Here is a 288358-nt window from a genome sequence, read left to right as displayed (position 1 = left end):
CCCAGACGCCCTTCTCCTTTGCATTTCTTTGAACAAAATCCATCGGCGGTTCTAAGAGGCTTTCTACAGATTCACAGAGGTAGAAAGTAGCTCAAAGACAACGAACAGACACGGGACCCTATACGGCTAAATACAACTGGAGAGTGCGCCAGACACGACACCCAGTAAGAGCCTTCCCTTGTTTGGCCTCTTCAAAATCTTCTACGGGGATAATAAAAATAAAAATATGGGGATCCCTGGGTGGCTCAGCGGTTTGGCGTCTGCCTTTGGCCGGGGGCGCGGTCCTGGAGGCCCGGGATCGAGTCCCGCGTCGGGCTCCCGGCATGGAGCTGCTTCTCCCTCCTCCTGTGTCTCTGCCTCTCTCTCTCTCTCACACACACAAATGAATAAATAAATATTTAAAAAATAAAAATAACATCCTCTGGCCCGCATGCCAGAAACACACTCCCTCTGATTCTTCGGAGTCGGCCCGAACCTCGACGAATCCTTAAGCAACGAGGTGCGCTCCCGGGCCGCGCCCCGACGGGGACCCAGGGGCGCAGCGGGGGCCCGCACCCCACCCGGGAGGCGCCGGGACGGGGCAGAGCCGGCGCCGCCCCGTCCCCCGCCCCCCCCCCCGGGCCCGCCCGCCGCGGAGCCGCGCCACGAGCGGGGGCGGAGCGACCTCCGCAGGCCGGCGGCGCCCGGGCCCGCGCCCCTCCCACCGGGCGGCCGCGGTTTCGGTGTCACCCGCCCGCGCGCCGGTTTCGGTGGCGCGGAGGAGGCGGGGGCCGGGGCCGGGCCGGGCCGGGCCGGGGCGGCAGGTGCGCGGGGCGCGGGGATGCGGACGCCGGCGGTGATGACGCTGGGCCTGGTGCTCGCGCCCTGCGGGCTGCTGCTCAACCTGACGGCCACGCTGACGCCCGGCTGGCGGCTGGTGAAGGGCTTCGTCGACCAGCCGGTGGACGTGGAGCTGTACCAGGGCCTGTGGGACCTGTGCCGCGAGCAGAGCAGCCGCGAGCGCCAGTGCGGCCAGCCCGACCGCTGGGGCTACCTGGAGGCGGCGCCGGTGCGCGCCGCGCGGGCCCTCATGCTCTCGTCGCTGGCCGCCGCGGCCCTGGGGCTGCTGCTGGCGGCGCTCGGCGTGCGCTGCTGGCGGGAGGAGCCGCGCTCGGCGCTGGCCGGCCTCTCGGGCGTGGCGCTGGGCGCCGCCGGCCTGCTCGGGCTCGCGCCGGTGTCCTGGTACACCCACCGCCTGGCGGACCGCGCCGTCCTGCCCGCCGACGCCAGCCCGGCCACGCTGCACGCCGGCTACAGCCTGGTGCTGGGCTACCTGGGCAGCTGCCTGCTGCTGCTGGGCGGCTCCTCGCTGGCGCTCAGCCTCGCGCCCGTGTGCGCCGAGCTCCGCCGCCGCCGCCGCAAGCAGCCCCCCGGGGCCGCGCGGCGCGGCGGCGGCGGCAGCAGCATCAGCAGCATCAGCACCGTGCACGTCGACTGGCCCGGCCCGCACCTGCCCCGCCGGCCCGGAGCCGGCTTCCCCATGCCGCGCCCGCCGCCCGCCGCCGCCCCGCCGCCCTGCGACTCCGACCTGTAGTCGGACCCCGGACGCGTGCCCGTAACCGCTTTGGAGGCTGATCCCCGCCTGGGGCCACGCGAGGCTGCTCGGACGGGACGCTCGGGTCAGGTTGGCTTTGGGGTTTCCCTCCTGTCGAGTTTAGTTTCCTTCCCCAGAGGGGATGAGGATCCTCGGGGGACGAGCTTCTCATCCTTGAAGCCGGAGGACGTCTGGAAAAAGGGCTCCTTTGTGCACCGTGTGGACGCGATGACCAGAAGTCCAAGTCAGCAGCAGAGGTTCAGAGACCCTTGTAGCACCTGCAGACACTATCCGGAAATGCCACTGAACTTTACACCACCCCCCCGCCACCCCCTGCCACCCCGCTGTATAATTTATTTGCCTGCAAACTCTCAAGAGACCAGTATACTGGCTATGTTTGATTGAAGCTCGTAAAATAAACTTAGAGCCGCACGAATACCAGCAGCTTTTGTGGAGTGACTTGATGGACTCATATTCACATTTCTTCAAGTATACATAGGATTTGCCTCTATCTATTTTTTGTGTGAAAGTCGAGGTCATTGAAGTTTCTCTCCTAGGAGCCAGGTGGGTTTGAACAGACGAACCCTATGCTGCCCTGTGCCTTGGCTACCTCACGCTGGACGTAGAGGACCATAAATAGTTGGTACAGAACGGAACCGTTCACTGCATTGAGTTAAAGAACATGGGCCTAGGGGATCCCTGGGTGGCTCAGCGGTTTAGCGCCTGCTTTTGGCCCAGTGCGCGATCCTGGGGTCCCAGGGTCGAGTCCCACATTGGGCTCCTGGTATGGAGCCTGCTTATCTCTCTGCCTGTGTCTCTGCCTCTCTCTCTCTGTGTCTATCATAAACAACAACAACAACAAAAATCTTTAAGGAACATGGGCAATAAAAGCTGAACACAGAGTTTCAGTATACACACAAAAGGTTTTTTTTTGTTTTGTTTTGTTTTGTTTTTTTGTCTCCAGTACAAACTTTGGGAGCTTAATCATTCGTTGCCAACAATACCCTGGCTGCTTCGGCACTGGTTCTGAAATCTAGCACTTATATCTTTGCCCCCTTTTAGCATAAGATTTGCTAAAAGGAGCCGACGGGCCCCACTTAAATCCCTGACTGCTTTATTTCCAAGTTCCGTGCCGTTTTTCGGCCAAGCCCAGTCTATTGTAGAAAAAGCTAGAAGCTCCAGTTTCCAGCATGAAGTGAGACTAGAAATCGTCTCCTTTTGTAAATGGTGGTGCCGAAAATCACAGGTAGGCAGCTCTGGTCCACGGAGGAGACTAAGTCGCGGGCAGGGCCAGCTCTCATTTCAAGCGGCTGATTTAAGGGCGCCTTTCCCTGCGCTGAATCTCCCCTTTAAAAGCCAACTCAGAGGTAGGAACATTCAGGTCCGTAAGCACTGGCAACAGGGCTGCAGCAGAAGGAACTAAGCAGCACACCCTACTTACTACAGTGGAAGGGATAGGATACTTTCACTTCCCAAGCCGTTAATGCCCGAAATCACCTATTTCTACCTTTTTGCAACCAAACCTTTAAAGTGCAGGTGTATCACCTGGTGATCTCTTTCAAATGCAAATTGTCATGGAACTGGGCTGGAGTGAGGCCAGAAACTGACTTCCTCACTAGCTCGCGGGAGGAGCCCGAGCTCATGTCCCCCCTCCCCCGCCTTGGGGCTGCAAGGCTTTCCTGGGGACCGTGCCTCACTCAAATTACAATCCCAACGGGCTGCACAAAATCAGACCTTTGAGAGTTTGCTGCCTGGATGAGATAGGGCACTTGCTCCAGGGAACCGAGAGCCAGAAGGAGAAAAGGCAACACTGCTTTCCCCGCTAACACCTCCGAAAGGCAGGGATTGATTAAGGGTCTGGGAAGTCAGGACCCAGCAGACAACAAAGATACTGAGTTCCTAGCAAGTTACTGAATTTACTGAATCTTGCCTGCATAACAGTTCCAAATATTACTCAGGGAAGCCTGGCTGAAAACAAAACTAGCGTTTTGTTGTTTTCACTTTTCTTCCCTGCCCAATTATTCTCCTGTGGCTTATACTCAAAACCCTTGCCCCCTCCCCCATGACTAAGAATTTGTTGTCAAGAATTAGAGCTCTGTTTTTTTGCCCTAGCATAACAGAAATGAAACCAAAACTCCCTTTTAAGAAATGCAAACTGGTTTTTGCTAAAAAAAAAAAAAAAAAAAAAAAAAAAGTATTCAAGACAGCATGGAAAGGCACTCCTGCATCAGGCTGGGATCTGTTTGGGGCACACGGGTCATTCTGGGGCTACAACAGCACAAAGTGACAATAGCTTTGACACACTCGAGACCCTAGACCATGCTGGAGCTTCAGCAGCCACCACTGTGGGTGTGAGCTTATCCTGAACCCAATACCGGCTAGCTCGGCGGCCTCCCCACGGGGAGCACATGATGGGGAAGGGCACTGCCGCCAGCCCTCCCCCGCTGCCTTGCACCATCACAGCCTGTTCTTAAGGATCCCAATCACAAAGTAGGTGTCCCTAGTTGATGGGCGAAGTCTTCTCGGGATTGCTCAAACTGTTCCTGCAAGACGAGGAATGTGTGAAAGTGGAGCAGCACCGCATTCTCGCATTCGCAGGGTTCCTGCTCCACCCGTTGGCTGGCCCGGCTCTGATCTAGAAGCCTGTCCTCACTAAGGAGGGCTGAGGCTTTCAGCACCCAAGCTGTTGAGCCCTTGCGGAAGCTGTAGGAGGTGCTGCCAGAGGTGTTCTCCACCCCTCTCCTCTGGGTTGCATGGGTCATCCAACCAGTGGGTGGGAAGACACCTGTCGTTTTGTCAGCCCATTTGTGGACACCTTGGAAAACAACCATGGCAGGCTCCGCCTTTGTGGAACCTACGCACTCAAGCATGAGAGCTCCATATAGGGAAAATGATGAATAATAGACCAGGGACCAGGACTGGAGGGAACAAGGGAGGACCTTTTAGGCAAGGTGGTCAGGAAGGAGGTGATGCTTGAGCAGAGAATGGAAAGAATAGAGAGGGGAGCATTCCAGGCCCTGAGAACAGTGATAATGAGTTAGGGACAAATGGGGCTAGGTAGGGGGCCATGAAATCAGTCTCACAAAAATCCCAAAAATGTGGAGATGAAAGAAAACCAGAGCTAAAGCCAGACCACCCTGTCCCAGGTGCCAGAGACGGTTACTTGTGGCCAATAAGAATTACGGGACCCTAAAAAAGGAAATAAGCCATTAAAGATGTTACCCACTCACTATGGTGGTATCAGTAGATATGTTAAAAGGATTTGGGTTCCCTGGTTGGTTCTCAATAAAAGACTCAACCCTACAAGCCTCAGTGACAACCCTGTCAGGACCCCCTCACTCCTGACAGCTTTCTCTGTATCTTTGCTTAATAAACTTCTACCCCTTTACTCACTCTCCTTTGTCCGCGAGATTCATTCTTCGATTCCGTGAGACAAGAACCAAGCTCTCCTGTTTATCGGTAGCACAGCAGGCTTGGCATCAGCATGGTTTGCTTCTGCTTCTCTCTAGAACTGCCTGCCAAGGACAGGAGGAAGCTGGAGGTACCTTTGAGTGAGGCTAGGGAACTCTTGCCCTCTACCCTTTGTCAGGGGAAGAGCTTCTTGAGGTGACAATACAGCTTGGAACAAAGTCTTTTCTAGAATGTCTTCAGAATCAAATATGAACAATTCAATGTGTGACTAACTCATGAGGAACATCCTATCCTACCGTGGTGCAGTAGGGAGAGGCAGAAATTTGAATCCCAGGATGCCTGGGTGGCTCAGCAGTTGGGCATCTGCCTTCGGCCCAGGGCCTGATCCTGGAGGCCCGGGATCAAGTCCCACATCGGGTTCCCTGTGTGGAGCCTGCTTTCTCTCTGTGTATGTCTCTGTGTCTCTCATGAATAAATAAATAAAATATTTTTTTAAATTAAAAAATTTAAAATAAAGAAATTCAAATCTCTGGGCCCTATCACATCCCTGGAGCTGTGGATCTCGCCCCCATGCCCACCCCATATCTTTGATCTCACCTTCTTAAAATGAAGGCCTGTCAATCATGTCTTTTAAAATCTCAGGACCTTCCTTATGTGTCATCCATTCTCAGCTTAAATTCCATTCATGGCTTGGCCAAGGCCTATGTGTTCACCGCCCCCCACACCCCCTAAATGGTGCTTTTCCCCATCAGCTTCGAGGGGTCATATTTGAACATATCATTCACATGTTCAAATGTGTCATTTTCTCGACGTACTTACCTTATCTCTGAATTTAATATAAGGGCATGATGGTTTCTATGTATTTTTGTAGTCCCAGAGTGGGTATTGACACTTGTTCAGGTCCGGTGAAAAATTTAGTAACTTAAAGTTAGCTCTAAAATCTATTTCCGTGCCCTAAGTATCTCCTTGCCCTAGACACAACTTGTCTTGTACACAGAGAGTCATCTGTGGCCTAAGGGCACCTGCCTACAGGGGTGGGGGAGGGAGTGTTGTGGGGGGGGCATAGGAGCAGCTTCATGAACTGGGTTATAATCTGCTTCTAAAGACCAGTCCAGCACAACCGGTGCCTCTTCTGGTCCCAATGCATCATGGATGAGATTTTCCCCATGTGAGGGGAACAGAGTAAGAGACACCATCATTACTTCAAATAAAAACTTGTGTGAGGCCAGGGAAGGAAAAAGAAAAGACTTGTGCGCAATTCTCAATCTTCTCAATGACCTCCACATGCATTCTTCTCTTTCCTCATTGCACGCAGTAAAATTACAGTTTTTGAATATATAGGTGAGGTTTGGTGGGGTCCAGAGCCAATGGCCATGAAAGAATTCTTGAGACTGTCTTTGGTGCAGCATGGTGGTTTTATTAAAGCACGGGACAAGCCCCGTGGGCAGAAAGAGCTGTTGCTGCTGCTCCCACTGCCCTAGGATTATTAGGAACAGATGATTATATACTTTGGGGTTGGGGGAAGTAAAGATAAAGGAAGTTCCAAAAGGATCTTCATCTACTAAAGAAGACACAGGACACCAGAGGCCTTGCTATTGTCAAACCAAGGTTGGTTTTCCCCCAGCAAGGCATTTAGACAGTTGGGAGCTTCCTGGAGGAAGCTATACCCTGACTGCCTCCAGTATTTGTCAAAGGGCTGCAGGTTATAGGGACATTGAATTTTATCTACGTTTCCCTCTGCCTTTGTTTCGCACATCAAAATGACCCCTTCCAGCACATCTCCATTACACAGGACTGGACACAGGGAAATAAGGACATCTGTCCAAACCAAGGAAAATGCGGACAAGGCTTTTGGGGTGGAGGGTGTGGGGCAGGCAATGCCGACCAGGTGGCCTGGTTCTCTAGTGTTGGTAAGTGGCGAGGCGGGCTTAAAACTGAGGTAAAGACAGCTCTACTGCCCTCTGGTCCCACCAGGCTGCCCAACACCTCTGACAGGCAGGTGGGCGCAGCCGTGCTCTTAAACCAGCATGAGGTCCAGGCGCCCAGGGATGGCAGGTGCACTCACAGGTACCCAGCACCTCTGCCATTCACATGGCAAAGGCCCCTGCCACCACTCTCCCTAATCCCCACGGTCATGTCAGTGCCTCCCAAAGAGCTGCCCCTCATCCCAGCATTGAGGGGCATTGTGATTTTAGAATCTGGGGACATGTACTTCCTGACAGAGTAAACGCCACCCCTGAGGGATTTCAGTTTTCTCATCTGTACAACTGGGAAGGCTGAGTTAGATGCCATCATAGAGCCTTTCTAAATTTGCTATCTTGAGAGAGATACCTAATTCTTGAGAATTAGATGAGGCTGAGAGGAGAGAAGCAAATATGAACAGTGAAGCCTGAGGAAGAGGACTGACTGACCTATAGATTTAGTAACTAGTCTGATGGCAACAAACTCCATGTTCTAGTTCCTGATTTCTCTTTTAACAGATTTTTTAAAAAAATATTTTATTTATTTATTCAGGAGAGACACACAGAGAAAGCCAGAGACATAGGCAGAGAGAGAAGCCTGATGTGGGACTCGATCCCAGGACCCGGGGATCACAACCTGAGCCAAAGGCCAATGCTCAACCACTGAGCCACCCAGGCATTCCACTAACAGACCTTTTTTAACAGACCTTTCAGCAGTTAAAATAGTAGGAACACGGTGCATCCCTCCCATCATCGATGATCTCCCCCATTTATTTCCTAAAAAGAGTATCAAGTGTTTAACCTACTTGCTATAGACTGAAAAGGTCAAGTTTTGCAGAGGGCACTCTCAACCTAAAGCATGAACCAAAAAACTTCTTTTTCTTTTTTTTTCCAAAAAACTTTTCTAAAGCTCCTGTCCCTCCAGAGGAAAACCCAAATCTACTATCGGGTTACAGATGTCAAGTTTCTATAAGGAATTCAAATGTTTACATCTGCTATGGGGTTAGAGCTTCATCTATTTAGGTGGAAAGAAATAAAGAAATTAACACTTAATATAGAGATCATCACAAAGGCGGCTCTTACAGTTAACGTGCCATTGCTTCAAACAGGTAAGATTATGAAACTGACATAATAAAGCCAATTTTAGGAGTAGGGGTGGTTAGGCATTGTTAATCTTATAAATGAGTACCTGACATTTAGACTTAAGTCTTTCCTGTGAAATAGTCGTTCAGAGGCTTCTTGTAAATTCTTGAGTTGGGGAAGCAAAACAGGATGTGCCAAACTAGATTCAAGTGGAATGACACTTAGGCACACATTCATAGGAGGCCAAAGATAAGAAAAGACGTAGCTAAGCCCGGGCAAGGAGGTGGAAGGAAGGGGTGCCCACATGATACACAGATTTGGCAGCAGTCAGCAACCCTTTGCCCCAGGATAAAGAAACGGTGGATGTGTTGGGGGAGGGTCTAACCAAGTGAGGCTTGCAGAGTAGCAGGGGGGGCCGGAGTAACGTTCTGGCGGACAGACTGCGGAAGTAGGAAGTAGACAGAGCTGGCCAGAACTCCAGCCTGGGAAGTCTCAGGTCTGAAGGAGGTGAAGGCGATAGCTCAAGATGTCCAAAGTGGTATCGCTGCTGCACATCATTCGTGTATGTTTTCAAGCCAGACTCTTGTGTCCTTTTCACTCACTTCTCCTCAGATAGGGGTAGAGCCTTGCCAAGAGCCAACATGGCAGGGAGATGGCTCTTGGGAGAGGTGGCAAGAGAAACCTAAGAGTCACTCTGTGGAGGCGAGGCGTCTCAGGCACTTGGGTGCTGAACTGGTTTCTCTCAAATATAGCTAAGCACTTGGGGAAACGTAATGCTGCTCTGTGTGTCTCCCAGCCTCAGGAAGGGCAGAGCTCCCAGCATTTGTTTTTCCGGTCAAGTTGATCTGTATTTGGGAATGTTTATACTTGACTGCACAGCAGAGTTGATTTTATGTACCATACCCACATTAATAAGCCTAGGACTTCTCGTGACCCTTGGTAGCCTACCAAAATCATCCTGCAAGAAGCTAAATATGAATAGCTTAGAAAAAAAAAATCCAAGCAAGGAAAGACTTCCAAGTCAAGTCGCGATTATAATTTGGACTAGGGTTCTCAGCCTCTGGTACTAGGCACTAAGCAGTGCACAGGCATTTTTGTATTTTCATGCGATGCTCTATTGACCTGATGTGTGTTCTGTTAATCCCCTTGTTATCATTGGGGAAATAGTTTTGTGATTAAGTGTTCTGCCAAAGGTTGCTGCTGAATTTTAGACAACACTCCTGTTACCTGTGTCCCATCACAGATTTAGTGCCCTTGGTCCTTACATAAGGGTGAAGGAAGATGTATTCTGCAGGGTCAAAGGGAATCTGGGATCTAAGTAGTATCTGCATGTTTCCCCAGCAGGCAAGAGCTCTTTGGGATGAACCCCAGTCCACACTTGTAACTCTGTGTTGAGGCCCCCAGCGTCTACCCACTTTACTTCAAGTCTTAAACCATATGTCTGCGTTTCTACATCTGTAAAGTAGATTGACCTATACAGTTGATCCTTGGGCAAACAGGGGTTGGGGCGCCCACCCACGGCAGTAGAAAATCCACATATAACTTGACTCCCTCCAAACTTAACAGCCTACTATTGCCCAGAAGCCTTACCTGTAACAGTCTGTTAACACGTATTTTGCATGCTATACGTATTATGTGCTGTATTCTGACCATAAAGTAAGCTAGAGGCAAGAAAATATTACCAAGAAAATCATGAGAGAATACATTCACAGTATTGTGTGTACTGCTTGAAAAAACCTGCATATAAGTGGATCCGTGCAGTTCAAACCTGTGTTGTTCGAGGGTCAACTGTACTTAGCTTTAGAATCAAATGAGAGCATAAGAAAAACACCATTTTTATAGATTTTCAACAAAAGTGACTACTTTTGCAGTACTATTGCAGTAGTTTTGACTACTTTGCAGTAAAATGTATCTGAGAGGGAGTGATAAAGAATACTGGAATACTTGTTACATGGCAGAAACGTGACCTTTACCTAAAAGGTAAAGATTTAAGAGCGATCTTTCCCTTTTGTAAGATGGAGAAGCCCATTCAGAGCAGAAGCCCGTTCAGAGCAATTAAATACACCTCAGAGTAAGTGACAAAGCCAAGATTCAAGTCCAGAACCTCAGACTAGCACTGGGCCAGGCACGCTGGGATCAGAAAGTTTCTGTAGCTAAACCAGAACCTGAATCACATGGAGCTTGGCCTGAAATCTGACCCCACCTGCAAATATTCAGTCTTCCAACACCTACTACCAAAACCAGATGACCTCAGCCAATTTCAAAAGCAGTTATTTTAATAAGTTACCATTTCAGCACACAGTTACAGTAAGTTACAGATGTTAAAACAGTACACAATGCAACGTATAAACAATTTTTATTGAGAAGTTTCAGCTCTCTTTTTATCATAAGGTTAGTCGGTTTGTAAAGAAGTTAACAGTTCCTGTAGGAAAAGAGACTCGAAATCAGAGAATATACACTAACATAGTTGTTTTTTTTCTAAGATTTTATTTTTTAAGTAACCTCTACACCCAACGTGGGGCAAGAACTCACAACCCTGAGATCAAGAGTCGCATGCTCCAGTGACTGAGCCAGCCAGGTGCCCCTTGATATAGATATAGATATGTTTTAAAATATTTATTTGTTTATTTTTTTTATGTAAGCTCTATGTTCAGTGTGGGCCTTGAAGTTATTAGGCCCTGAGATCAGGAATCATATGCTTTACTGACTGAGCCAGGTACCCCTGAATACACACTACGTTAAAACAAAACACAGAGGTAGTTGAGTGAAGGGGAGATTAGGAGAGATCACAGGGGGGCATAATTTTAGGGGTAACTCCAACTAACTCTAATAACATCCCACCCCACCATGGAACTGAGCCCCTTGTGGAAGTTCACCAAAATCTGAATGTCTTGATTACCACTTCATGCACATTTCACTTTGGTTGGAACTAGAGACCGGAGACTAAAGATAAACAAGTCACTGAACATTAGTTTAAAACACATAATAGCATCATTCACCCAACACAAAAAGCTCTGTGAGTTAACACTGCCTACTGTCACCCAGCTCAGACTTTTCAGAAGGGGCATTCTTTGGCTGTATCTCACAATCTGTTCTCCTCAAAGACCCTTCCCAGGCATACCTGCTCATCATAGGCTTCGTTGACAAAAGTCTCACTATTCATTAGATTCTCCTCTTCTTGGCCATTTTCTTCACGGCGGGTCAAATTTCTCGATGCCGCTGCACGATTTCTAAGAATCAAAGAAACAAGAGTCAAAAGAGTTGTTCCTAGGGGCTGACGCTGGGATGGGTCTATACTTAGAAAGGGCCAACTCATATCCTATCAAAGGCCATTGCTATGGGAATTGTGTTCTGTCTTTTGGATGAATCAAATGACCTAGAATGGGTGATACCGGAGTCAATTATGATTTGTTACTAGGCATTCACTTAACCTCTGAAGTAGTACATCTTTTCAACTGGGGGACACTATTAATTGGTGTCAAGGAGAACGGAATCCAAGGACAAGTTAGTGGTGATTGGATGCCGGTGAGCTAAGGAAGTCCATCTTAACGTTAGTAAAGCTATTGACCAGTGCTCGTTGGCTTGGGCCAAGCTACACCATTTCTCCCGGGCTTTTCTTCAGTCTGTGAGTGCTGGCTTGATAGAGATTAACTTTTAAAACTTTCCTTCTCTATTTCTTGGTACATAGGCTGCCTACTGGCCCTCCCCCAGCACAGAGTGGACGGACCCTCCCCAGCATGCGTAACCTAGTGTCCTCAGTTACTGTCACTTCCTGTACTAAAGCCGATTTTGTCATCATCCCTACTCTAAGCCAACATTTTGCTATTTTTGTGTGTTTCTTAATATTCTCTTGCTCTTAGGCAAAACAATGTGCTTTCTTTAAATCTTCCCTGAGTGTATTTCACCTCCTGCTATGGGCTGAGTTATATCCCCTCCCAGTCAGTATGTTGAAATCCTAATTCCCAGTATCTCAGAGTGTAACCATCTTTGAAGACAGTCTTTAAAGAGGTATTTCTGTTCAAATGAGCTCGTCAATCTGGGCCCCAATCCAAAAGGACTGCTGTCCTTATAAGAAGAGACGAGGACATAGACATGGACAGAGGGAAGACCAGTGAAGACACAGGGAGGTAAGTCTGCATCTATAATTCAAGGAGACACCAATCCCACAGACACACTAATCTCAGTCTTGCAGCCTCCAGAACTAAAAAAATGAAATCTGTTGTTTAAGACACCCAGTCTGTGGTATTCGTTGTAGCAGCCCTGGCAAACTAACATGCCTCTGAGTTTCTCCTGCAGTTCTTGGCACAAACTTGGCCTCATTGGTAAAGAATCTCATCACTTCACCCCTGAGATTGTGCCACTGGTTGCTGCCAAGGCAGCTCTCACCTGCGCAAATGCCTCCTATCCCTTACAATATCGTGTGCCCCCAGGTCTCAAAGAGGTGACCTCTGTTGTCCCTCCAGGTCATCCAACAAGTAAGCAGGCTGCTTATTCACCTAGATCCTTCCCTGGAGGACAAGTTCCTAGGGTAGAGGGATAACTCCAACCCCACTAATCCTATAAGCCTTCTTTGGAATGAACTCTACCATGAGGACATTAAGAGCTGCTCACCTTTTTAATTTGTGTGCTCTTCTGAAATAGACAAATGCTCCCAGAGCTACTAGAACAACTGATAAGACAACGGTTAAGCTGAGGGCTATGTAGCCAGGTGCAGGTCCACGTGCTGGCTCTTCACAGACCTCTCCACTGTATCCCATCAGGCAGCGGCACCTTCTTAGCCCTCCTACCATGGTACAGATTCCCCTCCCATTACAGAAATCCGTGCTACAGGGCAGATGTTTTGCCTTCTGTGGGTCCTTGGGCTGAACAAGCTCGCCTTTTTCCTTGGTTTCGGAGATCTTGCTTTCTCTAGCAGAAATTGGAGGGATTAGTGTTTTCCCAACAGGATAATTCACCCCTTCTAGACTCGGATATCTGGCCTTGGTGGACTTGGTAGCTCGGAGAGGTAGAGAGGCTTCTGGATTCAACCTTTTTCCAGCCTCTGCATTTTTAGGTGTTGGTGTTGAATGGGTTTTATCTGGATAGATACCTACAAAAACAGATATGGGTATATCCCCGTATTTGTCAGTTAAACGATTTCAGAAGAACAAGAATTCTAGAAGACTCATCTTCTAGATGAGTTTGAATTTATGAAATCATCAAATCATTACCATTACCTCTTGGCTGACCAAAAAACTATTAAAAACATATAAAAAGCTGCATATTCTAAAGCACTTAAAATGTTTGGTTTCAGGACAGTCTATCATACCAATCTATAATCTATTTTTAAATGATGGTATGCCCAGGTTTAGCCATGGCACATTCTCTCAGTTACAAAAATATTTTTTTCTATTAACAACAGTATGGTAGATCTAAATGGTAAATATCCAGAAAGATTTTTAAGATGTAAGTTTATGTGTAAATATGAATTTGTGTGTGTGTGTGTGTCCAAGTAAAGTGTTGGTTTAGCAAGATCTACAAGCTGTAAATCTTGGACCAGATTTGGTAGCAGTAGTGGGCAGGAGGGTGCTTCTAACCAACAACCTGTAAGTTCAGTTTGCCTGTAAGACATTTCACCCTATCCCCCATCGTTGTTGGCACAAGCATCATTCTGTATATAAATACTAAAGACCAAACTAAGGGGAGGAAAGGTAGCCATGTTAGCAATAAAACCACCTACTGCCTCTGCCTCAGGTTGGTGTTACAGGAGTGTTTCCACTCCTGGGCAGTTTAAGGTCCCTGACAAGTGGGTATTTCCAGAGGAAGCCAGACTAGCTTTTCATACCCAGTACCACCCCCTCCAAAAAAGTTTCATGTACAAGCCAGGGAGAAATACTTATTGAGAAGTAGAGCCAACTCTTGGTCATCAGGATGGGAGAACCAGTGACGGTCGGTTAGGCTTCTGGTTTAATTCTAACACGAGATGGTGAAGGTGACACATTTCTTGCTCACTGACCTGCCTCCTACAGTCACCGTAACATGAGGTTTTTGAGAAAACATCCTCATCCATGAGAACATAGAATCAACCATGGGGAATCAAAATCTATTAACTTTCCTATTTAAGATGAAGTCATTCGGGGTAACAAGTGGCATTCCAACTCATCAGCTTTGAGGATGATAAGGATTTAAATTCAGAAATTGATAAGAACTCTTCACTGTTAAGATGCCTTTCCCACTTTGTTTTCTTAATAGTTACAAGCTTCAGTGCTGAGCTCACCATTTCTTCAGCTCTACAGCTTCCACGACTTGGATACCACTAGAGCCAAAGCTGTAGGATGTGAAGATGGTGACTGATATCCCCATTGCTCAGCTGACTCACCATGAAAACAGCTTTCCATGAAGGCAGGATTTGGCAGCAGCATCTCTGTAACCACTAGCTCCCAGCTAGCATTTAAGAAGTAACCTGACAGTGGTATACTCTAACATGGCAGCTTTATTCACATGCTCTTGGATTTCTCAACTCTTTGAGGGAGAAAGTACTATTTCCACATTTAAAAAGGTGAACCAAACCAACACAGGTTAAATCATTTACCCAACCTCTTCCTCCTGGCTCTGCTCACTGTGTGGTCAATTTAAATGGACAGAATCAAATCTAGGTTAAATGAGTGCTCTTCCAGAAAACACAAACTCTTGAGCCCTTTGGAGCTATCGTATGGCCTATTCTAAAACTGAATCAGAGGACACGTTAGCTTTCCAGAAGATGTGCACATAATCTATACCCAATTGCCCATAGTTAGAAGTTTTATACTGTTCAGTTTAAAAGTGCCAGCAATAACAAAGCAATGATTTGGAGGATAAAAGCATGAGGAATACTATAGAATTAGATATTAAGAATCAGATTGAGATATTAATTAAGAACTATTTTATTAAATAGTCAAAGTATGTCATGTACAGTGATGAACAGTAGGGTCTTGGATAGGAGTTACTCACAGCTCATCTCATCAGATCCATCCGGACAGTCAGCATGACCATCACAAACTTGCTCCATGGAAATGCACTTCTGACCATCCTTACAGGACTGGGACAGCTCAGAGCACAGGACAGCTTCAACACATTTGCTTATGTTAGCCAAGGAGTACCCACTGGGGCATTTACAAGTCAGTCCTTCAGGGTTTGGTAAACACATATGGCTGCAGCCACCATTGTCTTTCGAGCAACTGTTACTACCTGTGGATTCCCCCCACCAAAAACAAAAACAAAAACAAAAACAAAAACAAAAACCACACACATTGATTTAGATGGTTTCAGAAGGATCTTCTGCAGACATTCTACAAACAGACTATCAGAGTTATGGGACCTAGATTTTTTTTTTTTCCCAGCGTGGATGGTTTTTCAGTTTAACTCCCTTTAGTCAACCAGGTACCAAATGATTAGTGATTTTTCTTCATGGGTAAGGATGGCTTTGGAAGGCTAGGCATTCAGACAAGGGACCAGCTTCATAAAAATTGAGCTGAACTCTGGCTCATCCAAGACTCCATTGGGAGTTCTCCTTTCCCCATGGTGTAAGCCAAGCACCCAGCATCAAAACTAGAAGAGCCTCAGAAATAAAGCTCTCTTTTGATGAAAATATGAAGGCTATGGTATCTATTATCCCTATGAACTGAGTAGAAGGTCATCCACTGATAGCTAACCATGGTTCTGTAAGGCTTCGATCTCAAGCTTTACCTTTTAGTAAGGCTTTATTTTAAGATATTCCAGGAATTGTGGAATAGCTATCTATATACCATAGATAAACCTTCCCAGGAGACCCTCCTTCTGCTTCTCAGAACCAAGCCACAGATTATCATCACATGGGTGATCACTAATCACACTGAAGAATTCTAAAAAGGTTCTCTCATGGGATGCCTGGGTGGCTCAGTGGTCGAGCATCTGCTTTTGGCTCAGGGCGTAATCCCAGAATCCCAGGATCGAGTCCCACATCAGGCTTCCTGCTTGGAGCCTGCTTCTTCCTCTGCCTATGTCTCTGCCTCTCTCTCTCTCTCTCTGTGTGTGTGTGTCTTTCATGAATAAATAAAATCTTAAAAATAAATAAATAAAATAAAATAAAATAAAAATATTCTCTCCACAAAGCCAAGACTTCAGAAGTTTAAGCACAACTAACACTTGTTTATAAAGTTCAGCTTTCCAAAATAAAGCAATGGAGTAGCATTCACATAAGACCAATATATTCAACATAAATAGTGCTAAGACCAAGATGCTCAACATGCATGGTAGTGGTAGATATGCTTAATTATTTGAACTCACATTGTTGGTGTTCATGTCAACTAGGAAAAGACTTTCTCTCTTTCTACTTTAACCAAATCCATCATCACTCTACTCAAACACTGGAGCAAAACACATGGGCACTCCCAAGTTGGTATTTCAAGGATTAGTTAACAACACAAGTAGATGTAAGTGATGATAAGTAGAATAAAGGCTAGTTCCACCATGGAGCTAAAAGATGATTTCGATTATACCACAGTTATAATTGTGTCTACAAAAGAAATTAAAATAGGGTCCAAGTATACCAAAACCCCATCCAATATATTTACCACTCTTTTGTCTCCTAGAAAAGTAATAGGACTAGTTATATACCAGAACTATGATATATATAATTGCATAAAGACAAGAGAGTTATGCAGATCTATAAGAATTTGCCAGAGAAATATTTTATCAGGAAAAACAAAGCAATTTCAAGGGGATATTGCAGGATAGGGAATCCCTTTCATGGGGAAATTCAGCAGGCTTCAGTGTTGCCATAATCAATGAAAAGTAGCTTACCCTGTTGACTAAGTCTACTATAAACTTTTAAATCCACAATCTTCTGGTCTATTTGGAACCACTGGTTTTCTGAAAGTTCTGCCCTGCTGTACCAAACCTTAATGGTTTGGGCTGAAACAAAAACCAGTAAATGATCATTAAGACAAGCAAAATTTAAATTTTTAAGAAAAGCAAATTTTAAGATAACATCCTGTGCAAAGAAAATTGCTCAGTATGAAAACTGTCACCCATCTGCATAAATTCCAGTTGAATATTAGGAGCTTTACAGAAGAGACATGTTTTTTTCTAAGTCTTTTTTTTTTTTTTTCTGAGAAGAAATTTCAAGACAAATAAAAGTAGTTCTATGCCTTCCTCCAAAATAAAGTCAGGTGTAAATTATGTTGAGCACATTCATATATGTCCAAATATACAAGGATAGATAATTAGGATATGAGACACTTAGATATAGTCCATGCAAATGATGGGTAGTGATTTTAAACATTGTTCTATAATATATCTGAAAATGGCTTTTTGCAGTAAGTGTTACCAGGGGATCTTAAAACAGATAGCAAAGTTCTTACCACATACCAAATAAATTAGCATCTCTGTTGGTAGGATCTGACAACCTGTTTTTGCAATTGTGATGTGGCCAGCCCAAATGGTCAATGGACCAACATTTGAAAATATTAAAGAGACAGATTTTAAATGGCATTTTCCAGTTTTACCAATTCTAGACTCTAGCCAGAAACAGCATACTGGAATACTGTAGCTTAGGAAAATCTCTTTAAAACTAGAAATACCTTGTAAGTACAGAATATTCTGTAATTCACCTGGTACTTTCATGTGTATGGAGCCAAGTGAGACAGGTACTGCCCTCATTTTATAGGTAAGGTGTTATAGCTACTAACCGACAGAGCAATTATACTACTTGGTTCCAATTCCTGGCCCAATTCTCTCTGGACTATATCACACTGTCCTCTAAAGCAAAGAACCTCAGATGAAAGCCAGAAATCTCAGGCAGAACAGGACTAAGCATATTTATATATAAAGAATAACCAAATAAGTAAAAGCTTCCCCAAGTCATAGATTTCCTGTTACACATACATGCTAGATTAGGGAAGTTGTTTAATTATTCTTCCAGAAGAAAGACTCTGCCAAAGATCAGTGGTAGGCATTAGTAGATTCACTTTAGAGACACACAAGTAAATTCAGATCACAAAGACAATCATGTTGAATAAGACCTACCATCATCATCCATTGTCGTCCAGAACATCATGCCTTGGCCAAATGTAAAAAGGTTAAGGCCCTCAATTCCTCTGCGGTCTACTCTGTATCTAGAGCCATCTTGTTGAATGCTCTCTATGAGTCCTCTCCCTAGAAAGAGAGGCTAAGTTAATTTCACTTGGCCTAAACAGCTCTACTCCATCCTGTAGTTCTTTGTGTCTTGTCTGCCAACCCCCTCCAGTAGGACATTGTGTCGCACACATTTTCTGAAGGACTGTTCTTCATTCACTCTAACAGTGATACACCAAGATTTGTTCATGCCCGTTTGTTAAGTTCTCGATTTTATTCCTTCACAAAGGACAACAGATGACTCTGCGGGCTATTCCATTCTACTCAGAATGATGAATCATTGTGTTTGTTTGGCAGGTGGTGCAGAATATGTAAACTCAGAACTAAAAGCTATTTGAAGTCATGGCTAAAGACCAGAAAGCAGAACATCAGTATTTCACTGGGGGCCAAAGTCCTTCAGACTCACGTTTATGGTATAGGTTATAATTGCTTACCAGTATCAGCCCAGTAAACTCGGGTTCCCGAATCTGAAAAAGTCAGGCCCTCAGGGACCTGGGATCTCTGCCACAGCACCTTCCTTCTGCTGCCGTCCATGGAGGCACATTCAATGTTGGACCCACGCCTACTATCATCCTGGGAACCCAGGTCCACAAAGCACATGACTGCAGAGGGTGGATGGAGTACAACTGAGGTGGGGTGGTAGAGATTTTCACTGAACAGGACAGTGGGATATTGGCCTTTCGAGGAAGCAACATTGATGTGAGGATTCTCACTGTCAATCCAATATATGTTTCCACTCAACCAGTCCACAGCGAGGTCAATCACTGTTCCCTCCACAGATAAGATTTTCCTCCAAGAGAGACTTCCAGATTCTTTGAGCCTCAGGAGCCTGATATCACGATTACCCAACTCTGAAAGGTAGAGAGCCTTTTCCTGGACTATGTAGTCCAGGGATGCAAGCTGGTTCACATTGGTAAAAGGAAGTATCCTATGTTCTGGTAAAGTTGGTTGTCCTAGTAAAGCTTCTAGATTTTTCAGATAAATCTATGGGAAAAAAATTAGGTGGATGGCACCAGCTGAATCTAGTGTCATTCCACATCTTGATTTTGTATTAACGTTAAAATACTTAGAATATATGAAAATCTGAATTTATCATCTAAAAATAGCAGTTATTTCTCTCCCTTTCTGGAGCTTTACTTAAAAGTCCTTGAAGCCACATGTCTTCAAGATGGACTCCTTTGTTAAACGCCCCCCCCCCTTTATTTTGTAAATGTCTGAGCTATAATTGACATATAACATTTGTGTAAGTTTCAGGCATACATGTGTTGATTTGATACATTTATTCATGAAACGCCCTCCCCTTTCAATGGGACTCTACTATGAACATCTTACTGAACCTGAAGCCAATCCTCCACCCCAACATTTGTCATTTTAAAGTGCCCAAGGTGACAAACCCCTTATATGGTAGAAGTTAGAAGTGACTTATTTGTTAGTTTCTCCTATGACTTAAGAAAAATTCCCTCATAAAAGGTACACCCGCTGCCCAGGTTAGAACCTTGCCGAGTTGCTTGTATTCAGAATTACTCTATATCATCAGTGAGATGCTTGGACAACTACCCCAGGTGAGCCATACTCTCAGACCCCTAACCTATCCTCTGACATACTAGTTCTCAAGGAGTGGTTTTCAATTCATAGTCACTTTATTTTGGTCATGCTAGCTCCCAGCACACATGAATACTAAAATTTAAGTTGTATTTGAAGGCTATTCTAAAGTGGGAGGGGAAGGGAAAGGGGCAGGGGACATCTGGCTGGCTTGGTCAGTAGAGCATGCAACTCTTGATCTTGGGGTCATGAGTTTCAGCCCCATGTTGGGTGTAGAGATTACTTAAAACATAATTTTTTTTTTAAAAAAGATTATTCCAAAGGCCAGGGCCCCTACTATGTATAGCTGTGCCTGGAGGGTTGGAATTATTCAGTCTGAAATAGACCACAGCCCAGGCACAGACATGTGGGTAAGGCTGTGGAGCAGTACCTGCATGACACCTGTGGGCAACGCGAGGAACAGAAACGCAGACTCCTCGAGCGGAACACAGGTGATGCCATCATCTGCAAGCAGGAGTCCCACTGGGCAGTGACAGCTTCCCTTGGATCGTGGGCTCAGAAGGCACAAGTGAGAACAGCCAGTGTCCAGACAAGGATTAGGAGACTTGGGCTGGAGCACTTCGTGCATTATCTGGAAGAGAGGTGCTGGATGTTACTATGCACTATTGAATCCTTATGAATAGCAAATGAATACGTCTTGCTTTTTAATCACAATAGAAAGATGTCACTAGAGTTTGTACTTGGGAAGCTTGTACACGTAGCCTTTTCGGGAGAATTAGGGGGATATTTTGAAGAGTACACCATAGACCTTGAGTCCATAAGGCTGTTGGGAACGCTTGATGAGGACAGCCCTGTTCTTGCCTGTCGTCTTCTTCATGCGCTGTACTGCTCTCATCTTCATATCGGACCAGAAGACTTCATCTTCAAACACAGCGACCGAAAAGGGGTTCTTGATCTGTGTTAGCTGCAATATCTAAAATGGGGATGATGAGGTTTCTGGAATGAATTTTATACAAGGCAGAAGACATTACATACAGCCTAAGACTAAAGAATACTTACATGGACACCAGTACCATCTAGATTAGCAGAGCCAATACAGTGAAATTTGTAATCAGACCAGAATATCCTCTGACTCAACTGGTCAAGAGTTACGCTGGTTGGCTGGCCAAGACTTTGACTGATGAGTATTTTTCTGCCACTACCATCCATCCCAGCTTGTGCTATTTGAGGTTCTCCTCCAATTTCAGACCAGTACATTAGCCTGTGTGGATAAAACTCAGCTTTGAAGTTATTACTTTGCAGAAAATATCCATTCATTCCTTAAAACACTAATCTAGACCCATTATTTTTTCCCTCATGCTTGGTCTATTCCTTAAGTGAAATTGTGAAGTAAAAGAAAGTTACCCTTGAAATTTTATGGTGCTTGTTTAGCCATCACTTGGGGATAAAATATCACGACAGTTATACAAGCAGCCACGGAATACATTAGTTCCTGGACCTGGAAAATAACCAGAGAACCTGCCAATCTCTCCTGGGCTAGAAAGCAGGCTAGTTCTATGGGAAGATGTGTGACTTGATCTTAATCTTGGTCACAATCAAAGCCATTAGATGCCTCAGAACTGTTGCTAATTTCCTGAGGACTATGTATGTCATAGATTCCTGGATAGAGATATTGAAAAGGTAAGAAAAGTAGAATAGAGGGTACCCAATCTGGGTGACCTCTGGGTCCTAAGTTTTACCCTATCTTGTTCTTACATTTGATACACAAATGGCCATCCCAATAAGGGCTTGCCTCTGACAGCTAGGCATCATTGTCTCTAAGTTCCTGGCCTTTTCAGAGAAATGACTTTGGATGGAAGAACCTAGATTCAACACCAACACAATTATTTCCTCCACTACTACCAACCACATTAGTGTAAATTAAGCACTATCGGGGTGCCTGGGTAGCTTAGTCAGTTAAGCATCTTGATTTCAGCTCAGGTCATGATCCCCAGGTCCTGAGATCGAGCCCTGCATTGGGCTTATCAGAAGCTTTTAAGATTACTATACATATGGCTGACCCACATCACCATAAGATCTAAAGTCAAATCAGGTAAGCTTTTTACTCATTCTATGTTGAGTGAACACAAAACTAAAGAGCAATAACAAACTTAAAGGGCTTGGCTGGCATTCTGACCACTGGACTCACCCATTTAGGGGATCTAAAGCCAAAGACTGTGGTTGAGTCAAGTCCTCATCCAGGACAATTGTATGTTCAGATTTCCCTCTCCAAACAGCAGTCAGCTGAATTGCCAAAATCTGGCCAGCTGTCCCATCCACCCAGTAGAGATTCCTCCCAATCCAGTCGACCACTATACAGTCTGACTTTATCCCTGAAGAGAGAGAGGAAACCATTCAACATGGGAGTCTAGGTTAAATGATGGCTTTTACTAGGTTTTAGCTCATAGGCATCAGACTTGAATTCCATATTAGTTCATTTTACAACTGGTAGATGCATCTCCATCAAAGCAGACTTTATATTTCTCCAAGGTTCTACTTGTAGAGGAAGATGGCCATTAGAAATAATGGCCAGTGGCTGACAGTTTGGCCAACTCACGTGGTCTACTGAGGTGTCAATGCAGCTTTTCATTTCTAGCCAACTAGCAGGCCTTTGTCCCTTTTAGTTAAGAAGATTTAATGAGGGAGGCCTGGATGGCTCAGTGGTTGAGCGTCTGCCTTTGGTTCAGGTCGTGATCCTGGGGTCCTGGGATCAAGTTCTGCATCAGGCTCCCTGCAAGGAGTCTGTTTCCCCCTCTGCCTATGTCTCTGCCTCTTTCTGTGTCTTTCATGAATAAATATATATTAAAAAAAGAAAGAAAGAAAAGAAACTCACATTTCTCTATTAGTGGAAGGCCAGTTAGAACAAAAATTAATTTAAAAAAGGGAAGATTTAATTAAATCAATGTTTAGGATGTTAATGGCCATTTTTCATGCTATGTGTAATTCATAAGGGCAGGATGAAGCCTGCACAAGGGAACATACCTTTTACCACGGTCCCTGTCCTCCTTGTGTCCATACTTATCCATTTAATACTTTCTGCACTAAGATCTGTCCAGAAGACTTTCTGTCCCACTAAGTCGTAGTCAATAGAGAAAATCATCACATTCTTGTCTACAGTTGCCAGAACATCCTCCTTCAAGCTCCTCAAGCCATAGAGGAGTAGGTTGGACTGAACTGCCACGAGCAGGATTGGTTCAATACCTGGCAAATAATAACCTCTTTCAGCATGGCCTTACGAAATGTGAAGGCTGCTGAACTTCACTCTGGCTAAGGATTTAGAGAACAAAGGTGTCTCTGCATTCTCACTGCCAGGGCTGGGACACCAGCTGGCTGGTATCTGAGTAGTTCTCTCCTTGATGTGATGCTTGAGCTAATACCCATAGTTTAAAGATGTTTAGAATAAACACATGATTAGCATAAATTGAAAAAAAATTCTAAGTATTTGGCATAAGTAGGCAGGAAAGAAGTGCTTGTCAAGACTATTGACACTTATCCTAATTTAGGTAAGGACCAGAGTTGTGCTTCTGTTGTAATGATGGCTTATCTGCATAATCCTTCAGATTTAAATTCAATCTGAACTGCTGCACATAAAAAGGGGATTTGGAGAATGTGCTAGGCTTGCTCCGCAGATGCAGACAGCAGACTGGAAGCAGGCAGGAGCATTTAAGACTTGAGAAAGAAGGTTTGCATTTGTATTCCTGGGAGATTTAGGACCTCAAAGTTCCTGACCCAGGGCTTAGGAGAAAGACATCCTGGCACCTGCCTACCTGTTGCTTTACAGGTGTGACCATCAGGCTCCAGCGAGTAGCCAGGTTGACAGGTGCAGCTGTAGGAGCCCTGGGTATTGACACAGGTCTGACTGCAAGGTTGTCCTCCCGACTTCTGGCACTCATCCACATCCTTGCACACTTGGCCACTGCTCTCCAGCTCAAAGGCTTGCTCACAAGCACAGACCTGAATGGGTTTCAAAAGCATTAAGACTTCCTGAAGACACGGATGCCTAACCTTGATGAAAAGGCCTCGCCTTGCTATTAAAAGCACACAGTGATGCACTCGACTTTAGCAGCTCAAAACAAAAAAGATTCTTAGAACCAATTTCATTTTAAATACAGTCACTCTCTTGGTCTTTTTAATGCTGATGCACCTCACACCCTTGTCACCACCAACAAAGGGGTGCAGTGGGTCCCCTGTGTTAACAGAGGGGTCCGCGTTCAGCCTAGGACACCTAGAATCCCCGCAGAATCAAGAAGAGGCATGGAGACTTAACTGAACCAACTATCCGCCCATAGAGAGGTTATTGTGCTCGGACGTCAGAACACCATTTTCTTCTACTTGCCCACCAGAGTCAAGTTCATGATGTTCAGCCAACTAATAATGCTAGGCCAGAACACGGGCAGTCCTGAGTTTAAGGGCAGGCCACATTCCAGATACATACATGGAAGAGACGTTCATCAAAATGTCTGGCTTAGTCCCAAGTCCCAAGTGACCCCCCGAGCTCAGGGGTAGCAGAGTTTCTGGAGTCTCGGTGGTAAAGTTCCAGGAGACACGACACAAGGAAGGAACCTGACAGGACTCAGGAGGAGCCAGGAAGGGCCCAGGGGATATCAGAGGGTGGGTCAGGACGGCTCAGCCAGGTAAGACTGTGGGGACAGCCTGCCTGGGGACAGAGACCCTCTCGCTATACCAAGTGCATAGCTGCCGGAGAAGAGTAGCTGAACGAACTCACGGGCCCACGTGGGGACAGGTAGCAGGTGTGGGAACACGGCGCTTGGCTGCATGCTGACAACAATGACGAGCACTTTCCACCTTCATCCGAGCCGTCGGCACAGTCCTCCTTCCCGTCGCACACCAGGCGGAGGTCAAGGCAGCCATGGGAGCGGCACTGGAACTCAGAACTCTGGCACTTCTTGGGGGGACCTAGAGAGGATGACTTTCTACTTTTATAGTCTGCTCCCCCACCCAGCCCCGGCATCCCTCCCCCGCAGCAAGGATGGACAATCAAGACACCTCCATCCTGCTAAGGGAGGTGTCAGGGCCTGCAGGCCTGCACCCAAGCCGGCTCCTCATGCCCAGAGGAAGCAAGCAGCGGGGGCCCCCTGAAGCCCCCCGCCCCCCACAGTGGAGGCCCCGCACTCACACCCAGCCTCGTCACTGCTGTCCCCACAGTCTCTCTGGCCATCACAGCGCCACACATCAGGCACGCACGGGTCTCCGCCGGCACAGGGCCACTGCCTGGAGCCACAGCGAAGCTCCTCGGGGCCACAGTCCTGAGGAGACAGTGATGCGGTCAGTGACACCTGCACTCGGAGCCCAGGAGGAAGTTCTCGGAGGGAGAACGAGCCTGGCTTACACGACAACGCTTGAGTTCCTTTGGCAGCGAGGGCAGACAAAGCCCCAAAACTCAGAAAAATGTTTGCAGTAGCCAGAGTGTAGGTGAGGAGTTCTAGGTAAATCAAATCTGGAAGTGAAGTGGAAAGAAAAGATCTTATTTTGCCAATTGGGAAGTCTTCACTCAAGAAAAACATAGATGCAAGAATGTGCTCTAGAAACTTTTCTTAAGAATTCTTTTGCCATTTCAAAACTACCCCAGCATACTAAACGTGATAGCAAACTTTGCACCTCACCTGACTTGGACACTCGGGCTCTGGGGCAGGACCTACTAGAGGAGGGGAGGGGACATCTGTGCCCCTGCCATAGTCCTGAACCTTTAGATGCATTCCTGACCCCTCAGGCACCACGAGGCCCATGTTCTACCCATTTGACAGATGAGGAAGTGGAACATGAGGGAGCAAGTACTTCTGCAAAGTCAAATGCAAGAAGGATTCAAGCCAGGCTGCATCTCCTACAATGTGGCAGTATCTGTGTGCTTCGTGGTGACAGGTGAGCAGAGCTTCGGAGCAGAGCTCTGGATGGGACATTCAAGCCACAGATATGGGGTGCCTGGGTGGCTCGGTCAGTTAAACATCTGCCTTTGGCTCAGGTCATTGAGCCCCACGTCAGCCCCACGTCAGGATCCCTGCTCAGTGGGGAGTCTGCTTCTCCCTCTGCCTCTGCCCCTCCCCCTGCTTGTGTGCTCGCTCGCTCTCAAATAAATACATAAGAAAATTTAAAAATAAGCCACAGCCATTAAGACCTAATACGTGCAAACCTAATACGTGCAAACCTACAATAAAAACCTCTTAAACGTTGGTCTTTCAGCAAGAGATCATCTCACTTTGGACACTTTAATGTAGTTAAGGGTGGCTTTCTGGGCAGTAGTGATGAGAGCCTTCTCTGCTCTTGTGTTTTCTCACATTTTCTACCAGGAAGCACACATTCCAGTTGTGAGGAGAAATCTGTTTTCTGAAGAAGGGTGCACTACCTTCTCGTCAGTCCCATCTTTGCAGTCTAAGTCACGGTCACAGAGCCACGCCGCTGGCACACACTCTCCACTCCTCCGGCACTTCACCTCCCCCGACGGGCACTGCACAGGCCAGGCAACAGGACAGCCCTCTTCGTCCGAGTGGTCTAGGCAGTCTCGGTTCCCATCGCAGCGCAGAGAGTTAGATACACACTGGCCGCTCTTGCATCGGAATTCAGGTGCACTGCATTTTGCATGAACTGGAAAATAAAGCTTTAAGTAAGAACTCAGCCAGATGTGGAAGTGATCTGAAGGCACCTAAAGGGGTCTGAAGACTCCCTGGTCTTCTGCTGTCCCCTGGGAAACGAAACCCCAGCCCTCAAAGGTGGTTTCAGTAGTGTTAGGCCAGAAAAGGCCTACTAAGATAGCCCAGAAAAATCCTGTCTTGGAGAATGAGGGCTGGGGGACAGGCATGGGAGACACATGGAAGGACACTGGATAGGCTAGGGAGCAGGACTCTTCTCCAGGACCTTAATGTCATCCATGAAAAGAGAAAGTCTCTCATGATATCCAACATGTCCTATGTGTTATGTTCTTGGGCTCAGTTCCTACAGATGGAAGTTGCTTGATTTGTCTCAAGAGAAAAGGCTCAGATCCTACCATAAATACTTACTGAAAAGTAAATTATACCTTGGGTTCCTCCCTCCCTGCCTCTCCTCCTGATATTCTCATAAGCCTGACTGCAATGATGTCATCTGGCTCCACAGTCCCCTCCGCATTCAAATCTATCATGGAACCTCACCCAGACTCTTCTTTTTCCCACTTCAATTCTTCAAATGCTCTCCTCTACCCTGTTCCCACAGTGCGACAAAGGTCCTTGAAACAGGTCATTGGGAAGACCACAGAAAGACTGAGTATCCCATAGGAAAGAGGGCAAAGCAATGACACTCACAGATGAGGATGGCCCCCCACATGAGAAGACCTAGGATCAAAATTAAAATCTTCAATGTGGTAGATTTGAGCTCAAGAAACATTTTGTGAAGAGACTGGTTTTCCACTAATGGGAATCTTGTCACAGAGAGGGAAGTGCTACCCCATGATCTCCAGCATCCCTTCAACTCAGACCCTTCCCTCCTAGTCTGTTAACTTCATGCTAAGTACAGTCCATCTGCATTATTTGCAGATTCATTATTTGCACATTCACCTACTTGCCAAAATTCGTAACCCACACCTCCCCAACAATCCCAAGCTCCCACGCTTTCGTGGTCATTTGAAGACACGCATACACAAAACAGCAAAACATATGCGTTGCCTAGCACACGCTTCCAATTGAGATGGAACAAGGCGACACTGCCTTCTCATTTCAGTCCTCACACTGTAAACAAGTGTCCTTTCTGCAATCTATTTAGAGCTCTACTTCCCACATTTTTGTACTTTTGGGGGATTCTGATTCTGCTGTTCAAATGGGCCCCCAAGTGTAGTGGAGAAATTCTGTCTGGTGTTCCTAGTACAAGAAGTCTACGAGCTGCCTTATGGAGCAGATACACGTGTTACATAAGCTTTGTTCGGGCGTGAGTTGTGATGCCGTTGGCCATGTCTTCAATGTTCATGAGCCAACTTACGTATATCAAGTGGCCTTTAATCAGCCATACACCTAAAACAAGGTTATGTGTTGATTAGCTGACAAATATATTACCATGAGAGATTCTCAGAAACCTCACCCTGTATCTTTTTTTTTCTATGAGCAATGATGTGGAAAATGTTAATTCAGCGTTGGTCGCAACATCGTAGAACACAACCTACCACAAATAAGTTGCCTGGCACTTACTGCATCCTTGTTCATCTTTCTTGTCCAAACAGTCTGCGTTGCCATCACATAGCCAGATCCTGGGGATACAGCGGGTCTTGTTGTCACAACGTAAAGAACAATCGTCACTGGGCTTCCAGCAGCCCAGCTCGTCAGACCCATCCGAGCACTGCTGAGCCCCATCGCAGTGGTATTTCTCCTCAATGCACTGGTTTCCGTTCAGACACTGGAAGACCCCTAAAACAGAAAGGGCCAAAGGCTCTCGCCATATTCTCCATCATCCTGAAGGTTTAAAATTTGATTCACTCACCCTCATCCTGGAGTTTAAGGAGTAAGTAGATTGCATCCTATTTGTTCAAGTTCTTTAGCTTGAAGCTTTTTAGTAAGGCGCTCAGGCCAACTAAGTTAGCAGGCTGAACGGGGTTAAGTGATAGGGGCTCATAACACTTAAGCAAATTTGAGGGGGCAAGGAAGCAATAGTTAACAATTGCACCTGGTAAAACATTTGACTTCAGTGTGATGAACTAGATCTGTATTCTGACAGAGTAGGAGCTTTACCTACGACGATTTATAGGGAAAGCAAGGGATCGTAATAAACATGGGTACTTCACACCACGTGCCCAAAGCTGACTCCATATACCTGGCATAGAGGACTGAACAGGTGACGGTGACAGACCTGGCCTGGCGCAGAACTGGGAGCAGTTCCCTTCATCCGAGCCGTCCCGACAGTCTCGCTTGCCATCGCAGACGTACTCCTGAGGCACGCATCGCTCCCCGCTCCGACAGGGGACAGAGGATGGGGTGCAAAGCAGACGGCGTGTTAGAGGAAGAGTGGGGGTGCCGTCTGCGGCTGCCTCTTCAGACTTGGGATCTACAATAAACAATGGCTTCAGCAAGGCAGGCCCTCGGGTCTCGGTGTCAGAGGGGTGCTTCTATGGCCCCCCTTCTCCAGAAACCATGTCAGGGCTGGGCAGCTGCATTGGTCTACCTCGTGGGAAGGAAAAGTGAAGTGGCCTCAAAGCCTAGATCCTGAGACGAGATGTGGCACCCATCGCATGATGGGCCCATCATCTCTTGGCTTCAAACTGGGCAAATCGTTTTCTCCTCCCAGTCCTGATGACTTTTCTCACTGCCTGATGCTGTCTGCTAGGAACGAAAAGTAAAGTTTCTGCACATGACGCGGACACCCACCTGTTGCGAGGTCTCAGATACTAAAAGTTACCAGCTAGTACCCTGCAGCAACTGGCTCGGTGACCTCACAGATCAGTTAGTGGAATTATCCAAGTTGGATTATTTATTTATTTATTTATTTACTTACTTACTTATTTTTATTAGAGTTCAATTTGCCAAAATATAGCATAACACTCAATTCTCATCCCGCCAAGTGCCCCCTTCAGTGCCCGTCACCCAGTCACCCCATACCCCCTCCCATTTCCCCTTCCACTGCCCCTTGTTTGTTTCCCAGAGTCAGGAGTCTCTCATGTTCTGTCTCCCTCACTGATATTTTCACTCATTATCTCTCCTTTCCCCTTTATTCCCTTTCACTATTTTTTATATTCCCCAAATGAATGAGACCATATAATGGTCTGTCCTTCTCCGACTGACTTACTTCACTCAGCATAATACCCTCCAGTTCCATCCACCACGAAGCAAATGGTGGGTATTTGTCGTTTCTAATGGCTGAGGAATATTCCATTGTATGCATAGACCACAGCTTCTTTATCCATTCATCTGTCGATGCCAAGTTGGATTTTTTACTAAAAAGTTGACCTTTTCTTAGCACACCTCTACCCCCAAAGAAATAGGTTCCCATGCTTAATGTTTCTTAGCCCTGAAGATCAGGTGAAACCAGGCACCAATGAATCAAAAGGTAAGGTGGCTCAGAAAGAAGAGGGCGAGGGAGGATTCTAGAGTGGGCCCGTAGGAGAGAGGAGTCTGTTCCCTCTCTGCCTCTACTCTTCCTTTGGACTTCTGAATGCTTTTGCTGACAAAGCGCCCCCCCCCCCCCGCCCCCGCCAGAATCCTGTGAGATAGGATTTCTTCTTTTTCTGCCACAAGATCCAGGATCAGATTTTTTTTTTTTTTTTTTTTTTTTTTTTTTTTTTGGCTCTCGTCCTGGCCAAAGGCTTATGTGAAAAGAAACAAAGCAGCCTTAAAAAACTACAGTGCAACTGAGTGGAAAAAATTAGAGAGCAAGACAAACCATGAGACTCTCCTAACTCTGGGAAACAAACAAAGGGTTATAGGAGGGGATGAGAGTGGGTGGGGGGACAGGGTAACTGGGGGGTGGGCAATGAGGAGGACACTGGATGGGAGGAGCACCGGGTGTTATACTACATGTTGGCAAACTGAATTTAAATTCAAAAAATGTAAAAACAAAAACGACTACAGGTGTAACTTTAACAGCAGGAAGGAAGGGCTTTTCCTGGTATCCACGGCCCCAGAAGAGCAGCTTCGCAAAGGATCCTCCATGAGATGTTGCTGCTACAGGGGAAGGGGGTCCTCAGTAAAATGTTTGGGAAAGTGGTTTAGGACAAATCAAATGGATCTCCTTATTGCCCATTAAGATGTTTAATATGCTAATGTACAAGAGGATTTCCCAAAGGGGTTCTGGTATGCAAATTTCTTGGAGTTTTGGGATGCCTGGGTGGTTCAGTGTCTGCCTTTGGCTCAGGTCATGATCCTGGGGTCCTGGAATGGAGTCCGCATCGGGCTCCCCATGGGGAGCCTGCTTCTCCCTCTGCCTGTATCTCTGCCTTTCTGTGTCTCTCATGTATAAATAAATTTTTAAAATCTTAAAAAAAAAACTTGGAATTTTGCTTGGGGTCTGTGTCATTTAGCAACTTTCAGAAACATGTCAGATGATTCTTACTCTTCCAGTGTTAAGGTCAGGTTAGGGAGAAGGCCGGCTGAACTGTGGGCCAGCACAACTGCCAATACAAAGATACCCAGGATTTTACCCACTGGAAACATACTGATGAGAGGCAGACAAAGTGGATTCAAAGAAGAACCCCACAGAGGAAGACTCGCCTGAAACCTGCTGATTCTCCGCCAGGATGATCATTTTCCGTACGTATGGCTCTTTTGACAGTGAGAAGGGCTCCAGCGTCTTCCTGTTCCATAGCAGGAGGGCTCCTCTCTGCAGGGTCACCAGGTAGGGCTCGTGAGCTGCTACAATGCCATCACTCCAGGTCTTGTTCAAAGTGTACGTTCTATTTTTTAGGAGACTCAGACTTTGCAACCCTAAGGAAGAGTCAAGTTCTTACAAGCTGACAGAGAACAAGTAACCTGTGACAGTGGGGTGGTGGTGGCTGGGACATGGGTACCATGCGATTGGAGTTCAATGACTCCAAATGAAAATAAGCACAGATTCTTCCTATAGAATTTCATAGGTAAAGATAGTCCCGGGGAGTATTAAAGCTCCGGGACAGCAAGATCTGCCAGGTGGGAGCACCGGGTGTGCCTTTACTGTCCTTCATGCAGGATGCTAACACAGTCTCCTGCCCAAGTGCCAGCTGTTGGGAGGGCTCCTGGCTGAGAAGACCATCAGGGTCAGCTGTAAGGTAGAAGTTGTATCTGGTCTCAAGTGTAACCAAGGCACCTCTGCTTCATTGGCAATGCCAGGTTGGGTCCTGCTACTTCTGCTCGTGGAAATAGAAACACGTTCTGAACAACAGGCTATGGGTACGTTAGCTCTGAAGTTTTCTACTTTTTCGGTCAGAATCCTAGACTTAGAAATGAAACCGGGTTTGAGGCAAGGGGTGTGTGCTCAAGCTTTAACTGTGAAGGCCAGAATTCAGGCCTAGGTCTAGCTGGTTCTAGGAATGACCAGAATCCTCCTGCTGGAGCAACTCTCACCACCATTCCCCAGCTCCTTCTAACTTACCTGACCCTTTGGTCGTCCAGAGGATGCTAGACGAGCCAAGATCTAAGGCCATGTGGGTGTCTGCCGTCCAGGTGCCCATCCATACTTGCTGTCTATTTTTGCCAGCGAGGGTCATACTTTGCAAGTGTTTCCCACTCTCTACCCAGTAGAGCACTCTCTTTGGCCAGTCGAGAAGAAGATGCAGTATGATGCCGCCTGTTCTATAGAGGGTCTGTGTGTCTGCACCAGTGACTCTGGTCTTCTGGATAGCACTTCGGTCACAGGGCAGCCAGTACAAGTTTCCAGTGGCTATGTCCACACTTGCCGAGCAGACTGTGACGGGGAAAAGTGACTCCCATTGGAAAGGATGTTCAAATATATTCATGCGCAGTCTTAACATTTTGGGTCAAGAGTGGAAGGGAGACGCTAGGAGGGAGGCGAAGACTGGTCCCTAACAAGCTTCCATGTTTCATTCACCTGAGGAGTCCCATCCTGCCTACTCTGGTTCCAGCATCTTCTCTGTCACACGAGCTCATGCGATCCTTACAACCAGCTGGTAAGGGAGATATTCTCCATCTTTTCTAAGTTAGGTATCTAAGTGGCAATGCTTACATTTGAATGCAGGCTGGCAACTTTGGATTCACATCCCTCTTCATCAGTTAAGTATGAAAATCAATCAATTATACAGCACGTTCCTAGGACTGAAACTGCTATGGGAAAGCAGAGACTGGGTGAAGTGTTAACACAGCAGGAGTATGAAAGGTCACGGGTAGAATGGATGGTAGTGGGGAGACCTATCGCTAGGAGACACACATGGGATAGGCACCAAGTATAGAAAAGCCACATAGTGGCAGCCTGTAAGTGCAACAGAGTTGGGTGCTAACCCACCAAGCACTCCCTACTCCCATCTCACCCACCAGAGCTGCACAACTGGGTCTCAGCTAGGTAGTACCTACTCTGGGGTGCAGTATAGCATGAAAGTTAAGAGCAGCATTAGGCTAGCAAGCCAGATTGACATTTTTGAAACATTCCAAAATAAGGTGTCAGCTAATTACTGGGCCTCAGTTTCTGTAAATGCATGATAGGAACACAGTGCTTCCCTGTTTTGAGGATTGGAGTTTGTACCTATGAATAGTTTAGGATAGGATCCATTATTTTATAGTGGTATGTGGGAGCTAGTTTGCACAAGCTGGGAACGGCCAGCTGTCAAACGCAGGACTGCTGCAAGCTTGCTGTCCAAACCTAGTTACATTAACTTAATTGTATTTGAAACGAAAATACTCAAGTCATCATTTCCTGCATTTACCGCACACCCCTTCTTAACTCCTATTAAGTGACATTACATTGGGAGCTTGAAATCTGGCGCTGTGGGAGTATTTTTAACCAGAGAAATGAGCAAATGCTCCAAATCAGGGCTTGATTTGTTTTTAGGTTTTGTTTTCTAGATGAGGGACTGACCAACAGTGGCCCTTTCAGGCCAATTTCAGCCTGAAGTCTGTTTACGTAAATTCTGGTGGGACACTCCATGGTCATTCGTGCAAATATGGTCTATGGCTCCTTTGAGATACAATTGCAGCATGTCCCATCAGGCTAAAATATTTAATATCTGGCCTTTTATAGAAAGAGGTTGACAACTCCTGGTCTGGACTTAAGAGGTAAAGAAAAATGTTGATATTACGAGTTAAAACTTACATGTGTCACATCTACAGCCATTACATTTTAAATATCACAAAAGTTGGGAAAATGTTTTCCTAGTATTTGAAAAACGATTATCCAAATCCACAAATAAGTCTTTTATGTCAATAAACTAATTCCAATTAGTCTTCGCTGCTGCACTTTTTACTTGTTTACAGAAACAAGTGTCAAAACAACATTACGGTAAGGACGGTATTTACTCGGTGATGGCAGCAACTTGTCTAGCAAACCAGATAGCAATCAAGCATTTATTCAAGTTGGATTCTGTTAAATCCTGATTGAATTGCAACTATAAACAGCTTTTTAAATTCTGAATACTTTCAGATGGGTAGCCAATCTGAAAATCATGTGGCTATATGAAGTTTATAACAATGCTATATTTGTAAATTGTGTTACCACCTTTCTAACAGTTAAGCTTTATTACAAACATATATACTGTATATACGCACACATCTCCCACCCACCCCCACCCCCGCCCGGAGAGCTGGTTCTCAAGAGAATACTGAGTGGTGTGCTGGGATATATTTAAGAACTCAAATGTTAACTACCAGGCAGGTTGACAAACAGACAAGCCATGAAACTGGGGCGTGGATAGTGGAATGGAGAAGCCACTACACATAGGCTTCATGTGTTCTAGTTCTTTCTACTTCCTGGGTGTTAGGGTGGGAGGTCTTACTATTCCTCATGTTTTCATGGGGAGGAAATTGCATAGAAGTGTCCTCCACATTCCTTAAGTCACTCCAGGAAAGAAGGGACATAAAGGGGGCCAGCTAGGAAGAAAAGACTGGCCACACCCAGCTGAGCTTCTCTCTTCTCCTTTGGGCCCTGCCATCTGCACGGAAGATGCACTCTCTCTCTGGCATTAGATTTAACTGGTACTGTGCAGATTCAAGGTTGAATGCCCAGTTGTCAGGGCCACAGAATATTCTTTGAGCGATTCTTTTTTTTTTTTTTTTAAGATTTTATTTATTCATGAGAGACACAGAGAGAGAGGCAGAGACATAGAGGGAGAAGCAGGCTCCTGCAGGGAGCCCAACATGGGACTCGATCCCAGGACCCTGGGATCATGACCAGAGCCGAAGGCAGAGATGCTCAACCACTGAGCTACCCAGTGCCCCTCTTTGAGTGATTCTATGCAGGTTATTCCTTTTTTTTTTTTTTTTTTTTAAGTAAGTAAGTTAGTTATTTGACAGAGACAGAGAGAGCACACAAGCAGGGGGAGCGGCTGGCAGAGGGAGAAAGAGAAGGAGGTTCCTCACTGAGCAGGGAGCCCAACGTGGAGCCCAATCCCAGGACCCTGGGATCATGACCTGAGTTGAAGGCAGACGCCCAACCAACTGAGCCACCCAGGTGGCTCCCTCTATGCAGGGTTCTTAAAGACATGTACTTTTTCCTAAAACAGAATTTTGAAGCCTTTTCATTTTTTTTTATTAGCAATCTCCTCTGTATTTCCCAGCCTCAATTTTTAATGAGGACAAGATTACTTATTTAAGAGAAAACACTGGAGCACCCGGGTGGCAGAGGTGATTAAGCATCTAACTCTTGGTTTTGACTCAGGTTGTGATCTCTGGGTCATGAGATCAAGCCCCACATTGAGCTCCACACTTAGCATACACTTTGCCTAAGTATCTCTCTCCCTCTGCTCCACCTGCCGTGTGCTCACATGCACATGCTCTCTAATAAGTAAATCCCCCTTTTTATTTTTTTTTAGAAAAAAAAGAGAAAGTAGGGTGGTTCAGTCAGTTAAGCATCTGCCTTCAGCTCAGGTCATGGTCTCAGGGTCTTGGAATCAAGCCCCACATTGGGCTCTCTGCTCAGCAGGGAGTCTGCTTCTCCCTCTCCCTCTGCCTGCTGCTCCCCCTGCTTGTATGCTCTTTTTCTCTCTCTAAAATAAATAAAATGTTTTTTTAAAGGAGAGAAAACACTGGTATTAGCACCCTCTGATGTAAGGATAAGCTGAAAGCTGCATGCTCGTGGGTATTAAGAAGGCCCTGAGATCTGCAAACAAGTCCAGATAGCTAGTAACCAGCCTGATACCTGCTGTGAAGGGCCTGCCTGGCTTTGTCAAGCTTTCAGCCACTGTACAGGGAAAAACACACCCATATGGCTCCTTTACTCTTCCAACACTTCTGACACCAGATGTGGGGGTCCGAGGGGTTTCCCTACACCAAGCAATTCTGCGACAGTAGCCAAATGTCCTACAAGTCAGTTCTGACACTGTACTCCTGGAGCTGGCATCAGACCCCACAGCTTAAGGGCTCCATCCCAAGACTGCCCCCACTTCTGATGCCAATCACAAGTCTGGGTTGTTACCTGTACTCTGATCCACTGGCTCTAAATCAGGTTTCCTACAACCCCCCTGAGTTTGATAGTTTGCTAGAATGGCTCACAGAACTGAGGGAAACACATTCACTAGTTTATTCCATGAAAGATACAAATGAATAGCTGGACAAAGATCCATAGGGCAATATCCAAAGGGCTCACAAGTAGGAGCTTTTTTTCCTATGGAGATGAAGTATACCACCAGTCCAGAAGCTTACCAAACCCCCTTACTTTGGGGATTTCATGGAGGCTTCATAACATACGCATGATTGATCACTGATTCCATTTCCAGCCCCTCTCCCCTCTCCAGAGAACAGAAAGTGGGGCTGAAAGTTCTAAGCTTTGTCATGGTTTGGTCCTTCTGGTAAACAACCTCCCAGGGTCAGTGGTAAGGTTTTTGTTGTTGTTGTTGTTTGTTTGTTTGTTTATTTATTTATTATTTTTATTTTATTTTATTTTATTTTATTTTATGTTTAGTGGGAAGGTTTTTAATTTTTTTTTCTAGCCTCAAGTCCGAGTACCTTAAATTCAATTTTGCATTGCATTGCAGACCCCACCAAATTTGCTTCATTCAAACCAAGCTCTTCCTATCACCTAGAAAATTCCAAAGAACTTAGGGGAGCTCTGTGTCAGATGCTATCATTCAGGAAGTTACAAAGGTCTTAGGGTCTCTGTGCCAGTAACCAGGGATATAGATAGATATAGATATAGATATAGATATAGATAAAGATATATAGATATAGTTTTTTTTTTTCAGAGCCATCTACCACAGGGTCTCAACATTCCACACTAGAAAGTCAGCTCAAATGTAATTTCCAGTTCCTTCCAAATCTTTGATGTGATCATTCTAACACAGAAATCTAATAGCTAAGATTAAACAGTGGAGTGAAGGTGGCATTTTAACTGGTGAGGAGAAATGGGAAGAAACTCAAAATCATGAGTTTCCTCAGACAGCCATCAGATGTATTACAAGGACGTTGCTCATTTCACTTTTTCCTGAAAGTTCTCTGAGGTAGGTACTAGAAGTTCCTGTGCTTGCCCACAGGACTCAGTAAAGTCCACTACTCTGAAGGATGTCTCAGGAACATGCATTTCAATATGGTGCTTCTTGTAGTAAAGCGTATCATTGGTACTTAGAGTACACAGGGCACAGACATTCAGAAATCAAATTACTCACCCTAAGCTCTAGCTCCAGTTCCCTTTTATAAGTAGATGTTTGCCTTTATGTGGAGTACAGGGTGCTAAGGATGGGCTGTGCCATTCAGCAGTGTGGGAGGAGAGAAAATATATATTACCACATTAAGAAAATTTCTTGCTAGTTCTCTCAGAAATCTGCATTGCAAATAACTTCTAAATTAGTGCAAGAAAAATCTGCAATGCAAAATTGAAATATTTAAGGTCTATTTCTATCCCACCCAAACTTAAGGCCAGAAAAATAGAATTTCAAAAAACTTATCACTGACCCTAGGATTTCCCAAGTTATGGTAGCCTCTTAACGGGCCTGTGCACCTCTCCTCAGTATAAGGGTAAGTCAGACAGTTTGTATTTAAATTAGGTTAAAATGGTTCTTTGGCATTAAGGTTGACTCAGATCAGGAATAGGTAGATTTTTGTTTGTTTGTTTCTTTTGGCTCTAGTTAATTTTAGAGCCAGAAAATAAAGGGGAAAATCCAAAATACCCACCCAGCTTACCTGTATGCTCTGTCCAAATCTCTTGCTTTTCTCCTGAATAGCCAGTTGAGCAGAATAGCTGTCCCTGAGCATTTGTCCAGTAGATAAGATTTCTTTTCCAGTCAATATCCAGTAAATAGATGTTCCTAGGATGCTCTTGAACTAGGGTTCTCTCTATAGCAGTTCCCATAAAACCAACTTTCAACAAGTAGAGACGTTTGCCAGAAGAAAACACAAGCTTTAACTCTACCAAGAAAGAGGAGAGATTTGCTGTTTGGCCATTTGTCAGATAAACCCCATGCTCCTTTCTTGGCCAATCTTTCCAGCTGAGGTACACCTAGAAAGGGGTCTTATCAAGCTCACTTCTGAAGCACATATACAACATGAATGCCCTAGCTTCCTTAGAGAAGGGAGTCATCTGGGCAAATGAAGCATTGCTCTGCTTTCCCAAGGCACTGAGTCTTTCAAATTTTTGCTAAAAGGTTAACACAGGACCACAAGGATTAGGGCTGGGATGGTGCCCCACTGGATTCAGTAATGTCCTCAAATCCTTGCTCATGGCATACAAATCTCAGTAAAAAGAATTTTAAATTCAATTGCCTTCTTATTTTTATTTTTTTAAAAAGATTTTATTTGTTTATTTGGAAGAGAGCAAGAGAAAGCATGAGCAGAGGGAGGGAAAGAGAAAGGAAGAAGCAGGCTCCCCATTGAGCAGGGAGCCTGACATAGGGCTCTATTCCAGGATACCAGCATCATGACCTGAGCTAAAGACATTGTTTAACCAACTGAGCCACCCAGGCGCCCCTTGATTGCCTTTTTTTAAAAGTTACTAGGGACGCCTGGGTGGCTCATTGGTTGAGCATCAGGCTCTCTGCGTGGAGCCTGCTTCTCCTTCTGCCTGTGTCTCTGCCTTTCTCTCTCTCTCTGTCTCTTATGAATAAATAAAATCTTTAAAAAAAGTTACTTAGGTGTTTAACTTAAGGTTATATATATATATATAATGTTCAAGATACAACTTAAGCTGAAGTCCTGAATTTGGCACAACAGCATGTTATATACACCATGATCACATTCAGTGGCTACCCCCGAGAATTGTGTTCTTTAAAAGGGGGTTAGAACATGAACATATTTACATCATTTATCCTTCTTAAAACCTGAGTGTTCATTAGAAAAAAGTGATTTGGGGGGCATCTGGATGGCTCAATTGGTTAAGTATCTAACTCCTAGTTTTGGCTCAGGTCATAACTTCAGGATTGTGAGATGAAGCTTGAGATTCTCTCTCTCCTTCTGCCCCTCCTCCCACTTGTACACACTTATTCTCTTTAAGATTCTATGTGCTTATTCATGGGAGACACCCAGAGAGAGGCAGAGACAGAGGCAGAGGGAGAAGCAGGCTCCTTGCAGGGAGCCCGATGTAGGACTCAATCCCAGGACCCCAGATCTTGACCTGAGCCAAAGACTGAGCTACCCAGGTGCCCCTCTCTCTGTCTCTCAAATAAATACAATTTTTCCAAAAAAAATGTAACTTGGATAAAGATGTTCAATGGAGATTATAAGCTTTAATATTTGAAAGACAAAACAACATGAAGAATTTATGCTAACAATATTGAAGTAGAATCTGCTTACAAACCTAAGTCAGAATACACAATAGTCATAAGACTATGGAGGATTTCTTCCTCATACCAACTTAATTGTTGGGTAAAACTGAGTGGTGTAAGCTATTTCTCCCTGCTTTAAAATCAGTCAAACCCAGGGACACCTGGGTGACTTAGTGGTTGAGCATCTGCCTTCAGGTCAAGTCATGATCCCAGGGTCCTGGAATCGAGTTCCACAACAGGATCCCCACAGAGAGCCTCTGTCTCCCTCTGCCTGTGTTTTTGTTTTACTCTGTCTCTCTCATGAATAAATAAATAAAATATTTAATAAATAAAATCAATCAAAACCAACTATTCATTGATGGATGGAGAAACCAAATATAGTATAAATGGTGATTCAACCTTAAAAATAAAGGAAATTCTGACACATATTACAACATGTATGAACCTTAAAGATAGTATGCTAGGTAAAATCAGCCAGTAACAAAAGGAAAAATATGGTAGGAATCCACTTATATGAGATTTCTAAAGTAGTCATACTCATACAGAAAGTAGAATGGTGGTCTAGGGTTGGAGGAGGGGAGAGGAATGGGAAGTTATTGCTTAACAGGTATAAAGCTTCAGTTGAGAAAGATGAAAAAGTTCTGGAGGGGGCGCCTGTGTGGCTCAGTTGGTTAGGTGTCCAACTCTTGATTTCAGCTCAGGTCATGACCTCAAGTCCATGAGGTTAATAAGCCTCACTTCAGGCTCTGCTCTCAATGAGGAGTCTGCTTGGGATTCTCTCTCTCCCTCTCCCTCTGCCCGCATGATCCCTCTGAAATAAATAACTTTTTTTTTTTTTAAAGAAATGAAAGAGCTCTGGAAATGGATGGTAGAGATAGTTGCACAAACATATAAATGTACTCAATGCCACTTGATACTTGGAAGTGGTTAAAATAGTAAGTTTTATATGTTTTTAACACACAAAAGAACTAATCAAAGTAAGGTTGTCAGTGTAAAAGTGATTGATCCCAAAATGGAAGCTACATTATTTCTAGGGCTACCATGGAATGTACCTCCTTGAGCCCAGCCCATTTCACCCAGCATACTTACCACTACATGTACCGGAAGGTAAAAGGAACATTCCTTCTGGGCAAACACACTTATAGCCCTTGGGATGGACAGGGGACAGGAGACATAGGTGGCTACATGAGCCTGGAGCACATGCAGGGTATCTGCCTATTTTAAAATAGAAATAGATTAGAAACAATTTCAGGATTATCTATACTAATTCAACTACTACTCAAGGAGAGTTAAGTTAGCTTTGCCTTAAGAGAAATCCCAGTGTACTCATTACCTTCTAGGTTAGGCATGCTGACCTTTAAACTCCCATGATCCCCTCTCGGTGAGTGGCAATTACTTATCCATATTAAGCTCAGGCCAAAAAGTCTTCAACCAACAGCATCTTCTCCCCTAGAGTTAAGGCAAAATGACTGCCTGGCTTGCAGATAGGAAGATTCTTTTAGAAAAAAATAGTGGTTTTAGCTCTCTGCTTCGATGAGTCTCTCAAACTCACTTAAGAAGCATTATCTGAGTTGAATCTGACATATAATTTCTGATTAACAAAAGCTTTTAACTCCCAGTCAATGAATATTTGACTTCCTTCTATGTAAACAGGATGCTGGGCTTTCTTCAATTTTCTGCCAAGAACAGAAAACTTCTAGGTCAACAATTAACAATGAGCATGTCAGTGACCTACCCTTGGGCTGTTGGGATTTGTGGAGGACAGAGAAAGCAGATATGGAAGCATTGAGCAATACCACTCTCTCCTTGGGGACGTGGGGTGAAGTGTGAAACAGCTGTATTTTATTTGCCCAGAAGAAAGAGTTCTCAAATACAGCCAGTCCTATTGGATTGTCATCTTCCAAGAAGACCTCCGGAAAGGTGTGCCTTCCACTGCCATCCACGTTTACCGTCTCTATGGACTAAAGGGTTAAAGTCATGAGAGGAGGGCAGCATCAGCAAGAGATGCCAACATCAGTGTGCCCCTTGCGTGGATGCCCATTCAACACCTTCACGTGCTATCAACTGGATAAAGATGAAAGCATTTTAGGATTCATGGAGGCTAATGCCAAAGCCAGTTGCTGGACCACTTCTTGCACAAACTGGGGTCACAGGCATGTTGTACAAGTAGCTACTATAACTTACTGTCTGCATCCAGACATTGTACCAAGTCCTTTCCCCACACTCTCCAACTGCTTATTGAGGTAAGCATTCTAGCTCTCTACAGAGAGGGCAGTGGGAGCTCAGAGAGGTGCCATAAATTGCCAAAATCATAGCTGAAGTAACAGACATAAAAATAGGATTCTTGGAGCACCTGCCTGACTCAGTTGGTAGAGAATGCAACTCTCATTCTCAGGGTTGTAAATTCGAGCCCCACACTGGTGTAGAGATTGCTTAAAAAACAAAACAAAACAAAACGTGGTGCCTGGGTGGCTCAGTTGGTTAAGTGTCAGGCCTTTGGCTCAGGTCATGATACCAGGATCCTGGAATGGAGTCCCATTCCTGCTTAGTGGGGAGTCTACTTCTCTTTCTCCCTCTGCCCCTCCCCACCATGCTCTCTCACTTTCTCTCTCTCAAATAAATAAAATCTTTAAAAAAATTAAAGTCTTAGAAAAAGACTATGACTCTCAAGCCTATGCTTTTAGTCACCACATCATACTGGTCTGCCAGTTTGATGCTTCCAAAAATAAGATAAAATCAAATGTAATATTAAGGCCTAGAAATAGGAATGTAAGTAAGTATTAAGAAAGAAGTACTGAACTACATGCTTTCAAGGAGGCGGTCTGCCACGTGAAAAGGTTTTATACCCCAGGTACAATACAGAATATGACCCAGGCTACTAGGAAATCCCAATGCTACGTTTGACTGCAGTGTTTAGGAAATTCACACTAAGTCTCCCAACCTATGTTGATCTAGTCGGGCTCTACCCGAAGAGACCATGCTGTCATAGCTTGCTTTTGTCTGTCTTCGTGGCCAGGAGCCACCTCACAGTGTTGATGCGAGACTCAGGAGAACTCTGTAGTTACCCACAGTTGCACCAAGCCCCTCCTAAAACGTTTTTCTCCCTGACCTCTCTCCAGTACCTCTTTATATTCACTGATCCAGTAGAGCCTGCCGGCCACGTGGTCAAGCGTCAGCCCTACTGGCTCCTCCACGTTGACAGCTGCAAGCACCTTCCGATCCGAGCCATCCATTCCTGCAGCTTCAATGGTTCTCATGCCTTTCTTACCACGATTTACCCAATACAGGGACCTGAGGACAGCGCAAGCACAAAGTGTTAACAGCAGTCCCCACGCTCCCCCTACACATCCAGTTCTGAACATCCAGGCCCCCTTAGGGCTCTTGCACAGGCCCCAATTCATCGCACTGCTAAGAATCCTTGAGTTTCTGCCCTCAGACTCTGGACTGAAAAGCTGGCCTCTATAGGATTCAATTTAGACTTAAAATGAAGGTATCTTTGGAGCAAATGAGACCTACGTTGAAAATGTTGAAGGGTTCTCTTATCAATGTCTAAGGAATGTCTAAGATAACCAATGATTTAGGATACAATCTCAAAGAAACACTACTTACTTCTTTGTGGGAAACACGATCAGCTGCTCGGGCACCAGATCCTTTTCCAAGATTCTGACATAACCTCGACCATCACTCAAACCAGCACAGATAACCCGTGCGAAGCTGCTAGCCCAATACAACTGTCCCGTGAGCCAGTCCAAAGAGATACTGTCCACTGTTTTAAGTTCTGGGGACACACGAGACAGTATTATGTTCCTGTATTCTTCTACCTTCTTCTTGCCTTGAAAAAAATATTCGGCCTATACTCTTCTACAGCTTCTGATTTCGAGCTATATGAGGAGGCAAATGGGACACAGGGAAGGAGGGCCAGAGGTGTGCTATGTCCAGGATACAGTGGGTGGTAGGGATGGAGAAGGACCTTAGCAGAAGCAGAACCCAGAAACCCAAGAGAATGCAACATCTCATTTTGGGGTGACAGCTATTCCAGAAGTCTCAGGGGAACTGCTAGGAATTGGACCTCTTAAGTCCTAGCAGAGGACTTCTTTGCCCAAGAGAATGCCAAACACTTCCTCACATGTACCATTCTACTTGAATCCCCACACCTACCCAATGAGACAAAGGCTATCCCCTTCGCCTTACTGAGGGTGGTTTCAAAGAGTTAACAACCGGCTCAAAGTCGGATACCTAGTGATGGAGCGGAGACTAACCTTGGACTGAAACCACATCCCCAAACCTTCGGTGCTTCTTTATAGTGATTTCCTATCTCTGGTTATGCTCGACCAAAGCCCCTGCTGAGCCAAATTGTGTGGTTTTATCTCAACTGGGATTGTATACATTCTCATGATTCACAAGTGAGTCACAGAAGATGTCCAGAGGAATGCGTAGGCTGCTTATACAGTGCTGAAGTAGCTTTAAGAAGTTAGGGCTCTTGGGGCGCCTGGGTGGCTCAGTCGATTAAGTGTCTGCCTTTAGCTCAGGTCACAATCTCAGGGTCCTGAAATCGAGCTTGCCATCAGGCTCCCTGCTTAGCAGAGTCTGCTTCTCTCTCTCCTCTGACCTTCCTACCTGTTTGTGTGCACATGCAAGTGCTCTCTCTGTCTCAAATAAATAAAATCTTAAAAAAAAAAAAAAAAAGCAGCAGCTAGGGCTCTTAACATCAAGAAATATACCTGGATAGAGAGGAACTGAATTTGGCTTCCCAAGGACGAATACATTTATGACTTCATCCACCCAAAAGTACATGCTTCTCTCAAGATCATATGCAACAGAAGTAGGCCTCGATTTTATAGGTATCAGGGGCTCATAGATGCCTGTTCTTCGATCCAGGACCCCAAGCTCTCTACCTGCCGCTATAAGAATTTTAACAGCACCATCTGCAAAAGAGGGTGGAAAAGGACTAGTGACGCATTCCTTTGACACTTTCTTTCATGCCATTCTCTTTAACTGAAGATGCTGTCCCATCTCCCATGCTAAAATCCACTTATGCCGGGGACACTCAGCAGTTGAGAGTCTGCCTTCAGCTCAGAGTGTGATCCCGGGGTCCGAGATCAAGTCCCACATCAGGCTCCTTGCAGGGAGCCTACGTCTCCCTCTGCCTATGTCACTGCCTCTCTCTGTGTGTCTCTTATAAATAAATAAATAAATAAATAAATAAAATCTTTTTAAAAATCCACTTATCAAAAAAAAAATCCACTTATCCCTGAAGTTTGGACTCAGGTGTGTCCAGAGGAGATGTCCAGAGGAGACTTAGAGATCACCCTAAGTCACAATTCTTCCTCTGAACTCCAACACGTTCACACTCATCTTTGGAATGTTTGGTCTATTTGATTTCAGATTCAGGCCTTACCCAACCTAGACAGAAGTCCTCTCCATGCTTTATACACAGCAGCTAAATGGAATTAATTGTCCCATCATTTAAGCAGCACAGGCCACATTAAGATCGTATCAGTGGGGTCGTTGGAGCAACCTAGGCATATAGCCTATTGAATAAGTTCTTTTAAAGACATTTAATATGAGTGCCTAGCTGGCTCAGTTAGGAGAACATCCAACTCTTGATTCTTGGGGTCATGAGTTCTAGTCCCATGTTAGATATAGAAGTTACTTTAATAAATAAACTTAAAAAAATAAAGATACCTAATAGCAACTGACACTTGAATTGGCCAAGAAATGTTGTAATACCAGCTTCTTTATGGAAAAAATTAAGTCACCTCTAATACTAGACCATAAAGTGAACAGTACTTCTATCTATTATTACTGCTAAAAACACGATAAAGCTTAAGCTTTGCTTGGGGTGTCAAAACTCACCTGTAACTCGACAACTGGTGCCATTATAGAGCTGGTAACCTTGAATACACGCACAGGAGTAAGAGCCTGGGACGTTACGGCATAGCTGGCCACAGGGACCGTAGGCCAAGGAGCACTCATCTATATCTGGTGATAGAGAGTCATAGGTCAAACGACCAAGGAACAATCTCTTGAGTAGTTTTGCTCCTTTGGGCCCCCTTTCAGGGGCTCACTGGACATGTATGATGTGGAAATCACTGTGCTGGGTGTGGGGACAGACAGCCTCTGCCTCTATGGAGTTGCATCAGTAGAGCGACCCCAGATGTGTGGCTGGTACAGAAGCCAGATGGGGGTTACCCTAGCAACATTCTTAGTGGTATTGCTGATTCAGAATGAATGGCAGGATGTGAAGAAACAGAAACACTTGTGTACTGCTGGTGGGAATGTCAAATAGGGCAGCCACTGTGAAAAACAGTTTGAAGGTTTCTCAAGTTAAACATATGCACTATGCAACAATTCCACTGTTGGTGTATACTCTGGAGTATTGAAAGCAGGGATTTGGACACGTGTGTGTCAATATTCCTAGCACTGTTCACAATAGCCAAAAGGTGGAAACCACCCAAATGCCCATCAACAGATGGATAAACAAAATGAGGCATGTACAATGAGTTATTTGGCCCTAAAAATGGAAGGAGAGCCTAACATGTGCTCTAACATGGATGAACGTTAGTGACATGCTAAGTGAAAGAAGCCAGACACAGGATAGATACCATAGGACTGCACTTATACGCAGGACTAGAACAGGCAAATTCAGAGAGATAGAAGGTCGATAGAAGGTTCCAGGGATTGGGGACAGAGTTATTGTTTAATGGGGACAGAGTTGGGGTGCCTGGGTGGCTCAGTTGGTTAAGAGCTGCCTTTGGCTCAGGTCATGATCCCGGGGTCCTGGGATTGAGTCCCATGTGGGGCTCCCTACTCTTCTCCTTCTGCCTCTGCCTGTGCTCACTCTTTCTGTCAAATAAATGAATAAAATCTTTTTAAAAAATAATAATGGGGACAGAGTTTCCATTGGGGAGGATGAGAAAGTTCTGGAGATGGATAGTGGTGATGTTTACAGGTGTTGTGAATGTAGTGGAGGCCACTGAATTATACGCCTCAAACAACTAAGATGGTAAATTGTATTTCATGTATCTCTTACTGCAATAAACACTTCAGAAGATGGGCCAAATGAACTCTGACCTGCACAGCTCTGCCCGTCCGGCTGTAGCTGCCACCCAGCTCCACACGAACACTGGACTCCCCAGGTGGTGACACTGCACTGCCCCTCACAGCCCCCGTTGGCCAGGGAGCAGTTTTTCCCTGGTAGAGACAGGGCAGCAGTCAGGACAGTTGAGTACAGTACAGATCAAATGTCTTATAAACTGTGGTGCTAGAACCCCCTACACTGTGAGGGCTGTAGGACCTTAAAGAATAAACTTTGACCCTGCCCTCCGACCTAGGAATATGGCGGCTTTGGGGAAAGGCTGTAGAACGGGGAAAGTTGGCAATGACGGAGCAAGGGAAAGGACTTTTTGAGGTGGACAGTCTGACAATTTCAAATGTTGGTATATTGCTCACCCACGGAAGGGCCAACAACCTCTTCCCTATATTCTCTAGAAAATATCAGTGGCCAGGGCTCGCACCTCAAGATGTGATACGGTAATTTATTAATCTCAGTGAATTATCTCCACGGGACCAGAAACCTGAGCTTTGTCCCATTGTTCATGCTTTCTGTGTCTTATTTGTTCCTTTAGCAGAAGGCTGCTTTCACAGCCCTTACCTTAGCAGCACTGAAGAGGTCTCATTATATACTTCTAAGCCCAAGTTTAAGGAGGAAATGAGACAGATGACAAAGTGACCTGGGGACAGGTGCCCCCTCCCCCACAGATTCAACCAACAGTGATTTTTATATTTTATATTGATTTTTATAGTGAGAATCTTAACTTTTTAAAGTTTGAGATGGTTGCTCAGGAGCCTTCCTCCTCACCAGGAAATAGTCTTCCTAAGTCCTTCCTCTAGTTACATCCTTAGATGAACATCCTTTGAGAACTCATCATATGGTCTTGAATACATGATTTTCTTCTCAGTGGCAAAGTCTGTTTCTATATTCCAGAATTTTCAGAGTTGAAAGTCTCTGAACCAGGGGTCTGAGTCTATTTCCCTGGAGTGATAATGCTTTATGGCTCAGGTAACCTTTGCTCACACTCAGGAGACCAAAGCCAAGGCTTGGAACTTATAAAATGTGGGGGACCCATCACTGAAGGATAATTGATGTAGGAGTTTAGTCCAAGCATTCTCTGAGAGTGCGGGCCCCCATGGTAACAAAGGCACAGGCTGACTTACTCTGATTCTCCCCACCCCCACGTGAAGCCCGGTAGTTGGGTCCTCACCACATGTGGCAGGTTCATCGGTACCATCTCTGCAGTCGGCTTCCCCATCACACACCAGGGATTCCGGGATGCATTTCCCTTCATCACATCTGACCATGCCGTCTGGACAGGAAGCTGTGTAGGAAGGAAAGCATCCTTTTCCAACAGCCCGTGGGGGAAAGGGTAGTAAAAACAGACATTTATTACAGTAAGGTGGGGCAGGATTTCTAGAGCCCAAGGTAAGTCTAAGTAGGAAGGAAAGTTTTGCCATTTCAAGCAGAGTTTTCAGCGAATTGGGCTTTAAGGATGACTGACGATGATGTCAAGTCACTTGGGCACTGAACTGAAATAAAGCTGAATTAGAATTGAATTGGTATTGAGTAGTTCTAATTGAAATGGTGTTAAAGTCAGTCAACATGAGCCCTAAAGGAAAACCCTATTGAGAAACCAGTTTATACATGTAAAAATGTTAGAATCTGAACATATTCAGTATTGCAGATTTAATTCTAGAAAGATTGAGCCGGATTGTGGTTTACTGAGAAGTTGGAGGTTCCACTACATTGTGTATGGTGCTCATCAAGTTCCTTTAAAGAGAAATTTCCCCCTTCTGTACGAACTACACAAGGACGTGAGGCTCTGTTAGGAGGCTTCCTTCAGACACCAGTGCTCTGGTCTTCTGTGCAGCAGCCACGTTGCCTAGAGTGTCCAGCGCAGAGTCACTATTTGAGGACAGCTCAGTGTTTCCATGGATAACTAAATCTTGGTTATTGCTAGGAAACATCCTGTTTTTAGATATAGGATGGAAGCCCCAGTCAGAGGAATGAAAATGCAACTTGCAGAAGGCAGCCCACCTTCCTCTGTAAAGGACAGGCGGGAGGGGTGGGGTTGGGGGGGCACTTACCACAGGCATCCTCATCCGAGGAGTCCCCACAGTCGTTCACCCCATTGCACTTCCAGCTAGCCTCGACACACACCTTGTTCCTGCATTGCCACTGCCCCGCCAGGCAACAGTTCGGGGAGCAGCGTGCTTCCTCGAGCCCATCTTCCCAGTCCTTACGGCCCTCACAGAGTTCCCAAGCATCGCCACACTGAGGACGTCCCGGACACTGGGCTGTTTGGCCGGGGCATGGTGTCGAGAGCTCTGTAAGAGGCAGGAGTTGGCTCAGTGAGGGGGCACTGCTGAGCTGCAGGCTGCTTTATTTAGGTATTTATGGTGTGTTCATGGGTTTGGCCTATAGAAAACCAAGAAAACCTGGGTGGCTCAGTGGTTGAGCGTCTGCCTTACAGCTCAGGGCGTGATCCCGGGGTCCTGGGATCGAGTCCTGCAGGGAGCCTGCTTCTCGCTCTGCCTGTGTCTTTGCCTCTCTCTGTGTCTCTCATGAATAAATAAGTAAAAAAATCTTTAAAAAAGAAAAGAAAACCAAGAACTGAATGGGCATGCTAGCCACTGGAGATGTGGCCACAACTCTGTATACTGAAGTTTTACCTTAAAGGAGTTTAAAAAGCCAATAGAGGCAAGAATCTTTTAGGCAATTTTGCAAAATGCAGAAGGGGATGAAGTGTCCACCTGTAATACGGGGGACGACTGAACGGTGACAGTGAGCGGTGAACATGTGCTGTGGCCTGTACGGCAGAAGGCTACCTAGTGACTTGCTGGATCCACTGAATACTGCGGAGGTTCATCAATGCTGCTAACATCAATGCTGCTAACACACAGAGAACATGTCCAAAGAGAAAATAAATTGTACATACCGCAGTTCGCCTCGTCGGAGCCGTCCAGGCAGTCCCCAGCACCATCACAAAGCCAGCTACTAGAAATACATTTCCCGTCATCACACTGCCAAGCCTGGGGATGGGCACGACACGCTTCCTCTGTGGGGCCGGTGGCAGTGTTCGAGAAGCAGAGAGGAAGAGGTGTTGGTCAGGGCGCTGACAGCTTTTCAGCTGGGGTTTCATAGGAATTATTTTCATTAGCAAAAGAACAATTAAGTCCCGATCCGCCACTGAGTCAATCCTAACTTTGCCTGTCCTTTCCTTGTCGCCCTTAATCACACACCGTACCCCCTGCCTTCGTGACAATCACCGAGCAGCCCCACAAAGCTTACGCTCCCCCTCATGCTTCTAGAATACCGCCATCCAATAAAAACTTCTGCAACGATGGAAGTGGTTTGTACGTCTGCTGTCCAAAATGGTCATCACTAGGCACATGGGGCTCTTGAGCATCTGAAGTGTGATCAGTATAAGAACTATATTTATTTATATAAATAAATGTAAATCTTCACACGTGGCTAATGGCCACTGTATTAGGCAGTACAGATTTATAGGTTTACTTCTTTGAACCCCTTTGGCCCCATTTGAGGCCATATAAAGATCTCAGACAACTGGAGTCTAATGAGACCTTCGAATATTTCCACCTAAGTATGTCCCCTGGCAGTTCCAAGTAAACCTGGACAGCTGGAGTGAAGTGTACGGGGGAGCAGAGCACAAGGCACTTCTGCAAGTGTGAAATTTAATTCTAATCTGTAATATTACATAATATTACATCTTTTAATATCAAAGGTTTCACAGTAAATTAGTTACAGTAGGTGGCCAGTGCACTGACATGCATGTGGGGTGGAGAAAGGAAATGTAGCACTCCCCAGGCTCTGGGGGGGGTTGGGGGCTTCCTCTTTTTTTTTTTAATAATAAATTTACTTTTTATTGGTGTTCAATTTGCCAACATACAGAATAACACCCAGTGCTTCCTCTTTTAATCAAGAATTTTCTCCTTCTGTATTCACCGCTCAAGGCTGTGAGACATCTGTTAAGAGGCTTTCCTCATATACAGGTGCTTGGAGATCCCTCCTGGGGCTGGGAGCACTCATAGCACAGAGGTGTTTGAGCTTTATTTCAGGAAGACCTTTTCCAAATGGCTAACTTGGTGTCTATCAGTTTAATGATTTTCTTTGTCCTCAATTTGAAAAATTATCTTTTTGTTGTGCAAAAGCTCCAAGGAGAGTTGAACTAGTTTGTTTTCAAGTAATCGTATGCACTGGGGTTGGCGAGGGTTTCCTATAAAGCAATCTGGAATATTCCAGCTTCAGTAGCTGCCACATGTTTAAGCTAGAAGATAAGGTGAAAAGCCAGGCTTTTGGTGGCTTTTCTATCCCAACCAGCCCTCCACACTTGTTTGATAGCAATGCTACCAACACGTACATCTCTAGGCTTACCCACCGAAAGTCTGCAACAACTCAGAACACCCAATATTTTTGGATATCCCCTCCCGAAGGAAAACTACAAGACCCGAGGCTGTCAGCCAGGCACACAGCACGACGGGCCATTTACGGAGGAGGATGCGATGCAGCGAGGAGCACTTACCACACTGCTCATCGGACCCATCGGGGCACTCTTGCTGTCCATTGCAGAGCCAGGTCACAGGAATGCACCTTTCCCCACATGCAGCCTGCCTCGTCATGTTACACCTTACTTCCTCTGCAGTGGGTAAACAAAAGCAAATCCTTGAGAGGTCCTGGCTTCCTCAGCTTCAAGAGAACAGCTTGTTTCATGATAAGCTGCAGTTAAAAGGTCATTGAGAGGACCTTCCTTCAACTAATTCCCTGGAGAACCCTGGGAGGGGGTGGTCCAGTGCCATAAAGACCAATATGACTGCCCTAATACCGATCCTTGGAAACTCTTTCTGGGCTGTGGAATTGGGGAGTTGCCATTCGCCTCCCAGTTTTTGCATTAGAATGGGGCCCAGTTGCACTGTGTTCAAAGAGACCCAGCTACTTCTTTAGCTCTGGTTTGATCTTTAAGACTCTGCACGAATAATTGCACATTTAAAAGTCTAAGCTCAAAGTCTGGACTCTAGTTTATTTTTCAGCCTGTGCGGACATATCTAAAAATTAGATTAGGATTTGGGGTCCCACATACTATCTTTTTTTTTAATTCAACTTGCCAACATCCAGTTTAACACCAGTGCTCATCTCATCATGTGCCCTCCTTAATGCCCGTCATCCAGTTACCCTATCCCCCACCCCTACATACTATCTTCATAAGAATGCTTCTAATAGGTTGCTTATGCTTTAAGTTTGATTGATCTATACTATCTGTCTTATTCAACTCACAAGCTTGTGTTTATCAAACCTGAAAGATCAATGTCCAAACAATGCCTGTTATGGAATGTGGTCCTCAGAGGGAAGCACCAGGAAGGCCTGACTGTACCAAATTTACTATATTGTCCTAACTTCCAAAAAGAAAAAGCCAATCCAGGGGTGCCTAGGTGGCTCAGTTAAGCATCTACCTTTGACTCAGGTCCATGAACTCCAGCCCCACATTAGGGTCCCTGCTCCTCAGGGAGCCTGCTTCTCCCTCTCCCTCTGCCTGCCGCTCCCCCTGCTTGTGCTCACGCGCGCGCTCTCTGTCAAATAAATCTAAAAAAATCTTTAAAAAAGAAAAAAAAAAGCCAATCTTTAGTCCCTAGAAAAGATAAGCTACACGGCCTGTACTAGAAATCTCTGTAAGATGCAGTGAAGACCACCCACCCCCCACCTCCCACCATGGTCCTACTTCCAGGAACAATTGTATATGGAATGGAAAGTGGTATGGAAAGTTGTGTAATGGGAGCTGACAATGGAAGGTCATTATGTAGACCACCCCTTCTTCGGTAAGAGAACATTTCTTAGTCTTGCTTAGATCCCTCTAAGTACTAAGTAGCTTCGCTACTTAGGGTTTGATTTGTTTCTTAAGGGTTGGTTTATAAAAAACATTTTAAATAAAATATTCAGAAAATATTGGTTACTAACGGGCTGCTAACAACTCTGCCCTGTACCATTCAGGCAATCTCACTTAGCTTGCCCCAAAGCACTGACGACAGGTGATGTTACCAGCCACTACTATGGGAGCAGAGACTCAGCTGTCAAGCTACAAAGGTTGCCTTTTTGGTGGGACTGCTTACTAACAACAATAGGACCCTGGGAGAGTTACTTCCTCTCTCTGGATCTCAGTTTTCTGTCCAAAAAATGAGACTGGTAAATAAGTGATCAGAAGAGAAAGATTCAAAGATTAAATGGCCACAAAGCCACTTGGCACAGAATACCCACCATATAAATCTTCATAAGGCATTAACTCTTTTGTTACCACTTCCAACAGATCCTTCCAGAAGGATCCCACTTAGGGGTCCAGTCATCCCTCAAAGACTCACACTCCCAGGTGAGTCACACCTGGAACAATATTTTGCCTTGATGATTCTCCATCTGGAGACCAAGTGTGCATATAGATTCTACATATCTGCAGATAGGTCTCAAAACATTATTTTTCACTTATGTAGATGCTTGCTGTGAATAAGTAAGATATTTATTAATATGTTTACTTATCTGTTGAGTATATGGTAGCTTTCTCATAGTCTGTTAGGGTGACCACATGCTATTCTAAAACAGACATCCTAAAGAGGTCTACAGGCCAGAAAGCTTTGGTAACCACTGCTCGGTTAAAAAATGCTAATAATTTTAAAGGTGCTTCCGGAGTGGTGCAAAAAGACCACACAAGGGCTTCTCATCACTGTACCGGTGCTCCACCAGGTTAGGCAAAAATCTTGTGGGTTAGAATCCCTCCCTGAAGACAGCTCAGTGAAGTAGCACCTCCTTGGAACTAGTTAACACAACCTTGACCAACAGTCTGCATACGTTAAAATGATTTAAAACCAGCCTTCAATCTATGAGGGCACCTGCCAGGTCGGATCCTCAGGCCAGGTGGTTTGACCACTGCTAGGCACCTCCTACACAGCGCTCACCCACCACCGCTTGGGAACTGTGGGTGTCTGAGTCACCCTGGGGCATCACTCAGCTCTCCTCTGCCCTGGGGTCGGCCTCAACGGGATTGCAGCATCAACAAGCGCCACAGAAAGTTGCTTCCTAACTCTGCCTCGGACCCAAGCCCCCGTATTTCCCTGTGCTGTTTCTGGAATGAGGTTATGTCTTCCCGAGCCTCCCCCAGGCTAAATCTGCTGCCTGGTGACCCCCTGAGCTGGGGTGCGGGCCCCAGGACATTGGCTAGAAGACGAATCCCACTAGGCCACGACGCCCGACACCCGGGGAGGGAAGAGGGTGCGCCTGCTCTCCGGAGCGCAGAGAGCTCTGTCCCCGACGCTCGCTCGGGGTGCGGGGAGGGAAAGGGGAGTGTGCCCGGAGCCCACCTACCCTTCCGCCTGCACCTGCCGCGCTGGACCGGGTAGGAGTCACCGGGAGAGCGGCAGGGGCCACCTCTCCCCGGGTCGCCCGGCGGCGCCGCAGAGGGCCCCGGGTCACCCTCCCGTATGCAGGTCGCTGCAGAACGGGGGGGCATCGCGCGCACAGCGACGGCGCCCCAAGCTCCCCGCCCGCCCTCCCCGCACCCTGCGACGCGGGGCGTCCCCCCCCCCCCCCCGCGGCCCCACTCACCGGCTGCGGAGCCCGCGAGGCCGCCCAGCGCCGCCAGCACCCGCGGCAGGAGCAGCAGCAGCAGCAGCAGCGCGCGGCGCCCCATGGCGGGAGCCGACTGGGCGCTCGGGGCTCGGGGGCCGCTCGGCGGAGGCGCCCGGGCGGGGGGCGGGGGCGGCGCCGGGGCGGGCTTTCCTCGCTGCCGCTCACCGGGCCGGTGGGGGCCGGAGGGGGACCCGGGGGGGAACCCCGGACGGGGTGGGGGGGATTCCGTGGGGCCCGGGCGGGGCGGGGGGCTGGGAGGGAGCCGGCGGGGGGCCCCGGGCGGGGTTGGGGGGCGCTGGGGAGCGGGGGGGACCCCTGGCGCGGGGCGGGGCGGGGCGGGGCGGGGGCCGCTCCGCCTCCCCGCGGGTCTCAGCTCCAGCGGTGGGACCGCGGACGCCGACTAGCTCAGGGCCTGGCGGTTGACAGGTTGGGGGCGACGTGGGCGTGCTCAGCCACGCTCGGCCGGAGGAGTCCCCGGCTCCGCGCCAGGGGTCCCCTGAAGTCCCCGGAGTAGACGGCCCGGGCCCTGCGGGCGGCGCGGCCCGAGGGTCGGCTGGGCCCCGGGGCGGCCTCCGCGCCCACTTCCTAACGCTGGGGCCTCCGGCTCCCGACCGAGCACCCACCGAGCCTCGGGGCTCCTCCGCCGGGCCTCGCGCGCCGCCCCGACCCGAGGGTCCCGACAGCTCGCGGCGGCGGCCCGTAGCAGGGCCGGTGGGTGCGAGCGCCCTGGAGACGGCGCCCGTCGGTCCGCGTCCCGCCGCGGAGGGAGGCTTTCAGCATCGCATCCGGCGGGTGGAAACCAGAGCCGAACATCATCCCTGTCGAGGCACAGACTTCTAGGACTGCAGGAATCCGGACGTCATTTTACACAAACGCTACCCCTCGGGGATCAGATGATAGGACAAAACTGGGAGTTGGTGACACATGACCAAAGACATAGATCACCCTCCCATCCCCTTATTTAGCTAAGCGGTGACATTCCTTCTCTACACCAGGAGAAGGGAGTGTCAGATTCTTGGAGAGAACACCTGGGAGTTGGAATTTAGAACGTAAAACTGGCGAGCAACCTCTGCAGTGCTTGGGAGTGCAAGGCAGCAATAACACACCAGGGGGGGGGGAAATAGAAACAGAAAACTGAATTGCAAAGTGCCTTCTTCGATTTTATTTGCGATACAGTACTCCAACAGCTTTCTTTTAAATCATACCTCCTCTTCGTGTTCACGGCTGGTCCCATCAAACCACACTTCGAAGTTATCAGAACGCCATATGCTCTGAAGTTTTCTTTAAATGCGTTGTATGCTCTGATTGCATAAGCCACTTGCAAGGACCCTTCCACGTGTAACAAAAACCTCCCAGCAGCATGTCATACTGGTTTCTGCTGAAATGTTGTTGCTTTAAAACCAGATTATCTCAATAATCTGCTCAGATACTTTACTGGTGTTGAGTGATGCAATAGAGCCGCTCAGAGTTTTCGGGAAGGAGACTAGTTTTCCTCCCACTGAAGGAACTGAGAGCCACTGAAGCTAGTGATCAGTACTTGGAATTGCAGTGGGGGAGACCGGGGTTCAGGCTCAGCTAGATGAAGTTATATATGGATACAAATCGCAGCTGTGTTGTTCTAACAGTCATGTCGGCTCTTCATAACCCAAACCAGCTGAAAAAAGCCACAGACATAAGTGATATAAATAAGAATTTCAGCAACAATCATATTTGTCTTTAAATCGTTATGTTCTGACTCATTCTTAGTGACATGTGTCATCCTCTCCTAGGTCCCTCCCCTACATTTCACCTTTTCAATCTGCTCTGTCAGCCAATGGTGAGCAGAATATTGTCCCACCACCACCACCACCACCTGGAAAAGGTCACGTTCTAATCCCCAGAGCCTGTAAATTGTGATTTATTGCTGTTTTGATTGCAGGATATAAAGGAAATCTGGCCTCACGCAGGTAAGCGTTGGCTGCAGAAGAAATAATAGCCTTTTTAGTTAAGTGTATTGGTTTAGTTTTCTGCATCCCCCAAAATATGTTGACGTCCTAACTCCCAGTACCTCAGAATGTAACCCTTATTTGGAAAAAGGGTCTCTGCAGATTTACTCAAGTTCAGGTGAGGGCATTAGAGTGCGCCCCAATCCAATATGACTGGTGTCCTTATAAAAGAGAAATATGGGCACCGACATATATAGAAGGGAGGCAGCGTGAAGAGACCCAGGGAGCAGGCTATGTGAAGGTGGAGGCAGAGATAGGCCCTATGCTACTACAAGCTAAGGAGCATCTGAAGCTACTGGACGATGGAAGAGGCCAGCAGGATCTTTCTGCTAGAGCTTACAGAGAGAGCAGGGACACCTTGACTCCAGACTTCTAGCCTCCAGAACTGTGAGGCAATAAATTCCTGCTCTTCTGAGCCACCCAGTTGGTGGTAGTTTGTTATGTCAGCCCTATGAAATTAGCATAGACGCTAAGACCAAAACTTAAGTGGTAATTTCTTAAAGGTTAATTGCAGTGTGAAATCCAAAACCACATCAATGAGCATTTCATGCTGTTCTTATTAAAATCCACCAGTCTATTTTGTACTTTGAGTGGATCTTTCACCCATGCATGACTTTGTAGCATTATGCATTGATCATTTGGAAAATATGGGTTCATTAAGTTATGCTGATATTCCAAATGTTAACACCTTCTATCATGCAGTATTTTAAAAATCACATTTGTTAACATCGCTACTGATATCATCACAAAAGATTTTGACTGTTGGAAAGCTAGTAAGCTTTTAGATGGTGGACTCCAGTTTCCAAAAATTATAATTTTCCCTCGAAAGCTCAAATTATGTCATTGGAAACAAATACTGTCAGTTGTTTTCCTTGAAGTGACACATATGCACCATTCATTTTTGAGGATCATGTCTGCCAAGTCCCCAAGTCTGAATAACCAGATGTCTGTCAGTCCTTCTTTCATGTAAAAATGGTATGCTGTGAAAAGTGTGGCTCATTACGCTTGTGACTCAGATGGTTGCACAGGTGCTTTCCCTCCTCCAACTCTGGTACAAAGCAGACGGGCTTAATGCAAACTCCGTATTTAGTAACAGTGAATATTAAAAGCCTATATGCTACAGGGCTAAGATTTAATAAAAATTAATCATTTTTACTGCATGAAGCACATTCTTGTCTTAAAAAAAAAGACATATTTTAAAACTACAAGTATGGGGCACTTGGGTGGCTCCATCACTTAAGCATCTACCTTTGGTTCAGGTCATGATCCTAGGGTCCTGGGATGGAGCCCTGCATTGGGCTTCCTGATGGGCAGGGAGTCTGCTTCTCCCTCTCCCTCTACTGCTCCCCTTGTTTCTCCCCTCGCTCTCTCTCCCTCTCTATCAAATAAATAAATGGATAAAATCTTTAAATATGTATATATGTATATATATATATCTTTAAATATATACGTGAATAGATAGATGATAGATAGATAGATAAAACCATAAGTATGTAGCAATGAAGAATATACTGACCACTAGTATACTTTGGTGCCATCAGCTTAATTCATGCTAAGGAGACACCAATATTACCCATCATTAGTTTTTTGTTTGTTTACCATCAATGCAAATTTTATTTTGAAAGTAGTTTTGACCTTGCAGACCCACTGGTATCCGTAGACCATCATCTCAGGGAAACAAAATAGGCTGTATAAGAAAATGTATCACAAAAGAAAGAAAAGATTTTATTTACCAATGCTGCTCTATCCAGAAAACTTAATAAACCCTAAGTTAAACTAAAGTTATTAAGAGAATTTGCTGACATGGGTGCAAACAATATAACAGTATCTTCTCTGAGAGCAAAAAGCAGTTGAAATGGAAATACAAAAAAAAATCTATAAAATACTTAGAATAAAAGATATAGGACATATATTGAAACTATAAAAATTTACCAGGTTTTATTAATATTAAATACAATATATGGCAAATATAATATGTTACATATTATAATATTTCTATTTATATTAAAATAGTATATTTCCTATTAATATTAATAAAAAGATACAGATGTTTCTAGATATAAAGACCTTAATTTCAATGGACATTTTAAAAATTACCTGAATAGCACACTACTCAAAATCTTGAAAAACTAAAAAAAAAAAAAAAAAAAAAAAAAAAAGGTTGAAAAACTTTCTTAAGCAGGCAGGAAGTTTTTATGGGGTCATGTTAATCATTACTTTTCATATTACTACACAACATTTTGCTGTAATTATCTCTTTACATTTCTGTTCCCCAACACTCTGAGATTTTAAATTCAAGGTAAGAACCTTTTCTTAATCATCTCTGAGCTCCACCATCTAGCACATTTTTGATTTAAGTGAAGAATCTATGATTGTTGCGTGGATGAATAACTTGTAAAGTAGAGGACCCAACTGTTCTGTCCCCTGCTGAGGACAGCTTCCTTCTATCACAGTGCAAATGCTCCAGAACCTGGTGGTCAAATGCCTGACTTTTGGTGTGGCCCAACAAGACAAACCTTGCAGTCATCTACTCGGGCTACCTGAACCAGTTGTGATAGTTAATTTTCTGTGTTGACTCGAGATGCTAAGTGATGCCCAGGTAGCTGGTAAAACATTATTTCTGGGCATGTGATCTGAGTAAAGAAGATCTACACTCACCAATGTGGACTGGCATCATCCAATCCATTGAGGACCCCAATAAGAACAAAAATATAGAGGAAGTTGTGAATTATCTCTTTCATCTTGAGCTGGAGACATCCATCTTCTCCTGCACTCCAACATCAGAACTCCTGGTTCTCCAGAATTTATCCCAGCAGCATCCCTGACTTCCTGGCTCTCCACCTTTCAGATGGCATATGGTGGTATATATATACGCCCATAATAATGTGAGCCAATTCCCATAATAAATCTCTTATCTATGGAGCACCTGGGTGGCTCAGTGGTTGAGCATCTGCCTTTGGCTCAAGTCGTGAGCCCAGCATCCTGGGATCGAGTTCCGCATCAGGTTCTCTACAGGGACCCTGCTTCTCCCTCTGTGTCTCTCATGAATAAATAAATAAAATATTTTTTAAAAAAATCTCTTATCTATATATCTACATCAGTGTCTCTATTTACATATCCTATTGGTTCTATTTCTTTGGAGAACCCTGACTAATCCATCAGTGTCATGAAATGAATGGATGTCATCCTAAATTTGAACCATATGTAAAACCAAAATCTAGGGACGCCTGGGTGGCGCAGCAGTTCTGTATCTGCCTTCAGTTCAGGGTGTGATCCTGGAGTCCCAGGATTGAGTCCCACATCAGGCTCCCTGTGAGGAGCCTGCTTCTCCCTCTGCCTGTGTTTCTGCCTCTCTCTGTGTATCTCTCATGAATAAATAAGTAAAATCTTAAAAAAAAAAATCTAGACTTCAACTCCTGGGTCTCTAGAGTTCTATCAAGTAATTTTTTTTTTGGCATGTTCAAAATTCTGCCTAGAAAAATCTTATACTGGTTCTCCTATTTTTATACATATCTTAACAGGAGAGTTGCATTTATGGTTATACCCCAAAATTTCAACCCAGGGAAACAGGACAGAAGAATTATATAATTTGCAAGGCTGAACTCTTATAATTGGGATCTATCATGTAGTTATTCTGCAACTTTATATTTTCACTTTTTTTTTCTGAAATTCAGTGTCTAGTGAAAATGAACTGGTATCTTAGTAACCAGTGTCCTGCCTATAGGATATACGCGATAAATGTTGAATAAAGTTGAACTGCTGTTAATGATTGTTCTGCTGTTAAGTTTTTTTCCCTAAAGATTTCGTTTATTTATTTGAGAGAGAAAGCACAAGCAGGAGGAGGGGGAGAGGGAGAGAGAGAAGCAGCCTCCCCACTGAGCAGGGAGTCCATCCTGGGGCCCAATCCCAGGACCCAGTGACCACGACCCAAGGCAAAGTCAGGCACCCAACCAACTGAGCCATCCAGGCACCCCTATTTGTGACTTTTTAATTTAATGCCTCAGCCTTCTAACCAGATCTAGAAAATACAGGTTGTTTTATGAAAACTAAAGTGTTTTATGAATGTAGTTTATTCTTTTTTTTTTTTTTTTTTAAACCTGCCATCCCTTTCAGCTCTGGTTGATTTAAAGAAAAAAAAAATGTTAGGAAGTGAAACTCCAAGCAGTAGGCAGTTAAAGAATTTTATGGAGCACAAAGCACTAAAGATGCAAAATAATTTAAGATACATGTCCTACAATTTACAGCTATGATAACAGACCAGCAAAGGAATGACTGCGGTACAGTCAGAAAAATTTAACAGTGGAACACATGATATGTCATGGGTGCAAAGAGGAGATAGGGGTTGGCCTGGGATAGGCACAATCAAGGCAGGCTTCAGAGAGGTCATGATGTTGAGCTAATTTTTTGAAAGACATGTTATCTATGTAAAGAACATTCCAGGCAGACAGAGGAGAATATATGAAGGTGCAGAGTCGGTCTAAGAAATTCCCATTCATCCAGAATTGCTGTAGTGAGGGCTATCACAAGGTGGTGGCAGGCTAGGAAGCTGGATAGACAGGCGATCCCAGCACATGAGGTGCCTGATGAGCTAAGCTAAAGGAAGTTTTGAACACACAAGTAGGAGTACAAAGATTCAAATGAGACCCAGGTTCAGCCATCAAGAGGTAAAGAGGAGATCCAGTGGGAACCGGGCAGAGTGGGCAGTAAGGGGGTTGCAGGTGTAGCCATTTTAGAAGTTCTAGCTAGATGGAGCAGTGGTCCAGCAACTGAAGTAAGAAACCAGACACATACTGCTGGCTTCCCTCCTGGTGGCCCCAAGAGAAGGGTAGAGTCACCAGACACAGAATCTGCCAGGAAAGGAATGGTCTGGAGGCAAGGATGGACAACCTTTATTTCAAAATCCATTGGCCATAGATTCTTCAATAATATCAATGTTCCTAATTAATCAGGATGTCAAAAAATCTTTTGAATTACCAATAATATGCCAAATATGGTGACATGGCAAGGACCTTGGAGTGAGTAGACCCGAATATTTCCATACAGAGACACTTTGTTGATTTTTTTTGGCCACTTGGGATCTGAGCCTCTTTCTAAAGAGCACCTGAATTGCCTTGTGGAATTACCTCCTCCCTGCTGTGGGGGCATCCTGGTGGGAGGCCAGCCCCTGCCTCTCCCCAATGCCCAGGGTCAGATTATTTCTCTGTCCTCCCGAAGAGGGTAAGACAGCAGGCACATAACCCAAACTTGGCTGATTAACCTCCCCTGGAACTTTGAATTTTAAGCCACCAACATTCTCAATCTCGAGGAAAAGCATTCAGGGTTTCTCCATTATATAAGATGTTCATTATGGGTTTTTTTACAGATGCCCTTTAGCAGGTTGAGAAAGTTCCTTCTATTCCTGGTTTGTTCAGTATTTTTATCATGAAAGGAGTTAGATTTTGTCAAGTGCTTTTTTTGGAGTCTATTGAGATGATCATGTGGTTTTTATCATATTTTCTACTAATATGATATATTATATTGATCCACTTGCAGATGTTAAGCCAATGTTTTGGGTTGGTCTCAGCCTATCAGGTAGAAATGCCTGGGATGCTCACCTGTGCCCGGATGACTCACCACCAGCCCCACAGACATTTCCTGACCAATTCTGTGGCCGGATTGGCCCCTGCAGTTCTTACTAGGATTGCAATAATAATAAAATGATGGGGTAAATTGCTACAAAGCTTTACACCAGTGATTGATACTAAAATTATTAATTTGGTTGTTACATGTATTTTATCTTCCAACTGTGGTGGGATTTGTTAACTTCTATATGTTTAAGCATCGTGAATCTGCCTCCGTGAGCTGATTCACCCATACGTTATAGTCTGCCAAGCTGGGTAGCAGAGAACCGTGTGGGTGTCCATGTAAGTCTCAAAACAGCCGAAAGGAATAAATGTTGAATGATGATGTGCCAAGAGATATTAGCCTAGAAAGATTTCATGAAAGAGGTGAAATTTCAGCAGCATTTGAAAGAAAAAAGAAACCTGCTACAGAGGATCATTTCTGTAGCAAGTCAGATCTGTGTTAATTTTCCTCGCTGTTGACTTGGCAGCAGTGGCAGGCTGAACCACGCTAGAAGCACCCATCTGCTGGAGCTTAAATACCAGAGAATCACCTTGTCCCAGCCTCCCTTGCTGGTGTCCATCTGGGCCATCTGATTAACAGATTGCTAAAATAATCTGGTGCGACACGACACATTTTGAAAACGGTCGTGCTTGTCCTATCCTAGGTGAGGACCTGCTTCTCCACCACTGACTATAAAACCATGTTCCTTGGGGGGGGGCGGTGGTGGTTGGGGGAGTCTCCATTCCCTGGATCCATTTGATTTCGTTTCTTGCCCATATCTGTGTCACTGATCATTTCGATTCAAAGCATCACACTTTCCATTTCTGAAGAGCCATTTCAAATATTATTGTCATTGGTAAAAATGAGTCATCTTAACTCCTTTTGCTGTATTTCTCCAAAGAGAATATGCCCTGGGCACTCAACCTGCAACACAGAGAGTATAAAAGATCTTGAAGTTAAAGAGCAGGGAAAAAATAGTAAGTACCTTACTGGTGTTTCATGTATAGCATTACAAGTCTTTATCTTAAAAATAGTGGCAAATGTCAGCATGGAATCGTTACAAGCAGGGACCACAAAACGGACAGATATAGCAAGACTTCAGAGCCGCAGCTGAATGTTTGGGGACCGTGTCTGTGCCAGCATGTTCTGTTTGCATATTAAGCTCTAACCAGAAAAGCACTCGTTCGTGAATTTCTTCTGTACCCTACCAATGGGTGCCTTGTTGGTTCAATCAGGTTTTCATCATGTCATATAATTCCATTTATTCTCCGAGCTTCTCCCTCACCTGTCCTCTGGATGCCCCCTGGCCGCACCCCTGCCCTGGCCCCGGGGGGGGGGGGGGGGCACACATGCCCCTTCTCAGCGGTTGCACTCACTGTGCTCTGCGCCAGCGCCGCTCACCAGCCCTTCATGTCCCTGCCCCAGGCTGCTCTCCCTCGGGGCCACAAGCCATCCTGTATTTCCATGCAATTAAATACAGATCTTGCTGCATCAGAAATTTTCTTCCACTGTTTCTTTTGACTAAATACTGCAAGATCGTGACTAAGAGAAAGCAAGTGTGGCATGTTGTTTCATTTGCTGGATTTCTTTCCTTTGGCATTTCTTTTTTTTTTTTTTTAAGATTTTCCTTTGGATTTCTTTTTTTTTTAAGATTTTATTTATTTATTCATGAGAGACACACAGAGAGGGGCAGAGACGCAGGCAGAGGGAGAAGCAGGCTCCCTGCAGGGAGCTCGATGTGGGACTCGATCCCAGGACCCCAGGATCATGACCTGAGCCAATGTCAGGCACTAAACCGCTGACCCATCCAGGCGTCCTTGTCCTTTTCTTTTTTATCTTTTTTGGTAGTGGTGGTGGTGATGGTTTTTGTTGTCTTGATTTGGTTCTGGTTTAGGTTTGCCCTGGTAATATTTGAAGATCATACTCATTTGTTGATAGAACATCAATAAAAATTACCACCCAGGAAGATCTGGGCAGTGAAATGAGGGAAAGAAAGCAGTGGTCTAAAATGAAGAGACCTGAATTCTTCCCCTGACCCTGCTGCTTATTCACTCTATGACATTTATTAAACTTTGGAGCCTCTTTGGACGTCATGTATAAAAATCGGATGATGGAAGACCAATTCTCTTCCAGATCTTTCTGAACTTCAGCATTCTATGAATTGAAAACCACATTGTTACAAACATCTAAAAAGACTCCTGAAAACCTCTGAGGACAGAATGCTGAGAGAATGTCAGATTAAGTGTACATACATTTCTGGACCCTCCAACCTCCCACCTCCTTTCCAAGGCCACCCAACAACCCAGGTGAGTATGAGGTGCCAGCAGGTGTCCGCGGCCGGTCGCAGTGGCCCAGGGCAGGATTCTTTTATGCTTTAAAATATAGACAAATTATCCAGGGATCTTGTTATTAAGCACCTTCCTTTTCAGGTTGATCTGAGGTGAGGCGTGAGAGCCTGCATTTCTAACTCCCAAGTAAGGCTGCTGCTGCTGCTGGACGTGCATAGGTCCCTCACGGGATTCGTGAGTGCATCTGAGGATTAAATTCTCCAGGAGGAGGACAGGTGCAGAGACTGACTTTGGACACACTTGGTAGAAAGCAGAAAGCTTTGTGTCTCTGACTCAGAGGCTTCAGGATATGGACTTCAGATGCTGAGGCCGTCTGGGGAAGCCCAACTGAGAGACTCCAGTGGATTTTTTCGGCACTCTGTGTATTTGCCGCATGTGGCCCTGGGGGGAGACTGCAGATCTGAGCTGAGCCACCCAGGGAATGAACTGCTCCCTGTCTGTCTGCCTCCACAAAAGTCTTTCCCTCTCTCTGGAACCCTTCCACCCAACATACCTGTCTTCCTATTCCCAAAACAAGCTCCTCCATCCACAATCAAACAATTTGCCATGTCATTCACAATGTCCTGCCTGTTTACCACTTGCCATAGTTTTCCACAGCCTGACCTTGGTGGGGGCTGAGGGGCCTCCCCAGCCCATGAGCAGGTGGTAAGTGAGGAAGGGTGGGCAGGATGGCTAAGAACAGGGGGTTTCTGTTGAGGTAGAATCAGCACACGAGACAGGGTGACATTTTAATAAATACATAAAAATAATGCTTTGGAACTATCATTGGAGCAAATGGAAGATTTTTAGAAGTTCAAAATAGGATTTATGAATTTAGAAAATCAGCAGACATGAGAAGTACAGTGACCACTGCTGAGAGCATTCCTGGGATTTCAGGAGAAGAAATGGAAAAAAAGAGCTGAGCCCACTGAACAAAATACAAAGAAATAGAAAATATGAAGGAAGAGATAAGAATGGGCCTTGACTGGAGATTTATTATGTGAATAATAGAGTTTCTGAGGGAGAAAAAGCACTGGATGGAGAGAAATTAATGCTTGTACAAACACAGAAGAAACCTTCCCTAAGCTGAAGAGAAACTGCTGTCATAAGGTACTTGCCAATTCCCAAGCAAACTTAATGAGAACAGACTTCTCTCTGCCCATATATCACCAAAATTCCTGAACCTTGAGAATGATGAAAATACAATGTTTCAGACAAAGAAAATAGTACTTGCATGAATCTAGGCTAGCAGCAAAGAGAAGTCTCATGTCAAGACTCCTGGTAGACAGGGCTGTGATCTGGGAACTGTGTACAGAAACATACCATTCAGATGCAATGGCAGAAGAAGGAGATTTGTAGATGTTCAAGAATTCAGAAATGTGTCACCCTTGTTCCATTACCAAGGAAATCACACAATACTCCAAAAAGTAAAAAGAAAAAGAAAAAAGAAAGGAAGAAAGAAAAAAATTAATTCAATTTCAAGACCTAATGACAGAGAAAAAAATGTAAGAATACAAAAAAAAATTGTGACAAGTGCATACATTCCTGTGAAACATATACATTTACATTGATAAAGCCTAATGCAAAGGAGCACAAATGATATATAGTTGTGCCGTGTCTCCCTCTTCATTCTTTCCTTTTTTCTTCAAGCATGTATTTATATCAATATGAACTGATTGGTTCCTACTTTATGCTTTTCATGATAATCCAACAGTACTTTTTAAAGATCTCTTTGCTCTGGGACGCCCTGATGTCTCAAGGGTTTAGCATCTGCCTTCGGCTCAGGTCATGATCCGAGGGCCCTGGGATCTAGTTCCACATCAGAATCCCCACATGGAGCCTACTTCTCCCTCTGCCTATGTCTCTGCCTCTTTCTGTGTCTCTCTCATGAATAAATAAATAAAATCTTAAAAAGAAGATCTCTCTGCTCAAATTGTTCTTGTATATGTGTGTACGGGAAGGAAAGAAGATGGAAGGAGTGACAAACCAAGAACCAAGAAGGAAAGAATCCAAGTACCTTGCAAACACGGTCTTTGCCTACATTGCCTCAATTTTAAGCCATTGAGGTGGGAGAAGAATGGAAAAATGAATCTCAAGCTCTTTTTAATGGTTTGTTTTAACACAGCCTGGACAAAGTAATTCTGAAACTATTTTAGCTGTACTAAAGGACGGGGCAAATGACCAAGCATGCTGATTGTTGGGAGCCAAGTTCTCACTGCAAAAGTAGGGACATACAAATAGGACTCAATCTGACACAATTTGAGCACCAAAATAGTTAAGTACAGTACTGAATTACAAACCATTGATAATATAGAAATCAATCAGCCCATTTCCAATAGATTAGATCAATAGCTAGGTAGATAAAGAGATAGAGCTAGATAGAGTAAGGCCTCTTGTTTACAGCAGAATGCCAAAAGCTGACTGGTAAATGTGCAGGGAGTGATAAAGCTGGAAAAATCACTATTTTGCAAACATTGTAAGTAATGAGTGGATCGGCCAGGAGTCATCATTGGATGATAAATCTAGGGGGCATTTTGGTAAGAAGAAGGATAGCTGCATGGTAATAAGGTATATCATTCCAAACTGCTTAGTAGCGGCAAAAGAGAAAACAAAAACCATAATGACAGAGCAGAGAATAAGACAACACTCTGCAGAGGTGATCAAAATTTATATCAGCAGTGGAAAGCAGGTAGGTATTCTGTGAGGACAGAAGACATAAACTAAGGGAAACACAAGCTCACTTGATGAGGACATGATGAGGATGCATAATCTGAATTAATCATGATGGAATAATCAGAAAAGCACAAAATAAACAACCTTCTATTTTTCTAATGTCAACAGAAACTCTGCTTTTATGAAATGTGAATGTTTCTCAAAGAAGACATCCAGATGGCCACAGAAACATGAAAAGATGCTCGACATCACTCATCATCAGGGAAATATAAATCAAAACCACAAGGAGAAATCACCTCACACCTGTCAGAATGGCTAAAATCAACAACATGAGAAACAACAAGTGTTGGCAAGGATGTGGAATGAAAGGAACACTTGTGTGGGAATGCAAACCGGTGTAGCCACTGTGGAAAACAGTATGGAGGTTCTTCAAAAAATGAAAAATAGAACTACCCTATGATACAGTAATTCCACTACTGGGTATTCACTCAATTATAAAGTTAAAACACTAATTCCAAAAGATACATGCAACCCTATGTTTATTGCAGAATTATTCATAATACCCAAGAAATGAAAGCAATCAAAATGTCCATCTATAAATAAATGGATAAGAAGAAGTGGTAAATGTATACATATATAGTGGAATACTAGTCAGCCATAAAAAAGAATGAAACCTTGCCATTTGCAGCAATGTGGATGGACCTAAAGGATATAATGTTAAATGAAATAAGTCAGACAGAGAAAGACAAATATCATATAATTTCCTATGTATGTGGAACTTAAGACAGAAAAAACCCCAAATGAACAAAGGAAAAAGAGATAAACAAAAAGCTTTCAAATACAGAGAACAAACTGGTGGTTGCCAGAAGGGAGGAGGGCATGGGTGAAATAGGTGAAGGGGATTGAGAGTACTGAGTAATGTATGGGATTGTTGAATCACTTGATATTGTACACCTGAAACCTGATATAACCTTATCTGTTAATTATCCTTTAGTTTAAAAAATGTGAATGTCATAAAATACCAAGAAAAGCTATTGAAATTTCCAGACTAAAGGAGACTAAAGAGGCACAACCAAATGTGATACTTAACCCCAGATAAGGCCCTACAGTGATAGAGGGTGGGGAATGCCATAAAAGGCATTATTAGGTCAACTGACAAAACACGAATGTTAACTATACACTAAGTTAAAATATTAAAACAAAGTGTATGAAACCAATAATTATACAATGGAAATTGTAAGAGGATATCACTCTTCTTAGGAAGTACACACATAATGTTTAGGGATAAGAGTAGATATGAGGGTATATGCGTAACTTACTCTCAAAAAATAATTATATCTGGGATCCCCAGGTGGCTCAATGGTTTAGTGCCTGCCTTTGACCCAGGGCATGATCCTGGAGTTCCTGGGTCCAGTCCCGCGTCGGGCTCCTGGCATGGGGTCTGCTTCTCCCTCTGCCTGTCTCTGTGTCTCTCTTTCTCTGTCTATAATAAATAAATAAATAAATAAATAAATAAATAAATAAATAAATAAATAAATATAAATAAAATCTTAAAAAAATTATCTGTGTGCGTGTGTGTACAAGGAAGTAAATGATAGAGGATTATTGGGGTAAAATGTTAATAGGTAAATCTGACAAAGGGTATTGCAGATGTTCTTTGTGCTAGCTTTCTTTTTCTTTCTTTTTTTAAGGATTTTTATTTATTTACTCATAGAGACAGAGAGGCAGAGACACAGGCAGAGGGAGAAGCAGGCTCCACGTGGGGAGGCTGACGTGGGACTCCATCCAGAGTCTCCAGGATCACACCCCGGGCTGCAGGCGGCGCTAAACCGCTGCGCCACCAGGGCTGCCCCTTAAGTTTTATTTTTAAGTGATCTCTATACTCAGCGTGAGACTCAGACTCATAACCCTGAGATCAAGAGTCACACATTCCACTGACTAAGCCAACCAGGTGCCCCTAATTCTGGTTTTCTAATCATTAAATTGTTTTCAAAAAAAGAGGGAAAGGATCCACAAGTACAAATTTAATTTTATGAACAAAATATAGGGGTGAGGAATGATTGGCGGGGAGGACCAGGATGATGTTAAATCTTGACAGGTCAGGGCAACACGGTGGTTCCAGCCCACTGATTAGGACTTCCAACTTTGAGGACCAAGTAAAATGTAAGAGCTATGTAGTAAAACGTGTGCTGCTTGAGACAAAGGAGTGCAGGGAAAAGAATTTGAAAAATGAATGTCCTGATTATTCCGGAAGAAATGTGAAAAGAAAAGCATGAACAATAAATATAGTAAATGGTAAAGATAAAGTAAGAAGGAAGGCACTCAATCAAACTACCAGAAGAGATGGGAATGGGTTCAAGTCCAGCATCAGATGATAGGGACTTGGTTAAGAAACTCGGACTGGGTTAAGAAACAATAATGGAGTTTTGTGCTCTCTACAAGACACATACTATACAATTTTCACAGGAAATGTGAAAATTAAGAGATAGGTAAGTATAAATCAGACATATGCAAACCAGGTAACATCAGATGAAAGGAAATTCCAAAGCAATCATTGAAGGAGAACCACCTGGGTTTGCAAGCGCTGAGAAATCATTTTAGACCTCCCTGTCTTCTGTCTACCCCTCGGAGGGTCTGCATTATTTCCACAAGGGAGAACTTGTAAGGCACCTGGGTGGTGCAGTTGGTTAAGTGGGGACTCTTGGTTTCGGCTCACGTCTGATCCCAGGATCGTGAGATCAAGCCCCATGTCAGGCTCCTCATTCAGCATGGAGTCTGCTTTAGTCCCTCTCTCCCTCCTTCTGCCCCTTCCTCTCAAAAACAAATAAATTTTTTAAAAAGGGAGGATTTGGGACGCCTGGGTGGCTCAGCTGTTGAACGTCTTGCCTTTGGCTCAGGACATGATCCTGGAATCCCGGGATCGAGTCCCACATCAGGCTCCCTGCGTGGAGCCTGTTTCTCCCGCTGCCTGTGTCTCTGCCTCTCTCTTTCTCTCTCTGTCTATCATGAATAAATAAAATCTTTTTTGGTTTTAAAGGGAGAACTTGTTCCACCAAGAATAACATGCGTGATGGCTGTCACAGGCCATAATTTGGAAGCTATCTCTCATTAAATGTTGAATTCAACCTAATAATGCCCTAATGCTGAAGACATTCTGAATTTTTTTTTTGACATAAAAAAAACCACAAATGCAAGATTTGGGGGAATTTGTACGAATGAACTCAGAGATCTTCATTCACTCTGAAGAACAGAGAAGATAGCATCAAATGGTGTGTCAAATCCACTAAAGTTATGGATGCTAAAAGCTTCCAGGTCTTTTTAATAAATTCCTAAAAGCAAGTAGTGGACTTGCTTTTAGGAAAAAGCAACTGCCCACTGTAGGACAGTTTCCAGGAAGGCTTTACCAGCTGGCTCCTTTCTCCATGCCTGGGTTTCTGCTGCCACCTACAGTCTACTGTGGGCCCAGCACTTGGCCCTTAACGCTATTTTTCTTAGTTGCCCAAAGGTCCCTTGTCGTCCTGTGTGCTGTATCTTGCACAATGAATGTGGTGTGTATCTAGGACCTCCAGACATACGTCTACATGTCAGGGAGAGAAGGACACAATTAATTAGCACCAGGAACATCTTCCCTTGCCAGCCTCTGAGATGACTGGAGTGTAGCATCCCAGGGCCACACATTCTCAGCCTGGAAATTCCACTTAGTCACCCCTGACCCCTGCTCCTCCCCTCTTGAATTAGCCAGAGGTTGAGAGGAGGCCTTACCCCGCCTACTCGAGGCTCCAGTAGAAATAAGAAGAATGATACTCACAAGAAATACCAGCATTTATTTCATGCTGCCTCTGTGCCAGGCACCTTGTCCATGCATCGCCCCATTTATTCTTCACAATCCAATAAGCTAAGTTACTCTTATCCCACTTTTTATAGACAAGGAAACAAATCAAAGCTCAGAAAAATCAAGGTCCTTGTCCAAAAAAATAATACGACTAGTAAATGATAAGCCCGAGGTTCAAACCCAAATCTTGTGGTTCAAAGTCAACAACTCAAAAAAAAAAACAAAAACAAAAACAAAAAAAAAACAAAGTCAACAACTCTTTACAGTGTGATATACTTGATTTACGTAAGTACATGGGAACATCTATCACCCCACAGCTAACGGCTGGGACAACCTTCCCCCAAGAAAGATAAAATGTTATTTCACCATGAGGCTTTTCCATATTTTATTTTCCTGATGGTATCTATAGAGGAATGTCCCATTCAAAAAATCTAGAGTGGGGCGCCTGGTGGCTCAGTCAGTTAAGCATCTGACTCTTGGTTTCAGCTCAGGTCATGATCTCAGGGTTGTGAGGTCAATCCCCTCAAGGGGCTCCTCGCTCAGTAGGCGTCTGCTTGAAGATTCTCTCCCTCTGCCCCCCCCCCAATAAATAAATAAATCTTTAAAAGACAAACAAAATGAACCCTAGAGCAACTGGGTACATGAAATTGCTAAGTTCTTGAGAAGTCAAATTAGTCAAGTGGCCGTATTAGGTGACCACACTAGCTTCAGTGAGCTGTTCATCTGGTGAAAGATGTCATTTCTTCCTTCCTTCCTTCTTTCCTTCCTTCCTTCCTTCCTTCCTCCCTTCCTTCCTCCCCCATTCATTCATGTCAACAGGTTCCTGGAGCTGTGTTAGCTGCATAAACCAAACCACAAACCACAGTACAATGCAGTAGTTGCACCAACAGGGGTGTGGAGTCCACAGGACATCATGTGATACACCACAATCTGTCACCATTCAGCTCAGGTCAATTACTGCTTTTCTTTCTTCATTTATCTTCTTCATGAAAACTCTCTGATACCTTCCTCAAACTATAAAGATGATGCAGATCTTTCTTTTTATTGCTATTGGTTTCAAAGTTTACATCTTCTTAAATTTTTTCACTCAAGTTGGGTTTTCCCCTTTTGGTTTGCTCGGCTTCACCCTATCTTCTTCCCCCATGTTGCTCAGGAAAGCCCACACTTAATCAGGATAGCACGTTACAAATATTACATTTTTTCCTCCTTTTTTCCTCCATGCTTATATATTCATGTGCGAACATATAAATACGTACACATTTGGGGGGAGAAAAGTCAAGAAAAACTTCTTTCTGTGTGTACCTATAAAGTGTGTAAAGCTATCATCTGGTTGTTATCTTTCACTTGCTCAGTATCCAGGCACTCTTTCAGCTGGAAGTGTCCAGAACTCACCTGCTTCAACCCTGTCTGTGGTGAGTGATCCACAAAGCCTGTACCTCAGATTATTCTCCTCTTAAAGACTTCCTGATCGGGGCAGCCCAGGTGGCACAGTGGTTTAGCGCTGCCTTCGGCTCAGGGTGTGATCCTGAGGACCTGGGATCGAGTCCCACAGCAGGCTCCCTGCATGGAGCCTGCTTCTCCCTCTGCCTGTGTCTCTGCCTCCCTCTCTCTCTCTCTCTGTGTCATGAATAAAAAAAATCTTAAAAAAAAAAAAAAAAAGACTTCCTGATTGAATGCTGAGTGATGACCTTAGGCCAGTTGAACAACAATTTCTGTCTTTTAGGGCAGATACAATGTTTTCTTACAACTAAGTAACAACTCTCCAGCTTCATTTAAACCCATTTTACAGAGGAAGTATTTCATGGATCCTGTTTCTAAAATGCTTAAACGTTATTTGAGAAAACAAAACCTGCCCTAAAGGAGAAAGTACCAATGATTCCAGGGAGAATTCAAGGAATGATAAGAGCGTAGGCTCTGAAGTCTCATCAAGTATTTTCAAACCCAGCCTGGCACCTGCAGGCTGTGTGGCCTTAGCCCAGCTAGTTTACCTCTCTGAACCACTCTGTAAACATTATAAACATTTTGCTGTTGCAATTGAGATAACAGATGCAAAGCACTTAGCAAAAGCCAAGACTCAAGCATTGAAAATATTTTTAAATCTTTAAAAATGGTGATTTTAAGAGAATACTGCTGACCCAACTTTCTGCCTGAGAAGAGATGATCCCCTGGGCTTGACAGAGAGAAGCAAAAGGAAAGCAAACCTGAATATGCAGCAGGGTGAGCCAGAGTTCTAAGGCCCATATCCCACATCCCCACATTGACTGTGGGTCATGGGATAACAAAACCTCCAGAGGAGCCTGAGAATCTGAAGATGGAAGTAGCCTGTATCTTACCTCCCGGGTAGATCCTGGGAAACAGCAGGACTCAGGCATCCCTTCCCCTAAAGGGAGGAGACGCCGCAGTGGGTGTCACTATGAGGGCAGCTGAGATGGTGCCCCTGAGTTCCCTAGTGGCACTGGTGGGCATCACAGCGGCCCAGAGAAACCTTGAGGTGTCGAAAGGCAGAAGTAGGGTTAGCTGCAGATCTTTCCATGGGAAACCAGACAAATTTGAACATTGTCCAGGTGTAGAGAAACACACCAGAGGCCAGCGGCAGTGGGATTCAGCAGAAGATGCCAGTGTGGACACACGCAGATGAGGGACTGGACACCCCCACAGGCGCCTTGACTCTAAACCCCCCTCTGAGGACCTTAGATGCAACACTGAGGAGGAAGGAGGGAGGTGAGAGCCCCAGAGTTCACAGCAGAAAACATGAATCGGCTAAAATGACATTCCTATTCTTAGTGGAATGTGGGCCCCAAATATAAATTCAGATATGAAAGACAACTGATAAAGTTCATGTTAAGGGTGTGTGTTTGAGACCCGAGCAATTTGTTCCTCTTTTGCAAATACAGCGCTTAGCAGAGCAGCTGGCTGTCATAAATGCTCCATAAATGTTAACCATGATGTTTAATAACAGTATAGGCTAAAAGAACAATTCAGTGAGGCAGGACGAGAAAGCACCAAATGACAAAAGGTGCCGAAGGGTGGCCGCCCTGGAGATGCATGGCCCAGACCTCCTGCTGCAGGGAGCCAGCTGACTGGCCGCCCTGGCATCTCCTCTCTGGACTGTTCCAGGCCAAGGCTGAGGACTGGGCCTCCTCTGACCATCCCTTAGCTCTGGAACTCGGCTCCAACCTGGCCGTAGAGCCCTTAGAGGGGCACTGCTGTCTGCAACCCTTCCTCCCAGCCCTTCCTCCTGCCCCTGCTCCCCCTAGAGTCAGGGCTCTGGTCCACAGGCTCCTGGCCTGTCCTGGCTCATATGTCCCTTGCACATGGAATCCTATCTCTGTGTCTACTCAGTAAGGGTCCTGATGCCATAGTCACTGAGGGCCAGGAAGGACCTAGGTGGCTTCATGAAGTCACACTGAGGGATCAAGAGGACATAGACATAGCCAGGCTTAAATTCAGAGAATGAGCATTCAGACCCATGTGACTTTTGAAGCAAGTATGGGCCTGGGCTCTGGACCATCCGCTCAAGGGGAAGGGAGACCTGGTTTAAGGGGCTGGGCTTGGGATGTCTGGGTGGCTCAGTGGTTTAGCATCTGCCTTTGGCTCAGGTCATGATCCCGGGATCCTGGGATCGAGTCCCACATCAGGCTCCCCACAGGGACCCTGCTTCTCCCTCTGCCTGTGTCTCTGCTTCTCTCTCTGGGTCTCTCATGAATAAATAAATAAAATCTTAAAAAAAAAAAAAAAAAGGCTCGGCTTTAACCAGCTCTCTCAGTGGAGAGCTTGTTGAAGGGCTTTGGTCATGAGGACAGAAGGTGAAAGAGCTTCCAGCAGCTCAGGAATTCTGCTCTTCAAGTTTTATCTTTTATTTTTTTTTTATTTTTTTTTTAAATTTTTTTATTTATTTATGATAGTCACAGAGAGAGAGAGAGAGGCAGAGACACAGGCAGAGGGAGAAGCAGGCTCCATGCACCAGGGAGCCCGACGTGGGATTCGATCCCGGGTCTCCAGGATCGCGCCCTGGGCCAAAGGCAGGCGCCAAACCGCTGCGCCACCCAGGGATCCCAAGTTTTATCTTTTATTGGGGAATACAAAACCTTCTCTTTTGTCAAATGAATTCTATGCTTTAGCAAATATTTGAGGGAAGTCTCACTGCACCACACAAGCTAAAGCTGATCCTAGAAACATGGAAGACTTGCCATAATTGCTACAGAAATACCCAACTTAAAAAAGAATATTATAAAAAGTATGTAAGGTTTAACTGGAGAGAATAATCAAATTATTTTCCCTTTCTGAGCCTTAGTTTCAGAAAGCTAGACAAAATAAAATTAACCTGGTTTTAATTCTTCTACAAAATCCATTGCAGCTCTGCTAACCTGTGCTTTTAAGAGTTATTCATCCACGGGCAGGGGGATCATTTCAAACTTTGGTTTCAATAGCCAGGAGATGCTAAGCTGTATCTGCCAATGCTTGACATTGTGTCACCTAAAAAGATTTCAGGGATGCCTGGGTGGATCAGTGGTTGAGCATCTGCCTTCAGCTCAGAGCATGATCCTGGGGTCTTGGGATCAAGTCCCACGTCGGGCTCCCTGCAGGGGTCTGCTTCTCCCTCTGCCTGTGTCTCTGACCGCCACCCCCACCCCCCCACCCCCGGCTCTCTCTGTGTGTCTCTCATGAATAAATAAATACAATCTTTAAAAAAGAAAAGATTTCTAACAAATGTGTCTTTCTTGTGATGTGAGATTTTTTATTTCATCCGTCCTATGAATAATCGCTGTTGACAGTTTACACTGACAAGTGTTTGAGCAGTTGCTGGTAATATGTTCATTTTATTGATTTTTTTCCTTACTTGTATATAATGACTAAAATATCTGTAACTCAGACTGTATATATTAATTGAGCAATAAAAGCTCCTTGATATACAGCCACGGAATCAGCAACTTTCCCTCTGATGCTCATATATATTCGAAGTAACAAGATTGAGGGAATAAAGAACAGAATACAGATAGGTTTAGATTGGTATCTGAATAAGTTATCAAGAAACCCTAAGAACAGCCACAAGTTTCTTTAGTGATGATGATCAAGATCCCTCCGATGGATAGAGTAAGATGCCAGTTCAAAAAATAGAAGTGGAAGTCTCCCACTGAGCCAGGACATCCCCCACCAGCCTCTCCCTCTGCCCTGCTCTGTAACACCTGCAGCCAGACTAACATGCTCATGGCAGGAAACGGGGCACATGTGTCCTCCTCGGGGAGCTATTAACAATGAGATGTTGTCCAGCAAAGCAGTAAAGCATCCAGGTCCCTTCTGAGCCACATTACAATAAAGCCCACCAGACACCAACCTCAGAAGACACACAACTTACAATCAGCTCAGAAATCTGCCTCTCCCCTAAATGGCCTGGTACAACTTGCCAAGTATTTAAGGAGAAGACCTAAAACAAAAGTAAAAATAAAGCAAAAGAGACAAAAATAAACAAACGGAAATCAGAAATTCAGAAGACATAGAGAGTGAAAGAAAATTCCATGGAAATGATGAATATGTTCAGAGAAATAAGCTAATGTGGCATTTATGAATCAAGGTAAGCAAAAATCTTTAAAAAGAACAAAGACCAAGAAAAGCCTTGGAAATAAAAAATCTGGCAGCCAGTGTTTTTAAAAAATCAGTATAAGTATTGAAAATAAATCTCTCAGGTAGTTTTTTAAAAAGACAAAAGGATGCAAAAGGTAACGAATCAGAGGATCATCGCAGGAAGCACAACGACAAAATAATCAGAATTCCAAGAAGAGGGAACAGAGAAGATAGTGCAGAGAAAATTATCAAAGACAAATAGAAGAAAACTTCCCCAAACTAAAAACATAGTTCTCCAGATTCTAGACCCTGTGATTGCCTATGACTATAAATAAAGACTCAGAACATGACACATTGCTTATAAACTTCAGAACTAGAAGTGAGAAGAAATGTCTAAACATTTCTAGAAGAGCCAGGACACGGGAATAACAAAATTTTTATAATAATAAAAAATAGGAATCCGAACGGTATCAGACTTCTGAATGGCAATCTTTCAGTAAGAATATACTGGAAGAATGCCTTTAAGATTCTGAATGAGGGATGCCTGGGTGGCTCAGTTGGTTAAGCATCTGCCTTCAGCTCAGGCCATGATCCCGGGGTCCTGGAATCAAGTCCTGCATCGGGCTCCCTGCTCAGTGGGGAGTCTGCTTCTCCTTCCCCCCGCCTACACTTGTGAGCTCTGTCTCTCTCAAATAAATAAAATCTTTAAAAAAATAAAAATAAAAAATAAAGTTCTGAATGAAAATGACTCTTCCAACCCAGAAATCCAGGCCCAGCCAAAAAATCAAGTGTGAGGCTCGAGACACATTCTGTGTAACTGGAAGCAAGTGTCATAACCTCTCTGCTCTTCCATCGTTCCCACCTATCAAATGGAGAAGTTACACCTGCCTTGCCCATCTCACAGAGTCCATGCTAAGCCATGAAACAAAACATGGCTTCTATCCACGGAGTATTAATTCCCTTGTAAGTCATAAATTCTGGGGCAGTGTCTAATCTTCGTTGGAGCCTCCAAATTGCCCAGGCCCGTGACATACACCTAGTAGGTATCAATGAAGAACAAATACATAAGAGTTGTAGAAAGACTTTCTAAATGTTGAAACATGTGGCACATTATATATAATAATAATAATTTGGAAACTTAATATATATAATACTGCATTAGAGAAAAAAAAAAGAACATAGCTGTGAAATAGAATATTGTGTATTTATTTGGCCTGGGCGAGTGTTCCTGCTATAATGCTGCAGCATTGAAGGAGAGTCACAGGTGTGTAGGAAGTGACATCCTACACACACCCATACACCTGCTATATTTCCCAATTTAATTAACCAAAAAGAGAGAAATAAGCAGAAATGCAGTTGCTCCCCGGGGGAGCAGGTGGGTAACTAGAGAGTAGGTGGGTAACTAGGGCTTTGTCCGCACCCTTGGCTTCCAGCTGAAGAAGCTGGTGTCACTCTCTGTCCAGGTGACCCCGTCAAGGTTGAGAAAACAGCTAAATCTTTGCAGAGTTATCATGCTCTCATGCTGAGGTGAGCATCAGCAACCCGCCATAATGTGTACCTATCCTCTAAGCACTTCCTTTTGAAGAAAGACTATGGAATATTGGCCTTTCCTTGCCCTTGAACCTGACTCCACAGCCACACGGCTGAGTCCTCTTTCAGGTAGCAGGTAAAGGCTGTACCTAGAGGGTCCGGAGTCATGTCTCTACGTGCTACTCTCCCCTGTCGCAGGAAGCCTGTCCCCACCACCCACATCTGCTCCGATTCCATCCCTTGCTCCTTGGCCAGTTCTCAAACTGTGTTGACTTGAAGCCGCTATCACACATCCATATAGTCGATGGTCTCAAATATTCGAAATATGGAAGACTGGGACTAGAAGAAAATAGGATCAAGTATTCATCGTAGCTGCCTTTTAGTGGTAGGGATTACAAGTAGGTTTTTCTAGTTTCTTTGGTTCGTGTTGTTTTGATTTGGCTCTATTGCTTTTTCAATACTTGTTAAAGGCCCTGCAGTCAGCAGGCATTGGACAGAGCAGGGGAAGCACTGAGCACAGTGGACATGCTGCTGGCACAATCAGAAATCATTTGCCTGGGGCACCTGGGTGGCTCAGTAGGTTAAACATCTGCTTTCAGCTCAGGTCAGGATCTTAGGGTCCTGGGATGGAGCCTGCCGCCCCAGTCGGGCTCCCTCCTCAGCTAGCAGGGAGTCTGCTTCTCCTTCTTCCTCTGCTCCTCCCTCCTTGCTCCTGCTCTCTCTCTTAAATAAATAAATAATCTTAAAAAAAAAAAGAAATCATTTGTCCTGTTATCATTACTTTTACCGTCAAAAAAGTAAGCTATTTTTTAAATGTGCTGTGCAGAGATGTTGAAGATCTTGCCAAATATCATGGGCATAATTGTTTCTATAAAGTTCTGGCCAGTTAGGACTATAAGTCCCTGTGAGATACAATAATAATAATAATTTTATATATATATATATATATATACCGATCTGTGCCCCTGGTTTCTGGCACAAAGGTCCTGTAACCTTTGTGATTTCCTGGGTGACAAGAGTGTCTTTGTTCTAATGAGGGGACTCTAGATGGTTCCTGGATAGGGACTGGTCACCAGAAAGCTCCATGATTATTTGCTTGGAATTTTCGATTAGATTCTTGGAATTTTCGGCCTCCAGTCTCTTGAGAAAGGAGAGGGGCTGATAATGAAGTTAACGATTAATCATGTTTATGTGATAAAGCTTCCATAAAAGTCTCAAAAGTATGAGTTGCAGGGAACTTCCAGGCTGGCAGACACATCCACATGTGGGGAAGGTAACCCCGACTCCTGCGCCCGGGACCCACCCAGACACCACCCTATGCATCTCTTCAGCTGGGTGTCTCTCTGCATCCTGTATCATAATAAACTATAAGCAGAAGGAAGCTTTTCCCTGGGTTCTGTGAGCTGCTTTGGCTGATCACTCAAACCTTCTCAGGTTTGATTTGTGGCCAAATCACAGAGAAGCTGTGGGTGACCTGGGGACCTACTCTTTGTGACTGGCATCTGAGGGAGGGGGCGGTCAGCATGAGCCTGTGGGATCTGACACTCTCCAAGGTAGACAGTAGCAGAATTGGGTTAAATCGGAGGATGCCCAGCTGGTGTCACAGCAAATTGCTTAGTGTGGGGAAAGACCTCATATATTTGGTGACCAGAGGTGTCAGAAGCAAAGTGCTCCCTGCAAGTAGTAAATGAGGCGAGGGAAAGGGAGAGCTGCAGGTTTCCATAATACTCAGCTTCTTTTTTTTAAAAGAATTTATGTATGTATGAATTTATTTATTTATTGTAGACACACACAGAGAGGCAGAGACACAGGCAGAGGGAGATGCAGGACTCGATCCCAGGAACCCGGGATCACAACCTGAGCCGAAGGCAGATGCTCAACCCCAGCCACCCAGGGGCCCCAGTACTCAGCTTCTATTATCGTACAGCTAATACCATCTTGCAGTAAACCCCAACGTGCCTCTTTTCCGCTTTGGTGCAGCATAATTCTGAGAAATGGGGCGGAGGGCAGGCAGGACATCCCCTGTGTTGGCAGGCACTGCCCTCTGGGGTATATGTTCAAAACCAAAAGGTATTGAGAAATTGAAAAAATAAAGACATGGTCTTCAAAAAGCAGAAGAAAGAGAGAGTGTGAGAAGACTAGAAATTCCAACAAATAATCTAAAATCAGACTTTTAAGTGAATTTCCACTTTCTATTTTGGGGTGAGTCTGGAGCCCTGAAGAATGACATGGAGACCATAAAACATCCCATGGTACGCACCAGCACCTTCCCATGGATGAGTTCGCAATCTCCGGCCACAACTTCCTTGAATTTCAACCACGCAGTTCCAACACGCTGCAGAATTCTCAAAAACCAATCCGTGTCTGTCAAATAACCATATGGGACATTAGCTTGCTTGGTGAGGGACGAGACCCCTTTGGAAGCTCCTTCCTCTTGCTCCAAATCAGCTGGTCTATGAGGGCCTCACTGAGGTCATGTCAGGACCTGAGCGACTGGTAGGGACTCGTGAGAAATGTTTCAACAATTCTTATAGTAGAAGATCCCTGGGTGGCGCAGCGGTTTGGCTCCTGCCTTTGGCCCAGGGCTTGATCTTGGAGTCCCGGGATCAAGTCCCGCGTCCGGCTCCCTGCGTGGAGCCTGCTTCTCCCTCCTCCTGTGTCTTTGCCTTTCTCTCTCTCTCTCTCTGTATCTCTCATGAAAAAAAAAAAATAAAAACAAAACAATTCTTATAGTGAGAAGGCTCGAGCTCCATTGAGTGATATGTTCATTTATTGGAATAAATCAATAGAAGCCTCCTGAGAAAAATTTACATAGTGCCTCTCCTTAATCAACTTCCAGCCCCCACAAATCTACGATAAAATTTTTAATTCCATTCTTAGGATATGGCCAATTGATGCTTTTTTTTACCCATTTGGAAGATGCGAATAGCAAGAATGAAAGCAGCTATCAGAAAGCTTTGCATGCAATACAAGAAACAGTGAAAGGGAACATAAGAGAAGGCGAAGGGGACTGATTGGAGAAAAATTAAAGAAGACAAACCATGAGAGACTCCTAACTCTGGGAAACGAACAAAGGGTTATAGAAGGGGTGGCGGGTGCAGAGATGGGGTAACCGGGTGATGGGTGTTAAGGAGGGCACATGATGTTATACTGTATGCTGGTAAATTGAATTTAAATAAAAATTTTAAAAAGAAATGAAATTAAAAAAAGCTTTGCTCTTTTTCGGTGATCTGTACTATACAATATAAAGATAAAATTCTCGGGGCACCTGGGTGGCTCAGTGGTTGAGCGTCTGCCTTTGGCTCAGGTCGTGATCCCGGGGTCCTGGGTTGAGGTCCTGCATCAGGCTCTCTGTGGAGAGCCTGCTTCTCCCTCTGCCTATGTCCCTGCCTCTCTCTGTGTGTCTCTCATGAATTTTTTTTTAAAAAGGCAAAATTCTTTTTTTTTAAATTTATTTATGATAGACACAGAGAGGGAGAGGCAGAGACACAGGAGGAGGGAGAAGCAAGCTCCATGCGGGTAACCCGACGTGGGACTCGATCCCGGGACTCCAGGATCGCGCCCTGGGCCAAAGGCAGGCACTAAACCGCTGAGCCACCCAGGGATCCCCAAAAGGCAAAATTCTTACACAAATAAATGCAGCTTTCCAGCACAGCCCCAGGCCAGGCTCAGGCTGCAGCCAAGCCCTCCCAGAGAGGGACTCTATGGCTGCGCACATTCAGAGAATGACCTCAAACTTTTTCACTTCTAGAGCAGAATTTGGTAAAAGCTACATACACCTCCTTGCACATGGTTAAGCTGATAAAGATATTTCCTCATCCCATTTAAGTCACTACAAGAAATGCCATTTCTTTTTTTTTTTTTTTTTTTTTTAATTTTTATTTATTTATGATAGTCACAGAGAGAGAGAGAGAGGCAGAGACACAGGCAGAGGGAGAAGCAGGCTCCATGCACCGGGAGCCCGACATGGGATTCGATCCCGGGTCTCCAGGATCGTGCCCCGGGCCAAAGGCAGGCGCCAAACCGCTGCGCCACCCAGGGATCCCGAAATGCCATTTCTGATATATTTGTAAAAGCTGACATTTAGAAATAAAACTTTCAGTCTTCTAATATATTTAATAGAATCCGATAACTCTAGAGATTTAATAACCACCACGATCCACTTTAAATATGCATGAGCTCTCTTCACAGTAAGATGTTTGACATTATTTCTTTTCCTCCTCGACTCCCATTTCATTTCTTCCAGAATTATATCCTTTGACAGCACTTTTTTAAGCTCGGGAGTCTTTTTTCAACCACGCTTCGTATTTCTTGGCCATCAGAATATATGTATCTAAATAGAAATTTGAAATTTTTTGTTTCCTATCATCATAGAACTCCAAGTGTTACAATTTTTCCCTTTTGGATTGATTATCTTTATGACTAGTAATACATAATTTTAATCAAAGCAACATCAGTTTCTTTCAAATTGTGATAAATATTCAACATAAAAAGTGAAGATGCATTGAAAGTACATCATTTAATTAAATGAATGTGTCTCTTTTATTGCTAATTTCAGGTATCCATAGATTAAAATTAGTTCAAGCAAAATAAGCTTCAGCATCCAATCTCCTACTATTTTTCCTTATTAAAGACTTAATCGAGGGGCGCTTGGCTGGCTCAGTCTTTGAAAGGGTAGACTCTTGATCTGAGGCTTGCAAGTCGGTGCCCCATTTTGGGTGTAAAGGTTATACAAATATAAAAATCTTAAAAAAAAAAACACTTAAGCAAAGAGAGAGGTTATTCATATCAATAAATTAGTGGAAATGGCAGGTATGCTGTGACCACAGTGTTATCCATGTCTTTGAGTTCCTCTGCAGTGATACATGGAGAACTACACCATGATCTGTCATGATCTATCATATCCTCATTGCCAATCATCATTGCTGACAAATCTCTCCTTCCAGTTTGTTCCTGACTTGCAAAAGTGTTTGTTACCCACACATTAGAGTCCATCAGACACCAATATATAAAGCTGTTCTTTTGCCACTTACCACAGGCCTTTTTCCACTCCAGGGCAGTGGACAGGCTTGGGGGCAAGCTGGGAGTAGAGATTGAGGGAGTGAGAATGAAAAGGGCTGTTTGGGAAGAGGCTTCCTCCCCACCCCCTGGTGACAAAGCACCTTCAATGCAGAAGGACAAGAGTACAAGGGGAAGTGACTTACCTGTAAACAAATGCCAACTACGACCTTGCAGGAAACCCGTGTAAAGTTTCTGTGCAAGCTCAGGGCTACCCATACCCTGTTGGAACACCACCGATTCAGAACTCCAGGACTACAGGATCTTGCTAAGAGTGCAGCTAAGAAATGCACTAGTTAGACAAAATGCAGATGAAGCTTGACAATCCACTTCTCTAGGGTCCCTGTTTCTCCAATGGGCTTCCTGGATCACCCGCATCCAACAGGACCTGAGCGTTTCTTTAATATGTTCCAGACTCCGCTCCAGGCCAACTGAATTGGAATCTTTAGGAAGAGAGAGCTGGGAAGCTGTTTTCTTTAATGAGCAAGGCTTGTGTTTCTTAGGCTCAATAAAGCTGGAGAATATTCTCTTGGCAATCTAGTTCCTTTTTTCTTTTTTTTTTTTGGATCTAGCTGAAGCACCAGAGGGTATATACTTAGCTGTATCTTTTGCCCACAGCTGACTTTACTGAATTTCATCTTTTACCTGCAAAGAGTTTGTAAAAGTCACAAATACATATATGTACGGCACTGTCACATCAGCTTATTACATTGTCATAGTGCACATCCATGTCTCTATCACTCATTAAAGAATTTAATTTAGAAAGCAGTGCTTGGAAATACAATATTTCCCCTTGCTGGTCTGGCATGAGATGCAACATTACAATGAAAATGTGCTGACCCGGTTTTTTCTTTTTGCCCTAACTGCCTGAAGCTCAAAAGTTAATTTAAAGTTTAATCACTCCAATTATGTTGAATATCATAATTTTAAAAGGGATATTCTTTGTTATCGAATCTGAATCTTCACATCATTTTTTAAAAAGTCATCATCTGTGCTTTTGTAATAAATTATATTCAAATATAATTTTTTAAAGTTTTATTTATTTAAGCTACCTCTACACCCCACGTGTGGCTTGAACTCACAACCTCCGAGATCAAGAATGGCTAGCTCTTCTGATGAAGCCAGCCAGGCACCCCTCAGATCAAAATATTTGACAAGACTTTCTGCAAGTAACAGGCCAGAAGGTTTAGTTATTTTCTCTTTCTATTTGTTACAGTTGTTATTTTTTTGTTTATTAGAATAATACAGGTTAATTATATACAATTTTAGAAAGCCTGCTAAAAGTGTAATTGATCCACAATCTTATCAGTCGGAAATAGTCAGTTATCATTTTCTTGATTTTCTTTTCTTCCTTTTCTGTATATAGGCAGAGTTTTTAGGGTTTTTTGGTTTGTTTTTTGTTTTTACAAAACTGGAATTGCACCTTACACTGCGAACCCTGACTTTAAAAAAATTTAACATGATTATATCTACAAAAGCATTTAACCATGTCATTAAATGTTCTTGAGAAACTTAACCTTGTACTTAATCCCTTTTTCTGGATATATCAAAATACATAGGTGCCCTCTGGTTGCTTCTATTATCTACTGCTATACCAGCCAGTGATAAGCATATGATACACGTGTTTTATGTTCACCTGTGATCATTTTGAGATTGGCTTCTAGAGGTAAAATGACTAGATCAATGGGTAGGAACATAGAAGTCTTTTGTGGTGTTCTGCAAATTCACTTTCTAGAAATGCTCTCTGAAATTTGTTTAATTCTCTAGCTACCCAAACTCCATATCAGGTAAAATCCATTAATTCTCCTTCCACAAATTTCTTTTATCCATTCCTGGTGCCCTAGTTCCGGTTCCACCATCTCTCACCTGGGCTGTCGGGAATCCTCCCCACTCACAGGTCTATCTCTGATTCATTTCCTGTTCCTCCTCCTTCCTCTCCTCCTAACCCTCTTCCTCTACTCTATCGCCTCCTCCTTACCCTTTTCAATTGAGATGCTTTTTCTTTTTAGTATTTTGTTTTCCCTTTGCTCAAATTAGCTTTTCTCCCTCTTTTATGAGTGAAGAGTTTTTCATTCCATAAAACAGAACTTTCCAGAAAGTGGCTAGAGTAGGGAGCAACATTCTTATCTCTTATTAAAAATGTCCAAGTCCTTACCTTTATTAGGGGAGGACGTTGAATGCCCTGTGTCCCTAGGATGAAAAAAAAGCCCATGTGTGGCATATGTGTCCAGGAAAGCTTGGACAGATAGCTTCATTAATCATGGATCTGACTCTTTTACTTCTTTACTTAAACATGTTGAAAGGTTAATGTATTATTACTACCTGGAGGAAGTCCACATTTTTGCAGGGTGATCAAGACCATCGAGAGCTCTTCCCTCCCTACTTTCTGGCATTATGGCTCATTAATTGCGCCTCATGAGCACACTGTTCTGGCTCCAGCCTAAGTGCATGACTGGTTCTGCTGAAAATTCTCTCAGTCTGTGATCTCATCCCTTGATTCGCCTGGCCCTATAGTTCCCTCTGTCTAAATTCTACACAGACTTCCACATCAGTTTTCCTGCTCCTCCAAAAAGCCTGCCCTTTTGCTTAAGAGTCAGTTGCTCTTGTCATTAGCACGCACAGAATCTTGCTTTCCTAATGCCTGCAAATGCTTTCCTTTGCCTCTACTGCAACCCTGGGGAGCCCTCAGGGCAAGATCTGTCTTCTTCTTCTTTATGTCCACAACTCCTAGCCAAGGAGCCAGCATATTTACGCTCAAGAGATATTTGTTGTATTAATGAATTAATAGTAAGTGGAGGGACACCTGGGTGACTCAGCGGTGAGCATCTGCCTTTGGCTCAGGTTGTGATCCTGGGGTCCTGGGATCAAGTCCCACATTGGGTTTCCTTTGGAGAAGAGCCTACTTCTCCCTCTGCCTATGTCTCTGCCTCTCTCTGTGTCTCTCATGAATAAATAAATCTTAAAATAATAATAATAAGTGGAAAATACAAAAATGAAGATGGAAGGAATAGTTGAGGACCCCCCCCCCCACTGCCATATAAGATTAGTGCTTAACTGCATACACTAAATAGATCCATGATGGGATTTTCACAACCAAAAAGTAGCCTCCAGATCATGTCTGATGACATATGTTTTTTATTATCTTAAAATAATGTCCTGAGATGGGGTCCATGGTGGAAAGGGCAGGATAATGGGATAGGGGATAGGGTCACACCTTCAGTTTTTGGAAAGGTGTGCTATCTAAATGGAATGCATGAACATCTATTTGCTGAGGATCCTCTGATCTTTTTAGAAATTAGTGATGATAACTTTGGAAACTTGTCATTCTGATTAATATTTCGAAGCCAAGCCTGGAAATGCTCTCTACTACTCTGGAATTGGAGTGATAACCTCAGAGGAGGACAAAAACCTGCTAAGTTGTTAGTCAAGTGCCCTTTGGCCCAACATCTGAGAATTTATCTTTGAGGCCTTCATATAGGAGATTGTAAACTAAACTAAAATGTAAACTAACCTCCCCCACTCACCCTCCACCACCAGAGGCCTAATTAATGGCTGAAAATGCTAGTGGGTAAGGAATGTCAGTGAGAAGAGCCCTGAAGCATGAGCCCAAGACCCTGAGCACCGGAGACTATAGCAATTGCTCACGTTAACCAGCGGGTGGCGCAGCAGAACTCCAAACTGAGCAGCTCCAGGCCAACCCATTTCTTTGGCTCTTCTCCCCAAAGAAAAGGTTTGGAAACGGAAATTTGTCTGGAGGAGTGCTCAGAGTCAGACACCACTGAGACTGTAACCCAATACCTTCATTTCATCCTTCTCCCAATTTTACACTAAAAACAATTTCCAGAAAGTACATTATCTGATAGCACTGACTCTTGAGAGCCAATCGCTAAATCTTAATATTAGAATTAGATTCTGTAAATTTACAATGAACTGGATTATACTTCAAACAAAAGTAATAAACACTCAGAATTTATTGTTTCCTCATTCTTTTATTACATGTTACTGTTTTCTGTGCTCTTGAGGTTATATACATCCATAATAGCTGTAGGATACAAACAGTATAAAATGGGGCACACATGATATAAATACTATGTAACAGGGAGTGCTACGTCCGTCTTCTCCCAATTCTATGTCCAGTGCCATCAAGTGGGTCATTTGGAATTGGCCACTTGGAAATTGGCCCTGAAAATTGGCAAATATTACAGATCAGCTCTTTCAAGAGGGCTGGTTGTTAAATATTTTCCAAACACCGGTGGGCAAGGAAGAGGGGAGGTATACATAAACAGTTCTTGTAAAAAAAATAATAAAAATAAAAAATAAACAGTGCCTGGAGACAGAAGGAAAGGGATTTCTCATTAGAACTTGCCTCCAATAATAACTCAGACACAGTACAATGTGTAGCTAAAGGTTTGCACTCTGGAATCAGGACTGTGCCGTGCCGCTGGTTAGCTGTATACCTTCAGCTACTGAGTCTCAGTGTCTATTTCTCTGTAAAAAGGACATAATAGTACCCACTTCATAAGGTTGTTGTAAGGATTCCATGAATTCATACATATATAAATCACCTGAAATAGCTACATGTGTTGGCTATTGCTATCGCTAGAAGATGATGAATTATTAACACCTGCTACAAAAGTAATGATGATGCGAACAGCAGAAACACACTTGAATTCTAAAATCCGAAGGCCATCTATCAATCTTATTATATTTTAATGTTTAATGTCACATCATGATTTCAATTTATTTTCTGGAAGGAGACTAAACCCAAGGTCAAATTTCAGGACAGAATAATACATGGTTACTATCGTACATTCCCATCTTAATATTTGGGAAGTAAACTTTAAATGTCCAGGGTTTTGTACTAAAAGCTTTAATCCTAATTTCTTAAATATCTTGTAAACATCAGAGAATCGGCTGGGTTTTCCCAAAGAGCATTCCATTTAACTGGAGCGTATTTTATATTGTTGGAGTCATATACTCAGAAAGTAGGGTTATAGAAACTCCATGTCAAATGCCTCTAAGCAGGGGTTAAGATTCTTCTCCATGTCTGAATGACAGCAGCCTTTGAGAATACATTTAGGGAATGAGCTCTCATAGTGACAGAGAGGAATGAGAAGAATTTAGAATTAGACATGTGACCCTCCTTCCAAAATCACAAATTAAAGACCCAGCTTAGTGATGTGAGGAGCTTGATCAGTGAGGATCAAGCTGAATTTTGAATGATATAAAATTAGGATGTCTGCTTGCATGTAGTTGTGAAAGCCCTTTCTGGAAGTTTTGGAGAATGTCAGAGCACTGCCTATCCTCTGAGATCCCGAAGTCTTAACACTCTGTTGCTTGAAGCCAAAGGAAACTCAGTGACCACCCAAAGTCACCTCCAACTAGCAGACACTGGAAAGCCTATTGAGTTAATGTTTAAGTTGTCAATAGATATGTGTCCCTATTTTTTTATGGTGTAATATAAAATAACTGAATTTCATGAGAGAGTCTATTAAGCCAGGGGAATTTCAGCTTTGAACCAAATCTGTATATCCAATATTAACCAGTCTGTTGAATGTGGGTTTTAAAAAATGTTTGCTAAACTACCCACGTAGGATTTATTGTATTAAATGGCCTTTGGGTCTGAAAAGTCTTTTTTTTTTTTTTTTTTAAAGAGAGAGTCAGAATCCATCAAATCCATTGCATTAATCCATACTTTAAAACTCACTGCAGACTGTTCCCCTCACGCCAGTCCTTCATACTTTTTTGATTTATTTTTTGGTTAGCTAATCAAACTAGTATTCATTGGCTCCCTATTATTTATGTCCCACAGTTGTGAGAAGTATAGTTTTAGAATTTATTTATTTTAAGGATTTTATTTATTTATTCATGAGAGACACAGAGGGAAAGGCAGAAACATAGGCAGAAGGAGAAGCAGGCTCCCTGTGGGGATCCTGACTCGGAACTCAATCCCAGGACCCTGGGATCACAACCTGAGCTGAAGGCAGACACTCAACCACTGAGCCACCCAGGCGTCCCTAGAATTTATTTTTAGAACTATATCTAAAGGAAAAAGATTATACTTTTCCCAGACATGCAAAGATTAAGAAGGCAGGCTCCATAAATCCGTAACAAATAACAATTTGCTCTAAAAATCAATGACACTTTAACAATGCAGACACGCTCCGAGGCCCTCCCTCTGGAACTCTTATGCCACCAGAAATGACAGGGTGTTTTTGCATCAGAGTATGCACGTTGCCATTCTTAGGATTCCTTCTGTTATATGATATACTCATGGCCTCAGGGGACAAATATGTGCCACTCTAAGTCACTTGAGACTACAGCTGTCTTACTGTCATGATCCCATTCAGAACTATTTTGGCACTCCCACAGCTGCTGGTAGGGCCCAGATGGGTGGGTGTAACCACGCGTAAGAGTAGTGATATGGAAAAGACAGCTGAACTGACAAAGTGCCATCATGACAGTAAGGGCCACAGCCCTTGCTAGTGCTTTTTAAAACCTTAAATATATGTATACGTTATAAAAATAGATACATACCCATGGTCGAATATGTATACAATATAAAAGCATGAAGAAAATTACTCTTCTTTAATTTTCCCCCAGCTTTATTGAGATATAGTTGACACGCAATATAGTATGCATTTAAGGTGTGCAATGTGATGCTTTGATACAAGTAGAGACTGTAAAATGTTTCCCACAGTTAGATTTGTTAGCGCATCCTTCATCTCACACAATTATCTTTGTTGCTGTTGCTGCTGTTGTTGTTATGGTGAGAACATAGAAGATCTACTCTCAGCAACTTTCAAGTATGCAGTAGAGTGTGGCTAATCACAGTTAGCGTGCCGTACGTTAGATTGCCAGAACTCGCTCACCTTACAACCAGAGGTTGTCCTCTTCCACCAACATGTCCCCAGTTTCCCCACCCACTGGCGACCACTCTTCTGCTCTCTGTTTCTATAAGTTCAGTTTTTTTTTTCAGATTCCACATCTAAGTGAGAACATACAGTATTTGTCTTTCTCTGCCTGACTTATTTCACTTATCTCAACACAGAGGTCATTCCGAGTTGTCAAGAATGGCAGGATTTCCTTCCTCTTTAAGGAGAAATAATATTTTACTGTGGATACGTCACATTGTCTTTATCCATTCATCTATCAATGGATACTTAGATTGCTTCTATGTCTTGGCTAGTGTAAAAAATACTGCAATGAACATGGGCAGATATCATTTTGAGTTGGTGTTTTCATTCCTTTTGGATAAATACCCAGAAGTGGAATTGCTAGATCGTATGGCGGTTCTATTTTTAAGTTTTTGAGGAATCTTCATTTTTTTTTTTTTTAATAGTGACTACATCAATTCCCGTTCCCACCAACAGTGAACCAGGGTTGTTTCTGCTCCACATCCTCACCACCACTTGCTATTTCTTGTCTTTTTGGTATAAGCCATTCTAGCAGGTATGAGGTGATCTCTCATTGTGGTTTGGATTTGCATTTCCCTGATGATGAATGATGTTGGTTATCTTTTCATGTACCTGTTGGCCATGTATCTGTCTTTTTGGAAAAATGTCTACCCATTTTTAAATTAGATTGCTTTTTCGCTATTGAATTGTGTGAGTTCTTCATACATTTTGGATATGAACCCCTTATCAAATATATAATTTTCAAATATTTTCTCCCATTCCATAGGTTGCCTTTCATTTTGTTGATGGTTTCTTTTTCTATGCAGAAGCTTTTTAGATTGATGAGTCCCATTTGTTTATTTTCAATTTTGTTTCCTTTGCAAGAAGATTAATTTTGAATGTAATGTCCCACCATCTAGATATAAATACTATTCACACTTTTGCAAAAAAAAAAAAAAAATTTCAGACATGTTCCTGTGTGTTTGTGTGGAGAGAAAGGGAGAGAGGGAAGAAGGGTGAGAGGCCCTAAGGGAAGAAAGGAGAAAGATATTTTTTTCTTTTCTCCCCTTCCTAGCTCTGCCATTTATTTTGAAATAGTTTCAGGTTTACAGAAAATTTCCAAAAGTGGTATAAAGAATTCAAGTGTGCTTTTCACCCAGATTCTTTAAGATATTAATATTTCATCATATTTGCCTTCTGTCTCCCCCCCCTCCATCATATAGTATATTTTTCTGAACCAGATGATGGAAAATTGTAAATTGTCCCCTGGCTTCTAAATACTTCTTCATGTATTTCCTAAAAACAAGACCAGTCTTATACATACCCACACAGACATAACAAAATCGGAAAATTAACAGCAAGACTACCGTACTATATGATCTACAGGATTTCATCACTGAATTTCACCAATTGTCTTATTTTTTCTTCTTTTTAAAAAGTTTTTATTTATTTTTTCATGAGAGACACACAGAGAGAGGCAGAGACATAGGCAGAGGGAGAAGCAGGCTCCACGGAGGGAGCCCGATGTGGGACTCAATCCCATGACTCTGGGACCACGCCCTGAGCCAAAGGCAGACACTCAACCACTGAGTCACCCAGGCATCCCTCATTTTTTCTTCTTTAAGCAGAGAAAAAAAAAAAAAACAAAAAAACTCTGGCACAGGATCCAGTCCAACATAACTTACAGAATTTAGTTTCTTTGGGGTCTCATATGGGCCATTGTTCAGCCTGTCTTGATTGGTTCTTTAAGATTTTCTTGCTGGACAGTTTTGAAGAGTACAGCCAGTTACCTTGTAAGAGAGTTTGAAGTTTGTTGCTGTTTCCTCATAATTAGATCCACATACACATCTTCAGCAGGAATGCCACAGAAGCGAGGCGGTTTCATTCTCAGGGCATCAGATGGAGGGCACATGCTGTGGTGTTGACCCATTACTGGTGACATCCAGTTTGACGTCAGCTGGTCATTTAAGGTGGGGTCTGCCAACATGTTCTATTGTAAATGATACTATTTTACCGTTTGTAATTAAAAACTGTGGAGAGATGACTTTAATACTATGTAAATATCCTATGACACTTGCATTACTTTTACTTACTATTTTTACCATCCTGGCTGATTTTTGCTTGAATTCATTATCATAATGATGGCTATAAATGTTGATAGTTCTTTAATGCCATCATTCCTCATTTATTAGCTTACATTCTTGCTTTCTCTCTACCTCATTTATTTATTTATTCACTTATTTATTCAATATCAGTACTCATGGCTTCTCATTTTATTTTTTTAAGATTTTATTTATTTATTTGACAGAGAAAATGAGAAAGAGCACAAGCAGGGAGAGGGGCAGAGAGAGAGGGAGAAGCAGACTCCCTGAGGAGGAGGGAGCCCCATATGGGGCTTGATCCCAGGACCCTGGGATCATTACCTGAGCCAAAAGCAGATGCTTAACTGACTGAGCCACCCAGGTGCCCCTCACAGATTCTCATTTAGTCTCTATTTATTCTGATGCTTACATGTTTTCAGACTTGGTCAGTGGGAGTCCCTCGAATGTGGCTCCCATGCCTTTTTGACACGTGCTCAACATCCTTCGGGTACATCCTTACTTATCTGCACAGTGAGAAGTTCCAGCCCTGGAATCAGCCAGTTCTCCAAGGACTCTAGGTCCTTTTAGTACAGAATGACATTTGAAAACCAGATATGGGCACTAAATGTTTTCATTGCTCCTGGGGTGCCATTGTTTATAGACGTTCTCAACAAACAGAACCAGGAATATGTTTGTGTCCTGAGATTCATGTTCATTTCTGAATCTATATATTTAATAACTGTATTTATACTAACACCTCCAATTCCAATACCCAATGTACTCCACAGAGTACATTCTAGACTTCTCCTTTCATGTTTTTGTAATTTTATTCTCTGATGGTGAAAAATCTGGATCCCATTATATGCTCAATCTAAGAGTCTCCATAACATAGTTTTAGAATTGCTAACATATACCCCTGTGGGGGGGGGGGGAAAACCAAGCCCCCCACTAACTACAATAATTGTCAATAATTTTTGTCTTAAGACTGAGGGTATAAAATCAAATTACTATGTTCAAAAATTCCTTAATTGATTCCCTCTGCTCCCTTTCTGTATGGTTGTCGTTTGTTTTAAATACTATTAGGATTATTTATTTCTGTTCATGTTTTATTTGCAGTTTTTATCTCATATCCAAATTGATTCAATTTACTAGTATGTTTGTTTATCTATTTATTCTTTGAGTATGTGAGAATAAACATGGTTCTAAAAGTCAAACTATACAAAAAACTTACTCAACAAATGGTTACTTCTCTCATCCATTCTACCCTGTTCCATCCAGCTGATATAAGCATCAGAATAAATAGAGACTAAAATGAGAATCTGTGACAGGCGTCTGGGTGGCTCGGGACTCTGGGATCAAGACCTGAGCTGAAGGCAGATGCTTAGCCAACTGAGCTATCCAGGTGTCCCAGATATGGTTTATTATAAAAAGAAATCTTAAAAATCAATGAAAATTTAACAAAATGGTCAATCTATACAATTCACAAAAGAGGAAATATAAGTCCCATTGGACGGTATTATTAATGAAATGCACCTTAGATTGCTTTGATATTTGTTCGTAAAAAACAAAGATTTTTAAAGATGCATAATTGCTGCTACTGACTGTGGAGAAGTCACTATACACATCTACTCTATAAAGCATAAGATGGTTGGGAACCGGCAGTAACTCTTAAGGGCCTTTGAAGTGCCTGTTATCTTTTTTCTTCTGGTCCATTTGGCCCGGTATCCTTTTTGTTTACAATTATAATGAGCTATAATTGGCATACAATAAACTGCACTTATTTAAAGGACATAATTTGATGAGTTTGACATACATATACACCCATGAAGCTATCATCAATCAAGAAAGTGTTCCCCAAATGTTTCTGTATAATATCTGTTCCCTTTATAATCCATTTTAATCTATTTCTTTATAATATAGTGCTCTTTTTACTCCTTCCACAAGTAACCAGCACTGTTCTTGCTGTTGCTGTAGATTAAGTCTTTAAGAGTTTTATATAAATACATAATATGTCACATTCTCCTATTTCCTTTAGTCTCTATTTATTCACTTAACATAAGGACTGTGAGACTTATCCATGTTGTTGCGTGCATCTGATTTTTCCTTTCCATTGCTGAGTAGTATTCCATGGTATGGGTGTACCATCATTTATTGATGGACTCACTTGCCTAATGGCATAAAATTATCCATTTTATTTTTCTAGACATTTATTCTAAAGAAACAATCATAGACTTCTTCAAAGTCCTGGGACTGAGCCTCACGCCAGGCTCTCTGCTCAGTGGGGAACTTGCTTCTCCCTCTCCCTCTGCCTGCTGCTCCCTCTGCTTGTGCTCTTTTTCTGTCAAATAAACAGATAAAGTATTTTAATATATATATAATATACCATATCTTCACTCCTGTATGTTGCAAATATTTCTCTAAATTTGTCTTTTGCTTTCTTACGTTGTCTATGATATTTTTAGATGGACAGAGCTTTTAAAAGATGCATACAGGGATCCCTGGGTGGCGCAGCGGTTTGGCGCCTGCCTTTGGCCCAGGGCGCTATCCTGGAGACCCGGGATCGAATCCCACGTCGGGCTCCCGGTGCATGGAGCCTGCTTCTCCCTCTGCCTGTGTCTCTGCCTCTCTCTCTCTCTCTCTCTGTGACTATCATAAATAAATAAAAAAAAATAAAATAAAAGATGCATACAGTCAAGTGTGGTGATTTCCTTCATGGCTCTTATTGGAAAATCCAACCACATTCTGAAATCAATTGACTCTATTTTCCTAATGTTTGTTTAATTTTATTTTTTTTACACTTAATCTCCTTATTGCCCTCTGGAACTTACTCAAGAGTATCCTAAGAAAAAAAAAAATCTAACTTTTTTTCCCCCATCGAGGAGTAAAATCTATTACTAAGGATCATTTTGGTGATATTTCTAAAGAATAAATGACCATTTAAAAAACCGATGGATTTCTATTTATATTGTCCTGGTTGTCCTATGTGTAAAGTAGTTCCACCCCATCATCGTATCACACATTGCAAACATTAGCTTAAGCTGAACGGCGCTGGCTACTTCTTATATGTATGATAAGCATTTTGAGAGGAGGATATGACCCCCTGATGCCCTGAAGTAATGCCCCAAAAGGGCTTAAATCAATGACATCTGTAATCCATCCAGAGCTAAAATGAAGCACTTTGGGGGAAATGTGCCCACTGATGGCCTTCTTAACGTTATCCATAAGCCTCTTGTTTTTCTCTTTTTCCAACCCCTCTATGGACCATTCATCAGACACAAAGGAAGGTAAATTCAAGACAAGGAGAAGGAAAGAGGAGTGGATAGTAAAATCCACTAGCTTAAAAGTGAATCTACAACTAATTTCACCTGCATGAATTTGACTCCAGATTTTCCCCTCTCTATGCTATTCCTATATTTATTTCTTAAACATAAATGTTTAAGAAAAAAGATGTGATGGACTGACGCTCACCTTTACAGACTTTTTATATATTGCAGATATAACTCCTGGCACCTAATATGTGAAACTTCAAGTTTATATAAAAATATAAATTAGAGGGTAAGTTTGCTACTCCAGAATTATCAACTCTACGAATCCTTTTAAAGAGTTAGCTGTCCTGGTACACTTAAATTCTGACCCAGCTGACAAAATACAATGTTCGTGGGTGGAGAAAATTAAGCTCATGCCATTTCTGTTTGGCTTTTAGTCTACATGGTCTATAGCTGAACTTCTACCTGGGAAACACTATAATCATCTGTTTGACCTTCATCCAGAAAGTATTTTGTAAGTGACCTCACTATTTTAATTATATAGGAACCCTTTATAACATTTTATGATCATTGGCTTGGATAAACCATTGGGTGCATTATACACTTATAAAACAGTCACTAAATAGGAACACTGCATCCTTAGCAAATATTCTACAAACATGGTCAGCTATATTAGCATTTCCAGCCTGTGGATATTGTTTGTTTTTTTTTTCTTCTGTCCCAGGAAAACATACACAAACATTTGGAAGATTCTCTGAAGAGCCTAACTGTGCTAGTATTATTAGTGAAGCCTTCTTCTTGAAGGGCTTGTATTTTGGTGGTGTGTCTCCCCAGGGGTGGGGTCATGTTGTCTACTGGTATGTCTAATTCCATTAGATCTGCTATATCAAAATACCATAGACCGGAGGCTTAGAAGTCGAAGATCAAGGTGCTGGTAGATTCTTTGTCTGGTGAAGGCCTGCTTCCTGGTCCATAGATGGCCATCTTGCTGAGCCCTTTTAGGGTGGAGGGGCAAGGGAGCTCTCTGAGGTCTCTTTTATAAAGGCACTAATCCCAGACGTGAGAGCTCTACCCTCATGATCTAATCACCCCCTAAGAACCCACCACCTAATACCATCACAATGAGGGTTAGATTTCAACATATGAATTTTGAGGGGACACAGACATTCAGTCTGTATGTAGCATGACCTCAGAACAGTTTTAATGCTGTGGACTCCTTTTTATTTTGAGGCCCATTCTTAGCCACCTACAGGGTGGGGGCCTTTCCTTTTTGGAGAGTGGAACTTCAGCTTTCTTTAGTGCATGGAGAAAGTTTGGGGAAGAAGTAGAAGAGAAGTGGAATTAGGAGAACTCTGTCCTAGAGAGCAGCAGGGAAAGAGTTCATGGCTGTTGCCAGATCCTGAAAGAGGAGGTGTGGTGACCCAGAGATCTACCTAGTAAGGGTTCAGGGATTCTATGGACTGATTCTAAAACCTGCCTTGTGGCCTATCTTCCTCTCCTCCCCTCCCCACTTTTCTACTCCTCAGCAAGAGTATGTCATCTGATAGAGAAGCTCAGGTCCCCGATGCATCTCTCTCGAGCATTTATGATACAATGGCTCTCAAAGGTGCCACCCAGGCCAGCAGCACCAGAGCACTTGGGATACCCAGACTAAATCCAGAAAGTCTTGGGGTGGAGCCATGCAGCTTGTGGTATAAGAAGCCCTTGATTCTGAGCATGTTAAATTTCAAGAATCCTGCTGTCCTGTAATGGTATGTTAGCTTGTCTCTATTCTCAGGACAGAAAGTGTCTTCAGGGCAGAGACAAATGTTTTTATCAGTGCCTTTGAGGTACAGAATAACAAAAATGGTGAATGAACGAATGAGGCAAATGAACTCTTGCACAGTCTTAACTATTTAATAAACGCTTGGTAAATACTTTTGACAGCATTAGACTCAAAGCAGATCTCTAAGGAACCAGAGACAATAAATGGCTGAGAAAAACCTCTCCCTTCCCCTGGCAATAAAAGACATCTAACTGTGGAAACAAACATTTCTCCAGAATCCATTTAGGACTCATTTAAGTAAATTTATTTTTCTTTTCTGATGGGAAACAGAATGCAGTTTCATTGCAAAACAATTAGAAAAATGCAAAGAAAGCATAAAAATTAAGAATATATCTCTTACTCCACCACCTTCTGGGTCTTGTCTATGTACTTTTATACATGTCCCTTAAATGTGATGTTAAAAATAAAAATAGATCTTTTCTTTGTATTGTAAATGCAACACATACTCAGAAAGTTTGAAAAATACAGAAGAGCATCACAGGAAAAACAACATCACCAATAATTTCATCATTCAGAGATGTCAATACTCTGGGGGATCTCCCTCCAGACTCTGTGTCTTTGTATGTTTTAAAACCTGTCTATGCTCTATAACCTCCTCCTCTGTGATTCCACCCCCAGCTCCAGCATTTTGTAAGCAATTTCTTTCTGTGCCATGGCACACTCAAAATGAACTTGCGGGAAAACCCCTGTGCTGGATGTGGCCCAAAGGCCCAAGACTTGAATCTACTCTCTGATTTTCCTTAGCACCACCTTGACTTTTTAAATGATGAGTTAATTTAATTGGCCAACTCCTGGAAACTTCTTACGTCTCAGGCTTTCACTGAATGAAAAGCTTATTATATTCCAAGAAAAAGAGAGAAGATCATCGGGCCTTCCAGGAGGATGTGTTGTGCTGGCATCAGTCCCCTCTCTTCTGGCCCTTGGCTGGTGCTTAGGATTTCAGAAACAAGCAGACATCCATAGGTGCTCATCTTGCTGAGCTTCTTCTTATTGTCTTCAAGGTAATCATTTGAGAATAATTAGGATATTGCCCCCCGCCCCCCAACCCGTCCTAGCACTGTCCACTAAACCTGTCTATATGGGCTATTAACATTTGCAATCCTCACCAGCAGAAGTGAATTTTGTGGCTTTGATTTTCTCATTTTCAGGGTATCGGGGGTGGAATAAAGGGATGGTGGTGATGAATGGGGAGACAAGGCAATCTCAGATGAGGGTGGGATACTCATCGGTTTTTTGTAATGATATTATAATTTCAAGCTTATGGTGGGTAATTTGGAAAGCAGAGTAAAGTGGAAAGGTGGAGGGAAAATAATCACCTGTCCTCCCAAATCTAAAGTAATCCCCCTTAGTATTTTGTCTTTCTGCTTTTCATCTGTGCATTTATCTTCATGAGCATTGAAAAAATATTGTATATAAAACTTGGAACCTCATTTTTTCACTGAAAATTGTAGCAAAAATTTTGTATATTGTTATTAAACTTTCAGAGGTATAATTTTAATGCCATTTCCCATTATATACTTTCCTGAATCCTTTCCCTATTGTTGCTTTAAAATTTTTTATAGGGACATCTGGGTGGGTCAGTGGTTGGGCGTCTGCCTTTGGCTCAGGTTGTGATTCTGGGGTCCTGGGATTAAGTCCCACATCAGGCTCCCCCCATGGGAGGATAAATAAAATCTTTAAGAAAAAATAAAATACATTTTTATAAAGATTTTTATTTATTCACTTGAGTGAAGGAGAGCACGAGCGGGGGCAGGGGGAGCAGAGGGAGAAGCAGACTCCCCACCACGGAGCTCAGTCCCAGAACCTTGAGATCTTGACTTGAGTGGAAGTCAGACGCTCAACTGACTGAGCCACCCAAATGCCCTGCTTTAAATTTTTTTTTAATTTTCATTTTAATCATCTGGTGCTCATCACACAAGTGCACTCCTTAATCCCCATCACCTAGTTCATCCATCCCCCTACCCACCTCTGGTAACCATCAGTTTATTCTTTATAGTTAAAGTCTGTTTTTTTATTTGTCCCTCTCTCTTTTTTTCTCCTTTGCTCATTTGTTTTGTTTTTTGAATTCCATATATGAGTTCAAAGAACATATATGTTCAAAGAACAATCATTTATTCTTTGTCTTTGACTTATTTCCCTTAGCATAACACTCTAGCCCCATCTATATCATTGCACAGGGTAAGATTTCATTCTTTTTTATGGCTGAATAATATTCCACAATATACACGTGATATATGTAGCATATCTTCTTTATTCATTCATCAATCGATGGACATGGGCTTCCATGTCTTGGCTGTTGTAAATAATGCTGCTATAAAATGCAGTGGGAGAGCTAAGTTTTTGTCTCCCAGAGTCAAAGAATGAATCTTATGAATGAAAGAGTGAATAAAGTGATAGAAGTTTATTAAGCAGGGATACAGAGAAGGCTCTCAGGAGTGAGGGGGTCCCAACAGGGTTGCCACTGAGGTTGTGGGAATGTTCTTTTATTGAAAACCCACCAGGGACCCTGAATCCCCTTTTAGCATGTCTATTGATATTCCCATCAAATAAGGACTAGTGAATAACACTTTTAATGGTTTACTTCCTTTTTACCATCCTGTAATTTTTTTTTTTTTACCATCCTGTAATTTTTGTTGGTCACAAGTAGCTGTTATAGCAAGAACCCACCTCTGCCAACTAGGATAGGATACTCTGGTTTGTTTATCTCTGGTTTTCTTTCACTTCCACACTTTTGGGATTTTTGTGACCCCAATTCCATTGTCCCCCTACCTATTTCTCCCTATGTAGCCCTGCCTGTCCCTTACTCATATACATAGGGAGGTATGTATCCCTTTGAATCAGTGTTTTTGTATTCTCTGGGTAAATATTCAGTAGTGTGATTGCTGGATCACAGGATAGTGATACTTACTTACTCACTCACTCACTTACTTACTTACTTATTTGAGAGACAGAGAGAGAGAGGAAGAGAGGGAGAGCACCTGTGCATGTGCATGGGGGGTGCAGAAGGGGAGGGAGAAGGAGAGGGAGAGAATCTCAAACAGACTCTGTGCTGAATGTAGAGCCCCATGTGGAGCTCAATCCCACAACCCTGAGATCATGACTGGAGGTGAAACCAAGAGTTGGACACAACTGACTGAGCCACCCACGCACCCCACAGGGTACTTTTAGCTTTTTGAGGAACCTCCATATTGTTTTCCACAGTGTCTACCCCGCTTTGCCTTCCCACCAACAGAGCACAGGCATTCCTTTTTCTCCACATTCTCCCCAACACCTGTTGTTTCTTGTGTTTTTGATTTTAGCCATTCTGACAGTTGTGAAGTGGTATCTCATTGTAGTTTTGATTTGTGTTGCCTTGATGATCAGTGATGTTGAGCATCTTTTCATGTGTCTTTCAGCCATTTGCATGTCTTCGTTGGGGAAATATCTGTTCATGTCTTCTGTCCATTTTTTAATTGAATTATTTGGGTTTTGGGTATTGAGTTTTATAAGTTCTTTATATATTTGGATACTAACGCTTTGTCAGATAGGTCATTTGCAAATATCTTCTTCCGTTCAGTAGATTGCCTATTAGTTTTGTTGACTGTTTCCTTTGCTGTGCAGAAGCTTTTTATTTTGATGTAGTCTCAATAGTTTGTTTTTGCTTCTGTTTCCCTTGCTTCAGGAGACCTATCTAGAAAGAAGTTACCATGGCCAATGTCAGAAAAGTTACTTCCTTTGTTCTCTTCTAGGATTTTGATGGTTACAGGCCTTACATTTAGGTCATTATATTATTTTGGATTTATTTTTATGTATGGTGTAAGAAAGTGATCTAGTTTTATTCTTTTGCATGTTGCTGTCCAGTTTTTCCAACATCATTTGTTGAAGAGACTGTCCTTTTCCCCTTTGGATATTCTTTTCTGCTTTGTTAAAGATTAATTGACCATATAATTGTGGGCTCAGTTATGGATTTTCTATTCTGTTCTATTGATCTAAGTGTCTATTTTTGTGCCAGTCCCATACTGTGTTGATCACTACAGCTTTTGTAATGTAACTTGAGGTCTGGAACTGTGATGTCTCCAGCTTTGCTTTCTTTTTCAAGATTGCTTTGGGTATTCAGGGTCTTTTATGGTTCCATACAAATTTTAGGATTATTTGTTTGAATTCTGTGAAAAATGCTGTTGGTATTTTGATAGGGACTGCATTAAATCTGTAGATTGCTTTGGTTAATGTAAACATTTTAACAACATTTGTTTTTCCAACTGGTGAACATGGAATGTCTTTCCATTTCTTTGTGTCATCTTCAATTTCCTCCATCAATGTTTCAGTTTTTGGAGTATAGGTCTTTCACTTCTTTGGTTAGATTTATTCCTAAGTATCATATTATTTTGGGCTGCAGTTGTAAATGGGATTATTTTCTTAATTTCTCTTTCTCCTGCTTCATTATTGGTATATAGAAATATAACAGATTTCTGTAGATTGATTTTATATCTTGCAATTTTACTGAACTTGTTTATCAGTTCTAGAAGTTTTTTGGTGGAGTCTCTAGGGTTCCCTGGATATAGTATCATGTCATCTGCAAATAGTAAATGTTTTACTTCTTCCTTACTGATTCAGATGCCTTTTGCTTTACATTTTTGCTTAGTAGTCTTATATATGTAGCTTTGACCATATTTCTGCAAAGCTGGGATAGATTCCTGAGAGTAGGGTATAATTTGGATACATTGATGGCTTTGATAGCTATTCCTAATTGCTTTCCAGAATGCCAACTTCCACTGCCATGACCTCAGTGTATGAGTACAAAAGAAGCAAACATGAAAGGTGCACTGTTTGGGAATGTTCACAACACTAGATAGCGCAAGATGTCAAAACTAGGGTGGGTTTACTGACACTGTCCCTCTTAGTATCTACATTTTACAATCCCAACAATGCAACACAAGTCTGTTTAAATTCTATCTGGGGAGTTTGGCCTCAGATATGGCTCACATTATAGTCTGGTCAGCCCATGTTTCAAAAACACAGGTTTCAAGCACAGCATCCTAGAGGTGTCCCTGGGTGTAAATATTTCTGATGAAGCTAGATTTACTGTTTTCCTTTAACTGTGTTGAATTTTTACATCATCCTTGCACAGAAAATATATCACTCATCAAACCTCTCTACTTAAGAACTTGAACATTTAGTTCTTTTCACTTGAGTTTAAAAATAACACTATGATAAAATCCTTGAAGGCCAGTGACCACATGAATTGGTTCATTAACTGTTAGACTCTGCTGCCGAGGAGACGTGAGTCCAAGAGGCTGATTCCTTCATACCATGTATGGGTAAGAGGAAAAGTGTCACAGCCCAATCAAATTGCATTACCTTAGGCCACTGTGTGACAGATGCAGAGCTAGTCACAAGGAGAATCAGGTCAGAACGTGTGTGTGGTTCAGTGAAATTAGAAAAATGACCCTAATGTTGCTGAGTCAGCTCAGGTAATTTTGTAGATGTGAAACAACAGTCTAATGAACTAGCATAAATGTAACTCAAGCTGTGGAAGAGACCTTAAGCAATTATTGAGTATGTAGATGAGCAGTCTTAAGAAGTCAGAAGAAAAAAAAAAAAAAAAAAGAAGTCAGAAGCATGCCCAAGATCCCATGGCTAAATTGGTGGCTCTCAAAAAACAAAACAAAACAAAAATAAATAAATTGGTGGCTCTCTGGGTCTTTAACTAGGTCTTCTGATTGTAAGCTAAGTGCACTTTCTAGTACTGCATTGGCTGCAACTCTGGCGTATGTCCTATCAGGTCTTGGCAATGTCAGTGGGGCTTGGCAGGATGGGTTGAGAGAGAAGCCTGGACTCAGTGAGAAGACCTCCCTTATTATTTATGTTGCTGCCACCTGCAAATAGTTAGTGGAATTTTCTGGTGCAGCCCAGAAGCTGACAGTCATCCACTTATCCTTGTGTGTGTCTCTAAGGAAAAAATAAAATGGACTTCAGAATTCATTTCTCTAGCCCCTTATTTATAGCAAACCCCCTCTCCATGAAGGGATAATCCGCTCCAAATCAAGATTCTTTTCTGATGAGATGCAAACCAATCTGCAGTGAAACATGTAGTCAGGGGACTATAATTTCCTGCCCTCGACATTATTAAACCTCAGCAAGGCCATCACATTAGCTTGTTTTCATGTAATTGTATAAACACAGATTTGCCAGTTCAAAGCACTTGGAAGTATTTCATTATCCCTTCTTCATAGCTAGGCAACACAGACCACATGCCAAGGCTAAAAAAAAGAAAATAATAACTAACTTGTCCGAGCTGCTGATGATTTGGACTTGTAGGAAGGCAGGTGGACAAGTCTTCAGATACATGCCACCATTTTGTGGCCATCTGCTTGGCTGTAGAAGCTGGGAACAAAAGAAAAGGGTGAATGTCCTCCTCGCTGTCTCCCTCCCTCATCCTTCATAGGTTGAATTTAATTCAGTTGAACCAAAATGCAGTGAAGGGATCCTGGGTGGAAGGTTCAGTGATAGGCCCTAGGGAGAAGGCATCAGGCCCATTTCCTGTGCTCAAGGAGTTAAGTTCCTGAGGATGAGATAGGCATATAAACAACTCTAACTCGAAGCAGAATGGCAGGAGTGTCACAATGGCTACAGAAGTGCTTCGTGTGTAGCACAAGAAAAAGGGAAATTAATCTTGCTTGAGGGATTCTGGAAGGCTGCATGGAAGGGGTAGCATTTAGCAGGCAAAGGGACTTCTATGAAGAGGAATCACCGTGAACAGGGTGAATCAAAGGCACACGGCCAGGGGAGTCAAGTGCACGGCACAGGGCTGGGGCTAAGGAATTCAGTGCGAGTAGTGAATATTTTCATCTCCGTCCACAAGAAAATCCGGTCTCTGCGGAGGCCCAGTGGGCCTCATCTAGTGCCGAATCTCCAGCGTGCCAAACAACACAGCGCATAATGAGTGCCTGGAAATGGAGCTAAGGGTTTCCTGGGAAAGAGGTCCTACTCCAGCCAGGGATTTTTGGTGCATACGCAGAGACCCATTCAAGTTACCTCTAGCAATGGGTGATTCATTTTAATGATATATCTGGGTTGGAACAATGGAGGCACCTCTAGGGACCCCAGTTTCCAGACCCACTCACAGCAGGTATGGTCTCTGGAATGCTTTGGTCTCTGCATTGGTCAGCTCTCCTCTCTCCCAGCCAGCTTCCTCTGCTTCAGCCAGTCCTCTGCTCCATCTTCACTTTGGTATGGAAGTTGTTCCAGTCACCACTCCGATCCGTCTCTCAGTGTCACAACATTCCCCCAGGTCCTATGCTGGTTGGCTCAGTCTCTTCCATGTCTAGTGCTAGGAGCAGGACACTTGCTGGCCTGGACAATTTTTGCATACCAGGCCACCAGATGCCCCTGCCTACTTCAACCAGCGATGCTGGACTGGCTGAGGGCCAGTAAGAGCTGCGGACAAAGGTATCTCCCTTAGAACTGGGGTGTGGTGCCTCTGATAGTCTCGGGTACACCTGCAGAGGAAATAGAATGGAGTTAGGTTTGTGCCAATTGACAAGGAATCTGAACTGTGTTCAGGAGGCACAATGTTGTAGAAGGATTCTGTCAGGCCAGGGCCTGCTGGCTCCATATCCCTTCGTGTCCTTAGACTCTACTGTGCTGCGGGCCAGCAGTCTAACAACTCATTGCCATAAAATATTTTCTTTTATTTCAGTTTTGTGTCTTCACTTACGATCCTTATCACTCCATTCTCAATTTGGCTCCATCACTCCCTTTGTTCTCTGAGTCTTTCTCATAGAAGCCGGTGCCCACAGCAAATGGCCCCCCATGAGTGGGCCTCATCTAATCAGTTAAATACCTGAACAGAACAAAGGCTGAACCTCCCCTAAGAGAGAATTCTCCCGCCAGATGGCCTTCAAACTGAGACATCAACTCTACAGATTTTGGACTTGCCAGCCTCCATAATTGTGTGAGCCAATTCCTATCATTAATCTCTTTCCAATACATGCCATTGATTCTGTTTCCCTGGAGCATCCTGACTACCACGCTGCTCTAAAAGAATCCCATTACCCCATTAATAGTCATTCCCTACCTCTCCTCCTTCTAGTCCCAACCAACTATTACCTGGGCCTATACTGGATATTTCATATAAATGCAATTTGTACAATGTGTGGTCTTCTGGGATTGGCTTCTTTTGTTAGCATTATATTTTTAAGGTGCCTCCATGTGTTAGCATGTATCAGTACTTCGTGTCCTTTTATTGCCAGATAATGTTCAACTATATGAATATACTGCATATTAGTTTTCTGCTCATCAGTAGATGTCATTTGGATTGTTTCTACTTTTTGGCTATAAAGAATTGTTCTGCCATAAGCATTTGTTGACAGGTTTTTGGATGAATGTGTGCTTTTATTTCTTTTGGGTATAAATTTGGAGTGAGAGAGTGGCATTGCCTAGTCGTAGGTAACTCTATGTTTGACATTTTGAAGACGTGCCAAACTGTTTGCCAAAGTGTCTTTACCGTATCACCAATAATGCACTGAGTTCCAGTTTCTTCACATCCTTGTCAACATTTGTTATTGTCTATCTTTTATTGGTAGCCATCATAGTGGGTGCAAAGTAGTATCTCACCAAGGTTTTGCTTTACATTTCTCTCAGAGCTAATGGCTTCAAGTATCTTTTTATGTGTTTATTGACCACTTGTATATATTCTTCAGAGAAATATCTATTCAAATCCTCTGCCCATTTTAAAGTTGGGTTCTTTATCTTTTTCTTATTGAGTTTTAATAGCTCATATGTGTCCTGAAGAAGAGAGCCCTTCTATTTTTCAGGAAGAAGTTGAGAAAGACTACTATCAGTACTTTTAAGATTTGGTATACCTCACCATGGAAGCCATCTGGTCCTACTCTTTCTGGGAAGTTTTAAAGCTACCAATTCAGGGATCCCTGGGTGGCGCAGCGGTTTGGCGCCTGCCTTTGGCCCAGGGCGCGATCCTGGAGACCCGGGATCGAATCCCACATCAGGCTCCCGGTGCATGGAGCCTGCTTCTCCCTCTGCCTATGTCTCTGCCTCTCTCTCTCTGTCTCTCTGTGACTATCATAAATAAACAAAAAATTAAAAAAAAAAAAAAAGCTACCAATTCAATCTCTTTTCTTGGTATAGGTTGAGTCAGATTTTCTATTTCTTCTTGAGTCAGTTTGTCTCTGGGAAACTGTCCTCTTTGCCTACGCTATCAGAATTATTGATCTGAGGTTTTCTTTTTAATATAGGCATGTCTTTATGCAGACTGCCTTAGCTATATCCTACAAGTTTTGCTATGTTATGTGTTCATTTTCATTCATTTCAAAGTATTTTCCTTTCTTTTCTTTTTTCTTACTTTTTTTTTTTTTTTTTTTGAGATAGAGAGAGAGATAGCATGAGTTGGGGGCAGGGGCAGAAAGAATCTCAAGCGGGTTCTAGGTTCAGCATGGAGGCTGACATGGAGTTTGATCTCATGACTCCGAGATCATGATGTGAGCCAAAGTCAAGAGTCAGAGGCTTAACCCATTGAGCCACCCAGGCAGCCCTCAAAGCATTTTCTAATTTCTCATTTTCTTCTTTGATCTATTGAATACTCAGCACTGTGTTGCTACATTTTTGTCTGTGTTCCAAATTTCCTTTCCTTCTGATAGATTGACTTTTTTCACAATGAAATACCCCTCTTTATCTCTAATAACATTTTTGTATGTGTGTGTGCTTTATTTGTTTTAAAGATTTTATTTGTTATTTAGTCATGAGAGACACAGAGAGAGAGAGGCAGAGACACAGGCAGAGGGAGAAGCAGGCTCCACGCAGGGAGCCCGATGTGGGACTCAATCCCAGGTCCCCAGGATCAGGCCCTGGGCTGAAGGCGACGCTAAAAAGCTGAGCCACCCAGGACGCCTGAGTGTGTGCTTTAATGTCTATTTTACCTGATATTGGCATAGCCACTTCAGCTCTGACATGGCTGTTTTTTGCCTGGCATATATTTTTCCATCTGATTACTTTCCACCTATTCGTTTCTTTACATTAAAATCTGCCTCCTGTGCAGAACATAATTTTTTTAAATCCAAATAGGCAATCTTTGTCTTTTAATTGACTTGTTTAATCTCTTCCCATGTTATTAATATGGTTAGATTCACATCTGCCATATTGATTTTCGTCCTGTATACGTCTCATACCTCTTTTGTTCTTCTATTCTTCCTTTACCATCCACTTTCACATGAAGTGGGTATTTTCTAGTGTAACATTTTTAATTCCATTAATTTCTTAAATATATTTTTGAATTATTTTCTGAAGGGGTGTTCTACATCTTAACTTACCAGAATCTATGTCAGATTTATACTGGCTTAGTTCCAAGGAAATATAGAAAATAGTTTCTGTATTTTTTTGTTCCTACGTAACTCCATTTCCCCCATGCTTTTTTGTGCTATTACCATCATATATGTTACATGTACATCTTATAAAAAACAGTACATTGTTATAATTACTGCTTTATATAACATCTTTTAAAGATGCTGAGGGGAGAAGAAGAGGAAGTATATACTATCACATTTGTCATTATAATTTTTCTTTTTTTAAAGATTTTGTTTATTTATGAGAGACACACAGAGAGAGGCAGAGACACAGGCAGAGGGAGAAGCAGACTCTCTGCAGGGAGCCTGATGTGGGACTCGATCCCAAGACCCGGGAATCATGACCTGAGCCAAAGGCAGACACTCAACCACTGAGCCACTCAGGCGCCCCTCGTAATAGTTTTCTTATTTACCCATTGATTCACTCATTTCTTCCTTTGGGTTTCAATCACCATCTGACGTCATTTCCTTACTCCATCACTGCTTAGTTCTACTTGTTTCTGTTGTGCTCATGTTGTCAAATATATATTATGTTTGTGTATATTCTGTTTCATATGGATTGTTTTTTCCAATTGCTTTAAATCAGTTAAGAGAAGAAAGAAGACCTGTGCAATCATACAGTTTTCATCATCATCTCTGTAGTTTCCTTTATTGGGTCTCTCTGATGTCCCTGCTGAGATATCCCCCCTTATTTTTATCTTTGAGCCCCACAACCTAGGAGTTGTCCCTGGTTCTACATAGGTCACTTACTGGTCAAAAGTTGTGTTTCAGCCAGCAGTTAGATTTTTTACCCTCTACTATTGGATGTGCAGGTAGCTTGCAGGTTGCTATCACACTTCAGGGAATTTACATTTTTTTGGCTCCACATTCAGCCAGAGATTAGTAGCATGGAGTTCTTCTCTGATCACTCCCGAGAGAGCTCAGTCTTGGACATGCACAATCTTCTGGGTTCCCAGGAATGAGTATGATTTTCATTGCACGTCTACCTTCGTAGAAGTAGCCCCTTAGTGGGAGTAGCTTATTGTTCAGTTGGTGTTTGCTAGGAGGTTATGTGCGAGCCCCTTGTGCCAGGGAGGCTTCTGCCCTGTGATGATGGGGCTGGGTGTGCTTGGGGATGCTTTGAAGTCTGCCCCATGACCTGCTCTGATTATTCCTGAGTGGGTGCAGCCTAGAGCACCCACAGAATTGCCTGGGATCCTGGCCCTTTCCCTGGTTCTATTAAACCAGGTTTCTGGCTCCTCTGCTATTTTACGTGTCTTGGGGCGCTCCCAGCCTCCTTTAGTGTTCGCCCAAGATATCCATTGCTTTTGACAACACCCTTAGGCATGGCATTCTCTGGGCTCTGTTCCAGATAAAGTCAGCCTTCTAGGGCAGAGCAATGGAGATCTTCATCCTCATGGCCTGCCTTTCCTCTGGACAAAGCTCTGTGCCTCTGTGCTGGAACTGAGGGTAAGGAGCTGCTTTTCCTGATATGGACACCCCTGTTCTACAAGTGGGCACCGAAGGAGGAGGAAGTATAGCCCCCAGTCTTCTTGGCTTGCCTCTCCCGGGGTGGGGAGGGCAGGGATGACTGGGCCCTCAGGATGCTTTCCCACCCTGCCTGCCATAGAGCTTCGCCTATAAGCAGTTGGAGGCCCGGGTCCTCTCGGCTACTCTTGCCTGGAATAGAGCTTCTGCAACAAAGGGCTGGGGAGGTTGAGAAATGCAAGCAGCCTATCTTTCCCAAAATGAAACCATAGCCCCTGGTGGCAGGGAAGTGAGGGGCGAGAGAATCTCTATCTTCTTGGCCACGTCTGTCCAAAGTAGAGGGTCCAGGGAGCCACTTCTGGAACATGGAGCTATGGGGGAGGAGGGGTTAGGAAGGTCATGGCTTAAAAGTCACAGACCCTGGCTGATTTTGTATTTGGGAGATTTTCTTGAATGAATATTTTTTCCATTTGTTGTATGTCCTAAGGACAATTTCTGGAGATTTGAAATGACCATGGCTTTGTGTGTGTTTTTTAAATACAGATTTTGTTTATTTATTTGATAGAGAGAGAGAGAGAGAGAGAGAGAGAGAGAGAGAACAAGCAGGGGCAGTGGGAGAGGGAGAAACAGGCTTCCTGCTCAACAGAGAGCCTGACGCGGGGCTCAATCCTAAGACCTTGGGATCATGACCTGAGCCAAAGGCAGATGCTTAACCTACTGAGGAACCACCCAGCTGCCCTGCTTTGTGGTTTTTTTTGTTTTTTGTTTTTTAATTTCCCCTATTTTATTTTGCTGGGGAGAATTTACACTGAGCTCCTTACTCTGTCGCTCTGGACGTCCTCCTCAGCTGCCACATTGGCATACTTTTTGGAGTAGGAAAAGAGGAATGTATCGCTGGCTTGCTGGACATTTCATCTAGCCCTTGACACACCCTGGGCGTGTGGCCTGTACCCAACTTAATTTCATGCCATGATTTCTCAAGTACTGAGTGACTATAAAGTAAATCCAAGAGATTTGTTCTGTTCTATGTGCATCAAATTGGTTAGTGAGATTCTGCTTTTATTTCTGATGAGTGAAAACAGTAGTTAATTTTTCGCTGGCTTCAGTGCAATATTCAAAGAAAAAGTGTTCCATCTATAAAGGTCTTCTAAAACGGCACTAAAGTTTTCACAAATCAAATCAACTTTCCCAAATTTCAGTTGCGTTTATATGCAAAGCTTTTGGCTGCACTGAAACATTTAAGATGTTTCTTTTAAATTTCAGATGAAAAAATTGATTTTCTAACAATATAATTCTTCTGTAATCTTTCAGTAGATTTTTCTGGTGGAAAATTTAAAACTGTGGAAGTGTCTTTAAAAGCTTTAGGGTCTTCTGGGGCACCTGGTGGCTCAGTTGCCTAAGCATCTGCCTTCAGCTCAGGTCGTGATCTCAGGGTCCTGGGATGGAGCCACGCATAGGGCTTCCGGAGCAGGGAACCTGCTTCTCCCTCTCCTTCTGCCCTACTCCCTGCCCCTTCCCACCATGGTCAAATAATAAATAAAATCTTTAAATTAAAAAATCAAAGCTCTGGGGTCTTCCCTGGGCGCTTGGGTGGCTCAGTTGGTTAAGCATCGACTTTTGGTTTCAGCTCAGGTCATGATCTCAGGGTCCTGAGATAAAGCCCTGCAGTCAGCAAGGAGTCTGCTAGAGATTCTCTTTCTCCCTCTCCCTCTGCCCTTCCCCCTGCTCATGTGCACTCTCTCTCTCTAATAAAATAATAATAATAAATAAAATAAATAAAAAGGCTTTGGGGTCTTCCAGACTCACGGGGCAATTTCCTGGTCTCTCCATGGGTTGTGTTAGATTGTGTCTCTCCATGACATTACCCAGACATTCACATACCATTTTCTTAATTTTTCTGCCATATTTTCACCACTTTTTGTCTGTATCCCCCTTGCATTTATGCACTTAATATTTTTCTAATATATATTAAAGTATTCCTTTCTAAATGCACTTCCTTTTAAAGCAGACATTTTTATCACTAGGGCCAATAACCAATTTGCCAATATGATAAAACCAAGAATTATGAAAAATTCTAGGTAGGTACTGTTTCTTTCTTTTCTCCACCCCCCCCATGCCAAGCCCCCCCAGGTAGGTACTATTAAAGACTCAGTCTTTAGACTTCAGGTCTGCTTTCTTGGTAAAAAGGGGAACCATGGAAGGAAAGAGAATGAGCTTAGTTGTATTTGATTAGTGTTCACCAGCGCCCAGCACTGTCATAAGTCCTTTTACAGAATCTCATTTGACATTTATTTACTTTTATTTTTAAAGATTTTATTTATTTCTTCATGAGAGACACACAGAGAGAGGCAGAGACACAGGCATCGGGAGAAGCAGGCTCCCTGCAGGGAACCTGATGCGGGACTCAATCCCAGCACCCTCAAATCATGCCCTGAGCTGAAGGCAGACACTCAACCATGGAGCCACCAAATGTCCCTCATTTGATGTTTATAACGACTGGACGACGTGGATGGCTTGGCCCATTCTGCGCACGAGGAAACGGGCACCAGGAGCGTAGGCCGCAGAGCCAGGATGCCCATGGAGGCGGTCGGGTCAGCGCTCTTCATCACTCTGCATCCGGCCTCCTACTAACATCAAGGCCGCTGGAGAAGTGCTGCTCCTCTGATGCTAAGTCCACAGGGCCCACACCCCCGCCTCACCTAGCACTGTCGGGGCGCACCCCGAACCCTGGAAAACCTGGTTGCAGAGGGGATCTGCAGACGACTCAGGAAAGGCCCCCTTCCGCACTCTTACACGGAGAAATGCTGCGTGGAGGTCTGCTCCCCCCTCGGCCGCTCTCGCTGTGTATCTGCCCCTGAGAGCTCCTCCTAGGCCTGCAGCAAAAGCTCAGTATTTGATGCCGCATTTCTCAAACATATTTGACCTCAGAACTCCTTTACAGGGGAACATGCATGATAGCTCGGGAGATAGGATGCTTCATGGAGCAGTTGGAGAAACACTGAATTAGTCCCAGTGTTTAGAGTGAAATCATTCAAAGACATTCCAAGGACATTTCTTGTATCTAAAGATGAAAAAGACACTTCTTGAGCTGAAACATTCAAACAGGGTTTCTGTTGCCCAGTGCACGGTCTCCTGCCTGCCATCCCTAATAACTTGCAAGAATCATCTGCTTGATAAAGCCTCTTGCAGCTACTCAGCATCCCCGCTCTACTCCGTGTAGGAACGTCCTGTCCCAGCGGTTGAGGCCCTTCCTCCCTCTACCACTGGGCGCCGGGGCCAGGAGCAAGGGAACCCCTGGGCTTTTGAATTTAACTGCCAGAGCAGCCCCCACCTCGGGAGCACTGTGTATTCAAAGCAAATCTGGGAATCAACTTCCAAAAGTTCACAGTGGGCAGCCCGGGCGGCTCAGCGCTGCCTTCGGCCCAGAGCCTGATCCTGGGGGCCTGCTTCTCCCTCTGCCTGTGTCTCAGGAATAAATACAATCTTCAAAAAAAAAACCTCACAGGTAGGAGGAACTGCTTGCAAGGGAACAGGGAATGACAGACAGAGGTGATGAATCATACAGCGTAGTTGCCATGGACACCTGCGTACCTGTGCTGTGCTCAGCGACGCTGAGAACTCTGAGTTTCTTGGTCAAAACAAAAAACCCCCAAAACAGAAAAACAACCAAAAAACCCACTAGGCCCCAAAGGATGAGTTCTGCTCCCTGTACTACTCTCTAGCAGGAGGGAGGGCTGGAGGACAGGCTATGGGGCCCACGGCCAGCTCCGCTGTCCTTTGGAAAATTCTGATGGCCCACCACAGTGTCAGCTTGTCTGCTGGGACAGGGAATGGAGCCTCTGACCCAGCACTGGCAGGTCTGCGAATATAGACGCCTCCCCATGCCCAGGACAGTAGTCATGCAGCAGGGGTGGCCAGGCCTTCTGCTGAGAACCCCGCCCCCCGGCTCCGCTCCCTCCGCAAAGAAAGATCAGGAAAGGGGAACCTGCAACGTGTGGTGGACTCCTAGGTTTAAGAGGATCGCAGATCCCTGATAAAGGATTTGGTTAAAGAGAGAGCCGCTAGTCGGGCACTGAATCTCTGGTCTGAGAAGAAGCAGGGTTTTCATCATTTTCAAAATGAAGACTTTCCCCAAACAGTGCAGCCACCGTCCATCTCCTGCAGCTCAAAAGTGACTTAGGAATGTAAAAGTCAGGGGTGCCTGGGTGGCTCAGCAGTGGAGCGGCAGCCTTCAGCTCAGGTGGTGATCCCGGGGTCCCTGCGTCGGGGTCCCTGCAGGGAGCCTGCTCCTCCTCTATGTCTCTCTCTGTGCCTCTCATGAATAAATAAAATCTTTAAAATATATATATAAAAGTTATTCTTATACCTGAAACTAAAGAAACCAAGAAACAAAAATAACTAAACTCTGCAAGTATAAATTGCTTAACCATTTCTTTGTATTTTTATTGAATTTTTTTGATTTTTTTTAAATTTCTGCCCAGTAAAGACAAAGGGGAGACCACAATCACAATTTACAAAGTGTGGCATGACAAAGAACACACACACACGCCCCAGCAGGAATTATACCAAACCCTTTCCTTTTTATTCATTCAAAAGAGTCCAATGCACAAATGTCAAATATGAGCACTGTCATTTTTTTTTCTCGGAAGAGGGAAAAAAAAACATTTATTCTGGCAGCACTTTTACAATTCCAGGAAGTGGTTTTGATACCACAAGATGCAGGAATAGAAACCATAACAAACTCGAAGGGCGTTTGTTTGGGAGGCAAGGGACAACTTGGTCTGAAAAGACTCCCCTTGTGCTTTAGTGAACTGCCTGTCGGCCTCCGCCGGCTGAGTCTCCCTTCCCAGGTATGGAACTGTCTGCATAGACACTGAAATTTCCTGTGGAGCAGAGTATTTTCTGTATCTCCAACCCTCCCTCCACCCTGAAGCAAGGGCTCGAGCTTTTCTGGAGCTTCTTCTGGTCACATGACCCTCAATCATGATGACCTTTTTGCCAAAACACATGTGACACTGAAATTTCTTCTTAACTGCTTCTCTAGGGTTCAGATGACAGCACAAAACATCACTTGTCAAAAAATAGCAGATATTAAGAATGTGGGCATTTGTGTTCATAGTAATAACAAACATTTTGCAGGGTATGTCACCCAAAGGAGCATTTTTTTTCTTTTTTTTTTTCCATTTAATATGGTCCCCTGGGGAGTTAGCCCAAAGTCACATCCTTAAGAGTCCTTGCAAAAGACTAGTCAAAGTCAGTTAATTTGACAGTTTGAGAACCGTCTCGTGCCAATTACAAAACTCCTATGCCCAACAATTCAATGGTCCATAAAGCAATGAAATGTTACCATTCGGCTTACACGCACACACGCACACGCGCACACACTCACACAAGAACTGTGACAAAAGGATTAAGCCGGTGATCTTGTGACTGTGTTCTAAAAGGAAATGAAATTTCAAAACTGAGGTGTCCATATTCAAGTATCCAAAAATGCAGAAATAGTCTGATCCCATTTGATTTTATGACCATGAGAAATCACATTTGTTTAACTGAGATTCTGGAGTTAGTGAAGTCGACTCCTGGGGCAGAAAAATCTACAAAAATCAGCTTAGGATTTTTCACAATGCAGCCGCTTGCTAGTTTGTCATTCCTTTTAAAAATACATTGAGACTTTGTATACTGGCATTGCAAGAGTCAATACTTTATAAAAGAAGTAAAAGAATACTACCGGCTGACTCACTTTTCATGCCTTACACTGGCGAGAAACAGTGTGTTTTACACATTTTCCCGTCAACACACAGGGAGGCAGCTGCAAACAGAGTCCTTTACATCCTCCAAAGAACGTGTTACTACTGCAGCAGCAGATACCGTTTGGCCCCAATTCCAAGTAGATGAGAGAGCAATTTGCTTTGCTTTGCACGTTTTACTTTGTGGAGATTGAAAAACAATGGTGTTACTAGTTCTTGCCAGTAGACCATCCAGTCAGAGGCTCTATATTTATAAATAACCAATGTGGGATTGTGCTCTCCAGTTAGGCAACTCACTATCTTAAGGTCTGACAGCCAGATGTGGAGGGCTTGCAAAGGGCTCTGCTAAATTTCACAGACTGTTGTTGTAGCAGGGAGAAAAAAGTACTCATTAGCAAAGCTCTTTGCACCATTCACAACCGACTCCTGATTATCTTAAGCTATGAAAGACTCAGGTTTTCCATGGACTCGTTTGTTGACTCTTCTGTCCCCTTCCCCTGAAGCATCCTAACACCAGGCTTCCGTCACCACATTGCTCAGGGACAACTTGCTGTCAACACGCAGCCCAGGCGAATCCCAGGCCGGAGAGGGAAGGTTCCACCTGGCATGAGCAGATGTGCGGGCAAAGCAAAACAGGAATCCCACCAGCCTGCCCACCACCAACAAACGGGCTTACAGGCTGGGACCATTATTTAAAAGATGGAGAGGACACACTGCCTGATATGCACGTTGAAGGTTCTTGCTGATTATCGGCAACCTCTATGACCGCAACACTTAATCCACGGGCAGAGAGATTTTTTTTTAATCTCAGAAGGATTAACGAATAAAGAATGAAAAAGGTCTTACGCTAAAATAAGAAATCAGCCCCATCTTGGCACAGTTCTCATGCAGAATATTGCACCCAGTGTTAACTAACGCTAGAAGCATCAAACTGTATAAATTTAAATGTATTTGCATATTATAAAAATAAAGATAAACATATACATATTTTACACTAGTTACGGAACAGCAATGAACGGTCAGTCGATCCCTCTTTCACATTTAACAGAACTGAAATCTGAGTGCTCAAAACACGGCCACCTGTACTGAACTATGGCTTTTATGTGCACAGAAAACAAAATCCCTGAGAAGCCATTCGACTTTTTTTTCTTTTCTTCAAGTAGCGCTCTCCTTGGAGGATCACAGTTCTGAGGTTCAGGTTGTAAAACATTTGCTCCATGTTCTCTCCCTTCGTCCCCCTGCCCCTCCCCACTTCATCTATGCGCCAGGTGTGCTCTCTCCTCTGCAAGCACCCTGAACATCTATTCACTCAAGTTCACGGAACACGCGTGGGAGTGTGGAGGGTTTCCCAGGTATGAAAGATGATCCAGGTGAGTTCTGATGCTCTCTTTTCTCCACGGAAATTCCATAGCCATAGAAGTCATTGGTTTCTGTGCTTTTCACCAACGTTCTTCCTATATGGGTGGACGAGAAGAAAGCAGAGAAATGACAAAAGGGGACAGAGAACGATATTCTCAACTATAAGACCTGGAAGTGATCATAGGAACTGTTTTTTTTTTTTTTTTTTTTGGCAGATTTTAAGTTCTACTTCTGGAACTCCTTATAAAAAAACAATGTAAATGTCGGGCAACTAATAAGCCTACAGAGGAAAGTGTCTTTTCACTGGAAAGCTGGTCAAATACTTCTGTTTGTGACGTGACGTGCAGACAAAGAGAGGAACTACAGTAATCAGTAAAACTCACCTAATCCATTGTCATTTCATAGCTGAATTAGATATGTAATCAGGAACCCCAAACTCTACCCATAGCCCTGGGTCCTTTCAAGAAACATCCATGGGGACACACACACACACACACACACACACACACGCTGAATAACCCCCCAGGAGTAGCACTCTATACTGAAAAGTGAGAACTTTGAGTTTAGGATGTTGATCTGGCCTAAAAGGCATGATTTCCCTTAAAGTGTTAGAGGCAAGATGGTCAAACTAAAAACTGGTATTAGATCAATAGAAAATGAAGAAACTCTTGCATCGTCATTGAATTAAACAGGGTGGCATCCGATTCAGACAAATGGTTAGGGGGTAAATGTCAAAGGTCCCCCTCCCTTATACGGGCTTTCCTATGATGACATGCATATCCTCCCCCCTCCATCTCTCTCGGTGCCACTTGATTTTATGGAGAGTATTTTAGTTACATGACCAAAAACATGTACCTTCCAGGTACTGACTATTTACTACACCCCAGGAATCACACCACTCACTGCAGTGCATTATTTGATTAATCCTCAATGCGTCACGCACCCATGAAGTAAGCTCCATCCTACTCGGCATTCACCAAGAAGGAAATTAAGGTTCCAAGAGGTTAAGGAACTTCCCTGTGGGTACACATCAGTGGGCAACAGGGCCAGCCTTTAACGAGGGTTATTTGACTCCAAAGCACGCTTGACAGCTCAGAGCGGGGTTGGGACGTTGGGGGCCCTAGGAGAGTTTCCTGTTTCTCTGGCACTCAGCCAGGAGGGCTTTTTGCAGGCCTATTACTCTAGTAAACTGCCCAGTAGAGAAAGTCTTGAAAAGTGCCTCAAATTCAAGTAATAGTATAATAACTCTAACTGTAGAGAGGATGGCAGTGTGAAAACTCCTGCCTCCACCAAGCAGTTACCTCTGGCGGTTTGAGCTCTGGGCTTGGGAGGGGGAGGCGCCGTGCAAATGTTTTTCTCAGTGAATCTAACAAGCTTTCGGAAATGCAGGCAGTCGTATCTGGCTGGCTGTCCCCTGAGCCACACGTAAGACAGAAACGCGAGAATGTCTAAGCGAGAGCACCCAGAGGGAAAAGGGAAACCACTTTGAGTATATTTCCACATTGGTACCACTTTGTGTGTATAGGCTCTTAGGGAAGGAAAGAGCCATCAGATCACCAACGTTCCTCACCTCACACTGCTTCTCCATCCCAGAAGGTCTACCTCAAATGCTACTTCCTCGCACTTTTCCAGATCCTTCTTGGTAGAGTTCTTTCTTCTCAGGGGACTTTGCTGATACACTCACTGTGGCAGGGATCATATTTTCATTGTAATTAGACACTCACGAGTTTGTCTGGTTATGTCTCTGATTCCCATTCTCCCCAAAGAGACTATTAGATTCGTGAGGGCAGGGTCTGTCTGGCTATTTCTGCAGCCTCAGCACCTGGCGCGATGCCTGGTGGAGGGCAAATCCTTAGCTAAGCCCTGCTGCAGGAATAGTGAATAAGATGTGATGAAAAAGTCACAGGTGAAATAGCCAGGACACTGCGAGACTGTTATCGTCACAGCGGAATATAAGGAGTGAAGCAATGAATGCTTACAGGTAGAAGGGTTGCAGATGGCGTCTCAGAGGAGCTGACACATGACCTTGGCCGTAGGGACAATGGGTCTTCACCAGATGTGTGTGTGTGTGTGTGGAGGGGGCACAGGTAGCCATGGGCTGAGAGCCAGCCAGGCCTGCAGTATGGTTGACCTCCCCCAAAGTCAGGGTGGGTCACACATGTCAGCAGGGTGCCTGGGGTCTGTGATTCATGCCCAGGGGTTTGAACTCAAGCCTATAATCACCAGGAAGCACCAACAGGCTTTTAGAGAGAGAAATGGCAGGGTCCGTCATTAAAAGATAATATTGGTTTGAAGGGAAAAAAAGATTAGAGAGACGGAGGCCAGCTGAGACTCAATCACAGGTATCTTGGTAGGGACAGGCGCATCTAGATGACAGCACAGGCCGAGGAGAAAGATGTCTGAACAAATGTGCCCATGTCAAGGCACACTGCAAAAGTGGGAGAACAGGTGTCAGTGGAAGGCTGCAGGGGTGGAGGAAGGAGAGGGAAGCGTGACGGCTGGCCGACTCCTGGTCTGGCCAGTGGGTACATGGCACGGCCACTCCCTGAGGCGGGAAGCACAGACCGAGGCTGAGCACTGAGGGGAAAGACAGCAACTCACACCTATGAAGCCTATGGACATCCCAGGGAGTTGCAGTGGGACGCCAGGTAGAGAATTCTGGAGCTGAAGGAGAGGTCAGAGTGAGGGCCCAGACCCAGAATCCTCTCGGGGTACTGAACCTGCTCTTCCTGGGACACAGCATGACTCTTCAAGGTATTCAGAGGCCTAGGCTGTTGCTTGACGTCTGGGCCCTTGCTGGCCCTAGAGGGCCTGTCCTCCCCACAATGGCCAGTTCCCGGAGATAGTCAACAGCTCCAATGTGAGTGCACTTCTCAATAAGACCAACGCCCCATACACCCCAGCCACTCCCTCTATCAGGCTCTGACAGAGCAGGCCACTGGCTCTCTGCCCTCCTCACTCCAGGGTCACCTGCCAGACACCCAGGGTCTGCCCTCCGTCCCACAGCCTGCTGAAACTACTCATGCTGGCTCAGCCCGGCTAGCACCTTCCCTTGGAGAACACAGTACAGGCTTCTGCCCAGTTCCTGCCCCTCTGCCTCATGCCCCACCCAGCAATTCCCCAGGAGCCCCCCACCCATGGCCTGACACCCACCCTCCTCTTGGGCACAGTCCGTCATAAACTATCTATTCAATGGCACTCGTTTCCTGGTCTGTTGGCCTTACCATACCTGCAACACTCTATTATTCCCCTGCATTTTAAAACAAGCATGTAAGTAAGAACTTGGTGTGAAAATAGCACGGGATCTGGGAGCCACGATGTGAGTTTTAGGCTGTGCTGTGCCGCTCAGTAACTGCGATTATCAGCACGTAGCTTGGTCTGGAGCCCAGAGCTCCCTGCCCTGTGTGCCCCATGGGGCTGTTAGGAGCAAATGAGTGAGGGGGCTCTGCTCTGAGGGGCACCACACCACAGGCATTTGTGATCATGATAGGAAAGAAACAATACCACTCATCTCCTCTTTCTCCCATGAAGATGCAGTTAGGACACTGCAGGTGGCCTTACACACAGATCCTCACTGGGTGAAGGAGAGGGTGGGCCAACATTCTTTCCTACCTATCCAGCACTTTTTTTTTTTTTTTTTAAGATTTTATTTATTTATTCTTGAGAGACACAGAGGCAGAGACACAGGCAGAGGAGAAGCAGGCTCCATACAGTGAGCCTGATGCGAGACTTGATCCCAGGTATCCAGGATCACATCCTGGGCTGAAGGCAGACGCTCAACCACTGAGCCACCCAGGCGTCCCTCCAGCACACATGTTGACCTTCGTTGGGCAGGCACCTCAGTTAATAAACTAAATGCTCCGAGGCAAGTCAGTGAGCCTGTTTCATTCTAGGATCCAGATGTGTATTGTGGAATTTTGTTTTTTAGGATTACCTTGATATGCCACCCACAGCGTACACCACTAACATTCTTGGTAGAGAAAAGAGCAGCCGAAGTTTATTGAGCGCTGTGTACTCCATGTAAAGAATCATGTCAACTGCTCCCCTTGCAATGATCTCTCTAAATGCTCACAACCACCCTACGGGGACAACCGTTTTCTGGAATCTGCATCGGACACAGTTCTATAGTCACAGCACTAACAAATCGCAAAGATTCGAACTCAGGTAGTTTAACTCCAGAGCCCGAACTGCCTTGAGAAAATAAATGTGAACACTACCTTTAAAAGCAATTTGTTGTGTTGCTCCATTCGAGATTTTCCTAATGGGATGTCCGTGCATAATATATTTTTTTAAATGACTTTTTTCCAGCAAGGAACAAAGATGACTAATACATGTGATAATATCACAGTAAGTTTAGGCAAAAGAATCAAGCAGTTTCCTTATTCTAATTTCCCAAAGGCTTCTGGATAAGCAAAGGATTCGCACACTTGAAATGCACTGCTGTGTAGGATCTCTTCATCCCAAACCCCACCCCACCCTTATTTTCCCCTAAACTTTTGAGTCTTCAGGAAGCCCTTATCTATTTAAGAAACCCTCTCTGCTTCCCAGACACTTACCCTTAATCAATTGGTGCTCCTAAAGTCACAGATTGGATACAGTAAAAAATGATGACATAAGGGGAAGAAGCACTATCTTTTCCACTTAATTTTCCAAGAAAGTATGGAGATACCTAAGCAGAGAGGGAACAAATTCTAGTATCAGTGTGGCTGGTGGGGCACTAAATAATCCAAGAGACACTATTTCTCCTGGCCTGTGAAGGTAGCGAGGCAATGAGCTGTCTCACTCCTTCCAAAAACAAAGCAAATCACTGTGATACCCTCCACAGGCCACCTCCACATTGAGCTCCTTTTCTCCTGAAATACCATCCCCACCCTTCATGTTCTACAGCTCCGTGGTCAGTGAAAGATCCTTCATCGTTGTAAAGCCAGATTCGTGTTGCTCCATTGCTTTCATTAAAAATTTTTTTTAAAAATTAAAAAAGAAAGAAAAGAAAGAGAAAGAAAGAAAGAAAATGTCAAGTGCAGTTAAACATATTTTCCCTGTTTATCTGATGAGATAAAGGATAAAGATTCTTCATACTACTTTTTATAAAAGGCAATTTCAATTGGTCTTAAATATCCTTCTGTCATAACAATGTAACTGCCAAAATTCCTATGGAAGTAATCATTCTATCTTTGGGACTACTGATAAACAGTAAGGAACTGAATTTACTGGGGTCTTGCTTGACTGGGGACACTACGGTATTTATGCAATAACCCAAGTTTAAAAGGTAGTTCTGAAAGGCAGTGTCTCGGCCCTGCCTTTCATCCTTAGTCGTACTTTCTGGAAAAGCAGAAAGCTTATTAGCTCAACAATTTTCAAACCAGCTCATGTTTTCCAAATCTGTAACACACGAACTGCCCCAATCTGGATTTACCTCCGTCGTCAGGTCGGCCACTCCACATGGAGCGTAGACACACATCGTACCACCACCAGAGAAATGGCAGTTGTCAAGAAATAAAAATGATAGAGTCCTATTTCCTGTATGTTTAAGGGTCAGTCCATTAAGAAACCACATGGAAGAATGTGGATTGCATTTCAGTATGCCTTTAGGTAAAACATTTTTATATGCTAACCTACTGGATTCTGTCTCTTAAATGAAAATAAGTAGATAAATTGGGTCATCTGGCAGTTTCTCTTTACTGAGTCTATACATTACTTGGTAGAAGTGGGGTTGGTCTACTCCTCTTTGGAAATGAGAGAGAGGAACGTTCTATAGGATACCTAAGAATACAGAGCAAACAGTGAGCTGCCATTCGTCTAAAGAGGTTCACGCTTCCCTACTGAACTGGAATTTTAAGTGTCTCAACATGCAGAGCAGCAGGATAAAGACAGAATTTCACAACTAAAAGTGTAAAAAAAATAAGTTAAAATGAATCTACTTTCTTTACTTTCCCCATTGAAAGTATAGTTTTGCCTCTTAATGATTTGTAATGTCCAAGACTCAGTATCCCTTTGATGTTGAGACTTCAGTTAGGCTGACCATTCAGAATTTCTGAAGGATGAGTATGTGAGATGTTGGATGGGGTGATTAATTACTGGATGGCGGGAACCCTTTCACAATGTATTGTGTATCAAGTCACCATGATGAACATTGTAAATATCTTACAATTTTATTTGTCAATGATATGTCACTAAAGCTGGAAAAAAAAAGATCAGTGGTTGCCAGGGTTAAGGAGGAAGGGAGGAATGAACAGATGGAGCACAGAGGACTTTTAGGGCAATGGAAATATTGGTGTTTATTTTTTATTTATTTTTAAGATTTTATTCATTTATCTGAGAGGGAGCAGGAGCGAGACAGATCACAGAGGGAGAGGGAGAAGCAGACTCCCCGCTGAGTGAAGAGCCTGCTGTGGGTCTCGATCCCAGGACCCCGAGATGATGACCTAAGCCAAAGGCAGATGCTTAACTGAGCCACCCGGTGCCCCAAAAATTGGTTTTGATACTATAATGGAGGATACACAAGCACATGGAGTGTGAAGTAAACTGTGGCCTCTGAGTGACGACGATGTGTCAGTGTGTCCTCATCAAGTGTTTCATATGCACCACTCTGGTGACAGCTGTCAATGTGGGGGAGCTGCGGTGTGTGGGGGCTAGGGGGTCAGGGGGCATCTCTGTACCTTCTGCTTAATTTTGTTGTGAATCTAAAATGGCTCTATAAAATAAAGTTTATGTTTTAAAAAATTGGTACCTATACTAAAAAAAAAAAAAAAAAAAAAAAAAAGACAAAAAGGTCTGAAGGAGGCTGATCTTCCTTCCCTTACCTTCACTGTCCAATAAATGGTGGGCTGGCAGTGGGTATAAGCAATTCACTGCCTTTAGACGGAATTAGGTCAAGAAGAGCACTTTATAAGAGTTTCTTTGAAACTCACAAATCTGCTTCATAGCCAAGAAGAACACTTTATAAGAATTTCTTTGAAACTCACAAATCTGCTTCATACCAGTGCAACCAGGCGGCAAAGCCATTCCTGAAAGGGACACAAAAAAATTTCTTGACTGCATGGAACTAGGTGTTGTATTAGATGTTAAGTAGCTGCAAACGGGCACACGTTTCCTTTAAGAGAGGTGAAAATGTTCTAGAATTAGATAGTGGTGATGGCTATGGACCACATAATAAATATGTCATAAAGAAATCACTGAATTATTTTTAAAATGTACCAAACAGAATGTGTATCCTTAAGGAGGTCAGAATTTTTTGGAGCTATCTAGCAGATGTGCTACTAGGTGAATTTTCATCTCATCTCAAAAGCAAATGTCCTTGAAAATCAGCCCAGGAGAACCCAAGTATGGAATGACTCACATTTCTATCTGGTAGTCAGCAAAGAGAACAAAAAGCCACTCAGCTCCTCAGTATCCTCCTAGAGGGTGAGACAGAGGCGAGGCATCTCATTCATGTGACCTCTAACCACTTCCCAATGGAAAGCTGGTGGTGACCCTAATCGCCAATCACCAAAACAAATGATCAAAGTAAATCATCTTCTTTAAAAAAAAAAAAAAAAAAAAATCACTACTATTATTCTCTGTGTCTCCCCATAGGGAAATAAAACACAGAAAAATTTTAAATGAGAAATAGAAAAGCTTGAGATTTATAAGGAAGATCCAATCAAGTAACAGTTGTTGGTGGTTTTTCTTTATAAAGGATATGGCAGCACCATTATTTTATACACTGTCAGAGGCAGGCTTAAAGTTAAATGACAAGTCTCTGATTTGACCTGTAAATGAGAGGAGTTAAGGAATTTGGATTGTCTTTTTCAAAAAACACCATGAGATCTAGATCAATGACATAGGAATAGAGGGTGATTATTCTGTTAGGCCTGGAAGAGTTTTCAGGCTGATGTCTGTTGTCCTGACATAATTATTAAGAGCGCTCCTGTGATCCTCAATCCTTTCTTGATTTGTGCAATAAAATACTGATCCATGTAGCATGGATTAGCTTTGCCTTGGTGCTGACAACTGGTTACTGACTGGAGTGAGGCTCTATAGCCAAAGATAAAGCCCACTGGCGAGGGAGTCCACTTTTAGAGTCCTGGAGGGGACCCCAGAGTTCAGAAAGTCCAGCATACATACATTACAATCAGCAGGTGGACTACCTTTCCAGACCAGTGCCTGCCTGGTCCCCCTGGAAATCCTGATATATATCTCTGATTAAGAAAGACTCATCTCCACCATCTACCCTGCCTTTTATGGGGTGATAGAGAAGTAAAAGATCACTTTACCATGACTTGCTGAAGATAACTTGGTTGGAGTTGAGAAGCCAGTGCAATAATAGCCCAGCCTCCCAATTCCTCCTGCCTGCTGGCACCTGCTAGCCTAACTGTCAGAGTCAGATCCAAGCTGTGACAACATGATAACCACCCACTGTGACAGTTTTCCTCATCAGTCCCCCAAATCTCCTTACTTTCAATACCCTGTCATCAGCATATAAATCAGACCTCTACCAGGCAGGGCTGGCCTGCACGTATGTTTGTTTTCATGGATATTCTCTCATTTAGAATTAAGACTACACTCCAGACCTGCTGTCCATTGTATGAGACTTAAAAAAAAACACAATCCATTTTAAAAATAAAACTATTCACACAGCTAGGTCAAAAATAGTTCAATCCCTAAAGGTATTCTCTCCAGCATCTAGATGTTTGAGGCTACGTGGCTTTGATTACCCAAGACCTTCAAGCTGCTTATTCATTGAGGTATAATAAAGTGTGACAGAGGGGCTGATAGCATTTTTTTCCAGGCTGGTATAAATGTCTTTCTGTGGCAGTACAGAGAGAAGCCCATGGGAAAACACTGATAAAGCTGGCTCGGTGCCACAGTGGCTTCTTGTGCAAATGGATATTTTAACCTCTACCTCTATCTCACCTCTTAAATGGCATGGCAAAATAAGAGGTTAACATCTGTGCTGGCTCAGGAAAATCTACCCCAATGCAAAGCATATTGCAAATTGTTTCTCTCCACGTCATTGCCTGCCACTTCTGTAAATCCCCTTATCCTTTCCCTACGTGTACCTGAAAAAAGAGACCAATGGACACCAAAAAACAGTAACATTTCTGTCCTGTGCTGTGTTTGGGACAGAGGATGCTCTGGTTAATATGAAGTTACTATCTAATCCTAAGAAGTGCTTTGAGATTTCACAATGTCTTACGGTCATATTAGTGATGAATTAGACCATGTGCAGGTTTGCTAAAACAGCATTCTGAATATGCAGCGGTGCATAAGACTCTCCCTTGGGCATTCAGAGATATGTTCCAGCAAAGATGAAGTAAGGATGTTCTAATGAGTCATCCGGTTTGAGGAATGGAGCAGCACACTTCTGCAGTGGCTAAGGAATGAGCACCCACTGAATCCCTCGCCCTGCAGATGACACACCAAAGTCAGGAAAATGGACACTTCAGGACAGAGGCAGGAGCTCCTCCTGCACAAGACTTTCTGCAATGCAGCCTCATGGCAAGTGTCTCAAGATGAGGAGGACAAGTCACTGTTTTCAAATGCAAACTTCAGAAACTCCCTATAAAATGTTTATATATATACACACATATATAAAAGCATTTATATATTATATATATTTATATATAAAATATAAAAATATAGAAAATAAAAATTATATATATTTATATATAAAATATAAAAATATAGAAAAAATATATTTTTCCATATTATATATATATATATATATATATATAATATGGAAAAAAATTCTATGTGGTCAAGTAGGAAAAAAAATGGAAGTCTGCTCCCTGAATACTTTGCTGTCTGCGTCATGTCGCCCCTATCACCCAGATAACAGGATCTGCTCCAAGAAAACTGTGGCCTCTACTTTTCAAGATTTGTGGTGAAAAGGTATTTCATCTCAGTTCAGCAGTGGCCTATTTGGTTCTTAATACTACAAAAAGAAAAAAAACCCAACCCAGGATGAGTTAGATGTATAATGCTAAGCTAACACTATATCCAAAAGTTAGTTCAGGCATGTACATTTTCTGTGTTTAAGTCCATTTAGGGGAAGCGATCTGCACAGCTACTGATTATTAAGGCCTGAGAATCAGAGACCTATGGAGAAAAATAATCCACTACAGATTTTCTTTAGGCTTTTCTTACTTAATGGGCCCTCATTGTTCTCACTATCCATTAAAAAAATGCTCTTTTTGGAGGCAGATACCTACAAATATGCTAAAACCCAATTAATTACATACTTTAAATGCATGAACTGTATTGTATGTGAATGACCGATAGCTCAATAAGGCTGTTAAATGCTCTTTTACCAGCAAAGCAAAAAAAAAAAAAAAAATCATAAACAAGAAAAAAATAATTCCTAGTTTGCTACATAAATCATGGTGTCCGTGGTCCCCTAGATATCTAGGTATGCCCTGGGAGAGTGTTCAAGGTTTGCTGGAAGGTACTTAATTTAACTTCGCTTTTTGTTATCACCACTCCTGAGGCAGGATTGGGAGTGAGAGGCAGGGGCTACCGTGTGTGACACTCACTTAGAACAGGGGCTGATCACAGTCGGTGTTGGTGGGTAAACCAAGGCAACATTCACTCGCTCGCTGCCGTTCTTAGGGCAAATGATCTCTGCCACTCCTTCGGGTCTGGGCTGACTCAGCAACTCCCCTGCAGGAAGAGAGAGAAAATGCATTCGTGAGACGTACCTTACCAGTGGGACCCTGTGACAGAGTAATACAGCGCTCGCTCAGGGCTCAGGGCTGGGGGTCAGCAGGGAGAGGGCCAGGTAGTGAGGAAGCAAAGGGTCTCCAGACATGGAGTCAGAGAACAAATACACACCCCAGAATCACAAAACTGGCCCTGCTGCTCCCACTCCACTGCCTAAATTCTCATCTGCATCACCGTGGAGAACGTTCTCGTGGTTGTGGCGAAAAGGCCATCGTTCCAGACAAAGACAGCCTCTACCAGCATTTTCCTCACCTTCCTTTCACAGACTGACTCCAGAGATCTTTATCTAGATGTCCTGGCAAATTGAGCCAGGATCCCTAGAGGCCCGAGAAGCAAGGCCTGCCAAGGAGGTGTTCGTAATTAGCATTCAGGGCAGACGGGATTCGGGCAGATGTAGCAGCCTTTCAACAAAGCCCTGCAAAAATGATCTCGAAATGCAGCGGACTAAAGCTGTCAGCAAGGTAAACAGCCCAGCTTCACACTGGCAAGAGGAGGATTTCCTACGTAGGTATGTGTGGGGATTTGAAAGCACCAGCCTAATACTATGTTATGAGTAATGGGGTCTAGTAAAAACAGACAATTAACCTAATGGATTACCACAATACCCAAAGGAAATCTGTGTGCTCTGCATGTCCCGGATACACTCTCTCTCCAAGTAGATCATTAAATCCCTAAGAGCAGGGATGACTTCCATTCCTTAGTGTCCCCTTCACCTCGGCTACTAACTGGCAGCTCCCTATTCTCGCTCAGAGAAAAGGCGATCGCTAGCTTCTAGCTGAGGATGGTACCTGTTATTGCCCATATCCCCCTACTTAAATCTAGAAATTAAATAAACCAAACCAAGGACGTAAAACGTATGCCAACTAGGGAAAGATGCTACTGAAAATAAAACGTCAACTCTTTGGCAGCCACCACTTGTATAACCGTTGAAATTCCAGTGACTCCAAAGTGAAGCTGACAAAGGATAATAAAAAAAAAATCCTTTGCCTCAAAATACCATTTCTAAATGCCTCACTTTCAGCAGAACTCACAGTGATAAAGGAGGCCCATGTGCCAGCACTTGAACTGAGAGCTTTAAATGTACATCTTATTTCATCTGTGTAATGTCTCTCTAAGGGTTATCCTCATTTTAAAAATAGGATAATAATTGTCAGAGAAGTTATGTGGTGTACCCTGAGTCAAGGGCTACCAAGTGGCAGACCTGGGATGTGACCTTGGGAAGTCATCTTTGGGGGGCTTACTCTTTGCCACCACTGTCTGAGACCTCCTAGAGTGGGAACTGCTTCTTTATGTCTCCTAGAGGAGCAATTTAAAAACAGTTTTTAAATAAGGAACCAAGCATTGACATATTTGTAGTTTTATGATAAGACATTCATTTCCTGCTTTGAGAATTTTCATATGGTTTTGGACAATATGGACTGAATATACTTTGAAGTTCTTAACCAAACAACTGTCAACACCCAATTACTGCAAAAGTTAATTTAGCATGATTAGCTTATATCATGGATACGTGGGTATCAGAGCTATACTCTGACACAGCTAGGAAAAGATTCCAAAATATAAAAATGCAAGTTAAAAATGTAAACACTAAATGCTATCCAAGCAATAAAACGAACCAAAGAAACAGCACGTTAGAGCTGGATGAAAAGTTGGAAGTTGTCTGGTCCAAACACCACTTTATCAGTCAGAAACTCCTTGAGTTTAATGGATTTGCTTCAAGTCCCACAGATAACTGAGCATCTTTAAACCAACCCCACCTCCATACATCATGAGACTGGGACTGGAACAAGATGGTGCACTGAACACCCCAGGCCTATTAATGCCCTGGTCCTGGACTGCTCTCCCCTGGTTCCTTATGTGACAGTTTCAATTTGTACTTTCTGTCCCAAGATCACTGCCAAGGCCTGAACATACACTCGGCTTGTCTGGTTTCCCTGAGTATGCTCTCCTGGTTGGAAATTCACACAGGCCTCTTTCAGCTGCCTGGGTGCCCAGGACAGAACTGCAGGTGTCAAGCCCTCACTCAGGCACCCATCCCTGGCACAGCTGGCTCCCTGGCCAGTTTTAGTGAGCAGACCAGTTTGGCAGAGTTGAAATAATTTGTAGTAGACTATTAAGCATCCATTACCAATCTTTACTAAACTAACAGCTTTAGTGCCCCCCACCCCCAACCAGCCCAGCTTCCTAGTATCACACCGAACCAGGTCTAACTGGTTTTGTTTGGGTCCAACTCCCAGTGGCACTGCCAACCACAAAGCAGCATGAAAGCTCTCGGCACTGAGCAGTCTCACACATATAGAAAATTCACTTGATGCTGCAGAAAACTGAACAGTAAGCCTCACGGTTCACAATCTTCAGCATGTCCACACACTCCAACAAGCTACTGCGTGGTGCCAGTATTCTTAGGGTTGAAGAAATGGCTAAGATTTCTGTTGTTAGACTAAAAAAATAAGAAAAATAGCTTTTTCTTCTCAAAAAATGTATCACGTTACAACAAATGGTTTCATCACTAGTGTTGTCTACTAGTATGGAAGATAGTTGTCTCAAATTTCTTTAACATAAACTTGATTTTCAAACCAAAGGGGCGCTGGGTGGCTCAGACAGTTGAACATGTGCTTTGGGCTCAGGTCATGATCTCTGGGTCCTGAGATCGAATCCCACATCAGGCTCCCATTTCACTGAGGAGTCTGCTTCTCCCTCTCCTCTGCCTCTCCCCCTTGCTCATGCACACACTCTCTTTCTGTCTCAAATGAATAAATAAAATCTTCAAAAAAAACCACCAAACAAAATACAGCCACTCACTGAGTATCTAAATAGGAAGATCTTACAGTGTGTGAGGAGATGCAGGGGATACAGGAATCTGAGGCAAGGCCTCTGATATGGAGGGTCCCAGCAACCGAGAGAGCAAAACATGCATAAAAAGAACTATAGTCCTGTGTGATCCTGAGCACTTATGAAATGTTAGAGGAACAATGAGAAGGACAGACTACTGCTGATTTGCAGGGCCAGAAAAGGCCTCAAAGAATGGAGAACACGATCTCAGAACACCTGGTAATATTCACTACCATGTACCTTATCATTATGCTGTTATATACGTCAGGGTGAACAGCACACATCAACCCCAGAAGAAAAAATGATGATCCCAGTAGCAGCTTACATTTATTGAGTATTTATTATGTGCTGATGCTATAAATGTATAACGTCACTTAGTCCTCATGACAACCCTACAAAGTAGGTACAATTTTTATCCTCAGGAGAGTGAGCCTCAGAGGGGTTAAGTGTTCACCAACATTCACAAAGAAGTAGCAGTGCCAAAATCTGGACCCTGAACGCTATGACTCCACTCTTCACCACCACAGTGTACTGTCCTGGGCACGGGATAATTGTGATTATTTAAATTAGATAACACAAGAAGTACTAAATGTTGTGTCTGGCCTCTAGTAAGTTCTTGATACTATCACTATAGTGATAAGATTCTTTTTGAAAAGCTTTTCTAAATAGATAAAGAATTCATATGCAAATATATGATGGGTAACCAGATTCTTTATAGTAAAGCAATAGACCGTAACTTACCTGCCTGCAAAACACCACATCACCAGAGATTTGAAAATGTCAAATGAAAAAAAAAATTAGATTCATTACACATCTATCATCACTAGCAAAAGCAAACAAGAAATAAATTCCAAAGTTGGTGGCAGTTGTAAAAAAAAGAAGAAAAAAAAAAGGAGCTACATTTACAGAAAATATGTCAGCAGCAGAGAGAGGACACATATACATGTGGCCTGGTATATTTCCATTTTCAGGAACTTGCTTCAAGGGAGTAGGCTTTCTCTCTAACAAAAACTATACAATGATTGCTCGTAGCAACACTATTTATAAAACAGTGAAGACTTGGTAACCCTCTCAAATGTCCGACAATGCAGAAATGATTAAAAACTATGACAAACTAAGAAGACAAGATCCTCTGTAGTCATTAAAAATCACGAGACTGGCATTTCTGTGTGGCAACGTAAACTTAAAACTACATTCTAATTAGAAACATCAACCGACAAAGAACAGAAATGAATTTAGAGTGAAATGGGTCATTCAAGACTGAATGGTCCCGAGGTTACTTATTTATTTTTATGTTTGAGTCCATGCTAAAACAAGACGAAAGCATGTTTCACAACTGAAGGGAAAAGCCAGCTTTAAATGCTAATGCTTGCTCTTCTGTTGGAGATTTTCTATTCGTGTGCAGGACACAGGCCATCAGTCTTCCTCTTGAAGAAGCAGAAATTTGGCCTGATGAACAGAGCACTGCATTCACTGAAGCTGTAGTAGGCCACTACACGGTCTCCTTGTGTCCATTCTGTTCTTAATTACTCGGGCTCAAGATTTCTGGCATTAAAAACTACCATATTAATTTTTCCCCCTGCCCCCCACCCCCGCTTCCGTGGAAAAACAGAACACAAAGTTTTATTATGATTTTTTAACAAAATCAACAGAAGTTAAGTGGGATGAACTCTTTTTCATCTTTTTCCTTCTTTCTTTCATTTTAAAATGATTTTATTTACTCGACACAGAGAGAGAGAGAGCACAAGCAGGGGGAGCGGCAGGCAGAGGGGGAGGGAGAAGCGGGCTCCCCCCTGAGCAGGGAGCCCGATGTGAGGCAATCCCAGGGATGACCTGAGCCAAAGGCAGACACTTAACGGACTGAGCCACCCAGGCACCTCCTTTTCATCTTTTCCCACTAAGCATCAGAATCCTCAAATATGAGGCACATTACTCAAAATACTACGAATTGATCATACTAATGACTCAAATCACAATATTAAACACCACAACCATTTCTTTTCAGTGCAAATAAAACCCACTTCCTGATGAGTGATAAAGATCTAAGTTATGAACATCCCTCAAAACAGCCAAAGTGGTCTTAGATACTAAAACAAATAATCATATAGGGTCTATTAAGTAAGGAATTCTCTAGACTTCTGCAGAGTGTCTTCAGCTCTACTACCCTAAAATTCACACCCCTCGCCCCCCAAAGTCCACTGCTGTATTTTAATTAAGTGTGATTCTCGAGTAGCTGCTGTGAGATACACGAGTGCATGGTTTCCCACCTCCCCTCAGGGCAAAGGCAACATCATCTGAAACCTGTGAGCAGGAAGGTTCTCCACTCTGTAGGCCCATCAAGCTATCAGAGACAGCAAAGACTGGAGAACTCCAGGGTCACTTTATATGGAAGAGGAGAGCCAGAGAGAGATACCAAGACACCTTGTCTTAAGACCAAATAAAGCCCAGAAAGTAATATACACAGGAGAAGTACACATTCAACATTAAAATGTCCAATTTAAAAACATGCCACCCTGCACGCTTACGGGTGTGAGAAAAGGCAGAAGAGACCTCCCAATACTGGCTGGATCCAATATAACCAACCATTTGTAGACCTGGCTGCCATTTCAGAGGAAAGTCCCCCATGCCTGTACCCCCCACCCCCCGCCCTGGGACACACCACAGAGCCTCTCTCAGGTCCACGGCTGTGTGCCTCTTGATTGGCCACCGCTCAGAAGAAATAAAATAAATTGACCAGGTTGTATGTTTTGCTAATCCTAACTTTCAAAGAAATTCCATTTTGTTAAGCAGCCTTGGTCTCGGCCCTTTGAACTTTTTTTGGTGGTGGGGGGAGAGAAAGTAACGTGCAGGAAGGAGTGTAGCCAAGTGTTTGTAAAAACCTGAAAGGAGAGAAAATGCGTGGGAAATATCAGAGAGGGTGAGAGAACATGAGAGACTCCTCACTCTGGGAAACGAACAAGGGGTGGTGGAAAGGGAGGTGGGCAGGGGGATGGGGTGACTGGGTGATGGGCACTGAGGGGGGCACTTGATGGGATGAGCACTGGGTGATATGCTATATGTTGGCAAATTGAACTCCAATAAAAAAATAATAAAAAAAAAAAAGCTGAAACAGTTGAAGATGCCCTGTAAATAAGCAGATCTGGGTCTTCCGTTTCGCAGCCCAGCACTGTGCCCATCTCTGGCAGTCACCTTTGTCACCTTTTCAAGACAGGGTATGATGCAGCCCCCTGGAGGGTGGAGAAGCCTGCTGGGTTGCCCCAGGTGGGATGAGTCACCTGTCAGCTTGCCGGAGCCAGCAGAGGATAAGCAGGGACCTATCCTCTGGGTGCTGACAAAATTCCCTGGGAAACTGGGGGTGGGCGTGGGGATGCTGCCAAACTCACTCAGGAGCTGGGGGGGGGGGCACCGGCTGGAGTCCTTGGAAAGCTACTTCCATGGGTGCTGCTGAATTCATGGGGAAGCCCGCTGGGACACCCTCAAAACCCCCTGGGTGGTACCCACCAGAACTGCTACTGAACTTGCCAGGAAACCGGCTGGAGTGCCCGGAGATTCAGCAGGGATCTTCCTGCTGGTAAGAGAGCTGGGACGCCTATAGACAATGTCCAGCTTTGGAGAGTTCTGAAACTCCAAGAAGAGTCCCCAAAACTGCAAGGATGCTGCCTTCTTCCTGTGAACAGAGTTTGCTTTTGGCTCAATTAGTTCCCCTTGGAAATGAGTCAATGATGGACCACTTACTAACTGGATACATCCTAAGGTACGAATTCCAAAGGCAGCTGCAAAAACCCACACCATCAGAAATCATGAATTTCTTGTAAAATTGTATTTTCATTTCCACGATATAGCCCTGTAATTCTTCAAAAGGCAGAGTCTATTTTCTGCCTCCAGCCATTTGTTGATCTCTTGAGACCAGTTTTGATTCTGAAAGCTGAGATTTCTTAAGAAAAAAAAAAAAATCAAATGCCTCGATGCTTTGGGGACAATATGTAAAGTTTTATCAGAAAGAGATTATAATCTACAAGCCAAACAGGAGCAGGTCAACCGGGGTTCTTGGACATGCCCTGGAACTAAAGGTTCAACTCAGTTGCTATCTTCAGTGAGTTTTCATGGCCTGCTTGTCAGACTGCACTAAACAAACTAAATTTCAACACTTGCTTCAACTTCTACCCAACATCCTCCAAGGTGGTGGCAGTGGGGACAGTTACAGGCAGAAGGAAAAACAGAGATCACACTCTTGATTACTTCTCTGACTCACACAATGATTCTAACCTCTGAAGTCCTCAGACTCTCCTAATGAATAATAGAAGCCAAGTCAAGTAGGAACCCCAGCCTGGGCAGAAATGACTGATCCCTGTAATTTTTTCCTTTTATGGAAGGGGCTCCGTCTGGAAGGAACAAGCTCATGAAAAGCTGAGCGTGTTCCCTCCAGACAGAGCCCCACCTGTTTCGCCCTAATAGATGCTAAGAGATGATGGTCCTATAGTAATGTCTGCTTGCCAATTACACGAAGCTTTGTTTGTTTGTTTGTGTGAGGGAGAGAAGGAGGTGACTAGGTTTCTCAGACACACTACGCCAAGCAGGGCTGCATTCAGCCCCTCCCTGATGGAGAAGTACTCTGGTCTCTTTTGGACCAAAAGAGTTGTGACCTAAGATCACAGCGCCCCTCCCAAAGCATCTGACCAATGTTCAACCAGGGGTAGAAAAAACACTGCTTAACATGATTTCTTTTCAAACCCCCACCTGAATTTTGTCACTTCCTTCACATCACAAGCTTACACTTCCCTGTCCTCAAGTCTGCTTTTCTTTTTTGTTTTTTTTCCACACATCCAATCTTCTTACCCTTCTTTCCTACCACTTCCTCACACTTGGCTCACTGACATCGCCTCTCCTACAGCCCCCCACTTCCATTATTCACAGTGGAAGAAGAACCCCATTGCCTCCTCCTCCAGGCTGCTCTTCTGCCTAGATTCCCCACCTGCTAAAAAGCAGGAGTCTCTGAATTTACAGTCTCCTCCTCAAGTGTTCATCATGGCACCAGGATGAGATACCATGTAGAAACTTCATGAAGATTCCACTTTTAACTGTGAGGTTGCAGCAGACACAAAAGAAATATCCCTAGGGGCCAGAATAAACATCCAGGACAGCAGCTGAACCTGGCTGTGGTGGCATTTATTACATGGAGGAGAAATGATTCCAGGGAAGTTGCAGGAAGTTCAGGAGCCTACTAGGAAGGCCTTTGTCTTTGGATCTAAAAGACTAAACATGAGCAAAAGAAAAGATTATCTCAAGGTTCTTTATACTTTCTGGTCTCAGAGTCTTCCTCAGTCCCAGATAAGCCCAGATAACATACAAATTTCAATAACACAAAAACAAGTTCTCCTGTCTTTAGATAATATATGAGATTTCTCTAGAATGTCTAAAAATAAACCACCTTGCATCTTAGAAATGCAGAACCATGAGGTACCACTTGAGGGTCAGATGAGGTGGTTTTCTTTCTTTCTATTTTTTTTTTTTTTTTAAGATTTCATTTATTTATTCACAAGAGACACAGAGAGGCAGAGACAAGGCAGAGGGAGAAGCAGGCTCCCTGTGGGGAGTTTGATGTGGGAGTTGATCCCAGGACCCCACGATCATGCCCTGAGCCAAAGGCAGATGCTCAACCACTGAGCCACCCAGGCGCCCCTGATGAAGTGGCTTTCTGACAGGAAAGCATTCATACCATGATAAGCACATTTTAAAAACTCACTACCCACAGGAAGTGCCAAGGGCTGGTGCAAAAAATATTGACAAATTCATGCAAGAAAGTCAATAATGAATGGACACACTGTGAGAAGGTAAAGCTTCCAGAGTTGAAGTTCCAGAGGACAGCTAAGGCCCTCGACGACACTATTCTCTTAGCAGTGACCACAAACATGAAGTGAATGAATCCATTCCATACGTACACATACCCCACTGGGGTTAGGAGCTGAAATGAACCGGTCGGCTGCTAGCTCAGCCAAGCAGTTTGGTAATGGCCTCACAGATATACACGTCCCCCAGAAAATGTCCACGAGGACTTACCCCAACCTGTCCTCACTGACCCTTAGAAGGTCTGCCAGGGTCTGACCCAAATCAAAGCTGGCCTGTCGAAGAGGGCCCACGGCTCCTGCCTCTTCCACCATTGACTCAACTTGCCTTTCTGCAGACGCGTATGCTTGCCACTTGGCTCCATTTTCATTGCTAAGGGTTTATATAAATACAAATCCACCCAAGAAAGGAAAAATATTTCCTTTTTTCCTGCTCTGGATAAAGTTCCAACAGACTTGGCTAAGGATTAGACATGCTTCACAGATCAAAGAGTGTATGGGGGAAGGTGGCCGGGGGAAGCAGAGCCCAAACCCAACTCGGCCTTCCCTCTCTCAAAATGCAAGTGAGGATTATAAAAAGCCCACGCTGCTGGACTAAAGTGCTTTCAAAAGGTTACTCTTTATTTGGATAGCCTGTCACCTACTTCTTACTGGAAACGGTTCCAGGCTCAGAGAAGTTAACACAGACAGCATGAAAGCATTCCAACTAAAATGGTCTCTCTCCAACCCTAGCTCTCCTTTCAACTGAAAATGGGAGGAACTTTTATGACTTGAACTGAAATTTGAGACACTGACCCAAAAGCCTTATCAAAATCGACCCGATTTGGAAGTACAAGGATGATCAGAGGCCATATGTTTGCTTGTCTCCTAACAGGGAAGATGACAAGATCTCTACAAATTCATTGTTCTCGTAGGCAAAAGGAATGAGTGTCGGGCTGGGTCAGGGGAGCCAAGGAGCCCCTTCCTGGGGGACCAGAGACACCTACACACTTAAGTCTGGAAAGATCCCTGAGATGGTCCAGCTTGCTTATTTTGCACAGGATTGATAACTCCCACACACATAAACAAACACTACAGGAGAATCTACTGCAGGGCCCACCCCCTTCCTTCACTCCATAATGTGAGCTTCCCTTTACCTACTCTCCCTGCCGAGTTTCACTCCCAGAAGATCCAGACTGGACTTGGGGCCATTAGAAACAAACAACAAGCATCCAGTAATGGTGCAAAACCAGAAATCTGGGGCAGCCCTGGTGGCGCAGTGGTTTAGCAGCTGCCTGCAGCCCAGGGTGTGATCCTGGAGATCCGGGATCGAGTGACACATCAGGCTCCCCACATGGAGCCTGCTTCTCCCTCTGCCTGAGTCTCTGCCTCTCTTTCTCTCTCTGAATAAATAAATAAATCTTAAAAAAAACAAAAAAAACAAAAAAAAAAAAAACAAAAACAAAACAGAACTCTGTGGCCTAACTTCTTACAAGTTGGAATTATGAACAAGAAAGAATTCTTTATATTTCAACGGCACCTCATCTTGAAGCAGATATAGCTGGCTTCCAGAATGAAAGCTAAATACAGATAGAGAAGGAAAAGAACATAATCATGAAAGTATTAAAACCAATTAGAAAGTATGGGATGAGAAAGGAAGGAAGGGAGGGAGGGAGGAAAAAAGGGCTTACCAAATAGGCCTCGCTTCACCTAGGGAAAGGGTGTGCTGAGGAGGAGCCAATTCTCTGAGTGGCTCATTCTATGTAGAACCCACCACTCAACTAGGCTTGCATTTACCTTGTCTTGAGCTCTTCACTGGATATTGGACCAAGATCCAACTACGTATTAAACATTGTCACTTGGATACTGACATGTCCAAAATCAAACTCTTCTAAGTTACTCTTTTCCAAGGCTTCCCCATGTCCATTAATGTCCATTCCTCTCTTCCAGCTACTTTGGGCAAAAGATGTAGAACCACCCTTATCCTACCCTTTCCTCACACCCACAGCATCAACACAACCTGTTGCTCTGCTCCAATCCCACCCAACCTATCTGAACACTTCGTCAGCTCCCTTCTCCACACCACCATCCATCTGGACTACTGTGGTGCTCTTCTAGCCCATCTCTGGCCTCGCAGTCCATTTCCCAACTGAAGCCAGATGGGTTCTTTTAGAATGCAGACAGACCAGGTCATGTCACTTGGCTCAGAACCCTCCCCCACTCCTCTGTCACTGAGAACAAAGCCTAAGCATCACAAAGGTCTACAAGGTCCCATGTGACCTGCTCCTGTCTACCTCCTGCCCCTGTTCCTTCATCCTGCTCCCTGTCCTGACCACTTTGCTCCCCACCTTCTCCTTGTCCCCCATACTCACTTCATTCAGGTCTCTGTTAAAGTCCCCATCTCAAAAAAGAAAAAAATCTTCCCTGACCCCCTGGTATGAGATAGCATCCTCCCCTTCTAGTCACTCTCCATTCCACTACCTGATTCATTTTTCTTCACAGTACTTCTGTCTACCCGACATAGATTGGCTGATGATGTGTCTCTTGTCATGTAAGCTCCACAGGTGTGGAGATTTCCCTTGCTCACTGTTGGATGCCAAGCATCCAGAAGAACAGTGCCTGGTACACACAGCAGGCCCTCAGCACATGGTGAAAACCTGAATCAACGAATGGCCGAATCCATAGATGGAGGGCATATCCAAGGCAGCCTCTCAGGTTCCCTCAGGTCTGTGGTTCCAAATCTGACACTGGTCAGTGCATGGTCAAGCCCTTAGAGTCAAAGGCGGCAGCCTTTACTTCCAGAGGGTAGACAAATGCCCAGCCAGGGCCGGTTTCCAAGCCTTACAACAGCACTGCCTCCTCCACACACCACGGCAGGGTGCAATAACCAGAAGTGCTCTGGGACATCACCCTACATTTCGGTCTTACTTGATCCTGCCATCTTTTTCAAACTTAAGAGAAAGCCATGACAATGTTGAAATCCATTTGGGGAGATTCTAATGCCAACATCTTAACATATTTTCTAAATGTTAAGAATTACATAGTTCAGAGACTCTGAAACCATCTTCCCTAAACCATCTTTAGGGAAACCTGCACATGTAGCTAAAAACACCATCTTCTGAACTGTAGCTGAAAATGGGTTATTTTTGAGAGAAGTAGGGTGAGGGGGGCAGGGAGGGGAGAGTCGAGGTGCCACAAATTATTTAGTGCTCTGGGTGTGGGGTAGGGGAGACTACAGCTGAAAGGAGATCTTTTTTTTTTTTTTAAGATTTTATTTATTTATTCATGAGAGACAGAGAGAGAGAGAGAGAGAGAGAGAGAGAGAGGGAGAAGCAGGCTCCATGTAGGGAGCCTGACATGGGACTCGATCCCAGGACTCCAGAATCACGTCCTGGGCTGAAGGCAGGTGCTAAACCACTGAGCCACCCAGGGATCCCCTCTGAAAGGAGATCTTAGTGCGCACCCCCCCCCACTTCCTTTCCAGTTACCTAGCTTCCTCTCACACAGGCGCTGACCAGCACTCTGCTGGGTTCTCCAGGGGACTCTGCAGATCTCTGGAGTTCTCTCTCTTTACCAGTCCTCTGTCCCTCTAATGCTAAAAGCTCTACTTACCTTGGTCTCCTTAACTCAGGGAGCCTGCCAGGATGCCTCAGTGCCCTCCCTGTACCCCAGCCGAGGGTGCTAAGCTGGGGCAGTCACTTCAGTCCCTCAGGACCATTGTCCTTTGTTGCCTGATACAAGGGGTCTTGAAAAAAATCATCATTTTATATGTTTTGCTGGGTTTTTTATTTTCAAGTGCAAGGGTAAAGACAATCTTTGTTACTCTATCTTTACTGAAAGTGGAAGTGTGGCTACTGGATTTGAAGTACTTTCTATATTATGAAGGATACAGTTTCTTTCTAAATGGTTACCCTGCCATCAAGGTTAAAAACTTAAACACTGGGATCCCTGGGTGGCGCAGCGGTTTGGCACCTGCCTTTGGCCCAGGGTGCGATCCTGGAGACCTGGGATCGAATCCCACGTCAGGCTCCCGGTACATGGAGCCTGCTTCTCCCTCTGCCTAGGTCTCTGCCTCTCTCTGTCTCTCTCTCTCTGTGTGACTATCATAAATAAATAAAAAGAAATTAAAAAAAAAACTTAAACACTTCTAACAACATTGAATCAAATGACTTGTCTCAGTCATTTCCCCACCTCATATCATTACAGATGGGGAGAAAATATTTGCAAAGGAGATATCTAATAGGGCTTGTATCTAGAATATATAAAGAGCTCTCAAAACTCAATACGAAAATTATTATGTAATATATAATACATGTTAAAACTTCCCAAATTATACACTTACAAACTGTGTGTTTTACTCTATGAAAATTATATCCTAACTATATTTCAATTAAAAACAAACAAAAATAAAACATACCTTATAATTAACCAAAAACCTGAAGCATCACCAAGAAACACCAAGGCATGACTGCCTTCCCCAAGAAAATAAAGTGCTTGATTCCAGGGAGGACATATTTCATTTATAATATCCCATGAGTTCCCTGCTAAAGAATCAAGGATGTCATAGATCAAAAGTATAGAAGGCAGAAGTGCCATATATGCATGTATCTTTGGGGCAAGATTCTTTTTTCGGCTTTTATTTACAATTATTTCATTTGTGCTTCACTGTGATTTTTGTAAAAGAAAAAAGTACATTTTGTTAGGTGAATTCAAGCTGAAGCTCTACTCAATCCTGTAACAAAGTTCTAATGTTAAAAACACCACATCAGCTCAGGTCATGATCTCAGGGTCCTGGGATTGAGCCCATGGGGTTCCCTGCTTCTCCCTCTCCTTCTGCCCCTCCCCCTGCTTGTATTCTCTCACTTTCTCACTCTCAAATAAATAAAATCTTAAAAGAAAATACTACATACTAACTAATCTCTAATAATAATTGGTAGGTGATGCTACCTACCAATGGCTATTAAATTAGTAGGTCAAAATAGTTCAAGATAATTGATGGTTGTAAACTTCTGAGGAGGAGCAGTAATATGGGAGCAACCAATGATAGCTTCTACAAGACAAACATGCTAGAGTTGACATATGGGATAAGTCCAGGGGTCAAATGCCCACATATCTCTAATCACTTAGAGACATGGAAGCTGGGTTTCTTTCTGCTCTTCTTCCCCTTCCACTTCAGGAAATTTCTCTCTACCTATTATAAGATTAAGAACATTATCACACAGAAGTGAGACAGATGCTTTAGTTCATCAAACACTATTTCACCAAACTTCTAGGAGAAGGCAAGGCTAAGGGTCAGGACACTGGCTCCTTTCAATCTTGAAGCACAGAGTAATCCACTGGCTGACTCATAAAAGCAGCTCAAAAGAACAGTACTGTCTCTCCACTTAGACTGGAAATTACACTAGAAAAAGCAACCATAATCATCTCATCATCCATGAGAAAATCTGTCCTGCTTTTCATGGAAGGGAAAAAAAATCTCCTTTATTTCTTGAGCTGAGAAAGTATACCAAAATTATATCCAAATTCTTTAATTGAAACCAAATTTGCATCAGAGGTTACTAATCTAATAAAGCTTTTAACGATTCCAAAAAGCCTCTATCACCCCGAATCCTTGGTTCCAGCCTCCAGCCTCACTGCAGCCAGCCATGGCCCTGAAGCCCAGCCCAGCCCTCAGATGTGGGAGCTCTTGCCTTCCGTATCTTCATCCTCACTGCGGGCTCTAGCCCTTATCTATCCATTCATCCTCGCCTGCACACTCCACTATGGACTGAGTGCCAAGACATATGGCTACGGATAGTCTTTCATAACTTCGTAGGTTATATGGGCTTTGTGGTTCAGCCTGGAAGCCAAACCTGCATTTAGAGCATTGTCACTTCAGGGCTGTGTCTTCCCCCTTAGAGTCAGTAGACGGAAAAGAATTTTTGGAGCATAGCCCTTTGTAGGTTAAGGACAATCCACATAATCCAACAACAAACTCTGTCCTTCTACCCCACAAACCTATTAAAAGGGATTTCTAAGGCACAAGCAATATCACGCAGCCATAGGTCAACCATAGGTGACATCGGTCTTCTATACCTTGTTCATTGCTCCAGTGTATCCCCTGATTTTCTGCTACAGCAGAACTACAGAGATTTCTGATTTTCCAGGAGACAGGGGAGAAGGCTCAAAATGAGCATGAATGCCCTGGCGAAGTCTGAAAAATGGCTCTACCACTTATCCACTGTGTGACCTTGGCAAAGTTATCTAGCCTCTCTGAGCCTCACTGTTCTCATCTGTGAAGTGTAGATAATAAGTGCCAAACATGACCTCATAGGAGCACTACAAGAATTCAACTGACCTAATCCTATGCCTGGCACATAGTAGCACTAACTGTTCACTTCTTCCTCATATCCTTGTTAATATGAAACCAAGGTTTATGCAGAAATAACTTCTGGAAAGAGGCCTAACAGAGGAGCAAGTGAAAAAGGCCTGACTCTCCTATCACTTTCCCCCAAATCCCTGTTGCTACCATTATATTATATCCCTCCTCCAAGGCAGCACATTTCCTCTAGAGAACATCTAGCACTTTTGTACATTTCTAGAGGAAGAGTAAATGTGTACCTCTTCTCTGGAGAGAAATTTGGCATTCTACTTCAAGGTACTACAGGGGTGTCTGGGTGGCTCAGTCCATTAAGCATCTGTCTTCAGCTCAGGTTATGATCTTAGGGTCCTGGGATTGAGCCCCACATTGGGCTCCCTGCTTGCCCAGTATCCTGCTTCTCCCTCTGCCCCTCCCTCCTTGTGTGTGCTCTCTCTTTCTCTCTCAAATAAATAAAAACCTTAAAAAAAAAGTATTTACAAATATACCCACAAATGTCAAAGGATATAGTCCTAAGTGTTTCCTCAATATGATTTCTAGGGATCCCTGGGTGGCGCAGCGGTTTGGCACCTGCCTTTGGCCCAGGGCGCGATCCTGGAGACCCGGGATCGAATCCCACGTCGGGCTCCCGGTGCATGGGGCCTGCTTCTCCCTCTGCCTATGTCTCTGCCTCTCTCTCTCTCTCTCTGTGTGACTATCATAAATAAAAAATAAAAAAATGTTTAATAAAAAAAAGAATTTTTTAAATATGATTTCTAAAGTAAAAGACTAAAAATGACTCAAATGCTCATTGAGAGAAGCCTGGTTAAAAACAGCTTATACAATGGATTATCACACAACCAATAAAAAAAAGAAGAGAACCAGAGAGCCTATATGTATTAGTACATCCCGAGTATATATTTAACTTAAAAAAAAAAAAAAAAAAAGAGCCAAAGTAGTGTTTCTATTCTGCTACCATTTTGGGGGGTGGGAGAGGGAAACCTCTCTCTTCACCTATTTATACATGCAAATATATATTTATAAAAACACAGAGCATCTCTGCAAGGATACCCAGCAATCCTGGCTCTCTCCAGTGGGGCAAATGGACATCTATGGACAAAAGAGAAGACTTTCTTTTTCTGGTAGAGCCTTTTGCTTTTTAAAAGGTACCACCAAGTACACAGACTACCTATTAAACATCAAATTTAAGTGGCACCTGGCTGGCTCAGTCAGTAGAGCATGCGATTCTGGATCTCAGAGTTCTAAGTGTGGGCCCCATGTCAGGCATAGAGATTACTTAGAAAAAAACAAAAAAGAACATTTAAAATAAAAAAATAAAGACAAACCTTTCTCTACCCCAGTGTAATTTTTTCCCTTTTGAATAGCTTTCTTGTTTTTTTTTTAAGATTTCTTTATATTTATTATTTTAATTATAAAAAGGTTAATCGTGTGCTGGTATTAACAAGTAATTAACATAACGTGTAAAGGAAAGGTTAGAATCACTTTCCTTCCTTGACCTCTTCCCAGGTATCCAGGTCTCCTTGCTTACCTCTCTCCTTGCTCAGCTCAGACATACTGAATACTTATCTACACACCAGGGATTTTTCTGGTTAATTTCTTTTCTATCACGTATACAGTAAGTACAGCGCAATGTTCTTTTCTTTCATCTGACTATGGTAGCCTCAGAGTGACAACTATCTGTTCCTGACTTCTTCATTCATCTAATATCAATATCTTTCTCATCCCTGGTCCTCCCCTACCCTTGGAGGGTGAATCTGCTTGCGAACATTCCCACCTGGTAGTCCTTCCCAGGGAGCCCTCCCCACACCCTCTGGGGCTGGATCCTGCCCTGGTGGCATCTCAGAGACAGGGGTACCCTGGGACAAACTGGGGCAAACTGCACCCCGCTGGCCAGGCACTGAAGCAGGGACTCTGGCCCAGTGCGAAGTGTTATTCCAGACTCAGCTGAAGTGCCATTTGCATCATGGGATTAAACCATCTAAAAGGAGAAGCCACTGGAAGCTTTTCACAAACCCAAATCACACATTTAAGAAAAAATAGCACAAGTGATAGAGAAAAGCTCTCCAGCAAGCAGAGGCTTCTAGTTTCAGCATCCTTCACTACCCCTCTTCCTTTACAAGCCCACAGAAATGAGAGCATGTGAGTCCAAAGGGGCCGGTATCTGGATCTGGGTTACACAGCTGGCCCCCCTGTTGGGGCCTGAGCGGGTCTCTGCCTGGCCTTGGGGTGACAGGGAGCAGCTGCCGGATGGAGCCAGAACGAAAGGCTGGGGGATTAGCAGCTTCTGTGCGAGGCAGAAGGGAGTGGAAACGGAAGGCCACTTACTACTAAGCCTATTTCCACCTTCCATTTCTCGGTTCTTAGATTTCATCACAGCAAATTTCATGGAATGCCAGGAAGTACTTATAATCTTTGTTCAGCAAGGTGGGTGGTGATCACCTCCTTCCCAAATACGCTTCGATCCATATAAGATCATTACTAATCCCAGGGGCTACGAAAGTATAAAGTGATCTCCACTGATTAATCAAAATTTGATTTATGACAGAGCTTTGCATTTTCTTTAAAAGAAGGCGGGCACTTTTAAAAATCCTGACAACCAGCACGTGATGTTGAAACCTCACCACGGCATTTCTATGAGGACTTGACCTAGATCAGAGAAATCCTCCTCAGACCTCAAGTTTGAAGATGTTAGTAGGTACCATGCAGGGTCTCAAGCAAGGTTTTTTCTTCTTTCTTTCTCTCTCTCTCTCTCTCTCTCCCCCTCCCTCCCTCCCTCCCTTCCTTCCTTCCAAATTTTATTTATTCATGAGAGACACAGATAGAGGCAGAGACATAGACAGAGGGAGGAGTAGACTCCCCACAGCCTGATGTGGGACTCGATCCCAGGACCCTAGGATCATGACCTGAGCCAAAGGCAGACGCTCAACTACTGAGCCACCCAGGTGCCCCTCAAGCAAGGTTTTCATAAGACTCTACAGATATCAAGTCTACTGACAACCCAGGGGACTTAACAGTAACTTCTAAACTCATGCAAAAGACAGGTGGGTCTACCTAGCATCAAAGCATCTGATTAGCTTCAGGAGGGCCTAGCCTGAGCCTGAGGAGGAGGAGGAGGGTGCAGTGCTGGCCTCAGAGGCTGGTTCCTACCTGCACCACCTCCCAGCAGTGGGTCCCTGAGCAAATGGCTTTAAGGGCAATCAGCCCAGGTTTCCACATCCCCCTGGGGGGATGACACCACATGCCATGTAGGCCTATAGTGAGGACTGAATGAGATCATACACATGATGTTTAGCTGGAGGCTAGCTGCCTCCCCCCACCCCCTGGGTCGCTGGCCTCCACCCAGGGCTGGCCACCTGGCCACAGGCAGCCAATTCTGAAGCGTGGCGGCAACTGGTAGCCTGGTGAGAAAAGCTGAAGTAGGCGGATCAGATGGCTCCGTGGGGAACTGGAAATTGGGGTGAGAGACAGAATTAGTGCCTGAAACAGAGAGAGGCGGTCATCTGCATCCCATACAAGCTGCTGGTCTGAAGGAAGAAAAAAAATGGGGCAAGTCCTTAGGGAGAGGCTGAGGGACAGAAGATGGGAGGGAGGCCAAGCTGGGAGACAGGGGACCTTGGTGGTGACAGGAGACCAAGTCAGGGGAATGGACATGGGAGTCAGGTGACTGACAAACGGAATGACAGGAGGGCTCATCAGACAGGGGATGTGGGACAGAGGACTCAGAGTGACTGGGACAGAGGGACAGAATGACACAGACCAGTCCCAACTTCCCAATCACAAGGAAAGCCTGGACGTTGTTTCCTTTCCTTGGATTCTGGGATTGCTCTACTCTTGACATAATCCTGCTTTTCTTCTCTTAAATTAACTCACAAGTGCTGACTAGAACATAATAATTAATAAATGGCCTTTATTGAGCACAACCATTTCTTTCATTAACTGCAAGTTATTATTTGCAATTAATTACAAAGCCCTAATAAGTCATTATGAAAACAACTTTTGAAGCCTAAACTTTACAAGTAACAAAGTATTTCTCTGTATCTAGAAAAATGCTTTGCAAGAGCCCAGTGAGCAATGCTGCTGGAAAGGAGAGATCAAGGACTAGGCATTGAGACCTGGCTTCTACTGCCAGGGATGCACTAACTACCCTGCAAGGTCCTGACAACCCTTGACTTTTCCGGGCTCCAGTCCTTCAGCTGCAAAAGGAAGAAGCTGAACTGGTTTATCTCCGGGGTCTGTTCAGCTTAAAATAGTCTGTTCCAGCTTAAAATACTGTGAAAATGTATTTTCTACTGAATTTTCTAGGTTTCTCAAGTGAAGATGCCTCAAAAATTTAGCATCAAGTAGAGCAATCTCTTAAACAGGCCAAACAAATGTGACCTGGGCTCTCCTCAGCCACCCTCTCATTACTTCCCTACTTTACCCCTCTCCTGCTTCCATATAAGAGAGTGCATCCCTCTGGTACCCAGAAGGACGTGTTCGAGAGCTGTCTCTTGCACTCAGCACAGAGAACAGCCAGGGGCCTGAGAAAAGAAAAGGCCAGGAAAGCCCTCTATGCAGAGATTCGTCTATCTCCCTAGGCTTCAAAGAACTCAGCCACCCAGTATATGCAGGAGTCTGAGAGCTCACATAAAAGGTCTGTTCCTCTTCCCTATGACAGCATATTTCCCTGGAGTGAAAAAAACAATGATAAACTGTACAAAAAGAGCAAGGTTTAATTTTCTATAGAAATAAAAGTACTTTTCATTCCCCACTTAGCAAAAAGCAGTGCCTTCCAGGAGCTCACAATTACATGCATTTAGCCAGACCGAGATTTTTCCACCTGTGCAGCTCTGTGCTCTAACACCAGCCTGTCCACCAAGGTAGACCTGCTGTCCCGCCCATGCTATATACTTCCTGAGAAGACACTGGTAAGCAGACAGGCAAACCTCACAAATGAGGCCTCCCTCTCCAGGGGCTTAGCAGGGACCAGAATGACATGAGGCCAATCTCTGCTCACCCTCAGACAACTACCATCTGCTAGAAATGCAGGCCTGGCCCCCTCCTAACCCAGAGCATGGGTGTCCCTGCAGTCATGATCCACTGGACCAGAGAAAACAGGCCCCCCTATTTGGCCCCAAAAGAATTCAAGTCCCCCTTAAATTGGACGCTGCAGGCCATTTCAGAGTCCTCTGGCCTGGCTCAGGGAAGGCCAAGCTGAAGGTGTGCAGACCCTAAAAGCTGAGGCTTCAAGGGCAAAGGTTCTCTCTCTTTTCTCTTTCCCCCTGCTCTCTCTCTCATACACACATACACATACACACCCTTTCCTGCTCCATCAGAAGTGGAATTTAATGCTTGCCTCTATGTACTATAAGGCAACTCATAATACAGGATCCTACTCCCAAAGCTCACCGAATTGCACAGGTGCAGATCATCTCTAAGAGGTACAACTGTTTGTGATCAAGAAGGAGTTAGCCTTCAGAGGCTAGAGTGAGAGAGAGCATCCACTTGTCCTGAAGTTCAAGGAAAGAAAAACGGATCAGAGAGCAGGCAAGCAAGTTGAGGCAGGACACCAAGGAATCCGGGAATGAGGTGTTCACAGCAAGGTCCTTTAGAAAGGCCTGTCAGGATCTGTTCCAGCCCACATTCAGTATTTCTAGGTTCCCGGGCTAGACTCTTTGGGGACCAGCTTTTACCGGGGAGAAGACAACAGGGAGTAGCCAAGCCTAGAGCAACTTCAACTATCCTTGAGAGTCCGCACAACACAGAACTCTCTTCACCAAAGTGTAAAGGGCAGGAAGAATGGATTAGTTTGCTAGGGCTGCCATAACAAAGTATCACAGACCAGGCAGCTGAAAGAACAGAAACTTGTTTTCTTACGATGCTGGAGGCTAGAAGTCTGAGATGGAAGCATCAGTGGGGTTGGTTTCTTCTGAAGCTTCTCTCCTCGGTTTGCAGATGGCCGTCTTGTCCTCTCCCTGTGTCCTCATGTGGTCTTCCCTCTGTGTGTGTCTGGGTCCTAATCTCATCTTTTTAATGATTTTATTTATTTATTTAAGAGAGAGAAAGCGTGTGTGCATGAGAAGGTTGGGGGGAAGCAGAGGGAAAGGGAGCAGCAGATTCCTCTCTGAACAGGAAGCCGGACCTGGAGCTCGATCCCAAGACCCTGAGATCCTGACCTGAACCGAAGGCAGGCACTTAACTTACTGAGCCACCCAGGTGCCCCTAGTCTCATCTTCTTATGAGGAGACCAGTCATATGGGGTTAGGGCCCTCCCTCATGACCTCATTTAATTTTAATCTCCTTCTTAAAGAGCCTATCACCAGGACGCCTGGGTGGCTAAATAAATACAATAAAATCTGAAAAAAAAAAAAAAAAAAAAAAGACCCTACCTCCACATAGAGTCACACTCTAGGGTGTGGAAGCTAGGACTTCAACATATGAATTTGGGGTGTGTGTGGGGGTCCCATTCAGCCCATAAAAAAGACTAAATAAGAACATCTTCAAAATGCTAGGTTTCTTTTGTGACCCCAGAGGTAGACTCTTAATCTTCAGTTCTTGGAGACTGTATAAATTATAACTTGGATAACTTGAGAAGGCTCAGACCTAGAAAGAGTCCAAGATACCAACTGGCTGGACAGCTGTACTCAAGGGGTTCTGATAATGCACTGATGTCAACTTCCTATCAACTTCCTTCCTTTACAGTTAACACATATTCATTGTCAAAAAAAAGAAAAGAAAAGAAAAAAAAGATCCCAGGCCTTGACCCTGGCCAGGCACCTGCTGGGAGCACCACCAGCAACTTGAGCATCCTCAACCCGGAAGGAAGCCAGGGACAGCGGAAGCGTGCAGAGTGTGTGACGTTTGTGCCAGCCACCCCCCAGCCCAGCTGCCTGAGGAGCCCGTGGGAGCCCCAGCCGGTGCAGCCCATGCTGGTGGCAGGCGAGGACAACATCCGCTGGGCATGTGAGGACACAGTAATGAAGGACCCCTTGGAGTGTCACAACCACATGGAGAGGATCCCCGCCAGCCTGGGCGGCCTTCTGCTCACCCTGTGGGGCCTGTGGATCCAAGGCCCCTGCCTGGTCTCTCAAAAGGATGCCCACCCAGGCCCTCTCTGCCGTGCCTCCCTCTCAGAGACCATGCTCATGAGGAAGGGCTTATGCCCCTTACTGATGGGAAGCATTTCATACTAATGTCAAGTATAGAATAAACACAAGGAACTCCCCCCCACCCCCCCAAAAAAAATCTCAGTGGGAAATGATGATATAAAATGAAAAATAAATGTCCCTCTTCCTCCTGACTACAAGTTGATTCCACAGAGGTAACTGCAGATGGTCCAGGACTTACAAGGATGTGAAAGTGTATGCATCTGGTGGAAACCACACTTTGAATTTCAAATTTGGATCTTTCCCCAGGCTGGCGACCTGCAGTATGATCGTCTCCGTGATACTAGGCATTGGCAGTGAGCTGTAGCTCCCAATCAGCCACACCATCTTGAGGGTAAACCACCCATATACTCGAACAACCTTCTGTACCCATATATGCACTCTGCTTTTCCACTTTCAGTAGTCAACTAATTACAGGAGGTATCTAACACTTTAACATAAAACAGGCACTGTGTTAGATGATTTTGCCCAACTGCAGGCTAATGAAAGAGTTCTGAGAGTATTTAAGGTCGGCTAGGCTAAACTATGATGTTTGGGGGGTTAGGTGTACTGAATGCATTTCCAACTTATTGTATGGTTTATCAGGACAGATGATGGGTTTATCAGGACATAACCCCACTGTAAGTCGAGGAAGATTATACTGTGATCTGTTTCTCAAGTGCCTTCCAGAAATACTGAATGCAAATACAGACTGTGTGTGTATGTGTGTGAGAGAGAAAGAGCAAGCGAGAGAGAAAGAGAGAGCACTACACTTCTAGCTGCCTACCTAAATATTCCTTCTCCCTTCTTCCATCATCACAGACCCCTGGATTACACATGGGAAAGAAATATGTGCCTAAATAAAATTCTTGCCTTTGTAGATTCCCTTAAAGGTCTAGAGAGCCATGGGACAGCACTAACCAAGAAAATGTAAGAAGTCTGCTGAGGATTTCTGGAAACATTTTGGCTTTTGTGATATAGATGCCTTCCCTTCCTCCTACTTTTCTCCTTATATCTAAGGCACAGATGGCATACTTGGGACCCTGTACCAACCCTGCACTGCCAACATATGCAGATTTCTCGTTGCATAAGATAAATATACCCACTCAGGCTTTTTATTATTTGTAGCTAATACCTTCCTGATTGATAAACTTTTTTTTTTTTATAAAACACTTTTGATATCAGACTATGGTGATTTGTTTTTTCATGTAATATCTTGACTCTTTCACAATCAGGACATTGAGAATTGCAACTTTATTTAATTTTTTTTTTTAATTTTTAAGTAATCTCTTCAACCAACAAGGGGCTTGAACCTACAACCCTGGGATTAAGAGTTGCATGCTCCACTGACTGAGCCCCAGAGAACTGCAACATTTTTAATCATCACATAGCATTCCACTGTAAGCCTACTGATGGATGTATGGTTTGCTTTTTATTTTTTTTTTCCTACTACAAACACTGTTACAACAAATGTCTATGTAGCTATTTTTGCATACTTGCTGGAAAATATTTACAGGGTCAGAAGTAGAATTCTTGAGTCTGAGGATAATGACCTTTTAAATTCTGATAGATGTTGTACAAATGACCGTCAAAAACCACCCATCAACTATTTTTTGTCTGTTTCCTTGTATCATCATCAATAATGGATATTACCAAACTTTGTTATGGTCATCTCACAGGTAGAAAAGTGAGATCTCATTGTTTTAAACTGAACTTCTAAACAGAGTAAAAATTAGGCGTTTTAATATGCTTATTTCTATCAATATAAGTTCAGCCTTCCCAGTGTCCATCTTTTTCCTTATTGATTTTTAAGAATTCTTTCTGGGGTTCCTGGGTGGCTCAGTGGTTGAGCATCTACCTTTGGCTCAGGTCGTGATCCTGGTATCCTAGGATAAAGTCCCCTATCAGGCTCCCCACAGGGAGCCTGCTTCTCCCTCTGCCTATGTCTCTGCCTCTCTTTCTGTCTCATGAAATAATAAATAAAAAATCCTTAAAAAAAAAGAATTCTATCTGAAAAGAATTGGCCCTCTGACATACATGCCGCAATTATTTTTCCAAGTATATTCTTTGTCATTTGACTTCATTTATGGAACTTTTGGCAAACAGAACCTTTTAATTTTCATATGAAATGTTCCTTTTTGGAAAGTTAGTCTTTTCCTTTATAGCTTCCATGTTCTGTGACATGCTTAGGGAGAAAAAAAGTCTTCTGTCTCCAAGATATATTTAAAATTTGCTCATGTTTCTAATAGTGTTTATGACTTCGTTATTAAGTTTAAATCTTTGAGCCAACTAATTTATTTTTTAAATTGTATCTAAAAAATGAGGAGGGACTCCAGCTTTCTCTTTTTCTAACAGGTATCCATCCAGCTGTCCGAAACACCATGCGGTGATGAGTTTGCTTCCCCCACTGATTAGAAATGCCCCGTTGTTCACACCTAGAGGCACAGTGCAGAGCAGGCTATATCTGACAGGACTCAGATTCAGGTCCTATTCTCATAGGCATCTCAATGATGCTGATGAAAATATATAAGGGAGTTCATAAATCATTTATTTAGCTTATAAGCAAGAGAATAAATTAACAGGATGAAACCGGGGATTTAAAAAACAAAACAAAACACAGAAACTCAAAAGCCTGGAGCAACAGGAAATGTATAATAAAAGAATATCTAATAGAGATATAGTTAGTGTCCACAGTTAGATGCAGTGAAATTAAAGGCATCAAATACAGAATGGGAAGTAACATGGAGGCAAAAACATGCCAAGGCTTCTTTGGAATTTTGTGAGTAGCTCTGATTTATAGTTGTTAAAAAACTGAAAGTGAGGATACAGGACTTTAAACGAAGCAGGTCCATATCTTAGGTCATTTTAATAGAAAGGAGGTAATAGCCCGGGCCTGATTCTACATTGCTCACGTATTCCACATTATCTGAAGCACTTCATTCTGTTCTGGACACTCTGCTCTAAGGAGAATATTGATTAGATCATTTCCATGAGGAAGAAAGCAAACAATAAAGAAAGGCATGTTTTAAAACAATGTCACATAAGAAGAAACAACTTGAGAAGTCTCCTGCCCCCACTAAATAGTGAAACTCTGGAGTAAGGGGCAAGGCCCATGCTGTCTTCATTTCTATATCCCTCAATCTGAGCAAAGTCTCTAGAAATAATTGGCCTATAATAACTAGTTATTGAAAAAATGTGAGGAATGGAGGAGAAATAACTTGTTCTTTGGTTTTCTGAGGCAGACCCATCATGGCCCTAGGGGCCAAGCCCTAGCTGCTGACCCCCAGTCAGCCTTTCATCATCTTTCCTTTGAGGAGTTGAGAGTGCTCCCTACCTCCATCTACCCCCCACCCACATCCCCGCAGGGTTCCTCTGCCTTTTTTGCAGCTAGCATTTACCTTCCTAAAATACAAATCTATCTTCCTCCAACCTCCTAGATTAAAGTTAATGGCTTGGGCACTGTGACGTGTCATTGTCCACATCTCTGGTCCCCTGACATCAGTAATATCAAACTTGTCAATGGCCTCTGCAAATCTCTCTCCATCAGAAATACCCCACCTTTGTCTCTCTCTGGAACCCTTCCCCATGTCTAGCATATTCCAACTCAACCCTTCCCTGGAAGCCTTGCCCCAGTCTGATCCTAACAAAATCAACCACTCCCTCCTTCATGCTACCTCAACACCTGATCTGTGATCTTCATGGAGATTATCACACTGCACTACGGGCCATCCATGGATGTTCCTGTTTCTATATTAGATGGAGTTCTTTGAGAAATGAGACTGTGTCTTATTTATTTCTATATTCTCAGTGCCTGGCATGTTGGCAGTACCAAAGGATGACTGCAAGTTATACCAGAGGGTACAGGAAAACATTTCAAATCAACAGAAAAAGAATAAACATGAACAGAACTATCTACAAATGGAACAGGTGGCCTCTGTGGGGTTACCCTCAGAGATGTCTAGAGGCCAGATGGTCTGGTGGGAAGGCCAAGAAGAAGATTCTTATTGTCCCAACTTGAACACTGCTTCTCAACCTTTAATACACATAGCTGTGCACACCTGGTTTGGTAGGTTTGGGATATGGCTTGAGATTCTGCATTTCTAATGGGTTCCCAAGTGATACCAAAGTTGCTGGTCCAAGGAACACATTGAAGAACAGGGGGCTAGATGAACTCTGCTTCTCTCCAATTCTGAGATTTATCCATGGACTCTGATCTGAGAGGTGGCTGGCCCCACATGGAGCCTCTGGCCCATGGAGCTATTAACTAAAGAGCTATTAGCTATTAGCTATTAACTAAAGAGTTAGGTGTTAGAAACACCAAGCTAAAATTTAGGCCAAAGGAAGGAAACCTATAAAAGCTCCTAAAATAGAGAGTCCAGTTATATATATGTCAAGATTTCCTGAAGCATTTCCAATAAAAGGGTACAGAGTTATCATTAAATGTTGGCCGCTGTTTTCATTAAATTCTTTGGTTTTCAGTATTGTTTTTGCTTGGCTATTTTAAAACTTGAATCACAGCATAGTATACAAGTTAAAGAGAAAATTGTTTATGATCCATATAAAATTACAGGTAACTAGACTCAAATGGGACATTGGTGAGGACTATTCTAGAGTCCTCTAGACCCATCTTCTCATTTCATGACCAAGAAAACTGAGGCCAAAGGTCATTGAAGCTGGCACTGAAGCAAGATCACTTGCCCTTTATGCTGACTACACTTTCTCTGCCTTTAAAGTCAATTAAATGTCTGACTGAAAAGAAATATGCTTAGTTCAGTTTTCAGAGGTATAGTTACTGAATAATACATTTGAAAAAAATAGTTGTATAAAAGAAATCAAAAGTAAAAAATACATCCTTCCCCATCATACTGCCTGATTTCGAAATTGTTCATAAAGCTACAATGGTCAAGGTAATATGAACAGAAAGAGCAATAGGACAGAACAGAATTCAGAAATAAACACATCCGTGGTCCTTTTTGACAAAAGGTCTAGTTAATTCAAAAGGGAAAGCACAGTTTTTTCAACAAACAGTACTGAAACAACTAGATATCTGGATGGGGAAAAAACCTCAACCCTGATCTCATGGCATACACAAAAATAACTTGAAATGGAATCTATACCTAAATGTAAAAGTTAACACTATAACATTAAAACATGATATTCTTTCTAGAGGAAAACTTAGGGGGGGATTTTCTTTATCTTGAGAGAGCAATAACAACAAAAAAGTACTAACCAGAAAAAAACCTGATAAGGTGAAATTTTAAACCATTGCTCTTCAAAGGACACTAAGTTAAGGAAATGAAAAAGCAAGCCACCAGCTGGGGAAAAATCTTTTCATACGTGTATCTGGCAAAAGGCTTGCAACCAGAGTATATAAAAACTCTTATAATGCAGTAAGAAGAAGATAAGCAACTCAATTAAAAAAAAAAACAGACAAAAGATTTGAACAGACACTTCTCACATACACATACACACCACAGACACACACACACAGACACACACACAGAGACACACACACTGGCAAATAAGCATAGGCAAAGATGCTTAACATTATTCATCAGGGAATTGCAAATTGAAACCATATTAAGATACAGAATATATCCAGTAGTAGAATGACTAAAAGTTTAAAAGCTGACAATACCAAGTATTGGCAAAATTGAAGCAACTAGAATTTTCATACCCTGTTAGTAGGAGTATAACAGTATGATCACTTCAGAAAAGTTTGGCAGTTTCTTTTCAAGTCAGACATGGGTTATTATATGAGCTAATAATTCTAATATTAGAGAAATGGGAATATATGGCCTACACAAGGACTTACACATGCCTGCTTATACAGCCTTTTCAGAACAGCCGAAAATTGGAAACAATTTAAACGCCCCCCATCAAGTGAATAGATATACTGTGATATTTCCAAAAATGGAAAAGTGCCCAGAAAAAAAAAAAAAAGGAACTACTAATGCTTCTAACAACTTGAATAAATCCCAGAAACATGATGCTGAGTTAAAGAAGCCAGATTTGTGTTCCTAACCTGTGCACTAGAGTCAACCCAGGGCATCACAGTGAATGCAGTGGTAGGTGTATTGCTGAATATTTCAGTTATGACACAGCAACAACTGAATATGATGCAAAGTACTTCAACTGAGTTCTCTGGACCTAAAGGAACTATTAGATATTGCTTTGGCTTACCATGAAAAAAAATCACTGATTCTCGAAGGGTATTATGAACCAAGAAAGTTTAGTAATCTCTGAGCCGATACCAGAGAGTATATACTATATGATTCTATGCATATGAATTCTAGAACAGGAAATCCTAATCTACAGTGATGGAAAGCAAATCGATGGTTGTCTGGGGTTTGGTGAGAGAGAGGGTTGAGACACCTTTTGGAAAGATGGAAATGTTCCTACCTTGATGGAGATGGTGGTTGCATGTCGAAGCTCATGGAATTTGTCATACACTTAAAATAGGTACATTTTTACTGTATGCAAATTATACCTCAAAAAAGTTCATTTTAAAATAAATTGCCCTCCAAAAGTAAAAAGATACATTTACAAAAATATCCTCTCTCATGGGCCTTGATTATCTTTTCCAAGGCATTGGTAAATGCCTCAGAGCAAGAACTGCGTGACAGCCATCCTGGTAGCCACCCTCAGAGCCTGGTAAAGCATCACCTCACACTTGGGAAAACATTTGCTCATTAATTTCCTAATTTTCCTCACAATGAAGATGTTTCCACAAGGAAATGAAACCGAAACTGAATTCTAAACTTGCTATACAATTATCTTTTTATAAGAACCAATTTTTATTTCAGCAATTTAATTTTTAGCATTTATAAATATTTATAAAGCTTTTCTCTCTAGCTCCCCCCAGATTCAAGACACTGAGTAAAGCTTCAGATTAAAATTTTTAAAAATCATTTAACCCTCTAAGAACTTCTGGGACCCCAGTAATACCATGTAGAAGAGTCAATATTTAGAGATAGCGTTCATTAACCATGTGTTGAGATTAAACTTTGCATGGCCCCCTGAGGGAACGAACAGGTATCAGCAAAGTAGGGCCTGCTGTCTGCTCTTATTTATAAAGTTTTATTGCCAGTCCATGGCTTCTTTGATGATGGTAAAACCCTGCTTTTCAACTCTGCTGCAACAGCAAAGCTGCGTACTTGCCAGGAACTCTATGGCCTACCAAGGTAAACATATTTTATTTATTCTTTTTTTTTTTTAATTTTTATTTATTTATGATAGTCACAGAGAGAGAAAGAGAGAGGGGCAGAGACATAGGCAGAGGGAGAAGCAGGCTCCATGCACCAGAAGCCCGATGTGGGATTCGATCCCGGGTCTCCAGGATCGCGCCCTGGGCCAAAGGCAGGCGCCAAACAGCTGCGCCACCCAGGGATCCCTATTTATTCTTTATATAAAAGTTTGCTGAGCCCTGATCTAGGATGTATCCGACCTAAAACATTATAAACCATGCAAGTCAGGAGAAAACCAAACACTGAAATGAACGATGACAGGCAGGTTGTGATTGAGGAGATAAATATCTTAATTCAAATGCAAATTTCAGACAAAACTTTTCAGAAAAAGTACCCAGCTTTCCATTTTAAACACTTCCCAGGCAATGGATCCATATATCTATGAACTCAAGGTCTTAGGTGCAGTATTAATTCAGGACAGCACAATGAAGTGGAGATGGCTTTCTTTTGCCCCCTTCACATTACATGGGTCTGAAAAATCGGACTCTTTTTTCCTCTTTGAATTTCAACATTTTTCTGTAAGTGAACCAACCTTTTTTCTTTCCTCTTTTCTATCCACAATAAAAGTTATCTTGTTGTTTACTTAAACTAGCTCTTTACATGTATGTGAATCTCATTTGATCTTTTAATGTAGGGACTAAAACAAAGTTCCCTGTGAAAACATTTTAGGAAAAAAAAAAAAAGAACAAAACATAAAATCAACCGAAAAAAATTTAGGTATTTTATAGAAGTTCAACTGTGTTATAGAAAACAAAACATAACTACCTTCCATATCTACAAATATTCATTTAGCATTTGAAATATGAACTATTGGGGGATCCCTGGGTGGCGCAGCGGTTTGGCGCCTGCCTTTGGCCCAGGGCGCGATCCTGGAGACCCAGGATCGAATCCCACGTCGGGCTCCTGGTGCATGGAGCCTGCTTCTCCCTCTGCCTATGTCTCTGCCTCTCTCTCTCTCTCTCTGTGACTATCATAAATAAAAAAAAAAAAAAAAAGAAATGTTTCTGAAATATGAACTATTGGGACACCTGGGTGGCTCAGTGGTTGAGCATCTGCTTTTGGCTCAGGTCATGATCCCGGAGTCCCGGGATTGAGTCCCACATTGGGCTTCCTGCATGGAGCCTCCTTCTCCCTCTGCCTATGTCTCCACCTCTCTCTCTGTGTGTCTCTCATGAATAAATAAATAAAATCTTTTAAAAATGAAATATGAACTATTATCATATGTAATCAGCAACTAGATGTTCCTATCACTGTATTTTTAAAATGATGATACAAATGTTCTGCTAAGGTGGACAAGCTCTTCCTGAAACAGATGGCCAAATAATTTATCCTGCTAGGCTTTTAGGACAAAAGATTTTTAAAAGTAATGAGGCAATACAAGATTTTCTCCAAAGAAGATATATAAATAGCCAATAAGCACATGCAAAGGTGCCCAACATTAGTAATCATTAGAGATACGCAAATCAAAACCACTTCATACCCACTGGGTTGGCTACTACCAATGAAACAAAACACAACAAAACAAAACCCAGAAAAGATTAAGTGTTAAGGAGGATGTACAGATACTGGACCCCTTGTGCACTGTTGGTGGGAACGTAAGAAAGTAGAGCTACTGTGGAAAATAGTATGGCTGATCTTAAAAAATTAAAAACAGAATTACTATGTGATCCAGCAATATAACCAAAATGCCCAAAAGAATTTAAAGCAGGGTCTCAAAATGATATTTCTATACCCACATTCATAGCAGCATTATTCACAACAGCTAAATCATGGAAGCAACCCAAGTGTCCGCTAATACTGAATGGATCGTAAAATATGTTGTAGACACACAAATGGAATAATATTCAGCCATACACAGAAAGGAAATTCTGATATGCTACAACATGCATAAACCTTGAGGACATTATACTAAGTGAAATAATCCAGATAAATACTATGATTCCCTTTCTAGGAGGGACCTAGAGAAGTCAAATACAGAGAGACAGAAAGTAGAATGGTGATTGCCAGGGGCTGGGGAGCAGGAAGGATGGGGAGTTGTTATTTAATGGGTACAGAGTTTCAGTTTTGCACGATGAAGTTCTGGAGATGGATGGTGGTGATAGTTGTACAATAATATGAATGTACTTAATACCACTGAACTGTATACTTAAAAATGGATAAATTTATAAATATTATGTTATGTTTAGTTTGCCACAATAAAAAAACGGGGAAAAACTAATGCAAGAAAGGGTTTGCATCCATAATATATAAAGAGTCCTTAGAACTCAGTAAGAACACAAACTACCTAAGAGAAAATATGCGTAAGGTTTTAATGGACACTTCACAGAAGAAGACATGTGAATAGCCAATACACGTGAAAAGATACTCAACATCATTAGTCTAGAAAATGCAAATTAAAATCCTATACCCATTAGAATGGCTAAAAATAAAGATAATACCCCAATGTAGCAAGCACACTCATTTAGTACTAGTGGGGGAAAAAAAGTTGTGCAACCAATTTGGAAAATGTTTGACAGTTTCTTATAGTAAGTTAAATATATACTTACTATGTGACTTAGCAATTCCATTCCTAGACGTTTACCCAGGAAAAGTGAAAACATATGTCCGACACACACAGACTTGTCCATGGATGCTCATAACTTTATTTATACTAACTCAAACCTGAGAACAAGCTAAATGTCTTCAGCAGATGAATGAATAAACAAACTAGTATAGTCCCAAATGGAACACACTTAGCAATAAAAAAGGACCAACTACCAATATATTCAACAACATAGATGCATTTCAGAAACATTACACTATGTAAAAAGGCCAGACAAAAGATAATCCTTTATGATTCCATTTATATGAAACTCTAGAAAATGCAAACCTAACCTATAGTAACAAAAAGCACACTCGTGGTTGATAAGACTGGAACAACAAAAAATTGACTGGAAAGAGGCAGAAAGGGATGTTTACGAGTCTACATAATCTTGAGTGTAGCGGTGATGATACGCGTGTATACATTTGCCACAACTCATTGAACAGCAAATTTAAAATGCTGCATTTTATTTTATGTAAGTTACATATCAATATTTTTTTTAAGTTATCCTGTTGGGCTTTTAAATCAAAAATTTTTAAAAAGCAAAGCAAAAAGCATGTCCTTCCCTCCACACCATAGTCTTTCTAATAAATCTCACACACAAAATCCATATAAAATTATTAACTTTCTCTTTTCCCCTCCCGAGTATCCATCATGTTGTTATTTTAGAGGACTTTTTCTTTCTTTGGTCTAACACAATGAAAATTAAGCAACGGAATACATTATGATACACACAGGACTTGTTTGATGCTTACCTCTATCCATGTTAAACAGAGACTTTAACTTCAGTTACAAGTTGCTACTTTAAAAGATAAATGCTATTAAGAAATGAGAATAATATTGATAAACTAGAGCACTAAATTTTATGAGATCAGTAAGTGCATTTCCTACAGGAACTCTTTGTTCTGCATAGTAATTACCGTTGTGACTTCTCTTTTCAAGAAAATCATGCCTGGGGAAAGAGAGAATAAAAAGAGTGAAAGATTTTAAGCTTAGAAGATTTTATGCAAAATTAACTGAGATTTTATGGAAAATCTCAGTTTTTATGGAAAATCCAAAAAAGATTTTGTGCAAAAATTAACTAGAAAGAGAAAACAAAACTGTTTCTTCTCAAGCCTTAATGGGACATTAAGTACTTTAAAGATAATATTATCGTTCAACTTGTGAAGAAAAGGTGATATCTATGGAAAAACCTTGTCAAATTGTTCAAGTGATACACATTTGAAAGTACTATCATAAATGAACCTGTCCCTTTTAATATAGTGTAGTAGTCAGCGTTCTCCAAAGAAACAGAACCAATAATGGTTGGGGGGAGATTTTATATATATATATTATATATGTATTACACACATATATATATGATTTTATATATATATGTATATATTATTACACATATATAAATATATATATGTATTACACACACATGCACACACACACATACATGTAAAATGAGATTTAAATTATGGAGGCTGAGAATTCCCACGCTGTATGCAAGATGGGGGTCCAGGAAAGCCGGTGCAGTTCAAAGACCTAAGAGCCAAGAGCCAATGGTGCACATTCTACCCCATGTCTCAAAGCCTGGGAATGAGGAACATCCAGAACAGGAGAAGGCTGATGTCCCAACTCAACACTGAGGCAGAGAGCAAACTGCCCCTTCCTCCACATTTTTGTTCTATCTGCCATATAAATGGAAGGGATTATGCCCATCCACATTAGGGAGGGCCACTTGCTTTATTCAGTTCACCAATTCAAATGCTAATCTCTTTTAGAAACACCCTTACAAATATACCCAGAAGTTATGTTGAATCTAGGTATCTGTGCATTCCTTGGCAAGGTCAAGTAGACACATAAAATTAACCATCAAACATGGTATCAGAGAGAACACCAAACTAAAAATTAGATAACTTTGTTCTGGTCCCAACTCTACAAATTATGAGTTAAGTGACCTTGGACAAGTAACTACACTTGCCTTTGGCCTCAGTTTTCTTAAGCCAACCCAATCTATACCCTCGTCATCTTAACAAGATTGTTCTGCAAATCTGGTGACTGTGTATGAACAAACTCTTAAGACCATCAGGACTTTCTCAATCAAAGGCAGTATCATTTATTCTTATCAGTTTGGTTTGGACACTTTAACCCATTATTGGCCACACGTATCAATGGAATATTCTCATGATATACTTGGAACATGAGCCCAAGGAAGTAACAATCAGCTGGTTGAATCCAATTGTTTCTAAGAAATAAAAATCATCTAAATTCATTTAAAATGACAGTAGAGGTCCAGTACCTTCAATGTCTGAACCTGATCTGTCCCAGATGAGTCTTTCAAGACTTTTGATATCAACTCAAAATGAACACAATAATTGGAGGGGGAAATAAAGGTTTGATAGAACCCCATTAGTATCTGGATACCTTCTAGTATATAATTAGTTCTAGTACATGGAAAAAAGAACTTACGTATCTGTACATCGTATTCAATGTTTTTAAAGGATTGCTACCCATCATAATATATATCTAAGCCCCAACTGTCCCAATTCCTCTGTTATCAGGGAGGATCCGGGGATGTAACAAGACGTCTTATTACCATCTGCACTGCCCTGTCCAAATCTCAAGGGCTGGGCAGCCCTGAAATCACTGGTCTCAAGGCCACCACTGAACATACCATACTACACGAGAGCACAGTGATCCTCCAATTGTTTTAAGGCACAATCTTCTTGAACGAATGACCATTTCTTAAGCTTTCCTGTAGGGACTATTCCATTAGTTGGATGCTACTGATACTTAGAATCCCTGATCCCCAAATCCCACATCACTGCACGTCTACTGTAATTCTATCTGCCTGGGAGTCTAATTTAGTGATATGCCTTGCTTTGTGTTATAAGTATGCTCCAGAAAAGATGGTCTGAAAGGGAATATCACACATATCGCATCTATTATAAATCCTTTTGTAAACTTAACCACTTCTTATAATACAAAAGTATATTCTCCCACCGGGTTGGTTTTATGTAAGATAACACTGTGTGTAAACTGAGGCATTAAAAGCGTACTTACATTTAATATCTAAAATATCTTCAATTAACCCTAAATAACTAAAGAACATATAAAATGAAGGGTAATTACAAAGCTCCCTAATAAAAATCATCAAACCACATATACGACATCTCCTTAGAGTACGGCTATGAGCACCTGGGTGGCTCAGTTGGTCAAGCAGCCAACTCTCAATTTCAGCTCAGGTCATGATCTCAGGGTAGTGAGAGAGAGTTCCATGTGGGGCTCTGAGCTCAGCGTGAAGTCTGCTTGAGATTCTCTTTGCCTCTGCCCCTCCCCCTACTTTTGTATGCATGTGTACACGTACTCTCAAATAAAATCTTTTTTCTTTTTAAAGATATTTGCTAAAAATACTGATGGCAGACTATATAAAGATACTTCTTTTTGTCTTACGGGAATGTAACCAGCACACACAAAACACTAACTCCCTGTAAGCAAGCACACTTAATGCGAGGCAGTATGAGTTCGCCAAGAGCTTGTCAATAGTCAAGTACAGGATCCTTACTCTAGAAATGGCAACACGAATCTCCCATAGGGTTTTAAGGAGCTGACTCTAAGTTACAGACACTGAACAGGAATAAGCAACCCACTATTTTTTTTTTTTAAAGATTTTATTTACTTATTCATGAGAGACACAGAGAGAAAGGCAGAGACACAGGCAGAGGGAGAAGCAGGCTCTCTCTGGGGAGCCTGATGTGGGACTCAATCCAGGACCCTGGAATCACGCCCTGAGCCAAAGGCAGACACTCAACCACTGAGCCATCCAGGTGTCCCTGGCTATTCCTTATTCTTCACTGCTCCACAAAGTCTCCTTGACCCCAATTATACCACACCACTCTGTATTTGTTATGTGTTGATCATACAAAAGCCTTGATCTTACTACTCCAACCCCAGAATATGTCACTCCTTATGTTGAAGTATAATTTTGGGAAATATGCCATCCTATTTTGGCAACTTTATGTAAGATTTTCTGAATTTAAAGAAAGAGGGGTATGTGTTCTGTCTCAGTACTAGAAATAAAAATGCCTCCTCTGTCTCAGCAAGGCAGGCAGTTAAAAATATCAGGGCCTAATTCTTCAGTGAAAGAAAGCAATGTGAGAGGTTGAGTGTAAACAGGCTTTTCCTTTTTAATAACCTGATCTAAGTAATCAACTTCCTGATGCAGATTTTAAAGGGAAGCCCTTGGAAGAAGCACGCCCACTCCTCCACACTTTTTTGAGAGACTGTAATTCCAGATAACTCATTTAGACACAGACACTACCTCAGTACACAGCATATCATTTAACTTTTTTTTTTTTTAAGATTTTATTTATTTATTCATGAGAATACACAGAGAGGAGAGAGAGAGAGAGGCAGAGACACAGGCAGAGGGAGAAGCAGGCTCCATGTAGGGAGCCTGACGTGGGACTCAATCCCGGGTCTCAGGATCACGCCCTGGGCTAAAGGCGGTGCTAGACCGCTGAGCCACCCGGGCTGCCCACATATCATTCAACTTTAAGATGATTTGTAAGGAATGTATAAACCCTGCTAAGTCCAGGGTTGACATATTCCTGCTAACCTGCTAACAAGTGTGGTCCAGACCAGCAGCACCAGGACCCCCGGGGGTTAGTTAGAAAGTAGAACCTTGGGCCTTGCCCCAGACCGCCTGGATCAGCATCATCCATTTGAATGAGATGCACAGGTGATGTGTGGGCATATTTGGGGGTGAGAAGCACTGCCTTAATCCTGGTAACCACCAGCACTGTGTCAAAGAAATCCCAGGATATTACCTCAAATTTCTTCCCAACTGGCATGTTAAGGCATAAGGATGCTCCTGACATTCCATATTATCTTTTAGTTTTCCCTCTTATGTTCTAGAAATTTTGACTTGCAAACTGATATGGCTTTAACCAATATGAAAACAAGAAAGCAGGCATCCGGTTGGCATGCAAGAAAATGAGAAAGAGACAGGCCTGTGTGAGAGGGAGAAAGAAAAAGGTGGATAGGTTTGGGGTGGATTCCTAAGGCCAAAAACAAGAAGTGGAGAGAAAGAAGGCACAACTGTGATCATTTGTCCCCCACACCTCACTCTGTGTCCCAACCCCACAAATGCTAGGAAATTCAGCAACATCTTATAGGCTAGAAACAAAAGACTGGCATTAATCTTAAATTTAGCTTTTACTCTAATGACAGTGATAATGAACCAAAAATGAAAGGGTAGAAACTGAAGAATTATCTCATGTTATCATTATCTGGGGCAGAATTTCTTGCCTAAAAGGACAAACCTCAGATAGTAGAAACCTGTTTTATAAATGATTGAAGGATCAATTTAATGTAATTAAAAATCTGCTCTTCTCTGGGACTCTGACTGAAAGGGCATTGTGCTAAGAGACAGAGATGCAAATTCTAACCACTTAGAAGAGCCAGAGAGAGGGAGAGAAGAGACGTCACTGGAGTGTCAGCCCTTCCCCTGACGAGGGGGAGAGCCTCAGACCGAGGGTGACTCTGTCACCAGTTTAGTCATTCCAAGAAATGGGAGAAATCAAACTAGATTCCTCCCCAAAGTTCCTCCATTTCAGCCCTAAAACTACTAAGATTCTAAGTCACAGAATCATGGTCCAACATTACTACTTCTCCTAAAAATGGGAAAAAGAGCCCACAGATATTCTCACCAGATGCAGGCTTCAAATGTGTTATTTGTTCACTTTGGAAAACAGTACAGCCTTCTTCAAAATATGACTTGATTCACACTTAACCAGGTTTCTTTACAAAAATACAAATAAAATACGCATGGGCACATACATCACTCCTGTCATTGTTTAAAATTAGCACGATTCTTATACTAGTTTCTTATCTGAGAAGAATCTAAAACTACACAATTAAGATACTTGGGTTTTGCAGAGGCAGGGCTGGCTTCCATCCACCGGCCAGTCAGAAGCTGAGAGGCTATGAAAGGTGAGATCCTGGTTTCAGATGCTCCTTTCTCAGATCATCCCATGCACAATCATTCTCGCCATCCTGGCTCTCTGTATATAAACTCCAAACAAAGTCACATATTTGCATATTGGATTACTGCGCCACCCCAGCCCCCCAGCCCCAGCCAACTAGGTTTTCAACTCCTGGGCAGCAGAGGTACTGGCTGTCACTGCTGCATCCCCAGGCCATCAAACAGTGCCTAGCACAAAGGGGTGCTCCATAAACATTGCTAAATCAGCAAATTTAAGCTCTAATACTGGTCACTTAGGCTGTTGCTTTATTTTTAGAAGATGCCCCTAATATTGTCAGCATCACAAAGCAATTCTTGGATGAAGTTATGAACAACAGAAGATGAAAAAGGAAGAAAATGAGAACTCATTTCAGTTGCATAAGAGGAATAAGAAGATACTCAAAATGGACTAAGCTATAACCTCCTTCAGTATTTTGAATGCACATATGTTCTTTTTCCCTTAAACCTAGGGACAGAGATTTAAACTGACCTGCTTTCATCCATGTGCAGACAATAAAGTGGATTTTTTTTTTTTTTTTTTTTTTTTTTTTTTTTTTACAGTCAGTCTGCTTCAAAATTGTGATTCTTTGTTAGGTAAACAGCTAAACAAATGATGGATGTTTCCTAGGTTAGTTTGCATAAAAGTCAGAAACAATTCTGGAAGGAAAGAAGGAAGGAAAGGAAAGGGAAGGGAAGGGAAGGGAAGGGAAGGGAAGGGAAGGGAAGGGAAGGGAAGGGAAGGGAAAGGGAAGGGAAGGGAGCAAGGGCGAGCAAAGCTATTTTCATAGCAAAAACTAATACTGGCAAGATTGCAATTGATCCATCTATGATGTATCAGAAGATCCATATTACTTTTTAGTAGCATTAGCCTCATCGCATAACACGTGGGGCAATTAAGTCCAAAGCTGGTGCACACCCAGTTAGAGCCAGACACAAGAATCTTTTTCCTTCTGGAAAAACGTTCTCAATTGGAAGCCTACAGTTTAATTAAATTGCCTTTTATAAGACCCTCTTGCTGAGATGCTCCTGGGGATGCTTTCTCCTAACTGGCCTTTTCTGATCTTTATACTAAATTTTTCTTTCCTTGATTCAATGTTTCCATACCTTAAGCCAAGCATTACCCTGAGACTTATTAATAAGAGCACACTTATGCTTATAGAAAAGCATTGGGAAGATTAAATGAGCCAATAATAGCTTTTAATAACTATTATAATAAAGAACCAAACAGGTTCCACACTCAACTTTTTATTTTTTTTCCCTCAGAATTTCCTCTTCTCCTGTCTTTACCACCTTAATAAATGGCAACTCCATTATTCTGGTTGCTCAGGCCAAAAACCTTTGTCTCTCTTAACTGCTTTCTCTTATAACCCAAAGCCAACCCATCAACATATCTTTTCACTCTATCTTCCAAACAGAGCTAGAATATGACATCCTGCCAGCAACTCTGCCAGTATATAGTTCAAGGTATCACTGTGTCTTGCTTGGATTACTGCAGAAGTCCTACCTCACTTCCCTGCATTTACCCTTGCCTACCCCCTTATACCCTCTAGGGTCTTTTAAAAATATTTAATTTAAAATTTTCTCAACTCAAAACCCACCATTGGCCTTCCAATTTTCTTTTTTTTTAAGATTTTATTTATTTATTCATGAAAGACACACACATAGAGGCAGATACATAAGCAAAGGGAGAAGCTGGCTCCAGCTCCCTACAGAGAGCCTGATGTGGGACTTGATCCCAGGACCCTAGGATCACAACCTGAGCTGAAGGCAGATACTCAACCACTGAGCCATCCAGGTATCCCTGGGCTTCCAACTTTCATGGAGTTGGTGAGATTATAAGCACTTTTTATTTTCTCCTTGCTACTTCAATGTATGGACAATAAATATACTTTATTGTCTCTAAATGGGATAGCCACAGGGTTTTTGGGTTCTGTTTCCAATAAACTGGTTAGAAAAGTCTTAATAGATCAAGATTCTCAGAAGTAGAAAGGATTTATTTAAAATGTAGAAATATGAAATAGAATATAAATTCATTCTTCATAAAAAAGCTAGTGGTTGTGTACTAAGAAATAAAAACAACCCACATTTAGATACCTCATTGCATGTGTATAAAACAACTTTGCAGTAAATTCCTACACACTGTAGACTTCCAGAAAACACGAATTGACTAAAATTCTGCCTTGTTAAAAATGCTGGAAGGCGTATTTCCATTCTCAACCACTTCAAATAGCAATGATCTAAAGTCAAAGTATCTGCTTAGTATAACTGATACTTGGTACAGCCCGTATAGCTGAATAACCTTTATTTCCCACTATATTCACGCTTTAAGAAAAAATATCTGCAGACACTGTGAGGGGGAGTGTAGTTGGTATGGCATAAGTAGGCACAAACAGGAACACAAATATCCCCTCCTGTTCTGGCATGTTTTTCTTCCTTCTGTGATAGAAGGGGAGAAAAGACAAAGCACCAGCTGGACACCACTACGACTGGACCGCTTGGAAAGTCACCTAGGCCTGCTGCTTCACATACGCAGCCCAGGGTGGCAATGGCTAATCCCTTTGCCTCTTAGTCTTTCAACAGGGCACAGAGGGTGTCCCACCTGACAGCGAACAGCCTGGGATGGCCACTTGTGTCCTGCGGTACTTTAATGATTTCCAGCACATTTATCATAATAGCATTCCTCCTATTCTTCAAAGAAAGGATTATGACCCCAATTTACACACAGCTGAACATGTTGGCCATTTTGAGGGAGTGACTCTCCTCTCATTTTCTAAGAGAGCCAGTCAGGCTTAAAAATAAGAGTCATCCAATTTCATTTCCTTCTGTATCTCAGGCAAAGGATAAAAGGAGAAGCTGTTAATATCAAGAGACGCAAATATATCAGCAAACAGAATTCATGGGGAACTCAAAATCCCCTCATCATTAAACTTGAAACTGAAATATTAAAATACTTCATGAGATCAAGGCCAACCGTCTGACTAGTAACACAGCTAGATAATCACTTTTAAACAATAAGTAAATCATTTGAGAAAAAAATGAAAAAGCTTTTTGCCCTTGTATTAGGACTTTAAAATTTATTTATTTATTTATTATGACACACAGAGAGAGGCAGAGACATAGGCAGAGGGAGAAGCAGGCTCCCTGTGGGGAGCCTGATGTGGGACTCGATCCCAGGACCATGACCTGAACCAAAGGCAGACGCTCAACCACTGAGCCACCCAGGCACCCCTAACTATGTATACCTATAAATATACATACTGTGCCAGTGAGAAGAATGTGAGATTATTATAAAGGTATTTACTCAGTTGCACATTTGTACCTTCCCTTAGAACTCAGCCCAAGTCTGGCGCCAAAAACACCACCCATGCCCTGAAAACACACTGTCTCCTGGACACAAAATGTGCAATCTAAGTAGCTGCTTTATTGTGGTCAAGGGATCTATGCTTTTGTATAAGGAAACTATTCCTTTCTTCAAATTGCAAACAGGTAGGGGTAGATAAGCTTTACTTTCTAGCAAGAGCAAAAGTTATCTCCTTTCCCTTTCTCTCAAAGGGAACCAAACCCTGGGAGATAATTTACAGCTCAAAGCCCTAGTTGCCTGGTATGACCCAGGGAACATTCCATTTTGAGAAAATGTACTTTCCTTAAATACTCTGAGACGGAAAGCAGTTAGGTCTCTGACGAAGCCACTAGACTTTCTCAGGATTAGGTAGAAACTTTTAGAAAATCAAAGGAAATTAAAATACTTAAACCCAATACTTTGAAATCTCTGCCCTGAGCAACACTGATGGCCCTACCATGCCTGTCCTAATGAAGATAATCTTCAATGAATCATCCACTTTTGACCAGCTTTGAGGCTACAAAAACAAAAAAAAATCAAATCATAAACTTTTTTTCCCCCTTAAGATTTTATTTATTTATTCATGAGAGACACAGAAAGACAGAGACACAGGCAGAGGGAGAAGCGGGCTCCATGCAGGGAGCCTGATGCGAGACTCGATCCCAGGACCCCAGGATCATGCCCTGGGCTAAAGGCAGAAGTTCAACCGCTGAGCCACTCGGGCTTCCCTCAAACTGTAAACTTTTCAATCCAGTGGCAATTACTTGCCATAAGCTAGTTTGCCATTATAAACTATCAACTCCCAGCTACACCCCTTGGTAAACGTTAAAAGTCACTTAAAGTTCTCTTTCATTAACTGAAACACAGACAACTTTAACGCGGGTGTGACAGGACACACAAATGACCTCCCACTTTTTATAAAATGTTAACAACAAAAGTAACTCTCACTGATTCCGAACCTGAAAACAGTCCCCAGATTAGAGAGGGAGACCTTGGCACTGATATTTTCCTGACAGTGTATTTCCAAATGATTGCAGAATTTTAAGCTGGAAGAGACTTTAGAGGTCACTTAATTCAGCACCTCATTTTAAAGATTAGCAGGCAGGACCAGCGAGTTGAAATATCCAAAATTACAGTTTCTATATAGAAATAACATTCAAGGACCCTGAATTCTTAGACCCCTACACTACACATCAACTCACCCAACCTTCACCACTAGTGTAATCTCAGCAGAACTTTTCTTTTTTATTATTATTTTTTAAAGATTTATTTATTTGAGAGAGAGAGAGAGAGAGAGAGAGAGAGAGAGAAAGCATGAGTGGGAGGGGCAGAGGAAGAGAGAATCCCAAGCAGGGGATGCTCGAACTCATGACCCCAAGATCATGACTTGAGTTGAAATCAAGAGTCAGATGGCTAACCGACTGTGCCACCCATGTAACCCTCATCAGACCCACCTAGTCACGCTCTCTTCTAGCAAGTCCCAGATACACTCCAACAGCTCCGTGGATGGTATTAGTAGAGCTCTGGGAACTCATCACCTACACACAGTCCATCAGCTGTTCCTCAGAGTAAACCCCCTCTACTTTGCAATCCAGAATCTTACCTAGAGCTATGAATGGAGATATGCCTCAAGTGCTTTTAGGAGAAAATTTCAGAGTGAGATGAATTACAAAAATTACAAGTACAAGGTTTATTTTCCCTTTTTATTAAAGCTTTGCTTGTTTTCAGGATTCCCAATTCTCTCAAAAAGAAGTTGCTGCTCTTTTTGTCTGTGCTATGATTTAGAACAGGTGTCTGATTAACAGAAACTAGATTTAGTGTCTGAGCCCAAATACTGATGCTTAGTATCCTTAATATTTCTGGTCCTTAATATTTGCAAAGCATCTGTCATTTAAGTGAGAAGTACTCAGACAGACACGATGCTCTGGAATGCCCAGATCGATGCAAATCACTTTTAAAAGTAAGGTTTGGGGGCACCTGAGGGCTCAGTCAGTTAAGCATCTGCCTTTAGCTCAGGCCACGATCTCAGGGTCCTGGGATCAAGTCCTACATCGGGCTCCCTGCTCAGCACAGAACCTGCTTCTACCCTTCCCTCTGCCCCCGCCCCTGCTTGTGCTCTCTCTCTCTCTCTTTCTCTCTCAAATAAATAAATAAATAAAATCTTTTTCAAAAGTGAGGTCTAGATGCCACAAAACAGCCTCTCAAACTCTGCATGTGGAGTTGCCGTCTAGACAAGATGATGGATTTGTTTGGCACTTGAATCAAACTCTATACACCCTGTAGTACTATAACCAGGGAATAATAAGTTTCAAGTACTTATCTACTGTTGCAAAACAGGACTAGAAACAAAACTCTATTTTTCCATTTTTCCCTTCCCCTTGCTTTATTTTTCTCCTCCCATTCACTAAGTAACACTTTAAAGAATGGACTTAAAAACAAACACGGGAAGTTAATCTGAGCAAAACACTGGCAATAATGTTAAACTAAGGTAAACGGAAAATAGGAAGTTTCGATACCTCTCGTAAACAAGGTTTTCTGGCACTGGAGACTAAGAACAATCACCGTGTCCTCCTTTCTCATAAGGCCTCGGAGATACAGAATATTTTGTCTGGGCACAGTTGAAGCTGAAATGTAAATTCCTGGTCACCAAATGCATCCCTACAAAGGACTGAATGCTGCTCAGAAACCCTTCCACAGAGCCCAGGTTCAGAGGCGCAGAAAGTGGGGGTGGGATGCCAGCCTCCTCTCAAGGGAGCCAGCTCTAGCACCACCCCCATCTGATATTCTCTGAGGTTGCAGGAGTGCTTGGCACATTGCACATGTTATTAGCATGATACTTAAAACATGCTACACAAGATTTTATGTCTAGCATCTGCTGCTTTCAGTGGCTCCAGAACCAACAGGAGCCCTTTGCTTCTTTGCAAATCCTGTGTCCTCAGGACACCAGCACAACCCACCCTTCATGAAGGCTGAGATTCCAACTTCCGTGGCCATTTGCCACTGATGCTCTTAATGACCATACATTGATTTGGTTCTCAAGTCTAGAGAAAAGGCTTTCTATTTTTGCTTTCCCTAATAGAGCACAGCCAACAGAGCACACCCCACCATGCAAAGCTCTAATTTGGCTGACATCTGAACAAAGTCTGCTAAATGGTTTCTTATATTAGGCTGTAATTGTTTTTAGCCCTGTGGAGTCAAATTTATATTCTGGGAGAAGGGCATGAGTCCTTGCTTCTAAATACTTAAGGTCAGGCCTGTTTACATTTCCATAAAAACATTTTTCAGAGTCTTACTTTGTGCATGGGAAGATGGACTAAAAAACCAGTGTTACCCAAAGGAGGCAAGAGTTCCTGATTCTAGTCTCAGCAGCAACCACTGCCTGAATCAGCCTGTGTCTCAGCTCTGAAGCCCCTGACCTCACCCCTACATGCTCCATTTTCTCCTACCATGAAAATGGGGAGATTACCATTCACTCATGCTTATGTAGTTATATTCTCTATATACATTGACTGACACATACCTACACACCCCACCAAAATCTGGTGGCTTAAAATACTCAACATTGTCGTACCCTGCTCTGATCTCTCCAGAGTCCCAGACAACTATTTCATTTGGCAATATGCACAATCTCCCAAGATGGTGGCCTAGGAACATAAACTTGGAATAGGAGTGCCTTGCTCACAGAAGGCAAGCAGCACTAACAAACCCATTAATCAGGTCCTTGCTACATATTTCTATAATCAAGGCTATCTAGTTGTTGTAGGTGAAATGGTCCATCTTCACTAATACTAATTGTGAAGGAGGGTAATTACTCCTTTTTGCAATTTCCATCCAACACTTCAGGGATGAGACCAAGTCCCAGGAACACCTTGATTTACCTTAGTCGTGGTCATTGTAGAATTATACTGCTTCAGTTCAAAAAAATAGTTTCTAAGTAATGGACATTACAGAGGGTTGCCAGATTCAGCAAATAAAAATACAGGATTACCAATTAAATCCAAATATGGCATGGGACATATACTAAAACATTATTTGTTATTTATGTAAAACTCAAATTTACCCATCTATGTATATATGGGACACACTTAGAATAAAACTAATTGTTGTTTCTCTGAAATTCTTTTTTTTTTTAAGATTTTTATTTATTTATTCATGAGAGACACACACAGAGAGAGAGAAGCAGACATAGGCAGAGGGAGAAGCAGACTCCCTGTGGGGAGTCTGATGTAGGATTCCATCCCAGGAGCCCAGGATCATGACCTGAGCCAAAGGCAGATGCTCAACCACTGAGCCACCCAGGTGCCCTGTTTCTCTGAAATTCAAATTTAACTGAGTCCTGGATTCTATCTGGCAGCCCTAACACTGTACTAGGTCCTGTAGAACAAAGATGAGCAAAATATGGTGTCTGACCCCCAGGAGCTTACTGTCTGGTGACAATCAGACCTGAGCAAGAACAATACAGGTTAAAATGGAGGATTAGAGGCGTTTATGAGGTGCTTGGAGAAACATAGGCAAAGGAGTCATTAAATCCTAATTTAGCACACCAAAAAATTCTCTACCCTTCCATAATATGAAATTTTTTATTCTAGAATTTTCTATATTCTGCAGATTCTATAATCCTGATTCATGAACTTGCTAGGTGTTCCAAGTGGTCTTCCCTACCTGGATATCACCCACCATTTCTCCTTCAGGAGTATCATCTACAGCATAAGAAATAATCCCAAACTGATTGAAGTTTCCAAAACTTCCAGGAATTGCTTAATTCTGAGAGCTATGTCATTAACTTCAAAGGAACCCACATGAAAGCCCAGAACAATGTGGCTTGTATGCAGCAGGTACTCAGTAAGGGTCATTTGGAAAAGGAAACTGAACTCTACCAATGCCACACCATCTTCATGTGTAAACCAAAAACCTCAACAATTGTGAAGAACATTCATTATGTCGTCTGTCATTATTTGCATCTGAAGCAAGTTAGTGTCGAGGTAATCTAAAAGGAGTTCATGAATACTGGGCATAAAACAGATTTAAAAAGACAGATGAGAAAATAACTGAGTTGTTTACAATGCCAAATAATCTTCATGACTTGTGTGCTTTGAGAGTTAACATGGTTTGAGAGTTTGTCTGCTTCAGATACAATTTAGAGGATGGTCTTTACCATCTCTGTTGAAATGAGGGATTCCCCACATACTACTCATGTACACAGTGCTGAAAGTAAGATTTTGGGCCCATATTTGGAAAACTAACTCTCCTTTTATATCTTGAGGTCTTTTTTTGTGCCGGCAGCCAAGGGAGTTGGGCAAGGCACAGAGTGGACGGACGGGTCAGGTAGGGTTAAGCAAGGACAGTGCTGGAGTGACCTGCCCCGTCCCACGTGATTCTCTCTTTATGGTGCTCTGGCAGGCATCATCTGCACAGCCTGGCACAGAAATGCCTCCAGCCTAAAAGTCACCTGAACCTTCTTATGAAGGGCTACTTCATTTCCTCCTTGATTTCCAAATTACAGGAGAAAAAGAAAAAGAAAGGTAAAAAGAAGCTGAAAAGCTAAAAAACAGTGGTATGTACCTATTTCCTGCTAGAATTGCCTTAGACTATGGAAAAGAGGACATGATGACTGCCAGGTGCACTAGGTAAGGTTTTGGGGTCCACTGGTGGAAAACCCAGACAATATCTCATATCAAAGTCAATAGTTCAAAGACTTAAAATTGGGTAATTAGCTTGATATATTATTTTACTCACAAGGTCTCCTGTCTTGGTGTTAAAAATACTAACACTTCAAAAAATAAAATTGGCCTTTTATCCCTAGCCCATTCATCTGTGCATCCCCAGCACTTAGCATTGTCACAATGTGTAGCACGTATACCATGATGTTTAATAAAGTCATGAATTAATGGATGGCGCCTGTGAAGTTTCAACCCTAGGAGCCAGGTTCCCGATCATGGGCACTCGTTGGTCTATTACTACACACAGAAAACTCTGCAGCTCATGCTTCTGTTTATATACTTTCCTAACAGTTGACACCATTCTCTTGGTGATGAAGAGAAATAAGTATATTCAAGTTCTTGTCTTTCAAGACCGGACGTTAGAACTTACTCAAAACCAGACAGTTTATAAGTCAGAAAAGTAAAAACACGATTTCATAATGCATTCCCCCCCCCAAAAAAAAAAAAAGATCAACCTGATTATAATTATGTTCTGGAGGCACTGCAGAAGGAAACACTTTGGAAAGCACTGCCAAATTCTTAAAAAAAAAAAAAAAGTAAAAAGCCAAAAACAAATTCAGACCATAAAACAAAGTAGGGGAGGAACTGCATCAATTCAAGGCAATAAAGATTTAAACAGAAAGTTTGTGAAAGATTTAATTCCAGATATGATCCCACTAGTTAACTATTAAACAGTCAATCTGAATTTCATGGTTAGGTTAGGTTTGCTTCTAATTTAATATCCCTTTCAGATCTCTGACTCTACAATGAGACTCCTTGCAAGTTAAGTCAAAATATGCCAACTTTTTCTGACTTGAAATAAACACGTGAACTTCCTGGACTTAGGTACTTTCTTGTTATTATTATTTAGCCACATATAATCTAGTCATCCCAACCATATTCAATAAGTAATGTACAAATAAAAATGTATACATGTTAGTATATAATATATACATAAGAAGTATATATACAACATATAATATGCATATAAATTAAAAACAAAAGTAAGTATGAATTGTCAATTGAAATTAATTAAAATACTGAAATTAATTCTGTGAATAATTTTAATTAAAAATGAGTTCAGGGGGGATCCCTGGGTGGCGCAGCAGTTTGGCGCCTGCCTTTGGCCCAGGGCGCGATCCTGGAGACCCGGGATCGAATCCCACGTCGGGCTCCCGGTGCGTGGAGCCTGCTTCTCCCTCTGCCTGTGTCTCTGCCTCTCTCTCTCTCCCTCTCTCTCTCTGTGACTATCATAAATAAATAAAAAAAAAAAACATTAAAAAAAAATGAGTTCAGGGGCACCTGGCTAGGTCACTTGGTGGAGCATGTAACTCTGGATCTTGGGTTCGAGTTCCACATTGGGTATAGAGATTACTTAAAAATAAAATCTTTTTTTAAAAAAAATGAGTTCAAAGGGCACCTGGATGGCTCAATCGGTTAAGCATCTGCCTTCAGCTCAAGTAATTATCCCAGTGTTTTAGGATTGAGCCTACATCAGGCTCCCTGCTCAGCCGGGAGTCTGCTTCTCCCACTCCCTTTGCCCCTCCCCGCCACCCCTTGCTTATGCTCTCTCTCTCTCAAATAAATAAATAATTTTGAAAAAATTTAAGCAAATTTAAAAAACGAGTTCAAAGTGAATCAATACTCTGTTTTGTGAAGTCGACAAATATACGACTCTTAACTCTCTCTGTTAATCTAGCAAAAGGTGACATTTTCAAACTAATTTTAAAAGTTATCTAAAACCTAAAGTTTTCCTCTCTAGTTAGCCAGTTCCATCTGCTCATCTGCCCTGATTATGGATATGTACACATTGCTACCAGTAACCTTTCAACACCAACTTTTGGTAAAAAATTCTTTAAACAGATTGAAAAAAAAACAAAAAACAAAAACAAGATGATTCAAACTCAAATGAGCTACACCAAGCAAAATGCTCTAACACCATGACCCCTGTATACTACCCTGGGTCACTTCCCTACCTTCAAGCCTGACAATCTTTGATCCAACCCAGAGCAACAGCCATCTGTTGCTCACAAACTAGAAGGGGGTCAAGGGTTGACAAAGGAACCAGGAAGGGAGAGAAGGAAATGGTTTAGTAAGCGCCTACAATGTGCCAGGGATTGTTATGCGCTTTTACACACATTATCTTATTTACTCTTTACAACAGCTCTATGAAATAGATTTAACTTTTGTATGGCAAAGGAAACAGACTCAGATGTTTCCATGTCATTTAAACATAAGTAAATGCTCTTCTTCACATCTCTTTTTATTACCCTTGACCTATAAGAAAATTCTAAATGGCCCATCTAGTTTTGGATGCTAAGAAAGCATTCAGTATTGACCTGTTTATTGGGGCCTAGAACTACAGACAAGGTCTCTGCTACGTAAAATGATTATGTGATATCACCATTACTATATTAAAAATGATTAACCCTTTTGGGGTGATAAATATATTCATTATCTTGATTGTGGTGATGGTCTCATGGGTATACACATACATCAAAACTTATCAAATTGGGGCACCTGGCTGGCTCAGTCGGTAATGTGTGTGACTCTTGATCTTGGGGTTTTAAGTTCAAGCTCTACGTTGGGTATAGAGATTACTTTAAAAAACAAGGACTTATCAAATTGTACACTTGAAATATGTGCAGTTTATCATATATCAATTGCACTTCAATAAACTGTAAAAAAAAAAAGTTTATGTCATCGATCAGAGCTAAATAAATATAAGGAAAGTGAAAATATCCATAACTGATAAAGTATCCTGAGTCAAAAAAGCTAGATGAATACAAGCAAGATTTCTCTATCAGTATGTCTCAGAATATATCATATATAACACCAGCTCTAAGGGATGTTAACAAGTGTTACACATGTACACACACACACAAGCAGGTTCTGGGGTCACCTAAGTTTGAGAAATGCTTGGCTAAACAAGACTCACCATGTTTCTTAACTGGAAATTCTGAGAGGCTTTCTCTTATGCTGAGATACTTGGTGCTTTTCAAAGACAGCTCTATAAAAATAGAGCTTTTCTGGGGATGCCTGGGTGGCTCAGCAGTTGAGCATCTGCCTTCAGCTCAGGGCATGATCCCAGAGTCCCAGGATCAAATCCCACATCCGGCTCCCCTCGAAGAGCCTGCTTCTCCCTCTGCCTGTGTCTCTGCCTCTCTCTCTCTCTCTCTCTCATGAATAAATAAAACTTTTTAAAAAATTTAAATCTTTATATATATATATATATATATATAAAATACATACAGCTTTTCTGAAACTAATTTGATCAGAAGCCTAATCCACACAATGCACTTTGGGAAATGATGCTCTAACTCACAGGCTCATGGGGTCTATACTGGCTGACCATTTAGAGACCAGTGAGGTTGGGGTTCTCTGAACTTGGCCCCCAGCGTCACGACAGCTCTCACCCACGAACCCCCTCTTCCTTTACCACTCAGAGGCATTAGAGGATACAGCGGGTGTGAGTAGAGATCCCTAACTCAGATCATGCACCAGAAGTCCTCCAGATTCCTTCTCCATTAGTGCGCTAGGGCTGCTGTAACAAAGTACCACAAATTTCAACAGGAATGTACCGTCTCACAATTCTGGAAGCCAGAAGATCCAAGTGTGTGCAAGGCTGGTTCCCCTCAAGGGCTGTCAGGGCAAACCCGTCCCAAGCCCCCCATGTGCTTGACTGCCTTCAAGTTTCCACTTTTTATGAGGATGCCAGCCATGTTGGATTGAGCCCATCTAATGAATTCTCTTGAACTTGATTACCTCTTCAAAGACTGCCTCCAAATAAGGCCATATTCCGAGGTACCAGGACTTAGAACTTCAACATAGGAATTTGAGGGAGCCACAATGCAAACCATAACACCCCTTCAGATAGTGCTCAACTGGCAAGAGATTCATGAGACTTCCAGTTTACAGATATACCCTACCCGTGGAAGTTGTAACCTGATGGATGTTGCTATCTACCTGAATATCCTTCTGTGTTCTCTGACACTCTAATTTATACTCCGGTTTGGTGTGCTATCCTCATTCTGCCATACAAATAGACTATAACAAATCCTTCCTTCATCTGATATCTACATATATGTAGCTTTTACTGTGGTTTCTGTTAATGATCTACTGAGCCCACCCTATTCGGGCACATATTCCTCATCCTCACATCCCATTAAAGTCGGTGTTTTTCATATTTAAAGGGGGGAGAGTGGGGTAGGTCAGGTAACCTTCCCAAGGTCACAGAGCTAGCAAGGAGCTGAGCATTGGGATATGAATCCAAGTCTGGCTTCAGAGTCCCCACCCTACCTCTCCACCCCACTGTAGTTCTAAATCTGGGATGGCTGCATTATCCCTGCACTTGTACTGAGGTTTAATTCACTCAGCAGGGAAAGAAGTCGTCTTGAGATGGGGGGAAAAAATCAAAAGCTCTATTTTAGACATAAGATCCCTATTAGATATTCAAGTGGAGGTACAAAATAGGAAGCTAAATATGTTAGCCTGAAATTCAAGGGGGGGTAGGAGCTAGAGATCCAAGTTTCTTGTTCATCCGCATATGTACGGTATATTAAGACCAAGGAATGGATGACATCGCTTCACAATATAGGGCACTTGTCAGCAAACTACAGCCAAACAGGCCACCTCTTCTTTTGTGTGATCTGTGAGCTAAGGATGGTTTTGACATTTTGAAATAGAAAAATTCAAAATATTTCAACACATAAAAACTACATGAAATTAAAATATTAGAGTCCATAACAGTATTCCTGGAGCACGGCTACACTCACTCAACTTTATATAAGGCCAATGGCCACTTTTGTGCTATAGGATCCAAGTTGAGAAGCTGTGACCAGACAGTATGGTCCCCAAAGCCCAAAAGATTTGTTATGTGGTCCTTTATAGAAAAGTTTGATTTCCCAGAAAGAGAGAGGAGAGGCCTAAGGAGAGACATATCCCCGGTGGCCTGCAACACAGGGACACCAGGACGAGGAGGCACATCCAGCAAAGGTGACTGGGCAAGGCAGGCAGTGAGGCAAGAAGACAACCGGGCGTCTGATGTTCCCCAGAGCAGCAAAGAAACAGGAAGCCAGGGGCAAGGCAGTGTCTCCAGAAGGATGGAGGGAACAAGAGTATGGTCCAGTGAGAAGAGGATGAGGCCGCCGACCACAGGGGTGCCCCTGAAGACCAGGACAAGAGCAGCTCTGCAGATGTGGTGGGGACAAGGTGACTGGAAGAGCTTCAAAGAAAGAATGGGAAGCAAGGATGTAAATATAGAGGATGAACAATGTTTCTGAGGAACTTCCCTTTAAACAGGGTGGACAGAGCCACAAGAGAGGACCACCGGGTCAAAAACATGCTATGGTTGTTTAAGAAAGGAGATGCTATGGGCTGACTGGAATGATTGGGTGGAGTAAAGCTGAGGAGAGCGGGGAGCAATCTTTGTAAGAAGGAAGTGCTTCCGAAGAGACAAGAGTAGAAGGTGTCCCTGAATTAGTGGCAAGGACAGGGGTGGCTCGTCTGTCGCGCAGGCAGGGTGTGGGTATGGATGCACAAAGTGGGCAAAGACAGTGTCAGGAAGATGAGGACATTCTTGTCCTACTCCTTTTTTCTCAGTAAAATAAGAAACAAAGACATGAGCGACAGGGGGACACACTGGACGCTACAGGAGAAGAGAAATAAGAAACGGTCACCCTAGAGAGGGAGAAGGTAAACCGACGGGGGTGCAGCAGCTGGACTGCCTCACGTCCTCAGGGGACACTTGGGAGATGTGGTGTCACACATCCTCGGGGAAACCAGTCAGTGTGGCTGTTTGCCTTCAGCTACCTTCAGACACTTAACACCAAAAGGATCAAAGGATCGAGTGACAAGGAGGTGGGCAGGTGGGGTGAGGAAGCGGAGGACAGCGTAAGGGGGGTAAGTCCCAGGGGATCAAAGAATTTGTACGTAGATTCTGTAAAGAATTAACCAGATATGCCCTAAACAGGTGATCTTCCATCACATTTTTTTAAAACCCCAAAGCTAGAATTCAAGCTGGGATCTGATGGGGGAGTTTTCTCGGACAAAAATACAATCTCTTAAAAAGCAGTCACCTCTAGGTACTGGCCAATTGTTTTCTCCTGTCAGGGGAAGGGGGACTCGAGGAAGGTGTGTGATCCTTCAATTCACCTCTTCTCTGCGAAGCCAGGAGTGAGGAGACCTGTGCACACAGCAAAGTGGGAGGAAGGAGGCAGGCTCTGCGGAGGAAGCACACGGGGGAGAAAGAAGAATCTGGAGGAGAAAGGGAGGGGGGTGAGGTGAGAAACAAGGAAGAGGGGAGATGGTGACAGTAATGATTAAAACCACTTCAGGGACGCCTGGGTGGCTCAGTGGTTGAGCATTTGCCTTTGGCTTAGGTCGTGATACAGGCTAAATATATAATAAATATAAATAAATATAAATAAAATCTTTAATAAAGAAATAAAACCAATTTAATAAAACAAATAAAAGAAGTGATGGGTTCTACACACAGTGGTACGAGCAGCAGGAAACATCCACAAGTCATCCACGGAGATGTCCTCAGCACCTGGGCATCAAATTCATCAAACATTAGCCGCCCCCCCTTCCTCCGATACACTCACAGTCATTTTTTTTAAAAATCACTTTTATTAAGGACAGTGTGTTCATTTCTTTTTTTAAAAGATTTTATTTATTTATTCATGAGAGACACAGAAAGAGAGAAAGCCAGAGACACAGGCAGAGGGAGAAGCAGGCTCCCCACGGGGAGCCTGATGCAGGAAGCCCGATGCGGGAAGCCCGAAGCGGGACTCAATCCCCAGACCCTGGGATCATGCCCTTAGCCGAAGGCAGACGCTCAACTGCTGAGCCACCCAAGTGCCCCAGTTGTATGATAATTTTAAAAACAATATTTAATGGAGTGCTCGAGTGGCACAGTTGGTTGAGCATCCAATTCTTGGTTTTGGCTCAGGTCATGATCTCAAGGATTGTGAGACTGAGCCCAGCGTCAGGCTCTGTGCTCAGCAGGTATCTGCTTAGGACTCTCTCTCCCTCTTCCTCTGCCTCTCCCCCTGCTCATGCTCTCTTTCTCTCTCTCTCTCTCAAATAAATAAATCTTTCAAAAAATATAAATATTTTTAAAAGAATATTAGCATTTATTATTTTTCAACAACTTTTAAGTGACATCTTGATATTAATCCCATTTTTCAGATGAGGAAAATGGCAGCTTGAAATTAAATAACTTGCTTAGAATTATAACGCCTTCCACAGAGGATGTAGGATCTGAAACCATATTTGGCTGGCTCCAAACCCTGTACTCTCTTCTACTGTTCACAATACCACCAAAAAAAACCTATTGAAGTACTTCATTTGGATGTGCCTGACCCTTCTGGTAGCTGCAAATCCTTGATCAAAAGGCTATTGTCAGAGGGAACACACACACACACACAGACCTGAGATTCTATAAAGAGAGCACAGAACAAAAGATGGAAACCCATCCCACTTCCATAACATCGTTTCTTGGGTACACTCTCCTCTGTGGCAGATGTCCAAAAATAACAGCCTATGTGCTATGTGTCAACAATCTCATCTCTTAATTGCTAGGATAACTCCATTCCACATAAAAAGAATAACCACCTGCCCTCCTAGTCCCCTGCATTCAATTATTAGAGGAGAAAATACACCATAGTTAGGAAACAGAAAGCATACATAATGCCCTTCTTTTCCATTTTGTTTGGATGGGTCTCCAAAGAAAACAGGGCACCAAGTTGACCAGACACTGGTCACTGTTGTATTAAGTTCTCTAGAATATGTCTTTAGGAGTTTCCCAGGGTTCTTCATGGATGCTGAGTGTAGCCCCTGTCACCATCTTAACAAAGTTTAGTCATAGAATGACATGACAGCTACTTGACTATCGTCTATACTCCAAATGGAAGACCACAAAGACACTCAGAAGCAAGTCTTATTAAGCATTCATCATCTCACCTAAGACAATGGTTTAATCATTCAAATAACTAACGAGTTGGTATGAGGTCATTCACTCAGTAAGGGCAAACTATACTGACTCTTCTTGCAAAAGGTTAAAAAAGGCTTGCTCTCAGCAGTGCTCTAGTTTTCAAGCAAACTGAATTATTAGTCTTGTTTCCATTTTTTCTTCAGGTTCATATATATATATATATATACACACACACACACACACAAATCCACAACCCCTTATTTCTTCAGTAATAAAACTCAGATACCTACTTACAATTGCTACAATGGAGACAATGACAACAAAGAGATGTATTTCAGTCTTTTGTCCGTGATGTGGCAAAGTCTATACATGACTTTTAATTTTATCACCTAAATTCCTCTGGGCAGGGATCCCTGGGTGGCGCAGCGGTTTGGCGCCTGCCTTTGGCCCAGGGCGCGATCCTGGAGACCCGGGATCGAATCCCACATCGGGCTCCCGGTGCATGGAGCCTGCTTCTCCCTCTGCCTGTGTCTCTGCCTCTCTCTCTCTCTCTCTCTGTGACTATCATGAATAAATAAATAAAATCTTTAAAAATAAAAAATAAAAAAATAAAAAAATAAATTCCTCTGGGCAGGAACAACAAATTCATCTGTATAACCATCCACTGTGATCCAAGTAAAAGGCCCTGAAAGTGGCAAAGACATATAAAGTATCTACTGAAATAATTAAAGCACAATGAGGTTAAATAAAATGCATAACATAGAATGAAAAATTGAGGCTTCTTGTCTTACCCTTGAAATTTAACCACTGTACATAGTCTTGAGCTGAAACCATTGCCAAAAGTCTTTTCAAATAATCAGAAAGCAAACAAAATGTCTTCTATTAGTTCAACTGTAGGAAATTGCTGCTTTTTTGTAGGTCAAAAATTAATAGATATCAAGACTTCCTGAGGTTCAACCTAATAAAATATAATCAATCATACAAGTGAAGGTGAAAATCTGGGTGTATCTTCAGTAACATGTCTCACTTACCAAAATATTCACATACAAAGCTTATGATCACAAGGCACATAAATGCATTCACATGAAAAAAAAAGAGGATATGTTTCTGGAGATCTAAGGAAATCATTTTAATCAGAACTTAATTTTTTTTATTCACTTTAATGAGGCCTAATTTCCATATAATAAAATTCATTGATTCTAAGTGTAGAATTTGATGTGTTTTGATCAATGAATCCACTTTTGTGATCTCCACCACAAATCATGGTGCGGAATACTTCTATCAACCAAAAAAGGTTCCCTTGTAGCACATTCCTCCCCCAAACCACTAGTCTCTGTCACTGTAGCATTCTTCCCTTTCTATGATTTCCTATAAATGGACTCATATAGTATGTGCTCTTTTCTTTAAATATTTTATTTATTTATTTGAAAGAGAGACAGACCAACAGAAAGCACGTGTGAGCGGGGAAGAGGGAGAGGCAGAGAGAATCTTGAGCAGACTCCCTGCTGAGCACAGATCCAGGTACAGGGCTTGATCCTATGACCCTGAGATCATGACCTGAGCAGAAACCAAGAGTCAGATGCTCAACTGACTGAACCACTAAGGTGCTCCTAGTATGTGCTCTTTTGTGTTTGGTTCCCTCCAATTAGCACAAAGCTCTTGAGAGTCATCTCTATCATTTACTAATAGTTCATTTCTTTGTATTGCTAAGTAATACCCCACAATTTGTTTATTCATCCACCAAACAAGCTGTTTCCAGTATTTGGCCAGGAAGAAAAAAGCTGTTATGAACATTTGCATATAAATCCTTTTTTAAACATAGATTTTCATTTCCCTTAGAATGAATACAGGTTATCAAGTTGCTGTGTTGTATGGATAAAAGAACACTTAGCTGTTTAAGGAATAACCACAGTTTCACAAAGTGATGTTACCATTTTGCCTTCCCAACAGTAATACAGGTGAACCTGAGCTGTTGTACATCCTCACCAACATTTGGTATAGTCCATCATTTTAATCTTAGCCATTCTAGGGGGTAAGTAGTGGTATCTCCTAGTGGTTTTAATTTGTATTTCCTTAATGACTAATGATATAGCTATCTTTTAGTCTGCTTATTTGCCATCCATATGGCACATCTAAATCACATTTTATTTCAAGTTTATTTGTGTGCCTGGTGTGAGGTATAGGTCTATGATTTTATTTCAAGTTTATTTGTGTGCCCGGTGTGAGGTATGGGTTAAGGCTCATTATTATGAATATAGATGTCTAATAATTTCAACACTATTTGTTAAAAATATTACCCTCCCTCTCTCTGTACTTTTGTCAATGAAAAATCAATTAACCATATACATAGGTCTACTGCATTCCATAGATTTGTCTAACCTTACGCTAAGCCCATACTGTCTTGATTACTAGCTTCAAAGAAAGTCTTGAAATCAGGTAGTGTAAACCCTTCAACTCAGAATTCCTATTTTTAAATAATTTTATAATGTGTGACTGATTCCCCACGGGTTAGTTCACTCCCAATGGACATATCCTTAGACTTCTAACTCATGTTACTTGCTCTTCCCATCACCACCACCACCTCTGTTTCTTAAAAATTTTAAAAATCCTTCCATTCATATCAGTTTGGGCTCCAAAGCCCTTCATGTACTTCCTACTTAGATGGGGCATAAAGAATCCCTACCCACTTGACCTTACCAGGTATGGGCTCTCACCTATACTGTTACTGCTAATACTCTTTTCTTGTTCCACCAACCATGACCTCCTGGACTCTTGGTTTCTACTCCTTAGATTTTACCAGACCACATTACCAAAAAGTTCCTAAACTCTGTTTTGATCATCTGATTCCTATACCTTTGACCTGCCTCAGAGACTAATTTCCCCGGGTGCAGGTCCTAAATTCAGACTGTGACCTGGTTTACTCTGAATTTGGGCTTCACCCCTAACCAGCCATAACTACAGATGAATAAACCAATGAACAAAGTACTTCCACTTGCATTCCCAACAGGCCGCTAATGGCCCTGAGGATTGTTCACTGCCCAAGGCCAGGTGCACAGTTTCCACGGACACAAATGGAATTGTGCAACAAAATGGCCCTGACCCCACCCCTTCACTTCTGCTCCTCTCCACCACTCACACATTAGTAGATACAACGTCTTCATACTAAAAACTGCCAAGTAAAAATATATTTAATGTTCCTTGGGCCAAATTCATACCCTAAACACTGTAATGTTAACTTTGATGTTTCAGGCAGGTCAAAATGCAGAACTGTTCAAGTAACTGGTTTGGTACATCACTTTCAAATCTCTTTTTCCTAAAATAGTCAAATATATATTTATATTATCTCTTAAGAACCACAATAAGCATGAAATTACTTATTCCCTTCCTGTGATTTATACCAGCTCTCTAACAGAGGGTTTTGAAATTTATTTTCTTTATCACATAAAATGAATTTCCCCAGCTGCATCCCAGGATAAAAACTATAGGATCTGGAGTCATTTGGCAGTCATTTTACCTTTAAATTCATCTATGGGCTCTAGGTACTGCTTTAAAAAAAGAAAGATAGGCAGATGAACAGACACAATGAAGGAAAGAAGAAAAAGAAAGAGAAAAATAGGAAGTAAAATATCATAAAGTTATACAACATAGGACTGAACTTTTCTCATCCCAAAGATTACTTGAGATTTCTTTTGGTTTATGCATGAATCACAGATTATCTACTAAAAAAGGATATCCAGTTTCCAAACTAATTAATGAGGGATCTACCCAAGGTTAAAAAACATATATATCACCCTCAAAATGAGAAGATTAGAGATGTTTTCTCATAAAAATCTAGCTCCATTTGTTTAAGAAACAAAAATCAAAAGGTAAACGCTGGAAAGCTCTTGGATATGATGGTTTACAACTTGGACGGATGGTTTACAACAGATGGGGGAGACAGAGATGAAGATTATAAATTCTTCAAACTCAGGTGGCATTCTAACTCACCAGACCCAGTGCAGGAAAGCCCTGTCAAAGGGGAGTCACACTGAGAAGCAGCACATGACACATGACATGCATTCCTCTCCAGATGACTTCTCTTCATTTCGGAAAGTGGCTGATGAGTACGATTTTCTATCATTCAACTGTCAAATTTTAGGCTACTCAGGGTGAGTGGCCTACAGCTTCTCTGGAATTGCTAGTAATTATTATAAAAATTGACTTACCAATATTAAACCATACAGCCCCCAAGCCTCCCTCCTTTTTGTTCCCAAATTTGACATTCAGTATCTCAGAAGAATTTAATTTTCATAGCCCAAAAAGGTCCGAAGTCTGGTTTGTATAAAACAGTTGGTGTCCTACTATTTCAGTTGGGAAGGCAGAACAATTAGGACAGGAAGTATTCCTACTACACAACAGAGGTCTTCCATCCACACCACTCCTCACTCACTTTGCTCAGGCTGCTCTCCTGATAATGCAGGCACACAAGAGCACCACACTGTCCAATCTCAAAAGGAGGTTATGGGGTGGGTGTCTGGGTGGCTCAGTTGGCTGAGCATCTGCCTTCCACTCAGATCATGATCCCAGGGTTCTAGGATTGAGCCCCATGTTGGGGGCAGGGAGCCCATTTCTCCCTCTCCCTCTGTCCCTTCCCCTGGCTTGTGTACTCACTCTCTCTCAAATAAATGGATGGAAAGAATCTTTAAAAAATAAATAAATAAAATAAAAAATAAAAAATAAAAATAAAAAGGAGGTGATGGCAAAGAGGCTCCAACGCTGGGTCTCTCAGGACTTGGCAGGGCAATTTTGGAAAAGCTTACCCACTGAGTACCAGCCTCTTTACCTGCCCTATCTTAGCCACTTTAACCTGCCTCAAGTGCTCTCCTTAACTGACCACTGTTTTTGCAGAAGATAAAACTTGGGCATTTAATGGGGACTTGGAAGAGGAACCTATGTATAGTTACTGAGTAAAGATCATTCTCAGAGCCGGTAGGAAGGATCGGTGATACAAAGGGGCCACTGATTTTCTTTTCCTTCTCCAGATTTCCTACATGGTCTCACACGCAGTGACAGCTCCACTTGTTTTCTGCAGAACACAGAACTGCATGAATGTGATGGAAAATGTTCATGTTACTAATTGGAGCTCTCTGGTTTTGTGAACTACCCTACTAAGCAATTACCTCGAGGAATCCTAAAATAAAATCATGATATGAAATTTGATATAAGTTTACTTGCATAATGAGCCTTCCATAGAGAATGGGGAGGGACTTATCTGATATAAGAAAATTTCAAAAGTATAATTCCATCATTTGCAAATAACTGAAAATTTAGAGGATGACACTAAACCAAGAGAGAGGACTGTTTTTAGCATACCATTCAGCTGCACATAATATAGTCACACTATGTACTATATTGCCAAGATGCACTAGTATAATAGAGGAGTAACAAAACAGGACTTCAGATTGAAGGAAACAAAATAATAAAGCAGATGGATGGAGCTCTTCAAGTCTGTACTAGCAAAGAATGCAATTAAATAGACTTTGGTTTTATTAAAATCACAATGGTTAACAGTGTACACGGACCCATGGAATTCTTTACCATATAAACTTTCTGTTATATTTTTATGGCACAAATTAAAAATTAATCTCACACTCCTGAAGTACACCTTTAGCTGTTCCTAAGATAGGAAAATAACCCACAGAGTTTCCTAAAATGACATAAAGATAAAAGAAGATACATATATGTACTTCATAGGCATCACATAGAAAAAAGTTTTTTAAATAACCAAAATTTCTCCTCTTTTATTATTAATTTGACCCCGGGATTTTAAAATCAATGCAAACTATGGTTACATGAGAATGACTAATAGTCATTCAAAAATTATGAGTCATTTTACTCTTTTGATTAATAGGTTAAAAGCCCAGGGATCTGATGATCCCTCTAAAAGAAAAAAGACCATTTGTAACTTCTTTATTCACAACACACCTTTCCCATGACTAAGTCAAATTCCAGTTTCTCTATGACCCGCTGGGTCTTGGAGAGAGACTCTTGGAAAGAGACTCTTTCTCCTATTGACTCCCAAGGCCCTTTGTCCAGATTCACACTATGATCTACTATACCTGAGTAGATCTCCCTTTCCAGACCAAGGTCCTGAAGGACGTCTCTTAACGGGATTCCTACTAGATCTCCCCGGGACCCCTACATCACCTGGCCACAGTGAATTTCTGCGGATGAATATCTTGACAAATGTCTACCTACATGTTTACTCTAGATATTATCTCATTTCTCTATATCACATGAGCACTGTGTTGTAGCTTTTGGTTAATAATGTTGATGACTATTGATGAACAGAGTTAAATTATTTTTCTTGGGAAGATTTTTTTTTAATTTAGTATGAGCTAAAACCATAATTAACCATGGAGATGACCAGCCCAACATTTTTCAACTGACAATAAATTGGAACTGACTAATACATTGGAACCAGCCCTCAGTAGACGCAAACTTCAAGAGGTGGCCACAGTCCTCGGGCTTGCCTCAATGTGGAGCCACTCCCAACTATTCAGATGTTTGCCTTGGATCACCTCCATGAGAGAATCATCTTAGGGAAAAGGAGACGGCTCACCAACCCACAAAGAAATAAATACACAGGCAGGCCCTTTCTAATTAATTCCAGGTGAGCCAGGTGTGACACCTGGGTCCTGGGAGGCTCCAGCCTCATAAAGCAGGGAGCAGCTTTCACTACAGAAAAAAGTTATGAATGACCAAACTATGCAACGTTAGAGCTGGCTTCCACTTTTGAGTCATCATTACTTCATGTGTGAAATTTAAGCAGTACGACTGATGTCTTTCTCAGCTCCTAAAGAAATCTTTGCAAGGGGAGGGGTGGAAGGGGAGGAAAGATCTAATTCTCTGCTGTGTCTCATGGTTTTCCATCCTCTCTAATTGCATCTAGAGTCTAGAGAAAATTAGTGGGAGAACAGATCAGGGGCATGTTCTTAATAATGTATTCCATTATATTTGTTATTAGGTCCAAACGTCGTTAAGGCCCAACCGGCTCTCACACAGAGCACAAAGATCTCAGTGGGACCCACTGCCCTGATGAATTTAGAGGGCACAGTGAGGAGCCAGAAGAGAACCGCTTTAGAAGCGCAGCGAGCCAAGAGGTGCGCCCGTGCCAGGCGCCCGACCTGCAGCTGTCAACACCCGGGCTTCTCCTCCCACTCTCCCCAAATCCCATCCCACTGTAGACCAATTGGATAAAGAAGGAACAATGCACAAACAAAAGCAACTAAACAGAAGAGGATGCAAAAGGCGATCATCCTGCACCAAACCGATCTCGTTAACGGGCATCTGCTTTGACCTCTTCTTTTGCAAGCACCACGGCTGAAAATAAGCTAGAACAAAAGATGATTCGTTATGCGCGGCCATAAAGAACTCCAGGGCACGCGGCATACATAATTCATGATGCAAAGCAAGCTGCCACCAGCGTCATTTATCCTTTCAATATTTTAAAGTCGTGAGAGATGACTAGGTAGTGATAGAGTCTCTTATTTCTACAGGACCCTTCCAAATTCAAGAATAAATGGGGAACTTTCTTTTTTTCTGCAAATGACATTACTTAGGAACCAAAGACTGTAAATCTTCTAGGACTCACCCGGTGTGTCCATCACAGGAGGGTGGCTAAACAACCCTAATAAACCAGTTAAGTCAGCAAGCAACGCTGACTCAGTCCTGCTGAAAATCATCTTATCGAATCACTTCTCTCTGGTTTGCAAACAAAAATGCCCTGGTTGTGGTTCCACTGCATCCCACCCCATCCCATTCACCCAAATCAAAGAGATAATGCTGTACACCTCACAGACAGGAAACCTGTCCAGAAGCCCAGGACGGTGACTTGACAGGGCCAGGCCCGGAGGCCCAGGACCCCACCCATCATTCCGCAGGGCGGGCACCACCTCCTGGGGGAGCTACCCTGGAGCGCACCCCGCCTCCACCCCACTCCCTTCTTGCTCCCATTCAAGCCCAACCTCCCTGCAGCCCAGCGTGACCATGACACTTTCCCACTTGGCCCTTCAATATTTCCCTCTCACTGGAGTGGGGAGGGAACAATCAAATCAAATCAAAATATTTTAGCTCTATATTGAGCTGCCAAGAACCTTAGCTAATCGGGTAGACAGGCTAAAAAAATATTTACAGGGCATGTGCACTATTAAGTCAAAGAGCTAACTCCCCATAATTTGTACAACCTTCTCCCCCACCGCCTACTCTAGGACACTTCAATGGCCCTGGTGGTTGGCAGAAAGTGCCCTAGCAACACTGCTGCTCAGCTGGGGACCTGTCCTCCTGCCTCCACCCCTACCCACCTGGCTCCAGACAGCTCCCTTCCTCCACACATCCCCCCTTCTGCCCCCTGGCCCAGGTCTGTTCATCTCGGCCCTTACTACACAGCACTGCAACTATACATTTCCTGCTTGCTTTGCCGACCCAGACTGCAGCTTCTTGGGATCAGGGCTGCCTTCTTCACCCCTCCCTAACTCCCCATAACCTGCCTGATGCCTCATCATTGCAGACAGCCAGGTAATGTTTCTGGTCCAGCACTGCAGAGTTGAACACTCATGCTTTTCCCACACGTTATTCCATTTTTCATTCAAGCAACCAGCCGTTTTTGACAGGTGGAAAGCTAGCATTTTCCTGAAAGGCAGCCCAGGATGGTGACAGAGGGCATATGTCCTAGAAGAAGAGAGCCTAGGACCTGGCATGTCCTGTATGCACCTGGCTAAGTTACTCAGCCAACCCACACCTCAGTGTTCCTCGCCCATAAGCAGGGATCATGAGCCGACATTTATTAATTAAATTAATTTAATTAATTTATTAAGCACTTGCTATATGGTTAAACCATCTCTGGATGCTTGGCACCCGTTAATGCATTTAATCCTCACAACATCTAAGGAGGCTGAGAGAGCAAGAACAAGTGCTAAGGAAAGGTTAGAATTATTTCTCCTCATGTACCCAACGAAGAAACTGAGGCTCAGGGCAGCTTCCCAGAGGTCCAGGCTTCTTTACTCCTTAATCCACTGGCCTGGAAAGATAAAAGATGTAAGGCCTCTCTCTCTGATGCTGCCTTAGCTCCCTGTCAGTATTCGTCTAGCTATAGCTAATGGGACGCTTGTCCTAGATCACCCCCTACAGAACACCTTGCAGACAGACTCCTTGGGGTGCAGACCTGTCCCACTACAGAAACAAGCTAAGTTGGAGGGGGAGGGAAAGAGGTGACAAGCTATTCATACTTGAAGCAGCACACACTGAGATTCCAAGCATTATAATATCCTCTGCACGATGCATGCGCCTGCATCCTTGGAAGGCGAAGAGAGCGTGTGTTTATGCATGGATGTGAACAAAGCCACCGACCGACACACCACCAGATTCTTCAAAAGCAAATATTTGTCTACAACTGAAGAGCCAGGATTCTCTTCTAACAAAGAACAATGTGCACCATTCTAATTCCGGATTCTTGCCCGGAGTTTACAGTGGGCTCTGATTTCAATGGAAATCCCCCCATGAATAAACGTGTCTCGAATCTCAAAGGGCACAATAAATCAGAAGATTTATGGACTGTAAACAGTCATGGCCTGATATTCCAATCTGCACGTGGAGTACCTGGGGCCAGGTACACAGCCTTTTGGCTGGACTGGAAACAGTCACCTGGTTGCTGTATTGTGTTTTATTTGTTTGTTTGCCTCAGTGAAAGAATTTTAGTAGCTCTGGTAATCAACAAGATGCAACCATCCCTGCTCTCCGGGTAAGCTTTTGATGCTGTACTGTGTCACAGGGACCAGGGTCAGGCATGAACAGTTTTCAAGAAGTAGCTGAGAGGCTAACAGATCTGATAAGCTCTGCCGGCTTGCAGTCAAGCCTGGCCCAACAGCCTTGGAGGCAAATTCCTGAAATGACCAAACAGAAAACAAGTGAATTTTCCTTTTCTTCCTTGCCAAGGGAAAAAAAAATAGATGGAAACAATGTAGTAATCAAGGAGAGTGCACATTATATTACATAGTAACCAGAGGGCACCATATGCTTTTCTTAAGGAGGGGAAAATGCAAACATAGTAGCAGAGACTTAATAAAAGAAATAAACTCAAAAGAACACCTGCCCCAATCTAGAGAGGGCTGGGCCACTCACCAGCCAGCTGGGGGAGGGCAGTATCCAGGACAGAGACAGATGCATCCTCCAGGGGCTTTGCATCTCGTTTTTTGTTACTGTGCCCTGCGCACAAAATGGCCCAGCTCTCAGCAGACCAGCGAGCTGTCTGGGCATTACGGTGATCTTCTGGAAAATTCATCTTTCTCCTTTCAGTTCTTCCCTATGCAATTCATGAGCAACAAGCCTCCCCAGTGAAAGGCAGCACAGCAATGCCAGGCCAATGTGCAGCCAAGGTAAGTCAAGAGCATCCCAGCAAATATATATTTTTAATAACATGTGCAGAAAATGTGGCATACTCTTTTCCTCCACACTGCCTGCATTGATTTGGACACTTAATATGAGATGGAGAATTTTTAAGACCAAACCCTTCAAGGGGCCCTGTTAAAAAATCTTTCTCTAAGAAAATGGAGATTTTGTTAGCATTAAACAAAATATACAATTAAGTATCTTTTAAATACATGGGGCACCTGGGTGGCTTAGCCGGTTAAGCCTCTGACTTTTTTTTCCAAAGATTTTATTTATTTATTCATGAGAGACACAGAAAGAGAGGCAGAGGCATAGAGGGAGAAGCAGGTTCCCTGTGGGGAGCCCAATGTGGCACTTGATCCCATGACCCCGGGATCACGACCTGAGCCAAAGGCAGACACTCCACCACTGAGCCACCTAGGCACCCAAGCCTCCAACTCTTGACTTCAACTCAGGTCATGATCTCATGGTCCTGAGATGGAGCCCACCTCTGGTTCTATGTGGAGAGCCTGCTGGAGATTCTCTCTCTCCCTCCTCCTCTGCTCCTCTCTCCACTGTCTCTTTCTAATAAAAAAAAAAAATAAATGTTTAAAAAATAATAATAAACACAAAAGCAACTCCAGCAGGATTGAATTCTTTACTGTTTTTACAGGTCAAACATTTCAGTGTGCTGGATTAGACCCATTCTTTATTCATTACACACACACAGAAAAGCAAACAGTTCAGATTATCTCTTCAATTCTGAACCCCTACTGATATCAGGATAAAACATCCAGGGCACATCTCCTGAGCATAACCAAGCTGAGGTCTAGAAAATACAATGTTGTGGAACTCTTGGACTAGGTTATAGATAGAAATGAAAACTGTAACACTGGCACAGACAGATTTTTCTTTAGGTGACAGTTGGGATAGAAAGGAGAAGCAGTATTTTGGGTCAGTGCGATATAGTTCATTAGCAATTATTTTTTATTAATTTCTCACATGGATACAGCATTATTCTTGCTGACACTATCTTATTTTGACCAGTGGCATATTTATTTGTAGATATGCAAGCTTTGTCAGTATTGCTATGTCTAAACATGACATCACATTCAAATGAACAAATCAAGGGCACCTGTCTGGCTCTGTTGGCAGAGCATGTGACTCTTGATCTTAGGGTTGTGAGTCAAGCCCCATGATGCGTGGAGAGATTACTTTAAAAATCAAATCTTAAAAAATAATAATAATAATAAAATGGATGAATTAGTCTGTGAAATGCATAATCATGCTGAAAACAATGGTATTCCAATATGCATCACAAAAGTGAATTTCAAAAATCATCCTTATTTTTTTAGATTTTACTTATTTATTCATGAGAGACACAGAGACAGAGACAGAGAGGCAGAGACACAGGCAGAGGGAGAAGCAGGCTCCATACAGGGAGCCCAACATGGGACTCGATCCCAGGTCTCCAGGATCAGGCCCTGGGCTGAAGGCAGTGCTAAACCACTGAGCCACCTGGGCTGCCCTAAAATATCACCCTTATTTTATTTTTTTTATTTTTTTTTTAACTTTTATTTATTTATGATAGTCACAGAGAGAGAGAGAGAGAGAGAGGCAGAGACATAGGTAGAGGGAGAAGCAGGCTCCATGCACCGGGAGCCCGATGTGGGATTCGATCCTGGGTCTCCAGGATCGCGCCCTGGGCCAAAGGCAGGCGCCAAACCGCTGCGCCACCCAGGGATCCCATCACCCTTATTTTAAATCACAAAGTTAAACTTTTAGAATTCCCAGGCCTGTTTTTAAGTCCCACCATTTTGACTCAGAGATTTGTCTTTTTCTAATTGCATCTCAACAGTGTTCTAAAGCACAAGGCTGGATTACCAACCCTGAAGAAAATAAAATTGGGTATTCCTCAGGGTGCCTGGGTGGTTCAGTCAGTTGAGCACTGGACTCATGGTTTAGGCTCAAGTCATCATCTCAGGGTCCTGGGATAGAGCCCTGCATCGGGATTCATGGTCAGCGGGGAGTCAGCTTGAGATTCTCTCACTCCCTCTCCCTCTGCCACATACCTGCCCCGTTCCATTTCTTCTCAAATAAATATTTTTTAAAAACTCGAGTATGTCTCAAAATTCTAGAAACCAGAGAGTTTATTTAGCATAAAATTTATAAAACAACCTTGAAAGAATCAAAGGTTTTTCAGTATACAGCCAACCAAAAGGACAGCCACTAGTAAAATATAATTGATAGACAGACATACAGTACATCTATAACTACTCATGTGAAAGCATCTCCAAAATATATTTTTAAGTGGCCAAATGCAAGATGCAAAACAAGGAGTGTAGCATTATCTCTTACAGGTTAAAATATATACGAATATATGCTTTCTTTTCTTTGGAAGATATCACGAAAAACATTTTACAGAAAACAAAGAAAACTCGGGGTGAGGTTATGAGAGATATGATTTGCCTTTTGAACATACCATCCACATACAGATAATAGTTTTTTATTCTCAATAGCGGTTGTATGGATGGACAGATTATGGTTCCCTGTGAGTCCTTCTGTTACTTCTCTGTGTTTAGAAAAATAACAATGGTATTTCATTTGATCATGCAGAAATGATCAATATATTGTACTGAATAAAATTTAAAACATCAAGACATCAAAAGTTTTTTACACTTGAAAGGGGAAGCACACTAGAAAATAAATGCCTTATGTGTGAGAGACAAAAGCTCATTATCTTGAATATTGGCAAAAAGTTAATACAAATTGAAGTCTGTGGTTGTAAGAAATAAGACATCACTGTGATTAAAAACAGAAAAAGAAAAGGACCATGAAGATGATGCCAAAAGATATTAAACAATTCATAAAAGAAGCAACGAAATTTTCATAGAGGAAAACACTCACACTCATTAATTAAAAGGTTTAACCATCAGTGAGATTTTTTCCCCCATCAAATGTTAGTGCATTTTGGAGATGATACCCAATACTGAGGAAGTACAATGAAATCAATCTGGCGTCCTCAGCAGGTATGAATATGAATTATGACCTGTCATGGGAAGCAGTGGAGACATATATCAGACCTTAGACATTCCTTGCCTTTTGGAGATTATTGCCCAAATAAGAAAGAGCCTTTACAAAGAAATATAGCCATCAGAGAAGTACACATAATAGCAACAATTTGAAACAAGAGTCCAACGGTTAAATAAAGGTAAAAAATATCCTTCATGTAATTGTTATGTAAGCATTTATAATTATTGTGGAGATATTAGTAATATGAAACCATATCCATGATAACTTACTTAGGCTAAGAAAAAAAACTATTTAAATTATTTATACAATGGAATTACAGCTCCCTATTTTAATGAGTTTAAGATTAAGGGGAGGAAAACTGAAAAAAAAAAAGGAGTAATTTGTATCAAGTAATTATATTAGATACCAGTCACATGTAATTTTTTTCCCCTTTACTCTTCAAATCTGTGTATGTTTTTATAAAGGGGGAAAAAGGCATTTTCAAAAGACCATAAGATGTTTATGACTAGAGATCACAGTGTACTGGATACTCATTCCACAAAAAAGGGGGGCATTTTATCCATAAGCTTATCAGGTTTTCAAAAATATGTTTGGACTTGTGCTTTCTGGAATAACTATAGCAAGAGCAGCAGCAGCAGCTAATATCTACTGAGCTGCCATACACCGAACACTGTTCTAAGCATTTCACACATATTCACCCAATCCTCAGGACCACCCTATGACGTGGAAATTTATGATACCCCAAGTCACAGTGCTAACAAGTGTGTGGGGGGCGGTGGAGACAGGGACTCCAACCCAGCACTCCACTCAAGAGCCCTTGCACCTAACCACCATATCATAATGCTTCTATTTTCAATGGCCACATGAAGTTCCAAGTATTTCAATCCAAGTATCAAATAAATATGAGCAAAATATAAAGTGAATATTTAAAATATCTTGCACTTCCTAGGACTTCAGTTGAAATGTAACTGAGTGTATTCTGATCAATTGAGAGGCAAGGAAAGACAGAGTAGAATGATACAACGAAATGTGACAAAATGCTGTCAGAGTGTGGGATATGGTGTCCCAACAAATGATACACATGAAATACAGCATTCCATGACTGCAAAATTAATTTAAAAAAAAAAACACACAGTATTTTCAGTCAGCGGTGTCACAAAAAAAGCACAAAGATGCTGAAATTGAGTCCACAGTCAAATGCTAATTATGTTACAGACAAATTCGCCTTTATTGCAAGATCTGTTATGGTAAGATTTAGAGGAAGGAAAATCGATGTTCTCGGATACATTCCCAGGGATTACGGAGGCACGCAACCATCTGGCTGTTAGAATAACCAACTCGCCTTTTCTCCTGGCTCTCCGGCATGGACAAAGTGGCCAGTGGCAGGCTCAGACGTGGATCTATGGGACAGGTGTTCTGTGGGCCCAGCAACAACTTGATTACGAGTCTGAGCGAATCACTGGAAATGACTCTTCCATTCTCGCAGCCATAAATCTCTTCCATGGTCTCAACACAGCCCTGCCTGATGGGCCAGGACGATGCTTCCAACTCTAGGGTCTGGGCCAGCAGCGGTCACTGGCAAAGTGTTATCAGTTCATAAGCATAACTTAAATAAAGAAGCCTCTTCCTTAGTAAGATTGGTAAACGTGGGGTACCTGGCTGGCTTAGCAGTTGAGCATCTGCCTTCGGCTCAGGGCGTGACCCCAGGGTCCTGGAATCAAGTCCTACATCCAGCTCCCCACAAGGAGCCTGCTTCTCCCTCTGTCTATGTTCTGCCTCTGTGTGTCTCATGAATAAATAAAATCTTCTTTAAAAAATTGCTAAATGTTTTTATGCACTTATGCCCACCCTTTGGCATGGCACACTGAACCTTCTATATCACTCTCCACCCCCAACTTTTTAAATCCCGTTCTAATTTGAAATACCCTCTCCACCTCCTTCATGTGGTTAGCTGGAAATCATTCTTTAATGCTCTGCCGTGCTGCGGTCCTAGTGCTCCCTTTGGCAGCACATATAATAAAATTGGAACGATGCACTGTGGTCCTTCCAGGAACCTCTCTCTGAGACCCCATTTCTCCCCAGCACTTGACTGTGACCCCCGATGGTCTCCACATGGGCAGGTCGCATGCATTAGCAGACCCCTCAGCCTGCAGGCCCAGCACTCAGCGCTACAGAATGGACAGGGAGCAAAGAGGAGGGAAGGAAGCAGTGGACAGCCTACCCTTGAGGGACAGCAGCACCGTGGGTAGGACTAGAGGGTCAGGGCTGAAATCCCAGAGAGTTGTCACTCAGGGGCAGTCCCTTAACTTTCTAAACCTCAATTTCTCCACCTCCACAGGATGACAGTGATAATACCTACCTCCCAGCCACACTGAGAGATAGGTATTATGATGACATAAATGAGATCATCCATAGGGTAAGTATCATGATGATATAAATGAGATCATCCATAAGCAGCCCGGAGCATTGTCTTTGCAACATGGTGGGAAGTCCACAGCGTCCCTGCCTCCCACGGTCTTCCCAAGCCTACACCCTTAGAAAGCCTGGAGTGATGATTAATACAATAATAACCTCTATGGCATGAAAAATAAAAATCTTACTGAAACAACAAAAAAAGTTGCTAAGTCAAACACCAGTATCTGGGAGGAATATCATTTTTCTGATTTTTTTTATTTCCTCTCTCCATTACTTTTTTTAAAAAAACTCTTTTTCAAAAAAAAAAAAGGAAGAAAAAAAAAGAAGAAAGTAAGTGAAGAAAGAGCTTGTTCTGCTACGCCCAAATTCACCACTACTGTAACGCAGTACTAATACAGGTGCTTCATTTTCAGGGTGGGGAGGATCTAAGAAAATTAACTCTTTAATTCTCTCAACATTTAGCACACTGAGAACAGAAAGCCACCTCCACAGAGCTTCCTTCAACAAAGAAACCTGTAAGCAGCAGCCATATATTTTTATTATAACAGTATCCAATTTAATTTGTACCTTCTTTGGAGGCTGTGTTCATAAATCTTTGGTGTCAGAAATGACTGATCACTTCAATCCCTCTCAAAAGGAAGCAAATCCATAAAGGACTCTGAGGAATGAGAAGGCTCCTGAACAGAAGGCATTTTTTCCCCCTCAGAGAAGCAGATTCATTTTCAAAGTTTTCCGAAAGCCTCACCTACAATGCTTTTTCTTTTATTTTCTTTCTTTTATTTTTTTGGCACCCTCTCCAAGATCTGCCTGAGATTTCTTGCAAACAAATGACCCAAACTGAAAATCAACTGAAAAGAATGGCTTGAACATCACTTTTTACCTACTCCTCTAGGTCAAGCAAATTCAAAGTGGTAGCTGATTTTTCTCAGGACAATCACATTTTTCTTTCTGGAGAAATCTTTTCTTTTCCTGTTAATAAATTTCTCCATATGTAGTCAGATTCCAGATATACAAGAATCAAAAATTACATCAAACAAAATCCCAACTCAGCTCCCTATGGCATCTGTTTATTTTCTTTTGTTCTCCTCCAATTCCTTGTTTGGTACAGACTCCTGAATGCAGCAGGTACTCAAGTGATTAATGACGGAATCCGGCTAATAAACTTATGGTACATTTGTCTGTCTAATCTGGTAATAACCTAATTTTGTTTCAATGGTGCTCTATCCCCTTCGCTCTCCTGCCTCTGGTCTTGCCAATCATTCCAGAGCTTTATTGGAAATGTTTGTAGAAAAAAATGTTTGTAGAAAAACAGCACTGCACACAAGAAGACAAGTGATTACACAGTACTTATGTGTGCTTCTATGTGTTCTTTACTGTCAGCCCTTCATTAAATCATTAATGCCGCAGAATAGACTGGAAGGCCCATTTCTATCTTCTCATTGACACCAAGGAAGAAGATCCCCACTGCAGCCATGTTAAAGGTTGTTCATCAATGCATCTCAAGGCCTGGCACCAAAGCCCTACTATTCTCAAGTTGTCCCTAAGAAGGAAAGTTGCCACAAAGAGCCTGGAGGGAGACTTTTCTAGTCCATTTGCACCAGAAAGGAAGCCGCCAACCTCACCTGCTCCTTGTCTCAAGAAGTACTGAACTTAAGGAGTGGGAAAGACGACAATGTGATGCATTGAATGTATGGATTTGTTTACTTAAGAGTTGACTTCGGGTGCCTGGGTGGCTCAGTTCATTAAGCATCTGCCTTCAGCTTAGGTTATGATCTCAGGGTCCTGGGATCGAATCCTGCATCAGGCTCCCTGCTGGCTTCTCCCTCTGTCTCTCCCCTTGCTCGTGTTTTCTCTCTCATACTCACTCTCCCTCTCAAATAAATAAAGTTTTTTGTTTTTTGTTTTTTAAGAGTTAGTCTTGGGGCACCTGGGTGGCTCAGTGATTGAGTGTCTGTCTTTGACTCAGATCGTGATCCTGAGGTCCTGGGATCGAGTCCTGCATCAGGCTCCCCACGGGGAGCCTGCTTCTCTTTCTGCCTGTGTCTCTGCCTCTTTCTGTGTGTCTCTCATGAATAAATAAATAAATAAAATCTTTAAAAAAAAAAAGAGTTAATCTCACATTATGTGGATTTTGATAAAACAGGAGGAGGAGGAGAGGGTGGGGGAGAAAGAAGGACCAGAAAACCACTCCACTCAAAGGGCAGAAAGAGCCACGTGAAACGGGAACCTCCAGGAGCAGTCTGACACAACTCCAGCTGGTTTCTCCTCCTTGCACTTCTCCCAAGTGCCCTTGTGCACAGAGCTGCAAGAGCAAAGGAAAGAGCTGGAACAGCCTGGTGCCCGGGCTGCCTGTCTAGAGCAAGGAGTTCCTTTCTGGAGGGGGCGCAAGAGCCTCTGGCTCACAGGCCATGCCGGACAACCCCCCCCCATGCCCCAGTACCTCTCTCCCGCTCCTCCTCCCCCAGCTCCCACTTCCCTTCCCCTCCTGTATTATTCTTTGCCTTCTGTAGATTATAAGGCTAAAGAAAAAAAAGTTTGTTGATGGTTTTTCACTAATTTCCTCTTTAAGAAACCAAGTGCCAGAATTTTAAGCTAAGAGATGATGTGGAGAAAGGAAAAATGGGAAACTGTTTTCAAGCTCTCGGTGCCAAAAATAAAAATAACTGAAAATTCTTCCTCCTCCCTCTCCAGAAATAAGTGAGCCCTGCTGGTGGTGGCGTCTGGGAGCTGTTCTCTGTAGCACAGGGGATGCGCGGAAACACACCTGCACTCGTGACAGCCAGCAGCCCTCCCCCCTTCCGTGAACTCAAACCGGCAACCCTGTTTGCACCCGCAACCCTGCAGAGCTTCTGGAAAGCAGCAGCGTGTGGAAGAAGGCAAAGGGCTGGTGCAAACCACAGGAAACACCTTCCCTGGACCAACCACCACCACACCTGCAGCCTCCGCCCCTACCTGCCTGCCTAGAGGACCGCTCAAGGGAGGGCTGGGGATCGGTGAACCGCTAGCAGGAGGAAGCTAGGGCAGCCCCGGTGGCTCAGCGGTTTAGCGGTTAAGCACTGCCTTCGGCCCAGGGCGTGATCCTGGGGACCCGGGATCGAGTCCCACAACAGGCTCCCTGCATGGATCCTGCTTCTCCCTCTGCCTGTGTCTCTACCTCTCTCTCTGTGTCTCTCATGAATAAATAAATACAATCTTAAAAAAAAAAAAAAAAAAAAAGGAAGAGGAAGCTATGGAACAGGAGGTTGGGGGGTGGTGGCAGTGCTCACTGACCAGGAGAGCAGATGTGACATCAGGTGCAAGAGGCCTTTCCAGAGCCAGCTCCTGCCCTTCATTCACCTTGACCTCCCAGCAAGCTGCTCCGGTGCCCACCCCGCCGCCGTGTCTGTCCCAGCCAGGAGACGCACACAGGAGGCAGGCATATAGGTCCAGGAAAATCACACAGGAACATTATAGACGATTACCTCACAAGACATGCTTTAAGGTAAAGACCATCATAAACAACCCCAAGAAGCACTTAGCAAAGGAAATCAATTAAGAAACACTAGAATTTCTTGGGTTCTTTAATAATAACCAATCTCGGGACGCCTGGGTAGCTTGGTGGTTGAGCATCTGCCTTCAGCCTGGGTAGTGATCCCAGGATCCAGGGACCGAGTCCCGCATGGGGCTCCCCGCATGGAGCCTGCTTCTCCCTCTGCCTGTGTCTCTCCCTCTCTCTGTGTCCCTCATGAATAAACAAATAAAAATCTTAAAAAAAAAAAATAACCAATCTCAACTGAACCTCTTCAAGCTTCTCAGCCCCATACCAGGCACTGTCCAGGGGTTTGGATATATCAGCGGAAAGGAGATAACCACAGTATCACACTGCCATACCTCCCAAGGGAGAGAATCTTTATGGAAAATGTCATCATATGTATCCTGGGGTTGTCTGAGAGGCCTGTGAATCACTCTGGCTTCTACAGGTGGTACAGACAGGAGAAGCCAAGCAGGGATCAGGGACAGCTTCTTTAGTGCCAGAGTAGAACTGGGGAAGGCAGGCCAAAATGAGGCCTCATCATCCCAACCCACTAAACTGAAGGTAGCCAGCTCCCAGAGGAATATAAGCCTGACAACCACCCAGCAACTGGTTTTGCGGTCAGAGCAGCTGAACCAGGGAGAGCAGAAATCTGGTTGGGCCTGCCCCACGCAGACCCTACCCAGTGGGCTTGCTTTCTTTCTTTTTTTTTTTTTTTTCGTTTTCTTTTTCTCTTTCTTTCTTTCTTTCCCTTTCTACCTTCCTTCCTTCCTTTCTTAGATTTGATTTATTTATTCATGAGAGACACAGAGAGAGACAAAGGCAAAGGGAGAAGCAGGTGCCATGCGGGAAGCCCGATGTGGGACTCGATCCCGGAACTCTGGGATCATGCCCTGGGCCAAAGGCAGAAGCTCAACCGCTGAGCCACCCAGGTGCCCCCTGGTGTGCTTTCCACAGAGCCTGGAGACACAAAGCAACTCTCCTCTCCATCCCAGGACACAGGAGTGCAAAGAGAGAGCAGGAGATAAAGCCAGCACCTGCCCTGGCTTTAAAAAGAAAAAAAGCACCCTAATAGATGGATGACCAGGTTCTTAATCAAAACAGGCTCCCAGGGAGGGAAGAAAGTTAATGGGTGAATGGAGGAAGCAAGCAGAAATGTTCACCCCAATACCGGCCTGCACCCCCTGCTGTGTTATAGAGCAGAAGCCCCCCTCCCCATGTCTTCAGAGACACAGAGAACAACTGTTTTCCTCAACACATTCTCTCACCTAATCCCCCAACAACATTTTAGGTGTTAAAGTGAAGTAAATGACCAAGAACAAAGCCAGGGAGGTTTACTGGGGAGGAAGATAAGCAGGCAGCAGAGCATGACATAAAACATCTGCTAACAAATAAGAAATACTTTCTCTAAGGAAATTCTAAACTACTTGTGCGGAGCTGGGCTTATGATTCTATTCTAGAGTTTAAAGAAGACGCACCTAATACTTAAAATAATTTGAATACTCCAAAGGCCCTTCAAGCCTTTGAATTCTATTATGCATGGTATTTCTGTCTCCTACTGCATGATTAAGGTTTTGATTTTTATATGAAACAAAGCCCGGGAGAGTTCAAAGAGGACTGTTCACAAAATAAAAGCCAAGAGGCATCAATGTTAATAAAGCTAAAGTAAAAAAGATATTTAATAACCTTTGTGAAATTAAAAACAATGACTAATTCAATCCAAACAACTGGGTCATGCTCACATTCCAGTAACTCTAAAACTGAGCTATAATAAGGCAAGAATTCTCCTTTGCTTCAGTGGTCAAAATGAAGGGCCCATTCAAGGGAAAGACCCAGGAATACAAACACAATGGGAAAACCAGAGGGACATTTGGGGGGGGGAAGAGGGAAGTTGGGACACAGGACAAAGAAAGATGATCATGATGGGGCCACCTGGGAATTTGACAGAGTACGTGAATAACAAAGGAAAAAAAAAAAAGGTATTTCTCACAAAAGACCAAACAATCAGTCAGCAAACATCTGAGCTCTTAGAAAAGCCACAAAGCCTCAGGCGGGCGGGTCTCCTGCTCAGAGGAAGCCAGTGAACAACCTAATCAAAGAGGTATTATGACATCCAGAAACACCAACAGAGCAAGACTGAATTTGCTGAATGCCTCAGAGGTATACATACCCTGTACAAGAAATGGATCAAGGGCAAAAGGTCTTCAGGAGACAGGGAAAGGCATGGAGACACTGAGTGAATGAAAGAGACCAAATATAAAGGTGACCATAGGCTAATTCTCTGTCTACTGCTTTGGGCTGCTTCCTAATTATTCCTAAAAATGACCTTTAATGATTTGGAGAGTGGGATATTTAGTGAAAAATCACACTCAAGCCAAGTTCAACTCCTAAGACCCACTCTTCTGATCTAAAAACATGATCTCATTCATTCAACCCCTTGAATGGAGTATCGGAGGACCAGCAGCTTGCTCAGACCTATATCTGAGCTTCCACATCTTACTCAATATGTCACACATCACCCAACCTCAGGAGCATTCAGCTCTTTTGGTTTAGATGCCACACTGGTAGAAAAGAAGAAAAAGCATAAATCAATATTCCACATGAAGAAAAACTTACTCTAGATGAGAACATCCCACAAATAACAAGGAGGAAGCCTGGCTCTCAGATGCTGGCAGGAGGTCAGGAGGAGAACGCAGGCAAACACACGCCTGACACTTAGGCTTTGTCTAACCTCTTCTGAGTTTCCAAAAGCACCTCTTTGTCGCACAATCCTTTCGTCTTAAATAAGATAAACACGTAATCTCTCTAACATAAGTAGATTTTTTTCACCAGAATTTTTTTTTTAAGGTTTTATTTATTCATGAGAGATACAGAGAGAGAGAGAGAGAGAAGCAGAGACACAGGCAGAGGGAGAAGCAGGCTCCATGCAGGGAGCCCTACGTGGGACTCGATCCTGGGACTCCAGGATCACGCCCTGGGCCAAAGGCAGGCGCTAAACCGCTGAGCCACTCAGGGATCCCAAGCCACTCAGGGATCCCTCACTGGAGTTTTTAAAACCAAGTGTCTGTTGGCTGAGGTGTTTCCAAAACATCACATTTCTTTTGTAAACCAAAATCGAAAAAAGAGAAACCCAGCATCATATCCACCTAGGCCAACTGCATTAGTGCAGCTCAGGCCAGAAAATGCAGTGTCCTGTTGACACTGAACAGGGCCAAAGCAGGCCCCCTCCCCCCAACCCCGGCCCTGGAAATCTTTAAAAGATAATAATGCAACTTTACAGTTCTTCTGTATAAAATCAAGGGAGATGGTAATTTGCTATTTATCCTTATTCTAATGTCCTATAGTGGAAAAAATTAAAAATCCACTCTTTCACCTTTGAAAAAGTAAATGAATGTTTCCCCCTCTTTATTTTAATGGGCCTCAAATTCCTCTGACAGTTTTTTGGTCGAGTCATTTCTATTCAAAAATATTGATTTTAAAAACCAATAATTTAAAATTGCCACACACACATTAAAAAAAAAAGCAAATGGTCCACAAAACATTCTCTTTCAATTTCACGCCATCCTATCTAAAATTGTTACGAGTTTACAGGGGAGGCGGTGCCTGGGTGGCTCACTCAGTCAAGCATCTGGCTTCAGCTCAGGTCATGATCTCAGGGCCCTGGGATGGAGACCACCATTGGGCTCTCCACTCGGCAGGGAGTCTGCTTCTCCCTCTCTCTCTGCCCTTCCCCCTGTGTGCAGGCTCATGCGCGTGCTCTCTCTCTCAAATAAATAAATTAAATCTTAAAAAAAAAAAAAAAGAATTTACAGGAGAACTTGACACATTAATTAGATGTAAAACTATGTAAGATTGTTTCAAAGTCTCTAAAATACAAAATGACTTCTTAAAAAGACAAAAAGGCTACCCATAGGTTCAAAGGTTTCTGCTGACTTAGAATATATTTTAATAACCTAGGGACTCCAACATATCTTTAAATGTTATGCCCTAACTGAACACCTAACATTGCAATGCTGTTCCTACGTTGCCTTCCAGTTGTTTATTATTTTACCACTTCCCAAATCTTTCAGAATTGTGATAAATACTATCAATACTGTCACAGAAAAATCTGAAAAAGGAAAATGTGTTTTTTCTCATCTTCACCTACTGATTTTTTGAGGTACATTTAACACACAATATTGGTTTCAGATAAATAACATAACGATTCAGTATCTGTGTACATTGCAAAATGACTACGACGGTAAGTCTAGTTAACATCTGTCACCATATATTTACTTCTCCATCTTCTTAATGTCATGAAAGTACCATAATCATCTTTTTCCACTATTCTGTGCCCTTTGCTACTTTTCAAAGAAATACGATCCTAAATGGAGCAAAAAAAAGGTAACTTATTTCTCTAACCATAAATAAGACAGAAATGTGTAATCTCTATCACAAAAACAACTAATGACTTATTCCTGCCTAATATATAAGATAATTCCACAATCTTCTACCATTTATTTGTTTTTTACATAGAGAAAATCATCTTTCTCTTCCAGCCTAGATTGCAAAGCAGGTGTGCCTCCTCTGAAAGACAGACAAAACAATGGCAAGAGAATGGGCTCTCGGTTTCTACAGGGTGGTACGTACTTGTTTGTGGAATTCATGACTGTTAAAAAAATAAAGAGCTGAGGTTAGAAAAAAAAAATCTGGACTCATGGTTTACTTCTCAGAGTTCTTGGAATTCCCCTACACAGTGGATCCTCACTTGTCCAATAACCTGGGTCCTTCCCTTTGTTGATAATAACAGATTTATTAATGCTCCATCTTTGGATTATGAATCAGCTTTAGGAAGCTCCTTCAATGAGCTACTCTGTGACTATGTAACTCTTAACCACTTTATTCAACCTAGTAACACAATAAAGAAGTATTTGCTTTTGTGAGCAAGGTACAAAGGCAAATAAGAAACAAGCTGATGAGCCTACCAAGTCACAGACAATGACAAAACACCAGATATTCATGCAGAATTGACAGCTCAATTGACTGGTAACTGAATCTTCAAGCTGAAGAATTAAACTCAGTCTAGATCTAGGGCAACAGGAAGATGTTACCTTTGGAAATACTGGTGTCCAGTTGCTTGCTGATACTATTACGAGTTGCATTCAGACTAGGACAAAGATCAGAGGGGCATGCAGTCTTCCATTTCAACATCGCTTGATGCACCCTGGGGGTGGGGATGGTGGGGAGAAACTGGCCATGATGTTATCACTGGGGCTTATCCTCAGGACACTTGGGAGTGTTGTTAACCCTGCCTGCCCACCCAACCCCCCCCCCCCAAACCAGAGTTGTTTTAAAGAATGCTCCAGTGTGAAAAATGGCCACATTCCCAAGTTCAACTAAAGACTAGCGTTATCAATTAGCCAAGCTCAAAAAATCCCAGACCATTAGTCCTAGAATTCTCCCACTCACCTATAATGGTGTAAAAAAAAGTAAAACGAAAAAAAAGGCTGTTGCAAAACATTCCCCAGAAGAGGGAAAGGAAAACACATACATACACACACAGACGCAGACACGCACACACACAACACTCTTGTCAGTCTTTTGTCCCTTCCATCTCTTATAAAGTATTACCAAAAAGCTCCACTCTCTAACACATAGCAAAAAAGCAAACCTTTAGCGGTCTATAAGACACAAAACTGGCAGGAAATACCCAGGAAACTCCCCTCAGAGATTCCAGTTATCCATCTTCCCTGCCTTCTGGCGCACTGGCCAACAGTGATCCCAGGACATAGTCCTGCGTTACAGACTGAAATTTTTGTCTTCACTAATGCATCATTCACCCTGATTACAAAACATTCTTCTCTAGAATTTCCTAAGAAAAATGAGCAATAATTTTTACTTTACGATTACAGTGAATTCAAACAAAAGATGATGACAGTGACATCTCAAGCTGCGAGCACCCCTTGCAGAGAGGGTCTACTGTGCACAATGACCTCAGTGCGAGGCTCAGCGCAAGGCTAATGTCAGACGCTACCCGTCTCCTGTCCGGCTCCCTGAATTTCCTCCCGTGGAAGGCAGGCTCACCTGGGAAAAGGGAAAAGGAGATGCGAAATCCGAAAGTGGGACCGGAACCCACTTTTGACATCTGGGTCTTTTTATTCAGGAAGAGTATGATACCGGGGACTATTTCATTTTGCTTGTGTCTTTAGTCATTTTCTCATCCGCCAACCCCCCTGATATTTACCCTGAAAAACTTTTCTGGGGAACGTGTGAGATTAAGCAAATAATCAAGTGAATGAAAAACAAGTTAGCTCCCCCCCCCAAAAAAAAAATGCATCTCAACACATTACCACCACAGAAGGGCCACATCCGTCTCTCCACTCACCTGGGAAAGCGTGTGGATTGGGCGACCCTCTCTTAAGGCACTTAGAACAGAGAATGTGCACGGTGTAGTGCAGTCCGGGCCATTCCTGAAGCAGGACATTCAGCTCCTCTACCAAGGGGGTTATGGCTTGCCATGCCGTCCATATATTTGGTAACGATGCGTGACTGGCAATGGACAGAGTGTCTGGCTGCAGGACCCCCCTGGCAGGTCTGTAACTGACCACCACAGGAACCTTCCCTCTGTATGCAAAGATCTGAAGTTTACCATCCGATCTGTGCACCACGTGGCTGTTGATCTGGACGCTGTAGCGGGCAAACAAGCCGGGTGGAAAGGTAAAGGGAAAACTATATTCAATCTGCAGCTGCTCAGCCACAAAAGACTGCCCGGCCAGGTTGGTCCCATTAATCCAGGCCTCTGCATGGGGCACCTCGTTCTGCACATAGCACGGGAACTTGTACCACACCGTGGACCCATTCAAAGGCTTGCCCTTGGGTTTATTGAGGCAGTAACAGAGTCCCATCTTCTCCAGCAGCTCCAGCAGCAGCTGCAAGTCCTGCTGGGCCTGGATGTGAGGCTTCAGCAGCAGCCGAATGACATGGGCTGGCAAGAGCCCATGGAGCAGAAAGCCCTCCACGTAATGATGGAGCTGGGTGGCCCGGAGTAGTTCCTGGCCGGGGGCGGGCCCCGCCAGGAGCGGGGAGCCTTCACCCTCGCCCTCGCCCTCACCGCTGGTCCCGAGGAGCAGCTTGTGCAGCAGCAAGGAAGGATCCCTCTGGAAAAAGACATTGAGGATGTCAATGAGGCGGGTGAGGTTGTGGAAGACGTGCTCCTTGAGGGCTGGGCTGTCCTCAAAGTAGAGCAGCTTGCCGCTCTCGTGCAGGTAAGAGAGGGCACTCTGCAGCCGGTCCTCGGTCAGACCCGCCTGCAGGCCCAGGCGGGCCGAGTCCCACCAGCTCAGCCACAGTCGCTGTGCCTGAGGCGGCTGGAAGTGCAGCTCCTCCAGCACCTGCCAGGATCGAGGCAGTACTCTGTGTAAGTTGGGGAAGATCTCCCTGTGCTCGGCTACCGAGAGCAGTTTGTCCCGAAGGCGCTGTAACTGGCGAGGGTCCCTGCAGCTAACGGGCAACACCGGGGAGAGGATCTGCAGCCGGTGGTTGAGCAGGTACTGAAAATGGGCCTTGCGCCGCCGCAGGTTCTTGTCTGAAACCCCATAGTAGGCTGCGTGGGGGCTGGCGGAGCGCAGCTCAAAGTCCCGGGCCAGGGCCTCGTCCACCACCCGGGCCAAGCGGCTCAGCCCCTCTGCGTCGTGCTTCTCCTGCAGGGCGATCTGGCGGTGAATGTCCAGGCATTTCTCCTCCAGCTCCCGCTCCGCACACAAGTCTGCGTGCGTGCCCACGATGCACACCACGGCATGAGGCACCCGGGCCCCCACCCGATGCAGGAAGGAGCCCACGGTGCTGGGAAAGCGGTGCGGCTCATAGGTGGCCAAGTTCACCACCAGCACATACAGGGCTCCCGGGGAGAGGAAGAAGGGCTGGATCACCTCGTAACTCTCATCACCCGCCAAATCATACACGATGAACCGCAGCCCCCGGGAAGCATCGGCTGTCCAGCTGGTCACCTCGATGCCTTTGCTCGCAGAAGGAGCTGAAGGTGGGGAGCTCTTCTCCTTGTCCCCTCCTCCTTGGTTCCCTTCCGCTCTCTCCTCGGTGAGGCAGTGACGGAGCAAGGTCTTTCCCGCCGCCTTGTGGCCCATCAGGAGCAGCTTGAGGCGGGGCTGCACCGCCGGCTGTGAGTGAGCCAGCTCCTTCTGGTAGGCTGCGATGTAGGGGATCCCCTTCATGCAGACCTCGTAGGGGGGCTGGATCAGTGGGTTGTCCTTGATCTTCCACAGGCCCACCCGGGACAGCTGGCCAAAGTTGTCCGGCAGCACTGCAATCTGGTTCCCCTGCAGCACCAGCTCCTCCAGGCCCGTCAGCTCCACGATGGAGTCGGGCAGGTAGCGGATGCGGTTGTTGTCCAGCCAGAGGGTGAGCAGGCGGCCCAGGCCCGAGATGAGGGACGGCACCGAGGTGAGCTGGTTGCGGCTAAGGTAGAGCTCCTCCAGGCCAGCCAGGGGCAGCAGCGCCGCAGGGAACTCCTCGAAGAGGTTGGAGGAGAGGTTGAGCATTTTGAGTCGCTGCAGGCGGCTGAACTGGGCGGGCAGAGCCCGCAGCCCGTTGTTGTCCAGCATGAGGCTCTCGAGGCTGGCCAGCTCGCAGAAGCCGCTGGGCAGGGTGCCAAGCTCGGCCCCGCTCAGCCAGAGGATCTTGAGGGCGCGCAGGGCGCTGATGTCCTCAGGTAGGCCGCGCAGCCGGTTGCTGGACACGTCCAGCTCCTCCAGGGCCGCCAGCTGCAGCAGCTGCCGGGGGAAAGCGGTGAGCTGGTTGTGGTCCACGTCGAGGGTGCGCAGGCGGAGGAGGCAGGAGAGGGAGTCGGGCAGGTGCGCCAGCCGGTTGAAGCTGACGTCCAGCTCCTCCAGGTGGGCGAGCGCGCCCAGCTGCGCGGGCAGGGCGGGCAGCTGGTTGTGGCTGAGGTTGAGCTTGCGCAGCTCCCGCAGGGCGCTCACCGCCTCGGCGCCCAGGGCGCTCAGCCGGTTGTGGCTCACGTCCAGCTCGGTGAGGCGGGGGCCCAGCTCGGCCACGGCGGCGGGCAGCCGGGCGAAGCGGTTCCTGCGCAGCACCAGGACGCGCAGGCTGCCCAGCGCCGCGCCCAGCCCGTCGGGCACCTCGTCCAGGCCGTTGTTGCCCAGGTTGAGCACCTCGACGTCGGCGAGGCTGGCGGGCAGCGCGAGCGGGGGCGCGTCGGGGGAGTCGGGCGGCTCGGCGCCGAGCGTGAGCTGCCGCAGGTTGCCCCGCAGCTTCCTGGCGCGCAGGGCGGCGTCCCGCCACAGCCTGGCCGCGCGCAGGTCCCCGCCGTCCTTCCCGGCCATGGCGCGGCCGCGGCCCACAGCGACGCGCGGCCGCCCGCAGCTACCTGCGGCGCCAGGCCCCCGCGCCCTCTCGGGCCTCCCTCCCCGCCGGCGCTCGGCGGCCCGCGGCCGGGGTCCTAGCGCAGCCGGCGGCCGGGCGCCCGCGGCTGGGGGGCGGCGGCGACGCGAGCAGCTCCGGGGGGCGCGGGGCGCGCGGCGGGGGCGGCGGCGGCGGCGGCGGGGGCGGGGGCGGCGGGCGGGCGGCGCGGCTCGCATTCTCCGTGCGCCCGGGCCATGGGCGCGCCGCGGGGCCGGCAGGGCCGCCGCCCGCCGCGCCGCCGAGGATGCCTGCCGCTGCCGCTGCCGCCGCCGCTCCCCCTAACGCTCCCGCCGCCGCTCCCGCTCCCCGCGCCGCCCCCGCTCCCGCCCCGCTACCCTCGCAGCCGCGGCCCCGCGAGCTCCCGCGGGCGGACCATGCTGCGGGCGCAGGGCCGGGGCAGCCGGCGGCGCCTCCTCGTCTCCGCTCCTGCCGGGCTCGGGCGGGAGCGCCAGGCGGCCGCGTCCCCGGCGCTGGGAGGGCGCGATCGGGAAGCGGCAGCGCCGCCCGGCGGAGCGGCCCCACGTGACCGGCGGAGGCGCCGCGTGTCCCGGCACCGCCCCGGGGGCGGGCTGCGGGCCGGGGCCGGTCCCGGGCGCCGCGCGGGCCTCCCCCGCCCCTGCCGGCGCTCGGCCTCCGGCGCTCGGGGCCTCCTCCTCCCGGCTCCCTCCTGGGGCCGAGCCCCCGCGGCCCCCGCCGGCTCCCCGCAGCCCCTCGCCCTCCGCGCGCCCCGCACCCACCGCGAGGGGAACGGCGGGCTCGGGGCCTGCGGCGCGCGGCGGGAGCTCAGCACGGAGCGTGGCCGAACAAAAGAAGACGAGAAAGCGGGCGACCATCGCTCGTGCGGCAAACGTTCACTGAGGCCCTGTTTTGTGCCAGACGGACCGAGACAGACCGACGTTCCCGGGAAGGCTTCGAGCAGGCCCCCTGGCCGGCTTCACTGTGGGGGTGGGGCGGGGGACACGCAATCCAAGGGCTTTCCATATATTTTATTTTATTTTTTTAAGATGTTATTTATTCATTCATGAGAGGCACACCGAGAGAGGCAGACGCAGGCAGAGGGGCGTGATGTGGATCCCAGGACCCCGGGATCACCCCCTGAGCCCCCCCCCCGTGCCCCTGCAAGGGCCTTTTCTGTGCAAGGGTCTCCCAGTTACCCTCACAACCACCCCGTGAAACAAATCCCGTATTCCCATTGTACAGTTCTTTTACTCTCATTTCAAGAAAATAGTGGCTGTTTCAGACAAAATTCACAGTCCAGGGCTCAATTTTAAGGTTTCTTTTTCCTCCGGGAGGACCTCCCCTTAAGATCACGTCTACACTAAATAATTTCTTCAGAATATACCGAAACCTTCAAAGCTACTGGGTGTCTGGATGTCACCTCCCTCACTGCCTCCGAATTGGTTAACAATGAAGCAAATGGTTTTCGGAGACACAAGACTAATGGTGATTGGTTAAATGCACCACTTAGCACACTGGCTCTCCCTTCACTGAGGATGCTGTCATTTCGGTAGTAATAGTTTGTCTTGGTCTGGAAATCTGCCCCCCTCCCCGGGTTGGTTATCAAGCCTTGGTCCTACACCCTTGTAACTGGAGGATGCTCCTGGGGTCAGGCAGGTCCCGCAAGCTCCCACACCACAGGTGAGATGTGGGTAATTATCAGGGAGAGCTGAGCTGTGTCCTGAAGGAACTTCTTGGAAGAGCCAATTGCTCAAGGAATCCCCCAGCCTCCCACCCCAAGAGAAGTTCTAGATTACCTATGCTGACCTTTTATTTTCACAGAGTAAACAGGCCCCAAATAAGGGACTTCTCAATCAGCCTATCAGGTAAAGGGCAGACCCAGGCGTGCCAGCTGCCCACGTGGGTTATTCCTCTGAGTGCATCACCTTCATGGTGTTAAGTCAGTCCCCAAATTCTCCGCCTTTAGCTCCTTCCAACCCAAATGTGAACCTCAGCCTCAGGAAAGAAATTGGAGAAGACATCAGCTCCCTACCCCACTTTCAATGGCTACACTGAAGTCCCAAAGATCTAAATGACCTATGGTAAATTGGTCCCCTTCGGAAGCTATCAGAAAATTATACTTCCAGGGGCCCCTGGGTGGCTCAGTCAGTTGAGCATCTGACAACCAAATCTTGATTTTGACTCAGGTTTTGATCTCAGGGCTCAGATAGAGCCAAATCTTGATTTTGGCTCAGGTTTTGATCTCAGGGCTCAGATAGAGCCCTGCATGGGGCTATGCAGCCAGCAGGGAGTCTGCTTGAGATTCTCTCCCTCTCCCTCTTCTCCTCCTGTCTCTTCCCTCCACCCTTCCCCATCTGCGAAAAGAAAGGAAGAAAGAAAGAAAGAAAGAAAGAAAGAAAGAAAGAAAGAAAGAAAGAAAGAAAAAGAAAGAAAAGAAAAGGAAAGAAAAGAAAAGAGAGAAAGAAAATTATACTTCCATTTTAAATGTCCTTGAAAACTCTGCCCTTCCTATGTCAGGAGATAATCTGAGATTTTCTTTATCTGATAACAAAAGCTGGATAGGACTAGAGAACACCCCATTTAGGACCTCTCAGCCTTCACTGGAATGCTGAAGCCTGGTGTGAATGCTCAATAGGAACGCTTTTTTTCTGAGCCCTCTGCCTGCTATGTGTTGCTGCAGTCAGTAATGCAGGAAGCCTTGTAAAAAGTCTGGTCCAAGAGCTCTTTGAAAGTCACTATGCTAAAAACTAGAAAGTCAAATCGGGAGAATGCAATGATAAAATAAAACTCCAGGAAAATAAACTGTGTCCAGCTGGCTCTTAAATCCAGGCAAGAAAACTCGTGCCCCTGGCATCCAGCCTCACACTGCATCGGGTCCTCCTCTTGCCACACCCCACCCCTAATAGAGAAGCTCCTGATGGGCCAAAGAGAATGATGGACATGCCCCCTCAACCTTCTAGAACACATTTGGTAGAAAGGACCCTAAATTCCTGGTGCAAACAGCCTCAAGGACCCATCCCTGTATGCCACAGTCTCCTCCCTGCGCTGGATGGGGTCATGGTTAGGATGAGAGGGGACATGAGTATGCCAAGCTTTTTAGCCTAATGTAGCATATTTAGATATTTAGGCATATGTTATATGGACCTCTGTTTATTCTCTTGCCCCTTGCACTGCAAAAGTTAGGGGTGTCCCTGCACATTAGGGTTTTCCTAAAAGCAAAAAGCAATCATTTCAGTTTGGAGAAGAGAGATTCTGATTATTAAAAAATTTCTTGCCTTTGACTTATTTATCTAATGCTATGGACCTAATCTATAAACTTCGCAAATCGGGAAGCGGCAATTGACCCTATTTTTCTTAATCTGAGATGGTTTTCATTTTCACTGATACCATGATTGTAATAATATTCCATGCAGATGGGTTCCTCCCAGTGCTGACTGCTTAGGTACCAGTCATTTCAAGTAATGGGAGAGCATACTTGAGGAGGCTGGGTCTTAAGCAAGGCCTTAAAGATATGGCTGGCTAGAGGAGAGGATCCTGGGCACTCAAGCAACAACAGCCTTCTACTTATTTTTTTAAAAGATTTTGTTTATTTATTCATGAGAGACAGAGAGAGAGAGAGGCAGAGACCCAGGCAGAGGGAGAAGCAGGCTCCCTGCAGGAACCTGATGCCAGACTCGATCCCCAGAACTGGGATCACACCCTGTGCCAAAGGCAGATGCTCAACGGCTGAGCCACCCCAAGAGTCTCCGACTTAAAAGTCTGTCAAGGTCTGTCCAAATGGCCCTGGTGACAGTGGTACTCTGCTCTTACTCCCTGCTAAGCCTAGCAGTGAGCTCCAAGGAAGCTCTGGTTTCTTTCACTCTGTCTTCAACATGTTCAAGTTTCTTCCATCTTGATAGATTTTTCTCTTGACCTTACTAACTAACCCCCTAGCTATTGTCTCATTGCTTTCCATATTTTCCCTGTTACATGTCTTACGTAAGCAGTCCGGAGTCAGCAGTCAGGCTCCTCTCAACTGGTTCCCTCCTTGGGCTCAGTAATCTGGCTTCCATCCTCACTGTGCCAGCAGCCCTGCTCCCTAAAGGTGAACTCACCCTTTTTCCTTCCATTGTGAAAAATGGTAAGCAACTCCCTTTGAAAACTTTCTCCCTCCTTGGCCCATAGGATATTTGGTGTCACAATAAGTTTTGAGTTTTCTTTTTTCCTTTTCTTAAAAAAAAGATTATTTATTTATTTTTAAAGATGCTATTTATTTACTTGATACACACAGAGAGAGAGAAACAGCATAGGCAGGTGGAGCAGCAGGCAGAGGGCAGAAGGAGAGGGAGAAGCAGGCTCCCCACTGAGCAGGGAGCCCTATACTGTGCTCGATTCCAGGACCCTGGGATCGTGAGCCCAGCCGAAGGCAGATGCCCAACTGACTGAGCCACCCAGGTGCCCCCAAGTTTTGGGTTTTCACAAAGAACCTTATAAAGACTATTTCCTTGTAGAAATCTAATTTGCAACTAGAATGAGTGCTATGAAATGATCCACTAAGACAACTCCATGGACAAACCTGCCAGGACTTGCTGAGATACGGATAGCTTCTTATAAAAATATTTAGCTATTATGCTCTTCCTGTTTATATGTATATTATTCTGTTTATATTAAAAATGCTTAATTTGGAAAATCATGTCAGTTTCCTTTTCCAGTGACTTTTAATTTTATCAACCACAGCATAATCAAGTCTTTATTTTAGGGTAGCCAAATGTCCCAATGTGCCCAAGACTGAGGGGTTTCCCAGGATAGGAGACATTCTGCACCTAAAACCAGGGCAATCCTAGGAAACGAGCACAATTAGTTAACCTACTTGGTCTTTCAAAAGAACCCTTTTTCTGGCTCTCTCTTTACCTTTCAGGAATTTAGAAAGCACTGCTTCCCAGAAATGCAGCATTTTACTTGCTTCAGCTGCTTTAGACTTTCAAAATTGTTCTGATTTCATTGGCTTAGTAAATGCTTACTAACTCATCAAAGAGGATAGTCATGAGCTTGAGGTTCTAACTAACTTTGGAGTATGGAAACTACCTGTCTAGTCTTGAAAGGAAATGTTTCTCTCCCTTAAAAAAGCCTTCCGTGCAAATGAGACCAAGAGAGGTGGGCTACAGCATTTGCTTAGTTCTCGTCTTGAAGTCTGGAGAGGCCAGTATATGCTGCCTTTATCATGAAAAGTGGGAAGGGTTTCCCACATTCTCCATTCTTATAATTTTAGATCCAGCTAATATTTTGCTTTAAAAAACCAATAACAGAGGGATCCCTGGGTGGCTCAGCGGTTTAGTGCCTGCCTTCAGCCCAGGGTGTGATCCTGGAGTCCCAGGATCGAGTCCCACGTTGGGCTCCCTGCATGGGGCCTACTTCTCCCTCTGCCTGTGTTTCTGCCTCTCTCTCTCTCTGTGTCTCTCATGAATAAATAAATCTTTAAAAAAAATAAAAATAAAAAACCAGTAACAGCAAAAATACTTCCCTGTACCTATATAAAGGTAAGTAAAGGAAGATCTCACCTCTGTGATTTTAATCAATGCATACCGTTCTTGGCTTGGTTTTGTTGGAGATAGAAGTGGAGGAAATAAAGGGAAAAACAGAAAGAGGTAAAGAAGATTTTAGGCTTGTCCCAAGGAAGTGGATTATAAATAAAGCCTTAAGAACTGACTAGGACAGTTTAGCCACAGAAGATCTTGAAAGTCATGTCATCTCTTTGGTACTGGGCATGACTAACCAAGATATCAAAGAATAATCACCCATAACAGTAGCTAAGGTGTGTTAAAGTTTGTGTGCTGAAGCACTGCGTTGTAAGCTTCGCATGCAGGCTTTCATTTGATCTTCACAGTAGCCTTGAATAACGGGTTCCATTTTTTCTCTTCATTTTACAGATGGAGAAAAATGAAGATAGAACTATTGAGGGGTGTAATCCAGACTCCAAAGACAGCAGAGTCCAAAGCTCATGTTTTAATCACCGTGCTATTTCTTTGAGGAGAGGAATGGGTCTTATTCACTGTCGGCAGACTGGGTGTTTTAAGCTATAGAGAAGTTGTACCAGCTGGAAAAATTGAACTTTGCTCTTACTTACTGAAGAATGTCATACTGGGCAGCCAAAAGCTCTAAACAAACAGAATCTCCAAACTACAAGGAATGGGTTTAACATCTGTTGTTAAATGTCACAGCAGGAAATGGAATTTCTCTGCCATTTGTAGATAAGTTGTGTTTGATTTGTTTGTCTATTTGGAGAGAAAGGATTTAATACAAGTGTCCATAAAACCTATACTTCAATTAGAAGGCATTTCAGATTCTATCTTTTGGAAAGAGCATTAAACAAAGAAAAAAAGGGGGAACAAGGGGGAAAAAGGTAGAAAACCAAATTATTAAGCTAAGATTAAGATGTACAAAGAATCTGGCATCTTTTGTCTTTTGTTTAGGTAAAACAAACAACAACAACAACCACAAAAAGCCTTCAATTTCCCTTACCCATCTTTGGACTCACTGTCTGTATTTGAATGCAAGCCAGTTTATATCAGCATTGGCTAAGAAGTCTGAGTGGTCACTTAACTACCAACAGAGCATAAAAAATGTGTTCAAGACACTGACTCCCCCAGAGAGCAAAGGCAAAATTATACCAATATGTCTGTTGTTTTTTCTTTCCCCTGTGCTACAGAAAACAAATTTATCTTGGAATGGGCAGCATTCAATTTAACATTGGATCTCTTTGTGTTTCCAGGTCAGGCGAGAACACATATGCTCCTACTGAGGAAAATAAACTGCAATGTATTTTTAGCATCCGTTGGAAGTGCTTTCAGCTGAAGATATTCTGCAGGATACAGACTATTTCACTGAAGGCCAAAGGATTGGCCACAACGTCACCTAGAATTCTGGAACTTGTCCTCGGGATCTGTAAGTAGCAGAGCCCCTGAACCCCTCACCCCACCCTCCATCATTCTCAGTCCCAATCCTGTTGCAATCATCTTCTTTCAGAGAAAAAAGAAAGAAAATCATTCCAGAAAAAGACAAATGAAAAACACCTGTAGAATAGTCATGACAAATGGTGCTAACTGTAGCACACCTGGCACTCTGAGATGAAGCATGTCCGGGAGGGAAGAGGGAGCATGGGGAGCAGAGAGGATGTCTCCCATTCCTTTTCTGCCTAATGCTGAAGATAAGCCATGAACAGGAAGCCACTATATGGTGCATCTTGGTGGAAAGTGCCTGTGGGTGCCCTTGTGGGATAGAGCAAGGCACCATTCCAGCAGACCTAGCAGCTCCATGGCATGGTGAGTGACAATCAGATGGTTTCAGCTTCCTGGCCTTCCCCCCAAGAGTGTTGCACGCAGCCCTGGCAGTAGACTTTTAGTTACTAGTCTGAAATGCGGTAAGTTTGTTCATGGGATTTGGCGACAGTGAGACAAATGGTTTAAGACTTGGCCTCTGCATAGTTTTGAAAAATATTTTTCATTTTTAAAAGCAAATTTAGTTAACTGGTAGCTTTTAAATAAACGACACGGGAATATTGCATCCTCCTTGTGAAACGTTGTATTTCTAAAATAAATCGTCTCCAGTGACATCTACAATGACACAGAACCCATATCATAAAGCACAGCATGCCATCAGAACTGCAAAGTCTTCCCAAAAAACTCTAGTTTAGGTTATTATAATAAAACAACGTATTTATTTAAAAAAACAGGGAAGCCAAAGTTACCATTTATGTTCTTCCTGATATTTTATTACTCCTGTAGCAAAAAGGACTTTCTGTTTCCTCTTCCGTAATACAGAACAACAAAACCTGATTCCCTACCTACCCTACCGTATCCTATGAAACAGTGAAATGTCTTGGAATAATGCCATGTAAATATAAGGAACTCTGGCATGTTGAAATACAAGCGAGTTGGTCATGGCTTCGTTATTCACCCAACAAATATTTCCATAAGGCTTTGTGCAGGGTTCCTGAATACAAGAGAACTCAAGAAGGCTTCTGTCCCTCTTGTCTTCATCAAGGTGGAAAAATAAAGTGTCATCTCCCGTAGATTAAAATAGTCTTCAAAAGTGTGGTCCTCTGATACGTTAAAAAGCTAGTGTCCTTTTTAAAATGTTCAGAACAGATTTGAGGGAACTCTAGTGGACTGCTAAGTTTCATTCCTTTGTTCCCAAACTGCCCTGGCTCTTCAGATGTTACAGAACAATTTGAGGAAGCTTTTCCCTTCCTCTGTAAGATAATACTGTTCCATGGTCTTTGTGGTTCTCGAGTACAATTATATTGACATGTAATTTACATTCTCAAAACCAAGAATATAAAGTTTATGTATTAGGAGTTTGGGTTTTGTTCTAGCACAGAAGATGAACTGTATTTTTTTTTTACATTGGCTTTTTAAAATAAGCCTTTTAAAAACAATTTAACATGATGTACAACTCAAATAAAAATATGCCTCAAGATTAACTGGAAAACCTGTAAGAGTTTTATCCTGGGAGTTTAAGTTTATAAGGGCAGAGAACTAATTTTCCCTGTAACCTTCTGAGTTCTTGGCTGAGGTCTCTGTAATAATAGATTGACAAGAGAAAGACTAACGCAAGTTTATTAACATGTATACCTCATGTAAAAATGGGAGATACCCAGGGGAAAAAATGAGTAATTCAGGGATGCCTGGGTGGCTCAGTGGTTGAGCATCTGCCTTTGGCTCAGGGGGTGATCCCAGGGTCCTGGGATGAGTCCCACATCGGGCTCCCCACAGGCAGCCTGCTTCTCCCTCTGCTTATGTCTCGCCTCTCTCTCTTTCTGTGTCTCTCATAATTAAAAAAAAATAAAATCATTAAAAAAAAGGGAGTAATTCAAAAGGGTGACTTAGAACTATAGCTTATGTAGCATCCTCAGCTAAAAACAAGGGAAGATGTGGGGGAAGGCCAGTGAGGGGCAGCAGGATTGATAGGCACATTTAAATCAGCACCATCTCTATTGATGAGAGTCTGAAGTTGTCCCCAGGGACTAAGCTTTATCCTGCCTGGTAGAAAGGGATACTTTTGTAAATTTATGTATGTGCTGCTTTCAGGTAAATGGGAGAAGATACAGCTTTTCTCATATCTGCTTCTCAGTTGCCTTCAGCTCAAAATAATCCACTTGTACTCAAGTGGCATATTCTGAGGCAGCATATTCTGTTACCCTTTGGGACTGAAAGTAAGGATGAGAGTCTTTTTTATGGGCCCAAATGGGAAACTGGAAACCATGAGCATGCTATGCCTAGACCCGGGAGGAGGACAAAGCCAGTCCACCAAGAAAGAAAAAGGCAGACATGGAATGATAGCAGATATAAAAGAGAACAAAATTTCTTGAATTTCCAGCAAAATTTTAGTTTCTTGTCTGATATTCATGAGTCTTAGCTACATTCCTTGCCCTAAAGACTTGGGATAAATCCTTTGCTTTTGCTAGAGCACCTTGAATTGGTTTGTCTTTGAAACCAATGGAATCTTAGCATAGACGTTCGTATCTGAAAGTGAGTTTGCAAGTTACAAACCATTGAAGAAAACAGTCATGTCAAAGCAGATGGGGTGAGAAGTGAATAGTCCTGGAAACAAAGGAGAATATGTTAAAGTGTGTTCAGTTCTTGCAGGCTTTCAAGGAAGTGCAAGGAGAGCAAGAGGAGATAGGCTTTGGGCCAAGACTGCTTGGAGAAAAGCAGAGTAAGAATATAATCATGAACCAGCAGGCTTCTGACTGTAGCCAGCCATCTCAGACTGCTCAAAGTCAGCCTAAACAGCATTTAGAAAGACGAAGTATGGATCAATACAACCAGATTCTGTGTTATGACTGCTTTGGAAAATGAAAGTGCTGGGTTCATCGAGAAAATGTATAATCTCAGCAATTAGAATGGAAATATCGATGAGAAAAAAGAGGTGCTGAGGACTTCTAAAACTTCAGCTTTAACTCCTCAAACCCTCCGTGTGTGTCCCCTTCATTCATCCTATCAGATCAACACAATGAGGGCTGCCCCCACTGTAAAATAGTCCAGCTCAAGTAAATCTGGAGATACGGGTACCATTTTGCAATACATTAGAGGGAAAAAGTGCCACCATAAGCTAAAGAAAATGAAAAACAGGAAATATTTTCAAAACATGTAACATAGGGTTTATATTCAAGATATATAAAGAATTTCTACAAATCACTTTGCAAATGATGACTATCATAATAAAAAGTGCAAAGAAAACAGCTTATAAGAATACAAACAAGTATATGGAAAAGTGGTTTAATTTTGATTGTAATCAAAGTAATGAAAATTAAAATAGAAGACCATATTTAGCCTATCAAATTGCCATAGATTTTTTATGTATGTATACTAAACTTTATTTTCTTCCAATTTTTTGAGGTGTAATTTACATACATCACTGTATAAGCATCATGGTTTGACTTATGTATATTATAAAATCATTACCACGGTAATCATTTATATCTGTCATCTCATACAAATACAATAAAAAGAAAAAGAAAATGAAGAAAAAATTAGCAATATAAATAGAAGAATAAGGAAAAAGAGCACTCTGAGATTGAATTACAGCTAGGAGTATTCGTACAATTTTGTTTAGGGTATTTAATAACATGCAGCAAAATCCTAAAGAAATAATCTACTCCTGAGAATTGTCCTAAAGAAATAGAGAGGCTCCCAAAGATCTTTGTATAACAATATTCAGTGAAGAAAATTGAAAACACTCTGGACTTCCAGTAATAGCAACCTGGACTTCCAATAATAAAATAAATGATTAAGTAAATGTTGGCATGCCCATATGATAGAATATATGTAGCCATTAAAAATTGTTTTCCAGGGGGTGCTTGGGTGGCTCAGTTGGTTAAGCATCTGATTCTTGATTTTGGCTCAGGTCATGACCTCAGGGTCTTGAGATCAAGACCTGTGATGGGATCGCCCTGGGCATGGAACCTACTTAAGATTCTCTCTCCCTTGCCCTCCGCTCCATCCCTCCCCCGCCACAGGCTCTCTAAATAAATAAATAAGAAATTGTTTTCTAAGAAAATGTAATAATAACTTTAAAAATACCTATCCAATTATATTTGTTGAATGTATCAAGATATAATTCATCATATAAAACATGGCCTGGGGCAGCCCTGGTGGCTCAGCAGTTTAATGCTGCCTTCAGCCCAGGGAGTGATCCTGGAGACCCGGGATCGAGTCCCATGTCAGGCTCCCTGCATGGAGCATGCTTCTCCCTCTGCCTGTGTCTCTGCCTCTCTCTCTCTCTCTCTCTCTCTGTGTGTGTGTGTGTCTTTCATGAATAAATATATAAAATCTTAAAAAAAAAGGCCTGACTTTGATGTAACCAGATACGTACATACCTATATGTATATGTACATGTGTGTGTAAAAATACACAATAGAGAAAAGCCTGAAAATATATGCATCAAATTGTCAGTAGCTGTTACCTCTGCCTACTGGAATTACAATTTTATTTTCTTCCTTTTTCTGTTTTCCAAATTTTCTATAATATGTATTATCTTTAGCATTAGATTAAGTTATATTTTAAAAGAAAGCCAAGTAAGGGCATCTGGGTGGCTCAATCAGTTAAGCCTCTGACTTTGGCTCAGGTCATGATCTCAGGGTCCTGGAATTAGCCTGGCAGACTCCCCGTTCAGTGGTGAGTAGTGGGGAGTCTGTTTGTCCCTCTCCCTCTGCACCTCCTTCCTCCCTGCCAGTTCATGTTCTCTCTCTCAAATAAATAAATAACGTCTTTAAAAAATATAAAAATAAAAGAAAGCCATACAAAAACATATATGGATTTTGTTCAAGCCATCAGAACACTTGTTGTGTTTAATGTTTTATTTCTATATTTCAATTTGTGATTTGAGAGCAAATATGTTCATGAGGAAATCCCTCCCTGACCTGGAATCTAAGCTTCCTTCTTGGCCTTAACGTACCCATTATCCAACATGTGCAATTTCTCCAAGTTAATTGCATGAGACTCTTAAAACGGGGCATTTTTAAATGCCTTTCAACAATATCAAGAGTATGGTTGCCTGGTATCACAATACAAAACATGTAGTACAGAACCCTCACGTCCAGCTACAGGAAACATTTGAAGCACATGAAGCTCTGAAAATGCTGCTTTGCTTAGCTTTAATCCTGGTAAACAGAGTTTTCTCCTCCACCCCTCCTTTTCTGACACCATATTTTTCTAGTCCCTCCTCCTTGGTCTACAAAGAAGTAGACAAATGCATAAAGATGCAAAGGCAACAGCAGATAAGGAGGCCGAGAGTCTCAAAGCATGATTTCAGCATGAGAGAAAAAGTCTGGGCTAGTGACCTATATCAGACCCTGGTTTGCCTCCAGCCAGCATTTGAAGAGAGGACAGTGCTTAACGGCTTGTCCACAGTAATGCAAATATGCCACCTGAAGACATCACGTGTGAGAATTTAAAGCACTATCAGGAGCTAGGTCAGGACGTTTAGGCCAGTGGGGCCTCTCATACCAATTGTTTAAGTTTAGGTGGACTCTTGCTTAGACATTTTATAACCAAGTGATAGCAAAAATCGCTTTGTAACTAGAGTGAACTCTCTACTCTACCTCACTCTGTAGCTGTGGGTGGACCACACAGCCACAATCACTGCCATTAACCATAAAAGGAGAGAGTTGAATTACTCAGATGCTTAAGTGGGGTGTCAGGTGGTCTATGAACATATGAAATTATGAGCAAAATCATATGCATTTTTAAGGGAGAAGATTTTTCAGATACTCAATCCATGAATCCAAAGTGATTATGGCCCCTTGAGTAGTGTAATCTTTAAATTCCATTCAACATTAATATTCTACGATTCTCCATTAATGCATATTTTGGTTAGCACTTTTATTTAATGGTATTGGAGAGCTAATGATTGGAGAATTCTATTTTATACCACATTCTGTTTATTCACACTTCAAATTGGTGAATATTATTATGTCTTCCAACTGTAATATTGGATTGTGAAGTGAATACTATTATTTCCTCTCTCATTTACCTGGAGCTTTGCTACAGGAGAAGTTTGTTTATGTACTCAGAGCTACAACATGCTAAAAGCTTATTAAAATAGTTAATCAATTATATTTCACATCAATGATGGACAATTTGCAATTATGTGAAATTGACACAATTTGCTAATTTAGCTAATCTATTTGAACTAAAATAATAAATATTAAAAGTAATATATGTTAAGAGCAATTTTATGTAGTATCATTTCTATATAATCCTGGTGTTAACCGTAATATAATATTTTTAAAGAATAGATTAAAGTGGGGATAAGTCATAAAACTATAGTTGCAAGACCTTAAGCCCATCAATATATAGTTAACTTTAATGAATTCAGATTTTTTCATTTCCTGCTTGACATCAATAATGCAAAATACCTATTCACACTGGTCTACCTGACATTACCTATTCTTCCAAGAGACCACACTGGAAGTGACTTATGATGATGCAGGCGCATGGCATCTTGTTGCCCTACAAGCCAATTTGCAGGTGTATTGGGAAATTCTCTCCGAGAACAAACATGGGCAGTGTCTTTGCCAGGGGAGCTGAATCAACATGCCAGAGCACAGTTCTCTTTCCCGACCAGCCAAACTGGGCATACAGAGCCAGCCTTGCTCTCTGCAAAGCTGTCTCATCACATGACAGATACCATATCCACTAAACAAAACAGCCTGGCTGCACAAACTGTGGAGAGCAGTTTGTTTTTATTTTCAAAATAGTTAACTTTGTATTGTCAGACTATCTTTAAAGAGACATAGTACGGGCTTCCTACATGGAGCCTGCTTCTCCCTCTGCCTGTGTCTCTGCCTCTCTCCCTCTCTCTCTCTCTCTCTCTCTCTCTCTGTGTGTGTGTGTGTGTGTCTCATGAATAAATAAATAAAATATTTTTTCAAAAAAAAAAAAATAGGGACGCCTGGGTGGCTCAGTGGTTGAGCATCTGCCTTCGGCTCAGGTCATGATCCCAGAGTCCCGGGATCCAGTCCCACATCGGGCTCCCTGCATGGAGCCTGCTTCTCCCTCTGCCTGTCTCTGCCTCTCTCCCTGTGTTTCTCATGAATAAATAAATATAATCTTTAAAAAAGAGAGAGACATAATAAAATATTTACAGATAAAATGGTATGACACCTGTCATTCGGGCATTGATGAAACAATTTTGGCCATGTGTTAATTAAATTTAAAAAGAAAGGAAAAAAAGAGCAGAGCTATAAGCATATATTGCTGTTACATGAAATAAAGATATAGATTACATTTTTTACCAAAATGCAGTATCCATTATATTATTATTATTTAAAGATTTTATTTATATATTCATGAGACACAGAAAGAGAGGCGGAGACATAAGAAGAGGGAGAAGCAGGCTCCCTGTGGGGAGATCCAGGAAGGACTCCATCCCAGGACCCCGGGATCATAACCTAGCCGAAGGCAGTTGCTCAACTGCTGAGCCACCCAGGTGTCTCCATTATATTTATATTATTTTCTGTACTGTTTCGTTTGCCTGAAATATTTAATATTTTTTAAAACTTTTCTTCCTATTTTGATTGTAAATATCTTAGTATGTTTTCCTTTTTCAGTACTGCAGTCTGTAAGATATAAGCATCTAGAAAGAATTCATTGTGTTCTTTTGAATGAACCTTCAGCTTAATCAATAAATGTAGTGACTTGTTTGAGAGCATAGAGAAAATACAAATTATTCCTTTGGAGCCCTCATTCCAGTGTCATTACTTTTTAGGAGTCACATTTTTCTTTGCAACTTTGCTAGGTTAAAAAAAAAAATGATGTAGCATCACCATAGAATCTGCCTAAACACTAACACAGGGGATCCCTGGGTGGCTCAGTGGTTTAACACCGCCTTCAGCCCAGGGCGTGATCCTAGAGACCCGGGATCCAGTCCCACATCAAGCTCCCTGCATGGAGCCTGCTTCTCTCTCTGCCTGTTTCTGCCTCTCTCTCTCTTTTTGTGTCTCTCATGAATAAATAAATAAAATCTTAAAAAAAAAAAAAACACTAACACAAACTTAATACTGATATAGTTGAGTTTGCTCATTCAAACTGAGGGTAGACTTAAACTAATTAAACTAAATATAAAGTAAACTAAACTATATATTTCCAGAGAACAACATGTGCAGATTTTTAAAATCTAGAATATAATGAATACTAATAAATATATGACTAAGAAAAGGATGTCCAATGCTCCCTTTCTGGCATTCATGTGCTGGCCTATAAATCATCACCATCTATTTGGAACAGAAATCTAGGTATATTACTTTGACTCTTAGGATGCATGGGTTAGCATTAATTTAAAATAACTCTCCTTTAGGGGCACCTGGGTGGCTCAGTCATAAAGCTTAAGCTTCTGCCTCTGGCTCCTTGCTCTGTGGGAAGTCGGCTTCTCCCTCTCCCTTTGCCCCTCCCTCTGGCTTGTACTCTCTTGCATGCTCTCTCTCTCTCAAATAAATAAATAAAATATTTAATAAATTTTTTTTAAAAAATAACCCTCCTCTCACTCACTCTGACCTAGATACAATAGCCTTTGTATTATTCTTGAATATCCAAGTACATTTCATTTTATGGTTCCTTCTGTTTAGAAATCTCTCTCCTTAAAAAAAAAAAAAAGAAAGAAAGAAAGAAATCTCCTAAGATGTTTGTATAAACAACTTCCCGCTCTTTTTCTTGTAATCTTTTCTACAGACCTCTATAACCAGCCTTATTAAATTGGATCCCCACTACCACTCTGCTTAACTCTCTACCTGTCTCCTATCTCCTCCTATCCCTTCCCTAAGCATTTATCACTACCTGGTATATGTTTCTTTGTTTCTGTGTTTGTTATCTCTTTCTCATACAAGACTATAATTTCATGAGGACAGGGATTTTTTTTTTTTTACCACCTAGGCTGTGACACACACTAGGTCACAATTCTTACTATTTGTTGAATCAATGAATGGACAAAATGTTGAAAATGAACATATGGTTAAGGAGACTAACTTCTAGCTAGAACAATGAACTTCAGTCATATCTTCAGCAACCTTCTAGGAACTTTCATGGAATTGAGTTACACCTATTTTTCATTTTCCACATGCATTATAGAGAGTTAATTCTTTCAATTCCTCTATGAAATATATGCGAATACTCCATTTTACAGATGGGAAAACTAAAGCAGGAAAAAACTAAATTCCTAAAGATCAATGCATGAGTCAATATTAGAGCTGGATAGATTTAGAGAATTTTGGATAGTCTTTTTTTTAAAGATTTGTTTATTTGAGAAAGAGAGAGATCACAAGGGAGAAGCAGACTCCCTGCTGAGCAGGGAGCCCCATGCGGGACTGGATTCCAGGGTCCTGGGATTACAACCTGAGCTGAAGGCAGAAGCCCAACCTACCGAGCCACCCAGACGCCCCAGGTATTTAGTCTTGAACAACTGACTCCCAAAGTCATTTAACTACAGATTGTGTGTTATAATTCATTTAAAAGCATTTACTATTCCCGAATTTGAAAGTCTCTCAGGTAAGAAACTGATTTGTTGTGACAGTACATGACTCAGTTACTGTAAATGTTCTTTCAAGAACTTGTTCCTTAATCCATATCCAGTAATTCACAAAGAAAGTTGCTGTCTTAGCAGAAATACATGGTTTGTAAGTATTTTACCAATTCATCTCATTATTCTTGTCTCCCATTTAATTTTAAATGAATTCTATGACTCCAAATCTATTGGAAACATGAGGGAAACCTTTTATGTAGTATCTGTAAAAGATTTTCTCAAGTCTAATTTTACTTTCGATTCCTCAAATGTTGCTACAGATGATTTGACCCCAAAATTCAGTATGTCAGAAGGATCACACAACTTTTTTTTATTGAGAAGTCCCTTTTTCTTTAAAGTTTTTATTTATTTATTTGAGAGAGAAAGAGAAAGAGCATGCATGAGCAGGGGGAGGGGCAGAGGGAGGGGCAGGGGGAGAGACAGAAGCAGGCTCCCCACTGATCAGGGACCCCACCGTGGGCCTCCATCCCAGGACCCCAGGATCATGACCTGAGCTATAGGCAGATGCTTAACTGACTGAGCCACCCAGGCACCCCAAGAAGTCCCTTTTTAAATAGGGACAGTGGTTCCCAAATTTGATTGCATTTTGAAATCACCTGAAATATTTACAAATACTGATACCTGGATTCTGAAGTTTAGCCAAGATGGATACTTTTGGGGGTTTCCTGACATGATCCAAGAATGAAATCCAGGAAAGAAGCAAAGCTAGAGGACTGTGGATATAAAGATTTCTAGATTTCTCTGTAATTCCAGATCTTTTAAACTATTAGTATGTTTAGTATCTTATTATATTCTTCACCCTGAGGCTGTTTCTTGGAAGAATCTGGTTTTACTACCTAACTTTTTTTTTTTAAAAAAAGAGTGAACATGACGGGGAGGGGCAGAGAGAGAGGAAGAGTATTTCAAGCAGACTCCATGCTGAGCATGGAGCCCCACTCAGGGCTCAATCACATGACCCCGAGATCATGACCTGAGCTGAAACCAAGAGTTGGTTCCTTAACTGACTCTGCCACCCAGGTGACCCAACTATCTATGATTTAAGTTAAATTGGGCTAAAATGAAAAGGATGTCAAGATGGATCCCAACAACTGGAATAAAGTGTATGAAACTCCTGAAAATGTAGCAAGGTATACAAATGTGAGATACAATTACTGTTCATCTAAATGCTGACACACTACATGAGCCATCCAGGACCAAAGGCCATTTGTATGTTATAAAGTGCCTTCAAAATAATTCTTAGCAATAAACAAATTCACTTAAAGTGTGTCCACATTTATTTGGGAGACATTATACCTTCATCATCAATTCCTCTCATTTGCAAGGATAATGAATTTAGTTTTTCATGCCTGCCTGAAAGTTCTACCAATTCTAATACCTACAGCTTAAAGGAAAATAGAACCCTTCTGTCACCCACTAGTTTACATTAACCAATTCAGATCCCACACCAGAACCATTAGGCAGAGTCAGATCCGTATATGGTTTTCATTTGTTTTCTACCAAGTTTTCACACTTGGAACTTCTTCGGTTTGCTTGCTTAGCTGTGAATGATAACAACGGTGACACAGACAAATAGCAACAAATGAGGAAAGAATTACTGAAAAAGAAATGCCTTTTTAAAAATCAGCAAGAGGAAAAAAAAAATCAGCAAGAGGGGTGCCTGGGCAGGTCAGTGGGTTAAGCAATCAACTCTTGGTCTCAGCTCAGATCTTGATGTTAGGGCCATGAGCTCAAGCCCCATGTTGGGCTCCAGGCTGAGTGTGGAAAAAAAAAAAAAAAAGGGGGGCATAAAAATCAGTACAAAAAAAAAAAAAAAAACTCATGAACTCAGCTATGTTAGAGCAGGAACTAGAAACCTTGCCTCCATCTGTGGCTCATCATTGGCATCCTGTTGGGTGCTCCCAGAACCCTGTCCCCCTGAGTCCCTCCCTCTCTTCATAGGCTGTGGGGCCTGGGTTTTCTGTCACTGGATTACTTAAGCAAGCTCTTTGAAAGAATTGTTTTTTCCTACTTTGCTCCAGGCTGTTGGGCTTGCATTTGGTGAAGTTTCTCTGAAGCAATGAGGCTGGTGTTATCACTTCAGCACTCCTATTTAAACACTCTCTTAATTCCTCCTGTTTAGTCTGGCTCATTGGGTGTTGCCCATGAAAAGTTTGGCTTTTGTAATCACAATTAGAGCAGGCTGGTGTGACTAATCAGTCAGTTCACTGTGTCTCTATCTTCTGTGAAGTGAGTCAGTTTCAACATTAGCTCTGTGCTCACATGTCACTCCCTACTCTAACGTTCAAGCCTATATTTGTTCCAGACTCTGAATATTACAAAAAAAAGGGCCGTTTGTTTTCATTCTTAAAGCATGTTCTATACTCCCTCTTGGGAGTAGAACTAACTCCACAGGAATTTGGAGAAATTCCCAGAGTGCTAGCTCACTATACAGAATTTCCAGGGCAGGGAAATTTTCCTCATTTTGGGAAATTGTACTGATAATACGACATTCAGGTCAACACACACATAATGAATGTTTATAACATGCAAAGCACTTTTCATATATCGTTGTTTTAAAATACAGTTACTGTTAGAGCAGCTCTAGAAAAATTACATTTTGCAGAAAAAATTATAGACAGTAGAATTGCCATATATCCCACACCCAGTCTTCCCTTTTATTAGCATCTTACATTAGTATGATATATTTGTTACAATTAATGTAATAATATATCGTGATTCATCAACTGATACATTATTATTAACTAACAGTCATGCTTTATTCATATTTCCTTAGTTTTTTCCTAATGCCCTTTTGCTGTTCCAAGATCTCATCCCAAATACAACATTACATTTAATTATTATATCTTCTCAGGCTCTTCTTGACTGTGACAGATTCTCAGATTTTTTTGTTGTTGTTGTTTAACGAACTGGACAGTTTTGAGGAGTACTGCTCAGGTGTTTTGCAGAACGTCCCTTAATTGTGATTTGTCTAATCCTTTTCTCATAAGACTGTGGTTAAATATTTTTAAGAGGAAGACCACAGAAGTAGAATGCCATTTTCATCACATAAGGTCAAGGGCATATATTATCAACATGACTTATCACTGTTGATGCTAACTTTGCTCACCTGGCTGAGGTAGTATTTGTCAGATTTCTCTGCCGTACGTTTACAGTAACTTTGTCCTCATTTTCCCCCTTTTCATCCTGTGTCCTTTGGAAGGAAGTCACTATGCACAGGTTATACTTAAAGAGTAGAAAATTATGGTCCATCTCTTTGAGGGCAGAATATCTGTATAAATTATTTGAACTTCCTTTTAATTCAGTCATTTATTTATATCAGTATGGATTCAAGGATTTTTAAAATAATACTTTGAGTTATAATCCCCCAAATCCTTCTTTATTTATTTTCTTGTTCAAAATTTTCCAGCTTGGCTATGGGGAGAGAGCTCTTTTACTTGGTTCCTTGTCCCTTTAACATGCTCCTTCATATTGTGTGTGTGTGTGTGTGTGTGTGTGTGTGTGTTTTAAGCACTTCCTTAATTTCTGCATTTACAAGATGTCTCAGGTTCATCTTGTATGTTTCATGTCCCAGGCCTAGAACCAGCTATTTTTCTGGGGAACCCTAGTCCTTTTATTGAAGAATGGTATTAGAAATCAGGATCTGGATGATAGACATGCTCATTGTTATTGGAGTCTCTTTGCTTCTCAGCTGAAAGAGAAAAGGACTATCTGTGCATATATTAAATCAGGTATTTGCACATATGCATGAATATTTCTGTATGTAACTATTTGTATCTATATTCAGCTAAATGTGAGTTCACAGAGATGTCTCCAACTTCAATCCATTACCACTTGCATCATTCTAATCTCCTCCTTTTGTCCTAACAGTGAGATACTGGACTCCTACCATCCACCATCCATTTATTCTATTGTTCAATTTCAGTGTTCCTATATAGCAGTACCCAAATTGCTGTTAACATGTACCCCTGTGGGAGGTAACTTTATCAACTAGTTTTCCAGGGAGTCTGGAAGACATTTTTCTGGATGGCCATGGGCCTGATATCATACAACAATTCTGTTACTAAAGAAGAAGGGGAGAATTGATAAGGGAACACAATTGGGATGCCTGGGTGGCTCAGTGATGGAGCATCTGCTTCGGCTCAGGTTGTGATCTGGGGTGCTGGAATCAAGTCCTGCATCGGGCTCCCTGCTTCTCCTGCTTCTCCCTCTGCCTATGTCTCTGCCTCTCATTGTGTCTCTCATGAATAAACAAAACCTTTTTAAAAAATAAGGGAACACAATTAATGGTCTCCACCATAGAATGTACTGAAGTGACAGGTCACAAAAGAGAAAAATACAGTGGCCTTTTTTTCAATTTTAGCTGAGTTTCTATGAGAAAGTCAGTGGTTTCCTTCCTCAGACTGTAACCTTTCTACACGATGCTCATTTCCTTCTGTTGCCACAGCACCAGCTCTATCTTCTTTGGGCTTCCACAGCCATCAGCCATCACTCACAGAAGTAAGGGGACCAATCCTATTGAGCACATTGTAAACTGAGCCATGAGAGAGCACAGCAGGGCAGTGAGGTGGTGAGGATGGATAAATTGAAGTATCCACTGGTTGTTGGGCAGTGAAGGTAGCAGAGATTGCAAGTGGGTGCTGACTGATCCAAGATATTAATATGATAAGGAGGAAGAAACGTGGATGATGGGACGGCTTTTCCAAATGACCATCAGTGAGGCCCCCCTGACAACTTTGACTAATCTGTGCCCCTTCGTTGATCTGTTATCAAATCAGTTGCCAATGTGCTATTTTCATCCAGTGAGAGTCTACAATTCTAAAAAACAAACTCTTCCATACCCACCTTCCAAACCTGACCTGCTAGCTGGGGACCGTTATGCCAATATATGGGAAAGAATAAGCAACTCTACACAGGGAAATCTAAAGTTTTTCCTATCACCTGAGAAGATTCTGGAAAAAAGAAAATGACACGGTAGGAAAGGGAGCTTTGAAGATTTGCTCATCTAGGTTCAAATCCTAGCTCTGCCACTGGAGAGCTGTGCAACCCAAATCATTTGCTGCCATTTATATTAAATTGTTATTAAAATACTAAATTATTAAATATAAATTGGTAAAGTAATATCAAAATGGTACATTTTCTTAGTATTTAAAATATGTGACAAAACCTGGAGAATTTATAGCACAAAGAGAGAACCTTAATGTATGCGAATTTACAAATCCTTTAGGAAGCTGAGGGATCCAGGATGGAATGCAGAATGTGACAGAAATGTCTGTATCACACTTACGTGAAACAACCTCACGCCCTGGGTGGGAGGTGAGGGGAAAAAGTGTTAACCTAAGTAACTTTGGAAATGTGTGGAGTGTGTCAGTCAGACTACAGGCAAAAGAAAGTCTACATTCACACTGTGCTCTGGTTGGAACTGGAATGTGAAACCTTCTATAAGCATCCTAAAAATGAGGGGAGGGCATGCTCTTCTCACTTTTGTTCTTTCCTACTGGGTAGGATAGGACTCCTTACCAGGTTAGGACACCCATCTTGGACATGAGATGAAAGACAAGGGTTGAGGATGATGATGACAAGAAGATAGAAATAGCTTGTCTTTTTCTTATGATTATAGAGCGTCCACACCTGCTGAAATTAGAATGAAAAAGAAATTTCCACCTTGTTTAACTCACTCTTAATTTGAATTTCCTATCACAGATAGCTTTAATCCCAACTAATGAAGATTTTACTCCATACCTCTTCCTCCCTGCCTTTTACCCCTTTACCACTTCCTGGATCCCTAAAAAAAAAAAAAAAAAAAAAAAAAAAAGGAGAATGCATGACTTTTCATGATATAAGCCCCTCGTAAGATGTTCTGTGGGATCCTTGAGCACCTAATTCCAGCCCATGAAAGGGATGCATAAAGTAGACTCTTGCTCACAAAAAGATTGTATCCTTGCACGCAATGATAATAACTGATTGGAGCATACTATGTATTAACTCAACATCCTCACAAAGGGGTTATTTCAATGGCCAAAGAGTAGACCTTTGGCTTTTGTTTCGTTTGTATCAAAAGTACATACTTACTGAATTTGGGGAAGTGTCAAGAAGTGTAACCTTTCAAAATGTAAAGGTTGGGTGGTCATAGTCTATGATCTCTCTCTCTCTCTCTCCCCTCCCTCCTGGACTTTGATGTTCTACTGGACTTGGGAATTGGAAGTCTGTTCAAAGAACGATGGAGCAGAAAAGGAAGATGCCAGTTCATAGTTGCTACGTGTCCATTTCAAAATGGTTACCTAGCAACAGCTGGAGCCGGGGCTACAAGGAGTCATACCAGTGGCTTGGAGTGGAAAAGCTTACTGAGCTACAGACTTGCTCTACTAACGGTCTCGTCTGCATGGTTTTTAAAATAAGAATCAGCTTTTGGGGTTATGTGGGCTGAGGCACAACTGATTGTCTGTTTTATTTGTCCTCTCTCATCTTCTGACAGGGTGAAGGGCTTGCTGTGTTTACAGAAAACCTCTCGTGGTGTGAAAAACATCTGACAGCTTTTGAAGCCAAAACAGAATCCCTTTTAAAGTTCCTAGATGCCAGTGATAGCACCTCTGTGAATATACAGCTTTAGGGGGAAAAAAAGTCCACTTTTAAGTAAGAAAATTAAATTTCCTTAAACACACAGAAAAAGTTTGAAGAGTTTAAATCAGTATAAAATTGAAAATCTTTTACTAAAGTTATCATTCTAAGACCCCTCTAACCTAGCCTCCCAGGTTTTCATCTGTTTATGTTCAGTTCCAGGAAACCAAGACAAATACCTATAAAAAGAGAAATGCAGGATGTATTACAGGGGCTGTGGTATTTGGTATTTATATTCTATCATTAAGCTGTACCTTTATTTCCTTTGCGTACAGCCTCTTGCCTTGTTTATGCCTACTTTCTTTCTGTATTTCAAAATCGCAAAAAAATTCATCTATATGATTACTTTGTAAACTCTTTGGGGCTCTAACCTCTCAAGAGGAAAACCTCTCTCAATAGAGTTTAGATATTCATCACACATTCTGTTTGGGTTAGAAATGAAATTTCTATTAAAAATGAAATTGGGGGTGCCTGGGTGACTCAGCTGGTTAAGCGTCCGACTTTTGGTTTTGGCTCAGGTTGTGATCTCAGGGTGGCAGGATCAAGCCCCACATTGGGCTCCCAGCTCAGCGTGGAATTCTGTTTAAGATTCTTACCGCTCCTTCTCCCTCTGCTCCTCCTCCTTTCACATGCACTTGTACGCATGCTCTCTGTCTCTCATAAATAAATAAGTAAATAAATAAATAAATAAATAAATAAATAAATAAATAAATAAATAAAATCTTAAAAAAAATAAGTCACGGGGATTCAAATAGATATTTATATTCCAATGTTCATAGCAGCTTTATTCACAATAACCAAAAAGTGGAACAACTCAAGTGTCCATTAACAGATGATGGAGAAATAAAATATGGCAGATATAAAAAATAGAATAGTATCCAGCCTTAAAAAGGGATGAGATTCTGATGCATGCTCCCACATGGAAAAACCTTGAAGATGTTATGCTAAGTGAAATAAGCCAAACACAAAATAACAAATATTATATGATTTCACCTATATGAGATGCCTAGAATAGTCAAATTTGTAAAAACAGAAAGTAGAATGGAGGTTTCTAAGAGTCAGGGGAGTGGAGAATGAGGAATTCTTATTCAGGGGGTACAGAGTTCCAGTTTTGAAAGATGAAAATGTTCTGGAGTTGGATAGTGGTAATGGTTGCACAACATTGTAAATGTGGTTAATGCTGATCAACAGTAAAGCTGGAAAGGGTTAAAGAGTAATTTCAGTTATTCAGTATTTCAGTAATTTCAGTACCACAATAAAAAAAATTAAATGTATCGGGCTGAATATTAACAATGCTCTGATTTTTTCCTTGTGCTTCAGTGTCCTAATGGGACATAATTATAGGAGGAGAAAAATCTGCTCTGGGTATTGTGTAATGTGCATCCATGTACAGAAGAATAAACCATGTTATCAAAAGAGCAAAATCTTGCCCTGATTTTTGCGAGAAATCCTAATATCAGTTGAATCGAATTCTTTTTTGTTGTTTTTTTTTTTTTTTAATTTTTATTTATTTATGATAGTCACAGAGAGAGAGAGAGAGGCAGAGACACAGGCAGAGGGAGAAGCAGGCTCCATGCACCGGGAGCCCGACGTGGGATTCGATCCCGGGTCTCCAGGATCGCGCCCTGGGCCAAAGGCAGGCGCCAAACCGCTGCGCCACCCAGGGATCCCTTTTTTGTTGTTGTTGTTGTTGAGTGAAAGAATGCCTGTTTTGAGAGAAGAAGGGGCTGACAATATATATTCTAACAAATATCCATTGTGTTTTTTTCTTGTTGGCCTTTTTCCTTCTATGGCCAGACATTTCTTAAATTTGTCTATCGTGAAGAACTAAATAAAATACATTTAAAAGCCAGCAAGTCTTGAAATTATATTTCGTTATTGTTTCCAGGCATAACTTTTGTAAACCATATATGGCTTTTATGAGTAAGCCTATTCAGCAGTGTAAGTCCAATACTGGATTTTGCTTGTTTTCCCATCTGTGCCCTAAACTGAGACCAGCGGTAACTGCTATTTTAATTATAGTATCATGAGTTAATCATGATTGATCCCAAATGAAGACTAGATTAGACTTTGAGGCTCTTCTAAGTCACAAACTTACAATGTGTATTTTTAAAAACATTTTTTTATTTATTTGAGAGAGAGTGAGTGCATGAGCCGGGTGGGGGTAGTGCAGAGGGAGAGGGAGAAGCAGACTCCCTGCTGAGCAGAGAGCCCAATGTGAGGCTTGGTCTCAGGGCCCCAGAATCATGACCTGAGCCAAAGGCAGAGGCTTATCTGACTGAGCCACCCAGGTGCCCCAAAATGTGTATTTTTTATAAATAAGTCTCATTTCATTTAAAAGCATGAGTTTTGTTTTTTGTTATACATTTTCTTAATTTTTCCTTGTTGCAGAAGCAAAGTGTATCTGTTATAGAAAATCAGGAAATACATGTAGGCCTAATAAATCCTAGGGGGCCGTATAGTCCAATGGCTACACGGGATTCTTCAAAGAAGCATGGCAGGCTAGTGTGTCACCTCTGACAGTGCAATGCTGACTCTGTTCTATTTGCTACATCCCATTTCTTTTTCTTTTTCTTTTTTAAGATTTTATTTATTTTACAGACAGAGAGAGCACAAGCAGTGGGGAGCCTCAGGCAGAGGCAAAGGGAGAAGCAGACTTCCTGCAAAGCAGGGAGCCCAATGCAAGGCTCGATCCCAGATCATGACCTGAGCCAAAAGCAGATGCTTAGCCAATTGAGCCACCCAGGCACCCCTGCTACACCCCATTTCTGACAGATGCATCCCCCAACCTTCTCTGTGCTCCTCTAATCTCTTAGAGTCCACCCTTGTACTGTGTTATCTAGGTTTCCTGCCTACTGGGTGTGTTCAGCCAATGGAAGGACTAGCAGCCCCACATCTCTAGAGTCCCAAAGAAGTAACTACTTCCCAGAAGAAATATGGTGTCTTTTGGGAGGTTCTTCCAAAAGCAGATCTTGAAACAAGGACTTGAATGCAAGTAGTCCATTTGGGAGGTGATCCCAAGAAACATTGGCATGGAAGTGACAAGAAGAAACATGGAAGAGAAAGAAAACAAACAAAAAGGTGTATTATCAAACAAGTCACCCTCATGGACAGTTGAGGTTTAATCTGTTGGGACAGATCTTAGCAACAGTAAAGCATGTGTACCTGTGAGCTGTCTGCTTGAGGGGTGGGGAGTTAGAGTCTTTATCAACAATTCCCTTCAGGTCATTGACAGAAGACTGGTCCAGGGGGAGTACACATGAAGATGCCAGGGCTGCTTCATGACCCTTCTACTGAGTCATGAAGACTAGAGAAAAGCAAAGAAAGGTAAAGAGTCCAAAAGCTGCACAGTGATGCTCCCAAGGAGTTGCCGGAAAAATGGTCTTAGTGGAGTGACAGGGTTTGAAGCCAGAATGCTTCAGAGAAAGAAAAGATAATATGTGTGAACAATTCTCTCAAAAAGCTTGATTCTGAAGGGGAGGAGAAAAAGAAGGCTTTCGCCCAAAAGTTATGGGGTTAGAGCAATGCTTTTCAAACTGGGATGGTTCAAAGTGTTCTTTATCCCTAAGACCTGAGAGTATTAACAAACACACATTGTGCCCACTGGACGCCCATGAAAAGGGTTTCAGGATTTCAGTTCCTCTGGTTATATTTGTGTTTACAATCAACAATCAAGTTGCAGCCAGGCAGAAATCGTTTAAAGCTACGTTTTGAACTGGGATACCTTGGATGGCTTAGTGGTTGAGCATCTGCCTTTGGCTCACATCATAATCCCAGGGTCCCAGGATCGAGTCCCACATCAGACTCCCCACAGGGATCTTGCTTCTCCCTCTTCCTGTGTCTCTGCCTCTCTGTGTGTGTCTCTTGCAAATAAATACAAATCTTTAAAAAATAAAAAAGATACATTTTGAATAGAAATTGTTCACACTCTGTGAGAGAAGAGATGATATCCTTGAGAATGAATATCGTTTCTGTGTTGACAAAGAGAATCAGGATCCTGGCTTATGCTCTGCTTGTTCCAGCTTTGGAGATATTTGAATCAGAATGAACATTTCCAATGGAAAATGCTCATGTTCTGGAAAAGACATTGAGACCCAGAGAGAACAAAGAGGAACAGAGGGAACAAAATATTTGGGATGAGATATTTGTCCTATTAAAAAGAAGCATAAACTGAAAGCTTAGCATATATATCTAACAAATCACCCTGGCTGCTAAAGGACATCTCTCTTAAAGGCAGCTCTGAAGACTTCCAAACACGAAGGACTTGTGGCCTTAACTTTCAGAGAGAAATTCCTTTAGTGGGTAGATAAGTAAATGCCTCAAGCAGGACTGAGTCAGGATAGGCCCCCATCTGGCCATAGTAGTGTTAAATAGAGGGGATATGGGGCACCTGGGTGGCTCTGTTGGTTAAGTGTCTCACTTCTGATCTCAGCTTAGGTCTTGATCTCACAGTTGTGAGTTCAAGCCCTGGCATGGGGCTCCATGCTGGGTGTGGAGGTTATTAAAAAAAAAAGAAAGAAAGAAAAAGGAGGAATAGTAGGCAGGCAGGCTGTGAAAGCTACTTGTTTAGCCACCCCAGAGAACCTTCCTGTCTGTATGGGAATGCAGGACATAAATAGGATTTGTATATATCTGCAAAAAGCAAAACACCCTATCTCATAGGTAATCTCAAGATTTTGATGTTTAATAAGGAAGTTAAAGAACATAGCTTCAGGGGATCCCTGGGTGGCTCAGCAGTTTAGCACCTGCCTTCAGCCCAGGATGTGATCCTGGAGTCCCAGGATCGAGTCCCGCATCCGGCTCCCTGTGTGGAGGCTGCATCTGCCTCTGCCTCTGCCTCTGCCTCTGCTTCTCTCTCTTTCTGTGTGTCTCTCATGAATGAATAAATAAAATCTTCTTTAAAAATAGTTTCAATAATTAGGATAAATAATCCTAGAAGTATTCAGTGTTTAAAAGTTTTACAAACACACACACACACACACACACACACACACATCCATGGAAAAAAATACTTTGAACAGAGCAACTATTTGCAACTTGTTATGGTCTTTCCAATCATGATCTATGTATGTACGATTTTCAAACAGCTGTGGTCAATGTGTTGAATATTTCATGAGTGACCTCAGACAAACCACATCAGTTTCATTTGTCTGTTTTCTTCTCAGCAAATGGAGAGAATTTCCTCTATTTCACAGGGTTATTGTGAAGAATAAATGAGGTAACGTAGCATAAACACAATTTACAAACTCTGAAGTGTAAAATTGTGAGGTGTAATACATGTGACTGCTCCTTCTATTCCTTTCTATGTATCAGTTTGAATGGTCACATATTATCCTAACTGAATTACTGTCATAGTTTATTTAACCGTTGTCCAGTTGTTTCTCATTCTTGCTTCTTGGCCATCATAAATAAAGTTGATTATAAACATCTCTGCATGATTAGCATTTTTCCCTTCTGAAATATTTCCTTAGGATGAATTCCTGGAAGTGGAATAACTGGGTCCAAATAGTTGGAACATTCTTCTTTAGATGATGTACATCTTCTGAGTCCAGGAAAAAAAAAAAAAAACCTTCAACTCCAAAAATCAAGTTAATTATGATGCACCACAATTCAGATGCATTAAGAAAGTAAATCTAAACCTGGCGGTGATAACAACTCAGCACATATAGAACCACATCAGCATAATTTTCAAATAATTAAGTTTCCTCTGATCCTGGAACACATCTTCCAGTGGCTACAAATCCTTTTTGGAATGGGGCAGGATAGAGCATGAAGTGCAAGGACCATGACCCGGTAACCTTCTTGTCCAGTGTTAGCAGCCTCTGTTTACAAGTTACCTCATTTTTTAGAGGATATATTTCTTCCCATCAAGGCCTCAGCCACTGTTTTTTTTTTTTTTTTTCAGTTGATTTAGATTCAGAGCAAAGTAATTTTGGTAAAGGATGATTTGCTACACAGATTTTAGGTTAAAGTTGGGGAGATGAATTCTGTGCTGCATGTATATAAAATATGAAAATATATTCTTCATGATCTGTTCCAATTTTCTGGAAATATTATCTTAATATTTATAAAGTATATGCAGATTCCTAGACTCCTGAATATAAATGCTTTTACTATCTATTATCTAATGCCATTTTTGGAAGCTTAAATGCTCAGATTGGCAAGAGTTCTCTCTGCCTAAAGATTTCTTTTTGAGTTGGAATTCTGCTTTCCTCTGGGCCATTTCTTAGGGATGGCTACAAGAATCAAAGAAGAGCTGTCTGAGACACTAATACGGTTCAGTAAAAACTTTCCTTATGAGATGTTTCAGGGGAATACTTACATCATTACTTAAGGGCCCAATGTGATTGATCATTAAATGATTAGCTCTATAGCGCTCATTTTCTTCCTCCACATACGTCTTTTTTAAAGAGACTAGAAAAAAAAAAAAATAAAGAGACTAGAGAGGGAGTTAAGAAGAGGCATAGTAAAATCCCTGGGTGGCGCAGCGGTTTAGCGCCTGCCTTTTGCCCAGGGCGCGATCCTGGAGACCCGGGATCGAATCCCACGTCGGGCTCCCTGCATGGAGCCTGCTTCTCCCTCTGCCTATGTCTCTGCCTCTCTCTCTCTGTGTGACTATCATAAATAAATAAAAATTTAAAAAGAAAATTTAAAGCTATAAAAAATAAAGAGGCATAGTAGGAGGGTAGTGGCTAAGAGTTAGATATGATGGATGGTTTCAGCTTTGCCACTAACTAGCTATATGACCAGATCTAAGCTATTTAAGCTGTTTGAGCTTTAGTTTCTTCAACAACAAAGTTGAATCCAACAAACATTCTATGATTTCGTATGAAGCAAAAGCCTTTCCCCCTGACACAGTCAACTTTTGGGGGCCAAATAACTAAGAAAAGTCTTAATGTCATGTCACTGCGAGTGCTGTGCATTTGTGCAGGTGTGGGTGTTGGTGGAGGGGTGGGTGAGAAGAGAGATTTCCACTTCTCCATGTATCAGCAGTTGAAAAACAGGTTGCGAAAAACACTGTGCTCTCCTGTGTTTGGGCAAACAGGAATCAGGCCACCCTGACCTCATGGTCCCACAGAGACTGCCAGGAAGCCTGCAAAGTCTGTCCAGCGCTGCTGAGACAGCATGTTTGGCATAGCTGAGGGGAAGCTAGAAGGAGGAGGGTAAAGAAGTAGTGGTGTAAAGAGGCGAGGGTGTGGCCTGTACCAGGGGCCAAGTCAACGCTGCTGCCTTATTGGCATGATTAGCGCTTTCAGAAATCCCTTGGTGAACCAGTAGAATTATCTAGGGAGGGGAAAGACCTTTAACTTATGCAAACTTCACTTCAGGTTCATTAATACTTTATTTATTTTTTTAAGATTTTATTTATCTACTCATGAGAGACACAGAGAGAGAGAGAGACAGAGACCCAGGCAGAGGGAGAAGCAGGCTCCCTTCAGGGAGCTCGATGCGGGACTCCATCCCAGGACCCCAGGATCACGACCTGAGCGAAAAGGCAGATGCTCATCCACTGAGCCATCCAGGCATCCCTGCCTAGAAGGCTCTTACCCTGTTTGTTGGCTAAAGTTGTAGTAAATGCATACACCTGCCATCCTTCAAGACTCAGCAAAAATATCTCTTCCAGGCATTGTGCTGCTTCCTCCTCAGGGCTGCCTCAGTGCCCAAGAAAATAGTATACACACAGGACACTGAGTTTCTTGGGGCCATGCATTTTATTTGGGTTTTTATATGTTGAGCACAGGATCAGGCAAATGGGTGCTTAATAAATGCTGAATGCATATTTAGACCTGTGTTTCAAATAACCTCATCTTCAATTCCTGTTTAGGACAAGGTGGGAGGGAGGGTTTTAAATGCCCAAAAAATTTTTGTAAACTGACAGGGGGAATTGATATTAAACCATGTTTGGAAAATGGGACCAGATGACACAGATTCCTTTTGGGTTTCAAAAATCTTACCTAAGAGGAAATTCCCTCAACACCCCACCGAACACCCCGTCCCATGAATTTCTCTTGTCCTTTCTATCAACCATGAATCCATTTAGGTTAACAAGTTACTTTTTAAAATCTTTATTACTTTCTAGGAAGGTTAAGTGCAATTTACTCTAAATAAAAATCCTCTTCCAGAAAGCTATGTATCGGGGACAGTGAGCAGTGAAGAAGCGCACTTCGAATGGGAAAGCTCTTTCCTGGCACTGGAGTCACAGCTCCAATGCTAATTAGTGCTCCTGAGCTGCAAACCACTCTTGGCCCAAATTCCTGGCCCGTGCAAAGCCAATCTCCATAGTGTAAAGAGCCTGGGCATCGTTGCCAGACAAGGCTAGTTTTAAACTCTGGCTGTGTCACATGCTGGCTCTATGATTTGGGGTAAATTGTCTAATTACCAGAGCTTCTATTTTCTCACCCGTAAAATGGTGATAACAGCAGTAGAGTCCTCATAAACTCGTAAGAGGATTCAATGAAATGTTGTGGCTAAAGTTGTCAGAGAGCAGGTGCACAGAAGTAATTACTATTATATTTGTGCATGCCTCCAGGGATCCATGGACTTTCCAGAAGTGGGTGTGGATAGGTGGGTTATTGGGTCTTGTTGCCAGCTGAGACGGTGTGGATTGGGAGGTGGTTTTGCTCATGGGGACAGGAGGCCTGAGGGATACTCAGTCAGGCATGGAACAAGATGGAATGCTGGGGTGTGATCTGCTAGGGCTGCCATGTTCCAAGAGCTCCAGGACAACCAGGACCCATAGGCTCCCCAAAGAGGTGCTGGCTGATAGATTCAGGGATCTACTCCCTCTTCTTGTTGATGAGGAAAATCTTTTCCATTCCTGGCTCTCCAAAAAGGGAAGGCCATAGCATTTTATAGAGCTGTAAAACACACAGAAGCTTTTATTTCTGACACAAAATAAAATACCAGAATCGGTTTTGCATCCGTAAATAATCTTTCTCCCTTTTCAGAAGTGAAGCCCATGGAAGATTATCTCTCAAATTTTCTTAAAGTGGGAAATTCTGAGCAGCTACCCCTGAGCTCCACCTCAGACATGTTGAGTTAGGATCTCTGAAATGGGGGGAACCTTGGTGGCTCAGTGGTTTAGCACCTGCCTTTGGGCTAAGGTCTTGATCCTGGGGTTCTGGGATCAAGTCCCACATCAATCTCCCTGTGGGGCCTGACAAGAAGCAGAGGCTTCTCTCTTGGCCTATGTTTCTGCCTCTCTCTCTGTCTCTCATGAATAAGTAAATAAAATCTTAAAAAAACAAAAACAATCTCTGAAATGGGCCTGGAGAATCGATGGTAAATCAAGGCCTCCACGCAATTCTGATGCACCTGAACCCTTGCTTCTTCCAGAGCAGTCTCTGGGCAGTAGTATCAGCCTCACTTGGGAGCTTATAAGAAATGCAGAACTTTAGGCCCTACCCCAGACCTACTGAATCTGCATCTTTAAAAAACCGTGCTAAAATTCCCATAGCACAAAATTTACCATCTGTACCATTTTGTTTTTTGTTTTTTGGGTTGTTTTTGTTTTTTACTATTTTAATCTTTTTTAAGTGTGCCTTTCAGTCGGTTAAGTGCCTTCATGATATTATGCAACTCATCTCCAAAACTCTTTTCCTCTTGCAAAACTAAAACTCTATACCTATTAAAACAACATCTCCCTATTTCCCTCTGGCAACCACCCAGAATTTGCATTTTAACAGCATCCCCAGGTGACTCATATGCCTATTAAAGTCTGAGAAGCACTGCCCTAAATATGACAACCACAGGTAATAAAATCAGGAGCCACAAGTGAGTTTACTGAAGCAATCACGCCACCTACTTGGGTGAGGGGATGGAAACCGGCCAGCAGAGCAGTGACAAATCCCTCTAGACAATTCTGGTGCATGCTCAGGTTTGAGGATCACCACTCTAGAGCAGTGATAGGCACCCCTGTCTACGTACCAGAATCATCTGAGAACTTAAAATACACACACACACACACACACACACACACACACACAACTGAGACCCCTCCCAAATCAACTAACTCTAGTCCTTAGAGGCAGGGCCCAGGCATCTGTATTCTCAAAATCTCCCAGCGATTCTGATAACTTTGTTTCAGAGTCACTGATCTAGAGAGATGAAAGAGGTTAATAGGATAAAGAGGAGCACAGTGTGTGGCTATTAGAGGGGACTAATGGCTTCAGAGAAGGCATCGTGACTGCTATTCCATTTTATATCATCCCAGTTATCCAGATATGAGTGATTACTCTGGGGATCTTAAAACAAAACAAAACAGCAAAGCTGTGTTTGTGAAAGAAATAGCTACCTTATTAGAAGTTCTAATACTTTTTTTTTTTTTTTTTGCTCTAACACTTTAGATGCAAAAATCCCTACCACCTCCTCTCCCATTCCTTGTCACTACTTCCTATCATAGTGCCCTGTTTATTTTCTTTTATTCATGGGAGACAGAGAGAGAGAGACAGAGAGAGAAAGATTGAGGCAGAGACACAGGCAGAGGGAGAAGCAGGCTCCGTGGGGGGAGCCTGATGCGGGACTCAATCCCGGGTCTCCAGGATCACACCCAGGGCCGAAGGCAGGCGCTAAATTGCTGAGCCACAGGGATCCCCTGCCCCGTTTATTTTCTTAATAGCATTTGCCACAATTAGCAATTATCATGCTATTGTCTGCCTCCTCTCACTAAAGCAACAGCTCCATCTGTGCAAGAGCCAGGTATATATAACTCTTGCTCACCTCTCCCTCTCAGAGGCCCCTGATAAATACTTGAGCTAATGAAACACATACCAATCAACCCTGCTATGCCATTGCATCACTTCCCAAATCTGTGGCCCCAGACCAACTGAACTTCCATGATATAGAAAGAAGGGAGCAGTCTTCTGACTGTGAAAGAGACCGCTGAACTGTCAGGATTGAGAGGATCATGGTGGTGGGGGTAGGAGGAGGTCTGCATTGAGCAGTCAAGGTCAGCAGGGTGAGTTTTCCCAGGTGGAAGAGGCCAGCACAGGCAGCAGTGCAGACTGATTCTAGGTGAGATTAGAATTCTTAGATGGGTAGTAGGGACTTGGAGCTAGTGAAATCTGAATATATAAATGTGACCTCCTCCAGAACTTCCCAGCTTGTGAGGCTTGAATAACAAGGCATTGATGCAACCCTTCATGGAGAATTCTGTACTGAAATGAGCATAGATTTTGGAACAGACCTGCATTCAAATTCTGCTCCTTCTTCTTTGAAAGAGCAACAGAAAATTACTTATCTGTACTTCAATTTCTTCATCTGAAAATGGGATAGCAAGATCTATCCTACAGTATATGTAAAGCACCCAGTAAAGTGCCTGACCCAGAGCAGCAACTCAATAAATGGTAACTCCCCAATCTGCAATCTGCATTTCCTTACCCATTCTCTTTTGTCCTTTAGTTACACCTTACTGCCCATCACTAGAACCACAGGCAGGGACTTCTAGTTCTCTATGCCAGAGATTGGGGCAAAAATCACATATTGACTTGTGGATTATCTTCTATCATTAGATCAAGAGTCTTTGTATAGCGAACACATGAAAAGTGAAGATCTGTTGAACTTATTTCCAAGTCCAGATGGAAATGACTTTTGAGACAAAACCCTTCTGTTCTTTCTGCCCTCCAGCACTGAACTCTGCAGTCAGACATTCAGAGCTGATTCGTACTTTTCAGATCTCAGTAAACACAATGGCTCAGACAGAGAGCAGTGGTTGCTCCTTGAATATTCTTCATCCTTCCACACAACCTCTCCACAAATACAGCCCATCTGTGCACTGCTGATGCTGCAAATCTATTTTTTTTTTTTTAATTTGAGAGAGAGAGTGAGCACAGAGGGAGAGTATGAAGGGGAAACGGATTCTTTGCTGAGCAGGGAGCCCAGTGCAGGACTTGATCCCAGGACCACAGGATCATGACCTGAGCCAAAGGAAGACACTTAACCCACTAAGCTACCCAGGTTCCCCAGACACTGCAAATCTATTTAAGCTCTTATGCTATACTGATTGAAACAGGTTTTATTGTTTTTTATCAGATTTTTATGTGCTTTAATGTTTAATAGAATTCAAAGTATTATGAAAAGTAATATAGCATCTTTATATCCTCATGATGTTATTTATATTTACAAATGGCAGAGAATATAAACTTCTTCCCCCAGTCAAATCTCCCCTTTTCCTTTAGTAACAGATCCCAAGTTTTTGGTTGGTGGATTGAAGTCCAGTTAAAAAATGACATTTTCTAGGCTCATTTGCTGTTGACTGGGTCACATGACCAGGTAGGTGCCATAGAGATGCAAGTAAAAGTACTACTGTGTAGTAATTCTGAAGGAATCTCCTTAATAAAGTGCTAGGTGTTTATTCGTTCTCACCTGTTGCTAGCCTGGAACATGGATGATGAGATGGCTAGAGCGGTGGCTACTTTCTTAGACCATTAGTACAGGGGCCACACCTTAGACATAGTAAAATGACAGCCAGAAGGAGACTGAGTCGTTCATGAATTTGGAGCACTTTGCCACACCAACCCCAAACTGCCTACTTGTAAAATCTTTTACTTTTTATGACTTTTTTTTTCAAGATTTTATTTATTTATTCATGAAAGACACAGAGAGAGAGAGGCAGAGACACAGGCAGAGGGAGAAGCAGGTTCCATGCGGGGAGCCAGACATGGGACTCGATCCCAGGACTCCAGGATCATGCCCTGGGCCAAAGGTGGCGCTAAACCACTGAGCCACCCAGGGATTCCCTGTAAAATCTCTTTTAAAGAGAATGTGGCCAACTGTTCTATGCTAAATATAAACTGTTGTATTAGCTAAACCTAATTTTTAAAAACATTTTTTAGGGAGAGGGGCAGACAGAAAGGGAAAGAAAAAGAGAGAATCTTAAGCAGGCTCCACACTAAACACATAAACCCAACGTGGGGCTCCGTTTCACAACCCTGAGATCATGACCTGAGCAGAAATCAAGAATCAGACACTTAATGGACTGAGCCACCCAGGCACTCCTGGCTGAACCTAATTTGAACTAATACAAGATACAGTTAAATTTTCTATCTTCTTCCTTTCTTTTTCAGAAGATTTATTTATTTATTTGAGAGAGAAAGAGAGAGAGCATCAGTGAGAGGGTCAGAGGGAGAGAATCTCAAGCAGACTCCACGCTGAGCTTAGAGCCTGACACGGGGCTCAACCTCAGGAGCCTGAGATCATGACCCAAGCTGAAACCAAGAGTTGGATGCTTAACTGACTCTGCCACCCAGGCGCCCCAAATTATACTTCTTTCATATTCAATTCACATGCATGAGATTTAATCACAGATAATTAATGCACTGATTTTGTAATAATCACATAATTTATTGTCTAGTAATTGTACTGAACTGCTGACTGAACATAGTATTTTGATTTATAGTGAAAAAATTTAAAAGGTTAGGATGCTTAAGAAAGACTGGCTGATTCAAAGTCAATTTTTGATAACAGTCAATAGCCCTAAGCTTCTCTGGGCATCAAAGATTCCTCCTTAGGGAAAACATAAACAAAGAAGCACCACAATCTATTTAAGGTAAAAGCATCACTATTGGCTTTGTAGATTTTATGAGCTATTTTTATTTGTCTTAAGTTTTGACAGATTTTAGACACATTCATTGTGCTAGACAATTTTCATCACTAGTAGGAAATAAAGTCTCATCCTAGAAACACACATTCTTTGTCTTTGTTTGTTGTTGGAAAGTGAACAAAGTAGGAGAGAAAGAGAGCCTGTAGACCAAGGGAACATAGTTTAAAGGGAAAGAAGTGGAAGATCATGACACCAGTCAGTAGGAAAAGTGGAAAAAATAGAACGTGGAGGAAGGTGATGATAGAGTGTATCCTATTGACTGACTGGCCTAAAATCTACTACTTGAATAATGGATTTCTATTCACAAAGTCCACAAATTATCTCAGTCAGAGAATAGGTGTAGAAACACAGGGAGGGTTGCCCTAGTTATGGGTGAGGGAAGGGGTGCCTACAAAGGAATAGTAGGAGCAAGTTCTTTTGAATAATAGAAAAGTATACAGTTTCCACACTCCAACAGCCCCAGATGACCATGGTTGGTCATAATGTTTGTCACATATAAATATCAGAGAATGAATGATTCAGGTTTTATACCTCACACTTATGCTGTTTTGGAGATACTCTACAAAAAAATACAATATTAATTTCAGGGTCTTGAAAGGGATCCATGTAAGCAAGAGCCCCTGAGCCATAATCTTTGTTAGCTTCACTGTAAATCCCAACTTGGGTCATTATTTTATATTTTAAAAACAATCAAAACAAGGACTGTAAATATACATACTGTTGTGTAAACTTGTTTCCACTCAACTAGGTATCTTGGGTACCCTTCCCTGCCAATACATAGGATTTTAGTTCACCTTGTAATTTTGTGGTTGTCCCAATATTCATCATATACTTACTGAATGATACTTAAATGACTTCCACACTTTGATCCTCTCACTGGGGGATGCTTTGCATGACAGAGCCTAGTGTGTGATAAGCCCTAAATTGTTCTGAGTGGTGTTGTCTCAGAACAGGTCTCAAAACCTGTCTCAAACCCAAGTTTGACAGGGTTAAAAAAAATGGTGAATTCTACTTTGAAGCTGGCCCCTGGTTGGCGTTGTGACAGAGAGAACAATGTCCCATTCTTCTGTTCCTCCGCTGTCCTCCTGTGTAGCCTTCCTTTTTTTTTTTTTTTTTTAAGATTTTATTTATTTATTCATGAGAGACACACAGAGAGAGAGAGAGAGGGGCAGAGACACAGGCAGAGGGAGAAGCAGGCTCCATTTAGGGAGCCCAATGCGAGACTCGATCCTGGGTCTCCAGGATCAGGGCCAGGGCCAAAGGCAGGTGCTAAACCACTGAGCCACCCAGGGATCCCCCCCGTGTGGCCTTCCTGTTCCTACTTCCCCTGGCTGTCAACACCCAGCCCAGCTCTTAGAGAAGGAGGGTAGACCTCACTGAACAGGTTGGGCCAGGACGCAGGTTGTTGTTTCAGGAATATATATGCTCTGGGTTTCAAACCCCTTTTAACTTTATGGGGGGGGGGGGGTTCCTGGACATTCATTCTCTGGATTAAAGACAGCAAAGTCCCAAACCTAAAACTTGAAAGACAATGGCAATCTGAGGGTCTTGAGCACATTAGGCTGTTATGAATTGGGAAAACAAAGAATTTTAAAAGTGAATTAAGAATTTCACAAGGTCAAGGAGCATGGGGCTCTAGAAATAAGGTTCTGTTTGTAGTCTTATGTGATAGAATATTTGACTCTAGCTGGTTCAAAAGGCATCATCAGTTCATTTGTTTTTAGAGATACTCTCTGGAAATAATGAGACTGAAGCAATGGGTTTAAAATCTATCATTCCCAAATAATGCATAGAATTTTAGTCTTTTTAATGCAGAAAGTTTGTATGCCCATTTCCTTGAATAAATCCCTATGTGATTCATGAGGACAGTGGAATATTTTCCACTATCAATTTCTCTGATTTCCAGCCATATGATCTTCTATCACAAACTGGGACTGCTCTTCCCTATGGATTCAGTCATATCCCCAGGCTTGGAGACTCTAAGGGATCCAAAGACAAGCACTCAGCTAAAGGACAGTTCCTATTGCTCCTTTCTACTCTCTCGGCTTTACACAGGTTTGCTGAGAGAAGGTTCTCGCTTCCATTATGGTGCCCACGTGGCTGTCAAGCACAGGTTTCATACTGGGTCACACATCTCTCCCATAGCTTTCTCTAGATCCTTGAGCTACCTGGGCATCTCTTTTTGATATTCCCGGTTTCTCTGGAGCTAGGACCCTTGGTGGACGTAGATAGAACCACCGATTTATTCTCTTTTCCTAATACGACTTATACTCCCTTTCTGATATTTACCTCTTTCCTATGAAGTCCTAAAGTTTCAGGAAAGCAGACCCCACCTGCAGCTCAAGAGGTGCACCACCAGCCCATGGCAAACCTTTGATCAGTTCATCTGTTCAGGGATGTACCTGAGACTCAGCAATCCCTTAAAGGTGAACCTCAGTCTCTTCCTGTAAGCTATGGGCTGAGGTTTTCTATCTCATTGAATACAAGCTAGAGAACACTCAGCTCCCATTGCAGCTGGCAAAAACTAGTTAAACATTTACCATTTTTCAGGACCTATGGCTCAACTAACATTTCCTGGCTCCCTTACAGTCAGGTGTGGCCACATGACTGAGTTCTAGCCAATGGAAGGTAGCCAAATTGACACCTCCCCTTTCAGCCCTGACCCCTCATGGGTGGGGGTCCATTTGCTTTTCCAATGTTCTCACTGAATGGAGAACCACAATGGAAGGAGCCTGAGTAAGCACTTGCAGGATAGCTTCCCAGCATGGTTGCTTGCTGAGGAACATTGGACTGAGCAACTGCATGGAGATACAAATTTATACTAAGTCACCAGAATTTTTAAGTTATCAATGGTAGCGTTGACCTTCCCTGATTGGTTTACTTCCTTACCTCTAAATCTTATCCCAGAAATCCTTTTTGTTGGTCAAAACGTTTAGATTGGGTTTTTCTATTACTACTTAGAACATGGTAGCTGATAGAGATGTTGCCTTGCTCCCCATCTCATGGTGGCACTGTGGCTTTCTGGTTGTGTTGTTATTGCTTATTTGATTCAGTTTATTTCTGGTATTCTTTAAAAAAAAAAAGATTTTATTTATTTATTCATGAGAGACATGGAGAGAGTGGTAGAGACATAGGGAGAATTAGGCTCTCTGTGGGGAACCTAATGCAGGACTCGATCCCGGGACCCCAGGATCATGACCTGAGCCAAAGGCAGACGCACAACCACTGAACCACCCAAGTGTTCCTATTTCTGGTATTCAGTGTTATCTAGACTAAGCAGAGTCTTTTTTGGTTAATAACTTAACTAGCAATTATGGTTAGGTGCTCTGCCTATTTTCTTCATTCATTCATGACTAAAATAAGTCTTTTACTTTTTTTTTTACTGCAATTTTCTCTCCATTTAGGGATTAGGGATAATCATCACTGGCTTTCTGCCGCTCCTGGTTAATTACTTAATGTTTCCTAATTACTTCCTAAGAACCCAGCAGCCAGATAGTTTAAAGAATAGCACAAGGTAAGAAAAAAAAATGTAAATTTGGACGGGAGCATCTCATCCTTGCTTGCAGGGGGCTTATAGTTCTCTATGACCAGATCAAAGCATCCATGTTCCCTATTCCCACAGTTTTCACAGGGACCAAGAGACCTGGGAGTCAAATGACAAGGGTCAGTGGAACAATCAAGTGCTTAGATTTTGTCCTTTGCAGATTTTGTCCTTTGTCCTTTGTCTAAAATAGCTTCCTTGGTTAATATAAAAGGTCACGGCCTTGTCACATCCATATTCGTAAGCAAACCAATGTTGCCCAAGTGCCAAACTTAACCACCAGTAAACTCTTTTTTTTTTCTTTTTTTAGAGAGAGAGAGAGAGAGAGAGAGCATGAGTTGGGGGGAGGGGACAGAGAGGCAAAGAGAGAGAGAATCTTAAGCAGGCTCCACGCTGAGCACGGAGCCCCACACGGGGCTCCATCTCACAACCTGAGATCATGACCTGAGCCAAAATCAAGAGTCGGATGGTTAACCAACTGAGTCACCCAGGTGTTCCACAAACTCTTTTCTTCTTGCACCAGCCTTTCTTCTCACATTTCTACTGTCCCACATTAAGGAAGCCTTCCTGTGCCACTTGTTCCATCAGTCCAGATACCTTAAACCAAGATCACAGCCCCTTCTTTTTAACCCTGCCTGCCATCCTTTTTGCTTCCATTTGCACTGAGCATTGGAAGTATGAACGTGACTAAGACAAAATCTCCTTCCTCAAAGTACTTGTACCTCATGAAGGAGACACATATACATACAATTTTAATAAAATATAGAAAGTGCTGTAACAGAATTATATGGTGCCACGAGGCACAGAGAAGGCACTTAGCCCAAGATGATGCTCATAAAGGCTTTCAGGGGGGAAATGATGACTAAATGGACCACAAAAAGCTGAATATTATTTGAACATAAAACATGCGGCAGGAAATGCCAGAATCTGATGGGTGGAGGGATGAACAGCTGACGAACAATGCAGAGCTTAGCAGTGCTGAGCCTCTCAATGCAGTCAAAATCCCCATAGCGGGGCACCTGGGTGCCTCAGTTGGTTGAGCGTCTGCCTTGGGCTCAGGTCGTGATCCTGGGGTCCTGGGATCAAGCCCAGTGTCAGGCTTCCTGCTGAGCAGAGAGCCTGCTTCTCCTTCTGCCCCTAACCCTGCTCATGCTTTCTCTCTCTCTCTCTCTCTCGCTCAAATAAATAAAATCTTAAAAAAAAATCCCCATGTAATTTTTGACTCTTCTAGAACTTTACTACAAATAACCTACTATTGGCCAAAACCTTACCAATAACATAGTCAATTAAAACATACTCTATCTGTTAGATGTATGATATACTGTATTCTTACAATAAAGTAAGCTACAGAAAAGGAAATACTATTAAGAAAATCATAAGGAAGAGAAAATACATTTACAGTATGTACTATATTTATCGAAAAAATCTATATGTAAGTGGACATACACAGTTCAAACCTGTGTTGTTTAAGGGTCATCCATATACAGGTATATACAGGTAGGATGGTGGAATGTATAAGCAGGCAGGGCTTAGAAATAGCATCTAAGCATGTCTTTGAACTATTTATTCCTATTAGGACATAAGTTCCCTGAATGTTGGAACCTAATCTGTTTTGTTCACTGATGTAACCTAATACACTGATGTACCTAATAGTGTCTGGTACCTAAGCAGGGCTAAACAAATATTTGTGGAGGGACGCCTAGGTGGCTCAGTGGTTGAGCATCTGCCTTTAGCTTGGGTCATGATCCTGGGGTCCTGGGGTCAGTTCTCGCATCAGGCTCCCTGCAGGAAGCCTATTTATTTTAGGCTTCCCTAAATAAAATCTTTAAAAAAGTAAAATAAGATACAAAACTTTAGGACTGCAAAATGCATGTACAGACTGCATCTTGGAGGTCATGGATATAAGATCTTCAGCTGGCATTTGTTTCCTATTAGCATATTGAAAATATCATACCACTGGTTTCTGGCTACCACACTGGCTGCTCAGAACTCAACTCAAAGTCCAATTGCACTTCTTACAAAGGTAATCTGACTTTTCCTCTGGCTATTCTTCTCTCCTCCAACCACCACTTTGTCTCTAGTTTTCTTCAGTTTCACTCTGCTGTGTGTATGGATTTTTAAATTATCCTTCTTGGTACTAATGGGACTAGTAAGTCTGGAAAGTGTCTTTCATTAGCTCTGGAAAAGTCTAAATCATTATTTCTTTAAATATCACATCTTTTGAATTCTCTCTGTCCTTAACTTCTAGGATTTTGATTGAATGTATGTTAGCTAGATGTTTGATAATATTAAGGGATTATTATACATTTGTAGGTGTAATAATGACATTGTGGTTATTTTAAGAATCTTTATTTTAAAAAAAATGTTTTTGTTTTTTATTCATGATAGAGAAAGAGAGAGAGAGAGAGAGAGAGAGAGGCAGAGACACAGGCAGTGGGAGAAGCAGGCTCCATGCAGGGAGCCCGACGCAGGACTCGATCCTGGGACCTAGGGTCACACCCTGAGCCGAAGGCAGGCGTTAAACCGCTGAGCCACCCAAGGATCCCCAAGAATCTTTATTGTTAAAAGACATATAGGGGTGGGGCACCTGAGTGGCTCAGCGGTTGAGCATGCCTTCAGCTCAGGGCAAGATCCCAGGGTCCTGGGATGGAGTCTGGCATCAGGATCTCCCCAGGGAGCCTGCTTCTCCCTCTGCCTGTGTCTCTGCCTCTCTCTGTGTGTCTCTCATGAATAAATAAATAAAATCTTAAAAAAAAAAAAAAGACATATAGGGGAACCTTCGGGGCTCAGTGGGTTAAGCGTCTGCCTTCAGCCAGGGTAATGATCTCAGGATCCTGGGATGGAGCTCTGAGTTGGGCTCTCCGCTCAGTGGGGAGTCTGCTTCTCCTTTTCCCTCTCCCTTTGTGCCCTCTCTCCCTCAAATAAATAAAAGTCTTTTTAAAAAAGACAATTTATTTTTGGTGAAAAAATTTATATCTTGATATAGCCAGCTGGACTAAGTTTAGATGATCCCAATTTTGTTGGCAACATCCAAAGCATCATAGTCAGGAAACAATCCAACATATGACCTCTCTCCATGGGGCCTGATCTGGCTGTTGACTTTGGCCAAGTCCACGTCACTGAGCTCCCTCACAGCCTGTTTGATCTGGTGCTTGTTAAGCTTGAGATGCACAATGAACACAAGTGTGTTGTCTTCCATGTTCTTCATGGCTGACTCCATAGTCAGGGGGAACTTGATGGCATAACGGCCAAGCTTGTTTCTCCTGGGGGTGCTCTTTTGAGGATATTTGGGCTCCCTTCGCAGACGGAGTCTTGAGCTCTTAGAGGGTAGATGACATGTGGATCTTTTTGTGTGTGTGTGTGACTATGGATATCTTCCAGGACCACTTTCTTGGTCTTTGAGACTTTTGCTCTGGGTTCTTTGTCAGGGACTTCCTTTGCTTTCAGGGCCATCTTTAGGAAAGAGAAGACATTTATTTTTTATTTTTATTTTTTTTTAAGTAGGCTCTACTCTCAGGGCTTGAACTAACAACCCTGAGATGAAGACCTAAGGTGAGATCAAGAGTTGGAGGTTTAACCAATTGAGTGACACAGGTGTTGCAAGACATACAATTTTCAAATGTGATGTGTTACATCTTCTCTCTGTCTCTTCCAGGTCTCTTCCCTCTGCTGTGTGTTGTCCATATTTTTTATTCCCTATTCTAAATTGTTGATAATATATCCTGAGCTCCTTTCAGTTCACTAATCTTCTGTTGTATCCAATCTACTGTCAAAGATGTTCATTCAGATATTTATGAATATGGTTTATAATAAACATAGAGATTTTTACAATACATATATGTTCGTTGGTTCCTTAACCAATGCATGTTATTTTTATAGTCTCCTGCAAATATTTTCAATTTTGTTACTTATGTATTTAAACTGGATAAGTGAAGCAGTTTTATAACGAATCTGAGAATTCTGATGCCTGAAGTCTGTGCAGTCTTTCTCTACTGTTGTTTCTCATGTGGTCTTGCTCTCTTGTACACCTGGTTACCTGTAAATTTCACGTTTGCCATTGGCCTTGACAACTGCTTGGGAGGTTTTGCTAAGGCCTAGGCTGACTGTATCTCTGCCTGTGAGGCTTTGCTTCAGCTGCCATGAGAGTCTCAGAAACACTACCCATGTGATGTTGGGGTGATGTGAGGTCTGGGTGCAAACGGTGAGAAAGAACTCTTGAGATGTCTTCGGTGCTAAAAGGGTGATTTTATTAAAGTGTGGGGACAGGACCCTTTGGGAAGAAAGCTGCACTAGGATTGTGAGGAGTGGCTGATTGTATACTTTTTAGTTAGTAGGGGTTAGGGATAGCATAAATCTCTAAGGAATTTGGAAGCAAGCCTTCCAGAACCTTGAGGGGTTAGCTGTCATTAAAATGAGGTTATTTACTACTGTCTAGTAAAACCTTAGTCATGACACCTTTCAGATATATATCAGTGGAGCAAATGTTTGAAGGATGATTGCTAACATATATCTTGGGGGGTTGAGATGAAGGAAGTTTCCAAAGGCATTTTTGTATGTTTAAGAAGATGTACAGATCCTAAAGGTACAGCTAATGTTAAGCTAAGGTTGCTTTTTGCCTCTAGCAAAGTATTAGCACCAAGGCAGTTGAGTTCCTTGATGTAGGTCCCTCTGCCTGTTTCAAGTACTTAGCTTTGGGCTGCACACTGTAAGGATATTTAGTTTTATCTACATTTATTTTCCTTTGTTCTCCTCACCAGCTACTACTTGGGAACCACCTCAAATCACATTTAAGGTGTGTGGCTCCCTTAGACTATATGTGCCCAGAATGAATGTGCATGTGAGGCCTGATCTGTGGCCCATTTTCCATGGGATCAATCTTTCCTTTTCCTTTTTTTCTCCCTTCTGCAGCTCCAAGGTAACATTTTCTAATCTCTTGTGGTTGTGAGGTAGAAGAGCATGTTTAATTCTTTTTAACTCTTTTTTTTAAAAGATTATTTTTAGAGCAATCTCTACACCCAATATGAGGCTCGAATTCACAATGCCAAGATGGAGTTGCATCTAGAACTACCCACCATGCTGAACTTGGACTACTCTGTCCTCCTTACACCACAGGGCAAACCGATTTACCCAACTGGTTGTTGCCTTCAGTACCCTCAAGGCATATGCAGCTTTGATGGTCCCTCCTTCCCCTTTCTCCTCTCCCATTTTATAAATTATTCTGAAAACAGCCTTTTATAAAACTAGCCAGTCACTCTTGTCAATTTTCAACTTTCCAATTGTTTTAAGGTGATCCAAATAATCCAGTCCTCCATTGCTAGAAACAGGTCTTCTGCTAGAAGTTTGTTGTTGTTGTTGTTGTTATTGTTGTTGTTGTAATTAACGAAAAGTAGAATAACTCAGAGATCTTTTTTTTTTCCCTTTGGGGATCTGACAGTAAAAATGCAGGTGAGTAGCCACTTGATTTTACTAAAGGATAAAATGTTTCTTATTAATCTTCAACCACATAAATAATTTCAATTGGCATCATTAGTCTGTAACACTGTACGAAATTCCAGTTACTATTGTCTCCCTATTGGACACTTGACACCCAACTGGCAAAAGTGTTTTGAATAATCGAAGACCCAGATGGTAACGTCTACTAGTATCTAATCATATAACCTTACGCTTCCATTTTCTCAGGTCTGAAATAAGAAGGTTGAACTCTGAACTCTGAAATGAGAAGGTCGTTTCAGTTCAAAAAGTAGTCTAGCTTCTTTCAGACCTAATCATCTGAGCTAATAATAGTAAACTCTCTTCCCTGGGGATGTGGGGAGAAAGACAGGTTTATCCTGTTCCTACTTTTTTTTCTCCCCTTAGTCCAAAAGATAAGAAAGACTTTGTACCAAATAAGTGAGTAACATAACATAGAAAAATACACTGGGATTTTATTATTTATTTAAATTCCTTCTTTTTTTTTCTTTTTTTATTTTTGAGGGGCTGCAAAGCAAGGTTTATTGAGCGATAGCAAAATGATACTAGAAAGTTCCTGAGGAAGGAGGGAATCCGAGAGGATTACCACCAGAGTTTCCAAGTCTATGGGTTTTTATGGGCTGTTTTAATCTGGTTAATCCTCTTTGTGCCTGTCATTCAATCAGGTTTTCATCACCTATCTATCACATGGGAAAGGGTGGAGGGCTCCTTCCAGGGTGGTATAAAATCCTTTTCAGGGAGGTTTCCTCTGAGGGTGGGGGGCCACTTGTCAGTGCCTGCCTGCCTTCTAACCATGATTCATCATTCCCTTCTCTGAAGAGGCAACCCTGACTGCTGTTAGGGAAAAAAGGCTTTGACTGATCTTAGCTACTTCCTGCTGCTCAAGGGCATTGGATGTGGTGGTGATCAGGGCTCCTCTCATGCCAAGCTATCAAGCAGCCTCCATAGATGTCTGGTTTGACCTCCATGTGAGACTCCATCTGAACTACCACCCTTTGGAGTTTGAAGACCTTGATTCTAGAAGATAGAAGACGGGTTAGGGCATTTAGGAGGCAAGGCCCAAAGCTCAATGCAAGACCAAGTACAGCCAAGGGTCCGGCAAGAGATGGAGGATGTTTTAGTGAAGTCCTCACATACTGTGAGGAGAGGGCAGGTGAAAGGAATGCAATAAGGATTATGATTTTTTTGGGACAGAGGGGAAAATTACATTGAAGAGGCTTATCTCTGTCTTGTCCCTACAAGACTAGTTTGAGGTCCTTTCTGGGTTCACAGAGGGATTTTCGTTCCTCAGGCCCTGTTGACAGGGACCAGGGTTTGACTCTGGAATGGTGGATCCGTACAGTGAGATTTTAGAACCAGAGGAAGAGAAGAGATGATCATGTATGAATTTATTCCATAATGGCCTATAGTTGGGTCATGAAGTCTATGCAGAACTTTCTGGTGGCCCAAGCAGAAAAGAAAACCTCATTAGTTACTAAACTCACATTGTTCATGAGATAATAGCAACCTGACATAAAACCTTCTCTACAAACTTGCTCTGAGAAAACCTTCTCCCATGGGTCTTACTAGTTTCCTAAGACTTCCATAACAAGATTATTATAAACTGGGGGAGCTTAGAACAATAAAAATGTGTTCTTCTATAATTCAAGAGGATGGAAGTATGAAATCAAAGTCTTGGCAGAGATGGTTCTTTCTGGGGACTCTGAGGAGAATATGCTCCAGGCCTTTCTCCTAGCTTCTGGTATCTGCCAGCCATCCTTGGTGTTCCTTGGCTTGTAGCTGTATCACTCCAAATTCTGCCTGTCATCACATGGCCTTCTACTCCGTGTGTCTATGTCCCTATATCCATATTTCCTTCTCCTTTCTTTATAAAGATACCAGTTCTTGGATTTCGGGCCCACCCTGAATCCAGTTTGGCCTCATCTTAACTTGATTCCATCTGCAAAGACCCTATTTTCCAAATAAGATCACATTTACACATACCAGGGGTTAGATCTTGAGCATATCCTTTTGGAGGACACAATTCATCTCAGTATAGATCTCCCTTACACTCTATCTCTCTGTCTCTCTTTCTCTTTCTCTTTCTCTCTCTCTCTCTCTCTCTCTCTCTCTCTCTCTATATATATATATATATATATATATATATATATATATATATATATACCCAACCCTGAGGGATGTAGAGGAAGCATTTGTACCTTCTGCAGCTGTTCTGTGAGTTCCCAATCCCTCCCACGTTCTGCTCCTTTGCAGCCCACCACCCCATGCTGACTCCCTGACTGCCGGGATGTCTGTCACATTCTGACAAATTGTTCTGGATGACTCTGAGAAGTATTAATCACTAACAGTCATCAGATCAACCAGTTCTTTGTAGAAGAGATAGAAAAAATACTATGAATGCCTATTGAGAGCCACAGTTCCCTGGAAAAACCCCAGGTTTAGAATTGCAACCAGGTCATTCTGGCTGAGTCCAAGCAAGATTTTGGAGGAGAACCTCACCATCTCCTTCCTCACTCTGGGTTGCTGTTCAAGTAAACTGCGATGTTTGCTTCTCAAGTTTTAGATAACATAAGTAGTTTAGGCAGCATTTTTTTTTTTTTTTTTTATGATAGAGAGAGAGAGGCAGAGACACAGGAGGAGGGAGAAGCAGGCTCCATGCCCGGGAGCCTGACATGGGACTCGATCCCGGGACTCCAGGATTGCGCCCTGGGCCAAAGGCAGGCACTAAACTGCTGAGCCACCCAGGGATCCCCTAGGCAGTGTTTTTTGTGCTGAAGCCTGGGGGAGAAGTTAAGATGATAGAGGGGGCTGGCCTGGTATGGTTCTCTTGCCTGTTCTTGGGCCAGTTTTGAACCCCTGTGGTTAATTGGATTAGAGGCAGAAGCTGTTCTAGAATGGGCTGGGAGCCTCAAGGCACATGAGTTTTGTTTTGAGGCCCAGGATGTAGCTCAGAGCACCAGGGAGAGGGGGTGCTCTCTCCATTTTTCTGTGGAACACAGCTCAGCTGTGGAACAGGGAGCAGGGAGGATTGGAAAATGGGAACCATGAGGGGATGTGTAGTGTAGGGAATTCAGCGGGAAGGGAAGTGGCTTCTTTTTTTTTTTTGGTGGGAGACACTGGTAGCAGTGGCAGTGAATTAGTGACCCTCCCTTGAAAACATCTGGGCAGAGGACGTATAGAAGAAAACCAAAATGGTGAACAAGACCCAATTTGCTTCTGAGTAAATGTGAGACAATGCCGGGGCATCTTAGGAACAACTAACAGAACCATTTTTAAATTTTTTTCAATGCCAGCTGTTTTTTTTGCTGTAGTAAAACGTACATCATATGAAATTTAACATTTTTATCATTTTTAAGTATTCACTTCAGTGGCACTAAGTATGTTTACACTATGGAACAACCATCACCTCCAGAACTTTTTCATCACTCTGAATTGAAACTCTGTACTCATCAAAACCATTGGACACTACCTCCCCATTCCTCCCTTCCCCCAGTCAGTCCTTGGTAACCTGTACCCTACTTTCTGCCTCTAGGGATTTGACTACTTTAGGTGCCTCATCTAAGTGGGATTAGACAGTATTTGTCTTTCTACGTTTGGCTTATTTCACTTAGCCTAACATCTTGAAGGTTCATCCATGTTACAGCATGTGTCAGAATTTCCTCCTGTTTTAAAGCTGAATAATGTTCCGTCTATATGTATATGCCACATTTTACCTGTTTATCTGTCGACAATTCAGAGAATTTTAGATGTGGAGACTTAGGCTCACAGCTATGCAGGTTGGAACTAACAAGTTAACAGAGTTCAGACACTAATACCAACAAGAACTTGCTTGCAGCCATAGACCTATCATACCTGTGGACACTCACATTACTGAAATGTATTTTTTTTTCTTTTCTTCTCGCATGTATCTCATTTTAAAAAATAATTATTTATTTGAGAGTCAGAGAGAGCATGAGGAGTGGGAGAAGCAGGCTCCCCCCTGAGCAGGAAGCCCAACGTGGGGCTCTATCCCAAGACTCTGAGATCATGACCTGAGCTGAGGGCAGATGCTTAATCAACTGAGCCACCCAGGCACCCTCTTCTGGCATATATCTTAATTTACAGTTGAGGAAATGAAAGCTAGCCTGACTAAAGGCCCCTAGCCTGGTAGTGGGTGATCTATTCTCTTGCTTTGCCTGTGCCCTGATGACTCGACACAGGCTCTGATTCTGCCAAGAATAAACCATGGACCCTCTTCCTTATGCCGCAGAAGAAAATATGGTATGGGCAGCATGGAGGAGGCCTGGGGTGGGGCGTAGTGTCTTCCTACCCAATCAAAAGGAAACAGAAATCAATCTCTCTTCTACAACAGACAATCTCTCTATTATCAACAGACTGGATGGCAAGAAATAAACTCATTATATCTCAAATAGGAATTCTCCTTTCCTTTTATGAAAATAGGCCCCATTCTAGATAGAACCTTTCAGATTTGTTTGTTCATATTCTATTAATAGTTATGCAGAATTCATAAATATATGACTGCTGTTTGGCCCCCCTGACTGATGGAATATTGACAGTATGTGATTTATATGCTCAGAATGGCACAGCTGGAGGGCTCTTTGACTGTAATTACTTAGGGTTTTATTACCCTCTCTGCAAATGGAAAGTGTGCAAATGTGAAAGCACCAATTGTTCCCAATTACTTGAAATATTTTCTGTAAATATCTAGCCCCCTCCTGCATTATTAGCCAAATTGAAAGGAAAATTATCAGATTAGTATATAGAATATTAAAGTGAACAAATGGGTCTGTAAACTGTTCAATAAAATAATTAAGCGGTTGAAATAGGATAATCAAATGATATCTGAATTTAATTAGGATGGTATGTGTCACATCTCTAATGTTCAATTGAATGTTAAATATTAAAATAAATAAATAAATAAATAAATAAATAAATAAATAAATAAATAAAGAGCTACACCAAAAATACAAATGACTTTTATGAAGAATAGCTTATTGTCATAACAAAGACTGCAAAGTGTACTTGACAGATGCAAAAGAAAAAAACTCAAAGCAAAACTGCTTTTTAACCAATTTTCTCTCCTGACCAAGAAAAAAAAGAAAAGCCTAGGAAAAATAAAATTTAAAAATAAAACAAAACTAGAAATTTTCGGGATCCCTGGGTGGCGCAGTGGTTTAGCGCCTGCCTTTGGCCCAGAGCGCGATCCTGGAGACCCGGGATCGAATCCCACGTCAGGCTCCCGGTGCATGGAGCCTGCTTCTCCCTCTGCCTGTGTCTCTGCCTCTCTCTCTCTCTCTGTGTGATTATCATAAAAAAAAAAAAAAAAAAAAACTAGAAATTTTCTCTACCTACTGGTCTGTGTCCTTCCGATGGACACAAAAAAAAATTAACATGCATTTGGGTGTAGCAGCCTCTAGATCTGTTTAACTACAGGGAGGAGTTTGATTTTACTTATGTGACCTTGTGTGAAATCAGGAGTGCTAGAGTTCTTGAATCTGAACATACTTCAAACAAAGAAGTAGCAATAAATCTTTAGGTCACTCATGCTTGTTAGCCTGAATTGCTGTGTTACCCTGAGCTAGTGAGCTAGTGAGCTGTCAAAGCAGTCGGCTGGTTGTTCTCTTTGGACAACCAAATAGGTGGAATTGTGGGAAAACTCAAGAGTATCATGGACTCTTAAGGCTGGAGAATGTCTTCTATACTAGTGAATAGCCTGCACATACTTATAAAAAAGCTATTCAGTGACTAAGTTGTTTAATTATTATTTCAAAGCATAATCTAAATAGTGATACAGTATTTAGCCAAGTGATTCGTGGTATTCAGCAACTTCTCTAAGGAAGACTTGTCCCCAGGAAATGGTACCCTTTAACCTACCTGATTTTAGGGACTTAGGACCCTAAGAAGACCATGTGATTCTGTGTTGGGTTGGCTTTACTCCTCTATCACCCACCACTTCCATATGCCTTAATCTTTGTGGTACATGTGGATTTAGGGATTTTACCAATAGAAGATAAATCATCTCAGTATTTTCTCCCACTCTAGTTTCCTTACATGACATATTTACTGGTCAGAAATAGAATAAATGTGACCATTTTTGCTAGTAACAGTGCCACATAACTTCGAAAAATAGATTACTCCTAATCTTTCCTATTTACACACATTTATCTGTATAATTTAGATAAGCGAAATATTAATATTCCCTATGCATCAGATGAAACCCATTATTTGTCTCTTACTGTTAAATTCCTGGATAGTTTGTATTTCTTGATGCCCATTTTTTTACTTCTTTCCAGTCTTGTTTCTACTTTTCTATTTGGTTGATACTCAAAAGCCTACTGAAATAGACTAGATAGAAAAAGAACTGAGTGAAATTCCCAGGGAGGAATTTCTTATATAAAGCACTCTCTCACTGACCTATGGCTTTGCTCATATACTAAACTTAAAAAGAGTAAATCCCTCTCTGTGAAAGAGGTCTGTCCATGGAACCAACCCAAGCGCCAAAGGGTGTCCTCATTCATTCACTTATAGCACACATTGAGATAATGCTCCTTTCCCAACATAGTCTAATAATACAGCGATGTTCAAACCTGAGTAATCAAGATACTGCTAAAAGGGAAAAAAAATCTTCCGAAAGGCCCAAAGATCCAATGTAAAAATCACTAATATTTTATCCTATAAAAAGATTTTTCAATTGTAAATGATCATTGCAAAGGCAAGGGCAAGAGGGAGGGGTTTTTGTGACCAGGACTTTTTTATATGGAAATTATGAATATTTGGTTAACTCTGAACCTCTACTATGGTTATTATTTTCTGTAACAGAGTTTTTAGGACTTGTACTATTTCCTATTCTCATTTTCCAAAGAATTGCAGATGTGCTTGGCAGGACAGATGTCTGAGGGAAGCTATGCTTTTAAAAAAACACTTTTGTGTATGAATACTCAGGAAGATTGAAGGGAAACCTTCCCCCACCTCAAGGGCTTATTCTACTAGAACTATATGAGAAATGCTGAGTAGAACTTTGGTTACCAGGGAAGAGACAAATCATTTCCCGGGGTAGCAGTGTCATCACCAAGAATCTAGTGAGAATAAGAGAATACAAATAATGGCTGATCTAAGAATTTTCAGTTGGAGGTTAGACAGATGAAGTCACTTTCCAAACTCTTGTACTGCTCAGGAATGATACAATGTCTTACACATTTGCCAGGGAACAGGGTAACATTTTGGAGAGAAGAAACCAAAAACCTCTCTCTTGTTGAAGATGCCAAAAAGTGGATTTACTTATTTATTTACTTTTTATTCATTTTTAAAGATTATTTATTTATTTGAAATAGAGCATGAATGGTGGGTGGGGCAGCGGAAGAGGAGACAAGCAGACTCCTCACTGAGCAGGGAGTCCAACATGGGGCTCAATCCCATAACCTTGAGATAATGACCTGAGCCTACGGCAGAGGCTTAACCGATTGAGTGACCCAGGCACCCCACAAAAAGTGGATTTAAAATAAGTGTTTCATTTGGCTTCATTTTCAAATGCACTTTCTTAAAGCAAAAGCAGGACACCTTCTTTAGAAATTATTTTCACATATATATTCCAAAAGGCATATTTTCTTACCCTACCCCCAAAAGATAATATACACACATGCTTGTATATGAAAAGTCAATGGCTAGTAGGATACATATAAAAATATTAAGAGGGGTTACCTCTGAACAGTGGGAATGGAATTGGGGACTGGTGTGAAAGTAGGGTTTTTACTTCTCACTTTATATATTTCATGTTTGGAAAATGTTCACCTGAAGTGGGTATCATTTTTATAATAGTTAAGATATATCACTGTGTACTTTATCTGCACAAGGACAGTGTGCAGATGAGGTGTTAGAACGATGTGCAAGCAACATCAGAGTGCCCAAACGTGTTTGGATGCTGAAAGTTATTAATAATCATGTTTGGTTAATAAACACTGGTATTAAGATTACTTTTGATTTTGTAATCTCTTAACTACAGTTACATAAAAAGAGCCAGTAACTGCCAAAAATTGGAAGCAACCAAGATGTCCTTCAATAGGTGAATGGATAAACAATGTAGAACACCCATACAATAGAATATTATTCAGGGATAAATCTTTTTTTTTTTTATGATATTATTTGTTTGAGACAGCAGACAGGAGGAGGGCCAGAGAGAGAGGCAGATTCCCCACTGAATCGGTTGCCCAACCAGAGGCTCGATTCCAGAACCCTGGGATCATGACCTGAGCCGAAGCCAGACGCTTAGCAGACTGGGCCACCCAGGTGCCCCAATATTATTCCGTGATTAAAAAAAAAGAAAAGATCTATCAAGTCATGAAGATAAATGGAGCAGATTTAAGTGCATCTTGCTAAGTGAAAGAAGCCAATCTGAAAAGGCTACCTACTATGTAATTCCTACTACATAACATTTCAGAAAAGGCAAAACTAGGGCCACATAAGAAAGAACAATGGTTGCCGCGGTTGGGGGAAGAAGAAGAGAGGGATGAAGAGGTGGAGCACAGGGGATTGTCTGGGCAGAGGGACTATTCTGTATGAATATAATGATCGATATATGGCATGCATTTGTCAAAACCCATGGAATTGTACAATACAAGGAGTGAACGCAAGGGGCAGCCCGGGTGGCTCAGCGGTTTAGCGCCACCTTCAGCCAGGGTGTGATCCTGGAGACCGGGGGTCGAGTCCCGCGTCGGGCTCCCTGCACGGAGCCTGCTTCTCCCTCTGCCTGTGTCTCTACCTCTCTGTCTCTCATGAATAAATAAAATCTTAAAAAATAAAGGAGTGAACCCTAATGTAAACTATGAACTCCAGTTAATAATAATGTGTCTATATTGATTGGTCCATTGTAAGAAATGTACTACTCTGCTGCAAGATGTTAGTAACACGGAAACGGTTGGGAGGGAACGGGAGCGCCTGGGAATTCTTTGTACTTTTTCGCTCTATTTTTCTGCACAACTCTAGCGACGATGTTTAAGAACTTATTTTTTTTTTTAAGATTCTATTTATTTATTCATGAGACACACAGAAAGAGAGAGAGGCAGAGACGCAGGCAGAGGGAGAAGCAGGCTCCACGCAGGGAACCCGACGGGGGACTCGATCCCGGGTCCCCAGGATCCCGCCCTGGGCCGAAGGTGGTGCTCAACCGCTGCGCCACCCGGGCTGCCCAAGAACTTAATTTTAATAACTTAATTCTGTCTTCCAAAGTGTATTAATAACAAGGCGGGAAGAGCACGGTTGAAAGGCAGCGTCCTGAAGCCGAGCGAGCGCGGTGACGCTCGGAGCCACGATTCCCGGGCGCGCGCGGGAGGCTGTTCCTTCTGTCCGCGGCTCAGCGGCTCCCGACCGCCCTGCGCCCCCGCCCCCGGCCGCCCCGGCCCCGCGCCCCCTCGGCCCGCGCGGCCTCGCCACCCGCTCGCCTGCAGCGCGGAAGGCCGGACTCGCTCCGGTTCCCACGAGGCTGCGGGGCTGCTGACCCCCGCCCCGCTGGTTCGCGCTTCCCCTCCTCCGGCCCGGCTCGGGCCACACCCCCGCGGCGCACGGGCGCGCTCTCTCCCGGCTCCGGACGCGCAGCCCGCGGTGGGTGAAGCCTGGCTGGTGGTGCTTACAGCCTAAAAATAAACACCCACTTCCCTCGGGGGCATTGGGATCTATTCTATTCGAATTGCACAGATTGTTTTCGTTCCTCCGTGCTTGAAGTCTCGAAGGCCGAAGTCTGCTTCTCAGCTTTTCGCGTGTATTTGTTTTGGTGATGGAGTCCCCCCTGCAACGCGGGCTGCTCCTATAGCAACTGCAGCAAAACAAGACCCGGCTTCCACCAGAGCTGGGAAAAGAAACCTCCCAAGAAAGCCAGGCGCTGCAGGTCATGGGTGTGGATCTCTCGCTCTTTTAGGATCTGGTTGGGAAGGAAGGGCTTGGTGGGCAGGCACTGAAGAAAAGGCAGCATGGCAAAGACGTTTTCATGATCAAGACCTGCATGCATTGTGTTAAGTAAGCTGAAAAAATTTAAAAGGATGTCCTTCCTTTTGGGTTAGAACTATTGGAATTCAGAGTTAATGCTTATTTCAAACAGTTACACGAAGAGAAAGTGTTACACCTCAGCCCATATTTATATGATTGCATGCATTATTCTTGGTATTTTATATATAAACATACATACATATTATGCACATCTAGTGCATACTGTATATTGCATATATAGTTATATTTAACATGTAATATATGGTGTAATTATATAATATTCTCTTTATTTTGAAACTTTCTGAAACTTGATATTTCCAAGCAGATAGTTTGGAAAACAACTTGACATTTTATACCCTAAAGTTTATCTTAAGTTCTTATAGTAAATACAGAGTGGAGGTTCAAGATTCCTTGGGAACCAGGATCCCTGGGTGGCGCAGCGGTTTAGCGCCTGCCTTTGGCCCAGGGCGCGATCCTGGAGACCTGGGATCAAATCCCACGTCGGGCTCCTGGTGCAGGGAGCCTGCTTCTCCCTCTGCCTATGTCTCTGCCTCTCTCTCTCTCTCTTGTGTGTGTGTGACTATCATTAAAAAAAAATTTTTTTTAAAGATTCCTCTGGAACCAGCCTAAAAAAACAAGCCTTCTAAAGGAAGAGTTCTCAACCCTATTAGACCCATTACTCACTAGTTTATAACAAATATTTTATAACACCTCCTTTTCTAAAATACATTCATAGGGGCTCCTGGGTGGTTCCGTTGGTTAAGCATCTGCCTTCAGCTCAGATCATGATTCCAGGGTCCTGGGATCCAGCCCTGTGTTGGGCTCCTGGCTCCATGGGAAGCCTGCCTTTCCCTCTCCCTCCACCTGCAGCTCCCCTTGCTTGTGCTCTCTCTCTCTCTGTTAAATAAATAAAATCTTTTAAAAAATGCATTCATAGTTAATATCATTTACCTATAACATAATTTTTAAAAAACAAACACAATAAAATAAAAAAGAAATAAAAGGAAAGTAATAACAACATAATACAAAGGCACAAATGGAGAAGACATAGTGAAATAGTCCCATACAAAAGTGACAGCTACAAATGAAAGCTAATGCAGGTGTTTCATATATAGCAAGTAGAAGATTTCAAATCAGTGATAGGATTTTCTGAGATAGCAAGCAACTCTTGGTAAAGCAAACAAAATACATATGATCTTCCCTCTTTTTACACTGTAGTTACATTCATGGAATTCAGTGTATATTGAAACCACGCATAAGATATGTTGTGTTTATATGTAAAACGGAGTTGGATTCTGGGCTCAGATAATCATAAATAGGGTGTGGAGTTGTTGGATTTTCTTACACAGACATCTGATGGGATATTCAAAAGTTGACAGAACTGTCCCATGCCAGCAAGGGTACCCACATATTGTGATAACTAATCCTCCCTCCCACACGGATTTCCAAAACATTCCCTGGAGTATAATTTCAAACCGCTCTACCTTTTAAACCACTGTTCTAAAAGACAGACCTCTGACTCCGACAGGAATATGATGTATTTTATTCATTGACTTGAAATGTGAGTTAAAGAATGGAAGCCAAAGTTGCTGAAAACCAAACTGTCTCAAAATCACGTGTAGTAAATTGATCACAATGAGGAGTCTCTTCCTAGTGCTTGCCACTTCTGGGAGGGACTGAAATGACTGGCTTATTCATAAACAAACAAACAAAAAAAGGTTAGATCTCTCCAAGAGCTTTTCTAAGCATTTTAGAAGTGCAGCTGGCCCGAAGGCCAGGTGATGCCTTTGAAGATCAGTCATGGGGAATAATGCTGTAGCAAATATGTGACCAGTGATGAGCTGAATGAAATGGAGGGGCATGAGATACACAAGTCTCAGCTTCTCCATCTCCAAACAGTTGCCTTCTGTAGAAACCACATCAAGCTGGCTTGAGCGCAGCATCCCTTCTACAAGGCTAGGTGCCTTTGGTACATCTGGAAATGACGTATATCACAGGCAGGTCCTATATGCCATATACCAAACAGCAAAGTGGAGGTGTGCAGGGCAGGAAGACTGGATTGAGAAGAAGGCAGCAAGGCAATCATCCTCAATCCTGCCTGCACATTGGGTTCTCCTTGGGAAGAGACTTGGTCCTTCATCATTGTGGGGCTTTTTTCAGTAAATGCTGTTAAATGTTACTGGTGTTATGTCTTATTTTATATACTGTTTATCCCCAATGAGATTATTTCTGAGAATTAACTATCGTTTCAACAGTTTTCTCCTTCTGAATTCATGGCTTAGGATACGTGTAATACATTTTGTAATAAAATCAAAAACCAACGGTGCCTGGCTGGCTCAGGCGGTAGAGGATGTGACTCTTGATCTCAGGGTTGTAAGTTTGAGCTCCATGTTGGATGTAGAAAATACTTAATGAAATATTTAAATAAAAAAATTTTAATTGAAAACCAGTGACTCTACATTTGTTTACTTATCTGCTTCCTGAACCACGTAACCTCCCACTCATCAAAGCCAAACACTGACTATGTAGCCCTATCCCCTTCTCTCTCTAGTTCACATTCTCCTAATCATGAATATTTACAGTCACATTTTCAATGCATTGGTGATCTTCTTTCCTTTTTTCCATCTGAATCTATGCAGTTAGCTTAACTTGTTCTACAGTGTTATCTATCCCCGGCGTTTTGACTTCATTGGCTGGAGTGGGACCTTAGCATCAATTTTAGAAGCTCATCGGGTAATTCTCCTGTGCAGTCAGGGTGAGAACACAAATCTGGCAACTGGAAATGAAAGAGTGAATACTTGTCCCTTTTGTCAGTCTGGAGTTTTTACAAAGTAATTAAATACTTTGTAAAAGTCTACAAAGGAGGCTTGGGCCATGTTATATTCATCCTGAAATATTATGTAGTGGTATGACCTTGGGTTAGTTAATTTCTCCAAGACTCAATGTCCTCTGTCAAAGAAGATTATAGCGCCTGCCTGATGCAGTGTGAGGCTTAAATGAGATAATATGTGTAAATGATACAGCACCATGTTTGATAGAAAGTGTTTGATAAATAACTGCTATTTAATATTATCATCTTATTATTGAATGGAATAAAATATAAAACATATTAGATTTAAAATTCATATACAATATATTTGCCTCCATGAAGAAGTGGACATTCCAAAATGTAAGCAAAAAAAATCTTTAAATCATTTCCTTTGAACATAGAGGGAGGGGGATTTAATGGATTTTCAGTGTCCATAAATGAATCGGTTCCCAGTCTTCTTGGCATTCTCAGCCTTGAACCTCTCATTTCTGTCCATCTATGTTCTGTAAATGCCAATCCCAGGCATGTATAGCCAGCGCTTTCCTGGCCTGAAGGACTCCACAAGGTAGGCTAGGATATAGCTTACTGGGTTGGTATAAAGTGATAAGATCATCTGTGGTATTGAGATTAAAAGAACAGGGTGGGAGAGTCAGGCTCCTTATCACTTCTGTCCTTTCTTACAATCAGGAAGAGAGAGAGAGAAAGAGATACACAGATAGATGATAGACAGATAGGTTGGTGGGGAGGAGAAGGGGGAAAGAGGGAGGGAGAGGGAAGATAATGGGAAGAGGCTTTTACTTTAAGTGTTTCAAGCTGTGAACTGGACTAAATGATGGGAAGGATTCATTTGGCCTGGGCCAGAGACAAGTTCCAGAGACTGCCCCTAACAGTGGGATGAGCAGCCTCTTGGACTCCTTCCCTCTGAGCCCAGTCCAGTTTGCAGCCTTCTGAGCAGTTTGATATGAAGAACCAAATCTAAGGGGTGAAAAAGAGGAATGTCTTCCCTCCTGAGATCTAGGTCAGATGGCCCCCTAATACCCCTAATTTGCATCAGCCAGGATCTTGCTTGCAAGCAACAGAATGGAACTTCACTAATTTAGGAAGGAAGCACATTACTGGAAGGCTATTTGGGAAAGCTCACATTCACATGAGAAAAATGCAAGAGCAGGCTTAGAGACAAGAGTCAAAAGAAACAGGGCAGCTGGTGGAACCACAAGCCAGTACCATGAGGATACCACTGCTACTGTCGCCCGTCGCCCACTACTGATGCGGGCATGAGATAGTGCGTACCGCCACAGGCATCACTGCCATTTTTGGACACTTGACTTTAATTTTGCTCCCTCAGCTACCCCATACACCTGTAGATGGTTTCGCCACCATCCTGGTTCTTGAAGTGACCCCAGATGGAAGCAGTTTGAGGCTACTATGCTGGGTGGCCTGGTGGAAGAGAAAGCTATTCCCCCAATGATGGAATGTCCAAAGAGAGACCCCACTCCCATGACAGTGGATGTAAATATCCTTGCCTCTGACCCAGGCACATCTTGTATTCCAGGCACATCTCCCCTGGGAGATGCTGTGAGGGGAGGCCTGGGGGTGCCGGGGTTTAAGGTTATTAAAGAACTGTCTAATTGCAAACTATTATGATCACGCATATTCTCACAAGGCAACATATTGAGTAATGAGATCATAGAACAAAGATTTTTTTTCAAAGCTTACTATATCATTCTGTATTCTATCAGACCAGGCTGTTGTATCTTTACGTGTATCTATGCTCTGTCATCAGCATCATTTGTACTCTGATTAGGATGGCTATTAAGAGCTTAAGCTTTGGAATGCCTGGGTGGTACAGTTGGTTAGGCATCTGACTCTTGGTTTTGGCTCAGGTCATGAACTCAGGTTCGTGATCTCAGGGTGGTAACACTGAGCCCTATGTCAGGTTCTGTGCTTAGTGCAGAGTCTGAGATTCTCTCTCCCTTTCCCTCTGCCCTTCCAGTTCATGTTTTATCTCTCTCAAATAAATAAATAAGTTAAAAAAAAAAGAGGTTAAGCTTTATAGTCAAATCCCAGCTCCACCCTTTATTGCTGTATGGCCTTAGGCAAGTTACTTAACTTCTCTGTGCCTTATTTCCACATCTGTAAAATGAGAACAACAGATTTACTTCACTGGGTTGCTGTGAGAACTCAATGTAATAATTCATACGTGACCAAGATGTTGGATAATTTTTGCATGATGTAATCAGAAAGAACCTTTATTTTGTTTCTTATTGTCTACTTAAAAAAATTTATTCAGTGGGAGGTCTTTCTTGAATGAAAAAGCAGGCAGTTCCTTAATGTTTCTGACTATCCTTGGATGATAAAAAGTTCCCCAACCTCATTAAGTTGCAAAACATAACCTCTTTTTGATGCTTAGGAAGTCATGTTCCATATAATAATAAAGACTTTGGTTTCATCCAAGTACCCCCAGCTGGAGTCCTCTACTGAGAAACTGGATACCGGGCACAAGTCTCCTCTATTTCCTCACGTTACCCCTTCCAATTTGATAACTAAGGTTTCTCATCAGTTGAAGGCGGAGGAAAGGTAAGGGAGTGGGCAGAAAAAAATTCTTATTTAACTGGTATTTTTGGAAGAGGATTTTCTCCTTTCTGAGCTTGGGAAATGTTAAAGGTGACTTTTTTCCCTTGGTGTTTCAGAGTGCCCTACCATGACAATTCAACGTACTTCCCATGTTGAGGCAAATATATTTTCTCCTGGTTGCTGCCCCCTCAACCATGGACGTGTGTATGTCTGTGTGTGTATCTGTGTGTGTGTTTTCAGTTGCTCACTCCACATAGGATCTCATTCCTCCTTCAGGCACTCCCTTTGCCAGAATTTAAGAACACCCCAAGCCAGCCTTTTCTCCTTCCTGGTCCACCCATGGATCCTTTGCCCTGACATTCTGGGAGTGCAAGCTGATTTTAATACAGCAGCAACTCTATTCTGTTAATGATGCTTCTAATCCATCCTTCTCTCTTACCCTCCAAATGCTCCGGATATAAGTCAGACAACCATCCACTGTGCTTCCTCATTGCACGGAACACACACGAAGCTTGGATGTTCCCATGGGAAACCCTTCTTGACTTGAGATGAAGAAGGAAGCATCCCCACCATACTCCTGTGATACACATGGAAAAGGATCCAGAAACTACCTCTCTTCAAATACATTTTCTTCAGAATTTTTCTCTCAATTTCAACCCTTTTATGTATTAGTTTTGGCTGAAGTAGTCAAGAACTGTATAACTAGTTTTCAGCTGAATTCTGTTTTGAGAGCCCTCTGGGGTGGTCTGTCAAACTCACTTTGATATTTAGTATCTATGGTCTTCATGCTTAGCCAAAACTGGGAATAGAAGAAACCCATTTTTATATCCTTTATATGTGTATGTGAAGAACATTTATGATCATGCTTAATAAATATTGGTTATTACAACTATCCTGGATGGAAAACAAGACATGTGGATAGTGTAAAATAAGTACGTAGAACCAAAACAAAAGAATTACTCATATTGTCCTTCTCTAACAAATAGCCTTGGATAATCAATTTGGTGTTGTGGAGCATCTTTTCTAGTTTATTTTCAGATAGAAGAAATTTTCCTCTATTTGGAATGAATTAACTACAGTTCAACTTAAGCAGAGCAATGGGGCTTGTGACCTCTTACTTCCAGGTAGTGATGCTTTCAAACTGAGCCACACTAAGGAAAGGTGTGTGTGGCTGAAACTGTAGCCAGTACAGGATAAGCAAGTGTACAGGGCTATGGTATTCATGCAATGAAGATGGTGAAAAGATTGGCATTTAACTCCTTTGGCAATATAGAATAGTGATTATCACTTTGGCAGATATAGGAGGGAAATTGGATGGTGCTGTCTACACTCTTGGAATGATTCCCTCATGGTTGACTTTTCTAGGGGAAAAGGGTTACTGTTTTTTATTTTTTATTTTTTTTAAGATTTTATTTATTCATGAGAGACCGGGGGTGGGGGATGCAGAGAGAGAGAGGGGGGCAGAGGGAGAAGCAGGCTCCACGCAGGGAGTCGGATGCGGGACTCGATCCTGGGTCTCCAGGATCACGCCCTGGGCTACAGGCGGCGCTAAACCGCTGCGCCACCAGGGCTGCCCAGTTTACTGTTTTTTAAAATTGAAATATTTTCATAGATTGGGACAGACATAATTTTTTTGGTTATATAACTGCAGTTTCTTTTTTATATTTTCTTTTCCAAAGAATAATGAAAAGTTTATTAGATTTGGAGTAGGGGATATAGTTCTCATTGGAGGAGTCAATTCCCAGCTGTGAAAGCCTGAGAGGAATGCTTTCTGAATCTCTTGGCACTTAACCTTCCTACTCTATCAACTGGGACCATAGACCTGCCCTAACTCACAGAGCTGTTTTATTTTTTTAAAAAATTTTTAAAATAAATTTATTTTTTATTGGTGTTCAATTTGTCAACATATAGAATAACACCCAGTGCTCATCCCGTCAAGTGCCCACCTCAGTGCCCACCACCCAGTCACCCCCACCCCCCGCCCACCTTCCCTTCCACCACCCCTAGTTGTTTCCCAGAGTTAGGAGTCTTTCATGTTCCGTCTCCCTTTCCGATATTTCCCACTTATTTTTTTCTCCTTTCCCCTTTATTCCCTTTCACTATTTTTTATATTCTCCAAATGAATGAGACCATATAATGTTTGTCCTTCTCTGACAGACTTATTTCAGAGCTGTTTTAAAGGATTTGACTGGGGACGCCTGAGTGGCTCAGTGGCTGAGCATCCGCCTTCAGCTGAGGGTGTGACTCCGGGGTCCCGGGGGGTCCTGGGATCAAGTTCCACATCAGGCTTCCCGCAGGGAGCCTGTTTCTCCCTCTGCCTATGTCTCTGCCCCTCTGTGTGTGTGTGTGTGTGTGTGTGTGTGTGTGTGTGTGTCTCACAAATAAATAAATTTAAAAATCTTTAAAGGATTTGACTGGCAATACATACAAAAATATCAATAGTACTATTTCATTGTTAATGGAAGTACTTCATAAGTACATCAAAGGAGTACATCAAAGGAACTAGTTTTCCTGTTATGTTTGGATTGAATTTGCTAGAGATATATTTTATATTGAACAGGCTAAAAAAGAAAGCGAAGCCTCAGAGAGCCTAGAGTTTTCTAACTAATAGAAGAACCTACATAAGAATATAATCAGTCAGTTAACATGTGCCTGGGGAGTTCATTTACTTAAGTAAGCAAATTCCAGTTTCTTTAGTCAATATAATACTTAGAACAAAAAATTAATTCAATGTTTTTATAGTGGTGTGGTCATCACTTATTTTGTGACTGAAAATCACATTTCCAGGCGATTGAATGACAGCTAAGTTTTTAAAAGTTAAGTTTCCCATGAATTATTTTGAGGAGCTTGTCTTTTCTCAATAAATCAAGTGATAGATCCTGCATAGATATAAACTTAAATAAGATAGCTAAGGGAGGAGGCAGTAGGGCTCATGGAAATTGAAACACCATGATGGGATACCTAAATAAGTAAACAACTATATTGAGAATAATGGGAACTGGGTTTTTACCATAGGAGAAGAGATTAAAAATATGAGGGGGAGGTGAATTCTGAGGTGCCTGGGATGAAACTGGTGGTATTGATATGAATTCATAGTTTATATTGATAAAGATAGGTAAATACAGAAATTGTTATATAGATTATGTATATATCTTCTAGCTCTGTTCATGACAGGGCTCATGCAATGGCATCCCAGTAGAAATGAGTACATGGTTTCCAAATATTATTCTTTATTAAAATGAACCAGGACTGGGGCACCTGGGTGGCTCAGTGGTTGAGCATCTGCCTTTGGCTCAGAGCATGATTCCAGGGTCCTGGTACCAAGTCCCTCATTGCACTCCCTACAGGGAGCCTGTTTCTCTGTCTGCCTATGTCTCTGCCTCTCTCTCTCTCTGTGTGTCTTTCATGAATAAATAAGTAAAATCTAAAAAAAATAAAATGAACCAGGACTCCTTAGAGAAATGGCTGATTCCAGGGCCAGGGCAGGTAAATACATGGAGCACTTGGAACATTTTGCTGCACACAGTTGGGAAGGACTTTAAAAACAATGGAAACATGCCAAAAAGGACACAGGAACTGGCTTAAAGGGAATCCCTTGGGCAAATGTGGGTCAATTTGAATATTAAAAAATCGATAGGAATGGATTACAACCCCTTGAATAAAATAGGAAGCCATGAGTTCACACTGATATAAATAAACAAATACATTGGTTTGGTACAGTCATGGAAAATAGTAACAGGGTATAGAGGCTCCTCAAAAAATTAAAAATAGGATTGTCATATAACCAAGCAATCCTACTCCTGGGTATATATCCAAAAGAAATGAACTCACAATTTTAAGGAGATATCTGAGAGTGTCTTTGTTTGGGTACACATTTATGAACATGGAAGTGCCGTAGCACCTCATCTGAAGCTTGTACTCACTAGCTCAAACACAGACTAAAGATTAAAGGCAAGGGAAGATAAAGGAAGCAGGAGCAAAGGAAGTGAAACAGGGGAATCTAGATGAAGTGGACATGAGAATTCTTTAAACTGTATTTGCAACTTTTCAATACATTTGGAATTATTTAAAAATAACTTAATTTTAGCATCTATCTAATCTCAACAATTTTCTAGAACCACACTACTCCTCAGATTACAGAGTTTAAATATAACTTAAATTTCTATTCCTTATTTTAATATCAGTTGTTTTGTAGCCAAGTCTGAAACTGAGTAGTTTATCTTGTCTTATTTCCAGTACAACATATGGACAATGTTAATACCTACTTGGAATCTCTGAAGTGTTAGGTAAAAATGAAGATTCTGAGGCTGCCCAGATTGGTGAAGTAAAAAAATTGTAATAAGGACCAGAAATCTACATTATTACCAAGCTCCTTGAGTGATCTTATGCAGGCTAAGATTTAAGAGCTCTTGTCACATGGTTTCCACAGTGTTGAGTTTAGTAATTTTGAGGGTGTCTAAAAAAATGCCTTTAAGACAAACAAAATTACATTATGAAATGCTCATTTTAAATCTAATTACTTTGGGGGCACCTGGGTGGCTCAGTGGTTGAGCATCTGCCTTCAGCTCAGGTCGTGATCCTGGGGTCCTGGGTTCGAGTCCCATATCAGGCTCCCCACAGGGAGCCTGCTTCTCCCTCTCCCTATGTCTCTACCTCTCTCTGTGTCTCTCATGAATAAACAAATAAAATCTTAAAATAAAATAAATCTAATTGTTTTTCAATTGTTTGGGATACTTATTCAAGTATTTTTTTTTATGGGCCCTTGCATACTTGAAAATTTCTCTTTGCATCACACATGACAGGAAACTTGGTTGAGTGAAAAACTCTTGGAGCATAAAGTTTTCCCCTCAAAATGCTGTAGATATTATAATCTGACTTCTGGAATTTAATATTCAGAGAAATCTGAGGATGGCCTAATATTTGTTCTGTTTTTAGAGCTCTAGTATTTTCTGCCTGGATGTTTCTATAATTTTTTTTTATTTTTTAATTTAAAAACTTGCCAAGATGTGCTATTGGTCTTGCCTCTTATACTATTAAGAATATATAATGCTAATATACTATAATACTAAACAATTTTTCAGTATAGGATAATTTCCTTCATTCCTCTTCACCTTTACTCATACTGGCATCCTGGGATCTTCTTTCTCCATCATCCTGGGGATTCCCTTTGCTTAGTACTGTGTTAGATCTCCTGAATCCTCTGTTTTCTTCTTTCTTGGCTTAGTCTCATGTTTTGTGGAGCATATTCTCAGTAGAAAAAGGATGCATGGAAGATAAGATTTTGAGACCTTGTATGTCTGAATATAGTTTTGTCCTACTCTTATGCTCCATAAATAGTTGATTAGATATAGAATTGTAAATTACAAATAATTTTCTTTCAGATTTTAGAAGATATTACAATGTTTTCTTGCTTCCACTTGTTGGCCTTCAGAAATTAGAAGCTCTTCTGTTTCCTACTAATAGGTATGCTACTATTTTTTCCTGTCTGTAAATGTGTAATATCTTCTTTTTACCCCTAATATTCTAATATTTCACAAGAATATGCCTCAGAGTGTATCTATTGAGCTAAACACTTATTCTGACAATTTACATTATTTGGCCCCAAGAAATTTTCTTGAGTTTTTTTTTTCTTTGATTATTTTCTTCCCTCTAGTTTTTTTCTTTCTGGTACTTCTACTATTCAATTTTTTGATCTCTTGGTTGTTCCTTTGATTGTTTTCACCTTTTCTGTGTCATCCTCTTCCACTTTTTGAGAGAAGTCCTCAAACATACCTTCTCAAGTGCTATCAATGGAACTTTCTGCAGTGACGGGAAATGTTCTATATTGGACATGTCCAATATTTAGCAACTAGTCACATGTGGCTTTTGGGCATCTGAAATGCAACTATTGCAAATAAAGAGTTGAGTTTTTAATTTTAAAGTAATTTGAATTTTGGGACGCCTGGGTGGCTCAGTGGTTGAGCGTCTACCTTTGGCTCAGGGCATGATCCCACATCGGGCTCCTGCTTCTCCTCTGCCTGTGGCTCTGCCTCTCTCTCTGTTTGTCTCTCAGGAATAAATAAATAATCTTAAATCTTAAAAAAATATAAGGTAATTTGAATTTTAATCTAGAGACTAGTAGTTACCACAAGATAGTACAAGTACTTATTTGTCTTTCTGCTGCCATGTTTTTAATTTCCAAGAGCTCATTTTAGTTTTTTGTTTTCTTAAATTGTCCATAGCCTTGGTTTTAGTTCAATGGATACAATGTCCCTTCTTATCTCTCTGAGGATTTGATTATAATTGGTGATTGTTAGTCTTGAATAAATTGTTTCCTCCAAGATGCTTCTTCTGCTTGAACTTATTTGTTTTGGTCTCTATCTTTTGTATATCAGACTTTCATCAGATTTCTGGTCATCTTTGGTGGTCTAGTCAAAAGTAAGAGTGAGCTTGTATGTTCACTATAAAGAGATATTGGTGGGGAGGCTATTGGGAAAATCTTAATGTCAGTATCTTTAAATATTTTCTTTTTAGATAGTCCGATTCCTCCAGGAAAGAGTCTACTAATCTCCCACCTACAGGGTAAAGGTCTAACTGCTGTTTCCTGGGGACCAAGTTGGGGAAGAAATCTTTAATCCCCATCAATGAAAATAAGCATCCAGACTTTGCTAAGGTGCAGGGCTCTAATTTCTTCTTAAACAGCTTTCACTTCGGTCTTCCTGATATTAGGTATTCTCTCCCTTTTACCTCCAGTCCTAGACTTGTCAGTCTAACTTAAAGGGCCTAGGAATTGTGCCCTTTGCAGATTTTGCTGTGTAAATATATTTGGTTTCTCAGCTTTCCCACTGGCAGCTTGGGATTTTGTTTCCTCAGGTCTGTTAAATCACTTACCAATCATCCATAAGTTCTTCAGCTTCCAAAACTTGGCTATTGTTTCCTCTCCTACTTGCTTAACCCTTGTGGATTTAGGTCTTAAAACAAAATACTTCCTATTTTTAATGTTTGCTCAAGAGGAAAGAAAATTAAATGCACATGTTCAATCCACTTCTTTAATCTGGCAATTCAATGTGTCTACTCATTTTCTAAGGTTCAGTTCTTCTGTGAAACATTCCTCTCATTTATTTGTCTTTAGCAGAATTCATCCTGTCCTTCACTGCATTTAAATATTTTGTGTGTTACACAACAAATTGGATCCTAATACATTTGTTTATGTATGCCTCTTTCTCCAGAGAAAGTATGAAATATAAAATGTTAGGCCCCAGTTTTATCAATTGCACCTATCACAACAGTAAGCAGTCAATAAATGTTTGCTATATTCAGGAATGTATAATTAGATTCCAGAGAGGGTCGTGATGAAACTTTTAAAAAAATTAAACAATTATTCTACCAAACAGAAATATTTCAATTCCTCTTCTATTCTGCTGTCTTCCCAAACTGAAACTGAAAACCTATTAGCATCTCCACAGCATGGAAGCGAGGTTATACATGAGAGTAATTTTTGGATTGATCGCCCTCTGGTGGTGCTTCAAGAAACTAGCTTCTTGTACAGTGTGGGTCATCGTCAAGAAAGAGGGAGGATATTTGGTACTGTTGCTTTGACATCTCAATGGAATCCATGACTCTTATTTTCTTAATTTTCCTAACTGAACATATATTGTTTTTGTAATAATAGAAAATATACAATTTTCAAAATAATTTGATGAGGTTTTTTGTGTGTGTGTGTGTTAGATTTTATTTATTCATGACAGACACAGAGAGAGGCAGAGACATAGGCAGAGGGTGAAGCAGGCTCTGCCAGGGAGCCCGATGCAGGACTCCATCCTTGGGATCACGGCCTGAGCTGAAGGTACACACTCAACCACTGAGCCACCCAGGCTGATACAATATAAGAATACTAGGAAGTTAACAAAAATACAAATATAAATTATATGTGTTTTTAGAATACAATTTATTTCTAATATTTACTGTATTTTTATTATTTCCCAATCTGACTCAATTGGATTATGATAACTCTCAAATGAATTATTTATAATTCAAATGGTAAATAAATATCTGAAGTTCTTTGTAATAGAAAATCTATTTTATTTTATATACCAAACCCCAAATTGATTTCCTTCTGCAAATTCAAATTTCAAAATAAATCTGAAATCTTTAATATGCAGGCTTAGATGTGTTTATTTAAACCACGACATATAGGGGGACTTGGATGGCTCAGTCAGTTGAGCATCCAACTCTTGATTTTGGCTCAAGTCGTGGTCTCAGGGTCTTGAGATTGAGCCCCACATCAGGCTCTGTGCTCAGCAAAGTCTACTGGAGATCCCCTCTCCATCGCCCTCAGCCCTTCCTCATGCTCTCTCTCTCTGTCTCTTTCTTAAATAAATAAGTAAAATCTTAAAGATAACAAAGACATAAAAAATAGTAAAATAAGCTTTCTTGGATGGTCTATTTAACAAAAGTGTCAAAATTTGTACATACCTCACCTGTCATTGGCTTGTCATGCGCATCAGTGCTTGTCAGCAAGACTATACATCCCCATGCTGTGGGTAGAGCAGAAGACTCTGTTTTGTCTTCAAAATGAGACAGGACATGATTTATACCACGTCACACAAATGTTTCTAAGCAATTACATTATATTATGCAAGAAAAAAGGAATAAGCAATTAGAACAAGGAATTAACCTACAAATTAATATAATACATACATGCATACAGATAGATAAAAATAAAATACATTTATGAGTATAAAATTATATATGGTTTATATATTATATAAAGTAAGTATATTTTGGGGCACGTGGCTGGCTCAGTTGGGAGAGCATGCAACTCTTGGTCTAAGGTTTGTGAGTTCAATCCCCATGTTGGATTTAGAGATTACTTAAAGACAGAATCTTAAAAAAAATAATCGTCTAATAAATTATATAACTGTGTGCAATAATATATATTACATTTAAATAATGTATAGATAAAATGTAATTTCCTTTATATATGATACACTATATATGCATACATATCCATCTAAACTGAATAAAATTATTCAAACTTTCAAATGTTTTACATAGCTAAGGAGTGGTCAGGCAAATATAAGAGAAATGGATATTATCAGATAGGAGCCACAGAAGATAAAGATGAGAGAGACAACCCCCCTTTATTTCTCTAAGAGCAGAAACAGCATTTGCCATGAGTTTAATCAATCTGGGCCCAGTCTTTTCAGTTTCTGCTCAGTCAGAATTGGTCATTTCTATGGCCCAGTGACTATGTTTTCCATTTTTCTTATTTTTTCCAAATAAACATTCTTATTCCTGTTATCCTGGTCTTACTCCTACTATTTTATATTGGGTATAGTCAGAGCAGATAACTTATCTTTTGGGTTTTAAGTGGTTGAACCAAGAAGAGCCCCATCTGAGCCTGATGGAAAGGACCGCACATTACCCAGAGATTGTAAGCTGAATGTACCAGCTCAGTAGGATCTGGAGGTTATCTCCATTGAAGAAAAGATAAGTGTGCTCTATGTGCAAAGAAAGGTGTGCATGGATATATGTATTCACCAGGATTGTGGCAGAGACTATCAGGTGACCAGATATTTGATCTTCCCTTTTCAACAATAGAAACAACTATTTGTTGTTGTTCTATTCACAACTATTCACAGTTAACTGTTCACAGAACTAAGACAACTATTCACAGTTAACTGTTCACAGAACTAAGACAATATTTTTGCCAGCCTGTTCTGTGACTAGTGTGTGGTTATGTGACTAAGTTTCAACAGATGGGATCTAAGCATAAACAATATGCATGACTTCTGGGTGTGACTTTAAAAGGAAATGCACATTCTCCCTTTCAATTTCTCTTTTTCCACTGGCTGGAATGCATATAGAATGCCACGCTGCCTGGAACATGGGGATGAGCTCAACATACTATGAATGGTGGAGTAACAAGATAGAAGGACTCTGGGCCCTTGACATCTTTACATTACAGAGCCAAGCTTGAACTTTTGAGAGAAATAAAATTCTATGTCATTTAACCTGCTGCTATTTAAGATCTTTTCCTTATAGAGTCAAATCTTTATTCTAATATGCCAAAGAAGGAAGTAGATCTTATAAAAGGCAGAATCTAACAAAATCTAGGAACTTGTAGGAAACATTCTGGAGAAGTGAAATTTAACTGCTAACCTAAAGAATGAGAGAAATTAGCTGGAAAAGCCCTGAGATGAGAACCAGCATAGAATGCTGAGCTACTGAAAGAAGTTAAGGATGGAAGGACAGAGAGATAAGAACAACCTGGAGAGGTAAGAACAACCCAGGTCGTTCTGAGCTTTGTAACCATCTTGATTAAGGAAGCTGTGGAAGATGAAAAGTAAAAAGTGAATCTCATATTTCTGGTCTGATCAACTGTGGGACTTATAGAACCATTTACTGAGAAAAGAAATGACAGAGGAGTGGTAGTTTTTGGTTGGAAGATGATGAGTTCACTTTTGGAAATGTTGAGTTTGAGGTGTTTGTGAGTAGGTAATTAGTTATGTGAATCTGGTACTCAGAAATAAGATCTCAGGTAGAAACATAAGTTTGGGAATTATTGGTAAGTGGATTGTAAACAAAGCTAGAGGAACGGATAAAAACACTTAGAGCGAGAGTTTATACTGATAAAGGAATATAAGAGAAAGGAAGAGGGTCTAAGATCCAGCCCTGACAAAATTCTTGCTTTAAACAATGGAATACAAGAGGGGGAACTGACTAGGGAGATTGAGAAGGAATGGACAGAGAAAGGAAGGGAGCCAGGCAAGTGTGTTGTCATGGAGACAAGGTAAGAAAGTGTTTCAGCAAATAAATAATAGCCAACAGTGTTGGATGCTGTTGAAAGCTCGTGTAGGATGAGTTCAGAAAAGAGCCTACTGGATTTAATTTAACCACAGGGAGATAACTGATGGCCCCAAGAAGTAAAGGCCCTGAACTATAAGGGTGGAATCCAAACTCTGGAAGATTATATAGTGAGTGGATGGTGTGTAAAGAGAGACACTTCTTTCAAGAGGTTAACTCTAAAGGGGGAAGGAGAGAGTGAAAGGGCAGTAGCTGTAAGGCTTCTGAGGTTGAGGAAAGTGTTTGGTTTGGTTTGCCTTTTTAAGTTGGAAAATTTTGAGTTGAGCCCATCTAAATACAGAAAGGAAAGGTCTAGTTGCAAGGAAAAGATGGAAAATACATAAGAAAGAATGGTTAATACAAAATTCAAGCTTCCTGAGCAAGTAGGAGAGGAAGAAAATTCAGAGAACATGTAGTGGTATTCACTCAGATATTGAAGAAGGGCAGAATGGAAGGATGGATCAGGGCTAGAACTAGGGTGAAGCAAATAAGACACTCAAAAAATTGAAGGAAGATCCAAAAACTCAGTAATTAAGATAAATATTATTTTAGTGTAACAAAAATTGATGCAAAAACTCTATGATGAACAAAATATCAAAATTTTAAATAAAGACAAGATCATATATGGGTAGGTGAAGATTTGGAGGTGGAAAGCTAAGATTTCTGCAGAAGGTTTCTACCTTCTTTATGAATCAGGAGGTGAGCATAAGCAAGAAGTAGATTGGAAGTTGGAGGTGAGAGCAGAGTTTTCCAGTATGAGTTGTGAAGAGCAAAGGCAAGATGAGGTGAGAAACATGCTAGGGTTTGCCAGGGAGTATTAACACTCAGATGACATGGTGACCCTTAACTTATCATAACACTGACCTACTGTTGTGTGATCTCTAAGGCATCTTTCAAAACTCAGAGCAAGTACGCAGAAGGTAGACAGATTTATCATCATGGGAGTTTTGTTAGGGAAATAAATTTAAGATGCTGCAAAGAGATTTAATCATGATAATGGACCATAGAACCTTAGGTGGTGAGAAAGAAGGTCAAAGCATTAGAAGTAAGCTAAATCAAATGTGAAATTACAGCTCCAAAATAGAAATTAAATGCCTATATTATGGGCTGAATTGTGTGCCCCCAAAATTCATACACTGAAGTCCTAACTGCTGTATTTCAAAATGTAACTGTATTAGAAGACAGGGGTCTTTAAAGAGGTAATTAAGTTAAAAGAAGGTCACTAGAGTAGGCCCTAACCCAATATATTTGGTGGGCTTACAAGAAGAGGAAATGTGGACATAGACAGTTACAGAGGAAAGACCATGTGAAAGTATAGGGAGAAGACAGCATCTACAAGCCAAGGCAAGAAGCCTCAGAAGAAACCAACCTTGCACACACCTTGATCTTGTACTTCTTAGGCTTCAGAATTATAAGAAGTTAAATTACTGTTGTATAAGCCACCCAGTCTGGGATACTTTGCTATGGTGGACCTAGGAAACTAATATACCATATATTTAATGAAGTTGCTTCATAACTCATTTGCTTCCTTCCTTTCCCATGAACCCTAAAAAAAAATCTAGAATTAAGAAAAATGCATGGATTTGAGAAATGAACAACCACACCTACAACAAACTGAGAAACTCCTTGGGAGTCTGAAGGTAGTTTTGAAATGATGTGGGATGGACATGTGTTTATTTGTTGGGTGGTGGTGGGGTGTTGGGCTCAGCCTGGAATAGCAGGCAACTGGGAGCAGCCATGGAATGCCTGGAGGTCACCAGCAGCACCATTGTAAGCCTGCCCATGTCTTATATTAGGGTAGAAGCATTTGGGCACCTGGCAGGGGAGAGGAATAGATGAAAACAAAAATAAGCTGTCCAGCTCAGTTCAGACATTGACTTCTTCACCCTTTACTTGTACCCCAAATCCCAGAGCTGATGGATTATGAACTGGGGGGGGTTGATCTCTCAAAGATATTTCTTCTTAACAAATTAAAGGTGAAACTCTCGAAGAGTGTCTATACCCAGTGCTGAGCCTAATGTGAGGTTCCATTTCACAGCCTGAGCCGAAATCAAGAGTTGGAAGCTTAAGTGACTGAGCCACCCAAGTACCCTCATTATGATGAAATGTAAGAACATTGGTTGACAAAAGCAAAATACGTGAAGCTTCTAGAGAGAAAGAATAGATCATTTAAAAACGAGTAAGAATTATATTGATATCAGATTTTCAAGGCAATATTACATGCAAGAAGACAATGAAGTATTACATTTAAAATACTGAAGGTAAAGACCTTGGAACCTGCAGAAAACATTATGCTAAATAGAGAAAATTTACATGCAATTCCTATGAGATCAGCACCTGTACCCTTCTTGTTGACAAATTATCAAGCCTCCTGGCCAATGCAGAAGAAAGAAAGAGATAAAAGTGGTCCAAGTGTAGGAAAAGCAAAGCTAAAACATTATTTGCAGAAATAGTCATCCAAAACCAACAGAATATTTAAAAAGATTAAAATACACACGAAAGTTTAGGAATTATAAAAATCAGTAGTATTAGGATGCCTGGGTAGTTCAGTGGTTGAACATCTGCCTTGAGCTCGGGGCGTGATCCTGGAGTCCCAGGATCAAGTCTCACATCAGACTCACTGTATGGAGCCTGCTTCTCCCCCTGCCTGTGTCTCTGTCTCTTTCTCCCTGTGTCTGTCATTAATAAATAAATAAAATCTTAAAAAAAAATCTGTAGTATTTTTTCCACCATAAATAACCAACTTAAGCTAAAAATAGTATACCATTAATAATAGCAACAAAAATCATAGTATATCTAGGAATTAATTTAACCAAGAATATGACTTTTATGGACAAAATCATAAAATTCTAAAGACATATAAAATTATCTGAATAGTTATATTTTTAATAGGATGACTTAATATTAATATGTCAGTTTTCCCCAAATTAATCTAGTGAATTCAATTTTATTTTTTATTTATTTACTTTTAAAGATTTTGTTTATTTATTTTTGAGAGATATAGAGAGAGGCAGAGACATAGGCAGAGGGAGAAGCAGGCTTCCTGTGAGGAGCCCAGTGCAGGACAGGACCCAGGGATCATGACCTGAACCAAAGGCAGACACTCAACCACTGAGCCACACAAGTGTCTGAATTCAATTTTAATAAGAAATTTTTGTTGGGTTTTTGAGAAGCAATAAACTTGTCCCACAATGTATGCAAAAGACCAAAAATCTGTAAATAGCTAAGACAGTCTTGAGAAAGAAGAGAAAGAGGAGGAACTTTTTTTTTTTTTTTTTGAAGATATTAAGACACATAGCAGAGCCAAGCAATAAAAATAGCATGGGAAAAGGTATAAGAACAGACACCACAGACCAATGGAACAGAGACGGGCCCTCAAATACAAACCTAAATATAGAACAAGAAATACAACTTGTGGTATCAGGTAACAATGGGCAAATGACTTACACACAAATTCAGTCCTGCAAAGGTTACATATTCAATTTAGCCTAAAACAATTTACAAACTCCAGTATCTAACAATACCCCTATGTGGATCTATTACTGACAGTGGTTAATCCAGGGACACTGTAGCTAAATGAAAGACAGGTACATTTTTTTTTTTTAAACCGGGGTTAGTAAGACAATAACCAATTTTAAAACCTCTCTTTTTAGGCTTGTGTCATATATCTGAAACATTCAGGGAGGCTTTCTTCTTTAGCTGTCCAACTAGGGATATTTTCTTAGGCAGAAGACACTAGGATCATTGACATTTCTCCCTCAGTGTTATGTGGAAAGTAAAAGCAAAGTCAACATTTAAAAACATTTGTGTTTCCAACATGCAGATATCATACAATCAAAGGAAAATATGGGACACTGGTATTTCTTGAACATTCCAGGCATGTTCTCAGCTCAGGTCCATTTTACTTATTACTTGTTCTGCCTGAAATTCTTTTACCCAATATCTTCACAGTTAGCTCCTTCACTTGTCACCTCCTTCAGGTCTTTGCTCAGATAGTACATTATCAGAGAGACCTCCCATAACCACTCTATTTAAAATTGCAACCACCTCCTGAGGCCCCCATGACCATTTCGCCATTCCCCTTACCTCCCTAATTTTTCTCCGTAGTGTAAATATTGTACTCATTTCTTTTGTTTATTGTCTAATTCCAGTTTTTGGACATAAATTCCACTAGGGCAAAGAATTTTTGTTATTTTATTCAATGCTCATTCCTGACACATAACAGGTGCTCGATAAATAGTTGTTGAATGAATGAATGGTTGTTGTATCCTATTCCCATAGACACAGGCATCTGTACTAAGGTACAAGCACCTTACTTGCAATGTAGATAAATTATCACTCCTTGATAATGAATCTTTACTTAACAGTTGACACATATATCAAAAAGCTCAACTGGAACAGTTCGTAACTAGTGCTTGTTGTTCATATAATATGGCCTCCTGACAGTGTCCACTGGGTCACTTTCTTATCCTTTGAGAGAGAAACAGCATCTTTTAGGTGACAGAGAGATGAGATTAGTATTTCACCAAGTTCTCTGCAGTTGTGTGTCAGGACTCAAAGTCATAATTTAAAGAAAAAAATGAATAAATCTGACCAAAAAGAAAGTATTGGTTCTCTTGTATCTTAGATATCTTTATAATTTTTGAGTCTATAAATTAAAAAGCTTAAAACTTAGCTTAAAAACACAAAGGTAAATCTGTAGTTATGAGGGAAAACATAGTCGTCCACTAAGGAGGAAGCAGGTGGTATCAGAAGTAAAATACCTGTGGCAGATTTCCAAGTGTGTTTTTTTCTCTGTTAGGGAATTATATGTCTTCACCCAAGGCCATGTAACTTGAAATGATCCTGTACTTTTAAACTATTTTTATTATAATACTGAATAACAAAACACCCCAGTGGCTTAACAATAAGCATTTATTTTTCTTCCTCACAGGTCTTCAAATCAGTTGGGATGACTGTACTTCAGGATGTGGCTTTCCTGGGCTTCTTTGTTTGAAAAAGCCTTTTTTTCACCCTGCTGCTTAGTATAGAATTCCAAGCTAACAGTTGGTTTTGTTTTTGCACTTTAAAGTTATCGTTTCTTTTGGCTTGCAGAGCTTCTAATGAGAAGTCTATGAAAATTCTTATGTGCTCTGTGCCTTTTTTTCTCTAGCTGCTTTTAAGATTTTTTTTTAAGATTTATTTACTTATTTGAGGGAGAGAGAGAGAGAGAGAGAGAGAGAGCCCATATCGGGGAGAGGGAGAAGCAGACCCCTTGCGGAGCAAGGAGCCCAATGCAGGACTCCAACCCAGGGATTGTGACCTGAGCTGAAGGCAGATGCTTAACCAAATGAGCTACTCAGGCACCCCAAGATTTTTCTCTTTATCACTGTTTTCACCAGTGTGATTATGATGTGGCCTGACGTAGTTTCTTTATATTTATCAGCACCTGGCTGGGGATAGGCAGGGTTCCCAAACAGACCAGGTTAGGCCACTCACTGCTGACAAAAGCCAAAGGCAGAGGAACTAGTGTGGTCAAACAAGAAGGAAATTTCAGTGAGGCCAACACTGAGAAGACAGTGGACTAGTATCTCAAAGAGGTCTCCAACGTGCTTAAAATACTTCTAGGTTTATGTAAGGAAAATGCGGGACAAAGGTCTGTGAGTATTTACAGGTGGGCAGTGAAGGTCAAGTCAATCATTGTCTTGGGGTCAATCATGGGTGGGGTCTTGCTGGCTCAGGGCTGTCCCTATTACTTGAGAGGGTAGTTTTGGTTTCCATCAGGGAACACTTTGCCCTCAGGGTTTCCCCACTTGAGTTGCCATAAGCTGGGAAGTACTTAATTAGAAAGTTTGAGGTCACAATGGAGGCTTTTGAAGTCCTCTTCCAAACATAAACATAAACATAAACATACATAAACAGTTTCTTTATGTAATAGTCCATAGGTCACAGAAGCTGTATTGTGTCATTTTGGATTGCTTCTGGTGCTTGGTCTTCAAATTCATTACTTCCTTTTTTTTTTTTTAAATATTTTATTTATTTATTCATGAGAGACAGAGAGAGGCAGAGACATAGGCAGAGGGAGAAGCAGGCTCCATGCAGGGAGCCCGATGTGGAACTCTGTATCATGACTGATCTCAGGACCCCAGGACCACCACCTGAGCCAAGGCAGATGCTCAACCACTGAGCCACCCCGATGCCCCATTATTTTTTTTTAAATTTTTTTTATTTTTTTATTTTTATGATAGTCAGAGAGAGAGAGAGAGAGAGAGAGAGAGAGAGAGAGAGAGAGAGAGGCAGAGACATAGGCAGAGGGAGAAGCAGGCTCCTGCACTGGGACCCCGACGTGGGATTAGATCCGGGGTCTCCAGGATCGCGCCCTGGGCCAAAGGCAGGCGCCAAACCGCTACGCCACCCAGGGATCCCCCCATTACTTCTTTTTTCCTACGGTGCTAAATGTGCTATCCATCCCCTTTAGAGATTTTTTTTTTTTTTAAAGATCAAACTTAAAACATCTCAGATATTTTTTATTTCCAGAAATTCTATTCGCTTTTTCTTTTTTTTTGTTTAAATCTCATTCCTCTCCCATCATTTCCTCCTTTAAATCACTGAGCATATTGAGTGCATTTATAATAGATGTTTAAAGTCTTTGCCTGCTAAAACCACCATTTGTGTTGTGTCATTCCTGGATATGTTTCTATCGCCTGAGAGATTTTCAGGTACTTTCTTATACTTACGTGGCAGGTCTATTCATTTTT

General features: G+C 42.6%; 3 protein-coding genes and 3 long non-coding RNA genes across 16 annotated transcripts; 3 read left to right on the top strand and 3 right to left on the bottom strand.

Annotated features, from left to right (window-relative positions):
- Nucleotides 1-734: 734 nt before the first annotated feature.
- CLDN23 (claudin 23) lies at nt 735-2457 on the top strand. Its single transcript, XM_025478066.3, has one exon. It carries the CDS (start codon nt 821-823, stop codon nt 1571-1573), a length of 753 nt encoding a protein of 250 aa, XP_025333851.3. The 5' UTR covers nt 735-820; the 3' UTR covers nt 1574-2457.
- Nucleotides 2458-10286: 7829 nt separating this feature from the next.
- On the bottom strand, nt 10287-53807 carry LOC112678709 (prolow-density lipoprotein receptor-related protein 1-like). 2 transcript variants are annotated; one of them, XM_049094616.1, is made up of 33 exons: nt 53697-53807; nt 50638-50751; nt 49033-49152; nt 48182-48421; nt 47302-47415; nt 46112-46231; nt 44894-45019; nt 43759-43962; nt 42647-42815; nt 42160-42328; nt 40773-40998; nt 40127-40252; nt 37461-37685; nt 31774-32085; nt 30918-31130; nt 28564-28758; nt 27909-28124; nt 26102-26340; nt 24878-25007; nt 24467-24657; nt 23508-23694; nt 22723-22941; nt 21890-22073; nt 20761-20962; nt 20510-20674; nt 20132-20332; nt 18594-19143; nt 18052-18180; nt 16828-16938; nt 14998-15234; nt 12640-13117; nt 11150-11258; nt 10287-10450 (listed from the first exon to the last, which is right to left on the bottom strand). In XM_049094616.1, the coding sequence occupies exons 1-33, from the start codon at nt 53779-53781 to the stop codon at nt 10421-10423; spliced, it is 6336 nt and encodes a 2111-aa protein (XP_048950573.1). In that variant the 5' UTR covers nt 53782-53807; the 3' UTR covers nt 10287-10420. The 2 variants fall into 2 exon arrangements, with proteins under 2 accessions (XP_048950573.1, XP_048950572.1); XM_049094615.1 differs by having other exon boundaries at nt 10287-11258.
- A 1067-nt stretch (nt 53808-54874) lies between these two features.
- On the bottom strand, nt 54875-82918 carry LOC125752609 (uncharacterized). Its single transcript, XR_007402559.1, has 3 exons — nt 82438-82918; nt 79494-79597; nt 54875-55374 (listed from the first exon to the last, which is right to left on the bottom strand). It is a non-coding gene; the product is annotated as an uncharacterized LOC125752609 (long non-coding RNA).
- A 29659-nt stretch (nt 82919-112577) lies between these two features.
- MFHAS1 (multifunctional ROCO family signaling regulator 1) lies at nt 112578-209782 on the bottom strand. 5 transcript variants are annotated; one of them, XR_007402551.1, is made up of 4 exons: nt 206650-209782; nt 205376-206348; nt 181714-181880; nt 181504-181607 (listed from the first exon to the last, which is right to left on the bottom strand). XR_007402551.1 is itself a non-coding variant. In XM_025478236.3 (3 exons), the coding sequence occupies exons 1-3, from the start codon at nt 209618-209620 to the stop codon at nt 115331-115333; spliced, it is 3132 nt and encodes a 1043-aa protein (XP_025334021.3). In that variant the 5' UTR covers nt 209621-209775; the 3' UTR covers nt 112578-115330. The 5 variants fall into 5 exon arrangements, 2 of the variants coding, with proteins under 2 accessions (XP_025334021.3, XP_048950571.1); XM_025478236.3 differs by lacking the exons at nt 181504-181607; nt 181714-181880; nt 205376-206348 and adding exons at nt 112578-115364; nt 125784-125910 and having other exon boundaries at nt 206650-209775; XM_049094614.1 differs by lacking the exons at nt 181504-181607; nt 181714-181880; nt 205376-206348 and adding exons at nt 119781-119938; nt 125784-125910 and having other exon boundaries at nt 206650-209776.
- On the top strand, nt 190568-206308 carry LOC112679021 (uncharacterized). 2 transcript variants are annotated; one of them, XR_007402558.1, is made up of 4 exons: nt 190568-190700; nt 191255-191334; nt 204824-204906; nt 206177-206308. It is a non-coding gene; the product is annotated as an uncharacterized LOC112679021 (long non-coding RNA). The 2 variants fall into 2 exon arrangements; XR_003148086.3 differs by lacking the exons at nt 204824-204906; nt 206177-206308 and adding an exon at nt 199466-200510.
- Nucleotides 208851-238240, top strand: LOC112678912 (uncharacterized). 5 transcript variants are annotated; one of them, XR_007402556.1, is made up of 6 exons: nt 208851-208989; nt 215564-216578; nt 216660-216955; nt 232414-232579; nt 232684-232841; nt 235670-238240. It is a non-coding gene; the product is annotated as an uncharacterized LOC112678912 (long non-coding RNA). The 5 variants fall into 5 exon arrangements; XR_007402555.1 differs by lacking the exon at nt 235670-238240 and adding an exon at nt 234347-234678; XR_007402554.1 differs by lacking the exon at nt 235670-238240 and having other exon boundaries at nt 232684-234250.
- The last annotated feature ends 50118 nt before the right edge of the window (nt 238241-288358 follow it).

Source organism: Canis lupus, chromosome 16 (genome assembly GCF_003254725.2).
Source record: "Canis lupus dingo isolate Sandy chromosome 16, ASM325472v2, whole genome shotgun sequence".
Lineage (NCBI taxonomy): Eukaryota > Metazoa > Chordata > Mammalia > Carnivora > Canidae > Canis > Canis lupus.
The sequence above is the reverse complement of the archived record's forward strand: the minus strand, read 5'-3'. Positions and strand labels throughout refer to the sequence as shown.

What these genes read in the sequence shown, in the direction of transcription:
- CLDN23 (XM_025478066.3), top strand. Translation starts at nt 821, where the DNA reads ATGCGGACGCCGGCGGTGATGACGCTGGGCCTGGTGCTCGCGCCCTGC.
- LOC112678709 (XM_049094615.1), bottom strand. Translation starts at nt 53,781, where the DNA reads ATGGGGCGCCGCGCGCTGCTGCTGCTGCTGCTGCTCCTGCCGCGGGTG. An exon ending in GCTTTAGATCCCCTAAATGG is followed by an intron (nt 20,963 to 21,889) that starts GTGAGTCCAGTG and finishes TTATCCACACAG; the next exon opens with GCTAATGTACTGGTCTGAAA. An exon ending in GACGACAATGGATGATGATG is followed by an intron (nt 16,939 to 18,051) that starts GTAGGTCTTATT and finishes TTTTTGTTTCAG; the next exon opens with CCCAAACCATTAAGGTTTGG.
- MFHAS1 (XM_025478236.3), bottom strand. Translation starts at nt 209,620, where the DNA reads ATGGCCGGGAAGGACGGCGGGGACCTGCGCGCGGCCAGGCTGTGGCGG. An exon ending in CAATCCACACGCTTTCCCAG is followed by an intron (nt 125,911 to 206,649) that starts GTGAGTGGAGAG and finishes CTCTTCCTGCAG; the next exon opens with GGGAGTTGCTGAGTCAGCCC. An exon ending in GTGATCAGCCCCTGTTCTAA is followed by an intron (nt 115,365 to 125,783) that starts GTGAGTGTCACA and finishes CCACCCATATAG; the next exon opens with GAAGAACGTTGGTGAAAAGC.